Source organism: Musa acuminata, chromosome BXJ3-4 (assembly GCF_036884655.1).
Source record: "Musa acuminata AAA Group cultivar baxijiao chromosome BXJ3-4, Cavendish_Baxijiao_AAA, whole genome shotgun sequence".
NCBI lineage: Eukaryota > Viridiplantae > Streptophyta > Magnoliopsida > Zingiberales > Musaceae > Musa > Musa acuminata.
In genome coordinates, this window is record NC_088352.1 from 35,643,055 (window position 1) to 35,880,764 (window position 237,710).

The 237,710-nt window shown below is 37.3% G+C and overlaps 23 protein-coding genes, 2 long non-coding RNA genes and 2 other non-coding genes across 48 annotated transcripts; 14 read left to right on the plus strand and 13 right to left on the minus strand.

The window, feature by feature from the left end:
• Positions 1 to 8,481: 8,481 nt before the first annotated feature.
• LOC135581612 (aquaporin PIP1-2-like) lies at positions 8,482 to 9,917 on the minus strand. The gene is made up of 4 exons (XM_065149542.1): positions 9,492 to 9,917; positions 9,101 to 9,396; positions 8,872 to 9,012; positions 8,482 to 8,775 (listed from the first exon to the last, which is right to left on the minus strand). Exons 1-4 carry the CDS (start codon positions 9,814 to 9,816, stop codon positions 8,680 to 8,682), a joined length of 858 nt encoding a protein of 285 aa, XP_065005614.1. The 5' UTR covers positions 9,817 to 9,917; the 3' UTR covers positions 8,482 to 8,679.
• A 15,017-nt stretch (positions 9,918 to 24,934) lies between these two features.
• Positions 24,935 to 45,339, plus strand: LOC135634626 (mediator of RNA polymerase II transcription subunit 12-like). The gene is made up of 14 exons (XM_065145071.1): positions 24,935 to 25,055; positions 25,149 to 25,251; positions 26,304 to 26,454; positions 26,588 to 26,647; positions 26,975 to 27,080; positions 28,680 to 28,751; positions 32,182 to 32,235; positions 32,363 to 32,470; positions 32,994 to 33,143; positions 33,247 to 33,597; positions 33,713 to 36,042; positions 37,719 to 40,298; positions 42,914 to 43,220; positions 44,602 to 45,339. Exons 3-14 carry the CDS (start codon positions 26,327 to 26,329, stop codon positions 45,031 to 45,033), a joined length of 6,678 nt encoding a protein of 2,225 aa, XP_065001143.1. The 5' UTR covers positions 24,935 to 25,055; positions 25,149 to 25,251; positions 26,304 to 26,326; the 3' UTR covers positions 45,034 to 45,339.
• A 2,036-nt stretch (positions 45,340 to 47,375) lies between these two features.
• On the minus strand, positions 47,376 to 54,341 carry LOC103998975 (putative pentatricopeptide repeat-containing protein At1g13800). 6 transcript variants are annotated; one of them, XM_065145944.1, is made up of 7 exons: positions 51,104 to 54,341; positions 50,847 to 51,027; positions 49,640 to 49,731; positions 49,325 to 49,522; positions 49,037 to 49,152; positions 48,424 to 48,550; positions 47,376 to 48,024 (listed from the first exon to the last, which is right to left on the minus strand). In XM_065145944.1, the coding sequence occupies exon 1, from the start codon at positions 54,158 to 54,160 to the stop codon at positions 51,179 to 51,181; it is 2,982 nt and encodes a 993-aa protein (XP_065002016.1). In that variant the 5' UTR covers positions 54,161 to 54,341; the 3' UTR covers positions 47,376 to 48,024; positions 48,424 to 48,550; positions 49,037 to 49,152; positions 49,325 to 49,522; positions 49,640 to 49,731; positions 50,847 to 51,027; positions 51,104 to 51,178. The 6 variants fall into 6 exon arrangements, with proteins under 6 accessions (XP_065002016.1, XP_018677911.2, XP_018677913.2 ...); XM_018822366.2 differs by lacking the exon at positions 49,037 to 49,152 and having other exon boundaries at positions 51,104 to 53,657; positions 53,831 to 53,969; XM_018822368.2 differs by lacking the exon at positions 49,037 to 49,152 and having other exon boundaries at positions 51,104 to 53,657; positions 53,827 to 53,964.
• A 237-nt stretch (positions 54,342 to 54,578) lies between these two features.
• Positions 54,579 to 57,281, minus strand: LOC103998104 (multiple C2 domain and transmembrane region protein 7). The gene has a single exon (XM_009419851.3). The coding sequence runs from the start codon at positions 57,148 to 57,150 to the stop codon at positions 54,778 to 54,780; it is 2,373 nt and encodes a 790-aa protein (XP_009418126.2). The 5' UTR covers positions 57,151 to 57,281; the 3' UTR covers positions 54,579 to 54,777.
• A 3,923-nt stretch (positions 57,282 to 61,204) lies between these two features.
• On the minus strand, positions 61,205 to 62,814 carry LOC135637297 (shikimate O-hydroxycinnamoyltransferase-like). The gene is made up of 2 exons (XM_065149937.1): positions 62,370 to 62,814; positions 61,205 to 62,163 (listed from the first exon to the last, which is right to left on the minus strand). Exons 1-2 carry the CDS (start codon positions 62,790 to 62,792, stop codon positions 61,267 to 61,269), a joined length of 1,320 nt encoding a protein of 439 aa, XP_065006009.1. The 5' UTR covers positions 62,793 to 62,814; the 3' UTR covers positions 61,205 to 61,266.
• A 3,047-nt stretch (positions 62,815 to 65,861) lies between these two features.
• Positions 65,862 to 68,390, plus strand: LOC135637296 (pentatricopeptide repeat-containing protein At5g39350-like). The gene is made up of 2 exons (XM_065149936.1): positions 65,862 to 68,020; positions 68,252 to 68,390. The coding sequence occupies exon 1, from the start codon at positions 66,006 to 66,008 to the stop codon at positions 68,013 to 68,015; it is 2,010 nt and encodes a 669-aa protein (XP_065006008.1). The 5' UTR covers positions 65,862 to 66,005; the 3' UTR covers positions 68,016 to 68,020; positions 68,252 to 68,390.
• On the minus strand, positions 67,696 to 76,108 carry LOC135637295 (copper-transporting ATPase HMA5-like). The gene is made up of 8 exons (XM_065149935.1): positions 75,707 to 76,108; positions 71,708 to 73,084; positions 71,288 to 71,542; positions 69,448 to 69,570; positions 68,773 to 69,252; positions 68,139 to 68,599; positions 67,975 to 68,061; positions 67,696 to 67,833 (listed from the first exon to the last, which is right to left on the minus strand). The coding sequence occupies exons 1-6, from the start codon at positions 76,043 to 76,045 to the stop codon at positions 68,183 to 68,185; spliced, it is 2,991 nt and encodes a 996-aa protein (XP_065006007.1). The 5' UTR covers positions 76,046 to 76,108; the 3' UTR covers positions 67,696 to 67,833; positions 67,975 to 68,061; positions 68,139 to 68,182.
• TRNAK-CUU (transfer RNA lysine (anticodon CUU)) lies at positions 73,491 to 73,563 on the plus strand. The gene has a single exon. It is a non-coding gene; the product is annotated as a tRNA-Lys (tRNA).
• Positions 73,723 to 73,795, plus strand: TRNAK-CUU (transfer RNA lysine (anticodon CUU)). The gene has a single exon. It is a non-coding gene; the product is annotated as a tRNA-Lys (tRNA).
• Positions 76,109 to 77,306: 1,198 nt separating the features above from the next.
• LOC135635697 (actin-depolymerizing factor-like) lies at positions 77,307 to 78,345 on the plus strand. The gene is made up of 3 exons (XM_065146954.1): positions 77,307 to 77,435; positions 77,592 to 77,857; positions 77,961 to 78,345. The coding sequence occupies exons 1-3, from the start codon at positions 77,433 to 77,435 to the stop codon at positions 78,109 to 78,111; spliced, it is 420 nt and encodes a 139-aa protein (XP_065003026.1). The 5' UTR covers positions 77,307 to 77,432; the 3' UTR covers positions 78,112 to 78,345.
• A 3,373-nt stretch (positions 78,346 to 81,718) lies between these two features.
• LOC135635133 (uncharacterized) lies at positions 81,719 to 89,672 on the plus strand. 3 transcript variants are annotated; one of them, XR_010495558.1, is made up of 15 exons: positions 81,719 to 81,949; positions 82,036 to 82,170; positions 82,501 to 82,584; positions 83,185 to 83,256; positions 83,994 to 84,204; positions 84,581 to 84,699; positions 84,861 to 85,253; positions 85,355 to 85,489; positions 86,396 to 86,533; positions 87,202 to 87,357; positions 87,471 to 87,704; positions 87,837 to 88,000; positions 88,099 to 88,190; positions 88,491 to 88,571; positions 89,124 to 89,180. XR_010495558.1 is itself a non-coding variant. In XM_065146005.1 (15 exons), exons 1-15 carry the CDS (start codon positions 81,821 to 81,823, stop codon positions 89,337 to 89,339), a joined length of 2,382 nt encoding a protein of 793 aa, XP_065002077.1. In that variant the 5' UTR covers positions 81,719 to 81,820; the 3' UTR covers positions 89,340 to 89,672. The 3 variants fall into 3 exon arrangements, 1 of the variants encoding a protein (XP_065002077.1); XM_065146005.1 differs by having other exon boundaries at positions 88,076 to 88,190; positions 89,124 to 89,672; XR_010495559.1 differs by lacking the exon at positions 89,124 to 89,180 and having other exon boundaries at positions 88,083 to 88,190.
• Positions 89,673 to 90,526: 854 nt separating this feature from the next.
• Positions 90,527 to 103,227, plus strand: LOC135636212 (protein SHORTAGE IN CHIASMATA 1 homolog). 2 transcript variants are annotated; one of them, XM_065147837.1, is made up of 8 exons: positions 90,527 to 90,929; positions 91,008 to 91,097; positions 91,185 to 91,617; positions 92,577 to 94,579; positions 96,442 to 96,649; positions 100,054 to 100,560; positions 101,280 to 102,764; positions 102,843 to 103,227. In XM_065147837.1, exons 3-8 carry the CDS (start codon positions 91,552 to 91,554, stop codon positions 102,954 to 102,956), a joined length of 4,383 nt encoding a protein of 1,460 aa, XP_065003909.1. In that variant the 5' UTR covers positions 90,527 to 90,929; positions 91,008 to 91,097; positions 91,185 to 91,551; the 3' UTR covers positions 102,957 to 103,227. The 2 variants fall into 2 exon arrangements, with proteins under 2 accessions (XP_065003909.1, XP_065003908.1); XM_065147836.1 differs by having other exon boundaries at positions 91,008 to 91,617.
• Positions 103,228 to 104,013: 786 nt separating this feature from the next.
• On the plus strand, positions 104,014 to 113,068 carry LOC135635271 (probable ascorbate-specific transmembrane electron transporter 1). The gene is made up of 4 exons (XM_065146241.1): positions 104,014 to 104,419; positions 105,359 to 105,407; positions 105,497 to 105,696; positions 112,648 to 113,068. The coding sequence occupies exons 1-4, from the start codon at positions 104,042 to 104,044 to the stop codon at positions 112,954 to 112,956; spliced, it is 936 nt and encodes a 311-aa protein (XP_065002313.1). The 5' UTR covers positions 104,014 to 104,041; the 3' UTR covers positions 112,957 to 113,068.
• Positions 113,069 to 119,557: 6,489 nt separating this feature from the next.
• On the plus strand, positions 119,558 to 123,139 carry LOC135635273 (remorin-like). The gene is made up of 5 exons (XM_065146245.1): positions 119,558 to 119,813; positions 121,541 to 121,591; positions 121,686 to 121,773; positions 122,343 to 122,424; positions 122,729 to 123,139. Exons 1-5 carry the CDS (start codon positions 119,657 to 119,659, stop codon positions 122,927 to 122,929), a joined length of 579 nt encoding a protein of 192 aa, XP_065002317.1. The 5' UTR covers positions 119,558 to 119,656; the 3' UTR covers positions 122,930 to 123,139.
• A 625-nt stretch (positions 123,140 to 123,764) lies between these two features.
• On the minus strand, positions 123,765 to 133,117 carry LOC135635272 (DEAD-box ATP-dependent RNA helicase 8-like). Of its 3 annotated transcripts, none has more exons than XM_065146242.1 (11): positions 132,922 to 133,115; positions 132,456 to 132,795; positions 130,566 to 130,626; positions 129,733 to 129,967; positions 129,131 to 129,369; positions 128,182 to 128,433; positions 127,922 to 128,102; positions 126,090 to 126,178; positions 125,632 to 125,705; positions 125,400 to 125,541; positions 123,765 to 124,111 (listed from the first exon to the last, which is right to left on the minus strand). In XM_065146242.1, exons 2-10 carry the CDS (start codon positions 132,722 to 132,724, stop codon positions 125,463 to 125,465), a joined length of 1,479 nt encoding a protein of 492 aa, XP_065002314.1. In that variant the 5' UTR covers positions 132,725 to 132,795; positions 132,922 to 133,115; the 3' UTR covers positions 123,765 to 124,111; positions 125,400 to 125,462. The 3 variants fall into 3 exon arrangements, with proteins under 3 accessions (XP_065002314.1, XP_065002315.1, XP_065002316.1); XM_065146243.1 differs by having other exon boundaries at positions 123,765 to 124,239; XM_065146244.1 differs by lacking the exons at positions 123,765 to 124,111; positions 125,400 to 125,541; positions 125,632 to 125,705; positions 126,090 to 126,178 and adding an exon at positions 126,367 to 126,682 and having other exon boundaries at positions 132,922 to 133,117.
• A 3,310-nt stretch (positions 133,118 to 136,427) lies between these two features.
• LOC135635691 (NAD-dependent malic enzyme 59 kDa isoform, mitochondrial-like) lies at positions 136,428 to 160,743 on the minus strand. Its single transcript, XM_065146942.1, has 19 exons — positions 160,519 to 160,743; positions 158,995 to 159,091; positions 156,602 to 156,720; positions 156,323 to 156,490; positions 153,366 to 153,494; positions 153,060 to 153,120; positions 147,591 to 147,694; positions 147,427 to 147,510; positions 147,204 to 147,310; positions 146,657 to 146,759; positions 145,663 to 145,776; positions 145,387 to 145,452; positions 138,259 to 138,331; positions 138,070 to 138,156; positions 137,928 to 137,982; positions 137,782 to 137,853; positions 137,058 to 137,120; positions 136,706 to 136,820; positions 136,428 to 136,560 (listed from the first exon to the last, which is right to left on the minus strand). The coding sequence occupies exons 1-19, from the start codon at positions 160,642 to 160,644 to the stop codon at positions 136,489 to 136,491; spliced, it is 1,815 nt and encodes a 604-aa protein (XP_065003014.1). The 5' UTR covers positions 160,645 to 160,743; the 3' UTR covers positions 136,428 to 136,488.
• A 6,883-nt stretch (positions 160,744 to 167,626) lies between these two features.
• On the minus strand, positions 167,627 to 171,081 carry LOC135636099 (uncharacterized). Its single transcript, XR_010495806.1, has 2 exons — positions 170,793 to 171,081; positions 167,627 to 168,358 (listed from the first exon to the last, which is right to left on the minus strand). It is a non-coding gene; the product is annotated as an uncharacterized LOC135636099 (long non-coding RNA).
• Positions 171,082 to 171,686: 605 nt separating this feature from the next.
• Positions 171,687 to 173,432, minus strand: LOC103988733 (probable galacturonosyltransferase-like 3). Its single transcript, XM_009407738.3, has one exon. It carries the CDS (start codon positions 173,358 to 173,360, stop codon positions 172,335 to 172,337), a length of 1,026 nt encoding a protein of 341 aa, XP_009406013.2. The 5' UTR covers positions 173,361 to 173,432; the 3' UTR covers positions 171,687 to 172,334.
• Positions 173,433 to 179,827: 6,395 nt separating this feature from the next.
• Positions 179,828 to 186,852, plus strand: LOC103987846 (probable beta-D-xylosidase 6). Of its 7 annotated transcripts, none has more exons than XM_065147488.1 (10): positions 179,828 to 179,997; positions 182,598 to 182,965; positions 183,105 to 183,262; positions 183,334 to 183,383; positions 183,576 to 184,507; positions 184,602 to 184,768; positions 184,909 to 185,006; positions 185,078 to 185,428; positions 185,510 to 185,926; positions 185,997 to 186,852. In XM_065147488.1, exons 5-10 carry the CDS (start codon positions 183,788 to 183,790, stop codon positions 186,587 to 186,589), a joined length of 2,346 nt encoding a protein of 781 aa, XP_065003560.1. In that variant the 5' UTR covers positions 179,828 to 179,997; positions 182,598 to 182,965; positions 183,105 to 183,262; positions 183,334 to 183,383; positions 183,576 to 183,787; the 3' UTR covers positions 186,590 to 186,852. The 7 variants fall into 7 exon arrangements, with proteins under 7 accessions (XP_065003560.1, XP_065003565.1, XP_065003563.1 ...); XM_065147493.1 differs by having other exon boundaries at positions 183,341 to 183,383; XM_065147491.1 differs by having other exon boundaries at positions 183,117 to 183,262.
• A 1,958-nt stretch (positions 186,853 to 188,810) lies between these two features.
• Positions 188,811 to 191,561, minus strand: LOC103987194 (calcium uniporter protein 2, mitochondrial). The gene is made up of 2 exons (XM_009405457.3): positions 191,043 to 191,561; positions 188,811 to 189,464 (listed from the first exon to the last, which is right to left on the minus strand). Exons 1-2 carry the CDS (start codon positions 191,484 to 191,486, stop codon positions 188,985 to 188,987), a joined length of 924 nt encoding a protein of 307 aa, XP_009403732.2. The 5' UTR covers positions 191,487 to 191,561; the 3' UTR covers positions 188,811 to 188,984.
• A 2,011-nt stretch (positions 191,562 to 193,572) lies between these two features.
• LOC135637356 (uncharacterized) lies at positions 193,573 to 197,684 on the plus strand. 2 transcript variants are annotated; one of them, XM_065150058.1, is made up of 3 exons: positions 193,573 to 193,947; positions 196,499 to 196,814; positions 197,320 to 197,684. In XM_065150058.1, exons 1-2 carry the CDS (start codon positions 193,695 to 193,697, stop codon positions 196,810 to 196,812), a joined length of 567 nt encoding a protein of 188 aa, XP_065006130.1. In that variant the 5' UTR covers positions 193,573 to 193,694; the 3' UTR covers positions 196,813 to 196,814; positions 197,320 to 197,684. The 2 variants fall into 2 exon arrangements, with proteins under 2 accessions (XP_065006130.1, XP_065006129.1); XM_065150057.1 differs by having other exon boundaries at positions 193,574 to 193,947; positions 197,323 to 197,684.
• A 1,194-nt stretch (positions 197,685 to 198,878) lies between these two features.
• LOC103986086 (expansin-A12) lies at positions 198,879 to 200,235 on the plus strand. Its single transcript, XM_009404363.3, has 3 exons — positions 198,879 to 199,047; positions 199,158 to 199,467; positions 199,557 to 200,235. The coding sequence occupies exons 1-3, from the start codon at positions 198,939 to 198,941 to the stop codon at positions 199,867 to 199,869; spliced, it is 732 nt and encodes a 243-aa protein (XP_009402638.1). The 5' UTR covers positions 198,879 to 198,938; the 3' UTR covers positions 199,870 to 200,235.
• Positions 200,236 to 200,523: 288 nt separating this feature from the next.
• Positions 200,524 to 203,311, minus strand: LOC103985199 (uncharacterized). 2 transcript variants are annotated; one of them, XM_065146280.1, is made up of 5 exons: positions 203,150 to 203,311; positions 201,476 to 202,813; positions 201,165 to 201,386; positions 200,930 to 201,049; positions 200,524 to 200,844 (listed from the first exon to the last, which is right to left on the minus strand). In XM_065146280.1, the coding sequence occupies exons 2-5, from the start codon at positions 202,697 to 202,699 to the stop codon at positions 200,782 to 200,784; spliced, it is 1,629 nt and encodes a 542-aa protein (XP_065002352.1). In that variant the 5' UTR covers positions 202,700 to 202,813; positions 203,150 to 203,311; the 3' UTR covers positions 200,524 to 200,781. The 2 variants fall into 2 exon arrangements, with proteins under 2 accessions (XP_065002352.1, XP_065002351.1); XM_065146279.1 differs by having other exon boundaries at positions 202,977 to 203,311.
• A 2,192-nt stretch (positions 203,312 to 205,503) lies between these two features.
• Positions 205,504 to 207,578, minus strand: LOC135636291 (expansin-B16-like). The gene is made up of 4 exons (XM_065147941.1): positions 207,371 to 207,578; positions 206,996 to 207,302; positions 206,731 to 206,860; positions 205,504 to 205,971 (listed from the first exon to the last, which is right to left on the minus strand). Exons 1-4 carry the CDS (start codon positions 207,537 to 207,539, stop codon positions 205,777 to 205,779), a joined length of 801 nt encoding a protein of 266 aa, XP_065004013.1. The 5' UTR covers positions 207,540 to 207,578; the 3' UTR covers positions 205,504 to 205,776.
• Positions 207,579 to 210,463: 2,885 nt separating this feature from the next.
• On the plus strand, positions 210,464 to 214,772 carry LOC135636292 (uncharacterized). The gene is made up of 3 exons (XR_010495864.1): positions 210,464 to 211,107; positions 212,706 to 212,869; positions 214,541 to 214,772. It is a non-coding gene; the product is annotated as an uncharacterized LOC135636292 (long non-coding RNA).
• Positions 214,773 to 215,863: 1,091 nt separating this feature from the next.
• LOC135634877 (ultraviolet-B receptor UVR8-like) lies at positions 215,864 to 222,378 on the plus strand. Of its 3 annotated transcripts, none has more exons than XM_065145580.1 (7): positions 215,864 to 216,023; positions 216,542 to 216,906; positions 218,600 to 218,809; positions 218,875 to 218,985; positions 220,123 to 220,491; positions 220,601 to 220,708; positions 221,774 to 222,378. In XM_065145580.1, the coding sequence occupies exons 2-7, from the start codon at positions 216,568 to 216,570 to the stop codon at positions 222,113 to 222,115; spliced, it is 1,479 nt and encodes a 492-aa protein (XP_065001652.1). In that variant the 5' UTR covers positions 215,864 to 216,023; positions 216,542 to 216,567; the 3' UTR covers positions 222,116 to 222,378. The 3 variants fall into 3 exon arrangements, with proteins under 3 accessions (XP_065001652.1, XP_065001653.1, XP_065001651.1); XM_065145581.1 differs by having other exon boundaries at positions 215,870 to 216,442; positions 216,523 to 216,906; XM_065145579.1 differs by having other exon boundaries at positions 215,870 to 216,442.
• Positions 222,379 to 222,803: 425 nt separating this feature from the next.
• On the minus strand, positions 222,804 to 235,113 carry LOC135637035 (uncharacterized). Of its 2 annotated transcripts, XM_065149372.1 has the most exons (13): positions 234,735 to 235,113; positions 234,521 to 234,605; positions 233,378 to 233,508; positions 233,172 to 233,274; positions 232,911 to 232,925; positions 228,050 to 228,195; positions 227,691 to 227,883; positions 226,711 to 226,785; positions 225,382 to 225,498; positions 224,841 to 224,885; positions 224,639 to 224,737; positions 224,453 to 224,513; positions 222,804 to 223,172 (listed from the first exon to the last, which is right to left on the minus strand). In XM_065149372.1, exons 1-12 carry the CDS (start codon positions 235,040 to 235,042, stop codon positions 224,493 to 224,495), a joined length of 1,338 nt encoding a protein of 445 aa, XP_065005444.1. In that variant the 5' UTR covers positions 235,043 to 235,113; the 3' UTR covers positions 222,804 to 223,172; positions 224,453 to 224,492. The 2 variants fall into 2 exon arrangements, with proteins under 2 accessions (XP_065005444.1, XP_065005443.1); XM_065149371.1 differs by lacking the exon at positions 222,804 to 223,172 and having other exon boundaries at positions 224,296 to 224,513.
• Positions 235,114 to 237,710: the final 2,597 nt, after the last annotated feature.

The following is a 237,710-nucleotide window of genomic DNA, read 5'->3' on the forward strand; positions in this document are numbered from 1 at the left end:
CTATTTGTCTGTGAATGATATGATTTATACTATAAATTCATTAGATACGCTTGTTGAATTTAAGAAAAATGTGATGTCATAATTTAAAATGATTGATCTGGAGCTTTTATATTATTTTTTGGAATAAAAATTATTCAAGATGCAAATAGAATATTTTTTGTATCTAGAGAATATGCTAAAAAAAGATTTTATATGATAGCTTGTAAGCTAGTGAATACTCCAATAAATACAAATAATAAACTTATATTAGATGATAGTATTAAAAAAAATAAATGAGAAATATTATAGAAGTTTAATTAGATAGTTGATTTATCTCATACAAGTTAGATATTATGTTTGCAATTAGTTTGTTGTCCAGATTCATATACAGCCCTAACAAGTATTATTTTAGAGCAGCCAAAAAAGTTCTTAGATATATTATGAAAAGTCAATTATGACATCCATTATGATTAGATAAAAAATTTAAGTTATATTCTTATACTAATAGTGATTAGATTGGGTACGTAGGTGATAAAAAAAATACTTTAAGATTTGTGCTTAGCCTTCGCTCAACGGTGATTTCATAGATAACTAAAAAGCAAGAATATATTGCTCTTTCAAGCTTTGAAGCAAGTATATTAAGGCTACAAGCATGATATATCAAACAATTTAGTTTCAAAAAATTCTAGCAAACATCCAAGAAAAGTAAGATAGATCAACTAAAATTTACTCCGACAAAAAGTCTACTATTGCAATGACGAGAATATTATCTTCAAAGTTCGACATCACTTTATTTGTGAACTATTAAATAAAGAAAAAAATTTAAATTGACTACTGCAGCATTGAAGATCAACTCACTAACATCTTTATAAAAGCTTTAGCAAAAGACAAACTTTTATTTTATTTTTCGAAGACAACTTTAAGTTATAACTATTTTGAATTAAAAGTGTATAATAAAATATAATCCAAAATAACTTATCTGTTTTGGATCTGTTCATCCATTTTGGAACAGTTTAAAACAGATGAGAAATGAAGGAATTGGGTAGATGATGAACATAAGTTGTTTTATCCAAATACACGAGGATAAGAAAATTTGTTAGCTTACAATGAGTGGGTTGTTAGGCTATAGTGATTTTTTTTCTTATTTAAAAAACTTATACTTTATCCTTTTAGCTACTATAAATATGTGCTCTTTGATGAATCAAAGATATATTGATTGTTCCTTTTACTATTTTCTTTTCTTTCTCTTGAAGTTATACAAGAAGCCAATATATCGATTCTTATGTTCTGCTAGTTCATTTTGCTGGGCGATATAGTTTACAATCAATTCCCTATGAATAATTATATTTTTACAAAAAATAAAAATAGAAGTAAATTCACCCCTCCAACAGTATATATATACTTTTGATAAAGTAACCACTTAGCTTTTCCAGGTATGCTTTGAAGTTTTTGAAAATAAATAAGGCTTTAAAATTTTTTTTCAAAAAATATACCCACATCATCCTTATCCAATCATCTGTAAAGAAAATAAATATTTATTTCTATCATGTGAGATAGTCTACTTAGGCTTATAAATATCTACACAAGTTATGACCATTATTTGGTTCTCTAAGAATAACCTATCGAAAAAATTTTATGTGCTATTTTTCAAAAATACAAGATTCACAAATAGTATCTTTATTATTAATTTTAAGCAAACCAACTATCATTTTTTTATTTAATATTATAGTCTATCATAATTCATACCATCATATCTTTTATGTTATAATATCGATTTCTCAATAATAGTAACAATAAGTGCATGTAAGAAAATTTAGAAAATAATAATAATAATAATAAATTATTTTTTAGCTTTCTTATCATAAATAAAATATTTTTATCATAAAAATAACATAATATCATTTTCTCATCATTTTTCTTATACTAATAATATTTTATTTTAATATAAAAATAAATATTATATCATCAATAAATATTTTATTAGATTTGGTGTTCAAAGTAATTATTTCTTTTCCTTTTATCTGAACTTCACTGTCATTTTCTATCATTTTTCATTTACGTTATACCATCAAGCTTTTGAAATAAACTATTATCACCTATCATATGTTTACTGTATTAAAATATTTTTCATCATATGTCATAAATAAAATATTTTTATTTTTATTATTTTATGATAATTTATTTGATTTTATTCTAATAATCATTTTTAAGATAGTCATTTTTTTACAATGAGAGTAGAGAGAAATATTTAAATTTTTATTTTTTAACCAGTAATCTTTTTCAATATGTCTATCTTTTTTTAACAAAAATATTGACGAATTTTTTATTGCTTTATTGGAGTTCAACTCTCATTTGATTAACCTTGAGAATTAGATCGTAATATCTCTGTTATTCTAATCTCTTTATATTTTGAATTTTTCTTTTGGTTATTCCTCTCATCCATTTTCATTTGAAAAGTGTATTATGAAGTTTCACTTGAAGATTTGTTCACTTTTTATTTATGAATTAAACATATATCCATTAATTCATCAATAAATAATATACTTATATCTTTAACTTAATATAAATCATATAAAATTTTGTAGATAATTTTTTTTCTACTACTTATCGTTGAATATCAGATTTTGATGATGAAACCAATTGATAAGTGTTTATGATTTAATCTACATTTTGAGTGACACATGATGCTTCGATTATGATGAGACAATTAAAACAGGAAGAATCATGTTGGGCTAGAGGAAAATGTCAGAAGATTGGACGTCGAGCCGGAGGATTGGTCGACGTATCGACAGAAGGTTTCGGGCCATGGATTCGGGCGTCGAGCCAAGAAGAGCGAATATTGCACCAAGGATGGAGTTGTGGAGGTCAATTGACCGATTGAGCAATAGGCCGCAACAGAGGACGATGCACCGAAGAATCGGACGAAGCGTCGATGGACCAATGATATGTCGGACGACATGATTCATGCTTAGTAATAATTGTCTAGATCGAAGTGTATTTTTATGTGTGTAGGATTAACTACGATAGCAAGACATAAAGCAAAATGAACTCCCGGAGTCAAAAACACGATTTCGTTGGGAGTTCGAGAGTTCGTCGGAAGTTCTATCGAAACCAACCAAGAAATCCAAGAACTTACCAAAGAAGCTTATCGGAACTCACTAAGAAGATCATCATGAAGTTTAGGAGCTTGTCGGAAGTCCGTCGGAACATTACCGAGAGATCGTCAGAAGTTCGTCAAAAAGATTGTCGGAAGCTCGTCGGAAGAAATCTGACTTGTCTTACTTAGAATATGTCTTAGGAATCATAGTTAGCACATAATTAGAGTTAGGATTAGGAGTAATCCCATCAACTCTATTAGGGGCCAATTGGACCCGAAGTTGGACTGATTTGGGTCAGATTCAAGGCCCAACCAGAGTGTTGAAACCCTGGCCAATAGTGGCACCGCCATGGCTAGCGGTGGCACCGCCTAGGGAATAACACCCCAGGATTCTTGGGTGGTGGTACCGCCCAGTACCAGATCCTACGGTGATAGTACCGCCCAAGAACGACGGTGGTACCGCCAGTACCCAAGAAACCTGGGATGAGACCTTTTTAGGCTCCAAGTTTAAATCAACTTGAAGCCTATAAATACCCCTCTCATCCCTAGTTAACTTACACAAGCACAAAGAATTTAAAAAAGAAAAAACGTTGTAGAAATCTTTTGTGAGAATCCTTCTCTAGTCTAAGTGTTAGAATAGTTTGAGAGAGATGTGAGTGCTTGTAAGGGTTGTCTCCTAAACCCGGTAAAAGGAGAAGAGAGGTGTAAGAAGGAGGTTGATCGTCGCCGATTAAAGGAAGATCGATAGTAGATGTCGATGGCCTCGACGAAAGAGGAATCGACGAAGTGGATGTAGGTCACAACGACCGAACCACTATAAAAATCTGGTTTGCCTTTACTTCTTGCAATTTACTTTATAAGCAAACTGCTTCTCCTTCTTACTGTGCTTTTACTATGCCTACACTCCGTGCACTTTCATAGTTATTACCTTTATGAAACAATTTTCGTAGAAATTAGATTTTATCGTATGAAGGTTTTTCGAACCGACATAATTTTTACTGTTGTACTAATTCACCCCACCTCTTAGTGCCGACTCATTCCTAACACTTGTATCTTTTAGCTTATAGAAATATAAATCATATCGACCTTCCACCTCTGCAATCTTTTCATCTACCCCTCTACCAACTTACTCTAGAATGCTTGATGAAATCTCCCTTAGCACCACAAATGTTGCCATTGTCCCCTCCTCGATTAAGTGATACCGAAGTGTATCAACCTAATCAAGTACATATAACTAACTCTCTATCAACTCTCATACCTTCAACACATCCTAATAATACAACCAAGTTTGGACATCATATACTCCAAAAATAATATCTTCAAACTATGTCAAATCCTTGATGTTGATGCTAATAGAAACTCTCCATCTAAGTCTATCGAACCTATAACCATCACCCAAGCTCAAAAGTCCCCACACTTAGCACAAAGTCATATGTGAAGAATATGATGCCTTACTCCATTATGTCACATGAACCCTTGTACCATCTAAGTTTTCAAATTAAGTAGAACTTAGATTGATTAATTGTCAGATATAAAACATGTCTAGTAGCTAAAGACTTTCACCAATGACCCGATGTTGATTTCATAATGACCCTCAGTTCAATTGTTAAACCAATGATAATCAAACTCATCATAAGTTTGGCTATCACTCAAAGCTGGCGTATACACCAACTATATATTAATAATACTTTTATACAAGGGACTTTAACTGAAGATGTCTTTATGCAGCAACTCATTGACTTCATCTACCCTTAATATACAAACCATGTTTGTAAATTACAAAAAGTTATTTATGGATTTCGCCAAACTCCAAGAGCCTAATATACCGAACTTGCCTTATTTTTTATGCCAACTGACTTCGTCAACTCTAAGTTTGACGCATCTTTATTTCTACGATAACAAAAGGGATGTATTATATATATACTAATTTATATGTATGACATTATCATCATAGATAATAATAGCATGGAGATCAAGTAATTTCTTACACAATTGGCAAATCGATTCTCCATCAAATATCTATTAACCTTAAGCTTTTTTTTTTTTTTTTTTTTTTTGGAGTGGAAGCAACGTTCATATCTTTTAGATTTTTTTTTATCTTAAAAGAAGTACATTCAACATCTATTATTAAAAATAAATATATATAATGTTAAAGAAGTTACCACGTAACTCTCCACCACTAAATCAATCAAATTATATGATGACAATCCTATTATTGATCCTACAAAGTATCAAGAAGTACTTGGTTTATTATAGTATTTATCTCTCATATGTCCAAATATCTTATTTGTAATTAATAAATTATCGTAATTCATGCATCGACCTGCATTGGTCGACACTAAAATATATCTTGTGATATCTTAAAAAACTCTCAATCATGGACTTTTTCTTCATAAACACTTATCACTTTATTTCCATGCTTTCATCATTGTTGATTGGGTAGGAAAAATTGAAGATGAAACATTTACGTTAGCTTACATTTTCTTCCTTGGAGTAAATCTAATTAGTTGGAGTTCTAAGAAACAAAATACAATCGCAAGATCCACCACTAAAGTAAGTCATCGCCACCACCATTATGTTGAGAAATCTTGGGGGGCGACATCATATACGTAATGGAAAATCCACGAAAAACAAAATTTCTAAATTCTTAAATATGTGTTCGTCGTCGTGCGAAGATTGGTGTGCAAAATCCACGAAATAGAAAACTGCGTATATTAAATATTGTGTTACCTAAGGAGATCGTATATCCTTGAATCCCTGTAAATCTCTAGGAGAGGGTGAAGGAGGTCAATCGTCCTCCTCTCTAGCGGTGATCTACACAGTATGGCTGCAACGACACTTCTCAAAACTCCAAGCCTGCTCTGAGAAAGAGAAGGGGAGGAGAATAGGAGAGACAAACAAAAAAGACTCTAGCTTATGAACCATTGATTCCCTCCTATTTATAAAGGTCCCCTATCAACTTAACCATAATGGATCCTACCCTATTGGGTATTGGATCTTCATCCTTCTCGAGCCTCTTAGATTAGTAAATCTTTATCCAATAATCTCTCATGAGCTTTTATTGGAATTCATCCATAGGATCCAATAATTCATTGGCTTATTGAATATCTAATAAGATAGGGGCTCCGACAGACATCTCATATCCGAACCTCTACTCATTGCAATGTCTATCATATGTGTGGGACCCTCTAGGCCCAATATCGAGTTGGTCATGAGTCATACATATCAGAACTCCTTCTAGCTCAGTGAATTATTATCTTCATAATAATTCACTCGACTCATCGACTGTAGATGTACTAGGCCACTACATCGTAGTCCCCATATGCTACAGGAGAATTCAATCCATTGGACATGTCTATCCTTGTACATATAGTCCATCATCTATCTAATATCCCAGAGACAGTATACTAGGTATAGTGCTGTCAGACCCATACAGTTTCTACTTGAGACTCGCTTTAATCGGATTCTCCCGGCTAACTCTTTCTCTCTCAATCTGAATGACTCTAGCCAGGGATTTGTCTGAGCAAGAATATATAGGATATTCCTCTCATAACACCGAGAATGGATGATCCTATATCGACACTCAATAGTCTACGTAAGGTTGACTACCACTCCCGATGACCGGCTATACTAGATTTGGAGCCTCTAAACCTATAAGTATGGTATCAAAAAATGGAATACTCATATAGGACATCCTTGGTATCTCAAGTCTAAGGACCAGATACACCATTGGGACTATGAAATCACTGTTTGACAATAAGACGTCATCAACCATCCGGTATTTCGTAAGCGGATCAATCAGTGAACTCATTCTCCAATGAGCACATGTACTATATCCCTAGTATTCCCACACGAGCAGCTATGAGACCAGCTGTATCCATCATATGGACGGGTATACAGCAAACACATTGACTGTCTGGTTATCTCGATGTCCCTCTCGAGTAATCTATGATTGGGATTATTTAGGACATGTGTTTAAAGGCGAATTGGTCATATTATCGTGATCTCATCATGATCTGATTCTCATTGCACAGATCCATATACATCACAATATATTCAAGCAATAGGCAATATAAAGTGATAAAATATCAAAATATAATAATAAATAAAAAGAATGCGTGTCAAGTCACACGTGTCATCACTCACGCTTGCAAAGCACCTATGACTAGCACGTTATATAACTCAACTAAGTCATCACATCTTAATCCACTCTTATAATATATTATGATAATATCGGTGTCATCTACCTATGCGCTAATTTAGAGTTTCACTCACGTATAAAATATATTACTATCGGCTTTCATTTGTTAGAGATCAAGCTGTCAAACATTAACTACATGTTTTTTAAGTTTATACTGTTGACAAACCAGTGGACTCTCTCCCAAGGCATCTCACTCAAAATATTTCAATTGCATTGGTTCAAAATTTGTTACGAGGGCATGATAGAATATCATGATGGAGACAAATATAGAACGATAACTTTATATTTTTTACATCCTCAATCAATTTATGAATTAAGGATAATCATAAATTTAAATGCATGATTTGATTAAGTACATGATAGAGAAAAATCTTTCTTAAATCCTCTATAAATATAGATTATCTCAACGAATAAAACAACAAGCTTCTCAATTTTTTGAGTGAAAATAAAGAGAGAAGGTTGTACTATCTGAATGAATAAAACAACAAGCTTCTCAATTTTTGAGTGAAAATAAAGAGAGAAGGTTGAGAGGTACATAAAAAGAGTCATACTAGAGTGAAAATAGATCTTATAATTGATCGGAAAGAATTTAATTTTCTTCATAAATATATATACAAATTTACTAAACCACATTAATCTTAAGCTAACTTTCTAATACATTATTTGATTATTAATCTACGATACATTTCTCTTTTTGGCCTCAAATTTTCTCCATTTCCTTCCCAACAAATAGTCAACGCTAATGTCTACACAACGGCCTACTAAATGTAATATAAATTATATGATATATCTTTTAATTTCTTAAGCCTAATCCAATTGTATCTAACAATCTATTAGACAACTTGTGAGAGTTCCAAATTCAATCAATTTGTGTATAATATACTTTGTATCCTTCAAAACTCGCTTGTAAAATTCTTCTGAGAACTCGTGCAGATTACTGTAAACCTGCAGGTAGGATGTCCTTTTCCTTCAAGACATGCTATACTTTGTGAGAGCTAATCTGAATGAAATGGAACCACAGAATCGAGAAGAAAAATCCAGAATTGGTGCCGCCTCAGTGTTTATCCAAACCACACACTCTCAATCATTGTCCTTCATTGTCCTTCCACGGCACAAATGCCACACCACACACTACTGTTCTTGCAAGCATCTGTGCATCTGTTATTGCCAACTCGTGGGTGAATAAGAAAGAAACGAGCTCTCCTGAAGCAGCAGAAGACTGGAATTCACTACACCATTACTTAATTTACATACTCGATCACCAGCAGCAGCAGTACATGAATGCACGACAGTGGAATTTTAAGATGATTAAGAAAGAAAGGAAGGAAGAACACAACAAAATGATCTGCAAACGGAAGGTAGACATGTGGATCTGATGGAGAGTCCATGCAGAGAAGAACACTCAGGATCTGCTCTTGAATGGGATGGCTCTGATGACCACCTGGTGGTAGAGGGCAGCGAGGGCAGCTCCAATGAAGGGACCAACCCAGAAGATCCACTGTGAAAGCATCAACACAAACACGAAGCTACATCAGAATTGTTGTAAGAGTTGGGAGTGTGCAGCTTAATCGTGCATCCACTTTAACATGCTTACATGGTCATCCCAGGCATGGTCCTTGTTGTAGATGACGGCAGCTCCCAGGCTCCGAGCAGGGTTGATGCCGGTGCCGGTGATCGGGATGGTTGCCAGGTGAACCAGGAAGACAGCGAATCCGATGGGCAAGGGCGCAAGAATCTGTTCATCATCCATCATTCATTTCTCGTTAGCCTCTGCTTCTACAAGCGAAAGCTGTGAGAGCTACACGAAAGCAAGGGGGGCTTACAGGCACGTGGGAGTCCCTGGCGTTGCGCTTGGCGTCGGTCGCGGAGAAGACGGTGTAGACCAGGATGAAGGTGCCCACGATCTCGGCGCCCAATCCGTCGCCCTTGGAGTAGCCGGAGGCCACGACGTTGGCTCCGCCACCGTTGCTCTGGTAGACACCCTTTTGGAACCCCTTGACGACGCCGGCACCGCAGATGGCGCCCAGGCACTGCATCACCATGTAGAAGAGGGCCCGTGTGAGGGACAGCTTCCTCGCCAGGAACAGCCCAAAGGTCACAGCAGGGTTGATATGCCCACCTGCACAAGAAACGCCGGCGAAGTGTAAGAAGAACAAGAACTATGAGCTCCGGAACAAGAAGCGAGGAGGTGGAAAGGTGTAAGCAAAAGTTTACCGGAGATGCCGGCGGTGCAGTAGACCAAAGCAAAGATCATGCCTCCAAAGGCCCACGCAATTCCCTGGATGCCCACAGTGGAACACTTGCTACTGGACTTGACCACCCCCATGACAGTGAGGATGGTGATGTAGAGGAAGAGAAAGGTGGCCACGAACTCCGCGATCCCAGCCCTGTAGAAGGACCAAGACTTGAGTTCCCCTGGCTCAAAGAGGGGTGCTGGTGGTGGCTCCTTGTAATCCTTGTCCTGAGCTGCCGTCCCTATGGGCTGCCTCTCTGAGAACTTGTTGGCTCCAAGCTTCACATCCTCCTCCTTCCCCTCCATTCTCTCTCTCTCTCTCTCTCTCTCTCTCTCTCTCTCTCTCTCTTTCTCACACACACACACACAGGACTTCTCTTCCTCAGCAACCTTCTGGAGCAACAGAAGAGAGCATGTGAAGGGAATTAAGGACCGCTCAGGTGTCTTTATAGAGGTACTGATGGTGAACAAAACAATTATTTTGATTTATGGTATAAAATTGTCCAGACGCTTCCTTTCTTTTACCATTTTATAGTAAAAAAGGATAGGATTAGGTAGAAGAATCATCACCTAATGTTGCTGTATTTCTACTGGATTTATGTAGTGGTTTAATAGGTACACCACTCGGAAGTCCATATTCAAAAGGCTTCTCTATCCTTCTCATACCCTGAGGGTAATGATCTCACCGTGGATGCTTCGATGTGCATCAGTATCAATGCAAGGATAACACATGTACAGGCAAGTTTGCAGTGAACAAGACAGACAAAGGACGTCTGCAGGTCACTCTTGTCCCTTCCTCTTTTCCCCACTGGCTGCAGCCTTGCACCGTCGTCTTGCCTCTTTAATGGATTCTGTTCGCTTGGCTCATCCAAACCCATTATGTTTCACTGTTATCTCATCCCCGTAAAGCTTGCAGAACAGGACAGTGTGGGCACGATGAATGCAGAGGTTTAGGTCATACTGGCGCTGGGAGACGCCCGTTGCAGGAAGCGACAGCCTTGGACTCACCTCAACGGCTACTTGGATCAATGATCTATCCCTCCACTGTTCATCTTCTCCACCAAACACTGGGTGAAGTACAGGTGTGACCATCTTCATATTGCAGGCATCATGATGAATGCGATTAAAATTGGTTCAGAAGGGACATTACGAAAGGAAGAGTTGGCGATCATCTTCTCCCTGCTTTGTTTATACTGTCTACATCAATCATCGCGAGTGGGAAGTGGACGATGGTGAGGGCGACGTGAGGCCCCACCTCTGGTCGATCCACAGCAACGTGCGCCTTGGCGGCATGTGGAGCACAACTCACGCCGTGGGACCCGCGGCTCCTCTGGCCACGTGCTGCCAGCAATCATGACAAGGAGACTCACCCAATACCTCCGTGGCATGTACTTCATTTCTTCGCATGTTATCATGAAAATATTCGCTTAATTAGGGTTATTTTGTATTAGTAATATTTGCTTAATTAGGGTTCTTTTTCACCTAATTCTATCACTTACTTACAATATGTTAAGGTGTTGATATTAAATTTTTTATGATATTAAATTTTTTAGATTTAAAATTGATTTGATTGAGATTATGAATATATTTATATCAATTATAGTATTATTTTTATTTTGATGATCAAAATATTATAATATTATTTGAATCAAAATTAATGAGAAAATTATATTAGGACTGATGAGAGAAATGTTTGATATTATTCGATATAGAAAGAAAGAGACACTTTTTCAAGGAAAAAATAAAAATGAATGTTTTTTTCAAAACAAATGTGTCATACAAATATTTGATTAATTTTGTATTACTGATATCGACCCCACAGCACACCTCATTGAGGCCGACCGAACACGTTTACTTGGGTTAGGTTTCATTTATAATTACACCAATCATCTCTTCAATCATTAAAGGGAAGCTTGGAAATATATAATATCTTAAACTATTATTTATGATTGGTTCAATAAAAGTAAAAAAAAAATAGAAGAAGCAAGAGACGACTGCACGTTTAATATTGCTAATCAAAGAGTACTTAAAATATCATCATCATATTTTTGCTAGGTTTTACAAAGGGTATATATGCGCTAATCCGTTTGGATGAATTCTCAAAAAATAAAATCTCTATTTCTAGAAAAATCTCTTATTTTCAAATTCTCTAACAGTATTTTTGATCTAATATCTATATCTATGGTCGATAGATTTAATTTACTTATATTTAGAACAACATGGATATCCGTAACATAATACTGATAACGAAAGCCTTCTTCTTGATTCATCTGGAATTCTAAAATTTTATTGGATAAATTGGTTAATCGATTATTCTTCGGAGCCCAAATTAAAAAAAAGGGATCACTTTCACTTGATGAACACTGTAGTTCCCTTTAAAGAAAATTATCTAAATTCTGATGTATTTTAGTCATAATAATCAGCCAAAATTTCACTGCAAAAATTGAGTGGAAATGGAAGAAGCTTAAAAGGATATAGAAGAAGACCATGATCTTTAAGGCTTCACACAAAGGCAAATTTCTTTGTTATTACCTCTACAGGAATTCATTCATTTATGTCTGTTCCTGCTTGCCATAGTTCGGCAACATCCTGAAACGCTTCTCTGCACTATTATTCCCTATTTAAAAGAATAAATTCCTTTCTGCCACCTTCAATTTGATATGTTTAATGGCCTATACGAAAATGTGGAGGAACAAAGATGATCAAAGAAACATTCAAGCCAACAAGAGAAGAGAAGCAATATTTTGTCCGCGATTACATAAACACTCAACAAGCATAAATCAAGAGACTTAGCATGACGGCTATTTCTATCATAACCTGTGGCAGATGCAGTGAAGGAAGAAAGAAGCATCAGATATATTATGTTCGACTAACTGGACTATCAAATCACAGTCATCAAATTAACATGCATGTAGAATTGTGCTCTTAGTAGTTGCATGATCAAAGTCAGAATATCCAATATCATAAAGCTTTTCCTGAAGCAACAAAAACCAAATGCAAGTCTTTATTCTTCTGCTAACCGCTACGGCTGGTCACACCAAGTTGATTTGAAAATACTCTTCTCGAGTGGTCTTTGATCAATCATTGTCCTCCAAAGCTTCATAGAGTAACTCATTAGATTAATCTTTTACAATTTGAGCATCATGGGTGTATGTAGAAATATATATTGGTACTGAGCATGCAGTTGCTTGGTTGCCGATAAAATATGATTACCATACTCATGAGATTAGTAGAACTATGAAAGTGGAAAAAACACATATGAGTACATAAAAGCAAAAGACATAATGTTCATGTGAGACGAAAGGGGAAGGGAAGGATTCAATCCAGCCTACGGTACAGTAGTTCATCAACATAGTGTAGCACTTGTCTGTGCTCTTCGCTATCATAAAAAGGTTTCCTTTTGTCACCCTCAATTTGATGTGTTCCATGGCTTTTGCCTGCGACAACCTAAAGTGGATAACATTGCCCGGTCTATACAAAATGTGGATCGAAGATGATCAAAGAAACCTTGGCAAAAGTTGTGAAACTTAAACACGAAAACAGAACTTGCAAACATGGAGTTCAAAGATTAAATAGCAAGTAAAATTAGTGTGCAAGGTACAACAAGTCATTAGGAGAAGAAAAATTTTATTGATTTTGATAGAAAGAAGGGATAAAGTTACGAGGAAGAGTAGAACAAGCTTCGATCTTCTATATTTCTCTAAAGAAAACTCTTTATAATTTTAAAAACTCTATATATATATATTTTTATGACCATGTTAAGGTTTATATAATTTTTAAAGATGCATTACATCAATTGTATTCAAGATGAATCATTTTCTTTCAAGGAATCCTTTCATAAACCAATAACCAATTTGACTTATTCTTTCATAGACTTTTAATCTATTTTTTTTTCTTCTTGATATAATGAATCTCTCTCGATGAACCTTTCTTTTGATGAAATGAATCTCTTTATAACACTTGAACAAGTTTAATTCCAACAAATTCAAGCCAACAAAACAATATCCCATCATTTTAACCAAATCTCAGTATATCGACTCAAATCAACACCACCAAGATGTCATCTAAGATGTCTACTTGTTAAAAATGAAAACAAAATGTCATCCATAAATTATATTGCTCCAAAGTGGTCTATTGAGACAACTGCAACTACTATTTTTTTTAGAAAATGAGATCATGAGATAATATTTTTTTTATTAATGAAAAATAGTCCTAGCTAAATTTGCTCTCTCTTATTAGTGAAAAATAACCCTAACTACATTCACTTCCGTTATTATGACAGCTACACCCCTTGATTTTGTCAGATGTTTTGCTACTTAACTATATTAATAGTTTACAATATTCTTTTCTTCTATTTTTAAAGCGAGTCGAGTAAGATCAGATCCACAACTTAGAATAATTTATTTGATCGCCTAAGTTCATTAAATCTAATGCATGAACTAGCTGATGCGAGGGGTGCCCGTGTATGGAATCATCCGTCAGATCGTCGTTGGAAGGCATGTTAGAACAATAATACTAAAAGAACCTTTGATTAAATTAAAAACAGATTAAATATATAGAAATTAAAATAAAAAGTTTAGAAGAGAAACACAAAGTCATGCAAACACTATCCTAAGTGTATTTCTCAACCTCATGCAAGTGTTGTCGAGGAGTCGGCCAAGATAGAATTTTTTTATTATTCTTTTATGAGCATGAGTACGAAGAATTTATAAACACTTCACACAAGATGAAATAAAAGAAATTGAGAAAAAAATGAGTGAAAATTAGAAAACTTCTCCTACCTTTCTTCCTCTCTTTCTCTATTTTTCTCAAAATTTTAGTGTATTTTTTGACACTCAATGTTGGCTGAAATGTAGTTTATAATCCCAACCAACAAGCAAGCGTCAATAGCCCTGTACAAATGCAACAGTGAGCAGTGCAACGACACACTCTCACTAGCACACACTCTCACGGTACGTGAGTTTAGGTGAACATTACGCTCGTGCATGGCACACACCCGCACAGCGTGCGGTACCTCTACAATGACGATTACTATATCTAAGGGCAAATTGATAAATTTATAATTATCCAATGTGTTATAAAATAAATATAATATATATTAATCTCAAATCTATACCTAAATCTAACTCAATAAACCCAAATATATATAAATAAACTTAAATCAACTTTATTTTTAATAAATCTTGTCAAATTTTAAGAGAAGAGTAAAAGGGTCAAGAGAAAATTCCTAATGGTCAATGTGGGACTAAAGTCCCTCAACAGTTAAGGGGAATTTGAGTTTTTTTCCTTCAAGTTCTAACAATCCCCTAAAAAAAATTAATTTGTTCAAATAAATAAATAACTTAAATAAATAAGAAATAAAATTATTAAAAATTAAATGTTGTTGATACATGTATTATATGGTCGATGAGATGTCTTTTAAAAAAACTTATCTCATTTAGTGAAGTAAACTTCCCTATGAAGGAAATGAAGTGAATGAAGTCTTGAATTATATTCATTTGATCTAGACTTCAATTGACTCGTATATGGTATAGAATATATCTTCGTAGGTTATACATTAATGGCCATGGACGAGTATTTTATTTATTCATGAAAAATTCTAAGGAATACCTAAATCCCTAGTTATGGTTGTCTATGGATTCTTTTCCTATAGGAGAGCCCTTACCAAAGATGTGTGTAGAGTCAATCTCATAAAAAATATCACCTCTCATCTCTTTTAGAGCTATGCTCTTCATATACCTTTATATAGGACTATTAATCACAATAATGATAGGGTTAGGGATAAACTTCATATCTATATATACTAAAGTACTAATCATTATGTTTGTTATTATCATATTAAACTTTCTTCAAGGATCCTATCACAAAGGTTGGGTTTCTATCGATGGAAGACTCATTTTTAAGTAAATACTTATCTCCCTTAATGATGTTAGGACCTTAATCCTATTTAAGCCTTTAGTTAGACAATTAACTAGATTATTATTAGTTTTAATACAAAATATAGATATAACAAATAAAAATATAACCATTTAATATATTTTTATTTAATTTTTGTCTACTTTTCTCACTTATGCAATTTCATCTTTTTAATCTATCGTTACTTATTATGTCTTAATGGCTTAATGTCTAGATGTTCTTATTATAATCCTATGATGCTATAATTTGGAAATGAGAAATTTGATTAGGATTTGGATTGAAATTAGCCAACAGGCTCGGCCACAACCCGTAGGCTAAGCTCAGCCAACAGTTTGACCTAGCCTATAGGCTAGCTTAACCCAGCTCAACATGGATAATCATGTATAGCGCACATGACCAGTATAAGGCTAGCCCAACACAATCCAATACCATCCATTCTAGCTCATTGTCCTTATTTTGTTTAATTTGAGCCCAAATATGATTGAATCAAATCAAATTTCATCATTGATTCAAAGTGATTTTGAATCGGTTTAATTTATTCAAGTCTGTTTAACCTAAATTGAATCCAATCTAATCCAAATTATACTAATTTAATATGGTTCTAAACTATTTAAATAAGAATTAGAGACTAATTCAATTAAATTCTAATTAAATCAAGTTTAATTGGATCAATTGAGCTTAAGTAAATTGAGGACTATTTGATATTATTTGATAGTAATGATGTTTAAAAAATAAATTGAGATATTTTAATATATTATTTTATCCCAATATGGATATGATCAGTTTGAGATGATTTTATTTTTCTATCAAGGGTAGGTAGGGTAATTCCCTTCGAGGATTAGTAAACTATCAAACATTATTACTGGATAGTTCCTCTATCTACTGTTAAGAGAAACATATCCCTATTTTGGTAGGTATAGAATACCACTCTATTCGTTGTTGGGAGTGCGATATGGATTTGTCTTCATTTGTTGTTATGGGAACATAAACTCGTCCCGTATGATAAAGCTTCTCTATCTGTTATCGGGGGAATGCTTCTTTGGGCATTTAATGTATGTAGATGATTAATTTTTGGATATATATTTATTTTACAGATGAATTATATGAGTTCCTACTTGACGTTGCTAAAATTTTTTATTTTATTTTTTATTTTCAAAACAACCTCATAGTAGTACTAAATCGAATTTCAATGGAAAACATATCTTCCTCTATCGTTACATAGAACCAACTGAATTTTATTTTTGAGTTGATATCATTATGTTTCTCAATAAAATCCATGGCTACTTTTGACTTATATTTTGATAAATAAATAAATTATAATAAATATCTCTAGTGTTTGCATATTAATAAAGTAATATTTATTTATTTGGCTCTTGATATACTAGTGAAAATTTATTGTGATCTTATGAAAAAAAATTCAAAATGTGATAAATGTGCTTGGGTGGTTGGGTGAGAGACTTAATTTATTATGTATAATCAAACATATTGCCTCCAGACCCGTTTGGCATGGTTGGGATCGACTAACAAATCCTTCATTTTTAAATAACATAATATATCTCATAGCTAAGTGAACTCAAGAAAAGTCACATCAATACCCCCTTATCATTGAGTAAGCACTGAAAGCTAGTTTTGATAAGGAGTTAGCTATAACATTATGCTCCTAGGAAATTTGTTTGATGATGAAGGAAGGGATGCTTGTAATCATTTGCTTTGCTATAAGGAGGTAGAGAGGCATGATCGGATCACAAGCCTCGTAGGTCCTATTGATCTAGTTGATAACCAACTAGGAGTTATTGTAAACTTCTAACTTATTTATCAGCATATCCTGACTAATGCAAAGTCTCATTATGAGAGCTTCATACTTAGCTTCATTATTAGTACTTTTTACTTGAAGTGAAGAAAATACTCAAATATCTCCCTATCGGGACTTCGAAGGACAAGTCCACCAATTGTAGATCGATCGACATGGAGGACCCAAGATCGAGGATTAACAAGTGGTTGACTCGTCTATTGCCATTATCTCTATGACGAAGTTAGCTAAGACTTGAGCTTTTATGGTAGTGCACGATTGATAAGAGATGTCAAACTCAATAAGCTCTATTGCACACTTCAGGAGTTGCTCATCGATGTATAAGATCCAATGCATCAATTGGTTTGTTATCATGATGATGTGGTGGGAATGGAAGTACATGTGAATATTTCTTACCAACAAGATTAAAGTATATACAAATTTCTAAAAATTTGGGTATTGAGTCTTTATATCTTTTATATTAGCCTCTAAACATTATCATACTTCCTGATTAAGATAAAGCTCACTATTGCTAGTGTCATCAAGAGATATAAGTATAATTCTTCCTTGAGGTTAGGATAGACAATTGGGGCTATGCCACCAAGTACTCCTTGAGTTCTCGAATGCTATCTAGCATTGTTTGATCGATTGAAAATTTTAGTTGCTTTAGGATCTTGAAAAATTATAAGCAACAATCACTTATTCTGGAAAGGAAACAACTTAGAGCTGCAATCTGCTCAGTCAACTATTATACCTCCTTTATAGATGTCAGAGGCTTCATATTGAGGATAGCTTGTATTTTCTCTTGGTTGATGTCGATTTTGGCTCAATGGACTTTAAAGCCTAAGAACTTTATGGAACTAACTCCAAAGGCACACTTTGTGAAGCTGAGACATTCAAAATTTCTTAAGTGTGGCAAAACTCTCATCCAAATTAACTAGATGGGTTTTGGATGATAAACTTCTGATTAGTATATCATCGGCATATACCTACATATTGCTTCCTATCTAGGGTCAAACACTTTTTATCAACTATTATTTAATATGTTGTCTCGATGTTCTTGAGTCCAAAATGTATGGCTTTGTAGTGACACAACCATTGATCGGTGATATAGAAAGTATACTTCTCGTCTTTTTGCACCATCCTGATTTGGTTATAATCAGAAAATATATCTATAAAATTAAGTAACTGAGGTTACATCAACCAATTGATCAATTTGAGATAAAAGGTAACTATCTTTGGACAAGCTTCATTAAGATGAGTATAGTCAATGCACATAGCACATATGTGACTTTCTATTATTCTCTTTCACAAGAACTACATTCATGAGCTACTTTGGGTAGTGGACCTCATGGATATAATCATCATATAATATTTTATTAACTTCCTCTTCAATTATCATTTATCCATCAGGGGCAAATCTCTTAAGCTTTTAGCGAACGGATCATTACTCTTAGTCGATATTAAGATAATATTGAGTCATAGTTTAATCAATTTTCGGTATGCCATTATGGATCTAGGAAAAGACTTTGATGTTATGCCACATAAAATTGATGAGCACAGTCTTTCTTTCTTCTGTCAAGGCTGAGCCAATTTTGACAATCCAATCTAGCATGACGAGTCCAACGGGACCACCACCAAAGGCTCACTAGCCTTTGGATGAGCAACTTGAAGGGTTGGCTTTTTTGGATCCAACTATTGGATGGAGAGAGGTCTTCCTTGGAAGTATGATTGATGTAAGATAGTATTGGCAGGGCTCCCTCAGGTTGCTCCTAAGTTACCTCATCCCAAAGCTAGTTAGGAACCTTAGAGCCATGTAGTAGGTTGAGATGACTGTGCATAATTTGTTGAGGGTTGGACGACCAATAATGATATTATAAGTGCTAGTTATAAGTGTACAGCAAGCCAATCACATAAGTGATGACACGTGTGATACGTTACATAATCTTTTTGGTTATTATTATTATTATATTTTTTACTTTATATTTGATGATGAATATTTCATGATACCCTTAGATCTGTGCAATGAGAATTAGATCATGATGAGATCATGATAATGAGACCAATTTGTCAATAAATATAGACCCTAAATATTTCTAATCATAGGTTACTCGAGAGGAACATCGAGATAACCGAACATATCGGTGTATTATATACCCATCCATATTATGGAGGTAATTGGTCGCATAGCTACTTGTGTGGGGACATTAGAGGTATATTACACGTGCTCATTAGAGAATAAGTTCACTAGATGATTTGCTTATAGAATGCTGGTTGGATAATGATACATCTTCGTTAGACAACAATTCTATAGTCTCAATTGTGTATCTGATCCTTAGATTTGAGACATCAAGAATGCTTTATACAAGTACTCCGCTCTTTGATACTAGACTTATGTTGGAAAATCTTTGGGGGTGACATCATATGCGCAGCGGAAGAACAAGAAAACAAAATCTCCAATTTCCTAAAAAGATGTTCGTCGTCGTGTGAAGATTGGTGCGCAAAATCAACAAAACATAAAACTGCATATAGAGTAGATTGTGTTACTTAGGGAGATCGTATATCCTTGAATCCTTGTAGATCTCTAGGAGAGGGTGAAAGAGGTCAAGCGTCCTCCTCTCTAGCGGTGATCCACACAATAGTGTCGCGACGACGCTCCTCAAAACTCCAGACCTGCTCTGAGATGGAGAGGGGGAGAATAAGAGAGGCAAGCAAAGGCTCTTGCTTATAAACTACTGAATCCCTCCTATTTATAGAGGTCCCCTGTCAAACCCTAATGGATCCTCTCCTATTGGGTATTGGATCTGCATCCAACTACCAAAGTCTCTTAGATTAGTAGATCTCTATCCAATAATCTCTCATGAGCTCTTATTATATCTCATCCATAGAATCCAATAATGCAGGCGCTTATTAGATATCCAATAAGATAGGGGCTCCGGCGGATATCTCATATCTGTACCTATACTCATTGTAGTGTCTATCATATGTGTGTAACCCTTTAGGCCCAATATCGAGTTGGTCGTGAGTCATACATGTCAGAACTCCTTTTGGCTTAGTGAATTATTATCTTCATAATAATTTACTCGACTCATCGACTACGGATGTACTAGGCCACTACACCGCAATCCACAGACGATACAGGGGAATCGAATCCATTGGACCTATTTGTCCTCAGTTATCGTATACCTATAGTCCCTCATCCATATAATATTATAGAGATCATATACCGAGTATGGTGCTGTAAGACCCATACGGTTTCTACTCGAGTCTCGCTTTAATCGGATTCTCCCAGAGAACTCTTTCTCTCTCAATCCGAATGACCATGCCCGGGGATTTGTCTGAGCAAGACACACATGAGATATTCCTCTCATGACACCGAGAGTGGATGATCCTCTATCAACACTCAATAGCTCTCGTAAAGTCGATTGCCACTCTCAATGGTCATTTATACTAGATCTGGGACATCCAAACCTATAAGTCTAGTATTAAAGAATGAAGCACTTATATAGGAGATCCTTAGTGTCTCAAGTCTAAGGACCATATACACCACTGGGACTACGAAATTGCTGTTTGACAATAAGGTATCATCAACCATCCAGCATTTCGTAAGCGGATTAATCAGTGAACTTATTCTCCAATGAGCACATGTACTATATCCCTAGTGTCCCCATGCGAGCAGCTATGAGACCAGTTGCATCCATCATATGAGGGGTTAAAGGATCATGGACTAGACTCATTTGGCCGCCCACCTCCTATTCTCCTCCCTCCCTTTTCTCCTTTGCCATCAGCCCTATTTGGGGTGTGAGGATAGCAGGAAGGGTTGATCCCTTCTTGAATTACTACTGCCTTGTGGTACGCAAAAGTGAGGAAAAGCATGTGCTACAAAAGGAGGTGCGTCATCGCTTCATCTGCTGTATGGATCACCGCTATAAAGGAGAGTACGAGATTGACACTTCATCTTATGCATTTTTCGATTTTTATGAGTTTTTCGCTTTCAATCGTCGTACGAAGATTAGATATTATTATTTTGGGAAATCTATTTTATTTTATTTTTTCGATGCGTATGTAATGCTCCCAATAGTAAGTAGATGAGACATCTATTATAGGGAAATCTAGAGATTACATCACATGTACATCGGAAGAACATAAAACAAAATCATAAATTTTTCAAAAGGTGTTCATCGTTGTATAAAGATTGGTGTGTAAAAATTTACGAAATTGAAAACCACGTCTGAGATAGTTATGTTACCTAGGAAGATCATATATCCCTGAATTTCTACAGATCTGTGTGAGAGGATAAAAGAGGTCAAGGCTCTCATCTTTAGCGGTGACCTATACAGTAAGGGCTTCGAAGACGCTCCTTGAATCCTTACCCAAATCTCCACACCTATTGGTTAAGGAGGAGGAGAAGGGGAGAGGAAAATAAGGGGTGGCAGCCAAAAAGCCTAGCCTATGATCCTTTGGTTCTCTCATATTTATAGAGGCCCTCTATTAACTTAACCATAATAGATCCTACAATATTGGGTATTGAATCTTCTTCCAACTACCTAAGCCTCTTATATTAGTGGATCTTTATCCAATAATCTCTCATTGACTCTTATTAGATCTCATCTATATGATTCGATAATTCATGGGCTTAATGTATATCCAATAAGATATAGGTTTTGGCGAATATCTCATATCCGAACTTCTACTCGTCGTAACACCTACCATATGTGTAACCCTTTAGGCCCAATATCGAGTTGGCCGTGAGTCATACATATTATAAGTACTTTTGGCTTAGTAAATTATTATCTTCATAATAATTCACTCGACTCATCGACCACGGACGTACTATGCCACTATGTCATAGTCCCCAAATAATACAAGGGAATCCAATCTTTTATACATATCTGTCCTCAGTTGCCATGTACATATAATCCCTCATCCATCTAATATCTTAAAGATCGTAGACTGAGTATGGTACTATCAGGCCCATATGGTTTCTTCTCGAGCCTCGCTCTAATCAGATTCTCTTGGAGAACTCTTTTCTCTCAATCCGAATGACATTGGCCAAGGATTTGTCTAAGTAAAAATACAAAAGATATTCCTCTAATGATACCGAGAGTAGACGATCCTTTATCGACGACACTCAATAACCCTTGTAAGGTTGGTTGCCACTCCCATGATTGACTGTACTAGATCTGAAACTTCTAAACATATACTTCAGATATCAAAGAGTGGAATACTCATATAGGACATCCTTGGTGTCTCAAGTCTAAGGACTAAGTACACCACTAGGATGACAAAATCACTATCTGACAATGAGGTATCATCAATCATCTAGCATTCCGTGAGCGGATCAATCGGAAAACTCATCTCCAATAAGCACCTGCACTGTAGCTATAGTGTCCCCACACAAGTAGCTATGAGACCAGTTGCCTCTATCATATGAACGAGTATACAATACATCAGTCTGTCCGGTCATCTTGATGTCTCTTTTAAGTAATATATGAGCAGGATTATTTAGGATTTATGTTTAAAGGTAAATCAGTCTCATTATCGTGCTCTCATCATGATCTATGAACATCATAATATATATATATATATATATATATATATATATATATATATATATATATATATATATATATATATATATATATATATATGCAAATCTTAAAACCTTAAGATTAGACTTTTTCCATTTCCATATCTCATATGGAGTAAACATTATCAACTTAGTTGAAATTCTGTTCAGAAAGTAAACTACGGTCTCTAAGGCATATCCTCAGAATAAGATTAGTAGGTCAGTGAAACTCATCATAGACCGCACTATGTCTAACAGTGTGTGATTCTTCTATTTAGATACACCATTAAGTTGAGATATATAAGGAAGCATCAATTGTGATGAAATTTCATGGTTCTTAAGGAATTGGGTAAACTCTATACTCAAGTATCCACATCCCTAATCTGATCGAAGAGTCTTGATACTCTTTCCAATTTGGTTCTTCACTTCATTTTTATACTCCTTGAATTTCTTAAAGGTATCAAACTTATACTTCATCAAGTACACATGCCCATACATTAAAAAATTATTAGTAAAAGTAATAAAGTAAGAGTAACCATTTATGGTACGAGTTGATATCGAATCATATACATCACTATATATGAGTATTAACAACTCAATGGTACTCTCTCCAATTCCACTAAATGAAGAGTTTGTCAATTTTCCACAAAGGCAAGGCTAACAAGTTGTATATGATTCATAATCGAATGGATCTAGGTATCCGTCCTTTAGCAACTTTTGAATCTTTTCCTCATGGATATGACATAGCCCACAATGCCACAGGTATGCATTGTTCACATCATTTAGTTTCTTATTGGACATACTTACATTCACGATATGTGAAGCAGTGTCTAGCATAAATAAACAATGATGCAAGACCCACTCCGTATTGATACTATAATTGAAGAAATCATATCTCGTATTAATGATTGACCGCATGCCCCAGCTTCCCCAGCCATCTCTTGGCTGACATCTTAACATAAGCCATGCATATGTATTAATGATTGACAGCATGACCCGACTTCACCAATCTTCTCTTCCGAACAACGGATGGAGGGACCACTCCTTGCCTAACCTAAAGTGGCAAGGGAGTCAGCTCAAAGGCGCCCCAATGATCCGCTCAAGGTGTCAAAGGATACACGCCAGCAAGTTATCCTTATTAATGCCTTTACCATAGAGGGTAAAGGGGGGTTTGGTTAACACACGTCTAGACCACTTGATACATAAGTATAAAAGTTAAGCCCCAAACCAAGACAAAAGGGAGAGGCGGGCAAAAACCATTTATTCTCTCATTTACACAACTCATACTATTGTCTTTCTCCCTTTTCGTCTTTCGCTAACTTAAACATCGAAGGGGTCGAGCCAAGACACCCTTGATGCAGTCCAGTTGTGCAGGACCCTCGACATCGTCTGGAGACGTGGCCAGGAGGCGACTCAACAACTAGAAGAATCCAGCTCTCTTACTCAACTTCACTATATCAAAATCAGGTTACTTCCAACAAACCACCTCTCCCGTTAACCGACAATATCAACTCCCATCAGGTAAGAAGAAGTCATCACCGACTATATCAAAATCAGGTTACTTCCCATCAAGCTCTCTACATTGACCGACCATATCAACAAACCACCTCTCCCATAAGAAGTCATCACGACAAACCATATTAGCTCCCTCATCGATAAGGAGAAGTCATCATAAATAACTTGCATCGTGTCTGTGTATCAACACCGGTATAACACTCTTCATTTACAAGTGTAATGTTATGAAGTTTGTCCGAGTAACCCAACTTTCACGCCTGAAGGAATATAATATACATAATCATTATATTAGTTTTTCTATTATTTGATTACCTTAGAAAATTTTAAATCTAAGTTGATGAAAGTTGAATCGGTTCAATTTATATAGATCGAAGGTTCAATGGTTTTGGGTATTTAAGTAGATAATTCTAAAAGGTTATCATAATTATTTACCCTAAATAAATTAAATGTATTTTTAGTTAATTATTTGTCAATTAAATCCCAGATTCCTTCCATTCTCTTCGTCAACTCGCCAGGGGAACTCCAACGGTCCCAACAACATGTTACACGATGACACACCCACACACCCACACTAATTATTGGGCCCCATAATAATATAATAAGAATAGTGACAGATACCCACACGCATATTAATAGATCCTCTCTCTCTCTCTCTCTCTCTAATGCCACTTCGTGATCATCAGCAGCGAGAAAAAGAGTCAAAGGCTCAGGCTCCTCCTCTCTCTCCATCATCTCTTCCGCTGTTTCCTACTCCAGGTTCGTCCCCTCGCGCTCCCGACCTAGCTTTCGCCGTATGCTTCTTCTAATTCTTAGGGTTTCTTTGTAATTGTTGGTTTGCCGCTTTTCTAGGGTTTCGGAGATTCGCGGACGAAACCCTAGCTTTGGAATTTGGGGTGCTTTGAACTTTGAAGAGAGGGCGCCTTGGAACCGTAGCTCCGTGGTTCTGGATCGGGTGAGCTTTTCTTGCTTTCCTTTATTCTTGTGGTTTTTTTTTCAGGGAAGGCTGTGGAGGACTTAAACCCTTTTCGGGCTTTAATTTCGGCGGTTCTGGAGGGGAATTGCGGATCTGGTATCCGCATTTGGATGAATCAGTGTGGTTTTGATGAAATGGTCGATAATTTTTGCTTCTTTTTTGGGTGGATTGGGCAGTTGTTCTTTTGATTCTTGATTTTTCTAAGATTTTTTTGGCTTGTTTTTTTTGGGTCCTGTTTTTCTTTTTCCTCATAGTGAAGTTAGCTCCGTTTCCTTTGTTGAACTTGGACGGAGGTGATCAATATTCTTATATATTTTTTTCGCTCGAAGAGTAGGGTAGTTCTAAGTGTTATTCCGATGATCAGGAGCTTACATTTCAGCTGAAGATGGAACTCCACTAGAAAACTTTTGGATATGTGACTACTGCATATATCAAATGAACAGTTGATTGACTTATATTGGTCTGATCTGCAGAGAACTTCACCTTTTTCATAAGGAGAAGTTCTCTTCGTTGCCACATTTAACGACTGTGGTTGTATTTGGTAGCTTGGATACTTTTGATGGTAGTTATATAGAGATTGGTGGCTTCCTTCACTGTGGTGATTTTTTACTTCTGTAGTTTGCTCATCATTGGTCATACTTCTTTACTTGGAATGGAAGAAAGGTGAAGTGGTCAAGCTGTGATCTGTTATAAATCCAGCATAAGCAGAGTGTGCCCTGCTGTGATTTCATTGACAAAAACTGACAAGAAGCATCTTGAAAGTGAATTTCTTCTCAATTATTTTGGAGAGAGTCTACTAGTACCCTAGTTGACATTGACTGAGGACACTGTAAAATTGGGAGTATGGATTCACTAAATGTTATCCTAGTCAATGGAGTGCCAGTCTAAGATAATGTAACACAATTCAGAATCTGTTTTGGTACAATATAACAGCATCCAACTTGTTTTTTATGGATTTATATTGGCTAAGAAAGCAGTCTAAACTGGGTTGTGGTATGCATCTTTCATATCGGCAGTGATATTGAATGCAGGATGCTGGGAATTGTTAAGACAAATGCAGCGACATTCTGCTGTTAGCTGTGGTAATGGAGTCAGTAACAATGCTGTTAATGGGGCATCTTCAAGAGACAGCGCCAGGGTTGAGTCATCTTTTTCAGCACCCAACTTTTCTTTGAATCTGAGGTGATTGCTGTCTATTGTGTTCCCTGTTAGGTGCTTTGTTTTCCATGGAAAAAGAAAACCTACTCTGTTTTACTTGTTACCTATAGGTTTTATTTATGCTAGTTTTAGCATTTCTTCAATTTTGATTTTTCAGGAGGCAGTCCCAGCTAGCACCTTACAAGATAAAGTGTGATAAAGAACCTCTTAATTGCAGGTAAACATTGTACTTTTCAACTCAAGTCAAAATTATTTGCATGTTGTGGTAGTATAATGCTTGATTTAAGTTATATTTTATCATATGGTTTGAAATAGAATAAAAAAAGTAATTTATTTTTGCACATTTGCTTGATTTGTCCTCTATCCTTATCCTTCATGTTAGCTTTGTACAAAGTCTCACTATTATTTGGCTGCTTAGCTGCTACACACTGAAAGAAAGCTAATTTTTTCTAGGCAACTCTGCGTGTTACTATTATCCCTGATGTCTTGATATCTTATAAGGTATTGCTGCTGTCATATCCTTATACTATCTTACATTTTCTAGACTTGGGCCCCCTGACTTCTACCCTCAGACCCCAAACTGTCCTGAAGAGACACTAACTAGAGAATATCTACAGACTGGATATAAGGAGACTATTGAAGGAATCGAGGTGTGTTTTCTTTGTCACCTTACATTTTGCTCCAATATTATTTTTTTTAGAACTATCACAGAGAAAGTTGTTTGCTCAGTGTTGAACCATAAATGTACTGAACCAATTCAATTATTTTTGGGACCTTTATGCTGTTTGATGTGAACTATAAGGTGATTGAGAAATGGTGTGGGAAAGGTTGTCTGGTTTTTCCTTTTATATACTTGTTTTGCTCTAATTTGTTCATGAAATGAATCCGTAGAGGGGTGACCCTTTTCTTTGTTATTTCAAAAGCAAGGTAGACCTGTCTGTTGTTTGAATACAAAAGCTAGTATTAGACAAAAGAGATATCCTTGGATGCTTTTTATTCTGTCTGTTTCATATGGTTTAATCTGAATTTGAGATATACGCATTGGCCAATTAGGTTTTGAAATTTCTAAGTATGACCATAAAACCGTTTATAGATTTCTGATTATGTGAGGATGAAATTGTTTCAGAGGTATTTGGTACCTTTTCTGGCAGAATTTTAATTTGAACAGATCTTACATGCTTTATCTTCTAGGGTTGTGGTATATACACTGCTATGTAGTCTTACTTTGTTGGTAAAAATATGCCTTTCAATTAAAAGAAAGCAAATTAGACAGCATAGTTTTTATGTTTCCTACTTTTACACCCAGTGGATCTTTTGACCAAATCATTAAAAGTGCTTTATTTTGTTACATGGAAATTTTATATTTCTCTCAAAAGTGTGGATCTAGGACTAAGAAGCACATGTTGGATGTGCCACCAGCCATATATTGTGCTAGATGATCATTCACGTACCAGTGATGCATGAAGACACCTGTAAAGGCACAGAGCATGTAGTAGTTTTCATGGACCTGCTGTCATACTGTACCAGTGTGTTGTTACTATTTTGACTTGGAAAATAAATCCTTGTTCCGGACTAATTACTGACGGGGAGAAGGTAGCTACTAGCTAGAATGTGCCTTTCTAGACTCTAGCATAAATAGCCTTGCTACCATGAGATCAGTGTATGATTAGTTTTTGCATTTATGTGATTAAACAAAGTGGAACAAGCCAAAACAAACCAGCAATAAGGCTGGCTCAAACATGGTGTTCATTTGACTTTGCATTCCTTTATTATAGATACCTACATGGCTAGTTTTGACCAACAATCTGTTTGTTATCTTTTCTGATTTCTATTAGTATTCTTGTATATAAGAGATCCTTTCCAATCTTATTCTATAATATTCATGAAATGGCATAGAGAGTGGCATGTAAATGTACAATATACGTGATTTGTTTCGACAGAAATATTAGGTTTACCTTGGTGCACAAATAGAGAGATCTTTAGCCAGATTTTTTCATTTAAATAAGCAGTGCTAAGAAATAATTAAACTAGGAGATATTATTTCAAAAAATTTTCTCTGTTTTAATTAGTGTTTTTGCCCTTCAATTCATATTTAAGATATAAATTCATTTTCTATGTCATTATCGTTTTAGATTTTGGATTTACTTTGACAAAAAATTTCCTGCTTCTATTGATTTTTTAATCCTTATTCATAATACATCACTCTAACTATTTCTCAGGCTAACATTTTGTATCTTCTATTGTTTCAGGAAGCCCGTGAAATTGCTTTGTGTCAAGGTTCAAGTTTCTCAAAACCCGAGTACATTGTGAAGTACAAAGAGGTCAGATTTAATTATTTGATATAGTTTTGACTTATGATGCTTGTTATTGTTATGATGACTGATACCAGGCTTGTAGATCAGTAGCCTTAGCAAAAATCATTCTTGGCTCATTTCCATTGAAGTAACACATCTATTTTGGAAAGAAAAAGTAGCATATCTATAGATAACTCATCTTTGGATTCCTGCCTCTTGAAATTTCGTATGAGTTTATATTCCTTTAGGTGGACTTGTCTGAGGATGATATATACAACCACTTCATCAAAAACTTGATAGAACAATCAGAATTTAGTCAGATATTCTTCCTAACTCCAACCCTTTGATGAATTAACTTCCGATACCATCCTTAATAACTATAGCTCAAAGAATATATGATGTTATGTCCTAATTTTAAGGGTTGAAGGGCAGTTGAAGGGTTGTACAGGCCACTTTATTTCTGGGTCCAAAATACCAAGAAACTTTTTCTCATAACTTGACTATGTAGCCTTAGATCACTACTTTTGGACCAATTAAAATATTTGAAAGTTATGAAGAGATATTGTATATGCTGTTCTGGCTTGGATTAATTTCAGTGTTGGTTCACTTGTACATGGTTTTTTAGAAAAGAATTAAATTGCTGCCCTCTGAGATAGTGTGCACTGTCTGCACATGTTATGCTATGCGTGTCACTGGCTAGATGTACAAAATAGGAAGAGGTGTTAAAAAAAAAGATAGGGGAGGAAAGAAAATAAAGGCTTAGATTCTTAGACTACCAAGTCAGTGTCTTCCAGTAGGTCTTTGGTTGCTTTGAGGTTACAAAATAGAGGTTATGGAGGAGAGGAAAGAAAAAGGATGCATTGTTTCTCGGTTTCTAATATCTTCTGGTAGTTATTTGGTGCCTTGGAAGTTGAATGGAGTTTATAGAAGAGAGGTCAATGAAAAAAAGTCAATGGTTAGATTTTTTGGTCACCAATGTCTTCAAGGAGGTCTCTGGTGGCTCTGAGGTTATGTAGCAGATGTGCCTTGCTGACCCACATATTTTATCATTAAGGGTGAGGGCTGATAATTGGAAGGCTTTTGAAGCTTGTGTAATTTCTTCAGCTTGATTCTAACTGGCCATGACAGATTCAGAATTTTTTCTCTCACTTGTGTGTTTGTGGATATACGGAAGTAGCAAGGTGAAAAACTTTTGGATTTGGAAATGTCCAACTGTGGTGCTATTTGTGTATTTATATTAGAGTTGTACATGTAGCAGTTCTGTATGTCCAAGATTACTACTTCCATTCAAGAATACATACTTAATATTTTGGGAACATTGATAATGTATGCATATAAGTCACGAGTTGCTGATATTAGTGACTCACTAGAAAATGTGTTATATTAGTGGATGTGCAGCAACTTGTGTGCTAGATATAGCAACTATTCTTCTTTCTCTTATGCACATCTATACCTAAACGTATGCATGTTCATACAAGTTTCATCTATATATCACAAACCTAGACTTGTGTATATGTATGTTTGGCACAAATATATACTAGAGGGCATGTGCATGCAGAAATACTAATATCGAAATAAAAGAGATACTGGGGATATATATTTGGTGTTGCATGGACAATTTTTTTATGGAATTTAATGAGACCACTGGAAAATTTGAAATTGGGTTTCATGGTTAATGCTACTGTCATAATTGTGTTATCAGTAAGGTCTGCCGTATCGTACCGTACCGACGTTTCGACCCGGGCTCGGTACCGGTATGGTACGGTATACCGCTCGGTACACCCAAGTGTATCGAGCACTGTAGCAGTGCTATTGCTACAGTACGGACCGGTACGTACCGTCCATACCGGGTGGTATGATCCGGTACGGCAGACCTTGGTTATCAATGAGGTACATAATTTAAGGAATATTGTGCTTAAACTTATCTATAATTAAAATAACGAGGAGGACATACCAACTGTTGAAAACACTTTTTTTTTTTGTGTATTCATATTTTTATTACTTTTTCAGGGTATTCAGAAACAATGAACTTTACTGTAGTAAAAAGATGTTTTTCTTAATTTTTAATGGAATATATATTACCAAATATTGGGGAAGAACCTATGATCTGTTACTATGTAAGTAGTTAGCATTAAAGGACTTGTACACTGATAAAAAATATGTTGGCAATTTCATAGAAGTGTGTATAAACAAGATGAGGAACTTATTTGTAAATAAAGATATTAAGGGTCTAATATATAAAAATACCGAAAGAAGAATATGGTCGCTCTTAAGACCCACATTGTATATTTTTGAAGAACTAATATGCAAAAGTTGAGGGTCATAATATCACATAATATGCAAAGACAGTCATGTTGTCTGATGAACTAGTGAAGGCCGCACAGTGATTTTGGAAGGATTAGTATAAACATTTTCTTACAAGTAAAGGCAGTTTCTATGACTTGATCATGGTTCACACAAAAGAGCAACTTTGCTGTGATGCCAAGTTTGCTTTTTGTGTTTTTTTGTCTGAATACCTCAAAGGTATCTTGCGTGACATATATGCAAATAACAAAAAAATTTTAGGGGACCACTAGCAAAAGGAAATATAAATTAGGTGATAAATATTGAGTGACTTTTCAGAAAAGTAACATAAACTGATATCTTGTAAAATGTAATTAATGTGATAAGAGAACATACAAAATATACCCTCAGCACATTTTAAGGGACTTAGATGTTTTTAGAATGATCAGACTTCAGAGTGTTTTTAATGCTATAGACTTCTAAAAAATGTAAAAGAATCTTATTCGTAATCCACAAAGACATGACTAATACTCAAAGAAGGGCTTGGAACCATTTATGTAAAAAACAAATTGAGAAATAAGATCAATAAATGATTGAGAGACTTGTATAGCAAAAAAATTTTTGGTGCTCATATGGCAACCTTCTATTTTTTTTCCATCTTCTGGCTTTGAAATTGACAGGTCGTCTTTCCAATGATCACTTCCTAGTAATTGTGCAAGATTGCTAGCTGCAAAGTTTACAGAAGATAGAAAATAGAGTTATGTGGTTGTAGTGACTTAAAAAAAGGATGAAGTGGGAAACAGTCTTCTGTTAAATTTTTGTAAAGTTTACCTACTTTATAATATTTGTTAGAGTAACCTCTATATAGTGCAGTTTCAAGAAGGATTCTAAATCAGAAAAGAAAAGTAAATTTTATTTTTTGCAATGTTATGAACTTATGATAAATATGGCAAGTTTTGACTGTGGTTCCTCATTTCAATGGGACCTATGGTCTGACTTGGATCATGGTGTCAGAAACATAAAATCATGTTTTTAGTGGAGATTTCTGCCTTACGTTGACCCGACGGGTGCTTTAAATATGTCTGTTATCTCAGTAGTTATATATGCTAATAGTGACCTGTGCTTGGTCAAAGATACACCTTAAACTAGCATGTCTATTGCTCTTGCTTTGCAGGCATTACGGAAGCGACTGAGGGCTATCAATGAATCTCGTGCTCTAAAGCGTAAGGTAATTACTTATATTTTGTCACATGATACAGTATAAAGTCTATAGTTATATTTATGTAACTTGGAGTATAATCTGTATTCTGCATTACACTGTTAAAGTGATTCTTTATTTTCTAATCTTACAACAGGCTGGACAGGTTTATGGAGTGCCTCTTTCCGGGCCATTAGTAACAAAAGCTTGTGCCTTTCCTGAGCAAAGGGCATCTAATGAGGACAGCCGCAGGAAGTGGATTGAGGTTTATGATCATTTTTGCTGAGACCCTATTTTCATTATTACAATATAGATTTTGTTGAAACTTGGGCCTTTTCTTTTAAATTATTTCTTGTAACTTATTATTTCATCATGGTTTTAGATTTTGGTATCAGAAAGTCTAATTTAGGTCGTTTGTTCTGATGACATATTTGTAGACATCTCTACATAGATCTTCCTTGTAGTTTTAGCAACAACTGATAATTAATTCTTCTGTTTTCTTGCACTTTGGCAACGAAACAAGTTCTTTTGTTAAATTGAGTCTGTTTTCCCAGTTCATTCTTTTTTTAAATATACCTTATGCTAAGCATATGATATTTTTGTTTTTCTTTTCCATCTATTTTTCAAGCGTTGGCATCTTTTGGAGTTGCCATTTTGTGCTTACTCTTATTCTGGTTACTAATTACATCTCATTTTGCAATTTTCCAATACTGTTGATCATCTACTTGCTCTGCATTATAGACATTTATGAGTTGTGAACATGCTGACTTCCCATGTTTTCTGAGCAGGCTTTATCACTACAGCATAAACGATTGCACTCATTAGCTGAACATGTTCCACATGGTTATAGGCGGAAAGCTCTTTTCGAAGTTCTTATTCGTTATAATGTTCCATTATTGAGGGCGACATGGTTTATAAAAGTTACCTATCTTAACCAGGTTGAAAACTATGTTAAATCATATATATGGGTTGCTTTGCAGCAATTCTATTTTTCAACTGAAATATGCATGTATCCATTTATTTAGTTCTTGGTCTTTATAGGTTCGACTGGCCTCTTCCAGTGTTTCATCAGGGGCTCCAGATAAAGCACAGTTTGCTCGATCTGACCTGTGGTCTAAAGATGTTGTCGAGTACCTACAGCAACTCTTGGATGAAATTTTCCCAAAAGATGGTTCTAATGTGCCTACACCTGTTAGAAATCAGTCATCACAAAATACTATGGCCATGTCTTATCGTGCTCCACAGAAAAATGAATCATTCTCTTCTCCTGATGCCGAGGAGCCTTCACTGCACTTCAAGTGGTGGTATATGCTCCGCCTTGTACAGTGGCATCTTGCAGAAGGCTTGCTTCTTCCCTCTCCTATTATTGAGTTAGTCTACAATCAAATTCAGGTAATTCAACTCTTGTTTGGGCTGAAAACTGGAACTATAATAGATCTTGTAGAAGTTCAAATGCTTCTGATGGATCCTTGTAGTATTTAATGCTTGTCTAATCTATTCCATTCAGGAGAAGGAATCACCAGAGGTCTTAGAGTTGCTATTTCCTGTTCTGTTTGATGTGATTGAGAGCATTGCACTCTCACAGACATACATACGTATGTTTGTGGAACTCTTTGTTCGAAGAATACATGATCTATCTTCCAGTTGTTCAAGTTCAGTGGACACTTCACAAAAGTCATTCCTTGTGGATGCTATGGTTGAGATCGTGCGATACTTGGTAATTGTTGTACCTGATACATTTGTTGCCTTGGATTGCTTCCCTCTGCCATCCTGTGTTGTTCCTGATCTACGCTGCAGAAATGCATTCCTGAAGTTACATGACTCTGCCGATAATGTGCAGTTTGATACAGAAGATGCTTATCTTCGTTACTTGTCGTGTGGGTATGTCACTTCCTCTATTCAGGAATGTGCTTCTAATCTGTCAAAAAATGTGAACCCTATCCTTCAAGCTCATGGTGCTGCTGAGGTTCTACAGGCCTTGGATAAAGCCCTAATGACAGGAGATGTAATACTTGCTTATAATTCTCTTTTTGAATACTTGTCTGATGTGGCTGTCGAAGAAAGGTGGATAGAAGAAGTCAGTCCTTGTTTGAGATCTTCGTTGAAGTGGATTGGGACCATTGGTTCATCTGTTATTTGCTCTATATTTTTTCTCTGCGAGTGGGCCACATGTAATTATCGGGATTTCCGTACTTCCATGCCTCATAACCTGAAATTGACTGGAAGGAATGATTTTTCACAAATATATTTTGCAGTATTGCTTCTAAAGCTTAAGATGGAAGATTTATATAACTTTGCACAGTCTAGGGATGGAAATGTTATGGCGCTTGGTACAAACGGAAAAACTACCTCTGATAATGATAGTTTGTTGGATGGAACAGCGGTGGAAAATGCATTTGTTCTTAGAAATAATTTAAGTAGTATATATTATAGGAAGAGCAGAAGAGACATCTTTTGGAGTCCTGGTCTGCTGCATGATGTTATTGTGTGTTGGCTAGACCAGCATGAGATAGGGAAAGCGGGAAGTTTCAGGGGTGTTGAAATTTTCCTTTTGGAACTAATTAGTAACGGCATATTTTATCCACCGGCTTATGTAAGACAGCTTATTGTTAGTGGAATTATGGATAAGAATGAAAACTCGTTAGATCTACAGAGGCAAAGAAGGCACCGAAGAATTCTGCAGCAGCTGCCTGGATCCTGTTTGTTTGATCTTTTAGAAGAAGCAAGAATTGCAGAAGTCCCCTTGTTACATGAAATTGTTCATGCTTACTCAAGTGAGCGTCAACTATTGCTTCGTGGATTCTTGAGCAGTAAATCCAATCATTTAAATTCTAGAGGTGATATTTGTTCAATCTTTTCTTTGCAAAAAGATACAGATCACTCATCTTCTTTAGGAGATGACAATCATGGGAAGGTGAAGGGCCAAGTAACAGAAATGAAGGCTTTACTTTCATGTTTTCTGCATTTTCCTCACCCGTTTTCCATGCCAATAGAAACTTCTGCAGATGAATCCCAAGGCATTTTAAAAAGCACATTAGACTCTTTAGAGAGCAAAGTTGATTTGACAGAAGGGACATCTGGCTGCGAGGAATTTAGAAAAGGAAAGAGGAAAAAGCTAATTGATGATAGGAGCTCTGCCCTACAAGGGTTTTCTTTTAATCATTCAGATGATGAAGACAATTGGTGGGCAAAGAAGGGACCTAAGTTCCAGGAGTCCTTGAAGGTTGAACTACCATCTAAGTTAACTAAACAAACCTCAAGGGGTAGGCAAAAGATTGGGCGTAAAACACAATCTTTAGCACAGCTAGCAGCTACAAGGATTGACAGTAGCCTGGGGGCATCTACTAGCCATGTATGTGACAACAAAGTGAGCTGTCCCCACCACAGATCTGTCACTGAAGGTGAGGTTCCAAAAGATGTCAACCATATGATATCAGGACGCCGAAGTGATATTGGTAAGGCCTTGAAACAGCTAAGATTGCTTGAGAGGAGATCAATCTCAATTTGGTTGCTCAAATCCATTAGGCAACTTGTTGGAGGAAATGAAAGAACGCCTTCCAAAGCAAGCAATTTTACTGATGTTTATTCTGCTCCTGTGCCCGATGATAGAAACACTGTAAGATGGAGGATAGGTGAAGATGAACTCTTATCCATTCTTTATATTTTGGATATTTCTGGTGACTTACTGTCTGCAGTAAAGTTCCTGATATGGTTGTTACCGAAAGTACTTTGTGGCTCAAGGACTCTTGTGCAGGGTGTAAGGAATCCCATGTTGCCTAAAAACAGAGACCAAGTATGCCAGGTGGGCGAAGCATTTCTCTTGTCTTCCCTTCAAAGGTACTTGGGTTTGTTAGTTATTTTACTGTTGCCTGAATATTTTTTCAATACCAATATGCCCTTGGTGGAATATCCTGATCAGGAGAAATATATTGTTGACTTCTGTTCGTTATTCTTTTTCTGTTATTGCCTTTATTTTTTACAAATGTATTAGCCTGGCTTATCTGGTTCTTGTCAGTTGGATCTTATCAGATCTAGTTTATTGATGACTAAGATCTATTGATGACTTTTTCTCATTGCTGGTGCTTTTCCTTTCAATCTGACTTATAAGAGACCCTCTATTTTCAATTTGTATTATAATTTTGCATGTTTTGTGTTCACTCTGTCTCTTTCCAAGATAAATGCTCCGAATACAGCCTCTTTCATATGTTTTTTTTTCTGATTTAATTCTTAAGGAAACACTCACAAAGGTAAGACAATCAGGGTATATGAGAAAAATGTGTATGGCGAATGAGAGTATTTACTTTTAAGTAGACTAGATTTAAATATAAGATATTGATGCATATTTACAAGTTCGAGATATAAGTTTGTTTACTAGCTTTTGAATGTAGGTTGGATGGTGCTAAGTTGTATCCTGTTGACTGGAAAAGCTAAACTCCATTCTGGGCTTCTTTTAATCCTTTGGATGTGCTAAATTCATTATCAATGTGGTGCATTAAAAAAAGCAATTTGTTTTTTTATGTTAATTTTTTTATTTTTTTCAAAAGAATAAGGTGCCACAACTCTCTTTCCAATTAGGAGTATAGATTAACAAGCAATTTTGTACTTTAAGTTCGTTGTAGGTACAATATTTCATGAAAATGGAATGAAGTTTTTTAACCTTGTTTAGGGTACTGTATTATAATAAGACTGTTGGCTAATGACCTTGAAGTGCTTTAATATTTGCCCATCGTCAACTTGTGGGTTCTCATATCTTTATCCACCCTCCTATCATTCATATCATGCTAGATTTACTCCTTGTTTTACTTACTGTTTAAGATATACTTTGCTGCACAATATAAAAAATGTGTTGTAAGATTATTATCTGTTTATCAAAGTCAATTCCTTGAGAGGCATTCATTGGTGAGATGGGGAAAAAGGGTGCTTAGTTGCTGGTTAAGGTGGTGCTGGTGGTTGATGGGCAGAACTTGATGCTTCCTAGGGATTTCAAATTGGTAATCATGCTTGGCCTTGGTATTTGGCAGTATCAATTGTGGAGTGTGGTCCAACTGATTCAAATGTGGAACAATGTTGTGAAATTGTCTTGTCATGATATTAAGGAAATTTTGTTTTCTCCTTATGCAACCCATGTTGGGATCTCGATTGGTTTCACATGTTTATGAATTTATCAGTTTGATTCTATTGATGGATGGAATTTCTGCATCTGAGACTTGCTGCATGTTTTGAATTTTAGGATCTAATTTGTCAATGGGTTTGTATTGCTTGGTATGTATTAACTTATAAGAGTTGAAGTCATATTATAATCTTTAAGTTAAAGCTAAATTTCCTTGAAGTTCTCATAATTCGATTCATGGAGTATTTTTTTTTCATAATATCATCTTCTATAAGTTGTTCTACTTGGTTGGTTATGTTGTTTTTGTGGTATATCATTATCTTGTAAATCGAAACCAGTGTGATATGTTGGGACTTACATTGTGACTGATTTCAGTTTACTTTGAATATTTTACCTTGTTCAGGTATGAGACTGTGCTTCGAGCTGCAGATGTCTTACCTGAAGTCTTGACTGCTTTAGTTCATCGAAGTTTGATGATGATGACATCAAATGGAAGACCTTCTGGTGCTGTTACTTTTGCTTATGCACGGTATTTATTGAAGAAATATAAAAATGTGACAAATGTGTTGAGGTGGGAAAAAAAGTTTCGAGCTACATGTGATCAAAGGCTTCTCGCAGAACTGGAAACTGGACGGTCTGTGGATGATGAATTTATGTATTTTTCGGGTGTCCCAGCAGGTATCACAGAAACTGATGAACATATTCGTCAGAAAATTAATGCTAGGATGTCTAGAACTGGTACAAACATGAAAGAGTTAGTGCAGCGACATGTTGAGGGTGCTGTCCACTACTTTTATGGAAAGGAAAGAAAATTGTCTGCGGTTGCTACTCCCAGAAACCACTCCCTTGAAAAATGGGATGATAGTTACCAAATAGCTCATGATATCGTTTTGGGCCTTGTGGATTGTATCAGACAAAATGGTGGTGCAACTCCAGATGGAGATCCCTGTGTAGTGGCTTCTGCTGTGTCTGCCATTGTTGGTAGCATAGGACTAGCTATTGCCAAACTGCCAGATTCCACAGCAAGCAGTAATTACCAAAGCTTTTCATCCTCATTAAATTCACTAAATTGTTTTAGGCACATCTTACAGATTCATATATTTTCCCTCTGCCTGCTAAAAGAAGCCCTTGGCAACCGTCTGAGCCGTGTATTTGAGATAGCATTAGCTGCTGAAGCTTCTTCAGTTATTTCTGCAGCTTTTGCTCCTGGAAAGGCCCACCGAAATCAATTTCAATTGTCTTCTGAAATACATGATATATATCAAGATCATTCAAATGATCTTCTGAACAGTTCTACAAAACTCATTGTCGGAAGAACTGTGAAAGCTGCAGCAGCTGTATCTGCACTAGTTATTGGTGCTATTGTTCATGGAGTTAGTAGCCTAGATAGGATGATAACAGCCTTTAGATTAAAAGAAGGCTTGGATGTTCTGCAGTTTATACAAAGCGCAAGATCCAGTTCAAATGGCATCTCCCGTTCTATTGGCACGATGAAGTTGGACCACTGCATTGATGTATATGTACATTGGTTTCGGCTTCTGGTTGGAAACTGCAGAACTGTTTTTGATGGGCTTGTCGCAGAGATGCTTGGTGAATCATATATTGTAGCTCTTTCAAGATTGCAGCGAGTACTTTCACTCAGTGTAGTTTTCTCTCCTGCATATTCCATTTTTGCAATGGTAATATGGAGGCCATATATCTTCAATAGCAATATTGCGAACCATGAAGATTTCCAACTATACCGAAGTTTTTTAGTGGCCATTGGTGATGCAATCAGGCACAAGCCATTTCGAGATCTATTTTTTCGAAACACTCATGGATTTTATGATATACTGGCTACTGATTCTGGCGATTCTGAGTTTGCTGCAATGCTTGAATCGCATAGTCCAGATAAACATTTGAAAATGATGGCATTTGTTCCACTTCGTGCGCGGCTGTTTCTGAATACGCTAATCGATTGCAAAATGCCAGCATTTTCAGTTATGCGTGAAGATGGAACATGGGTTGCTGGGCCTGCTGAACCTAGATCATATTCTGAAGTTGAGGGAAAGCTTTTGGATCAGCTCGTGCATGTTTTAGATACTCTGCAACCTGCTAAGTTTCACTGGCAGTGGGTAGAGTTGAGGCTACTTCTGAATGAGCAAGCTCTTATAGAGAAATTTGAAACTCACAACATGTCCTTTGCTGAGGCAATTCGATCCTTATCTCCTAGTGCTGACAATTTTGTACTTTCTGAAAGTGAAAAGAAATTTACTGAAATTATTCTGTCACGGATAATTGTCAGGCCTGAAGCTGCTCCTCTTTATTCGGAGGTTGTCCACCTGCTTGGAAAATTACTTCAAGAGTCACTGGTAATGGATACAAAGTGGATTTTAGCTGGTCCAGATGTTCTTCTGGGACGCAAATCGATAAGGCAACAACTTATATTTGTTGCTCAGAGGAAAGGCTTCCCAATTAAAGCACGTTTTTGGAAACCATGGGGCTGGTCAAGTTCTTTATCTGATGCAACAACTAATAGAGGGGATAAGAGAAAGTTTGAAGCCATTTCTGTTGAAGAAGGGGAGGTTGTTGAGGAGAGCATTGATGTTAAGATGTTTTCCAAAGTGATCCATAATATGGATGCCGAAGGTTTCAGTCCAAGTCAGCAGCATATAACTGAGAAAGCTCTTGCAGAACTAATATTGCCATGCATAGACCGCAGTTCGAGTGAGTTACGCAATTTATTTGCCAATGAGCTAATCAAACAGATGGGAGCTATTGATCAACAAATTAATACAGTAACACCCAATGGTTTTAAATCTAGCCTGAATTCTGAGGCTTCTTCAAACAAAGGAAACAGTCGTAAAGGTATCCGAGGTGGAAGCCCTGTCCTTGGTAGGCGACCAATTGATTCTGTCCCACCATCTGCTGCTGCTCTGAAGATTTCATTGTCCCTACGTCTGCAATTCCTACTGAGATTGCTTCCTATTATTTACGAGGATAGGTAATTGTAAACATCTAAAGTATCTTTTTTCATTATTATTTAGTAACAAGTTTGTTGACTGATTTCATTAACATAATTTCTCCTTTTGTATTTATTATTTAGCTGTTAGTTTTAGCAGTTCCATTTTGTCTATGCTCACCATGTGATAGGTGGTGTTTAATACACTATGGCAACTTCAGCAATTGCAATAGTATAATATATCCTTAGTGTTAGAAGAAGAAGAGGTGGTGAAGCAAAAGGAGGAAGAAGGAGGAGGAAGAGGATGGAAGAACAGGAACCTCTGGAGGAAGGAAGAACAGGAGAAGAGGACAGAGAGTGGAGGAAGAGGAGGTGGTGGAGGAAGATGTTAGAAGGAAAAAGACAAGGAAGAGGAGGCAGAGGTGTATCAGCAGGTGGGCGGTGTGTTGCACGGGCCTTGTTGCGAGCATGAGAAATTGGACGTCCCTGGTCAGTAACCCTAGAGAAAAAATATATATTATATACTGGACTGAACCACTTGGTTCAGGTTGGTCCATGTATGGGATGGTGGTCACCGATGGAGATTTCAATCCTTGGTTCCTGCATGACTAAGGTGGTGAAGGGTTGGAAAAGAATGCATATGATTGAGAACTTTTTACTTGTAATTACTGACTCCTAGATATACGTTACCTGGTTATTAAATATCTACATATTTTAAAAAGGGCTACACAATACCTATCCTTGTACATGGCCAAATTCTGTTTTAATGTGGTCATGGTTTCCAACTGAAAGTAATATAGATCAAATATCAATTTCTTTCTTGAAATTGCTTGTCATACTTCTCTGAACTGAGATTTGTGCATTTAGAACATGAGGTAACTGTGATCACATAATATTTCTAGTCTTCATACATAAGGATCTTTGGGTTGGTCCTGAGTCCTCACACTTACGTCTAATCAGTGGAGAGTGTGATTGGGCTGGAGGTGAACTTACGAAGCCTTGAATGTGCTGTAGGTTGCATAAAAGGGTCCCAAGCCACTTGGCTCTGCAAGAAGGCTCTACCAGTGGCACCAGAGGCACTCACTCACCTATCACATGCTTGTACTCTGCACTAGGAAGCCTCATAAGGCTTCCTAGTTTTACACATCTGGACTGTTCACTGTGTGCCTCAGAGCTTCTAATTGCCTTTAGACTTCTATAAGCTCCTTGAATTTGTATTAAATTGCTCCAGCATGTGAAGCTACAAATTGTATTGCATAACCTTTTGATTTGGTGAGTTCATTGAGTCCCCAAATTAATTGAAATCTGCTTGTTACATGTTACAACTTTTAGTGATATGGTCGGAAAACTATGGCATATCATTGCTAATTTTCAGATGATTTAAGTTGTAGCCAAGGACTCCATAACATCTGGATTTTGTTTTATAGCATCTTAAAGGCTTTATATCTTTTTATGAAGGGATTGGATTGATGTGCTTCCCCTATGCTGAATGAAGACTAATGTATTTTATATGTGTATTTGTTGTCACAAGTAACTGCTTGGTTCCCTAAGGTAGCTCTTGAGCAGTAAACAAGGATGCTCAGGCTTAATACTTTGAAGGATATGTTTGATTATGTTCGATAAACAAGTATATTTCGTACTTTGGTGCATAAAGCAAACATAAAAACAAGCTAGAAGAGGGAAAATATTTGCATATAATGGGCAAAGCAAATTTTAAATCTAAACTTTTGTGATCGATATGAATTTTTTAGCATTTTTTAGTTGTTAGTTGAAAGGAATTATGATTCTTCTATGTCATGTCAAAAGCATGGATTATTTTCTACCACTAAGTGTTCTTTTCTATTTTTGATATTTTTCATCATTCATGTCTGCTTTCATTACTTTGTTGGAATTGGAATATTGTCTACTTCTTTTGTTAGTAGAGGTGAGACAATCGGTATAGGTTACATGGGGAGAGGTAGAGGGAGATATAAGATCTTCCTATAAACTATAAATAAAAATCGAAGATATTGCCTTTTACATAGTTCAATGACCACAAAATATCCATGTAACCGACCCCAAGTATTTGGGATTTCACAGTTTCAGTGGTAGTAGTAATTGTTCTATGTCTGGATCTATACTAGCTTAGCTCATCTAAATAGCTTGGTGAATTTACAGCTTCAGCCGTAGGTTCAGGTCCATATCCTTATTCATGTCTCTATATATGAGATTTTACTTTTGATCTAACAAGTTATCCTAATCCAGACCAACTTAATTTGGTTAAATTTTGGACATGAGGCTGGAGAGGATAGCCTTTTTGTATTGCATCTTTACTGAAGGAAATCTGTTTTTTCTTTTTCTTTTGTTATACTGAGATAAAATATTCTTAACAAAGATAAGGTCAATTGTTCCCAGTACATAATGTGAGTTCATATTGGATTTGCTCATTTCCAATCAGTGTAAACTCACCTTTTCTTTACATGTGTTGCTATTTGTCTAATGTTTGTGGACATGACATACTTTATTATAACAGATTGTCTATCAGTTGATATACCTCTGTTATTTTAGCAATTATTGTTTTTCAACTTCTTAGTTTCTTCATCTTCTTTCTGCAAATATTATTTTCCACAGCTTAATGGGTTTTCTTTGTCCTGAGATTCTTGTTTAATTTTTTGTAGGAACATGAGGCAGATGCTTGCTCCTATCATACTTCGTTTGCTTGGAAAACGTCTGGTATATGAGGATGCAGATGTATGCCCTTCAACCATACATATGGATCCTTTGAAAAGGGTGTTGGATTCTCCCATTGAAGCTTCCTTGTTGGATCATTCCAGTGATAGTCTGTTTGATAGGTTGTTAGCCGTTCTGCATGGTTTGCTGAGCAGCTACAAGGCAAGTTGGCTAAAATCCAAGTCTGTCACCAAATCAGCCATCAAAGCTCGTGATATTTCTGCATTTGATCGTGAGGCAGCAGAGAATTTGCAGGTTAGTTAGCTACTGCATTTGATTATTTTTAGTACTATTGTTTTTTCTGTAAAGCAGGTGAAAGTTGTTCGCAAAATTTTCAGATGAGTTGTAGGCACCCCTTAAGTGCCTAAATTAGTTTAAAAAATATGTGGTTGTCATCCTTGCATTTATTGTCTTTTTAAATATTGTGTGTATCCTTAAGTTGTTATCAGATTATGCATTAATGAACATCAATTATTGAGATATTATGTAAATATTTTTAGGAATTAAGTAAATATAGTCAATAATTACTACGTAAACAGAAGAAAGGAACTCTTTGCTAGTAGTTCCTATGATACACTTGGATCTTATAAGTAGAAGAAGGAATTATGTGTTATCATGGGTCTGGATTTATAAATTTTTAGTAACAACCTCTAGTGGTCTTCCTTCTCGTTACATCAGGAAATTTTAACTTTTCATTTTCCTGAAGATTCTATTTTATAATCAAATCAATTAAATTCTTCTCTCATTTTTTTTGTGTGGGTGCTTTCTTTTACTGAGAAACTTGCATAATTTTTGCCATGGATTGGCTTTATAAAAATCTGGATAAGGATTTCTTACCATGCGTGGAAGTATGAACGATTCAAGCAGCAAGTCAGTTACACAGATGACTTTGGTACTGATTTTGTTTAGCGCATAGTCGTGAGAAGGCATATCTTTTAGCCATTCAGAGGTTTATACATGGCAATTTATGACTTCTTCTCTGTAATATTTTTGTGTTTGATTTTGATTTTGTTATAAGCATCATGTGAGTGTTTCTAAGATGAGAATGTTGTGATGGATGTGTGAACTTAGTAAGAAAGATAGGGAAATAAAATATTTATGAATAATTAGATAGAAATGTTTTTATTCTTGAACAATTAGGAGTAACTTCGATAGATAATAAAAATGAAAAAGAACCATTTACGATGATACAAATATATGCTAACGAGACATATAGTATAAATGTCACTTACAAGAAGTGAAACAATTAATATTAATATTAGTCATATAAGGGAAGTTAGAGTGACTAGCCGGCCACAATTAATATTAGTATTAGTGATATAAGGGACGGTAGAGGGAGTAGCCAATCCCATATAGTTGGGTTGGAATAGTATGACTTCGTTGTTGTATGAGCATCATGTGAAACTAACATTCGGATTGCTTAGTTGCATGTCCCTGCTACTGTTTCTTATCAGGAATTTGGGTACTATGAGATATGTTAAGTTTTTCCCCTATATAATTCTTCAATGGTTACTGCAATCATCCTCATAATTATCTTTCTTCATATCAGAAGTTGATGGCTCATCCAATAGCGCTATTGATTATTACTTTTTCTTGTATAGTCGTTTATTATAGTTTCATGCTTTAAATCTTGCAGAATGACTTGGATCGCATGGAGTTGCCTGCATCAATCCGTTGGCGTATCCAAACCGCCATGCCATTTCTCTCTCCATCACTTTCGTTTATGGCTCCTTGCCACCTTCCAGTGTTACCCTCAGTGGCGCACACATTGCTTCAGCCCAGCAATCTCAATCCAGGCACTCATCAAAGAAGTATCCCTGCCTGGACTTATAATTTTCCTGGCAAGAGCAAGAGTTCAGCTTTGCAGGACATGGACATGGAAATTGACCCATGGACGCTGCTGGAAGATGGCACGAATTCTGCTTCTGCCTCAAACAATAGCAGCAATATGGGTAGTAGTACTAATGGGGACCATTCCAATCTCAAGGCCTGTTGCTGGCTCAAGGGTACTGTAAGGGTGAGGAGAACAGACCTTACTTACATCGGCCCCCTTGACGAGGATAGCTGAAGTTGTACAATTATTTGACAATCGAACATTGGCGGCATGTCAGTGGCTTTCACATCGATCAATCCATCGATCTCTTTTTGTCGCTTGCTTGTTCGCATGCATGGGCACAGAATAAACTTGAGGGTGTTTTGTATTAGGAAATTGCCAGTCGGTCATGCCATATGACTGGCCAGAATATAGACTAACACAACACCATCACCCTCAGTTTCACTGCCATGCTGTTCACGTGTTGTTGTATATACATATGACAATTATTTTTCCCTCAGAGGAGCGAGTAAAATATCCAATTAACAGACTGGCTCTCCATTTCTCATTCCTTTCTTGTAATGCTGCACTGTGAAAGATAAAAAGCTAAGCGGTACGTGTAGTAAGCTTGTGGCAAAAATAGTTGGAAGATTCACGGTTAGTACAGCTGTCCATTCTGAGTTTGTATTGTGCTAATGCCTATTGCTGATTTTGATGCTTTTATCTTCTCATCGTTAAAGTATGTCAAATTGATCAAATTTGATAGTTGAGGACATAAGTTAAAAATGTTTAATTTTCGAAGGATAGATAAACTATCAAGAAAAACCTCAATTGGAATTCAAAGATTTCAAAAGGGAAAAATAGTCTTTTAATGGGTGAAAAACCTTAATCCCCTTTCCTCTTCTAAATTAAATATTATTTTTTTTTATAAACGAAAGGTACTTATAAATAAATCTAAATATAAAATAAATCTAATATGTTATTATGATCTAAAGTATTTGATTTCAAAACAACGGGCTTTGATACCCATTGTAAGAATAAAAACTATAGTTATGCTATTATTATACGAAAAATTTTCAATGCTAAGAACTGAAATCAAATAACAATATATCAAGATAAGAATTATGTATCTTTTGATATAATTCAGAAAATCTTTATCTGATGCAAGAACTCGCTCGTAATCCAATAAAAAAGCAGCAATAGCATTGATTTATTGGATGAATTAAACTCTCCTCCTCTCTTTCTATCCTTCATAAGATTACTATAAGCAATAAGATAGAGACTAAGGAGAGATGAGAGTATATTTGTAATCTCTTTTCTATATATTGTCGTTGAGTTCCTAAGAGATCTTGTTTATTTATAGGTGAGAGCAGAGTCTAGAATAAATAATTAAGAGTATCTCTCGTATTAAACTAAGGAATCCTATCATAATTAAATTTTCTTTCTATTAGATGATAATCATAAGAGTATAATCAAATTTATAATATATCTTACCTAATTAAATAAGATCACATAATCTAACGTATACCCTCGATTCGATCTTGGTTCGATCGGGTTCGAATCACTCCTACCGGTGAAGGTTGTGATTGTAGTGGCTGGGACATGGCCTGCCCAATTGTTGTATTTGGCCATTCCCATGCTGATGACTCGATATATCATTCCGAATGGGAAGTTCAAAAGGCCATGCTGCCTTTTGTAGAGGTATGGCAGCTTAATACTTGTGTATAAAGTTCATTTTTGGCATGTTCTGTTCATGGTGTTCTTCAATTTGGTGGAGAACTGATGCTGGGTGATTTGAATAAAACTTTGTGTAGCAGGTCATATTATATTTTTGCACATAGAAGAAACCTGTGACTCACAAAATATCCTTGTATTTTCTTTCCCTTTGTATTTAAGAACAAGATTTATCTCACATGCTTTCTTTTATTTGATATCATACCTTTTACAGGTATTTCTTTTAATTTGGCACCTTAGATCTTTGTTGACTTGTTCTGAAGTGTCTTTGTTTTGTACTTCCAATCAGGGAAGCAAGAAAAAGATGCTCGCACTGTCAAATCATGGCCGATGCTAAAGGCCTTTATTCAGTTGATTTCCATGCACAATTCTCAGCTACAGTCGTTTTCAATCTGCATCGCGATGTTGCACAGTTGGGAGGTTTCTTCAGCTGTTACTAAGGAGAAGAACAGGCAGAGGTCGTATTCTGATTCACTGAAATTGCTCATTGGGAAAGAAGTTTGGCATTTGATTGAAGCAGTTCAATTGAAGAGCAAAGAAAAGTCCAAAAAGGGAAAGCCAAATTGTTCCCTTGGGGAGAAGTGTGGCATTTGATCGAAGCTGTTGCAATTGAAGAGCAAAGGAAGGCCAAAAATAAGGCGTTGGGTTTAGATTTGGAGCGCAAAATGTATCGATCTTTAATTGATCAATATGATGTGGTAAATCGTAAGTGTGGTGATGTATCTTAAGATAAACCTACAGTACTCACATGTCAACCGCTTCAAAAGCCAACACAGGAATTTGATTTCTTGATGCCATGGTCTTGCATGATATATGTTCTATCAAAATGTGCATGTAAATCAGTTTTAGTAGACATAAAGATAAATAATGTAACTCACATGCAAATTTAACTTCTTTCCAACAATGGAATTTGTACAATAAGCTATGGAAAAGCTTTTATTATTGTAAACACATTAATGGAAGTAGCATCATATTCTTGCATGAAAACATCATATTATATATATATATATATACTGGATGGTTTCGTGAAATAATATGATGCTACCTCCATTAGAGAGAGAGAGAGAGAGAGAGAATTGAGATTGACGTGTAAAAATGGATAACAGAACTCATATCAGACTAATCGCACACTGACAGAAGCAACTCATCTTCATATCCATGCTGCTCTTGGCCTCAGTGAACTCCCCCTCTAGTCCATGCCTTTCCCGGTGTAACAAAATGCAGGAGGCCTTGTGGTGGAACATGAGGAAGTGAGTTGCCCATGAAAGTGGCCGGTGGAGGCGCTGGACTTGATGTTGCTGGGGATCAGCTGTGACGAAGTAGTCAATGTTCTTGTTATGGATAGTGCATGGAACATAGCAAAGACACAGCAGAGGCAGCTGTTGCGGGGTTGGTAGCCCGCAGTCATGTTCTCAGCTGCCCACAACTGCTGGGTGAGCTCCAGGATGGTGAAGGTGTTGCGCTCCTGAGAACAGCCGGAGGTCAGCCCCGGGTGGAGAGGCAGCAGTCCAACTGTGGAACACGACGAGAAGTGTATCAGTAACAAGTGTATCAGAAGCGACAAGTGTATCAGTAGCAGCAGTTGATGTCCAGTAGACTTCTCATAACCCAAGTAAACCTGAATTGTAGGATGGCCTAAAACGCCCCAAACCAGAATCCACAAATAAAATGTTCAAGCATGGATCTTACATTTAAATCCATTAAAATTTAATTACCAGACATGATTCTGCTAATAATCACTAGAAATGTGCTTATTAATTACATAAGTACTTAACTCCTTTAGAGAGAAAATGAAATAAAAAAAAAGAGAATAAGATTAAGACCGCCATTTCTGTCCCCAGATCAGACCAAAAGAATCCAAATCCTAGCTCAGAGAAGCAGTAGAAAAAAGCTAAAATGGAAGGCTCTTACCCACCAATGTTGTAGCAGAATCTGCCCCGCCTCAAACAACCCAATCGCTTCCATCCATGTGAAGATGTTCGTGCTTGCATCAAAGATGACATGTTTGGCTCTCATGCTGCATATGTTGGTTTGATGACTGAAAATATTTGACAATTGGGTGATTAGTTAGAAGATTTGGCAATTGGCTTTGACCAAATAGAGGTTTTGAGGCAGCTGTGTTTAAGACTGTTGAAATGCTAGTGGGACTTGCTCACAATACCTTCATCTGTCATAGTTGGGAAGGTAACAAGATATGCACCTCAATCAAGATGTTCAAGTTAAGATTTAAATCACTGAGCTACTGCCCTAACCCTAATAATTAGATTTGAATCAGAATTTTTCTTAAATCCAAATGTTTTGTAGGATGCATTAAACACCATCGATCATCCATTTTTTGTTGGCTCAAGAAGCGTTTTGGTTTCTCCTATGTTAGAGGGCCCACTGCATCTTGTGTTTGTAAATTCATAGAAATAGCTAATGACGTATCTTATGAAGTCACAACAACTTGAATCAATGAGATAAGTAGTAGCTTCATGAGATGCAGGAAGAAATAAAATGATTGGGAAAGAGAGAGACAACATACATGAATTTGACTTATTTCCTATGAAAATTTGTTTATTGGAGCAGATCAAGCCTGATGCCTAAGCTTGAAACTACAAAGCAAGGAGTATTGGTTTGTGTTTTCCAGTTGCTCAAAATCTACTCATACCAGAGAAAGACACAAGAAATGATATCAGGAATAATTCCCAAAACCACCTCGCTGAATGCAAACTTTTGGGATACAATTGAAGTATATTTATAAATAAAAAGCAAAATTGAGATCCAAAATGGACGCAGACAAGCAAAACAAGAGGTGGCATAGCAACAATACCTGTACATATCTGTAAGAAAAGTGTATGACACAGGAAGAATTTGGCCAATTTCCTGCAAATCCTGCACACTGTACGACCACCAGTGCCAATACTAGAACTCATAGATAGCAGAAGCGTCTGGATTCTCATTGCTGGAGTTGCCATAAGCACAGAACCCACGAGGACTGATGGAGAAGACCTCCAAAGTTCTCTCGATCCTGCACAAAAACGATGCAGAAAGACCACTAATCAAGGATTTGTTTGCCAAGGTGAAAAACAAGGAAAGATGAATGGTGCAAAATTAATCATAGATAAATATATAACCATTCATTTACCAGGAAATGATATTTTCCTTTCCATTGGATCTATTAGAAGAGCTATGATTGTCATAACTTTCTGGTAAGCCACTAATCGATGAAATCTCCACCTGATAAATGAAAACGATTGTCATTCTACCGACAAAGTGATTGCAACAATGACATAAACAGATCAAACAAAATTAGAAATACACATAGGTGTAACCAGAAGCAGTTAAATTCTTAAGAATAAATTAGGAAGAAGTAAACCAAAGTGACGACACTTGAAACACTTCAGATATCAAAGGATTGTACACACAGAGGGGTTGCTATAGCAACCTAACAAACTGAGAATGATGACTGGAATGAGGACAATAACTTAATTGAATCTATTGCACTTTGCTACGATCAAATTAATCATCTGATTCAAACTTTGGCCTAGCCCAACCCAATAAATTGTCAATCCAATCAGTTCAAGTAAATCCTAATTTCATGATATTTTTTGGTGAGGGCTAGGAAAGAACCAACCAAGAGACAAACTGGGCTAGGCTGGGATTGGAATTTGGATTTTTGATGTGGCATTAAATTTGGCTTTAAATTAAAACACAGCATAACCAAGTAGCCCCAATAAACCTTTATCTTAAAGTTCATCTTTCTTTAATTGCTATATTTAATATTTCAAGATCAGATGGTATATGCAGGCATAAGTGAATAATCAACGGGTAACTCCAATGGTGTAACATGATATAAACCATAAATGTGAATAGAAGGATTTGATTACATGGAACAAAAAGATAGAAGAATTACAAGTTAAATCGTAAAAAAGATAAAGCAACAATTCAGCAGATGAACTTATTACCAGCTGCAAATTAGTTAAATCGTAACAAAGATAAAGCAACAATTCAGCAGCAGAACTTATTACCAGCTGCAAATTAGGTTTTGAGAGACCTAATTGTTTCAGAGCTGGTGACTCAATGTAGACCATTCCAATAAGACTAGCAAATGAAGGACCCTCTTTCCAACCTATTCAAAAATTTTAGCTTGTGATCTGAGCCTTAGGAGGTGAAAGAATTCATACTACTACTCTGCTCAATTTGAGTACTCATATGCATCTATATATGGAGAAAAATCAAGTTGAGGCTGACTGATATTGAAATATACTAAAAAGAGCCGATGTGATGCATGCAAAGTGATATGACAAAATAAATAAAAGAAAATTAATTGAAGACAAGTAGGTAAGTTCAACCTTTTATAAGTTTGTCAATTTAATGTTGACCGACTTAAAGATGCTCGGCAAATGGACCAATAATAAGCAATCAAAAGGGCAAGGAGCCAACCAACAATAAGCATGATTACTCCAAGCACACATTAAAGGTCCAAAAAAATTCAGTTCTTCGTCACGAGCCTAATTAACCATGCTTCATAACCTGCAATAGCCACACCACTTAGATATAGAAAATCACAGAATAGTTTATTGAGCTACTTTACATAAAATACATGTACCTGACGAATGGTAAATCTTTGTCTTCCTAGCAATTAAACATGGTAACTGATCCTTATCACCTATCTGATTCAGAACTACTGAAACTGCAACATTCTAGGCCGCAAACTCCACCGCTCAATGACTGAGATAGTGACTTTATCAGGCCGTATTCCTTTCAGTAGCATTTCATCGACCAAGTCTTCGGCTTTACAAACTTCACCAAGGTGACAGTAACCACAGACTAGTGCAGTGTACATACAAGCATCAGGTGACAACCCTCTTTCAATCATCTCAGAAAATAGTTTGTGTGCAAGCTGAACATATTCCAACCTGCAATACCCATCAATCAATACGTTATAGCAAATGACATCGAGTTTGATCTCCATTGTTCTCATGTTATGTAACAGCATTAAACACTTAGATCTCATTTTAACTTTGTCTTCTCTATTATTGTAATATTGACGACGAGTTTCTTTCAAGTGGCCATCCAATATAACTGTGAGTGCGAGCACATCAGCACTAATTCCACTTTCAATCATCTCAACAAACAATTGAAAAGCTTCATGTAAGCGATTGACCTTGCAGTATCCATCCATTAATGTAGTATATACTACAACATCTAGTGATAGTCCTCGTTTCAGCATGTCCTTGAACCAAACATGAGCACTCGTCATATCTCCAATCCGGGAATAAGCTCTAATAAGTTTGCTATAGCATATCTCATCTGGGGTAATTTGCCTACTTAACATCGACTTAAATACCACAGAGGCTCTCCTTATATCTCCCTCCTTACAAAGCTCAGTTATGAGCTTCGAGCAAGCAATTTCATTCACATGATATCCTTGCCTGAATAACCAAATAAAAAGTGCATAAGCCTCCACAGTACAATGAGTTTGCAGGTGACAAGAAACCATTGCACTGACTAGAAGGGAGCTTTGAGCAACTCCCCTCTCCACTAACGTGTTTAATAGTATGTTTGACTCCTCTAACTTTCCTTCTCTGCAAAGGCTGTCAATTACCAAATGATAGGTAATTTCATTTGGCTGTATGCCATGGTTGAACATGTAGGCTACAAGGTAAAATGCATCATCAACAGGACCATTTCTACAAAACCCTCTAGCAAGTATATTATATGTCACAGGATCAGGATCCACACTGATGTTCAGCATATGAATAAACACCTTCCGAGCATTAGCCATATCACCCTTATTGCAATACCCTTTTATCAAACTGGTGAAGTGGATTCTATCTGGAGATAATCCCTGACACTCCATCTCAAGGAGCAGTTTCACTGCTTCACTCATATTTCCCAACTTACAGTGGATATCTATTGCAATATTGTAAAGAATCTTGTCAAGCAAAATTCCTGACTCTCTAAATCTACAGAAGTACTCTAATGCTTTAGAAGTCATGCCCGCTTTACACAAATATTGGAGCAAGAGACTGACAATCACATGATCTGTTCTAATACCCTTGGATACCATCTCCTCATAAAGATCTAATGCCCTTAAGAGATTCCCACCTATGCAATGACCTTTGATGAGACATTGATAGCTGAATGCATCCGCAAGTATTCCTTGTCTGTTCATGTCCTCTAAAACGTTTTCTGCTTCTTGAACTCTCTTCTCTTTACACAACCTGCTAATCACTTTGTTATAAGCAACACGATCCAGAAGTATGCCGCTTTTTGTGATCACATTTAGAAGTACATAAGCCAAATCAGGTTTCCCATTGGTACACATTCCTTGTATAACAGTGTGATAAGTAATCCGATCGGGCTGAACACCCACCTCCCTCATCACATCCAAAACACCAAGAGTCTCATCCAGCTTCCCTTCCCGGCACAATGCCTTGATCAATATGGTGAATGCATAAGCATCCAGACCTATCCCAAACATCTTCATTTTATCGAACACCTGCAGTACCAAATCCGACTTGCCTCTTTCAGCTAGGTAGTTCATGAGATAACTGCAAGTCTTTATCACATGATCTGTTCTAATACCCTTGGAAACCATCTCCTCATAAAGATCTAATGCTCTTAAGAAATTTCCACCTATGCAGTGCCCTTTGACGAGACATCGATAGCTGAATGCATCTGCAACCACTCCTTGTCTTGTCATGTCCTCCAAAACGTTTTCTGCTTCTCGAACTCTCTTCTCTTTACACAACCTGCTAATCACTTTGTTATAAGCAATGCGACCCAAAAGTATGCCCCTTCCTGTGATCTCTTTAAGAAGTACATAAGCCGAATCAGGTTTCCCGTTGGTACACATTCCTTCTATAACGGTGTGATAAGTAATCCGATCGGGCTGAATGCCGACCTTCCTCATCACATCCAAAACACCAAGAGTCTCATCCAGCTTCCCTTCCCGACACAATGACTTGATCAATATGGTGAATGCATAAGCATCCAGATCTATGCCAAGCATCATCATTTTTTCGAACACCTGAAGTACCAAATCCAAGTTGCCACTTTCAGCAAGGTAGTTCATGAGATAGCTGCAAGTCTTTATCGACGGCACGAATCCAAGGCTCGGCAGCTGGGACAACGCATCTGCAGCTTGTTGAGGCATCCTGCAGAGAACATACGCCTTGATCAGTGCATCAAAGACCACGATCATCACGCTAGTGCCGTAAGACCTCCGATAAAGAACGTCAAAGACATCCGAGACCTCGAAACCCAGACTCCTGGAATTCATCAAGAACATATCAGAGAACAAAAAAATCAGCCGTTTCCGATGACCTGCCTCGCCTAACACGCCAACGAGTTCAGAGTAAGTATCAAGAGTGTGTCGGAAGCCGAGGTTCTCAAACTCCTTGACGGAAGCGAAGGCAGCATAAGGATTCCGGAGGCGCAGCACGCGAAGGACGCGAGCAGAAGTCAAGTCGCAGTGGGGGGGTGAGAGCGGCGCGGTCCTCGGCTTCTCGTTCCCCTCCGTGACTTCTTGGAAAATGGTATTGTCGTCATCGTCGGCGGCGGCGGTTGCCCAACGGAAGGAGCGGCGGCAACCGGAAGCGATGGCGGCGGTGATCGGTCTGCTAAGAAGGAACGTTGGGAGTATACGAAGCCGTCCCATGGCTCTTCGGAAGTCGGCTGGTTATGCAGAACGGAAACATTGAGATGTGAGGATTGAGGCTATGGGGTTTGTGCGGGTCACATGAAGAAGGGAGGAGGAGAGGAGAATTCTGCGTGCTTGTCGATCTAGCGAAGGGAACGTTTGTGCCCGCGTGGTGTTCGTCCTAAAACCCTATGTTTTCCTGACGACTAAAAATTATTTCTGGGCCAAGATCTCAAGACAAGCCCATCATTACGCGATCAATTTGGTCCCTTTTATGCTGTCGACCCATTCAAAGCTAATGGGTCATGTTCGACTTAGTCATGCCGATTCATTTGACTATATGCTAAAAACCCGACAAAGTTTGTCTAAATCCACGTGGATTCTTCGCTACCGTTGATCTCAGTAGGGAACAGTTTTTAAAGCAACACAAAACCAGGAAAACAAGTATTGCATCAGGATTCTACATGTTTACAGTGTAACTCAACATAGTCTTCTTACATAAGCTACAACACCAAAGCTTCAAGAAAGTGAACCGATCACTGCCTATTTCGACATTACAAGCGTAGAGCAGAAAGGAACACGTCGAGTATGAGACTGCTGCTGTCACAAATCATCCAATTCAAGCTGCTACTGCACTAGAGCAAGCTGTCGGTCCGCGCCGGCAATCGACGGAAGAAGTTGGCAAGCGGAGATGGCAATTTGTGCCTGAACCTTGGATGCCTCATCACGTAGAACCCAGCCACGATTGCCACCACCTGGAACGGCGTCACGTACAGCAACGCCGCCATGAAGAGGCAGAACACCATGAACATCGCCGTGGCCCGAGGATCCCTCCATGACAGCAGCAGATGTAGTCTCTCACCTTGCGTCGCTATGTCGCCCACCACCGTCTGCATCTTTCCGGCCCAACTCCTCAGCCTATCATACCTCATCCTCACAATCTCCGGGCTGCGAGAGGTAGGAAACAGGTCGAATTCTTCGTCGAGTTCATCGGGGTGCACTTGCTCGACGTTGGAGATCTTCGTGTTCATGTGGGGGGGTTTGCGAGGGCGGAACCGGTAGTTCCAAACCCCTATAACAAACATGTAGAGGAAGACCGTCGGAAGTATCAACTCAGGAAAGCAGACGAGCATGAGGAAGAGGATGTGCACTAGTATGGTCGTGATGGTGTTCTTCCACGCGCAAACCTGGCCGAACCATCTTCCCACTGCGACCAAGCCTGAGAAGACGGACATCAACCGGTAGATGTTGGCTCTGCTTCGGCGCATGCTCCACAAGTGAGATTGAGCGTCCGACATGTACTCCACGACCTCCTTCCGCAGAGGCGGCTCCATTCGGCCCAGCCGAGCGGCAACAAGTTGGACGGCTTGATGACGGAGCGTCTCTTGCTGAAGCAGCGGTAATGGACGTGTGTAGTGCATCTTGGGTAAGAGGGGCTTCGAGTATATGTACATCGTGTTGAGCATTGACGTCACCGAGAACCGTATGGCAAGGTGGAGCTCTCCCATCTTCTTCACGCCAGAGTTGTGGAGGACGAGCAGAGGATACGAGTTGGTGTAGATGCGTCCGGTTTCGAGGGTAGAAAGACGGATTCTTACCTTCCCGATCTTGGTGTCCTTGTTGCCATTGGAACTGAAGCTCTTCTCGCCGAGCTGGCAGTTGTCGAAGACTCCGACGGTGAGCACGGTGGCATGATCGTAGACGTCCCAGGTGTACTGCTCATTGAACCTTGGGCTGAGGTTGTCGACGACGGTACGAGTCCTCACCCACTTGTGCCCGTACTTGGCGACGCAGTAGGAGTCGCAGGCGCCCTTCCCCTCCCGTGTCTTCGTCGGGTGGAGCCCGTCGGCCGTCAGGATGCCAAGCTCGAGCACCCCGATCGGGGGCTTCCACAGCGGCTTCGCCGATGGTCGCAGGTCGCTGGTGTATTGAGTGGACTCATCGAGCACATGGTATCCTCCGTCGAGGCAGATGCGTACGTGAACCTTACTGGAGAACTTGTCTTCCTTAAGCTGGTCCAAGTCCACCACCACCGGCTTCTTGAGGTTGAACCATTTCGGGCGGATGTTCCGGTCATCGACGCGCTTATCCACGGACGTCAAAGGGATATGGACATGGGCGATCACCTCTTCCTTGCTGGGCCCAATGCGATCTTCTACGGATAGGACTAGTTGCTCCTCGAAAGGTTCTGCGGCCACAAACATGAACTCTTCATTCCACCGGAAGATCGGCATCCGAGACTGGATCGCCTTCGTCTTCATCATCTGGCTTCCGATTCGCGCTCTGCAAAGCACTTCCGGAATCCTACTCTTGTCGGACGCAAAGATATCGTGGGCTTCGATGATGTTGACTCGAACGTACCACAGCCTTGGCGCGTGGTAAACCTTTGCGCGGACGTAACTGTTCAGGATTTGGGCATCAACGGCCGGCGTAGCATCGGAGTGCGTCGCGTAGGCGAAGGCCTCGTCCGCTTGGGTTCCGTACCAAACGGCCAGCATCAGTTCGCCTTTGACCTTGTCCCCCTTCTTGTCCTCGAGCCGGTACCACTCCGGCGCCAGTGGGCTGTCGGGAGGAACTCGCGTAGGGACCTCGTTGAGATCGAAGCGCACGAGCCCCACGAGATCATCCGTGACGAGGACCTTGTCTTTGAGCATGACCTCGACGGAGGTTGCTTGCAACCGGTCTTTAGCGATCGCGAACACGTGATTCCACTCGGGGTTGTGGTTCTTCTCGAAGTGCTTCGTGGTTCCCTTGAAGTTGCCGTGCCTCACCTCGACGTAAGGGTCAAGGCCCCCGGTGATGTCTTTGGCGGGTAATTCACGCGCCTTCACCACCCGCACGAAGAGGTACTCCATCTTTTCCACGAGGTCAAAGGCACCTGCCTTCTCCCCCTTGATCCTCCGGCCTCCGACGATCTTTTCCCCGCCAAGAGAAGGGCTGGTCTCTTTGAGCTGGAACTCCGCCGGCTGCTCCGAAAACATCCTAGCCGGAGTCGTTTCGGGCGTCATCCGCTCCTTCGACGCTGCAGTTGCTGCTCTCTGGTTCAGAGGTTGATGAACATAAGGAGTTGGAATAGATTGCGGGCGTAGGTCGCGAGGGCGGTCAAGGAGGAAGGATGAGCGACGCTGATGAACATTCACACGCTTGTTGGGCACGGCATTGACGTCCTTATATTTGTCGGTTCTTCTCGATATTTGGCCATCGTAATCGGCATCAAGATTCTGTTGGGCACGGCATTGACCTCCTTCGATGATTCTGTAGTTGGTCGCGGTAGATGAGAGATCGAGACTGGTCAACGAAACCGAATAGAGAAACAAGAGACGGACGAGTGACGACCAATGGAGAAGAAACAGCATCCTTTGTACGCCACCCTAGCAGTGCATAAACAAGTACAACCTGAATAAACTATAGAAAACGCACAGTATCCACCTATATAGAGGCCAATTGAAAGAGAAGAGTATCATCTAAAAAGAGTCGAAGAATACACGAGAGAGAAATCAAGAGAAGACTTCAAAATTAAGAGAAAAATCTCCGAAATCAATAACTAAAGAATATATGAAATGCTACTAGAAAGATGATAAAATGCTTATCTCTCGATCAACATATGAAATTACACTAAACTTTTAGAAAAAAAAAGAGAGAGAGATAATTTAATGTCACTCTCCAATCTGAAAATGGGAACGGTACATGAACAACCTTAATTGATGATTTCCAGCTTAAGCATTATGCCTCTCGTCGATTTCTTGATCGAGGAGTCTTCTTTGACTTGCATAAAGAGAATAAGAAACTTTTCTAATGTCTAGTTGGGCTGCTATTGAAGGATTCTTTGCTGCCCACGACCTAATTAACGATGTAAGTATACAAACGTCAATAGTGGTGGGTCCCGCATGGGGGTTCGATTCTCCTATTGCCTCATGAATATTTGCCGATATAGGCCTTGACAGCACCAACCTTATTAAAATAAATTAAGTAATTAAAAAGACTCTTTTTTTAATTTTCTCAGTGAGCTACGTAGGTTTCTAGATTTTCCAAGGGACACCTTATCTTTTCATAATCTCTAAAATATCTTAAAAACGAAGCATCGATCACCGTCGATAAGGATTTAATAATATTATCTTCTACTAAATTTTTTTGAATAATCTTTAAGCTTTTATATAGCTTATCTAGATAAATAAAAAAATTGAGATATTTAATTTCGCTCAATTTCTTAAGGGTCGATAAGATAAAAGTTACTAGTCTTGGCTTGTTATTTGCTCGTACTTTTGAAACATTCAAAGTATTTGTACTCCTTGTGTTGAGTTGGTCACTGTGATTCATCTTTTCATTGTTATCGAACTTCTAGAATGTAAAAAATTTTGCTCGAAAAGAGTAAAATTTCACTATGACTTGAAGTAAGTCTCTAATAGTTTTAGTCGTCTTTGGGATTGTATCATCTTCTTCATTATTTATATCGTCTACTCCTTTAAGTAGAAACGGTACAATACCATGTACTACTATATATTTCATTCCTTGGTCGAGCACTCTTGCATCGACTCAGAATCCTCCATTTTCGATTATCTTGATAAAAAGCTTATTAACATCGATCTTATGAAGTTTTCTGACCTCTACCCTTTAACTTTATCTCGGTACTTAGAGTTTGTCTTTGCATTCTCCAACTCTTTGACCATTTTCATGACCAACACTCTCCCTCCATGAGAATAAGAGATTGATGACCTCACGGAAGTTTCGCCTCTGTTATACCATGGCACCGTAATGCCCATGAAACTATTATATGTTGTCTCGTATCTGCATGTTTATCTTCGTGATCAATAGATCCACCTCTACAATACTATAACACTCTTTCGAGTTGAACATCACTCAATCTTCTTTTTCTACTTAACACACTATTATATGTTGTCTCGTATATACATCTTTATCTTCGTGATCGATAGATCCACCTCTACGATATTGTAACACTCTTTCGAACACTCTTTGCCTCTTAAGTACAAAACATATACTATAAATATGTTCAAATATATTATAGCTAAATAAAATGGACTTAAAACCCAATATAAACTAATTTATATAAAATATATATTTTTATTATTCGTTTTGGAATAATAGTATCTGAATAGATAGGTTATGTCAGTATATTTGAATAGGGTTATAATATTTTTAACACTCCATCGAGATATTATAAGTTTATTCAAAAACATAATAACTAAGGCTAATGGATTCAAAACCTAATTGAAACCAACTTATATATAAAAATAATATTTTAAATAATTATTTTTATTGGTTTAAAAATAAGAATAAACAAATAGGAGACTTTTTAAATAGGTTTTATAGTGGTTTGAAAAATATAATAAACCTATTCAAGAACATTGTAATTAAAGAATTGGATCGATTCACCTTATATATCCAACCCAAAATTGATTGACCGATTCACTCTATATATCAATATATAAAGAATAAGAGAGCTATTATTATGTCGTGTTTGGGGTATTCTAATATTTTAAAAAGATAGAGACACTCCTTTAAAATATGAAAAAAAATGCCTCCTTTGATTCAGTCAAATAAATTTGAGAAATAGTATATATATATATATATATATATATATATATATATATATATATATATATATATATATATATATATAATAGCTATAAAAACTTTAAACTTCACCAATGTACCTTTGAATTTCAATTGATATTAGTCCCTTTCTAAAGCTTTATAAATTCTTTTAAAAAATTAAGCATATGATATCTTTAAATATTTTGAAGTCAACTTAGCAAATTCCAACTACGGTCTGACTTGGTTAGTCCTCTTTTTTATAGATGCTGATAAAAGGGATATATGTTAAAAAAATTGATATTCTTTAAACACAGCAAAGGTAGATATGTTAAACCCCCTAAAAATGTAGATATATGTCATAATTATTGGTAGCATTTGATACTCTTCAACACAGTAAAGGTAGATATACAAAACCTCATAATAATGAATTAAAGCATAATTTAGAACATCTCTTTCTTAAAATAATAATAATAATAATAATGAGTGTTAACTTAGATATTTATCGAAGCCACATTAATTTGCTTGTGTCACTGTTGGTGTATTTTAAACCTACATAGACATGGATAATTCTAGCAACCATTATTCTACATCTTATTTTTGGATTCTTCCATGCAATAGTGATTGATAATGGTCCATTAGGTGGACCTCATCGATACCTACTATGATTATGAAGGATAGATATGAAAAATCTTATTCTTTATTTATGCATACAATAGCATTTAGAGATAGTAAAATTTTCTTGATGAATTATTTCGATTGGCAATTAATTTCCTCCCTTTAAAGCGTTTCTTTATTCATTTATTTAAAAAAATATTTTTTTAATAATTTAATTTATTATAATCTTCCATGTGTTTTTTCTTCCTTTCTTTCTGCTATGTTAAAGAAAAAAATCTTCAAACTTTAGGAGTAGCAATTATTTGTCATCTCAAACTTTACTTAGATTTTCAAAGAAAATACAATATTTTAGTTAAAACTTTTGAAAGATGTAAATTTGCTTAAATCAAAGGACCTATAAATTTTGAAAAAAAAAAGTAAAACACAAAATGGATTCTAAAGAATTTATATTTTTCAAAAAGATATATCGCTCCCAAGAACTCGATGTATCGTATAATTAAATAAATTAGTATAATTATAATTAAATATATAATATATTAGTAGAATTATAATTAATTATAATAGATTCGGACCAACCTATAAATTTTTATTTTGAAGGGATAAACTTATAATTAAATATATTAGTATGATGAGGGAGTGTTAAAATAATATTAGTATAAGTTTTGTTAGTTTAGGAGATGTCAAAATAAGAGTTTATTTGATTTAGGATGCCTACTTGATTGTGATGATTCAAATATATGTAATTGTCATAATAAGTTTAGATGATGTGCTACAAAGTATTGATTGAGGAGTTGTAGTCAATTTTTCTTAATGAAATTTGATTATATTTTGGGTTATTCTGATTCTGTGTTTAGCTTTTTATCTTCTCATTGCTTCCCAACAAAGACACACCCATCATAGAACATTCCATTCATCACAACATAGATAAGCAAACCGGACTGCAGTTGTGCTCCTTCTCACTTCTCGGCGTTGGTGTCATAGAAGAGCTCCTTGAAGCGGTCCATGAACTCCGCCTCCAGTGAGACGGCCACCAAAACGCCCCCCGCCTTGGCCGGCGGCTTGGGCATAATGTAGCACAGACCGCCATAGAACATCGTCGCCGGCCCCATAAACTCCGGCAGCCCGCAGCCGAAGTCGGCTTCGTAGATCGGGAGGGACGTCCAGCAAGTGATGGAGAGATCCGCCGACGTAAAGTTGCCGGCCCATCGGCCCAGACTCTTCACGTCCTCCTCCATCTCCAAGAAGTCCAGCGCAGACCGCAAGTACTCGTCGTCCATGAGAGTGATGGCGCGGTGGATCCTACTGGCGGCGTCCGCGGTCGTCTCTGACGTCACGTCCCCGACCGTCGCGACCGCGACGGTCGGAAATATCACGTTCCCGACGTATCCCGGTGGCAGCGGGGGCCTCAGGCGGCGGCGGCCGTCGGTGGTGATGTAGACGCGGGTCTCGCGTCCGGCGTCGAGGCGGCGGGCCTCGCATGCGCGACGCCAGACGTGCCCGGCCACCGCTTCGTAGGTGGTGACGCGCCGACTCGACGCCACCTTGGCGCACGCGGTCTTCAGCGCGGCGAGCTGGTCGGCGGAGAGCGCGAGGATCGCGGTGGACACGGCGGGCTTGTCGGCGGACGCGTTGCGCCCGGCGGGGCACCGCTTGAACTCGTGGTGGGGGAAGAGGACCGACGGCGGGGACCGAGGGAGGAGAAGGGTGCGGTCGAGGAAGGGCGGCACCGCGAGGTCGACGCCCCTGGTGATGTCCGACCACGCATTGATGAAGTGAAGGGACGCGACGCCGTCGGAGACCAAGTGGTGCAGGCCGACGCCCAGGCACACTCCGCCGCACTTGAAGTACGTGACCTAAAGAAGGCAAACATCAAGTGAGTTCAGATCATGCGGTTGGTTGTCGTTGCTCTCTTTGGCAAGCTGCAGGCTCGATATCGCTACCAACCCACCGATGGCCTTCACCGGTAGACCACACACTGGTGTCTGCGTTCGCGCGCACACCGCGCAGCCAAACAATGTCCGTGTTCTCTTCACACGATGAGCGCAGCGAGAAGAGTTACCTGAAGCAGTAGAAGAGGGACGGCGTCGTCTCCGTCGTCAGGACTCACGCTGGGTACCAGCATCCGCCTGCACTCAGGCGACGGCGCGAAGTCTCCGAACTTATCGACGGTGAGCTCCTCCGACTTGGCTTCCACGAAGAGCGCGCCCTTGCCGTTGCACTTGATCTCGGTCCGGCCGTTCCGGTCGGTGCCGATCCGGCCGGCAAACAGGTAAAACGGCACCAGGGCTTTGCGCAGGCCAGCCTTGAGGGCCTCCGGCGAGAAGAAGCCGGCGGGGTCACCGGTGGCGGGCGGTCTGTAGAAGTAGACGGTGGCGACGTGAGCCCGGATCTGGAAGAGATCCAAGGTGGAGAGCCAAATGGCTTGGGTGGGGGTCTCCTTCTCGGGAGTCACAAGGCAGGAGCTCGTCACTTGGACCGCCATTGGATCTCTCTGCAAGTGGCTTATCCCTTTATGGAGGACGTTGCATGCATTTATAGTGAGTGTGTCATGTAAATCCTGCATCGACTTACCTCAGATATTTGGGTCTAATTCACATGTGGTTACCCGATCCGCGATATGATCCGATTGAACTCGAATCTGAGTTTGATATATCACTACCATAACCTACCGAGTTACCAAAATGGGATAAGTGGGTCGGTGGGAGATGGAGACGATCCACAATAATTGGAACCCAATCGCCGACGTGGCTACTTAGAGCCCACGTAATAGTAATGTATGGCTGAGCTGTTCAAAACTACTCATGTCGGAAATTTATGGCGTCAGAAGACTCAACGTAATACGAATCCACGTCGACGCTGACCAATCCCAGCTTGAAAGATGGCAGGCTGCAATCGAGACACGCGATCACATCTACGCATTTGATCGACACCACCAAAATTTAGGCTCATTGTCGATATGGTTCAGAGATGGATGGGTGTTATAATACTAATCAAACTGATATGTGATAGCATTCCAAGGGGTGATAAGATTTTAGAATGCCATTAAGATGGGTCTATTAAAAGATTTATAATTTATTGTGAGATTTGTAGTATTACGTGTTTAAACAAACTTAAAAAGGAAAGAGTGAGAGGAAAAAGACAATCTCGATAAATGAGATCAAAGAACAAACAACCGTCAACATCATAAAGTGGAATGTCGTTAATTGCTTTTGTACTCTCACCGGCGCTCATTTATTATTATGTTGGAAGTTTCTTATTGTATGCTATCACTCAATTTATATAATTGATATTTTTCATTTTTGCTTCTTTTATGGTCGATAACCTATTAGGTGAATTCCTGAAAATAATCTTTTTTTTTGTTTTTCTCATAAAGTGTCCTCCATTTTTAAGATTTTCTAACCATCCATATTTTTGTCTAATATCTAAAATATCTCTAACTATATATTATTTTTTTTTCTTTTTTTTTTCCCTATAGACCGATCGATAGTGTGAATCGATCAAGTTACAATATTGCTTATTGCACTATAGTATTTTTAATGATACCTGAAAAATACTATAACATAGTATAAAAATATTATGTTACCATGTTTTCCTAATATTGCTGAAAGCAAAAACATTGTGTCAAAGTATTTTTGTTGAAAACACTCTTAACTTAGTATGAAAATATTATAAAACATAATATTTTTATAAAATTTATACAAAAGACTATGTTATATTTTTTTTTATTACATTATAGTATTTTTCCAGTATTGCTGAAAATAGTAATAGTGAAAAGTATTATAATTAGATGGGGTTGACACATACAAAACAATATTTTAGATATTAAAAGAAATAAATGATGTTTGAAAATTCTGAAAATGAAAGAGGCAAAAGCTCAAAATGAGATAATTTTCTTTGCAAAAATTCACCATAACATATTCTATCTACACTTTTTAGTGTCTTTTTTTATCAGGGCATGTTTTGTCATCGCCCACGTGGACCCAGGCAAGCAGACACGATGATGCAAACGTGGAACCTCAAGTACAATATGGCACGTAACACACACGTGGCGGGTAGTCGCTTGTCGCCCCCTCTGTATGAACGATATTATCATGGTACAACCATCCCGAAAAGATCAAGGCGGCACCGATCCGTGTAGGTCGATCGGCGCTCGTACAAAAGCTTAAGTCAACTACCGCCCGAGGAGCCGGCCACAGTGAATTGACCCTGTACGACCAACTCATCCCCGTAGGTATAAAAGCTAATCCTCCTTAATCAGGAGAAGCAGGCACTTCGAATACTCAACTCTATCTCATTCCACCAAAAGCTGACTTAAGCTTCGGAGGAGTCGGGTCATGAAATCCCCCTCCTGATCTCAACCTGTGTGCAGGAGCTCGGCGACGGAGAAGTATGCCACTTGTTAAGAGAGAAGACTGCACTTGAGGAACGAGGCTTGAACTCGATCCGACGCTCACCCTCACCACCCGAGCATCCACGCGGGCGACCTTGCACATCTGGGATCGGATCGAACCATGTTGACACATCGACCATGATGTAACTATTCACTAACAATCAGTATATGAAATGAGAGAGTCACGTTATGTGAATTATTATTATGATCAAAGAATGTGAATTATTATTATTATTTCTGAGAGAGCCACAGCATGTCTTCGGAACTCTTTATGTACATTTGATGTACTCTTAAAAGAAGATGATCTACCTTCATACGTCAAGGTCGACAGATCACACGAGGCGGAGGCGACGACACGTCCGGACGTCGAAGGCTGTGGTTTGGTGGAGTTAGTCGGAGAAGACGACACGTCGAGCCATGCATCTTGTGGTGGCTAATATAGAACGATAAGACGACGAGCTGTGGCTTCGCGAGGTGTTCTGCTGCCTACTACTCGGAAGTGGAGGGTGGTGCAGTGAACAACGCGACGAGGCGCGCGGAGCGAGGCGTGGGCTTTGTTTTGGCCATTCGAGTTCCGCCGAGTGGCATGTTTGTCGCGATCGACAAGGTGTTCGATGCTTTGCCTGCTTGGTCTCTTTAGTCGGTAGAGAAAGAAGCTTAATAATGCATCTTAAGACGAACGGGATGCGGTCCCCTTGCGGTGCCTGCGGGTAGCAATCAAGAGATCTAACCGGACCGTGTCAGGAGTGGTCGTGTTCGATCACACTTTTCGTCGAACAGTTGATGGGTACGGGACGATATCACTCGTTCTCTCGGCGTTCCTATCCGTTGTCCTTCCCAAAAATAGGAAATAAATATTTTTAATAATCATTAAGAAGATTATTATTTATTATCATATTTTTTTAATTTTTTTAAATATTTATTTATTATTAAAAATATTAAAAATTTTAAATAATAAACCTACCCCTTTGAAAATTAAGATTATAGATTCAAATCCCATCTTCATCCTTCATTATTACATGTATTAGTTTATGATTAAAAGGAATCATACTAAAACACTTATTTGACACATAATTAAGAGCATATTGTTAAGAAAAGGAGGTGTGGTGTGGTGTGACCAAATAATACCTACAAAACTGTGATGCGGTTAGAAGAGAGGACTCGTTTCCACTGCCATCTTTGACACACCTGAGAAGTCTTGTGTGCACCTTTGGGTTGCACCTGTTTGGCTTTTCGGCCTTTGGTAATCGTAAAGATATACCGCAAACAAAGCGCCTTGTAATAGAAGAAGAGAGAGCGATTTGGATGTATGGGTCATTCTTCAAACACCCATCGACAAACCAATGCCTCCCCCTCCTCCAATCCCTCATCCGCTCCAGATCCTCCCGCCTGGGCGCCCAGCTCCACGCTTTCCTCATCTCCTCCGGCGTCCTCTCCTCCGCGCCTCGCCGTGGCCTCCTCCTCTCCAAGCTCGTCGTTCTGTACTCTCTCTCCGGCCAACCCTCCCGCGCGCGCCAACTGTTCGACCGAATCTCCCGCCGGACTCCTTTCCTCTGGAACGCCCTCATCCGCGGCCACGCCCAGTCCGGCCTCCCCCTCGACGCCCTCCGCCTCTTCGCCCGCATGGTCTTCTCCGGCCTTTCCCCCGATTACCTCACGTACCCCTTCGCGCTCAAGGCCTGCGCCGACCTCTCGCTGGGCCGGTTGGGTGCGCAGGTGCACGGTAAGTCTCTGGCTTCCGGGTTCGGCGCGGACGAGTACGTGCAGAACTGTCTTATCGCCATGTACATGAGTTGCGGGGACACGAACGCCGCGACGAAGGTGTTCGATCTGATGACCGCTCGGAGCATCGTCTCTTGGAATACGGTGATCGCAGGATGCTGCCGTAATGGGTTTGCCCGGGAGGCATTGGCGGTGTTCGACCGCATGATGGATGCTGGCGTGGGGATCGACGAGGCTACCGTAGTGTCTGTGCTGCCCGCTTGTGCTCATCTGAAGGATCTGCGGAGAGGGAGGTTCGTCCAAAAATTGGTGGACGAGGGACGGTTCGATGCGGACTCTAGGGTTCGGAATTCGTTAATCGACATGTATGCAAAGTGTGGGTGCTTGGAGGAGGCGAGAAAGGTGTTCGACGGCGGACAGTGCGAGAGGGATGTCGTCGCGTGGACCGCGATGATAGGGGCGTATGCCTTGCACGGACGCGAAAGCGAGGCTCTTGCTCTTTCTCGTCAGATGCAGTCGGTGGGGGTGAGACCCAACCCGGTGACGATGGTCTCTTTGCTCTCTGCTTGCTCCGCTTTGCCGTCGCTCGCCCATGGCAAGTGCGTCCACGGGTCATGCATTAGGCTCCACCTCGAATCGGATATCATCGTGGAGACCACTCTCATCGACATGTACGCAAAATGCAGCGGCACGGGCTTGTACTTGAGGGTCTTCTCGAGTGGTTCGAGAAGGACGGCTACGTGGAATGCGGTTATTTCAGGGTGTTCGAGGAATCGTCAAGCAGAGGATGCTATCAAGTACTACAGGCAAATGCTGGCAGAAGCAGTCCGCCCGGATTTTGCTACGGTTTTGAGCCTCCTTCCGGCTTACGCAGAGTCAGCAGACTTGAAACAAGCGGACAACCTGCATGGTTGCTTGATCGGAATGGGTTTCACAGCAAGTGCGGAGGTCATGACCGGCTTGATCGACGTATATGGAAAGGCTGGCAAACTGGACGTGGCTTGGCAACTCTTCGGTGGGCTACAGGTGAAGGACTTGGTGTCTTGGAGCGCGATCATCGCCGGCTACGGGATGCACGGCCACGCCAAGACCGCCATTTGGCTCTTCGACCGGATGGTGAAGTCGGGGGTGGCACCTAGCGAGGTTACATTTACTTCCATGTTTTACTCTTGCAGCCATGCCGGGTTGGTGGACGAGGGGTTGCAGCTGTTCGATAAAATGTCGAACGCCCATGGCGTGAAACCGAACGCGGATCACTACGCTTGTGTCGTCGATCTTCTAGGCCGAGCAGGGCGGCTGCGGGAAGCATACGAGTTGATCGCCGGGATGCCGTTTGAGCCCAACCATGCCGTGTGGGGCGCTCTCCTCGGAGCTTGTGGTATCCATGAGAACGTGGAGTTGGGGGAATTAGCTGCGAAGCGGTTGTTTGAGATTGAGCCGGAGAACACAGGGAACTATGTGCTGCTGGGCAACATTTACGCTGCAGTTGGGAGGTGGGAAGACGTGGAGAGTGTAAGAAGCATGATGGTTAGAAGAGGGCTAAGGAAAGCACCTGGACGCAGCTTAGTTGAGGCGAGGAAAGTACAAGCGTAGCGTAGGTAGTTCCGCTCCTCCTCCTGTGCTGCTCTGTTCACCGTACCTGAAGGCGAAGTTAATTTTTGATCACTAATGATGATTTGCACACAGACAAATACTTGAATGAAGAATTCTAATTACATTATGGTGAACTTATCTGGAAACTAAAATCACTTGAGCATGTTTCAATCGACCACTACTTTGCTCATTACAAGTGTGTCCAACTTTGTGGGCCTTCTATAATTCCTCAACAGGAGAGAGCAACAGACGACGCTGACCGAAGAAGCTGCCATCGCAGCACCAGCAACCCATGGCGGCAGCCGAAATCCAGTGAACGGGAAAAGAACTCCGGCAGCGATCGGTATGCCGACGATGTTATAACCGAGTGCCCACACGTAGTTCGTACTGATCCGAAAGAAGGTTTTCCGGGAGAGATCAATGGCAGTTATTACATCCTCCAGGTTGCTCTTCATAAGAACAATGTCAGCGGCTTCGATTGCGATGTCGGTGCCAGCACCTATGGCCATCCCCACGTCAGCAGACACAAGTGCTGGTGAGTCATTAATTCCATCCCCAATCATTGCCACTGTAAAACCAGACATCTGCACATGAAAAAAATCAAATATTTTATGAATGCAGATCTATGAAAGATGAACAACCTTCTTCCAAATAGGTGAGAAACCTGAATGACGGTGTAGGAATCTACATGCATACATACATACAACTCTGTGATCGTTATAGAAAGAATAGTGTGCACTTATATGGTGGTAAGTACCTGAAGTTCCTTTACTTTCTCGGCCTTTTGATCTGGCTTTGCTTCTGCCATAACAGTGTCTATTCCGACCTCTTTTGCGATCGCATTTGCGGTGCCCCAGTTGTCTCCTGTTACCATGATGCTTTTCACCTTCATGGAGCTCAGAAGGGAGATAACCTCTCGAGCACCAGGTTTCAGTGGATCGGATATTGCGATTATACCAGTGATTTCACGATCGATGGAGGCGATTATTCCTGTTTGTGCCATTCTCTCAGTTTCTGCAAGGATCTCAGAGGCTTCGGCAGGGATGTCGATGCCTGATTCCACCATCAAGTTCTTGTTCCCGACAATGACTTGTTTGTTCCCAACCGAGGCTTTGACACCATGGCCTGTGATTGCAGTGAAGTCTTGTGCTTCAGGCCAAACGTGGTTCCCTTCGTCTCTGCCGAACTTGTTGGCATATTGAACTATGGCCTTTGCCAAGGGGTGCTCACTGTTAACCTGTCGAGGGTTGGCAGACTCTTTTAAGATGTCGACCAAAGTTTTGTCACTAAATATGGATTGACATAAAGGAAATCTACTGAGAGACATCGCTTAAATGGCTTCCACTAAAAAACACTCTTACCAAAATGCTGCATATGATCCACTAAAGTTTATGCTAGCATTACCTTTAACATATAGAGGACGAGGTTTTACCTCAGCAGCTGCCACGTACTCGTAGAAGTCACGGAGCACCATGTTCTTCAGTAGCCGTGTGCTGACAACAACAGGTTTTCCGGTAGTAAGTGTGCCCGTCTTGTCAAACACAACACAGTTCACCTACAAATAGATTTTGTTATATATAATAATACTTCAAAAAAATTCACAAACTCGAAAAACTGTAGTGGCGATATCATCAAATGTATGACATGATTATTTCTAGAAACAGCAGATAAGCTTAGATTTTGCTGCAAAAAATCCTTAAAATGAAAATTCTTGCAGATGCCAGATGCCAGATGCTTCTAACAATTTACTCATGAGGATGAACTACTGAAAGTAGCTAAAATGTTCACAGAAAATAAGGTTCCAGAAAGCTCAGCTCCAAACGGAGTGAGTGAAAAGGTTATAATATATGTATATTTGTCCTTCTTTTTCGCATGACTTTCTTTCTCATCGTAATTGAAATTTCTACCTTAAGGATCTGATCACACTATTTTCTTAGTTATAGATCTCTGATCCATCCATCGTTGCAAATCAAATCTCTCTTTCACCGTGTCATCGTTGAAGGTTTTCTACTTGGGCCTATGATTTTTCTTATCTTGACTTGATGATCGATCTTCCTCTCTCCATCGATGATCTGCCTTGTACCGTATTCCTTATGCAATGTGCTTTTATTTACTGCCATGGTTTGTACACCCAAAAAGTGAAAGCACATCCCTCTCTATCTTCATCATTGAATATAGTGGACGTCCTACCTAATCGACTTAAATTTCTAATATTAAATTAGTTTGTATGAAATCATCTTAAATTTGCATGGACATATTAAAGTTAGTTACTATATAAAAGGGATCCCATATCCCTCGATATAATAATCATCATATATTTGCTTTTGATCTTTATCAAATAAGAGGGATTTGATATGCTTGATTTCTAAGTTTATGAGATTGATTAGATTTGGGTTATGATGTACCCAAAAATAGAATCAAGAAAGTATTTTTCTCCTCTCTTTTCTCTTCCAACAGAAACCAAGAAGCTTATTCTACTCATTTCAATCGTATACCTATTGCGAAGCTACATTATCAATCACCGCAATCCAAATACATAACCATCACAACAACCACCGTAGTTAGTCTTTTAGATGCCCCTAAAATTTGTACACCTTGTATTGGGTTCTTTACGACGCAGACCATAATTCGTGTTTCAGTGCGACGAAGAGACGCAATAATAAAGCTAAGAGAGACTTAAAAAGGAAACGTGGGTACAAAAAAAATGCAATAGCATACTCAGAGAGGTGATCGCAGGGTAATGATAGATTCCAAAGAGACAAAAGAACCAAAGGAAAGGAAAGGGCAAAAACCTCACAGAAGAGTAGTTGCAGTGCGATGGAAGATTACTCTCCAAGCTTCTATTCAGTTACTAGAGATGCTCATGTTGCAACATGTTGTGAACACAAAGATATGCTGTGAAGTTTTTGTGAGGGCAAAAACCTCACAAAAGCTTCTATCCAAGTTTCATGGAATTCCCAGATCCATGAAAGTTCATGTTGCAACATGTAATTGGGGTTGAAAGCTAGCTCCACTACACAAGCAAGTCAATGGAACAACAGAGATATGCTGTGAAGCTACGACGGTTCTCTAGTGGAAGCAGTATATCGATCACTTTGATAGGATGAGGCAAGGACACACATTCATTTGTTCTCGTTATGCCATAGATGTTCTACCACGAAATGTCAGAAACCAATCACCAGTTGCATTGAATATCTACAGATGCTATATAAACATTCGTGATTGGCAGGTATAGTCACAAACACGGGAAGAGAATGGATTATATGACGTACCTTGTGCGCACTTTCGAGCGCTTGTCCCCCTTTGATCAGCACACCCTGAGATGCACCTACCCCTGTTCCAACCATGACGGCAGTGGGAGTCGCAAGGCCAAGAGCGCATGGACATGCTATCACCATCACAGATATTCCAAATTGAAGAGCCAGTTGAAAGCTATCCATCGAAGATGGTATCCAGGATTTTGGGTAGGAGTTGAACTTTCCCGCTAAGAACCATATGAGCCAAGTGAATGTTGCAAGAACAATAACCTGCAGATGCAAAACAGGTTATGATAGATGGTATAATTAGTCATTTCATTAGAAACAACATGTACCTTCTGAACAAAAATCATAAGGATTATTAAAAGCAAGTTAATTACTAGAATATTCAACTAATGGTAAAAGAATAGAAGAAGAAAATGCATAATAACTTGCCAGAGGAACGAAATATTTAGAGATGCGATCAGCAAACTTCTGAACGGGCGCTTTAGCCATTTGAGCTGATTCGATAAGACGAACAATTTGTGAAAGTGCACTTTCTGATCCAACATGGGTGGCACGGACATGCAATACACCATTTTCATTGACGGTACCACCTATGACAGCATCCCCCTTCCTCTTTGCAACAGGCTTTGATTCCCCAGTTATCATGCTTTCATTGACATGGCTCTGACCCCATAAAACAAATCCATCTGAAGCTACCTTCCCACCAGGCATCACTTTAATAACATCATCTTTTTGAATTAATCGGCTATCTATCTCTCTTTCATTTACCACATTTCCTTCATTGTCATAGCTCAGTAATATTGCGTTTTCAGGTGTCAAGTCCATGAGCTTAGCAATGGCCATTGATGTCTTCCCTTTAGCCAAAATTTCGAGATACTTTCCCAGAAGGATAAATGAAATAAGCATGGAACTAGTCTCAAAAAAATCAGTTGCCATAAAGGTTGCTGAAGTTGCGGCTCTCAGCACTGAGTACAGTGAATAGAAGTACGCTGCATTGGTTCCGAGAGCAATCAACACATCCATATTAGCAGATCCATGTCGCAATGCTTTATATGAACCGACGTAAAATCTTCGACCAATTATAAATTGAACAGGAGTGGATAAAATCCATCTCAAAAGCTCTCCAATGCTCAACTTGTTCACTAATCTCTCATCCAGAACTTGTTTAAAAACAGGGATGTACGTGAACACCATTGACGTGAGAAACACCGGGATGGTGAAAACTAAACTCCAAAGAAAGGATCGATAATACTGCTTTATCTCGTCATACCTGTGAAGTTCCTTTCTCCTAACTTGTGGATATATTGATGCCTTCAAATGTCCAGACCCAATTGATTCGATCATTTCAATGAAATTCCGTGGACCTGTCTGATCTGGCTTGTAAGATATGGTAATTTTATGAAGCGCAGGATCAATGTCTATAGCATCTACTCCGGGAAGTGATTGAAGAGAACTCGTGACCAAAGAAATAGAGAATGTCCCATCAACTTTGAGTTCTATTCTGTTCATATCTTCCCCTGTGGTAACAAATATAGATCCGCAACCAGTATCTTCAACTTCCTTATTGAGTTGGTCGGCACTCACAAACCTAGGATCATGGAAAACTTCTGCTTCTTTGGTTGCCAAGGCCACTGAAGTTTTCTGTACACTAGGAATAGCTTGCAAAACATATTCAATGTTACTTGAGGAAGAAGTCGTTCCTTTTATGTGCAGTCCGTGCGTAAGAGCTGATTTTTCTTTCATCTCGACTTTAATCAGTGCAGCCGCAAAACCAACATCTTCTATCGTTTCCCTGATTGTGTACTCCTGCAGTATGAGCGCACCCATGCCAGTAAGGAAAATTGAGCTTGCAATCGGTATGGAAGAAGACAAGGCTTCACTAGCACTGCACATGTTATTTATTAAACTGTCTATATGAGGCATGTGACGGTTGAATTAAAATCATCTAATATGTGCTGCTATTTATCTGTCAATGGTGTTATCTTGTCAATAGAGTTATTTAAAGAAACAAAAAAAGTTCAACTGAAGTTGATTTTCCAACAACTATGCTATGTCAACTATAATGTTAACTTCTCCTTGGCCCTTACGTAGTTTTTAATATGAACAGAGAAGACTTTTAATTCAGTGATATCGATGGAATAAGTAGTGCCAGGAAACTCATACAGAGTAGTGTCAAGCCTAGAAATAAGTTATCAATGAAAAAAAGATATAAGCCCGTCTAGCTCAGTTGGTAGAGCGCAAGGCTCTTAACCTTGTGGTCGTGGGTTCGAGCCCCACGGTGGGCGAAGTTATTTTTTAGGCGATGAGGCCATTAAACCTAAAGAGCAACATGACAGACAATTAGGAATCCTATTGATTGTTGAGTTACAATTCGAGCAACCAAAAGAGTTGGTCATTAAACATATCATTATTTGATGACTTCACAAACCACCAGCTGAACTCAAGCCCGTCTAGCTCAGTCGGTAGAGCGCAAGGCTCTTAACCTTGTGGTCGTGGGTTCGAGCCCCACGGTGGGCGAAATTATTTTTTAGGCGATGAGGCCATTAAACCTAAAGAGCAATATGACAGACAATTAGGAATCCTATTGATTGTTGAGTTACAATTCGAGCTACCAAAAGAGTTGGTCATCAAACATATCATTATTTGATGACTCCACAAACCACCAGCTGAACTCAATTATGGGGTGTTGCTTTCATGCCTACAAGCTGTATAAATTTATACCAGAAAAATATTTAACCTTTATTTCAAAATAAATTCATATATGCATAGGAGTAGGTCCAATCATATATAAATTCACAATCATTCCCTTACATTATCAATCTAACATTAGCTTAGATTTCCATGATCTTCTAAACTTATTCAGACTGTGAGTTCAACCATTCTTATCCAATCCTCAATCCAAGAATTCAATATTTTCATCAGTTTTTGTTTTCTATGCAGAGCTAAAAGATTAGCATAAACAAGCCTCAGAGAATTGTATCTCACAATTCAGGACCTTTTATCACAGTCCTTAACACACGATACCTTTTTTTCCTATTGTAACCAAGAGATGTGCACTGTGGTAAGCTTAATATATGTAATCAGAAGTAACCATCTGTATAAATTTATACCAGAAAAATATTTAACCTTTATTTCAAAATAAATTCATATATGCATAGGAGTAGGTCCAATCATATATAAATTCACAATCATTCCCTTACATTATCAATCTAACATTAGCTTAGATTTCCATGATCTTCTAAACTTATTCAGACTGTGAGTTCAACCATTCTTATCCAATCCTCAATCCAAGAATTCAATATTTTCATCAGTTTTTGTTTTCTATGCAGAGCTAAAAGATTAGCATAAACAAGCCTCAGAGAATTGTATCTCACAATTCAGGACCTTTTATCACAGTCCTTAACACACGATACCTTTTTTTCCTATTGTAACCAAGAGATGTGCACTGTGGTAAGCTTAATATATGTAATCAGAAGTAACCATCTGGCCCTCACCGGAACCTTATCCTTCGAATGCAACCATCCAAAAAGTTCCATTGGCTTTCATGCTCCAACTACAAGTAACAACTATTTACACCTCAAAACTCAGTTTACTCTCAAGCTAAATAAATGAGCCACTATTCATCCCTTTCTATGATGGATTTTAGCTTCCAGTTCTCAGCCTTGACCTATAAACTCCCATTCCTTTTGAAGTTTACTGCTGACCTATTTTGCTTTTAACTAAACTTGCATTCCTGTAAGCCTCCAAACAGGATTTCAAATTATAAAGAGGATTGTAAAATACCTTCTTCAACTTCAAATGAACAACTTGGAGAGCCTACTGACTGGTTGGTTCTTTCCCTATCTCATGTTTTTCCAATCTGTAAATTCCAGATACTCTCATCTAAAATACCGAGCTATTTTTATATCATCTATAACATGCGCATCAAATGAACAAAACCGATCCTCTTCTATACATAACACAAACTTGCCAATTATTCAATTGGTGATGCATCAAGGCCTTAAAGCTCCTTCATATGACTCATTTACACAAAAGAGATATGAGGGCTAAACAACTGAAACAGAGAATCTGTCATTGTGGAGTCGGATTGACCCAGTTTGTAACTTTTAGGTCATGTATGTGGTTTGGCACCAAACGTTATTTGTGCTTGGGTACATCACGATCACAATATAAGTCTGGTTCAGAAACAACCCTATGATTCGAGCTAAGAATCCATCAATGGCAACACCTAACTTAAACATCCAGCAATTACCCGAGGAATTAATAACAAATGAAATGCAAATTCACAGGAAAAAGCAATGAAACAACGATCACAACCGGCTGATCTCATATAGCATGACGAATCAAATAACCCTTCCTCAAGCCCTTATCATCAAAGAAATATCAAGAGAAAAAAAGGGGAAATAGTAGGAGAAACAGATTGCTCACCGAAACGAAAGGGGGATAGAAGATGACTTGGGCTCGATCGTTCAGCACATCGACGGCGGCGTCGTGGATCCCAGGCAGCCGCTTGATCGCCTTCTCCACCGACCCAGCACACGCGGCGCACGTCATCCCAACGACTGAAAACAGCGCCACCCGCTTCTCTTCGGCCACCGATTTCGACGTCGCCTCCAGATCCTCCTCACCTCTCTCCTCCTCCCCGGCCGCCGTCGGCTTCCGCTTGGGATACCTGGGCATCGAAGGGTAGTGCGGCCTCGGCGAGAGGCTCCGTGAGGCAAAGCCCTCGCCGCCGCCAAGACACGACATCAGCACTCCTTTACTCATCACTATTCTCCTCCTCCTTTCCCGCCCCAACTTCGCGCTGTTGAAGCTCGTCTCCTTTTAAAGCCGTTACTCATTTATAGAAGAGAGTACTCGACTCGACGGATCGCGGCCGTACGTGGCCGACTATGTGAATCTCAAAGCTGTCAGATGGGCTTAGAGCAAACGTCGACCTCAACTTAAAGGGCTTCTCGGCTTTCCGTTACGTCTTTCCGTGGAAGTTGAGTGGACGCGCACATAAGCCCAACACGCCTAACGATGGCGTCATCATCATCATCCAACATCCATCATTCATCATGCTATAGAATTAAATGAGATGCGATGGCATGAAATGGGCCTTTGCGTGGTGAACCGAACACTGTGAAGGGGAACCGAGTCACCCCTGAAAGTTGTCAGGGTTCATTAATTTGGCCATTTGCATTATATATATATATATATATATATATATATATATATATATATATATAATTGTTGTTGCAATGAGGCTTGAACAATAATTGTCTGGGTTGGCCCCTGAAAGCACAATGAGGCTTGAACAATAATTGTTGCAATAATGCAGGTCGTCATAAAGGTTATATAATTGGAACATGATCCAGACATGTTTGATTTGGACCTGATTTAGACTATGACAAATCTTAGTTCTTGTATCAGGGCTGAGTCATCACAAAATTCTAGCCAAACTGTGGTGGATTAGATCTAAGTCTTAGAACTAATCAACTAAGTTTTATCACAAGATAATGAATATAATATAATATAAATATTAATCGATTAATATGGAAGATAATGAAATTCATATGAAACATTAAGTTTGCATTTGTTTTGCGTAAAAGAAATTACCTTTATCTAGCAATTTTTATCACCAAGGAATAGGAGCTATATATTACTATCAATTAAGTCAAGTCATTAATTAGTCAAGTATGCATCGCTTAATTTCATAAAAACAAAAACAAAAGTAATTGGTTCTTCTAATAAGAATTCAATTTATTGCACCATGAAATGTTTAAATTTAATATTGTATTTATCCAAAATTCTTATCATGATAATTTTTGTGCATCACACCATAAATTTAGCTTTATAACTTAATTGGGATATTAATTAATAAATCTTAGATGAAATAAATTTGAAAAGCTGAGTTGGTGAAGGAGAATAGCCCAAATAGCATATGGCTTCTCCTAATAATGGATGGTTGACCAGGTCAAAATGTAGGCCCTTTGTGGACGCTCCTTGAGCTGCTGCCTCACCTTCGTTCCCCTCCGTCCAATCTCTCCTTCCCACCTTTTCCTCCCGCACGCACAAACATCATTAAGTCCTCCTCTCCCTATGCATCCCTGCTTCCTCCCTTCCCCCGTCACCCCTTCTCCTTTCTTTTCCCATTCACCGCGAAGAAAGCATGGTAAGCAGTCTCTCTCTCTCTCTCTCTCTCTCTCTCTCTCTCGCGACTACTCCATGCATGGGTCGAACTTTCCATCATAAACAGCTAGTGCACGTTCAGAGATGTCTCTTCATTCTATGGGATGATGGTTAATGATATGCATTGTGCTTTGGCAAGGCGAACTCGGCGTCGGGAATGGCGGTGCATGATGAGTGCAAGCTCAAGTTCCTGGAGCTGAAGGCCAAGAGGAACTTCCGCTTCATCGTCTTCAAGATCAACGAGAAGCTGCAGCAGGTGACGGTGGAGAAGCTCGGCCAGCCCGACGATAGCTACGACGATCTCACCGCATCCCTGCCACCCAACGAGTGCCGCTATGCCGTCTTCGATTTCGACTTCGTCACCGACGAGAACTGCCAGAAGAGCAAGATCTTCTTCATTTCTTGGTAAGGAAGTGCACAGAACAAGGATCACCAACGACCGCGCTCCATGGATCTGCCTGCAGGTTGCTGACTCGGGAGCTGTATACTTTTCTTCGCTTGCATGCAGGGCTCCTGATGCATCAAAGGTGAGGAGCAAGATGCTGTATGCCAGTTCCAAGGACAGATTCAAGAGGGAGCTTGATGGCATACAAGTGGAGTTGCAGGCCACGGAACCTAGTGAGATGAGCATTGATATCGTGAAAGGGCGAGCTTTATAACCCATTCTCCACTCGGGACCTTCATCCGGTACTGAGTTGTGCAGTAGCCGATGCTGATGATGATGAAATTAGGTTTCTTCAACCCTGTCAATGATTGCTTTCAAAAAATGAGGATCACAAATCCATCGAGTGCGTCTAAAGCCTTTCTTTGTATGCAACTCTAATGTGTGTGCTTCAACATCTTTGAAGTCGCTTGTGGTGTTCTTGCATTTCTTATTACATCTATTCTTTCCTATCACCTGCCTACAAGAAAATGATTCATCAGGCATCATCATCATCATCCATGAAACACAAATTTTCTGTTATATATGAATTAGCAAGCTTTTTCATCAGCATGCAGACACTTGTAATTTTTTGTGCAACAACACACACACACACAAACAAAGATAATATTCTTCCATTAACCATATCAAATTATAAAAAAACCATAGCATCAGAATTCAAGTACATCCAATTTCATACAAATACAAACAAATAACATTTCTTTTCCAAGTTTTGGCTAGCAAAATTTCAAAAAAATTACAAAAGATACGCTTCCTAGAACTTCTATCAAAGTTGGACGCATACAAAGAGTGAATATTATTTATTAGATGCATAAATAAGAACTCATGACAATTGTTTTTAATTTTACCTATATCATCTATTCAAGAAGCTCTTTCATCTAAAAGTATTTGCAACTGACTTCACATTTCTTTCATATCTTGAGTATTTGTTTATTTTTTTAATTATTAAAATTTTAAAATTTTTCTATGGTTATAGATCTTAAAAAATGAAATTTGGATACTACAAAATCTAAAGGAGATGGTCCTATATTATAACGATATATAATTAATGTGCAAAGATACCTATTAATATAATTGAATATATTTGTATAAATCAAATTATATATTAAATTATTAATAGATAAATAATATATATTTATTTTCTTACCTCTCAATTGGGTATATCTAATAATCATGCACTGATCCAACAATTTTTATCTCTTCTGTCAAATGAATAACCAAATATACTATAATTATAAAAAAAAATAGTGAAAATATTCTTTCTATATCACATAGAGTAATCGTAATTCAAAATTATAGTTTCTCTGGCTCATTAATATTAAGAACCATAGAATACAATATTTGAAAATCCACATAATTTAATGAGGATTGATCTTACTTTTTTTTTAGGCAAAACACCTCGTAATATTATTGGTAAAATAGTTTGCATCAATGTACGATAATCAATATACGATAAACATAACTCTTGAGTCCTAAAATTTTTCATCAATGAAATATGTTGGAAGAATAGCAATCTAGAACTTTGATTCCCTCTAATACTTCACAAAAGATATCCTTTTCTCATGTTGACATTGAGAGGCAATCATGTGATAAATATATTTTATTTAAATCACATTATTGAAGATCAAGCCATGTCTTTAGATTGTCTTTTATTTTACTATCAAGATTCAACAATGTTCTAAGCACATTATAGCATATATTTTTGTTCAATATACATCACATCTGTTTTTCTTTTTTCCTTTTTTAAAAAATATATTTTTTAAATAAAAAATTTTCCCTCATGTTGGTCCAAAATTATTGTGCCAAATGGTTGAACATGAGCTTATCTCAATTCTTGTATTTAATGAGAGAGTGTCTATTGTATCAAAATATATGACTTTGTTTCAAAAATCTATGATACCCCATACATATAGCAATACTTTCCACCATGTTTCCATCATTTTGAGCAAGTGTTAAAGTTTCAATAAAAAACATGCTGATTTATCTTTAGTGTACCACCTAGATAAGTTACCCAAAATATGCAGAAACATCAAGATTTCTTTGCTCAATGCATCATATGGATCAATATCATTCTCCCATGGTTTTTTCACCTATTCAATTAAGGGCATCAAATATGCATCAATATCATTTCCAAGTCCCAGTGGTCTGGGAATAAAAGCATTGATAAAATCAAGAAAGTTTGCTTTATACACATCCTTGGAGGCAAATTATATATGACTGAAACAACCGGCCATATGCTATATGTTATGCTCATTATTCTAAATGGATTGAAAACATCAACTACTAATCCAAGCCAAACATTATTATTATGAATCAGAGACAAAGTGTGGATATTGATATTTAAAATTTCTCCAAGCCATAGAGTCTGCAGAGTATCTTAGAAGGTTATATTTCTCATCACCTTCTTCATTTTATCTCATATAAACAACTTTTGGAGTCTTGAAATTAATGAAAAATAACAGAGAACTTCATTGCTTCATCTATTACTTACATGTCTGTCATTGAATTTGTATGTAGATTTGTAGCATACTTATAATATGCAGTCATTATGGCATGCATGAATTTTGTATACCTAACATCTAATTCTCCAAGTAACCTTTTAGTTTTATAAGCTAACTTGGACACAACTCCAGATGGTAATGCAATAAGAAATGCATTGAATGACTTATTATTTCACCAACACTTTATATAAAAAAGATGTATAATGAAGAAAAACTTACTAAAATACAAGCAGCTTAGGTATAATTCTTTACTTGAATCCAATAAAATCTTCAATGTGAATTTCATGGAGTAATTCGTAAGTTGGATCAAATTCTCCATCACAAATTTAATTAGTGTACCCTATTAAAAATCCATAGTTTTACGATTCATATAGCAAGAAAATATAACATAATTTGCGTGAACATGAAATTTTACTCATTATTAACTCTATTATCATTATAAATTTAACTTTTATCCATAATATTTTATCAACTGAAAAATAAATACAAAAAAATCATATCATGGTTCTACCTTACAAAAAAACAATAATAATAAGTTAATCATGTTAAGCAAAATATCATGAGCCTCTCTAATACAACTCCTTTAATATGTATATATATATATATATATATATATATATATATGTATATGTATATATGTATGTATATATATATATATGTATATATATATATACATATATATATATATATACATACAAATATACATATACATATATACATATATATACATATATACATACATATATATGTATATATATATATTAAAGTGATTGTAGTGATATTTCTAATAACTGATCCACATCGGATTCATTTTTCATTAACTCGGTTTTAATCAATTGATTAAGTGACCAAATTAATTTCAAACATAATTACATATATATCGATTTAAACTTGAAACAAATACCTCAATACAATTAAAGTGAGTTAGGTTGAGGTAAATATTCAAAAGAAAAAGGAGATGATTAACTTAGCTAATACATACTTTATCGAATTATTATGTCCTGAGATCAAATCATCTCTTCATAATTTCCCGTTTGTCCAAAATTATGGTAGAATGATTTCTCGTCATTCATAAATGATGTCGATGCGCTTATATGAACGCCTTCCTTGTGACGTCGCGAGTCGTAAGTTAAGTCATGACACCGTCATCCGTCTCTTGGGAGTCTGTGGATGGGCGGTATTCTAAACCGCGAGAACTGCGATATCGTAAAGAATTCCGTCACCGAGGGCCACCCGAAACGATGACGTGTAATTGTTTTCGATCTTTTTCTTCCTTCCTTAACGAGTGAGTTGTATATGATTACATCTTACCGAGGGTTATCATACGCGTCATTCTTGTCTCGCAGAAACGGGGGGGTTTTAGGGTTTCTCCAAGCTTCGACTCCCTTCGTCGGATTCTCTTGCCGTTTGATCTCCGAGGGAGAAATGGAGAGGCTGAAATCTCTAATTCCGGACGAGCTAAAGCGGGTCATCGGGAGAAGTGCGCCGGAGAACTTGACGATGACCTCCTCTTTGCTTCTTGATTTCTTGCGCCCTTTACCACAGTTTCAACAAGTAATTACCATCTTTTGGTTGATGCTTCAAGAAAGCTGTCATCTTGAATGTTGTCATCTTTTCGTTGGCTGATTTATGTTAATTAGGTCATCCGGGAGTTGACGGACCCCGATTTGGCGTTGTGCCGGAAGAGCAAAGAAGCAGCATTGGATTCGAAGCAGAAGGGAAATGAGTGCTTTATGAAAGGGGATTACGTGGAAGCTTTGAGCTTTTACTCTCACGTCTGCTCTTTTTACTTGATTCTTTTCTGTTCATGAGAACTCCGTTTTTGTCACTCACTCTTTTCTTAATCAGAATAACGAAGATTGTTTTCCCTCTTACTGTTTTCTTTTTGTATTAGAATATCATTCAAAACGTTATTTACATTAACAAAAAATGTTAGCTGCTTTGTTCAGATGCTGGCTTTATAGTGAGTTGATCGAAATTATCTGAATGGTTGATTATTAGTTTATGAGAAAACTTTTTATTTTATTTGGCTACCTTCAACACAAAATGAGAGTCTTGTTTGTTCTCTGATGGATTTATTGATGCTTCATGATCTCTTAAAACAGGCATTACGTCATGCACCTGCGAAGTCTGAGATGGACGTGAATTTGGTTGCTACATTGTATGTAAACCGGGCTTCAACTATGCATGTAACTTATTGCTCTCATTTGTTTCAATTAACGCAAGCTGCCACAATGTTTCTAACTTTAGTTTGTTGATTGTGATTATTAGCATGCATTTAGTACCAGGGTACAATATGATTTACATGAATTATTTTTTGTTTTTTCTTAATATCACATCATTTCTTATTTATACTTAGCTGTAAAAGTTCATTATAACCATTAGTTTTCTTTAATTAGATGTTGAGAAATGTTATGTGAATTGTTTGTGTTCACTGTACTGGATGGTATCATATGTTACATCTTGTCATAATTCTATTTTGGGATAGAACAATTATTGCTTTGAACTGGTATGGGGTTGTCATGGGTATAAATCTTTGTGCATTTCTTTGAACTTTGCATAACATGGGTTTCTTGTATTCCCAAATTTTGTGGATTACTTGATACAAACAAACCTAGATTCACTATCATACATATATATATGTATATATACATATATATGTATATATACATATATGTATATATGTATATTCACTTATGACACACATATTTTATCACTAATTGTTAATTCAGAAATTTCCTGTATTTCATCATATGTTTTCTTATGTTGCACATTCATTTCTCTACCAGAAATTGGGCCTTCTGCAAGAGTGCATTCGGGATTGCAACCGTGCTATTTCAATTTTTCCTGCTTATGTGAAGGTAGGTGAACAAATCCTGGTTCTCGTCTGTTTTATTTGCTATGATTTATTGGAAGGATTGTACAAGAAGCACATGATCATGAAAGGAAGACTGTTGGTGAAGAAGAAGCATGATTATCTTTCTTAGGTTTCTTAAGAGAATGAATATATGTGGATTCCAGTAGGTGATCAGAAAGCATTCATGACCAAGGATGAGTAGCTTTATGTTGCAGCATGGAAATTCTTCTGTTTTGTATAGGTGTATGCAGGGCAATCTTGCATGGTTGTTACACAATGTGCTGGTGAGGTGTTATCCTCAAGCATATTAATATATTTATTTCATTATCCTGTTGATTGTGCATCTTGGTTGTCTTGGCACATGCATGATTGGACCCAATTTTCTCACTTTTTGCTTGGCAAGTAAAACTCGATGCAGAAAAGGTCTCGATATTAAAACAATAAGACAAGTTTTGACATGGTGTTTTCGAAGGCATCATTGCTTATCAGAAGGTCCATTCGAGATTGACTTTTATTTGTATAAGTAGGAGTGGTGCTAACATATAAGTGATCTTAATTTGTATTAGAGTTACAAGTTCTAATTGCATAAATAGTTACTATCATCACTACCCTATGACTATTGTAATGAGGAACCTGCCAATTGTTTCAACCTATTTAATTCATTCACTGTTTTCTTGGTAATTCCTAAAATATATCTTATCCATTTTTCCTTGTTTTCTTATTGCTTATCTTTGTATGCAGGCATGGTATAGAAGAGGAAAGGCTAATGCTTCTCTAAAAGACTACAAACATGCTACACATGATCTAGAAGTAGCTGTAAGTATGGAAGACAATCCGTCTAGGAAGAGCCAGATCAAAGGAGAGCTTAGTATTGTGTTAAGTGAATCCAGTAGTTCTAATGAGATTGGGATGGTTAGTAATAATGGAGAAGATGAGAAAGTGGATTCCTTAGGTTAGCATATCTTAGTCATTTGCAGTATTTACTTCTTTTTTGATCTTCTTTATATGAGTATGGTGCTTAACTGAGATGAGATTCTGGCAAGGTAATGATGTTTAGTAGATGTACTTAATGGCTAATCACCAATGACCATCTATTATCGATCCATTTTCCTGGAGTGCTTATTTGACTTGTCCTTGCCTTATTGTTTAACTTGAGAGGATTCTTGTTATCGGAATTCTTGTCATAAAAAATTTCTTGTTATATTTGTCCAATCATCAAATGTTGCTATTTCATGCTAGTCACTTTAGAGTTAATTCAAATTAGAGTTTTATCTAATTATATTATTTTTTAATTTTCAAGGAGTGATACAGTGTTGGCTTTATGGCAGCTCAGTCAAAAGCTCTGGTACTTCAGTGTGTCTCCTCACCACACAAAGGCAGAGGACTGACATCTGCACATGACATTCCTCCAGCTTCCTTAGTTCACCATGAAGAACCTCTTGCCGCGGTATGACTTTGGATGAATTTACTCAACCTCCTCGGATTATTAGATTCTATTGATTACTTAATTTTTCCATGACCATATCCAGTGAGTTTGTAGATGCTAGAGTTCTAATACTTTTATTCATTGTATTTTCTACTAAATATCCCATTTGTTGTGATTTACAGATTTTGCTGAAGTCTTGCCGGGAAACTCATTGCCACTTTTGCTTTGATGAACTCCCAGCAGATATTTTGTTCTGTCCTTCATGTACTATACCAGTTTACTGCTCAAAGAATTGCCAGGAACAGGCTTTTGGGAAACATGATACTTATCTGAGTAAGAAAAATTTGGCCATGGATCTTGAGAAACATGTTATGAATGCTATCTTGGCAAATCCTACAAGAAGTACTGGAGAAGATATATGCAGTAATCATATTCTGGAACATCGACATGAATGTGGAGGTGCACATTGGTCTGCTGTTTTACCACCTGACATAGTTTTGGCTGCTCGATTGATAGTAACTTCTATAGAAAAATGCAAGGCTTCTGGGACGATCTTTAATCCCTTGGATTATTTGGTGAATGTCTATATTAACATTTTGGATTTTTGCTTTGCTTTGTTTACTCATTTTTAAGGTTAGCTGTAGTCATGAATAATATTGTGTTTTTTCTTGTGTAGGACTTTGTTCACAACTATGCTCAAAATCCTTCAGTTAGCAAGTTGGAGTTGCATGTCTACGCGATTGTCCTGTTGTACTGTTTGCATCAATATTATAATTCAGATTTTCCACTCAGTGGGGCTTCTGTAGCTCAGGTACCATGAAATTTATACATTGTTATGGAACTTGATTAAATATTGTTTGTGAAATTTTTGTAATCATTGGTTTGCTCAAGTTAAATGAATTGTTGAATCTGTAAACAAACTGTTCACATGATTAGTGTCAAATTCATTATTTTATTTTATCAATACCTTTTTTGTCAGCATTAAATATAGGAGAAAAACTGAATGATCATCCTTTGTCTGCATTCTCAAATGCAAATCTTGCATTTTTTAGGTAATTGTAGCTTAACATGCCTCATCTCTCCATATGAGAAAGAATCTCTTCTGTTTGTTTAGGAACATAGTCCTGACGCCCTCAGAAACATAGTGCAGTTTTTTTTGCTTGTGAATGTGAACAATCAAGAAAAATATACTAATGCAAGAATAGAATTAGGATAAGATTCAAGATTATTTCTATAGGGCCTCTAGTGCTTGGACTTTAAGGAAAATTCAATTGGGTTCATATACTTCAGTTTCTCTTGATGGCATCCTAAATGTTAACTGAAGTTTCAATCAGGTTCTATCATTAATATCCCTAACCCCTGATGGAAAGCTGACCTCATTACATAATCAGACTTGACTTGCTAACCTAGCACAACGTCAGCAAGCGAAGTTGTTTGATGTGTTCAATATGTTCCAAAAACCAAAGTTGAAGGCATGCTGAGCTTGGCTTACCTCAATATGTTTCACCAGTATGAGCTGTTATCTCAATAGAGGAGAATTTGGACCTCTTGATTGCCTTTCAGTTAAGTGTCACCCATTGAGTTATCCCTCTGGATTATGGATTAACTACCAGTATGTGATGTTATCTCGGAGGTCATATAGGAGATTCTGGAACTTTTAAGTGTTTTTCAGTTATTTTACTGTTTATACTGTTCTAAAGAGTCGCCAATGCTGCAGTTGATTCTGGTGATCTCCCAAATTAAGGTTAATTCTATGGCAGTTATCCATATGAAATCACATAATCGAGATGAGGCTTTTGGAAAGTGTTCAAAGTTTTTTACTTTCGAAGAGCATATTACACAAGACACCAAACAGGTACTTTACCTACATAGTCGCTATATTGTTAACATTGTTGTGTTTTAATATGGGTTCACTTACCACAGCACCTGCTGATCCACTGTTACATTTATTCATAAATGGTCACATATTTATTTACCTGACAACAATAAAAGTTGTTTATGCTTGTAACCATGATTCTGCTATTTGAAGTACATTAGGGCATATATGAAATACATTCTTTTTAATTGTGTATTTACATACCATCATGTGAAGTACTTGTTTCTCTTTGTACTGTACTTTGTGTGGAAATGGTCTCATTTGTCTTAATGTTTGGCACCATCAGAAGTTTTAAAACATTATATTGATGGATATGAATTCATCTTGGGGAACACCTGAGACTTTTGATATATTAAGTTTGAACTGTTTAACAAGTCCATTTAAAATTAACTCTTAATCTGACACTAACTCTTAGCCTAATGACTGAATAGGACACTTAACAAATTTTAGTGTCATCAATAATTTTGAATCTAGGATAGCATGTTATAGATCTTCTAGACCAACCACTGTATAGTATTTTCAGTTGATGTTTTATTTATCCCAATATATATTTTGTTGGCCATTGAATTAGACATGCTATCCTCTTTGAGATATTAAATGGCTGTTTTGCTCTCCTTGTATTTAAACAAATTTTCTTCATTTAATAGGTCAAAGTAGCACAAGCTATATACTCAAGGGGTAGCTTGTTTAATCATTCATGCCAGCCAAATGTTCATGCTTATTTTCTTTCTCGTACACTTTTTGTACGCTCAGTAGAAGTTGTGCCCGCGTGGTGTCCGCTTGAGCTGTCTTATGGTCCGCAGGTAATTTCTCAAAAGGTGTCTTGATTAATATACAGATTCCTCATTGTGTGCTGGTGCATGTAACTTATCTATAATATATCAGTATTGGCTCTGATTATTTGCCTTTTCTACAGGTAGGAGAGTTGGATCTTCAAGGTAGACAGAAGTTGCTCGAAGAGCAGTACTCATTCCAATGCCGTTGCTCCAGTTGTTCAGAATTGAACTTGTCAGATCTTGTCATGAATTCTTTTCGGTGTGTTCGGCCTTATTGTCTTGGTGCAGTTCTAGAAGCCACACATTACAAAAGGCTTGAAAGCAATTTCTTGCAAGTTTCTAATGCATCTTGCACCTTTAAACTCTCTCTACCAGTATGCCAACCTGAACTTGTCTAATTTATGTCTGGTACAATAAATATGCATTTAGTGTTTGCTAATGTGTTTAGTATGAATTATTCTGGATGAATTTCATTTTATGATTTGAAGCATTTTTCTGCTTGTCAGTTGCTTAGCAGTAAAAAGGACATAAGTGATGTGGCACGGATGTTGCTTCATGAAAGAGGAGCCAATAGTCACATTGCTGCTGGGCATTGCTTGAGTTGTGGTTCTTGTTGTGATCTCGAATACTCAACTGCAGGTTCTAAAAGTTCTCTTGCAAACATCCAGAGGTATTGGCTATTAATCTATTTCTTTGTCTGCCCAAATTCATACAGCTGCAAGATCTAAAGTGCATATACTGACAGGTTGAAGGATTCTTTGGATTCAGATCAAATTCCAGATGCTTTTGTTTCAGAGATGCTGAGTTCTCTCAGTCATTTAAGATCAGTAAGGCATCCGTATAGCAAGATTGTTGCTGAGGTCAGTTTCTTCACAGGATAGTTTACTATTGTTTTTTCAGCACTAGGTAGTCTTCATAATTACTGTAATCAAGGAATTTGCAGAATCTCCCCAATGTTGAAATCGATTATTAGCAACTCCAATCTGGGTTCTCTTAGTTATGGAGTTTTTAAGAATGCGTAGGTATTACTCCGATGATAATAATCAAGGGACAGAAAACTTGAAATTGCTAACTGAAACAGCAGCATGGGTAAATCAATATAAGCAGTTCCTATTAAATGGACTTTGTGCTGACCCAAAAGAATACGCTTTTTGATGCAGGCTGATGATAATGTGGCTGAGGCGTTTGTTAGGATTGGGGAGCTTAAATTGGCAGTGCAGCACTGTGTTGCTTCGATCAAGGTACCTATCAGAAACAATTATGGTTTCATTATAAATCACAATATCTCTGATGCTATCCGTTGCACTCATCTGAAGATAAATTTGTGTTGGTTGTCATTTTACTTCACATACAGCTGAAGCATAGTTAACTAATGTTAATTACCTAATCAGGTCAACTTCGTGAGTTCAACCTTATCTTAGATTTTAGATTCAGTGGTATGGAGTCCAAGCCCTGGAGTCATTTGTGTTTTGTGGAAAGAATCTGGCTTATGCAAAATGGCATGATCTGCATGTCATGCAGACTTAATGCTGCATAATTTGTGATATCACGTTTTGCTACTGGATTTTGGCATCGCAAAAATATATTAGATTCATTAGCTAAATCAGACTGAGGATTATTTGTTTATATAGAAGAAAAAGGTTTGTTTGTTATTGGTTGATGTAGAACCTGTGACTCAGAAGATTAATTTGTTGTCAATTAGACTGAAACTTTACATACAATTCAAAGATTTTTGTACCACTGTTTTCTAAAATATGTTAATCATATTGTTTTTCATTGACTGCACTTTGCAGATCCTTGAGAAGCTTTACGGTAGCAATCACATCGTCATGGGACATGAGTTGATGAAGTTAGCCTCGATTCAGCTCTGCACGGGTGATCAGACTGCTACTCTGAGTAGTATTGAACGGGTAGAGTCAATATTTTTACTTTATTATGGATCTCATGTCGATCGGATATTCCCACATCTGAAGGTCCTCAGAACAGAAGCCAAGAGACTTGCTTCTTGAGAAAGCCAAGTGCTGTGCTCACCACAGAATTTGTTTCTCAACCTGGTCAAGTCATCCTTGTCCAAGCACCATATCTGAGGACTCCTCGACGCCATTACCAGTGCTTGCTTGATGTGTAAGAAAAAGGCTCAAGTCACAGGTTATGTTGGTTTCCATTGAACTTTTTTTATGAGGGAACTATGTATTTTGTTGAACTTGTTCTGGTACTTTCAATTAATACACTTCTGGTTGGTTTCTTTGTAACTTTACGTGCCTATTCATTTAAGCATCTCTTGTAGAGTAAGTGTACAAGAAGAGTTTGATGCTGAAATTGATGGATTATAAGTTAGAACATGAGAACTTCGGAAGCATCAACCTGCCAGGACTTAAACCTTGATAAATTATGCTGAAATTGATGAATTACGTGCCTAGTTCGGAACACTCGATGCTTCAAGATCATACGAGAACTCAAAACCTTGGATGCATCAACCTGCCAAAGCTTGAACAGCTGACTTGGGTTTAGCGTTGTCGCTCAAGCTTCACATCTCAAAAAGATTTGAAGGCATTGACAAGAACAATGGTGGTTTCCTTCTCTTCTATTTGGAGTGTCGGCAACAATCCTCGTCTGTCCGTGCCGACCATTAGCGTGTGTCCATACGGAGAATCGATTCAGCCATTAAGCCTGCGGACTACGTTCTTTGGTCATCTTTGGTAGATGTCTCAGACATGGGCGAAGAAGGGTTGTCGAGGATTGGATCTTCCTTCTCTGCGCTCTGTAATCTGACCCTGCAAAGTAACTTTTTATCTTGGGAGCTTGAATGGGCATGCTTTAGGTGAAGAATGGAAAGACTTACTTTCGGAGTGGTGCTCTTCTTGGTCACCTTCCTTCTCCTTCTCTTCCCTTTGATGGTAGGCGAGAGCTTCTCAGGTGGTGGAGGCGATGCGATGAACAGCGCCACCTGTGCGAATGACACGAATGCCACGTGGGGTAAGACGTCGAGGTGGTGAAGCGAATGGTTTACGTGGGGTCCCCCAATCGAGTGGCTAATGGTTTTGACTTTGGGCCCCGCTTAGCGTGTGGTGCCCACGTGGAGGCTTCGAGTGCTATCCTGCGCTAACCCTCCCAGCGTCTCGTAGCCGCAGATCCGAACGCCTATATAAAGCCCAACCGACTCAGCGAAGCGCCATTTCCAGTTCCAAACCAACAACGTCTATTACAGTCGCGACGAGGACGACGACGAGAGCGGCCATCGGAGGGGAAGTCGAAGAAGATCCCCAATGCGAACTCGATTCCTCGACACCGATTACTTCTCCTCCCGATCTCCGATAGAAACCCTAAGGCGCTTCCAGTTCTTCCCCCTTCCTCCACCTCCTCTTCCCCCTCTCCTTCCCGATCCTTCCCTCGGCGTCCAGATCCCCTTCTCGGATCTCGATCTAGACCTGCGGATCCCTTTGGACATCGATCTGTTCCCAATCGAGAATGCCCGATCTCAGTTTCTCTCGGATGTCATTCCCAAGATCCATCCCGACGCAGATCACCGGAGCTCCCTTCGTATCGCCCCTCGGAAGCGGAGACTGGTCTCTCCACTGCCAGAAATCGACGACCCTGAGGTAAATCAGCTCCTTCTTTTTTTTCTTGTTTGAGTTTATTCATTTTCATTTCACGTGTTGTTTTCATTCATGCCGCAGAAGAAGAGCGGAGCTGCGTGTCACTATGAAGATGACCAAAAAGGTTGGGGCAGTTCTAGATCTGGTGCGACTGATGCTGACGTTTCAGACGTGGGTCATTGTGTTTGCTTAGTTTCTTGCATTGGTTTCCTCTTGTTAAATTTGGTTTGGCCATTTCTAGTGTGCTATTGCTTGCAGGAAGTATCAATTCTCATCCAGGGAGAAAAGGATGTGGACGAGTGTTTAGATTTGAGGTCTAGTGTTTTTGTTGCTAAAGATCTAGAGGTAGAATTATTAAGTGTGCTTTTTTAGTTTTTATGTAGATAAGGGTTGTTTATTTATTTTGATTGTTCAAAATACAAGAATTTCTGTATCTCGATTTCATATCATTAGGGTAACGAGTTACTGAAGGAACACCTGTTTGAGATAGTTGAGTTGGATCTACCACTGGTAAGAACTTTGAGTATATTTGAAAGAGCAGTCACTGGTTCCTTTTTTACTGTTCTGCAATTTTTTTCTCACAATCTTCTAGCTTTTTTTGTAATTGGTTTATCAGGGAGAGTCCATGGGCTCCTCCAAAACAGAGGAATCTGGAATTTATTTCAAGATTCCAGACATCACAATACCTCTGGTATGATGAAACCATTTCATTTTAACAACATTATGCTGTATGTTTTCTGCTATTCTGTTTTCTCTATGCTCATTTTTGCTGTCGGATTTCCAAGTACTAATGCTGAAATTTGTGGTTTAATATTTGGCAAGGCAAAGTCAACATGTTACTGGAAAACAACATCACATCCCAAAATCTAAGGTTGTTGGCCAAAAGTCAATGTGTACTATCTGGGAAAATTTCTTTCAAAGATTTTCCATGCACATCAGAGAAAAGATCAATTTGTTGATGTTTCCTCTGATTAGCACGTTTTGCATAAACTTTTAGGAAATGATGACTGCTTCATCCATTCGACAATATCTCCATAAGAATCTAGATCTATAACATTAACCTTTTATTTGAGAATGAATTAATTATACGATAGCTTATGAATGAAAGCCTAATTTGATTGATATCTCAATCTCATGATTTAAGATAAAATTTTAGTTTGTGAAATTCAATAATCATCTTAGATTCTTAAGTAATTGGTAAATTGTATCACATTCATGTGGTTTCTGAGAATTTATTTGACTGTACCAACCACTTTAGTGTTAGATTTTCACTTGTCCTTGAAAAATAAATAGTGATGAAGCTGCAATATACTTGTATGCAAAGGGAATGATGGTTGCTAGAATGTTACATTGAAGCACTTTACTCATCATATTGGCAACTTATATCTATATAACATACTATAACCCACCAGAAAAGAGTGACAATCTACGTTGCAGTTTGTTATTTGTTTATAACCATTGATGTTGAACATGTCCATTCTGTCAAGTTCGTGGAAATTTTACACTAGTAAATCCAAATATGGCTGTCAGTCGTCTTTAAAAAAGGAAAACAATACATACACTGAAATTTTTATGATTTATAATCCGATGCATGTCTTCTTGGAGAATTGCTGTGTTTTTCTTGTTATACAAATATATGCTTCTTTGTAGGATAGTCTCGACATTGATGTTGAAGTTACAGTCATATATCCCCATAAGGTTGCTAAGTCAACTTATTTAGTGGACGACATCCATGCCAAATCTGACAAAGAAGAATTCTCTCCTCTCAAAGTTAATTGTTCTTCCGTAGACAGGACACTGGATCATAATATGATATTACCTCAACTAGAAGTCCATGAGCACTATTTGGACCCTGACGCTGGTATTGCCAATGCAGAAGTTCTCAGTTATATGCTTCCACTTTTTGAAGCTTGTGATGGGCATCAAGTTGACAAGTTGGCGATTAATGCAAATGAGTTTTTGGAATCTAATAGTGTAGACATAATGGAACATATTTCAGAAGACACTTCAATGGACTACTTCCCTGAAGAGAAACCTATGTCTCTCAGCTCCATACTAGATATGAATGTCATAAATCTCGGTGATATTATGCTCCTTGAAAGAGGTTCAGTAATCTATTGTGTTGCAGCTAATGGAGATTATTCTCACATGCCATGCTCTGTACATTATCAGGAAATTCAAAATTTTGATTTTCCTTCAGATGATGTCTTGCAAATTGTTGTCAATTCACAACAAGCAAAGACCCTGGATATGACTGAGCTAATGGTCATAGATGATATGGATTTTGCTGGGGGCCTGTATCAATCTTTTGTCTGTACTGAGCTGGCTCTGATTGATGATACATTCAAATCACTACCTACTCCTATCCTTTGTGATGATAAAGCAATAAAATCAGTGAGCATGGTCGTTGAGGAGTTACTTCATGCTCTGAAACCTCATTCTCTGTCTGCAAGTGATGGAATATATTTAGATTGGCATCCTTTGCTAGAAGGGGCATGCAACCGTGAAATTTGCTTTACATATATGAATATGCTACATAATGTAAGTAGTTGCAGTACAACTTCTGATCTTCAAACTGACATTGCAGAAAATGCAGCCATTGATATTGATTTTTTTGATGATTTTCTGGAGAATGTAGACACACTACAGTGTGAGGAATTACCTACAGAACTTCATAGGAATATTCCCCATATTACTTATTCATCTTCAAAACCTGAAAGCACTCAGATGCCAAACAATGGAAAATTCGAGGAAAATGCAGAAAGGAAAGTTAACATTATTACACAAAAGACTTCGTTTTTGTCTGAGTCAATGTCTCAATCTAATGATCTCAGCTTCTTCTTGGATGTGAGGAAAGGCACATCTATGGGAAACTATAAAGATGGAACTGTAAAATGTTCTGATAAGCATATTACAGCACCTATTGCTGTCTTGCAAGAGCCATCTATCCCATGTGGTATCCCTAAAGAGGTGTTTGCACAGTGGGTAATTGATGTGCATACTGTTTGCCTCTCTGACCATATTCTGGGCCTTATGGATCACATTAAGAAAAGTTATTTGGCCATCTTGGAGGAGAGCCCTTATTTGAAAGCAGACCTTGTGCACATTGCCAATGAATCTGAAACTTCTAGCCTTTCAAGGCAAAAACTATTAAATCTTATTATAAACAAAATTTCAAAACGGTGCACTTCAGACTCAAGTCATGAAGATCTTATGGCATATGTTGCACTATATGGTATTAAGCAGTTGTCATATTTCTTGTGCTTCTTTGGTGTCCATGCTGCTCATCTATATGTAAGCTATTTGGTTAGAAACATCAAAACAATGGCAGAAAGATTAAGATCACTTGAGGCCTTACTTGAAGATGAATGCTGGAAATCTGGTAAGCAATTAATTGATCCACATCCATCACTGTCTCTCATTGAAGGGCTACTTATGTCAAATATTCAGAATTCTGAGAAGATACTGATTGTAGCTGAGAGAGTATTTTGGTTGCCACTGACTTGGAAGCTGGCTTCAATGGGAATAAAATTACATGCTGTAAAGGCTAATTCTCTGCCCCCAAGTAATTTGGATGGAATAGACAGCACTGAATATGACAATTCTGTGTTGGAACATCTTCATCATTCAGATTGCTTACTGGTATCTTACGAGTAAGATTTCATTACTATAAGTGTAGGAATTTTTGTCTTCAATGCTATTATATTGAATGTAATACTGTTTTTTGTTTTTGTCTTTTGCTTTTGATTTACTTAAGTTGTCTCTAGTGTTTAAATGCCTTTTGCTATGATAACTAATTTTTTGTGCTACACCTAACAAATAAATATTCTTTTCTTGAATTTTTTTTTATATTCTTGAACTTGCTTTCATCTTATTAAACAGTCATCAATCAGAAAGCAAGTTTGCAAAATGCTCTTGTCAATGTGGAGTTTTGGAGGGTGTATGTAATCTTACTTCTGCAAGCATATAGGCTATTTCTTTGTACTGATTCAATATTTTGGTAATTAGAGAATAAAAGGTCAACTTCTTTTAGGTTTCTTTGGTGTGTGATTACGGAAGCTGAGACAAGGGACATTGTTAGAGATTATTTTTTCCTTAATGTTTATACTTTATAGTACGTGTTTTTTTTTCTCACTCCTTTTCTTCTTCCCTTTTTGTAGTCTTTCATTAATGGGAGACCTAGTGCACAAGACACCCATCATTATGGGGGGTTTGAGGGACAATACATACAACCTAGATTGCAATAGGCAATCTTACTATAGCACCATGGCTCTGAACTATATGGGCTTTGGGGAGGATCAATATATGCAGCCTTACTCCTATAATAGTATAATTAAAGATGATATTTTAATGACTCGAATCTTTGTCACCTAGTGCACAAGGTGCCTACCAATATAAGGCCCTAGAAGGAATAACATATACAACCTTAATCCTGTTATCCGAGAGTTTGTTTTCATAACTCGAAGCTTGGTCATCTAAATTGCAAAAGAGCAATCTCACCAAGGCTCACTCTCTGGTGCACAAGGCTTTCAAGTTTCAACAATATGAGGTTTGCGAGAGCCTATGTATGCAGCCTACCCCTATAATAATATAATTAAAGATGTTATTTCAATGACTTGAATCCTGGTCACCCATATCTCAAAGAAACAATTTTACCTTTGCAGCCTTCTTTTATCTTTTAACTAATTTTGATCAGGAAAACCTACAATGTGATAATTCTTTCCTGATCGATCCTATTATGATAGAAACACTATTTGCAGTATAGTTTCGTACAAAATAGTAAAATTGTTCTAATTCATTTTATACTTCTGTGATTTATGCTATTGAATGAATTTATTGGGTCATTCTTCTAGCATTTTGGATTTAGCATTTAATTGTCTAGGGGTATCAGTAATGTGAATTCTGATGTATAGGTCATAGTTTAACCTGAGTTAACAGTATATTTCTCTGTGGAAACCAAATTTTCTTCAACTGTATAGAATCAATTAATTATATGTTCTTTAGGCCTTTATTAACAATGTGATTGAATTTGTCTTCAGCAGCTAAAGTGCTTGTGAAGCATGTGACATCCATCCGATGGTCTCAAAAAAAGGCCATTCCAAACCTTTGTATGCACAATATGATTTAGAGAATACCATTATGCTATCTTCATTGATAGATCACTGATTGTTCTAAATAGATGGAGAGAGTCCACTAGTTGTCGATTTAAACTCCTCTCGTAGAGACACTAGATTTCCCATGTTTCCTATCACTGATATGCCAAAACATTGTTTTATATCTAAAAAATATGCGGAAAATGCTAGAAGTTGAACATGGGTCTGTGTGATATATATCCTATTGAATTAGTAGAATATCTTTTAAAGTTGTGCTTATGTCAAGTGCAAATTACAGTAGTTAATTATAACCATTTTGTTACCTTACTGCTTGCATGGGAAAGTTTTCATATTATGGCCATTTTGCTTCATCTTGTATATGCAAAAGATTTTCACAAAATGTCTTCTCTTCCATTTACAAGGAATGTTTCTACTTCTTTTCCTTTCAACAACTTCAGCGTCATCTTGGAATACGGAGGTCCATATGCATCATCTAGATTGTCTTCTCTACATCCTAAATCAGATGCTCTACCTCAAGTACACTTCATCCATGTAAAAATTGAGAATCATCTCACTCCTATTGTACTTTGTGAAGGCTTTCATGCATGCAGTCATCCTGGATCTACAAGGGTAATTTAATCTGTCTGATTTACCTGCTTTTGTTATCAGCTCTTGCAACCATTATGTTTCCATGGTATGCTCCCAATTTATTTCTTTCTGATACAAAGCTAGCCCTTGTATAATTATGTAATTTCGGAATTATTTCCTGGCTTATGGTCCCACCATTCTCTCTCTCTCTTCCTCTCTCTTCTTTTTCTTTGTTTGCATGTGTATGTGAATGTCTATGAAGTTGATGCTATTAGCATGGATGCAAGTGTGTAAACTTGCCCGCGTGATGATGACTGATGCGTGTGCTTATGCATGCATGTGTCTCCTAAGGATTGTTTTCTTGGGGCAGCTAGTTTTGTCGCATATGCATATGTCATATCCTGGGTTTTTTTTTTTTATATATATTTTCACACAGGCCAAATAAATAAACATCACTTTATTCATCACCTATAACCATTTATTATAATTCATTTATTCATCAAATTATAAATAGAAAAGTAAACATAGTGATGTTAACTTCAAGAGTCATCCAAGTGGCTCTACCTAACGGTAGAGGAAGGTCCGCTCTCCACTGGAATCCGATTTAGTACTAGAGGGAGGCTGCTCTGAAAATAAAAAACAAAGAAAATTCAGCAACGCTGAGTAGGAACCCCAAAAGTCAAATTAAGATAAATACATGACCAAAATTCAATCAATCATCCCATTGGCGTATATCAAGTACCCGAAGGAGCACTCCCCCAACAGCGGATGGAGAGGCTTTATCCTACGGGATGAGTTTGTGTTCTCCCAATAGTGGATGGAGGCAAACTTATATCACACTCCCAACAGCGGATGGAGTGGTGTCCTACACCCGCCAAAGTGGGGACACGTTCCTCCCAACAGCGGATGGAGGAACCGTCCAGCCGTCACGTCTGACGGCCCGCTAATCCCCGAAGGGAATCGCCCTACCTGCTCTCGGCAGGAATATAATCTCACACTGGTCATACTCATTTCGGGATGAAATAACATATTTAAAACATCTCTTTCAAAAATCATCAATATCAAATAATATAAATTAACCCTCAATTGACTTGAACTCTAGTTTAATCGATTCAATTGAACTCGATTTACTAGAGCCTAACTGAACTGATCTCTAATCCTTATTTAACTGGTCTGGAACCACCCTAGACTAGTATAATTTAGACTAGATTAAGTTCAATTTAGGTTAAACTAACTTGAATAAGTCAATCAATTCGGAATCACCCTGAATTGATCTAGACTAATCAAGTCTAGTTTAATTCAATCAATATTTGGGCTCAAGTTCAACAATAATATTGGGTTAGATTGAACCAGTCCATCTACTGGTCATGTGCATTATTATACATGATTGAGCATGCATTACATAAAACTAACCCAGCCTTGACCCATGGACTAGTCATAGCATATACCCATTAACAACATAAATGAAAACATAATAATGCATTAAAAGATAGATGAGGAGAAAAACTTTAATACAAAGAAATAACATTCTCAATTTGACTAGAAATCATAAGACATTAAAAGAGGGACTAGGAGATAAGTTTTAACACAAGGAAATAGCTTTCTAAATTCAAATAAAAATCATGTTTTCAACACATAAAATTTCAACATATTCTAGTCATATTTTAAATCATTCAAAATAATATATTTTAAATTTCAGATCAAAGAATATCAAAAAAATGGATTTTAGATAACATATTCTAGTCTAACAAGTTTTTAATCCAAATAAGATTGAAGATAAACTGTAATACAGAAAATATATCATATAAAACATATATTTTTTTTAACATATTTAATTCTACAATAAAAACCTTAATCATGGGTCAAAGAATATTATGAAAACTTTAATTGATTATTTTAATATAAAAATTTGACATTTAAAGAATTAATAAACATTTTTCAAACTATAAAACTTTCAATATTTAAAGAATCAAAATAAAAGCTAAAACTTTTAAGAAAGGTAGGGAAACCTACCTCTTGTCAATAGGGTGTAACTCCTCGTTCTCTTGTCAACAAGGTGTAACTCCTCGTTCCTCCCGCTGCCAGGCTCGACTAGGTGAGGAACGAAGGAGAGAAATCCCTCCCTTTAAATAGGAGGTGGTGAGCCTCTATTAAGGGAAATAAATTTTAATTTTTGTATTTATTTAATATAAATTATTTCCATTTAATATACTAACAAATATGATATCATCATAGTTGGAATACTTACTAGTTATTTTCTTAATTCATATCAACAAACAAGGAAGTAGATTAAGATTTCCTTAAATTATAATAACAAGTAAGGAAAGAAAATCAATTCCTAACTTAAATATTTGATGTGATTACAGTATATTTCTACATAACATGCATCTGTGCATGCCAAATATACTTGTGGATGTGTGTGAATCATGTGCTTGAATTTATTGCTCAATTATGCAATGACCTTAATAGTTCTATACCATGTCCTGATCTCCATGAGTTAAACTGAAAAGACCATTGGCTAGACTTATTATTAGCTGTAAACAAAGGATAATAATGATCAATGATAAGTGGTGTCTGTACAAGAGGTTGGTTTTTAAGACTGCGTTCTGTCTCCAACAAACATATGTATACTGTCCAAATGAACTTTCTCAGATATCATTCTTACTGCTTAAAATCTTGTCAATAAATCCAGAACACTGAAACTCGCAAAACTGATATATATATATATATATATATGTGTGTGTGTGTGTGTGTGTATATATATATATATGTATATATGTATATATGTATATATATGTATATATGTATATGTATATATGTATATATATATGTATATATATACATAAATATATACATACATATACATAAATACATATATACATATATGCATACATACATATATATGTATGTATATATACATATGTATATATGTATATAGATACATATACATGTATACATACATATATATATATGTATGTATATATATATGCATATATATATATATATGTATGTATACAGCACCATCACCCAGTGTGAAGTGATCAATTTTGTTTTTGCCTTAGAGATGGACCCCAAATGTGAGTGAGGTGCATGTTGACATAGTTTCTCTCTCTCTCTCTCTCTCTCTCTCTCTCTCTCTCTATGTATGGTTGTGCATGCCTAATAGTTTCTGGAAACCTTGCAGATAATGTAGGCACAAAGATCTACTTTAGGTAAAATTGCTTTTCAAATGCATACTTTGTGCTTGCAGTAATGAACTCTCTTAAATTATTCTGTGGCAGACCATCTAATGGACTCTATACCAACTGTAAATTCCATGAAGTTTCTTGGGTATAAAAGTTTCTTTTTTCTGAATTCTTTCTAATAAATTGGCACGTTATTATTCTTGTATTTGGCTCAACATAACACCGTCATTCTTACAATGTGACTCATTGATATTGGTCTAGGAAGCTTTCTCACAGTTCATGCCCAGTGTGCAGCAGAGCTTAAACAACATAATAGAGACACTAAATTTTGTTCCTACAGAGGAGAAGAGTAAGTGTGGATCTTCAGAATCTGCAAATCAAATGGAATCCTCTTATGAAAATGAATCCATAAACATTCCTTCTTTCGTAAGATTAAAGAATGTGGACTCAGGGGCACCTTGCTTCCCTGACATAGTTGTCATTGTGAACACCCAAAGTTTTAAGAAGGAAATGCTTATCTCTCGAAGAACTTCGTACCAGAAAATCTTAGCAATGGAGAAAGCAGGTCTGCAAGTTGTGGAGCGAGATATAGATCTACCTTTGGACTTGATATTTAATGCTGCAGTTTGCTTAATATGGTATGAAGCTCAAAATTTTGTGGACAAGAAAGCAACCGGAGTAGAAGATTCATTTATAACAATGTTTGTGGAGAACATTGCAACTAGCACTCTCATGTCCCTTAGTTATTCTTTCAGTGCCTGCATACTGGTGAGCATGATATGTTCATCTGTGAAGTTTGATGTTCAACCATACCTGTTAAAAATTTATTACTTCTGCCTATTCTTGAAGTATGAAATTGCAGACCTTGTCTTGTTCTCCTTTAGACCTGGAAAGCTAATTAATGCTGAGATTACTGCACACTGAGAGCAAAATTATCTGAAAATTACTGCCAAGTCTTGCTTGCATTCTTTAATAATAAAATTATCTGAAAATTACTGCGCGACTTACTGCACACGAACTTCGCAAACACTCAAGCTACCAAGTCTGACAAATAATGCAAGTAAAGAACTTCCAGAAGTTGTGTAATTAATAAAATTATCTGAAAATTACTTCACTTCAGCTTATTAAAGTTCCATCAGAGAAGCTACGGATGCTGAATGGTGATGAAGTTAGAAGCATGCAGTTGATTCTTTTCATCATGTTTTCATCAATTTTAGTATTGTTTTAAAGCTCATATACTAATGTATGACTATTTCTAATGTGTTTGTGACTTTTAGTTTCTCATTTTATATCCACATTATTGAGTTTTACCTCTAAGAATGCCCAAAATGGCCATACCATATCAATGAGTCATTTCACTTACCACATAACAACCACTGAAAATTTAAGCTTAGGTTATACTTGCAAAGCTTTTCCGGTATGCCCCTTTAGTTATGTCTGTTTTACGATCTTCATGTAAAGTTCTTTGGTTGTTTGTGCTTTTCTAGATCTTTGAGGGTGAGAGCAGCTTCCTTGCTGCTATAATGGAGTCATCTGATGCACTTTATGCGGCAGCTGCCAGTCTTGATATGAATTTGCAACTATTTTGCTCACATGATGCTGATTCAACAGATGATATCATTCTGAGCTGCATTAGGTCTGCAACCAGGTCAGCTGGAGATCTGTATCCAGCAATGCCTGAATCAGAGTCCATTGGTGAATCATTCCTTACAAGATTTCCATCTATAAATCCACTCTCTGCTCACGTGATACTTTCATCTGGGGGTAGCCTTGTGGAATTTCTAGAATGGTCCAATGAACGCAGAATTCAAGCTGTTGGGAAATATCATGTTCCTGAAGAAAGCATTTCTCTTTTCAGTGCTTTGTGCAGATATGGGGAAGTTGGGGAATCTAAATCTGTTATGACGGAATCTTCCTCCATTGACTCGGATTTTAATAGCAGATTGTTGTCCTCACCTAGGAAAAAACGGAGACATGCCTGTCACACTTATTTGATGCCTTCTGGTGATTCTTTCCTTGCTGAGCCATTGAATCAAAATATTAGTACAATGGAAGAGCCTCCAGCATTCCAGCAATATCAATTAAGAAACTTCTCTAATATCCAGGAGAAAATGGGAAAGATCAAGAGCAATTATTATAGTGACATGCTGGGTAAAAGACCCAGTGGATCTACAGTGATTGATCATGATTTGAACAGCTTAGTTCGACACAGTTATATTAATAAGGATTTCATTGATGACATCAATCAACATGATTACAACTTTCTTGAAGAAAAATTCCCCTTGGCATCAGACAAATTTAGTTTCTTGGAGAAACCAGAATTAGGAATTGAACCAGCAGATAGAAGCTCCCATGCTGCAAGTCCACGAGGCCTTAGAATGAAAGGTCATTCTATTTTCCCATCCTCTACTGAGATCCACCATGATACGAACAAAAGGAGTTCTATGAAGGATCACTATCTGAGTTTCGATGATATGATGTTCAAACATGAACCTGTATGTTCCAGAAAGGACAATGTACTCATCAAAACCCAAGAATATCAGAAAGAAAAGTTCATGCAGGACCATAGGACAAATATTGTTGGTTTATCAGCTCAGGAAAAGGTTCCACCAGCTTATGGTGAGAACGAATTCTCAAATGCAACTCAACCATCAAGGTCTCAAGGGCAATGTTGGATTACTGATTTTCTTCATAGACTAAAGGAGAAGGGCAACGGGCAGCAACAAACCCTTCCAAAAAACCCTTGTTTTAATTGTAGAAGAACTTCTAATGTTAAAGATAGACCATCTAGGAGTCAAAGCCCTTCTGTTATTGATACTTACAGGTATCAAGGGAGTAACCAGACGAGGAACACAACCAAGAATAAATGGAGAAAGGACGCTAAGAGACCATCAATTTCAAATAAAAGGGAATGCAAGGAATCATCCTTCATTACTAGAACATGGACCCCCATTGACAAGAGAGCCAGACAGGTATGTATCTAAAACCATCAATTAACTTGCTTTCTTTGTGCACATAAAAATAATCTCACGTGAAAGAAATTTCTGCAGAATCTTTCTTTCACAAAAAATGGAAACGAAAAACAGAGCAAGCTGGTCTGGAGAAACAGAAACAGCCCAAATGTAGGTTGTAGTATTAGGAAAAGATGCCGAGATGACCGGTGAATTAGCTTGCTACATTATTGTGATACAGCTGTGAAGACTCTGAGAATGACCTCTGTTTGCTTGTAATTTCTTTTTTTTTTCTTCTTAATTTGGATTAGAAATTTCTTCACAAGTTATGGCATAGACATGATACTGTCTAGCATCAGCCACCAAAAGTTGGTGGTCTGAGGACTGGAAATCTGACTTCTCTCCCTCGTTGCTAGAGGCATATCTCTTATATTTTTAAGGGATTATATATCTCCTTATCCAAGAATTGATTCCAAGTGAGCAAGTCATGTGTGATCGAATAGTAGTGCAGTATACACTTTCTTTAGATAAGCTTTAGCTTCAGTTTTATGTTACCTCAGAGGTGTCTCTACAGCGTTTATTCTTTCAACAAAGGGAAGTGCGCTAATTGATCCAGAATTGTAGCTTTATTTCAACTTATCGGTCGTATGATTGATTGTTGACATGGGCCGTTTTCTTTCTCTTGGAAATTTTCCTCAGAATATATCTTCTTTACTCCTGTAACTTAACTGCAGTTGGTTCTGCTTTCTTTAATTACCGACATTTCAGCCAACACTGCAATTACTACACTGTAGTTTGTTGGTACCAGAAACGAAGATTTGCATCGACTTCCATCCGCTTTTAGCTGTGTCGGACATTCTGAGCTTTCAGGTGAATACTTACTGTTTTTGATTAAATGGAATGTTCGAGCTGTCTTGAACTTATATTGTTGCAGTTTATAGTTTGTAGAGATAAACGTTCTCTTCTCCATATAAGAATTGGGCTGGGAGACACGACGAGTTTAGCTTTCTGATAGAGGTTGCCGTTATATTGGTTTCGATGGTTTCTCTCTCTTCCCGCACATGTTTGTTCTTTTTTCCGAGTTAATTTTTTAGAAGACAAACACCGTGGTGCAACCACCATTTCCTCTTATAGGAAAAACAAATAGTTTTTTAATATTTAGTGCAAGAATGTTTGACGACGGATGAAATTAGGTGGAAAAATAAGTTGTTTAAGACCGTCAGGTGACAAATTTCTCCGATCTTCCTCTCAGACACAGAATACACGGGTATGTGGCAGTTTAGAGCCACGTGACGCAGATGAGGTGGATCTCTACGTTCCCTCCAACAGCAACGGAGAACGGACGGTCCGATCTCTATCCGCTCCTGGAATCATCAGATGAACGCTGCAAGATCGACGGAGGCGTGACGACGTCATTAGGCGGACGGGGTTCTCTCGGCCTTATCATAGGATTTCCTCCTCGCGACGACTCATCCTGGCACGAGGACAGAGCAGAGGACGCGGTAGTTGGAGAAGAAGTGAAGAAGATGGCTGGTTTCCCGTCGGTGAAGGCCGCTCCGTTCACGTACGCATCGCACGCGCTGGCACTGGCCTCGGCGGCGATGGTGCTCGTCTGGTGCGTCCACTTCCGTGGCGGCCTCGCCTTCGAGTCCTCCAACAAATCCCTCATCTTCAACGTACGCTATCCTTCCTCTCATGTTCTCGTCACTTCCTCTCATGTTGGGAATTCCTTCTACAATCAATTCTTTCCTTTTTTTTTTTTTTTGTTCGTCTGTTGCTGTCAGCGCCCACCTGTTCATTCTAGAAATCAATAGAAGTCGTGGCGTATTCTGTTAGTTCCTATCTGGTGATGATTTTGATCGATTAATTCTAGAAATCAATTGTAGCCCGTTTTAATCTTAGGAAGGAAAGCAAAAACTATTTTCGCCCCTTTGTTAATTGGTTAGAAATTTCTTTTTCCTTCTATATTTGTTCTTTGTGATCTTATTTTGATAGTTTATCCAGTTCTTTTCGATTAACAAATCATAACGATGGTGTTTTATTTTCTTTTTCTTTACAGCTACTGTATATATTGATGTGGTTTCAGACACAGATTCTGCTTAACAACGAGAAATCGTACTATAGACCTATATTTCTAAGGCTCAAGGGTATGAGAGTAGTTGAACCCTAATAATGATCGCTCTGCAATAACCATGTCTGGCCAATTAGTTATAGAAAACTGTTTCTGCTAAAAAAACAATGTTGATTCCAGGCTATTAGCTTATAAAATAAACCTTATTGCTCTGTGTTGCTCCACAACATACATATTAAAATCTCCAGGGATGTGGGCATTGAGAAAATGAACTTATTTTTTATACACAAAGTAGAGGGTACAAAATCTCCATACGTTTCCTCCCTCAATCAAATGTTCTTTATTGACTACATAAATCAAGATGTTGATGTATTTAATCGTGGAAGAACAAATTGTTTTGAAGGTTTAATTGCCAAATTTTGTCCGAATCTCAGCCATAACAGCCAATTGCAGAGCAGTTAATGTCATGCTTTCATCCAACTGGTAAATTTGATCTGTTTTTGGGCCTTGATCAATGTTAAGAATGATATCTATTCATGTCCAGATTCATCCAGTTCTTATGCTGATTGGTTTTATCATCATCGGGAGTGAAGGTAAGTCAGGTCAAAACAATTGTGCAAGTGTTATTTATGTTGTTGGACATGATATATATTGGTTCACCTACCTCTTGACTGTTTTACAGCTATAATGAGCTATAAAACTCTGCCATGGAATCACGAAGTGAATAAAATTGTCCATTTCACTCTTCATGCAATTGCTCTTGTACTTGGTGCTGTGGGTATTTATGCTGCCTTCAAGTTCCACAATGAAAGCGGAATAGATAATCTGTACAGCTTGCATTCTTGGGTTGGGCTTGGGACAATCAGTCTATATGGTATTCAGGTAAACATCTTGAACTACATTTATTGAATCTTTGGTCCGCATTACTATTTTAGCTCCCTGTGTTTTTAGTTAAACAAGAGTATAAGTTCAGTGTTTGTTAACAATTGGTATAGATCATTGCTCTCTGTGCTCACTTAATCTTAAGAGAGAGAGGGAGGTCAAAGGTAGTGTTTAATGCATGAGATAAATGATATATGAAAGTGATCAAATACAGCTTTTGTTGTTTATAAATTTTTTGGAGGAATTTCTCACGGAAAAGATGGAAGATGAACCAATTATTTATTTGATGTTGTAGGCGATCATTAGGAGATAACAAGGATAGTCTGTGTATGTTAGTTAGTACAACCTAACAAAGATTATTGAAGTAGATGGAAATAGTGTGAAGTAATGACTAGCTTAATTTTATTGATAGTGTATATAAATTTATATACACAAAGAGAGATTACAAAATATGGTAATTACATGATTTTCTCAATCAATAATATATATATATAATATTCACTAAATCATTTCATGATTTAGAAGATCATGTTGAGATTATGATATTTATTATTGATAGAATCATGATAATATGTTATCATAAATTTTATAATTTAGAATCATGAAAACATGATATCAAAGTTATTGAGAGGATCATGATAATCTTATCATGTTTTATGAAAGGTAGTGTTTAATGCATGAGATAAATGATATATGAAAGTGGTCAAATACAACTTTTGTAGTTTACAAATTTTTTGGAGGAATTTCTCACAGAAATGATGGAAGATTATTTATTTGATGTTGTTGGCTTTAGGAGATAATAAGGATAGTCGTGATGTTGCTACAACCTAACAAAAATTACTGAAGTAGATGGAAATAGTGTGAAGTAATGACTAGCTTAATTTTATTGATAGTGTATATGAATTTATAAACATAAAGAGAGATTATAAAATATGGTAATTACATGATTTTCTCAATCAATAATATATATATAATATTTACTAAATCATTTTATGATTTAGAAGATCACATTGAGATTATGATCTTTATTATTGATAGAATCATGATAATATGTTATCATAAATTCTATGATTTAGAATCATGATAAAAATGGTATCAAAATTATTGAGAGGATCATGATAATCTTATCATGATTTATGAAAGATAGTATTTAATCATGAGATAAATGATATATGAAAGTGGTCAAATAGTAGTTTATAATTTTTTTTAGAGGAATTTCATACAGAAATGTTGGAAGATGAACTAATTATTTATTTGATGTTGTAGGCTTTAGGAGATAACAAGGATAGTTGTGTCCGTTCGTTAGTACAACGTAACAAAAATTACTGAAGTAGATGGAAATAATGTGAAGTAATTACTAGCTTAATTTTATTGATAATGTATATGAATTTATATACATAAAGAAAGATTATAAAATATGGTAGTTACATGATTTTCTCAATCAATAATATATATAATATTCACTAAATCATTTTGAAGATCGCGTTGAGATTATGTTCTTTATTATTGATAGAATCATAATAATATGTTATCATAAATTCTATGATTTAGAATCATGATAACTGGTATCAAAATTATTAAGAGGATCATGATAATCTTATCATGATTTATGAAAGATAATATTTAATGCATGAGATAAATGATATATGAAAGTGGTCAAATACAACTTTTTGTAGTTTACAAATTTTTTAGAGGAATTTCTCACATAAATGATGGAAGATGAATTGATTATTTATTAGGAGATAACAAGGATAGTCGTGTATGTTAGTTAGTATAACGTAACAAAAATTATTGAAGTAGATGAAAATAGTGTTAAGTAATGACTATCTTAATTTTGTTGATAGTGTATATGAATTTATATACACAAAGAGATATTACAAAATATGATAATTACACAATTTTCTCAATCAATAATATATATAATATTCACTAAATCATTTTAAAGATCATGTTGAGATTATGATATTTATTATTGATAGAATCATGATAATATATTATCATAAATTCTATAATTTATAATCATGATAGCATGGTATCAAAATTATTGAGAGGATCATGATAATCTTATCATGATTTATGAAAGGTAGTATTTAATGCATAAGATGGAAGTGGTCAAATATAACTTTTGTAGTTTACAATTTTTTTAGAGGAATTTCTCATGGAAATGATAGAAGATGAATTGATTATTTATTTGATGTTGTAGGCTTTAGGAGATTACAAGGATAGTCATGTATGTTAGTTAGTACAGCATAACAAAAATTACTGAAGTAGATAGAAATAGTGTGAAGTAATGATTGGTTTAATTTTATTGATAGTGTATATGAATTTATATACACAAAGAGAGATTACAAAATATGGTAACTACATGATTTTCTCAATTAATAATATATATAATATTCACTAAATCATTTTGAAGATCATGTTGAGATTATAATCTTTATTATTGATAGAATCATAATAATATGTTATCATAAATTCTATGATTTAGAATCATGATAACTTGGTATCAAAATTATTGAGAGGATCATGAGAATCTTATCATGATTTATTTTTCTTGATAATATCTTTCCTAATATGCCCTCACAAGATGGTGCTCCCATCAGAGACACCGATCTTGGACCAAAGTAGATGGAATTGCTGGCGAGACAAAAGCTTATTAAGAACATATGCAAGTTGATCAGAAGATGAGGATGAGACATGAGAGACACGTAGCTCACCATTTTAAATCTTGTCACGAACAAAGTGAAAGTCGAAAGCTATATACTTCATTCGAGAGTGAAATACAAGATTAGCACATATATATGTTGCCCTTATATTATCATAATATATAGATGAAGGATAAGAGATTGTCACAAATAGTTCATGTAGTAATGATTGAATCCAACAAAGTTCAATAGTTGTAGAAGCAATTATTCGATATTCAGCCTCCATAGAAAATCTTGCAATAGAGCATTATTTCTTGGAACTTTAAGAGATTAGATCGTGACCAAGAAATACGATATAAGCACTAATATATGTCTTGTTATCCTTATTACTTACCCCGTCGGCATTTGAAATTGCATGAAGTATAGAGGAGAGTCCTTTCAAAGAAATAAGCCATGATCAATAGTGCCATTTAAGTATCGAAGAAGACATTTAACAATTGTCCAATGATTGAAAGTAAGCTTGTGCATAAATTGAGATAATTTATTCACTGCATATGTAATATCCGGACGAGTAAATGTCAAATACTGTAGACTCCCAACAACTTGACGATACTTAATGGCGTTACTGAGATTAGCATTATCAAATATGGTAAGAGGAACACTTGTAAAGATTGGCATAGTAACAATATTGGCTTCAAGCACTTTGGTACGATCAAGAAAGTCATGAATATACTTTTGCTGAGAAAGAAATAGATAATTTACTATGTGGATTTCTTGAACACCAAGAAATAACTAAGGGACCCAAGATCTTTGATAGAAAACTTATTTCTAAGCTGTTGAATAAACTAATTAATAATTACTAGTTTATTACTGGTAATAATTAAGTCATTCACATAAACTAGTAAAAATATTATTATACCTTCATGAGAATTAATGAATAACAAATTATCAGATTAAGAATTATGAAATTCAACTGAGACTAGATGTGTTCGAAGTTCATGGTACCAAGCATGAGGGGCCTGCTTGAGATCATAAAGAGCCTTGTGTAACTTACAAACATATTGAGGGAGATTGTAATCAATAAAGTCTAGAGGTTGCCTCATAAATACATCCTAAAAAATATGATCATGAAGAAATGCATTATTCACGTCCACCTGTCAAAGTCCTCAATTGTTAGACAAAGCAAGATATAAAATAATACGAATTGTTGTTGGCTTCACAACTAGGCTAAATGTGTTATAGTAATTGAGGCATGGACGTTGATGGGGTTGATATTTCGATCTAAACAGAAATGATAATATGCGATGACTCATGAATTTGGGGAACCCAATTAATAAAGTTATTGAAAGTTTGTCTAGGTAAATAAGAGTCAAGTGATTTATAAGGAAAAACAGATTCCACAAAATCAACATGACAAGAAATGAAAATTCTTTTGGTTGATGGATCAAAACATTTAAAGACACTTTAATTAATATAATATCTATGAAAGATAGATGGTTTTGATCAGGTTTCTAGTTAGTTATGGATGTAAGGTTTTAACCATGAATAACATAGATACCTAAAAACACATAATTTACTATAGTTAGGAGTGGATTTAAATAGTTTTTTAAATAGTGAATATGTTTAGAATCAGAGAGGGCATGCGATTAATAAGATAAGTTGTTATGGCAAATGCATAAAATTAAAATTGAAGAGGTAAGGAAGCTCAAGTAGTGTAAGACCAGTTTAGACGATGTGCTAATGACGATGTTCTGTGGTGCCATTATGTTCAAGAGTATGTGGAGGGGTAAGAAAATAAGAGATTCCATTGGTTTCAAAAAAGTTAGGAAGTTATTGAAATTCACCACCATTATAATAGTAAAATAAAATAATGGATCATTAAAAGAACTTTTTAACAATAAGTTTGAACTTCAGAAAAATAATGAATAATTCAGATTTTTACTTCATGGGAAATAACCATGAGATTGTATTGGTGAAGAACTCCAAACATCATAATATATAAGTTCAACAAGTGAATTACTTATGAGAGAGGATATAGAAAATGGAAGCTTGTGCATTTTATTGCATTTGCATGAGTTACACGAAAAAGGATGACAAGATGATGATGATAAATGTAAATTGTAAGAACGAACAATATAATTTAAAACCTTAAAATAAGGATACCCTAAGCGATTGTGTCATTCTTGAGATGGAGCCTTGATGGTGGCCAAAGCAAAGATGGATTTGGATGGTGCAATAGTTGGCCACTCATAAACTCTTATCTTTATTCAGTCCCTCCATAAGATGTGCCCCGGTGTTGAGATCCTTCACAATAAATGAAAAGGATAAGAATTCAATAAAAACATTATTAGAACATAATTTAGAGATAGATATTAGGTTCTATTTTATATCAGGAATACAAAAAACTTTAAAAAGTAAAAAAGAATTTTGAGGAAGAAGAAAGGCTTGTAGAACTAGTATAAGTTATTTGAAGACCTTTGCCATTATGTATCATGATATCATCTGAATCATCATAATTTGAATGAAGAGATAGATTATTCAAGTCAGACGTGACATGATGAGAAGCCTTAGAATCAATAAGCTAGTTTGATGAATGTTGAAAAGATTGAGCAGCAAAGTGAGCACGTGGTGGTGGTAATGAAAATTGAGTAGGAGGTGCAATAGGATATGTTGAATAAGATGTGTATGAAAGCCGGAACATCCATGGAATAGCAGCTTATAAGCGATGACATTTCCTAGCAACATGGTCTTACAAGTCATATATTTGACAAGTGACTCTGTTGTTGAATTGTTGTCCAGATTTATTGACACTTTTATTGTGATGTTGTTGCATGTTGCCTCCAGAATGATTGTTTGGATGATTGTCTTGCTAATTGTGGATCTTGCCTTTTTTGCTAGAATTAGTTTTATTAGCAAAATTGACAGTAATAGAAGTAGCATCAGAAGCTGGTGACTCTTGCTTAAGATAAGCTTCATAGTCAGAAAGCTTATTATAAAGTTCTTCAAAAGATATAGGACTAATGCAAACACGAATCACAGTCGAGATTTCCTTATATTTTAAACCAAGACCATTTAATACATGAAAAATGATCTCTTCACCATCAAGAGGTGCATTAGTCATTGGCTTGAGTTTTGATAGCTGCATGTAGTTAGAAATAGATTTTGTACCCTTAGAAAGTTTGAAGAGAGTTTCTTGAAGTTACATGAGGCGATCACGAGATTAATTGGCATACATTGTTGCAAGCTTGGACTACACTTCATAAGAGGATTTTGTATAGGCTATATAGGGAATGATTTAAGGAGAGAAAGAGGCAATGATAGTACTTCTAAGAAGATGATCTTGACAGATCCAAAAAGTGTATTTAGGATTAACAACTTCAAGATTATTCTCTTTAATCGTTTGCGGAGGGCAAATGATGGTGCCATCTACATAACCCATAAGATCATAGCTGATTAAAAGAAAATAAAATTGAGTATACCGAGAGGTATAGTTTGTGGATGTGAGTTTGAAAGGAGCTTGGACTACAACGTTAATGAAGACAAGAGTATTTTCAAGAATAAAAAAATTGGGGATGATATGAGATGAGTGACTAGTTGAAGAGGCATTATCGGCCTTGTCGAAACGTGGAGAAGAAAAGGACCCGGAGCCACTTACAAGAAAGAGAAGCTTGCTAGAACATAAAGCTCAATAGAAATTGCAATGATACCTTCAACCATGATAAAGGAGGAGGTACAAAGCAACAATAGCAAAGCATTACATGCTACCTTCAACCACGATGAAAGAAGAGGTACAAAGCAACAATAATAAAGAGAGGATCAAAAGAAAAAAGAACTCCTTGAAGCAATTGTGGCTGTGATACCATGTAAAATAATGACTAGTTTAATTTTATAGATAGTGTATATGAATTTATATACACAAGGAGAGATTACAAAATATGGTAATTATATGATTTTCTCAATCAATAACAAATATAAAATACTATCAAAATTTAGGAGATCATGATTTAGGAGATCACGTTCAGTTCATGATCATGATAACATACTATCAAAATTATTGAGAGGATTATGATAATCTTATCATGATTTATTTTTCTCAATAATATCTTTCCTAATAAATAGTACATAAATTTAAATACTTTTTGACAATTTTAATGGTATTGTCATTAGATTGATTAGAAATTGGCAACTTCATTTTTCTGCTGAAGAGTCTGCACTGCTGCTGGATTTAATATTAAAATATCTGCATTATCTTTCAGATTTATTTGTAGCTTGAATGTTACTTTATCTTTTAATTTCTTCCTTGCAGTGGATTCTCGGGTTTGTAACCTTCTTCTTTCCTGGTGCTCCACCCGCACTGAGAGGCAAATCTCTTCCTTGGCATGTATTATTTGGGCTGTTCGTCTACATTTTAGCTGTGGCCACTGCAGAGCTAGGCTTCCTGGAGAAACTCACTTTTCTGGAGAGTTCAGGCCTCTACAAGTATAGTTCAGAGGCCTTCTTGGTAAATTTCACTGCTCTTATTTTGATTTTTCTTGGAGCCTCAGTTGTGATATCTGTTATTGCTCCTGCTCGTGCTGATGCACCACGTGGTTACTCTGAAATATCAGAGAATTAGCAACATATATATATATATATATATATATATATATATATATATATATAGTTGCATATCACTGTTCCAAACTTCTAATAATTATCATATTTGACTGCCTTATTTCCTTGCAATAGATCTAGATGAGCATCTCACAGTTAGACCTTTTGCATGATACTTGTTTGTTAAATACTGCTGTTGTGAGTAGGGGAAAAGCTATAGCTCGCTGTGTGTATATAGTTGGTTGCCATGAATAATAAGACACTTTCTTTTGTTTGAGTTGGTTGCATAATTTCTGATGGATTCATAAAATACTTTATAAGCAAGATCATTTGCCTTGGTGTTATAACACATATCATAGACTTTTGACACCCAAACATGCCATCCTGAGCCCAAGCATTGTCCAATTTGCTTGAGAAAGCTTGACATAATCACAATAATAAATCCTGCAGTCAATATACATATAATTCAGTTATTGTTGTCAAGATATGCTTATGCTAATTTCTGAATGCCAATTACACTAATAATTAATCTAAAATGTAATGAAGATTAAAAAATGCAGTTGTCAATTAAAATGTAAAGTATTATGCAAAGTCGAAGTTGTCAAACAATTTTAGAGAGAGAGAGAGCAACATGTAGAGGTTCGACCTCGTCTCCTCACTCTCGGCACGCTAAAGGTTTTCCAATATATTGAAATCCATTAAGAATATGGTATATCAGAAAGAGTGTAAGACACATTCTGTTGGAGGGATGGGATTGAGATTGAACAAGATATACTACGGATATATTTATGGAAAGCAAGTGCAGAGTCCAGTGTGGTTTGGATGGGAGAAATGAAATTGATCACATGAATAGCATTGGTTTCTACAGAATAAATGTTACTAACTCCCACAGATGGAGAGTGGAGATCACATGTTTCATTCAGCAAAGGATGTTTCGCTTGGATTTGCATCCACAAAGTGTGCAAGATCCATTATTTTAGGTGCCACACACCTAAAAAACTAAGAATGAGCTTAACTGAGCCAAAGATCCTAAAATTTTCAGGTTACATTGGGACATGTTACCATGTAATTTGCTACTCAAATAGACTTGGCTTGTAATACATTAAGCTTAACAGAGCATTATATTTCTTTGTTGATAGCAGTGATTGCAAAAGGCGCTCGGGCGCTCGCCTAGGCGCTCGGGCGAGGCGAGGCGAGGCCCGAGCGCCTCGCTAACGTCCCAGGCGGCGCGCTTCAAACAGGCGCCGCCTGGGCGCTCGCCCGAGCCCAGGCGCCGCCTGGGCGCTCGCCCGAGCCCAGGCGCTGGGCGCTTCGGGCGAGCGCCTAGGTAAACCAAGGCGACCGAACCAGAATTTTAGGTCTGGTTCGGTCCTGGTTCGGTTGTTAGTTGGTTCAATCGAACCAACTAAACCGATATAACCCCAACCCTAACCCTAACCCAACACTAACCTGCTGCCGCTGCCGCTCTCGATCCCGATCGCGAGCCCTCTCGCTGCTCGCGTCTCTTGCGAGCCCTCCCGCGAGCCTTCCCGCTGCTCGCGCCTCCCTCGAGCCCTCCCGCTGCTCACGCCTCCCGCTGCTCGCGCCTCCCGCGAGCCCTCTCGCCTCCTGCGAGCCCTCCCGCGAGCCTTCCCGCTGCTCGCGCCTCCCTCGAGGCCTCCCGCTGCTCGCGCCTTCCGCTTCCTTTCCCTTTCCTGCTGCCGCCGCTCGCCGCTGCTGCTGCCGCTGCCGCTGCCGTCGCTCGCCGCTGCTTCCTCGTTTCTCCATCAGGCTCAGTATACTCTTAATATTAAGTTTATTTGAATTTTGAAATGATTAATTTTCTGTTAATAGATTAATAATATATTTTTTTGATTTTAATATTATTAATTTTTATTTATTTAAAATTATTGTTATAATTATATTATATATTTTATAATTTAGATAATTTTAAATAATTATATTATATATTTTTATAATTATATTATATATTTTTTATAATTATATTATATATTTTTATAATTATATTATATATTTTTATAATTATATTATATATTTTTATAATTATATTATATATTTTTATAATTATATTATATATTTTTATAATTTAGCGCCTCGCTCCGCTCGGGCGAGCGCCTAGCGCCTCGGGCGTTTGTGGACCTTGGCGCCTTTTGGCGCCTAGCGTTTTTTAAATCACTGATTGATAGACAAAGTGACTGCAATCAGCTGTTCATACACATAAAAGAAAAGCTAAATCTTGGGTATAAAAAATGATTACCAATCTGATACACTACAGCATATCATTGTGAAAAACCTGAAAATATCAGTGTTTTATGTTGTGTACAGGTAAAACAGCATGGTGTAAACATCATGTTGAACTTCTGGTAACAGCTGGGTCAAGTAAAATAGTCTGAATCGGTTGGCCCGACAGTCAACTAAAAGTTCTTTTTTGCAAAGAGGCCATTAGCCGGATCCTTTTTTTCTCGCTTATGGTTCTAATTTATCCATCACTGATTGTATTCGTTTTAGTAATACAAGATTTATTTTCTGGAAAAAAAAGAATTTCAGGTAATAGCGATCCCTGGATCAATTATTGCAAGTTGTGTAGAATTATAACATCTGTTTTCCTATAGCTACGCTAGAAGGGAGGAAGTAAACCGTGACAAGTGAGATAGGTATAAGGTGGACTGCAATTGGCCTAGCTGATACTGTGTTGTGCTGTTCATGGCCTACTAGAGTGAACCTACATAGAGCAAGTTTGTGTTGTGGGATTTTGGAGAGCTGTAGCTGCTCCTTTGGTACAGCCTGTGAGCTCCTGTAATTGGAGCCCCAGGGGAAGAAAGCTAAAAGCACAAAAGAGAAAAAGGAAATCTTCTAGTAGTGAGCTTTTCACTTTGAAGAGGCGGAAAGAGTTTTGCATAGTAACCCTTGGGGACAGCAAAGGGCTGTGATGCCAACCTACTAAAGTTAAAGTCTAAACTTTAGTAGACAATGACACTGCAACATTGGAACTTAAGGATAAGTGTTACAGTGTCTTAGGAGAATCAGATCATGGTTTCTTATAGAAACTTGCTTTTTGTTTGTGAACAAACAGGTGGCTACGAGGCAGCTTTTATACAAAGATGACAAGTCTAGCAGTAAAGCTATGTCCTATGTTTCCTTTTCTTAGTTCTCTGGATAAAAGCAGAATTATTATTAGATGAGAAGTTGCTAGTTGAGTATGTTTTATGTTTTGAAGAGTACATTGATACATTTGATTCTTGTTAGCAAAGTAATATAAGTTGTTCTTGATATGTCTCTCATTGCCTCTTTTTGGTTTGTCCCGTTGAGCTTACTGTCCATATTTCTCAGTGGTTTCGGTAGATGCCTTGCTTCGTTACTGGGAGGGACAGTTTGTCTTGTGCTATTTTGGATTGTTTTCTCTGGTAATCTCTCTTCGAAATTTCCAAGTTCTTAGAGACAAACATGGGACCTAATAGAAGAATTCTGATTGCAGAATCCATAGTATCTCAGCCATCAATTTGTATGATGCCACAATTGATATCATCTTCTGCCATCGGTTGGTTCGTTGCCACTAAAGACCAAAGTGGATACAACTTGTACATCCGAGTGTAACTTTTGAAGGACATCACCGATCTCGACATATGATTGCCATCTTCTCGATCCCATTGTCAGCAGCATCGACTAATATGCCCTGTAGCGGTAGGCAAGCCATCACATCTGACCTTTTGTGTACTAGCAGGACAAGGGAAGAGACCACAGTACCATCGAGCTTGCATCTCATATATCATGAACCCCTTTCGATCTCCTCCTTACCTCCTACACTTCATGTACAACTCAAAGAAATCATAAACTAATTAAGTAGGTAACAAATGTAAGGCTAACAGAGATAGAAAACTTGACAATGATTCCATCGAAGTATCTTTGTCTGTATAGTCTTATAGATAGAAAACTTGACAATGGTACCAAGAGTTTATCATCCAACCCAAGACTGACTTCAATGATTGCAATTCCCAAAGTCTCTGGCAATTGTTTACCTTTTCCTTTTGGAAAGAATACTATGATTCACTTTATATTGTACACCGAGATGAGAAGGTATGTACTCAATTTGGCTTAATGACCTCAAAATTTACTTTCTTTTTAGTCACAATTGACTCCTACAGATTAATGGGTATTACTTAAGCATAGGATACGACCAAGAACCAACTGGCATCCACCTGGCTCGACCCCATCTCATCCCTGTTTGACGCAGTGTTTCTGAAGCCTGTGGGAATCCGATGAGTTGTAAAGGCCACCAAATCTTCAATGGGCTCACCTGTTTGTCTGTCTCCAGAGAGAGAGAGAGAGAGAGATGAGGAATGGAGGCTCACAAGTCTCCTATCCACATGTCTCATGAGATAACATGGTTGGATGGGGGCGAAGGGAGAGGGAAACGAACGGTGGACAGACACCGAACAAAGACACATGGCTGCAGGATTACAACTCGGATTACGACCCATCCCAAAGGTTGGCTGCCGACAGACCTTCGCTGTCAGGCTCGACATTTCGAATCCAATGCCCCACACACAATTGCATAGAAGGAACTCTACTCCGAGGGATCCAAAGCCATGGCAACGTTTTAAGTACTACTTGTTTGATCGCACTATTGATTCTTGGGGACCTCCGTGCCAACGATTTGATGGACGATTTTTTTGAAAAACCCTTCACTTGATTTTTTTTTCCTCAAAATATAACGCTTGTTTTTTTTTTTTGAAGGTAGTATCTCTATTTACTATAATTTCATAAATGTTCTTTTTTTCTCTTCTCACATGATCGTCTTCACCACCTTTGTCTCATCGGTATCGCTCGCTCGCTCATTGCCCATGCCTTATGCTTGTATTTATGCGATGTCTTTCTGTGTTTGTTAACTCTATCCCTTCTTATCGTTATAAGGCTTCATGCATGTCGTCTTTATCTATTTCTCGTACGAGGTCTATTGGCCTTATAATTTTTGTCCCTTTTTTACTCATCACTTATCTCGGAGTGTAGACGAGTGGGTAGGAAGGAAAGACATTTATAGAATTATAGCAAATAGGGATAGCATATGAGAAAAACAAAAATAATAAGTAATTTTTTGAGAAAAAAATTAAAAAAAATATTGTTTATATAGAAATCATCCATCTTTTTATGCCCTTGTGTAAAAAAAAAAAAAGAGATTACAATTATCTTAAAGTTTATTCTCCTCTATCACAATCTAATCTCTTTATAGAATAAAATAAAAAAGAATAAAGAAAAAAGAGAGGAGGGAAGATACTTCTTTTCTCTCGTTTTCATTATCTTGCTGCAGAAATCTAATGCCGCAACAAGAAAAAACATAAAAGCAAGATAGAGATGAGGTAGGAAGCTACGTAATCGAAGCACAACACGACACAAGCCGGATGGTATCATGAGGACATGACACCAAGCTTTCTCTGCCTCCACTTGTCCAACACAAGTGTGTTGGGGAAGAGGAACGACCCAAAACACCACCTCTAAATATCCACACCTCTTGATGTGGACTAATTACCAACACTAATTGAAATGTCCCCGTGATTGGTATTTATGTTGTCTTTTCCAACCCTCTCATCATCCACCGTGAAGTTGAAAAGCATATGCAAGTAGAACCAGATATGTCTTATCATAGTTGCCTACCTTAATATATATATATATATATATATATACATTATAATTGTTTTACTATTGTTAGATTCAATAGCTAGCATGTGAGCCTAAGGACAGTGTGTGGGTCAATGAATAGTGTGACCAACCACACCGCTCACATATTATTGTGGTGATGGCGACGTCAACATTATCATCTTTTTCGTTCTTAATTTCCTGAACCAGCCGACACCTCCACACCGTCACCATTAACTACGCCAACGGTCGCGTACGGCCCTCATCTCTGTTTCTGGGGACATACTTTTACCCTTTAGCTCGGAGGATTATAATATTTATTGATGGATTTTTATTTGTCGTCATATACGCTACTTATGGATTTATCGTCATCGTCGACAACACGTGTGCGAGATGTGGTGGTATAATGGGAGGTAAGTATTTTAAAAATGATTTAAATGAATTATTTTATTTTAAAAAATATTATTGAATTGAAAATCACCCCTAAAATTATTCCCATGTATGGGATATATATATATATATATATATATATATCATCCTAAAAAAATTTTATTTATTAAAATATAAACGAAAAGATTTTACCAGCTAAATTGATTTTTTAAATAAATTGATTAGTAATTCTGTTTTTCCTTTTTTTTATTTTTATGATAAAGGCGGATCGAGCGGTTCACGTTGCATCATGGAGTGACATCATGATGGGTCGGTGATGATGGCAGCTCACGGGCTCCACCGAACCGACCCAACTTCTCACGACCTACGGATCGACTCACATGGGAGTCGGGTCCCACCTGTTCTTTGCGGTCCACATCATCGGGCCCACCGTTTTGCAGAGGCCATGTGAAGGTCCCCGGGTGCGGGGCCCACTCGCAGCGTCGAATGACACCTCGCACGTGCGTTTTCCGTTACGATACGGCCTTCTGTTTCCGTTCTTAAATAACAGACCGCTATCCGTTACGAGTACATATACATATATATATAGGGAGAGAGAGAGAGAGAGAGAGAGAGACGCATTTGAGCTCTCCAACAGTCTCTTCTGTGTCGTTGCTGTGTGTGCGGAACTTGGTGGGATTTGGAGGCTCTTCTTTGGGGAGATGGGAGCCGAGGAGCCGAAGCAAGTGGAGGCGGAGGCAGCGCCGGAGCCGCCGCCGGCAGCGGAGGCGGTGAAGGACGTCGCGGAGGAGAAGGCCTCGGTTCCGCCGCCGGCCGAGGAGAAGCCCGACGACTCCAAAGCTCTCGCCATCGTCGAGAGTGAGAACCCCTCTCTGCTCTCTCTCTCTCTCTCTCTCTCTCTCTTATATTCTCTTTCCTACCTACATCTTTCTAGAATTATTTGCTGGTATATGGGTAAATTTTGGAAGAAAATCGATTTGGGCAAGCCAAAAATTGGTCTTTGCTGATGTTTGGAGTTGCCATGTTTGCATGTTGAAGTACTTCCTCTTTTTTCCCTTTTTTACAAGTAGATGGCGGGGTTTGCCATCTACTTGTCTTTTGCTTGTGTTTTAGTAGGAAAATTCATTTCGAATACGTGTCATGTGCTGATTCTGCAATTGCCTCAATTGTCGTTAGGAAATTGCAACTTTTAGGGCAGAGTCTTGGTTTATTTTGGATTCGGAAGCTGCGTTTTTATGATGGTTTTGGTTTGTAGTATTTACTGTGCTTAAAGTTCATCTCTTTCATATTTTTTAGCATGTAGTTGTTCTTTCGCCTGATTCAAGTAATTGTTGGGCTCAAGAGAAGTTTTTTCTTGATCTTTGTTTTTTTCCTTTTTCTTTTCGTGGTGATATGTCATTCTTGTCAGTGGAACTGAGTGTAGGTGAGATTCATGACTTCCAATGTGCTATTTGTTCGATCGTTACAAGTTGAGCGTCCATGTGGATCATTTGCTAAAATCCTGCCCGATTTATTGTGTTAGAACCTCACTCAAAAAAAGAAAAAGAACCAAAAATCTTGTGTTAAGCCAGTAAGTTAGAGAAACTTAAGGTCGTCGTCGTCGTCGTCGTCATCATCTCTCGCCGTCGGCGTCGTCATCATCTCTCTCTCTCTCTCTCTATTATAGATAAGCACACACTTGGTTCAGTATTATTCTTGCTGTACATTTTGGTTTTCTCTTGTGCACCGCCGGTTCTCTATTCTCTATATCAAGTACGGTAAAAAGGAATAGTTTTTTTTTTTTGTTGTGGCTTCCTATTAATTTTTTCCTTGTGATGGAAAATGAAAAAATCAACTAACCATGCTTTATTAATTCATAGCCTGAAGGAAGTCTGAGGATTATAGGTGCATCTTCCTTAATATTTCCTGTGTTTCAAAGTGTTTGCTTTTTCTGCACACTATTCTCTGAGAATTCCATATATTTTTTTAGTTATTCTGGTTACACCTACAATAATGCATGATTTTGTTCAGTGATTTATCTATAGTTTCTTTTCTAGTCCATCATTCCATGGTTTACGAATCACTTACCAACCCACCATATCATAGTTTGAATGGAGGCTAGATTTGTCCATCTACTGTTTTTTTATTGAAATAGTAAAATAAAACGAATTAAGTAACATTACTTCATTATTATTGTAGTTATTGCTTTTCTTCCTCAGTCTTTTGGGAGGCTATCTGAGAGGGAGTTCAGAACATGTTAGAAGTTGTTTCACATATTCTTTAAGAGTATCATCGTCTGATTCTATGAATTATGTGATGATAAGGTAGTTTGCTTTTAAGAATGTGGCAGAACTCACGTTGATGCATTTAGTAGTGTAAATAAGGAGGGAAATGGTTTACCTTCTCATGTCTTTAGCTCTGCCTAATGACCACCATTGTGCTGTCTTTACCATTAGATTATTTCTCAAGTAGGGTGGTCTAACATACTTCTTGCTGGACATCAAAAGATGATCCAAGCACGTCTCTTATATTATAATAGATCAAAAAACATAAATGAATGTTCGTACTGCTCTTTTATATCCTTTTAACATTTCCTTTGTCTCCAGAAGTTGAGGATCCACCCGCAGAAAAAAGCTCAGGGGGCTCAACCGAAAGAGGTAATTACTTAGAAATGTTTAATTTAATTCGATATTATCTTATAAACTAAGGCTTGAGGGAAGTGGATGTTCACATTTAATGTTACTATTGCAGATGCAGTTCTTACGAGGCTTGAAACAGAGAAAAGGTTGTCTTTAATCAAGGCTTGGGAGGAAAATGAAAAGACTAAGGCAGAAAATAAGTAAGTAAAAGAAGTATCAGATATCACTGGATATTAATTAATTTTGTGACCTGTATTGGAGTAAGTATATTTTGTAAGATTTTTTTTTAATGTCTAGTCATGTATATTAGTTGCTGCAAATTTCCTGTATGTTTGCTTCATGAATCTTTTTTATGCTAATCTATATCGTTGATTAATTAAGCAAACTTCTTTCTCTGGGTTAACTAAATTAATATAAACTTTGTCATCTATATTATTCAACATTGTGTCATGTGAATATGACATTTAGAGTTTTCTCCTTATTCTTTAAACTCATTTTTCTGATTCCTATGATGCTTGGAATTGAACAAAGAGGTTAGTGGCTTCTGAATGGTGAAACATTTCCTTAAAAACTTTAGTCATTCATGCAACATACTGGGGTTAAAGTATACATGTATCGGCCGTCATGACCCTGTTCAGTTGCATAAGAACTCATGCATCAAGGCTGTCAATGTCATTGAGGGTTGGTTAGCTTTCTTATACATTGTGGTTAGTTCATATGACACTCTAATGTGGTTGATTTGGCATGATTTCCTGGCATTGTTAAACAGAGCTGTCAAGAAGTTGTCATCTATTTTGGCATGGGAGAACACCAAAAAAGCAGCTGTGGAAGCTGAGCTGCGTAGGAAAGAGGTATTCTACTTCTTCCACATGCTGAGCTACCCAAGTTGTATATTTCCTTATATGTATATGGTATATTTTTCTAAGGTGCAATAACGGTCCACTTTAAGGAGAGATAAGTTCAAAAAGATTTGTATTTTATGATGCCTTAGAATAGCATTGAAAATAGTTAGGAAAGACAAATCACTGAAGACAGCTTACTCGAACTTTATTTTGCCAAATGAGAATAAAAATCACATATTTCATTCATGCAGTTCCATGATTTCATTAACTCTGATTAAGATGCTTTTGCCATCATTTGGTGATGGATGTGCAGGAAGAACTGGAAAAGAAAAAGGCAGAATATGCAGAGAAGATGAAGAACAAGGTTGCCTTGCTTCATAAAGAGGCAGAAGAGAAGAGAGCAATGGTTGAGGCAAGGCGTGGTGAAGAGCTCCTGAAGGCAGATGAGGTTGCCGCGAAATATCGTGCCACAGGGCTTGCGCCGAAGAAGCTTCTTGGCTGTTTCGGAGCATAAAAAAATTTGAATGCCTACAAAGATGAGAACTTAAGGCAACATTTACCCTATTCGGTGCTGTAATCCTGTTGTTCTATGTGTGTGGCTTGTAAAGTTTGATGTTCTTGTACATAATGTGACTTGCAAGAACAAAGACCGGTGAGTGCATAGTTGTATTCTTTATGTGTGTTGTGGATATTCTCATTCTAATTAAACCTGACATTTGAATCACCCATGACATTTATTTTTCCTTCACGCAGAACATTGATCTTATCATGCCTAAACTATGAAAAGGACCAAGATGTGCATACGCACGACAAGAGTATCGTGGTGCTGAGTGTTACTACCGCTAATGAATCGATGGCAGTGGAATCATGCTGTCTATGGTATATATATATATATATACACACACAATTATCTATTTTTTGTACAATTTTAACCACACAGGTCAAGGGCATTTAAAGGAAAAAAAAATCAACACTAAGAAGATGATTATGAATCGAAAAGTTAACCCTAGGAGGAACCTTCAACCATTTAATCTTGTACCCATACAATGGGCACACAAGTTTCCCTGTCATGGTCCTCAAAATATTAACACCAACTTCCATACAGTATTATTAATTCTAGAGCATGATAGAGAATGTCACAGCAGTCAGCACATCAATTCCTCAGAGAGATTTCATTGGCTGGCTCATTATATGCAACAGTTAAATGACTGAGGATTCAAGTTTAATTGCAAACATATACCCAAAGAAGGGAGAGTTGGTTACTCGAGTATTCCAAAGCATTCGAGCAGAAGCAACAGCTAAAAAAGGCATTTAATTTTGGCGGCTCATTTGCTACTTGGTGCAGGCCATAATACCAATCATCAGCTGCAACCGACTTATCACCAATATCAATATTTAGCAAACATAGTATACAGCCTAAGAATACAAATCATAAACATAAGCAGGGAGTAATGAGTGCGTATGGCATTGACCCAATAAAATGCTGAGCAGCTTATGGTTTAGGTTTTGGATTCAAGTGAAAACTTGGCACAAGAATCCTACTTTGCAAGCTCCACCAGCTGCATGCATTTGATAGGCAACATAAAGCAACAAGTATCTCCTTACCTGTACTTGGTTGACGAAAAAAGAATCAAAAGTACAAACAATTCAAAGCCTTCCTCCACCTGGGACCTTGGTGCGAGGAGAATCTAATACCCTACATGACAACATGCCAAGTCAATAACATGCTTTGAGGTTACCGATTGGGCATCAGCATATAAGTCTACAAAATAAGAGGTGATTATAGCATCCATTCAGACACCATCGACGTGGTGACAACAAGTCCTGTATATATGTGCACGGAAAAGCCGATGTCAGGTATATATACTATATACATGAAAACATACAAAGTTACAGAAACAGAAAATAAAATTCATTACAAATACACAAGCAGTTTAATAAAATATTTATATTACAAGTAATCATAGCTTGCTCATAAGATAAAGCAAGTTGCAAAATTCAGAACCAGCAAAGAATATCCAAGGCAAAGGGAATAGATTGGAAGACAACATATTGGTTCACATACATGATGTTCAGTAAGAGCAATAAGAGATTCAAAATTACATTTTAGTCACATTAAAAGCCAACTTTTGGAACATCACAGCCTTTGATGTGAATGACAATCAAGATAACTTCATTCTTACAGTCCTTTCAGACATGCCGAAACCATCTTAAATTTTTTCCCCCCATTTTATTCTCAAATCAGGGCTGCTTTTAGTCAAGATAGTTAAGATCAGTGGCATAATAGGTAGAAGAAGACCTAATAAAATTTTATTATAAAGTTAGTGAATGATCTAATTGTTCTTAGTTTAAGTAGTAATATTGTCCCCTATACAACAAAATAATGGGAAAAGATCTATATATAGCCAACCCCAAATGGACAGGACATTATGGCTTATTGTGGTATGTTTAAATGTCAATGTTAACAACATAATTAAAACTTACCCACTAACCAATGGAATATATAACAATAAAAACAAGCCACATGTCACAACGAAATTGTTCTTTTTTCCAGTATTGAGTTTTGTGTAATATTACAAAACTAACTGAATTGAGTGTGTTCAATCTCTCTTTAGTATTTGCAGTAAAGTCTTCTTGAACCTCCACTAGCTCTCCTCACACTACTAATTCTATTCAATTAACATCTTCTGATCATAATATCTGAAGAATTTATAGAAGGTAGACTCCAATAATAAGACTCTTAAAACATTACAATGAAAGTCCCATACAAATTGCCTCTTAAGTGACCTAAAAGCACTATCATCATGGACATCTTGTTCAGGATTCATGAAATGCACAGATGGGCAGAAAAAATGTACATTTTGCAATTGGCCAAGTAGAACCGTGATAATTTCAACTAGCTTTACAACTAATTTAAAGGACCAAAGGTGTACATCAAGTTAATTCAAAGTAAGAAAAAACAAAAGCGTCAAAGAATCCCATACTTGATTTACAGGATGTCTTCTTGTCATTCACCATGAAAAGGTAAGACCAGTAACTGTTACAGATCACCTGCAGTATATAGTCTGATCAATCTGCGGAGGAATCTGTTTTATTTCTGTGCCAAGTTCTTGCTCAATCCTATACCTGTCATCAGGCAATTTTTGTGTCAAGAAAATGATGAGGAGAAAATAAAAAATATGTACTAGCATCTTGAGGATTGGTAAGTGATCATACAAGTTAAAGCGATCCTCATAGGTGATAAGATTGACAGCTAAACCAAGGTGACCAAATCTGCCTGAACGACCAACCTGAAATTGTCCAACATCACCTGTTATTCTTGGGAAGTTTATTTCAAAATTAACCTTTTGTTTCTAGGATTGGTCACAGAAAAATTTAGACAGCACAAGCATGTAGCCAAGCAGAAAATAAAAAATCATGCTGATCAATTCAATTGAGATCTGCTAGGAGAAGCAAACTCAAGGCAATGATCCACCGAACTAGCAAAGTTGCTTAGTTTTCATTATTTTGGATTGGTAGCTCACTTAAATTTCTTATCTTTTTTCTTTCCTGAAGTGGTGATGGACTGACTATTCAGTGAGCAGTTCAAGTTGGCTGATATGTCCCAATGATCAACAAACACAATTAACAATATTAACATAAACACTAATGTGTCAAGTGTGTCAAGATCATACCCTGTGCAGATATGTCTCAGAATTCTTTGGAAAATCAAAATTGATGACAACATTAACAGCTTGAATATCGATTCCCCTTGTAAACAGATCTGCAAAGATAGGCAAATAAATGTCACAAGGAATGAAGGCATTTTAGTAGTGATGACACAAAATGACAACATAAACAATTTGGCGTACACACACACACACACACATAAACATCAACTTAATGAAACATGAATTAACACAGACATGCTTCGGTTTTTGTAACAAGTTGTGATATGTACAGGTTGCAACTTTTGGAGTCTTGCATTGAGGAATACTGAGATATGGTGAGTTGATAGCAAGTTCCAAGCAACAACACAGCAAAGTGGTCTTTACTTTGCCTAGAAAGCTTCAGTGACCTAGTTATGCAAAAAAAAATCCTCTTTGCATGTTAACAAGGGCAACAATGGTCCATCTAGATATCAACAGTGATACGATCACCTTAAGAGATGGGAGGTGCTCAGCAAGTCAGTTTAAACACTCACAGAGTCTGTTTAATCTGGTTGTTCAGTCGATGTCCACCAAGTTTTCCAACAACCATAGACTATGCCATGTTTCTCCTTTGCTTCCTGCATCAAACAAGTCGACGATTTCCTCAAACAGAGTTGTTTATCAATGGAAAACACCCGCTCTTTGAGATGGTGAGTCGATAGCAGGTTCCAAGGAACATCACAGCAAAGTGGTCCTTTCTGTGCCTAGACAGCTTCAGTGGCATAGTTATGCAAAGGCAATCCTCTTTGCATGTTAACAGGGTCCACAATGGTCCATCTAGATATCAACAATGTTATGAAACCTTAGTAGCTGGGCGGCGCTTGGCAAATCAGTTTAAGCACTCCAGAGTCTGTTTAATCTGGTTGTTCAGTCAACGTCTACCAAGTTTTTCAATAACCTATGGACTAATCTATTGTGTGTGCCATGTCTCTTTTGCTCCATGACTTAAAATAAGTTGACAATTTCCTCAAAACAGAGTTGGCTATCAATGGAAAACACACACACACACACTCTCTCTCTCTCTCCGGTTCACCTTCCTCTTTTTTCCCCTTTTCAGTCCTGGTAAACAAGATAGTATTGCTAAAAGTCTGAGATATTCTTTTCCTCCCTTGTATGTCAAGTTCAAATAAAGACAACCTTAATTTATATACTACATTGGTATATATCTATTTGACTTTCTTACTATTTATTTATCCTCAACTCCTTTGTCCTCCAACACATCACCTTTGACAAGCCACAAGAAAATTCAGGAAGTTTCTTGGACATGTTTTCTCAAATTTTGATCATCTACTATTGCCTACTATATTTAGGTCTGATGGAAAATAAAACAACTTAGCAATTGCCAATGGCAACAGCAAAGGTAGGAGTTTATAGAAGACAGTCTACTTGGCACCAATATGAAGAAGATATGTGATACTTACCATATGACTTATATGGTTGTGCTAGGTTAAGAAGTACAACAGGTGTATCAAAATACTGATACAAACTTCAATAGACAATAAAATGTTGTTCAACCACTAAAACATGCATGACCAGAAAAGTATGCATGGTTAGCATAGATGGGTTAAAGCACATGAAGCCCCATGTTAACCAGGCTCACAGCCACAAGGCCAGGGAGATCATGATCTTCGACAAGATATGACATCAACTGTAAACTACAGAACTACACAAGTCAAAGGCCACAAGTGTCACTGCTTGTGTAAGAACTGTATTCTTCAGTAAATAAACAAAGTTGCCAACATAGTTCTAACTGGTAAAACTAGAGGTCTACACGATTGATTAACAACTAAAAATACTCAAAACAACAGATATTGTACCTGTACAAACAAGATTCCTGCATGCACCATTGCGGAAGTCATGGAAGACACGATTCCTGTGATCTTGCAACATTTTAGCATGGATGTAAAAGCAAGAATAACCAAGCTCAGTGATTTTCTTTGCTAATAGCTCCACCCGGTTAACCGAGTTACAGAAAATAATGGATTGGTTAATTTGAAGCTGTCAAACAAAATAAAACCAATTCTCAGAACTATGGTGAACATTATCAATAGAGAAGTACTCTTAATTGAAGACAAACCTTTGAGAACAGTGTATTAAGGCAGTGAACCTTCTGCCTTTCCTCAACAAAAGCATAGTATTGTGTTATTCCCTTCAGTGTGAGTTCATCCATTAGATTGATGATATATGGTTTTGGAAGGTATCTGTCTTTAAAATCCTTCACCGTTACAGGGAATGTAGCCGAAAACATTAAAATCTGCCTATTGGCAGGAAGAAACTGAATAAGCTGTTCTATCGATGGTTGAAACTCAGGAGAGAGAAGCTTGTCAGCCTGTGAAGTGAGAAAATGTGCACTTTCCATCAGAAAAGAATATGTAGAAGGAAAAAGAATTAATAAAAATTGATTCTACAAATGTCACACAATATCCTCAGAAGCCAGAAGAAGTCATTAATGATTAAAACTGTATGTGACTCTGGCTTGTAAAATCAAATCAGATGAGTAGAGTTGACTGAAGCTGTAACCTTATATAACAACAAACAATCCTTCCTAAATAATTATATGGGACAACATGAGTAACAAAACATACAAAACACGATCTTTGCCATTATAACAAAAAATAAGTTGTTTTAACAATCAAAATGTAATCAATGTTCAACCTCCCATAAGAAACTAAATGCCAATGTTTCTATTTTCCCCTGCTCAACAAAAGGGGAAGAAGCAAAGCATATGTTTCCATAGGGTTAGGCAATCTTCACAAACAGACTCAACACAAGTGACAGCGCACTAGATTCTCGAACTAGAGGAAATCAAAGAAAAAAAGGAGAGGAAGAAATACAATTGTCATGATATTACAAGAATCAGAGACAAGAGAGATATGCCTGAGAACCCTAAAATATTTTAGGAAAAAATTTGTAATTTGCAACAAAATATGTTGCTTAAGTATAGGATTTCTAATACAATGTACTAACCACAAAGACCACATAAAAATCCCAATAAAAATAAAAGAGCTGGACTAAGAAAATATTACCTCATCCATAACAAGCATCGAACAATCCTTCAAAACACAAACACCTTTCTTTGCAAGATCAAGTATTCGACCAGGTGTTCCAGCAAGCAAGTGGACAGGTTGATATAAACGCATAATATCATCCTTCAAGCTGGTTCCTCCAGTGGTTACCATAACCTGAATCTTCAAATGTTTTCCTAGTTCCTTACAAACTTGTGATGTCTGAAGTGCTAACTCTCTTGTAGGAACCAATATGACAACTGAACATAAACAATTCATAGATCATCAGGTACAGAAAATAAGCCATGATACTCTTACTTTCAGAATATAAAATTCACAGGAATATGTTATGTGTGTTGTCTTCTTCATAAAAACTGCAATCTAGATCAAGAATGACATGTTAGATGCTATGTACATTAGATTTGCATGAGAAGTCTTAGTAGAAATGATGACCTTCATGAGGAAGAGATATCAAATTCAAAAGTATGATAGTCAAGAGAACCCCATGCATGGTCTTTGTGACAAAGAAGCAACAACCAACAAGTACAATAGATCAAATTTAAATAAAATCTTTAACACAGAGGAGAAACGTCTGCAATAAAAATATAAGAGTAATGAGAAACCTTGAATGGCATTGTGATCTTGGTCAATTTTTTCAAGTGCAGGAATACAAAATGCAGCTGTCTTCCCAGTCCCATTTTTGGCTCTGGCAAGAATGTCACTGCCAGTGAGTGCTATGGGAATGCTTTCTTCTTGAATAGGTGAAGGCTTTTCAAAACCCTTCTCATATATCCCCATAAGAAGTTCCCGCTTTAGAAAATAGTCTTCAAATTCATTTCCTTTTGTTGCAGTCACATCCTGGCAAATACCAGTCCAACATTTTTATGCATCACAAAAAAAGGTATTTGCTAGCCAATAGACACTACTCCAAGTAATTATAATATGATCATGTTCTACTTAATTGACAGATGAAGATTGTTACAACTTTACAGAAAGTGTTTCTTTAACAATTAAAGCAATGGAAAATGAGTGTGACCATAAAACTTTACAATATTCCTATAATCATTATAAAACAAGGAAAGCAATCATATATTTTATGTTGTGATGATAATATATTAAATCTTGAAAAAAAGAAACTACTATACATTATGACAAATATTTTATAATACATAAACTTAATAACATAATATTATAGATACAAGAGTACACAATATCCTTGTGAATATAAATGTTATAATAAGTAGTCATGTTTTATAATAGATAAAAAGATCAATCAATCAACATCCTTAACCTATTTATTCTCATGGAAAATCAAAATACAAAACAGCACTTTCACAAATAATAATGGCTTTTGGTTGAAATTCTTTAGTAGACAAGTAATTTCTTCAATCACAACTAACTTCTTAAAGGCAGAATTATTCCCTTATCCTATTCATAAAAAGGCGTAATAATTTACCTCTGTCTTGTAGCGTGTATCAGGAGGTGGCATCTTCAACTGTGCTTTCCAATCCTGTAAACTGAAACCATCAAGGTCAAAATTAATTTTTACAAAGCACCAATATATGTTAACCAAATTTGTAATGTAAGATATTTGTGTCTCAAGTACACTGAAAAAGCTAACATGAAAAATATGACAAATCAATCACATAAATATTAAGTTCCCAGTAATGTAGATATTTTTTTGATGCATCTTTTCAAGATATTAAACAAGCTGGAATCAGGAGATAATTTGTTTTAGACGCAACAAATACTCATCATCATGCCGAATTGCTGTACATATAACAAGAAAATTTTCTCATTGTTCTCAACAACACAATGAACGCAGGCCAAGTATTAATCCAACATCAAAGACTGCCAGAAGGTTGCCACAAATTAACCCATAAAATCACTGTCACTTAAATACTCAATATTGGTTTCTTCTGCCACGCCTCTACTATTTTACTTGAAATACAAAAAGGTGTCTTAAAGCAGTGATTTTCTCCCAAAGAATTCACTGGATCCATTAAATTTAAATTTATAATATATCATAAATATCTTTCCATTTAACTCCATCAAATAATTGAATGCATGCACTGGCATTCTCAGGAAATGCATGCAATTGACTCCCTCAAATTACTGAATCATGTGTTGGCATTCTCCGTCCTCTGTCAAATTTATAATCAAAGGAAACAGAAAGTAAGGCTGCTTGTTTCACTAGAAATGTAAAGCAATTCTAAACTTGACTTGTTGAACACGGTTACATGTAATGTAAGTCCAGATCAAGTGTGACTGTTGGTAAAAAGATCAGCATTCAGACTGAAGTTCCAGTGACTTAACTTTAATAAAGTTGCAGAAGGGAATGTGGGGTTGGTTTAGTTGAACTAAATCTAATTAGTTTAGTCTGATTTAATTTATTATATTTGAGTATGTGGTGTAGGCTTCACATTGGCAGGAAATATGAGATTATGTGCCACATATAGGAAAAAAAAAGCCAAAGCCAAAGCCTAAGGACTTTTCTGAAGGTGAATTTCACTTCCACCTTTGCTGTACCAGAAGAGCTGGGCACCACTTTAACAGAACAAAATGCCCCTCAGTGAACCAATTGGTCAAAATGCCAATGAATTTAGACAGGTCCTTTGAGCTGAAGGAGAGTACTTCAGACCCATACTAGCATAGCTTATGTCCTACACTGCTGAGAATGATATTGTTTCTCCTTTCAAGCACCAAAAGGTCAATATGTTAGCAAAAACCCAGAAGGATAATGCCATCAACTAATGTTAAAAAGATAAGTGTATGCCTCATATGGAAGAAAAAGAAAGAGTTAAAATAGAAGACAAAGACTGAAAGAAAAGGAAGTGAATTTCTAGGCATAAGAAAGAGTTCCTTATGGAAATAAGGGTTTCTCCCTTGTAGCTCTGGAGATCTCTCAAGTAATGGAAGATTAAAAAAAAAGGGGCTAGAACAAACAACTTCCGTCTACCAAGGATATTGACTTTAACAGTCGGGTTTTCGAACATCCCTAACTTGCAAAATTACCACCGAACAACAAACACAGTAGTACATCCTTCTGTCAAGTGTTAACTTAATGCAAAACATGACGTACATTTGCGGTCAAACAGTGGGCAAAACTTTACCGTTTTCCCAAGGATTGGTGACCATTAAACAAGAGATGGTTCTACGTTGACCAAAGAAATTGCACTCGTTAACTAAAACAATTATCCAAAAACTAATTCATCCCATTCTCCTAGTTCCAAATATGCAATAAGAAACGGACTCGAAGAGAACCAACACTGCGAGAAGGTAAAAGACAAAATTACGACAAACTAAAACCCACAATGTCACGCAAAGATCCTTCCTTACGTTTTACCTGGTGTCAGAGGTCTCAGGTTGAACTGATTTCACTACGTCGCCAGAGCCAGAATCGCCTCCTAACTGATTCCTTCTCGACCATTGCTGCTGCTGGAAGTGCTGGTTCGGCTGGACTTGCACCGGATTTCGCTGCACATACTGCTGTTGCTGTTGCTGGTGGTGGTGTTGGTGGTGAGAGTTCCTCGAATAGAAACCAGGGTTTGTGCTCGCGCTACCCCCTCGGCCGTTGCCCATTCCGGGGGGAGGATATCTACCCCGAGGGTTCATCTCAGGCACCAAAAACGATTCTCCTACGGGACGATCGGTGAACGAGAGCAAAAGAAATCGTAGCGTAGTCCCTGGGAAAAGCAGAGTCGCCGATGAAGAAGGGCATAGAAAGCAAGTAGGAAAGCTAAGATCAAAGCTAGGGTTACTAATCGGAAAGAAAACGGAAAGAATCTAAGCGAAACGGGTAGAGATTGGACCGATTCCGAGCCGATCGGGAGGACGTCTGCAGCTTTACAGCGGAAGAAGCTTTAACGTTCGAGGGATTACTCCGACAAGGACGAAGCGTCAAGAAAATTGGCAGAAGGGAGGGTCGCGATTGGAGAAGAGATAGAGAGAGAGAGGGCTTTTTTCCGTCCTTGCAAAAACTGATCTTTTGTTCTTAGGGCAACGACATGGAATGGAATTACCGTGAAGCCCTCGAGTCTATAACAACAATAAACGTGGAATATTAAGATATCCAAAAGTGTTATTTGGTTAGACTTAAATCACCTTTTTAATCTTTTCTCGAGTGACGGGATCTTTCAAAGACTTCACGTGGATCGGATTCGGATGTTGTCCGATAAGCAACTATGCGTCCGAGTCCGCTCCAGCCGTTACAGGTTGGCCCGGCCGGGTTGGGTCCACGAACGTGATTCGGTTGAATGCGATGTATAAGTCTGTGCGGGCTGATTCGGTTCAGATTCAGAACCCGGTTCAATTTGTGATTCGATATGGTCAATTAAAATAAGTGGCTTGTGCCCAATTAAGAAGCTTAGGTAAGGAACGATCCTAAGCTTATTTTCTTTTGGGATTAAGGAAATTACTTTTACATGAAATGAGTCTATTTTAGCCCTTCCTTAAATGCTCGATAAAGAATATTTACTGGACTAATGTTTTAGGAAAAAACTCTTAATTTTGCATATTTTTCATAAAATTTCTAAATTAGAAATTTAATAATTCAGAAAATATCAAAAAAAATTCTAAATATTAAGAAATATCCAATTCAAAGATTTCATAGAAGTTTCAAAAGATTTGGACCTATGCGTTACACTATTTTTTATTTGACCTCAAAAGATTAGTGTATCTATCTTATATTAAGAAATATTTTTTGTGAACCAAATTTTTATCACAAAATGTGGACCTATTTAGAAGCTCAGATATAAAAAAGCATTGCATGGATTAATCTTTTGAAGAAAATAAAAAAAAAATGATACATTGTTCAAATTTAAATAATTCAGAAAAATATCTAATTTTTTTTTTAATTAGAAAACAGTGACATCTGTCCATGTGGATATAATTCAAATATTTTTAAAAAAATTAAATGATTTATACTAGCCTTTATATGCGATATACTATTTTTGATTTGACCCCAAAAATAGTATATCGCATATTAAAAATATTTTCTTTAGATCAAATTTTTATCATAGAATGTGGACTTATTTACAAGCTTAAATGTCAAAAAAAGCATTGCACGACCCAATTATGATTTGGTGAAAATGAAAAAACTTGAAGAAAATAAAAAAATAACATGTTATTCGGTTGTTAAATAATTTTTAAAAATCAAAATAATTTCTTAAATTAGAACATTAGTGACATATGTCTATCTACATCTAATTCAAAGATTTTAAAAAATTTAAATGATTTGGACCAATTAATGTATGTGATATACTAATTTTTTTATTTGACTTTAAAAATAGTGTATCATATATTAAAAAATATTTTCTCTTGATCAAATTTTTATCATAAAATGTGGGTCTATTTAGAAACTCAAATGTCAATGAATATTACATGGATCCATGATATTTTGGTGGAAATAAAAAAACTTAAAGAGAATAAAAAAAGACACATTTATTCATATACTGAATAATTAAAAAAAAATCTCTAAATTAGAAAAATAGTGGCATATGTCCATCTAGGTCTAGTTAAAAGATTTTATAATAATTTTAAATGATTTAGACTAGTCCTGATATATGACATATTTTTTTCAAATTGACTTAAAAAATAATGTATGGCATATTAGGAAATATTTTCTATGAACTAAATTTTAACTATATAATGTGGATCTATTTAGAAGCTCAAATCTAAAAAAATATTGCATGGATCCATCATAACTTGATGAAAATAGAAAAAACATACAGAAAATAGGAAAATGACACACCGTTAAGTTGCTAAATAATTCTAAAACATTTACTAAATTAGAAAAATAGTGACATATGTCCATCTGGGTCCAATTTAGAAATTTCATAAAAAATTTAAATAATTTGAACAAATCATGGTATATGATACATTATTTTTTAATTAACCTCTAAAATAGTGTATCATATATTAAAATATATTTTTTCTCAACCAAATTTTTACCATAGAATTATGCTATAATTGTTGATAATAATATGTGAGATACAGCTATGTCAGGGATAATCAGAAAATGCTCAAATAATGTATATCTTATAATATCCAACTGACACTACCTAGGTGATATTGAGAAAATAGATCCATCAATGGAAATATAAATAATATTGAGAAAATAGGAAAACAACACACTAATAAGATGTTGAAATATTTAAAACATCTAAAAATTCTCTATATTAGAAAAATAGAGATAAAAGTGCATCTAGTTGTAATGTAATACTTTCATGAAAGTTTCAAAAATTCGATACATTATTTCTTGTTTAACTCGAAAATAGTGTATCGTATACTGAGACTTGTAATTTCTATATAAAACTTTTATCCTAGGTTGTAACCTATTTAAAATGTCAAATATTAGAAAATATTATATGAATCCATCTTAATTAAGTGGAAATAGAAAAAAATAAAGAGAAAATTAGGACAATGACACACTATTTAAATACTAAAAAAATTTAAAAAATGTCAAAAAATTCTCTAAATTAAAAAATTAGTAACATATGTCCATCTCGGTCCGATTCAATGCTTTCATAAAAACTTCTAATGATTTGGATCAGTACATATATGCGATAAACTGTTTTTGGTCAAACACCAAAGATAGTATATCATATACCATGACTTATATTTTCCGTACAACTTTTAAAAGATATGTTGTGGACTTATTTAAAGGTCAAATATCAAAAAAAATTCCATGGATCTATCTTAATTCAATGAAAATAGAAAAAATAAGGGAAAATAAAAAAAATGACAAACTGTTCATATATTGAAAAATATCAAAAAGAATATCAACTTTTTTGTAAATTAAAAAATAATGATTTATGATTTTATAAATTAAAAAAAAATTCGTCCATATTTATTTTTGTAATTGTATACCGCTCATATATATATATATATATATATATATATATATATATATATATATATATATTGGTGACAGAAACAAACACACATCGCATAAAAGGCCGATATTGAGATAGAGATTTTCTTTTAACTTACCTTTTATATCGCACCGAGATTTGTCAATTGGGTTACGTTTCGGCACATCTTTGGCATCTTCATGCACAGGTTCGTGGATAACATTTACGACAGAATCAACTCATTTACGTGATTTAAGCAAATTGTAATGAGTTGGTCGACGGAAGCAAGCTCATGATTGTAACAGATGTTCGTCACATGTTTGCATCTTATTAGATTAGTAAGGCTTTTAGCATCGACATGAAAAAAATACTGCGTGCTGAATATTTAAGTTTCAAAACTTCTTACATATGATATTTCTTTATTTGGAAAAAGCGGGGGGGGGGGGGGGGGGGGGGGGGGGGGGGGGGGGGGCCGAGAAAACGAACAGCCCCACAAAATGGCTGCATCCGCTGACAATGGCAACTTCATTTCTCTTGAACAAGAGGGCTGTAAACGGGGTACCACATATTGCGAGCTACATACTCCACTGTCTCTTCCTGGGATAATACACAGCAAAGGCACTTTTAAAACCATCTCAATTGCAAGTCCCAACTATCCATTTACCACTCTTGAAACCAAATACTTGACCAAAAAAAACAGAACATCTATTCAATAATTCTTAGAAAAGAAGCATCTTCGTACCTTTGACATGTGCGAGAGCTCCTTGAGATCCACTTTACCATGCCCTTCGGCAAGGCCTTCAGCAACAGCTGTGCATACCACAGCTGCCCCAACTTGTGTCGTAATATGCCTAATACTGGATCAGGATATTATAGGTAAATGTCATTGCAGGATATTTGTAGCGGAAAAAACTGGCTAGTAAAAGGGCAAAACTAAATATGTTAAATGTTGAGTTGGATTAAGTAGAGAAAGTATCAGAATGTTTTTGTTTTTGTACAAGCATTATCATGCGTGCTCCTTGACCATCAGTTGATACTTTGCACGCCATGAATGTAACTGTAATTTTTTTACTCTTTTGATATGCACACTTTACCTAGAGATGGAAGGGAAGATGACTCCTTGTTGGATATCTTCATCTGTGATATATGACGCAAGGCTGTTTTAAGCAACAATAAGTCAGATATTTTAGTTAGAAAAACTAAGATTGAATCAAATCTAAAAACTGAATGACATGTGATGATAGAAATTTTACATCAGGCCTGTATAACTCAGCCCTGTGTACAAACTAGAGTAATTAACATAATCAACAAAAGGAGAATCCAGTAAGCGAGCACCCATGACAAAAAGTTGTGAGGAAGTTCAAAAGTGTGCAGACTTTTCCAGAACATGGAGAATAAGTTTTCTGAAGGCGATGAATGTTGAACATCCATTCAAATAATAATGCACATACATCTCAATCACCAAATATCAATTATAAGCAAACTTTTCTTGGTAGTTAGAATTAAAAGAGCATCGCTGAACTACCACAGTACCATCCGTAAAAGTTTACAAACCATAGAATTTGTCTATTAACCAATATGCTTACTACTCAAGTCAAAGTATTTGACTATTTTCTAGTTATATCAAATCCAAAGAGTGAACCAACAAGGCTCCCATCTTCCAGAGTATTTCACTATTTTCTAGTTAAACAAAGTCCACCTCAAGAAATTGAATGAAATGCCTTATCACGTGACCTACCCAATTTAACGTGTTCTTCAGATGCAGCATGGAATAAGCAGTTTGTTTTTATTATGAGTTCCTGTCCAGTCATGACTTACCATTCAGATGCAGCTTGAAGCATCCCATCTGAAATAATATGAGCACCTGAAAGAAGAGCGCCTAAACCAATCCTGAAAATTTCTCTCTCATTAGTTATACTTCTCTAATCTTGATGTAAACTAAGACTTTCATCAGAGAATCATACCCAGGAAACAGATACATATTATTTGCTTGGTTGACATAGCCTACTTTACCATTTCCTGAAATTTAAAAAACAACGTAAGAAACAAAGAATCATATGCATCCTAAAAAAATATAGAATTACACAAAAAAAAGAGAGTGCTAACCTAAATCTACATTATCAAAAGGGCTTCCACTAGCAAAAATTATATTATCTCCGGAATACTTGAATGCATCCTTGGGAGTGCATTCAGCTGCTCATCATAAAGACAAAACAGAAGATATGCTCTTTAGCCAGAGAATAATTTTTTGCCAAAGTAATTTTTAAATACTGTGTCAGGCTTAAGAAACATAACCATTCATTGTGGGATTTGACATAGCAAATATTGCAGGGCGAGAGGCATCAGAATCTTGCATAGCCCTAAGCACCTAAAAGAAAAGTATGTAGGACATCAGGATTGATAACAATCAGGATTGGTGATAATCATGAAAATCATACAAACAGTCTATTGAGATCACCAGAGTAGGACATCAATTAAGAATGAGAACAACTTAAGGACTGTCAAGCTAATCATGTCATATAGTTGGCAAAACTTACCCCACAGTTTTTTGTACATGATTCACCATATTGTCACGGTCTTAGCTGGAATTGCCTAAGGCGTGATGCACCCTTGCAGCCAAGACGCGAACTTAGCTTGCATTGCCTAAGTCGCGAGGCACCCTTGCGGCAAAGACACGAACTTAGCTTGCGTTGCCTAAGTCGCGCTTCGCCCTTGCGATATTGCTTGTTCGAACTTACATTTTTACAAGCAAAATGACTCAAAACCAAGGCAAAACAGGCTGCCAAGTATCTGTACATGAAGATGAGAGAGACGAACGGCTCGTTGAACGGAGTTGTTGCGGGTGCGCGACGACCGTTCGTGACAATATGTTTAGCTTCCAGTGCTAAGTTGGCAAAACTTACCCCACAGTTTCTAGTGTCAGACCTTACTTTTCTGCTATATCATTTTGGACAAAACCATATGCAAAAACATCCCCCTTAACTTTTCCTCTGTTTTTTATTTTTTTCATATTATTTTACTTTGTTTTCTGAAAAGCTAATCGAATGATTTAATGTGGTCATCCCTATCCTGAATTCTAGTACTAGTTCCAATATCTCATACTTGGTTTGGCAACAGAGAATTCCATTATGAGATGTCAATCAATAATTCAGCATAATTTTATGAATACCCATGAAAAATGACATCAAACCACACCTGATGCAAATCAATAGTAAAAACAAATAAATGCAAAAGAGGAACTTGCCACACGACCTCAAAGGCACATTTGTTCAGGAAAATCCAAGGTCCGTAATTTCGTATCGTACGAGTGTTTCGAGCTTTGCTCGATATAGTACAAGCGTACCGAGCGGTATGCTAGGGTGTACGACTCAATATATATATATATATATATTAAAAAAAAGGAGGCATACGCTACTTCGATGACGTCGCCTCCTTTTCTTCTCCTCGTCGCGTTAGACGAGGAGAAGACCGATCTTCTCCTCATCTACGGCATTCGACAAAGGTGTTAAAGGTCACAGACGCCTCCAACCGTCGGCGAAGAACGCGGTAAATGCCATAGGCATCTCCGGCCTTCGGCGAAGAACGCAGCAAAGAAGAAGCCGAGCCACTGCCTCCCCGTTACCTTCTGGATCAGGATTATCGAGGGAGGGCGACGCCGGATCGAAAAGTGTTAAGGTTCTCCCGATTCTCCCTCTTCTTCGAGCGTCTTCTCCCTCTTTTTCCTCGACGCTTCTTCTTCCCTCGCCGCAGCCAGGTTGATACCGTCTGGTAGCGGGTGGTATCATTCGAAATTAAAATCCTTGGGAAAATCTACACCTTTCCAAGCACCACATGTAAGCTTATCCCATCAGCAAAAGATACTGCAGAACTCCAGCAACTTAAAAAGAGTCTAGACAAATACAGAAATGCGAGGTTTTGAAGGAGACACAAATTAGCCCCATAATTCAATAGAGTAAAACCTTGCATGCCTAATGTGGTAAAGGCTTCATCAGTTTATCGCACGACACTGAGCTCGAATCCCACCTTCGCTACTTATCCTATGCAATAAAAAAAATGAAAAGAAAAGAAAGATAATGATCATTCCATGAGCTACTATAACATTTTGGTTTGGTAGGTCCACTATGATGTCTGTACCTACTATGACTTTTAAAATACCTCTTCTTGAGAAAGTCTTACTATTTTAGGCCCCATTTCTACGCACTATTATCTCAGGATCAATTCGTACAAGATTGTAATCAATAGAAACTATATTTTGGAAGACAAGATACCTACGAGTCTTTAGGTTCTGATTCTGTTCACCTAAAATTGCTCCATGGATAAAAATATATTAGAAGCAGAACAAATTTTGACCACAAAAATACTCTTAAAATGCATCATGGTCAATATTCCTAGATGATAGATCTGAATCATTAATTTTTAATAATAAAATACAATGAAATTATGTTGTGAACTTGTAGAACATTTTTTTATGCATTGCATATAGTTTCTAATAAATACGAGAAAAGGTACTTAGTATTTATGCATTGTATAGAGTTTCTAGTAAATAAGAGAGATGGTACTTAATAGAGCACAAAAATGAATTTATTCTTTCCAGTGATTTGAAAAGGCGCCCGAGCGCTCACCTAAGGGCTCGAACAAGGCGAGGCTCAAGAGCCTCGCACAATTGCCAAGCGACGCGCTTCAGTGAAGCATTGCTTGGGCGCTCGTCTAAACCCAAGCGATGGGTGCCTCAAGTGAGTGCCCAATTGAAGGCGAGTAATCAAATCAAATGGTCAACTCTAATTCGACTGAACAGTAACTTAGTTGGTTCGATCGAACCAACTAAGCATAGTAAAAAGTAATAGTAGGGCTTTATTAACTGCTTCTTTGTGTTGCAGGGCGTCTTTAGGCTCCCGACTAGCTTCTGTTCGGGGAAGCTTTCACCACTTCACTAAGTACTCGATCTGCTTTGCTCCGTTGTGTAGCTTTGTCTTGCGATCCGCTAAAATGGTTTCAACTCGCTTATTATAGGAGGCTCTGGTGGAGGTAGCTGAGTTGGAACACCTCAAGAAGCATCTTACGTATCTGAGTAGTAGGTTTTCAAGTTGCTTGTGTGGAAGACATTGTGAATTTTGAACCACGCCAACAGTTGCAACTTGTAGAAAACATTACCTACGCTGTTAATAATTGGGAAGGGTCCTTCATACTTCCGCACCAATTCCTTGTGCACTTTATTTCTAAAGAACTGGAGTAATACTGGTTGGATCTTTACTAACACCAAGTCACCAACTTTAAACTCCTGTGGTCGCCTTCCCAAATCTGCCCACTTCTTCATCTTTTTAGTCGTCTTCTCCAACTAAGCCCAAGCACTATCTGCATTTCAATACCATTCCTTAACAAAGTGATATGTTGACAGACTACTCCCAATATAACCGATCACTAAGGTGTGATGAGTCAACGACTGCTATCCCGTAATGATCTCAAAGGGGCTCTTGTTGGATGCAGAGCTCTATTGTAAGTTGTAGAATAATTAGACTATGTCCAACAACTTCACCAATCCCATTGGTTGGCACTCACATAGTGGAGGATTGGAGTGGAGGATTGTGGAATAGTGATTTAAAAAGCGTTAGGCGCCAAAAGACGCCAAGGTCCACAAACGCCCGAGGCGCTAGGCGCTCGCTCGAGCGAAGCGAGGCGCAAAATATAAAAATATATAATATAATTAATAATTTCAAATAAATAAAAATTAACAACATTAAAATCAAAATAATATTTTATTAATCTATTAACAGAAAATTAATCATTTCAAAATTCAAATAAACTTAATATTAAGAGTATACTGTATACTGAGCCTGATGGAGAAACGAGGAAGCAGCGGCGAGCGGCAGCAACAGCAGCGGCGAGTGGCGGCAGCGGGAAAGGGAAAGGGAGCGGAAGGCACGAGCAGCGGGAGGGCTTGCGGGAGGCACAAGCAGCGGGAGGGCTCGAGGGAGGCGCGAGCAGCGGGAAGGCTCGCAGGAGGCGCGAGCAGCGAGAGGGCTCGCGGGAGGCGCGAGCAGCGGGAGGGCTCGAGGGAGGCGCGAGCAGCGGGAGGGCTCGAGGGAGGCGCGAGCAACGGGAAGGCTCGCGGGAGGCGCGAGCAGCGACAGCGGCGAGCAGCAGGAGCAGGAGCGACGAGCAGCGAGATTGCGATCGCGATCGGCAGCGGCAGTAGGTTAGGGTTGGGTAAGGGTTAGGGTTGGGGTTATATCGGTTTAGTTGGTTCGATTGAACCAACTAACAACTGAACCAGGACCGAACCAGACCTAAAATTCTGGTTCGGTCGCCTTGGTTTACCCAGGCGCTCGCTCAAAGCGCCCAGGCGGCGCTTGTTTGAAGCGCGCCACCTGGGACATTAGCGAGGCGCTCGGGCCTCGCCTCGCCTCGCCCAAGCGCCTTTTTCAATCACTGTTGTGGAGAAGTATAACTTAAATCCCAGCAATTTGAATAGCTTGGTCCAGAATCATCTTAAGAACCGTGTCTCGATTGCGGATGATATTATGCAGGACTTCCCAATACTTCACCACATTCTTCATCATCAACTTAGCCATCTCCGTTGAGCAGTATAGGGGTGCAACAATGAATGTTGCATATTTTTAAAACCAATCAACCACTATGAGTATCAATCCGAATCTCCCTACTATCGGCAAGCTTGATATGAAGTTCAAAGAAATGCTCTCGCACAACTTTTCTGGTATGGGCAACTCCATAAGTCCCACCAACTTCTGTTGCTCTACCTTATCTTGCTGGCAAGTAAGGCACGTCCGAACATATTCCTCCACATCAGTCCCCATCTTCGGCCAATCGAAGGCCCTCTCTACGAGTGCCAACATTTCGTGAATACCCGGATGTCTTGCCCAAAGGGAATCGTGATACTTTCAAAAGTTCACACCTTAAATTGTCCGCTCGACGAATAAAAACCCTATTCCCTTTGGTGTAGAAGAGTCCCTCTTAGACCCAAAATCATTATGCCTTGCCCTATTTGATCAATTGTATCAGGATTACTGTCTGGGGATCACCATACAATCCATCCTTGATCCTAGAAAGAAAGTTGGAGTGTAGCTGACTTGCTTGGCCTCCGCCTTCCAATTGCATGGCATTCGCTAGCTCCACTTTCCTGCTCAATGCATCAACCATAACATTTGCTCTTTCGAGCTTTTATTTCATCGACATATCAAATTCAGCTAGGAAGTCCTACCATTATATTTACTTTGGAGAGAGTTTCTTTTAAGTTTGGAAGTTGCTCAACGCGATGTTGTCCGTCCTTAGCACAAAACACATTCCAAGAAGGTAGTGCCGCTAAACTCATAGACAGTGGACCACCGCTGTCATCTCTTTCTCGTGCACCGGATACTACCGCTCAGTCTCGTTAAGCTTGCGACTCTCGTAGGCCACCGAGTGACCTTCCTACATAAGCACTCCCCCAATAACGTTTGAAGCATTTGCATAGACATCAAAAGGCTTCTCATAGTTCAGCAATTGAAGTACCGGTTCTTCCAACTCAGCAACCTTTAGGTCTTGGAATGTCGTTTTACATTTGTTTGACCATCGCCAAGGCTGCTCCTTCAGCAACTTCGTCAATGGAGCTACACGCTTCGAGTACCTAGCTATGAAGCGTCGATAACCAAGGAAGAATCTCAACTTCGGTACCTTCTTTGGTGTTCGCCACTCCGCCACACCCTGTACCTTCGATTTGTCCATCCGAATGGAACCTTCACCGATTCGATGCCCTAAAAATAAAATGTGTTTGAGCAAAGTAGCACTTCTCCTTTTTCACGAACAAAGTGTTCTCACTGAGAACTTTAAAAATTGTTTGAAAGTGCTCGACATGCTCTTCGAGCGTTTGGTTGTAAACGACGATATCCTCCAAGTAGATGACCATAAACTTGTCCAAATACTCCTTGAATAGTTGGTTCATGAGAGTGCAGAATGTGACCGGACCTATTTAGAACTAAAACTATTGTCAAGTGTCAACTACTGTTACCATATAATAAACTAAAACTAATATTAATCCTTAACACCATTGACCTATTTAGCAAGGTTCGATGTACCGTACCATACCGACGTTTCGACCCGGGCTCGGTACGGTACCGATGTGCTGGGCGTACCGAATAATTTTTTATTTTCATACTGTAGCATTGCTAAAGTATAGTACTGTAGCACTGTAGCGGTACCGGGCGGTACACTTCGATACGACAAACCTTGCTATTTAGAACTAATTCTAATTTAAAATTACTAATCTTTATTTAGCATTATTAATCACTATTTAGAATTGTTATTAGTCCCTATTTAGCACTATTAATCTCTAGTTATTTAGAACTATTATTGGGATTTCAGGATTAATGGCAAGTGTACAAAGCAATTCAGAAGATTCATCAAAAAATTCAAGAAAGGATCCTGCTTGGAAATACGATTATCTAAAGGATCATAAAGATCCTAATACAATTGCATCTTGTGTGAGAAGACCATAGAGGTGGCATTTTGTGCAACGTAATATCAAGTAAGGAACTTCAAGAATGCATTAGTATGCAAGAAGTGTCCACCTATTGTAAAAGAAGAATTGCTGGCTTGTATGATTGAAAAAAAGACAAAAGAACAAATCTTATGGGATTTTACCAAAGGATGATGTTCAACATATTAAAGATGATGAAAAAGAAGTTTATTCGGAATGTGTCAATGCTAGTAGGAAGAGTATAAATAAAAAAGGAAATGAAGTCCAAATTATTAAGAAGAATAAAAAGGGAGATGAACTTTTATATATATATATATATATATATATATATATATATCAAGGATCATAGAAGCAATAAGATCAAACAGGAGCAAAATTAAGGCAAACAAATATAAGTGATACTTGTGACAAATATGGTGATCAGATTATTACCTAGCAGGCAGTACACATCACTATGATCGGTATTTAAATCCTTGGTTCCACCTATATGTTTTAGATAAGTAAAGGTGTAAACCATCATGATAGGAGTACAAAAACATGCCATGGGTAATTCACTATCAACTTTATTTATGTCAATCAAACCATGCTCAAGTCTGCTCTATTCAGAAACCAAGTGAAACTCCAACAAGTAAATGGTGCCAACAAATAACTCCTACATGTTTAAGCTTCTATCTCCTGCTCTTTTGTATATTTTTATCAAAAAGTTTCATGTTATGTTAGACATGGATAGATGTAATCCCCGGACAATAGACAAAATGTCTCAACATGATCATGACTCAGTGCTGATACAATGATGATGACCAGATCCCTGAGAATAGTTATGATCGGGTGATATAGCAAGTCATTGCAAGACCAAACAGACCAGATTTTCATCAGCATCATGCATATTAAAGAAAAAATGCTATAGTACAATTTCATCATCAGCATTTTTTATTAAAATACATTCAACATACCTCCTCATTGAAGATACCACCTACTCCTGACAAACCTAAAAGCACATGGGGCTTCACTTTTTTGACCTACAATAATGATCTGTTAACATTAGAAAGTATCTAATAATAATCAAAATTAGTATATTACAAACTGTTTATATTAATTAAGTTAGCAAAATTAAAATGCTTGCATATTAGAAACAAGTCTAGCTGAATATTATCATCTTCCACAATATTATGTAAGCCATGCAGCCAAGCGTAGGACAGAGTACAAGATGAGACTCATCAATAACTTACTACTTCCAGTAGACTAGCACCTTCTGTGAGTCCCTCAGCTTCTTCTGGACCATAGCCTCGAGCAAAAGGAGCAGCAGCAGGATCAATGTCCTTCCTGTACTTTGTAATGAGACCCTATAGAGAGGGTTTAAATTGAAATTCAATATATACCTTCTGAAGATAATTCCTTATCAAATCATAAATGGATAATGGCCGTAATATAAAGAGCCAAGCTTTAGGCCACTAAATCTTAGAACTTTAATTTGATAAAAATGCAACCTACAAATTGATTTCACATAAAATATAAATAAATTAAGATAAATTCATTTCTAGCAGTATATTCACATGATATTCACAGTAGGATTTATAAAATAATCTTTGGAAGATAATAAATCACTGTCATAAGTCAGAATTTTTCAGGATATAAATGTTATCCTATACATCATAGTTGAATACATCGACTGGATAGAATTTTTCTCTAAATTTAAGTTTATCCTAAAAGGTTTGACTCTGCAAGTTGCCAAGCCAGAAGGATCTTCAGAAGGCGATTGAAAGTGAGAAATGGTGAGACAAATAAGAATGAAAAAGTTCAAAGGCTTGCTTTGTGGATATATTCAAGCCCTGGATAATGGCTTTCAAAAACTAACATGTAAAGAAATATAAGTGATCTCACCATTCAACAATTTGATTCAACTTAATAAGAGTAGTTTTAACTTTTAAGTAGGCCAAAAATTTTGTACATGCAAGCAGTGATTCATTGCATCAGAAGCTCTGCTACAAGGTGTCTGTTTCTACTTTGAGTTTAAACTTCATGTAGCTGGCTAATAATCTAATCCTTTTTTTCATGTGAAATGTTTACCCTGTCAAGATAAACTAAAACAAAAGCTAATCAATTTTCTAAGACAATGTCAACTGGATTAGAGGGTAAACTCATCAACAACAAAAAATTGGAAATGCATTTACAGAATTAACAATACAATCAGCATGCAGTTAAGAAACTATAACAGAACCAGACATTTTTGTCAAGCAGCCAGAACTGGTTTGCTTCCACATTTCCACTGCTTCCACACATTCTAGAAATAGCCTTTTTAGCCATGTTGAGCACACCTATTCCTGCACTGCAGATGAAAGACGGTTAACGTCAGATGATGAAAGAATATGCTATAGAAACATAATATCTTGATGCCATGCCCAAGCAAGCATCAGGCATAGCATGAAAAGTACAGGTAAGATGGCATCAAACTGGATATGGTATGGATTGGATCAGAGTAAGCAAAGTGCTAACTGAATTCAAACATGAAAAATCAGGATTTTTTTTCTCTTTTACTAAACAACATATTGATCTCATTGCACAATGGTCAACTCAATGCTCTGATACACCAGGAAGTTCTTCAACAGGAAGGTCTTCAACAGTCATTATTTCTATCCATCTGGTTATACTTGTTCATCCTAACATGCATAAGACATTCGTCTGAAATAAAATCTTTATCAGGAACACATCACTTGTGGTAACTATTAACATCTATTTAAGAGCAAATGCAATCATCAGATTTCTTACATACCTTCCAGCTCCTACCACAACAATCTTTTGCTTCACAAAGTCCTTCAGAGGTCGTCCCTGTGATCTAACAGCACCAAGTAGTCCAGCTAGAGCAACACCAGCAGTTCCCTGATTAATGTACGCATTTGGCATAAAGAAAATTGTCAGTACACCTCTTCTAACATGATCAACCTTTGCTGCAACTTTAGAAATGTCAGACAAAAAAACAGCAAGTTAAATATAACCTGTATATCATCATTAAACATGCAAAATCTTTGACGATACCGCTGGAGAGTTTCAAATGCCCACTTCATTTGGAAGTCCTCAAACTGAAATGTTGAGAACTCATCATGCAACAAAACCATCCCTATAGGTTTGCTTAGGAGTATATCTTCTATATCATTCACACCTGTATGACTGCCTTTGGCCAACGTGCAAATGCAGCTTCCATAAATTCATCAACAATAGACAAGTACTCATCTCCCTCCAGCCTAGGCTGTCGCAGTCCCAAATCTAAAGAGATAGTACAGTCAAAATTTGTCAGACTGCAGGAAAGTCGATACCAAGTAACTTTCATCTAACCCATGGTGCAAAACTAAACAAGAGAATTTTTTCCAACAAAATGAATTTAAACCACTCTATGCCAGGCAGTTCGAGGCATTATAACCACGAAAGTCACTTTCTTGCTTGACAAATGAGACATGAAAATGCTAAGGTAACAATTTATGATCAAGATAGTTCTGCTGATCATAGAACATTTGTGATCCAAAACATGAAAACAAATGATCCAACAAGCCTAACAGAAAAAGGAAATGAGAAAAAAAAAGATATACATTTCATTACCTTCTCTAGCAAACTTTCGCCTACCAACATTAGTGTGTACACTACAAACTTTAGTTGATTATATTTCATTAAACTATGGTACCCTACAAAAGATTTAGACTGAATATGCATAAATATCAATATATATATATATATAATAAATAAAATGAGATCCACATTCCAGATAAGCATTTTTTATTCTGATCAAACAATCCAAAAAATCCTAACCTTACTGTATCACATTCCAAAATTTGTAACATTCCGTGTTCTTGTTCTACTTCCATGTACCAGATCAAATAGTGCTCTAGGAAACATAATCTAGAAGATCAAACCAATAAAAATAATTACCAAAGCACCAATCAGGTTCTATTATAGTTGTGACCAATTATTTATTCCCATGGCACATCGCCATGTCGGTTTATGGTCTGAAATGGTAAGTGCTATTATCATGTGTCCAGCTGACACAAACATGTCAAGGATATGAAATGGAAATGGAACAATAAGAAAAAAAACAAGGAAAGAAAATCAATAACAAATACACTTCCAAGTGGTGGAGTGAGACTTGTATTGTACTAGTGAACCAAAGAGACAAAAAGAATGTCACTGCAATGTCGACAAATAAGGACTGATAAATGTGTATTAACTGGTACTTTCATGGTGCAAGTTTGCCAACACAAGATTCCATGATTCCCACATTGCATGGTTGTATATTTTATTTGAAAAATATTCTAGGAAGATGAGAGAATATACTTGAGATACAAAAATCATTTACAAATAAAGCATTCCTAAAATCCAGATGAGGGTGAGCATTAATGCCTAGCTTGCAAGTAAATGGGTAAATTAGCTGACAAATTAAGGTTCCATGTCATGCATTCTTGCCATGTAACAAAAGCATTTTACCAAGAAAATGACAAGTATTCTTTGGCCTGCTTCTGGCACATAAAAACAGATCAAACAATCAAGTGAGGCAACAATCAAGCGTCTGCAGAAACTGGATCTGAATCAAAGCATGTAATGTGGCATAGATGGAGATCATAAGAAGAATTCATGAAAGCTGGTAAATATTTTCCTTATAAAAATTAATAGCATAAAAGAACCAGAGCAGAAATTTTGGCTCAAAGAATTCCAAGTTCCATGTTGGTATTTAAAATGAAAAAGGGAAATAATGCTCTTTAGTAAGGCTCTACAAAACAATATTTGCTACCTTTCCACTAGAATAGGCATGTAACTTTCATTTCATATCATGAATTTGCATTTGAAAATATATAAAACTTTTTAACATGCTACACTACAAAGATAGAGCAATTTCTAATGTCAGAAATTGGATGAGAAAACAAAGAAGCATCTGCAGACGTAAAGAAAAGAAAATGCCTAGTTGGAGACATACAATTGTTTGCTATCCTTTCATAACTTGGAGATAATTTCTTACTCCAAGAATGCTCTTTTGGCTACTCATGTCATGATTCTCTTTTCCAATATCTATTCAATCTAGCATTCATTTTGGCATTTTAGCATCTTTTCTATCTGTGAAATTTTCACTGAATTGAAATCATAAATTGGTGTAAGTTGCAGATTATACATGCATAATAAGTGCTACTTAGCGAATTTAATTATCAAGCTAATTCAACTTAACCTGGAAAAACTAATGATGGTTTAACCTAAGGAGGATATAAGTTTGAATATTTGTTGAGGTAGTGCCTACATATTCATCCATAGCAATTCTCTAGAAGGAATCTTCCCCTCCATAAATATAACAAACAAATGATCTGGATAAAGTCAAGGAATTTCATATTTGTACCATAAGATGTATGTGGAAATGTATGGAAACAATGATAGTCAAGTCTTTTGCAGCACCCATTTTAAGGATAACAAAAGTTGCATCCTCACGAAAGAAGAAAAAGAATACATGTGAAAAAGAATAGAGGTGAACAATATCATTTCAATTTTATACAGCAACCAACCATAGTACCATATATAATTTATATTATTTGGAATCTTAACTTTTTTTTCTCAATGGTTTTCAGCATATTTTGCCAAGAAATCTCAACAAGCTACCATGGACATTCCAAAAATGTGGGTCCCAGTACATGGTCAGCTGAGCCTTTTAATAAGGTCAAATTGGCCATTTGACTTGCCATTAGGAGCAATCCAATACAGTTTTTGGATTCATTCAAACCCATAGACACAACATCTTGATCCTCGCCAACGTTTAAGTCATGGTCTAAGATCCGTACTAGTTGTTAACTAGACCCACATGGATCTGGTATGTACCGGTGTAATGGCACATGGTACACCAGCATACTGATCATCACAAACTAAACAGAAAGGAGAGAAGAGGGGAAGAGAAAGAAGTGGAGGGGATATCAGCAGAAAGAAAGGGAAAGAGAGAGAGGAGAGAGAGATAAGCATGGGAGGAAAGGAAACAAGGGATGACTGTAAAATGACGTCTGAAAGTTCAAAACAAAAAACAATGATACTAGGTGGTGGCTTACCACCTGGTATCTCTAGTTTTAATCATTAATGCCCAGTTCCTTAAGGTTACCACCCAGTAACCTCTGTTTTGAACAGATATTGTGAAATCACGTGGTCTGCATCATGTTTGCTGGTCGAACCGATAAATGTTGGTTGATATATACTGGTTTAACTGGTTTTTGATTCATTGTCCTCGTCAACATGCTTGGAGAGCATAGAGAGGCCGATGCAGAGGTCAATGCAGCAAGTAATTGTCTGTTTTTCACCAGTTTTCTTTGCAGTGGTTTTTTCTTTACTCTTTTATCACCCTCAGAGGTGCCATATTAGCAGCATGTACCGTATGAGTTGCCAACCAAACCACAGGTGTCATGCACTAAAATCCTTAGTGCATCTTGGAACATAGCTGAATCAACCTATCATCCATTATTATGTGCTTCACTCTAGTCAAATCATCTTCAAAATCAGTTTCAAATTAAGTTTTCACTTCATCATAAGTTAGACACCCAATGAATAGTATATCTGTAGAAAATCCCATGATTAAAGGATTCTAAATCTCTTAATCAAGGAATTTTATAATCCCATAATTAAGGAAATGAATTAGTATCAAATCAGCATCAAATCAATTTACTCAAACATATGGTGTTGACTGTTGACTATCAACAAACATTTGCTCCATTTGCAAAACTAAATACTATTCGAGTATTGTTATATCTTACAGTTAATTTTGAATGGCTTTTACATCAATTATATATGAAAAAGACCTTTCTCAAAGGAGAACTGGGGGAAGAAGTATACATGGATCTATCACCCGACTTTTAGAATTTGTATGGCTCGAATAAGGTATGCAAGCTTAGAAGATCTCTTTATGGTCTCAAGCAATCACCACTTGCACGGTTTGAGAGGTTCACAAGGTCAATTTGTTGTCATAGTTATACTCAAAGTCATTCAGACCATACAATATTCTGTAAACACTCATATAAGAGAGATATTGCTATTCTTATAATTTATGTGGACGATATTATCCTAACAGGCAATGATGTCTCAGAATTGGAGAAATTGAAACACATCCTAACAAAGAGTTTGAGATTAAAGATCTTAGACAGCTAAGATATTTCTTAGGCATGGAAATAGTAAGATCAAAGAATGAGATATTTGTTTCACAAAGGAAATACACCATAGACCTTCTAAAAGAAACAGAGATGCTTGGTTGTAAACCATAGGACACTCCAATAGATCTCAATCATAAATTAGGATGTCCTTCTCAAAGAGCCATGGTTGATGCAACCAAATATCAGAGATTGGTAGGTAAGATGATTTACCTATCTCATAGTTGCCCAGACTTGATATTTGCAGTGAGTGTTGTAAGTCGATTTATGCATTCACCACATGAAAAACATTTAAAGGCAGTATATATGATCCTTATATATCTGAAAAGAACTCCAGGCAAGGGATTATCATTCAAAAAGGACAATCATATAAGAACTGAGGCCTTCACTGATGCTGATTGGGCAAGATCAACAAGTGATAGGTGATCAACTTCAGGATATTGTACATTTGTTGGAGGTTATTTGGTGACTTGGAGGAGCAAGAAGCAGACAATTGTTGCTAGAAGCAGTGCTGAAGCAGAGTTCAGAGCAGTAGCACAAGGTATTAGTGAACTCTTATGGCTAAAAATGCTTCAAAAAAAATTACGAATACCCACTAAAACTCCTATGAGAATATACTATGACAAAAAGGCTACTATCAACATTGCTCATAATCCAGTGCACCAAGATAGAACAAAGTATGTTGAAGTAGATCAACATTTCATAAAGGAGAAAATCGAAGAAGGAATTGTCTGCATGTCTTACATTCCTACAAAGAAGGAACTAGCAGATATTCTTACCAAAGGGCTTCAAAGATCTTCTTATGAGGATCTAACTAACAAGCTGGGAATGATTGACATCTTCGAGGCAGCTTGAGTGGGAGCGTAGAAAATCAAAATCCCATGATTAAAGGATTATGAATCCCATAATTGAGGGATTTTATAATCCCATAATTAAGGAAATGAATTAGTATCAAATCAGCATCAAATCAATTAGTATCAAATCAGCATCATAATTAATTATTATCAAAATTAAGGGATTCTCAATCAGTATCAAATCAGCCTATATTATAAGAAATGAATTAGAATGAAATATTTTATAGAATCAATTTTCTTAGTTGTACAGGTTGTAATCAGACTATATATCTTCCTTTGTATACAGAAAATATCAATGAATGAGAAAAATTATATTCTCTTGTGTTCAATATCCATTGTGGTGAATTGTTGGTTTATATCTACTTTGAGCCTAAGAAATGGTTAAAATTTTGAAGCTCCTAAATGCATTATTAACGTATAGTATTCTACACAAAATTACATGAATAATTAGACTAATGTCCATGCAAAACTATCAAGTATTACTATGCACTATGACCAAAAACATGCATACGATATTTAGATATGAAGTTGACTCGAACCATAAAGAAGAAAACTGCATTTGTACATTTCAAAGTTTCACACGTAATTTAGAAAAAAGGAACAGATCCTTGCATATGTACGCACAAAGATTATCTTCAAGAAGCTTCTGATTATTGGTCCCCATATCCAACATAACTGGAAGTATCTGCCACGATGATAAATATGATTAATCATGAGTTTGACTATAGAATTAGCACTATTGCCAAACACCAATGATGACAAAACCAAGGAGATATAAGGGATGAAATTGATCAACTGTAGCTGGCCCCTGTATAGGGAGATATCAAGCATATAATGCTCATAATGTGCATACAGAATTTCAGGGGTACCTACTTCTCCAGGCAGCAGAAACTCAATACACATATGGTGAGGAGCTGAATAAAAACTTACCTTTTGTGGATTGATTCCAGCAGCTGCAACATAGATGTCAAGTTTTCCAATGGGGATTCCAATACCTTGAACTCCAAGATCACCAAGACCAAGAATACGGCTCCCATCTGTCACCACTATCATGTCTACCTAAGACCAATAGGATAATCACATGATAAAAAAAATAAGACGACTGGTTTTTATTGCAAGCTTGGCTAAAAAAGTTCAAAATTATAAACATTAAAAAACGAAAAGAATATAGAAACATATATACTTTTTGCATAAGAAGATATTAAAGTATTTTTTCATCATCAACTACAAAAATCAGGTGCCAGTCAAAAGCTTCCTAAACAAATATGGACGTCGATTTTGATACTAATTAAGATTTGATAAAAAGACAGAGTACAAAAGAAATTTTGAAATTAGAAAAACAAGAAATTCAAAGTTTAAGATTCTAAATGTGCAATCCAACATGGCTGTCTATGCCAACTGGGTTTCAATCATTGAACTATCAAGATACTTCAAAGGTATTGAACAAGTAGGCACTCAAGAAAACTAAAACAGTAATTAGCTGTATTGCCCAGTAAACCCTTTTGACCATTAGAAACATTAATTTGTCATAGTAATCTTTCTTTATTTTTTTATGTTCCTAAAACAAAAAATTGTAAAAGATAATTAAACTTCATTACAGATCCGTTCCTGCACTATCATCATGCTTTTATAAGCAGGATTGCACTCAGATGGGCCAAGCCAAACCCAACCTGCCTTCGAGAAGGCTTGGGCTGCAAACCAACATGCTGCACCAACAGCTGCAACGTAAATTGGATAAGCATCCCTGATGAGAAAGTTATCTGTCTCACTCTTGACCAAGTGTTGTTGAAAAGGTTTTGAAATTTAACTAGTTCTGCCATAATTAATCCATATTAGAATAATTAAAATTATATGAAAGAAAACACTGCATGTGATTGTACATGCTCCACAGCCGCCCTAATACTAAAATGAGATCGTTGCACAAGAGAAGCAGGTACTATCAGTAAATACAGATTAGATTTGTTAGCACCATGTTGAAATTGGATGTGGTAGTACCACATTAATCTCCAATGAACTTAAGTTATAATTTAAGACTACACTGTATATTTGGTGCCTACAGACTGTAGGCAGTATGTGATAGAGAACAAACTTAACAGCTGTACAGCCAGACAGAGAGCAGGACCATAAACTTCTCTTTTCCTTGTTCCTACCTCTTTGCCTTCTTTGTTTCTCATTATTTTATTTTATCTTCTCTTTTACTTTTTGCTCTTCCTCAGAATATTTTCCTGCCAAATATTGGCCAATTCTCCACTTATATGTACTTAAATGATAAAATTCTTATTGTGGCTAGCAGGAATTACAGCACAATACAACAGCATATATAGCCAACCGTAGAAGAAAAAGCTGCAGAAACATTACAATTCACACAGAGAGCAGGCCCATAAACTTTTCTTTTCATTTTTGCTACATTTTTTGCCCTCTTTGTTTCTTATTACTTTCTTTTGTCTTCTCTTTTACTTTTAGCTCTTCCTCAGATTATTTTCATGCCTTATATAGGCCAATTGTCCTCTTATCTGTACTTAAATGACAAAATTCTTATCGTGGCTAGTGGGAATTACAGCATATTACAACCATATATATAGCCAAACATAGCAGAAAAAGCTGCAGAAACATTACAATTCAATATAAAAAGGGTTGCATAATCATGCTACAGAAACATGGTTACACCACCAACGACAACAGCAACAAAAGGAACTCACTCCAAAGATACAAAAGGCAGCTTCAAAATAAATGGAGAAAGAAACACCAAATAGACCTTTAATTGTTATAATTAATTGAACACAATTAAAAGCTATGTCAAACAAACTGCTCAGAAAGACGTATAACATGAAGGTCTCATTTTGTATGGGGTTGTAATCCTAGGATTTCTTGAAACTTTTCAAAGTAACCATCCAAATTCCAAAATTGGATTGTTCCAAGTATCATGTAATAATTAAATTGCATTTTACTGGGGGATTTCAAGCATGGGATATGTTGTTCAAGATTTATAAATTGTGGGATTTTAGAATTCCTTGGAACTTGTTTCCTAAAATTTGAGATGCAGTGTCTGGAGGATGCAATATAGGAGACAATTTTGAGGGGCAGGCTCAAATCACTACAAAATTTCCATACCAAATGACCTTCGGAACTAAAATGCAGTTGGTATTATGGATGGTGGGATTTAGATAATGCTAAGTATAAAAATTGAGGGTAGAAATTCTTGTGTTTTACTTAAGCGGTGTTTGTCTAAATTCCACAATTTTCACAGGACCATGGTAGATGAAGCCAAAATATTGTGTGACATCACCCCTTTTATAGTCTCATATTAAGATTTTAGCACAAGCAGCTACTTTGATATAGTTTATCACATGGTAAACAGTTTTGTCCCTTCTTCCAATAAAATGTCTAGTCAATTTACTCTATTCTCGCAGTTAATAACATGTTAAGCTATTATTACAATGACTAATATGCTAAATATCATTACAAATAATTTGAGCAATTTCAGACTTAGTTTCAACAAGCTCATGAAGGATTATAAACTAACAAATTTATGGCTTGGTTTTGCAAGTTTCTTAAAAATATACATCCTACAAAAAAATAGCATAACAAGTTCTTCTGAAAATATTAATCTTTGTGCTGTATATCAATATCACCTGATCACTAGAACTAGTAGACTAATTATTTAATGCCTCTCTTCTCATAATTGTTGAGTATAAATTAAAATTTTCCCGTTTAAATTTTCTTTAACTTTGTTGTTCAAATAATTGTTAAGCAACAAAAAGTATTTATGGAGGCACATGCCAGTCTGTCAACCATCTCATGCTACAAAGCCTACGTCAACAAGTTTTTCTTGACCAAGAAATGTGGGAAAATATAAGTATTTTTAGGAAATGAATAAACACAGGCACCTGGTGAGATGGCCAATTATATATCATGGACATCATCTCTCCTTTGTCCTTTGCGCTGAAATACATGCCACGTGGACGTCTATATAAGCCACCATAATTTTGACACACCAAACCTACAGTTGGAGTGTAAACAATTGGAGCAAATTCCTTGATGTTATCAATGAGAACCTGAAGAGACCAAATTATAAAAAACTTCGTCAGTTTACTGGATCAACATCCCTTTAAGCATCAAATCATGCAGATTTTATGTTGAACTATGACTAACATGAACAAGCTCACCCTGTAGTACAGTGTCTCATTTCTGTCATGCAGCCTGTTCAAAATCCTCCACTTGGCTAAAGACACAACAACATCAGATGCACCTCTGGTATTATGCTCTAGAGATCGATATGAATTCACTGATAAAAAGAAGAGGAGAGATAAAAATCCAGAAAATATAGTAAAAGCATAACAAATATATAAAAGCAGATTGGAAACCATGGATACTTCAGTAAGGATCTAACCCACCAAAATAATGATGTTATCTGTAAAATAAGATATATTCAGCTACTTGATTGGATCTACACCACCAAGCTTCATGGTTTGACATAGAATAAAATTATAGATTTTGTTGTTTGGTTAAGTTCGATGAGTTTTGTATAAAATGGCCTAATAGGAATTATAAGAACTAGTATACTTCTCGATATCAAATTACTGAGCAATTAATCCTTTCAATATCAACGTTAACTACAAAGATTATTATATGTAAGCATGTCATTTGTGACCCAAACCAGAAAAAACAATCCAGGTGCAACAAGTTGAGCAATCATTATTAAGGCTAAAATTTGTATCTAACATATTCAGCGGTCAGCACTGTATCATAATTAATGAACATCAACAAATTGTAGATTATCCTTGATACAATTAAAACAAACATAGACTCATCATTGACTATATAGGTGAGAGGTGTTGTAATATCAATCAGCTTCCCCAATATGGGTAGATCTTCTGTATCCATTTGGTTAACAAGATGCAACACGAACCACTGATCTTGGTACCAAACAAACAGCCTTATCCAACAGGTCCTCTAAACATTCAAAAAAACATTTTTTATCATAAACCATGCCAATCCAATCTGAGAATGATCTAAACATTTAAGCTAATAGCTTAGACCCTTTGAATTTTAGGGTTTCAATAAGGAAACCACCTCATGCATGAAGCCAGTTGGTTTGGATGGAGGAGAGGAAAGTGGAACCAGAAAACGAGGCCACAAGACTACAAGAGGACCAATAGTTGTGTATTTTTCAGTGTTATTGGTGGTTTCCTTCTGTCATAGTTGGTTTTCTTTCTTCTTCTTTTTTTTTCTCATATGGCGTTTAGTTTCTTAGCACCACAGAGACAGAATGCCTTCATTTTCTTACCTCAGGATTGAAGTATCTGTAGGTACATGTCTAAATAAGACATCAAAACAAGAATGCTTAACAAAGAAATCACTTCTCATCTCAAAAACATTTGGTAACAAGTAATTGAGAATGTCTAGAATTTCCATCAAAGATCTTCATGATGATATGTGTTTTCAGTGACAAGCATCAAGTTGATAGTGATGATTAAATCTAGATAAAACCAAACAAATGACAGTAATACCCATCTTGGCAATCGTAGAAAAATTGTTCTAAAAAATAAACCACAAACAAGATTTAACAATGAATCCAGCATCCAATTTCACTCACGATAAAGGGAAGATCCGAAATCTTGGTATGAGTAACTAATGCTCCGTTGCTTTCTTTAGGGTTCAAAAGCCCATAAAATCCAGAGGGCAAGTGAGTTTTTAAGATATAAGTAAGATGTTTTACCAAGTGTATGTGCACTAATATAAGCATGCAATATAATTAGTTGGAGAAATTCCCCTAATTATGTTTACTGGTGCTGAATTAGAAAGAATGATGCAACTAAGAGAGCCCAGGTGCAGCATTGTATGTAGCAGATATAATCATCTTCAATGTAAAACAAACAGAAAGCATTCCTACACCTTATGTTACAGCTGTCACATCTAATGAAAAATTCAAGTAGGTCAAACTAACTCAGTTGAATTTTCATCTGAATTCGATTTTTATCAAGAGGGTCAGTTGCATTATGCTTAAGAACACTGAAATTGCAGTTAAATTAATAGTAAGAAAAACATGACTGATAGCAGTATCAACTTACTGTAAGTCAAATAAATAAAGAAAATGAATCTACCTAAGCAAAAAAAATTTACAACTACACTGAAAGTTTACACATGGAAAGAAGAACATAATACTGATCTTGAGAAGTGTGACAACTGATCTAAATGCTGCTGGCATATTCCAAAAAAATTCAGTCACAATAGATCGTGAGTTACTCTCTGACCATAAAAAGTCTGCCAGAACACAAAACTACACACATATATGAAGAGTACCTATTCACAAATCTACAAGAATAGATGGAATTAAATTATCATCAAATTCCATACTGTAGTGGCAAAACTACGCTCTGAGCATTCATCTTTTCTTCAAAGTAATTTAGTTGGTTTGGATTGTTCTTCATGCCACCAAATTCATTCATATGCAAATTTCAACAAAAAAATTGCATGAAGAAACATGTTCGACAATCAAAGAATGAAAATTTTACATAATTGAATATAGCAAATATAACTAAGAAATTGTCCGACTCACTAAAACGCTCATATTGTTGCTTAAACGATATAACACGAGGAGGAAGGAGACCACGAAGCCCAAGCCGATCTCTTTCTGTCAAAGGAAAACCAGTATCCTGATCCAAAATAAGTTCTAAACGAGTCAACCGTATGCATAAACTGAAAGATCAGTTCAAGTTTGATAATTGTCTTAAGTCAGGGAACTTAACCAAAAGTGCCAATATGTTGAATGAAAAAAAAGGATAAATACAAAACTTTTTAAATGACAACTATGGACAACAGAAGTAAAAGTTTTTCCAAATTGTCTCACACTGAACTCCATTGCTCATGAAGCCCGATTTATGATTCTTTAAACAAATCAAGAAAGTAACGTATGTAAATCCCTACCAACCAATTCAATTCCAATAAAGTTCACCCATAAAAAAACAAGAAATTACCAAAATAAGGGGAAACAAAGCTGGACTGGAAATAAGTCATAAATGATTTGTCACAACTTGATTGCATAAATTGAAGTTTGATACTTGCCTAAAGTTAATTGCATAAATTGAAGTCAGGGAAAATGCCAACGTTTGAATGTACAAAGATTCATCTAAACCTTTCTAAAAGACAATTATAGAAACCAACAGAAAAAAAAAATCCTAAATTGTCTTGACGTGGTACACTCCGAACTCCCTGATTCTATAAACAAATCAAGAAAGTAACAAATCCATGATTCTTTAAACAAATCCCGAAGGCAACCAAACAAAGTTTCCACTGTCCCGTTCAATTCCAAGAAAGATCACCGGGGAAGCACCAAGAAAACAGAGATGGATCGCACCTCATCGACTCGGGGTAAGATCAAGAAAGTGGCAAATCAAAGTGCCACGAACCACTAAAATCCAACAAGCTCTCGCCAAGAAAGCACCAAGAAACCAAGAAAGATCAGCACTAAACCATCAAAAAGAAGGGGAAACAGACCCGGAACGGACCTTACTGAACGAGGGGTAAAGTCAAGAAAGTAACAGATCAAAGTCCGACGAACCCACTGGATTCCAACGTAGATCACCAATGAGTTGAATGTAAAAGGAATTTACTTAAACCTTTCTAAAAGGATAAAACAGAAACCAAAAGAAAAGAAAATTCCCAAAACGTCTCAGCACTCCCTCGTTGTCATGAGACCCAAATCTATGATTCTTCTTGACCCCAAATCAATGATTCTTTAAAAAAAACCCCCGAAAGTAACAAATCAAAGCCCCCCACTGTCCCGTTCAATTCCGAGAAAGATCACCAAGAAAGCAATAAACAAAAATCGCACCTCATCGACCCCGCGTACGATCAAGAAAGTAACAAACGAAAGTGCCCCACTGAATTCCAACAAGCTCTCGCAAGAAACCAAGAAAGATCATCACTAAACCACCAAAAGAAGGGAGAAACAGACCCGCAGAGGACCTTACTGGACCAGGGGTAAGATCAAGAAAGAAACAGATCGAAGTCCGAGGAACCCACTGGAATCCCGCGAGAGGTCACCTCGAAAGCATCAAGAAATCACCAACAAGCACCGGACCTTATTGAACCAAGGGTCGTGGAGGATGTCGGTGCCGCGCTTGTGGACGATGCAAGGCCCTGGGATCGACATCGACAACCGCCGCGCCTGCCGCAGATTCCATGCCGCTCGAGCGAGGTTCCACATTCCGCTGCTTCGATCGTAGAGATCGGCGACGTTGCCTTGCCCTCTTCCTCTCTACTCGGGGCTCCCTCGCCCAGAGCTCTTAAAAATGAGTGGTGGGACTTTTCTTCCCCGTCGTGGGATTTATGAGTAGTGGCGGCCATGGGGAGACATGCCGACGTCTCCCGTTGCACGTACCCGCGGATCATATTAATCTAACGTTTCCTGGCTTCCTATGGGGCCGCAAAACAATTTCAGATGCCTGCCACCGGGCAAAGATATAGTCATCCGCGAGGCATCGCACGGACAGAATAATGGAACAGATGCGGATTCGTGGAAACGAAGAGACATGATAAAAGGCTTTATTGTCTCATGTCTCATATACTATGCATATATATATATATATAATTCATTTATCATCTTCCGATAAATTGGAATGAAATAATATTTATTATGATTATGTAGCCTTTTATGAAATTTTAGGTATATATGATATTCTTATATTATTCCCGCTCATTACGTTCCTAATTCATTGAAAGCATTCGCGGATCAGATTAATCGAACGTTTCCTGGCTTTCTATTGGATTCTACGGAACAATATCACCGAAAAGTAGAGTTATCCGCGAGGCATCGCACGCACAGGGGAATAGAACAGATGCGAATTCGTCTGACGAAAGGTGGTGGACACGTGGATCGAAGACGTAGGTCGAGGAAAGAACGTTGCCTGTTTCGTTCATATTATTTTTATTAACATTTACTATTTAGACTCAATACAGTTATAGTTTGAGGTCATATCAATGTCACTCAACATCGTCGTCCGGCCTCGCTCTCTGCTCCCTCCACATTGTTCGAAAAATAAGAATACGAGGAGAAAGAAATAGATGATCTTTGCATTCAATTATTTTATTTGATGAATGGACTGGTATTTATATTTTTTATTTTCTTCCTCTGCTGGAAGTTGTTATAACCCATTTTATATATCGGTTCATGGATTGTTAAATTATATGTTTGTTTTCTAATGATCTCATTGTAGGGATATGATCCACTTCTTGATGAACTATTTTTAGTTCTTGATTATATTAATACTTAGACATTAGATGAGATAATATGTTTGGGTCAAAATTAACACCATAAACTTAAATGATATATTTTATTGTAATGAAGATTATGATAGTAATAATGTTTTCAAAAATAAATTGACTAAAGAAATAATAATACCATAGGCTAAATGTGACATTAATCATAATATTTATGATGCATTAGATGTTGCTGATAAGTTATTTTAAGTGAAAACATATATAATAATATTGAACAAATGTTTACGCTAAACATGATAATCATTTCTATATTGATCTTTTTATTAGTCAAGTATGGTATTTGAATCACAGTGAAGTTATTTTGTTAGATATTTTTTATGTTTAGAGATAGGGATGAATTTTTAAAAACCTTAAAATAATACTATGTAATTGGAAGAAATTTTGAGATCAAATGCGACTATAAATTATGAGATAAAAGTAAAATATATAGTTTCCAATTGCTAATGAATGATAATAGGTCGTGGTGGAATCGAAGGTTTCAAATTATCAAATTTCATAAAAGCAAGAATATAATTTGCCAAGATTAAATAGGGATCATAAGGAATGCAATAGTTTTTTCATTACAAATCAAATTAAAAATCAAGTTATGATAAATATTGATTATACTCTCAAAATAATTATAGATATTCAAAAAAAATTTAAAGTTATTGTATCATATAAGAAGGCTTATCTTAGGAGATTACACTTAATAGGTTTGTGATGATTTTGACTAGTATAATTTCATTTTGAAGGGAGTTAAGTGTGCATGGCTACGGACACATGTTCATATGATAATGACATCAAAAAAAAATAAATTCTAAAAATATTTTAAGCTTTCGGTGTAAACATAAAAATCTCACTATTATGTAACAAATATTAATGTCAAAATCTGAAATCAAAATAACAATAGATCTTTAAATATTAAGACACATACCTTTCAATGTTTACTTAGAAAGACTTTTTTTGATCTATAAGTATACTATCGTCGAATCTAAGGTATATAGTCGTATTGATCTATAATGAGAATTAGATTCATATTCTTCTGTCTTCTAATCCTTCGTAGGACCACTATACTCGATGGAGAGATGAAAAAAGATTTATAATATCTCATTGATTAGTTCATATTAAAGGTATACGAGAGAAGATCTATAATATTATCCTCTTGTCGTAACTATATATTCACACATTCAATTATTATGTATATGATCCCTGAAATATCTTTGTATATTTATAAGCAAGAGCAAAGCGTTTAGAATAAGTAATTAATAGAATCTCTTTTATCAAAATCATCTCATAAGGAATCCTATCGTAATTGAAACTTCTTTCTATTAATCAATAATTATAATCAAAATATAATCATAATCATAACATATTTTATCTAATTAGTCACATAATCTAACATTCGGTGTTTTACCTAAGAAGTTTTAGATTATATATGCAAACTATTTTTGGTATTAATGCTGCACATCTATTGAACAAATATTTCAGTGCTTTGATGATGGCTACAACAATTGATGGTTGTGATAAATTATTTTCAATTGTATTTTTTATGATGAAGACCAAGTGTAGAGTTCATTAGAGTGGTTTTTATAATATTTAAAAATATATGATTTGTCACGATTATCAATGATTAAAATCTAAGAATTCTTTTAGTTGTAAAGGAGATCTTGCTAAGAGCACATCATAACTATTACATGATTCATAAAAATCTTATGATCGATATATGAAACAAAAATGCTATAAAACTATTTTAGGATACTGCTAAAGGCTCTACAATATACAAGTTTAATGAATACATGAAAAAATTGAGAAAAAATTATAGAGAAAAATTTTATATGAATATCATAAATTAAGAACGAGAAATAGGCTATTGCATTTATTTTTACCGTCGATTTACAATGCTCACAATAAATGAATCGAAATGTATAAATTCAATGCTAATGATGTTCGTAGCTTACCTATTAAAATTATGATTGAAATGATAAGATGAAGACCATTGAATGATTCTACATCTATCGTGAAATAATTAATAGTTTAAAATCAACTTTGACAGGTATTATTGAGGATCAACAATGGTCGATAGTATTTTTCCTTAGACTCATACAAGTTGTAAATAAGTGTAGACATCTTATAAGATAATAATAATATATTTGAAGCAAAGAAGTTGTACATTTTAGTGTTTTGATATTTTGAGATTTTCATACTCATCATGCGATAACTGGTATTAGGTATAAGCATGTTAATTAATATTTATATTGTAAAGAATATTATACAATCGACTCTTATAAGAAGATCTAATAAAATATTTTATACCAGAAGTAAATATTATTAGACATGATAAGAAGATGGCCGTATCTTATTATCTCATAGAAGCATAGTACTGATTGGTAGAAGAAAAAAAAAGAATTAAATCAATACATAGTGACAAGAAAAATGAAATATTCAAGGTGTCAATAATTTAGACATAAATATTGATCATGTAAATTTCCACTAGCAACACAATAGTTATGGCCAATGATAATTAGATTATATTTTTGGTTGTCCAAAGTAATTATGAATCAATGACTTTTATAGAATTGTAACGTATGAATACAAAATTGATTTTAGGATAAAAGTTTCTGTAAATTCTGATAGTGTAATATGTCATAATATGTTATCAATTAACATTACAAAAATGCATCATATTTTGGTATAGATTAAAAAATAAGAAAAATAAAAAATAGATTGATTAGATGCTGAAAAACTAAAAAAAATAATAAAAAAATCGCTAAAATAGAAAAGATGACATAAATGTCTATCTTGGTTTCATTAAAACTTGACATGATTTTGGCTCATCATTGTATCAATTACACTAAGTCACAAAAATTTGTTTTCTAAACCAAAATTTTACTGTAGACTTTTCACCTATTTAGAAGTTCAAATATAAAAAATTATTACATGAGTGTATTATATTTAGATAAAAAAATTTAAAAAAAATAAGAAATTAGAAGAAAAAAAAAAAGACAAAAATGTTCGGATGTTGAAATAATCACATAAATATCAAGAAAATTTCTATAAAAAAATCTCATAAATGTCCATCCTAGTGCTCGTCATTGTATCATAGTGTTGTATGAATTACAATGCTTTTTATTTGACCCAACAACAATATAAACTAAAACAAGTGTTTAGGTTTTTGGATCAAATTTTTACTATTGATTTTTTACCTATTTAGAAGCTTCAATGTTAAAACATTGCATGAATGCATTAAATTTTGGTGTCAATTAAAAAATCTTATAAATTAGAAAAAGAAGTATCATATGATTTATTGAAAACTCATAAATATCCAAATATTGAAAACTCATAAATAGGAAAAATAGAAAAAAAAATCCCTAAAATATTTTCATATATTGAAAACTAAAAAAAAATCAAGAAAATCCCTAAAATAGAAAAATCTCATAAATATCCATCTGGATCTTATTCAAAGGTTTATGAAAAGTTTCATATGATTTTGACCAATCATATAATTGGTCACATTTGGTTAATATGTAATGGGTAAATGGAATCAGTTCTTTTTCTAGTTTAACCCTAAGTGAACCCAATCGATTCTTAAAAGGTAAGATAATCTTTTTGAAAACTAAGGGTGCTTTATGAAATTTCTTAAAACTACAGATTTTTTTCATAAATCTATCCATAATAAAATACATTATGCAAAACCTGTGAAGTTTTTCTTGAATTGAATCTTTCAATATAGATTTTTACTCAAATTATTACAAGATTAGTGCATGTTGTCACAAACTACCATTGTGCATTCACAACATCTTTATTAAAGAATTGTACGTCACTTGTATTTGCTTGTATAATTATTTGGTATTATGTTTTGCTCTGCTTTTATATAGTATTATTGTGTTTCTATAATCAAAGTTTGCCGGGCTAAGTAGTGATTGCTCCTTGGACCGGAAAAAACTATTTCAAAATGATTCAATTTTTATGCGCCATGACTTACTTTTTACAAATAATTGTATGATGTAAAATATCAACTATCTCTACCCCCTAAAATCACCAAGTCGCATACGATCATATAGGCTTTAGGATAATGTTTGACCTTGTTTGGATAAACAACTTTGTACAAGTGTGCATAGAGTTGCTTTAAACTTAACACTAGCAACTGTTTATAGATTTACGGTTATTCTTTTACCTTCTAAATTTTTATTTTTTATTCTTCTATTTTCTCTCTTTGCACAAAATGTTGATTGAGTTGCTTATAAGCTATACTTTTCTACGAGATGTCAAAATTTATTCATCATTTATATCTAAATTAATCAATTTTATCTTTGTTTATTGAGTTGCTTATAAGTTAGATTTTTCAATGAGATATCAAAATTTATTCATCACTTTTGTCTAAATTAATCAACATTATCTTTTACAAATCCTTGGGACTTATGTGAGATTATTTTTAGTTCGACTCGAAGAGATATGCGTTTAACATCTTAGCTAACGCTATATAAATATGTGACAATACGACAATACTCAGATAAAAGTTATCCGATACTTAAGTAAGTAAATTGTTAATATAAAATAATATATATTGAATGCGAAAAAATAAAAAAACCGTGTTTCATACTTAAAAAAAATAGACTAGTGTACATTGAGATTTGACTCCCACGATACTCTCGTCAATGTGGAAACTATTTAGCATATCTTTCATTTATAAGTTGGTTGGATTGGTGGAATTAGTCACATTGACGGGGTTTTCATATTTGGATCGACGATAGCAATCCAAATACTGTATCGGAAAACAAAGCCAAACCTTTCCTTTCACAGTAACTGTAAAATAGTTAACTTGAAAGCATATATTACCACCACATTACTTAAATACCTCAGTAAAACTATTTAATGGAATATTCGATATATGTTAAGAGTCAAAATATAAATAACTAGTATTTGTCTAAGAATAATTAACGGAATACGAATCGAGACGAAATGATTTCAGATGTCATTAAGTCGGATACCAATTCAATCCACAAACTTAAACTTTTAAGTTATGGGCCAAACCTAATATATATAGTCTTATCCTTTCGATCATCGATAATATAAAATTATTTTTCTAAAAAATATCTTCCTTTTATCTTGTATAAATGAATATTTCTGATAGAACATAAAAAAGGAAGGAGAAATATCACTATAATCCTGGGATAAAAAAAAGGTCCTTATATAGAACATCCAAGCATCCAGCGAGATGTGACAATAACAGATGAGAAGCTTCGCTGTGGTCTTAATGGAAAGAGAATCGGAAGACGCTACTCGGCTGTTCATAATTATAATGAACAAATTCCCAGCTTCTTCGTCTCCATCCAATGCAAGCTGGATGCATTGGTGTGCCGATGCAACCTCGCGAAGTGTCTTTAAATGACAAAGAACATGGATAAATATATGACTTAGCAAACTGATACAGATTAATTGCAAGGAGGGATGAGATAATCCTGAAAGAGCGTGGTGTTTTATGCATTGATATCTCAGATTAAGTGTCACACATTCGTGATTAGACGTGCTTCCACCAGTGAAACAGCGAGTACTGCCAACTAAGTAGCCAGCTCTTCCATAACTCTCTCATCGTAATATCCATCTCATACTGTTGCAGCCATCAAGCTCGCATTAATGCCAATGAATTGTGAGCAGCTGTGCCATGGCACGGCCATTAAGACCTTTGCGAGGTTGTGATCGGAGGACGTACGATAGGCTTCTTAGGCCCCACATGGTGTGGATCCAATCACAATGGCGAAAAAGGTCAATAAACAAGTCAATAACGTGGTGGAAGTGGAATCACATTTTCTAATGAGCTGCCACCTAATAATGGTCGAGAGCTTACGTAGGCCATCCACAGCCTTTTTTGCCTCTTACTCTATAAATCAACTCACATTGGTCTTCCGAGATGACTATGATACGTGACCCGGTGACACACCGATGCATACTCCACGCACTGGTTTCAAAGATGTCAAGATCATACAAGGTAATAGTTTTGTACTGCTAAATTCTATCGTAATCACTCGACAGAGGACATCCACCCCTTACAAGGTCAACCAACACCCTTTATCTATGACACGGCACTCGGCATTCGCCACCAAATAGCTTCTTAAGCCCATCTGAGAATGCCACAAGTGACCTCACTACCATGCATGGATGAAGGGGAAACGCTGAACATATCACAAGGATACTTTGGTCACAGCAGCATACTCCTCACCATGGCAGCTGGCTCCATATTGATAGACTTGGCCACCTGCCTGGCTTTAATTCAACGTTGCTTGCTTGCTTGCTCCCCTGCTTCCCTCCCTCTCTCTCTCCCACCTGTTCAGCTTCCTCACTCTGAGACCATGAGGTTGCAGCACTTCCCTCTGCCGCACATGGTCTTCTTCCTCCTCCTACTGTTGGTTGCAGGGCAGCTCGCCGGTCTCAACCATGCAAGGACCGTCAGCAGAGAGGTGGAGAAACAGAAGAGCGAGCGCTCTGCACCATCATCCATGGGTCAGTTCCCCAAGATATCTCCTTCTCAAGAGCACGACGATGCTGGTGACGATGATGAATTCAGCCAAACTTACGGAGTTTCCAAGAGACTGGTGCCTCAGGGTCCAAATCCACTGCACAATTGATCAGGTTCTACCCATTTGACTTCATCTTCCTCTGGAGATCTAAAACATACAACCGAGTTGCAATCCAGTTATTTTGGTTTTAGTCGATTATACTGCTGCTGTATGTAAGAGATGGATACTACAAGCTCAAGGAATTGTACTTATTAACAAAAGGGTAATAAAGACTACACTTAACAGGGAGTAAGTAATAATGTAACTGGTAGCATGAACAAGAGTCTCAGAGAGCAAAAAGTAAAATAAAGAAGTAGATAAGTTTCTTTATTTCTACTTCCGTACCCATATAGAACAATTAAGTTCTTCTTTGTTAATTTTTATATTAGGCATGAGTGATGATGAGTACGACAACTGATGACGATGGTGCCAAATCCTAATTACTGGTGTTTTTGTGTTGCTCCAATACTTCTAAAATGGTGGGGAAGCATTGTGTGGCTTTAGGCAAATCTAAAATATGAGGAAAAGAACAAAGATTTTTTTAAAAAATGAGGTCTCTCTTAAATGATTGCATAACATTTTGTCCTGTGGTCTTATGCAAGACAAAGCCAATTCAACCACCAGTACATGCCATGTAGGTTTCATGATTAAGCTATACACTTGACATATTAAGTAGATTAGTAGATAGATAGATAGGCAGGGAGAGTATGCAAGAAAAGGCTGAATGGAATCCAGTCAACTACTACCACAAGTGAATCCGGACATGCAGAAATTTACTGAAGATGTTGACAAAGCGTGATAAAACCCATTGAATTGAAGAACCCAAATGAGAGAATAAGATGCTTTCTTTTCACTATTTGATCGATAGATAAATGAACTTCAAAAATCTCATGGTGAGTATAAAAATACTATGGATGATAGAGGGATAAACAGTTGAATCATCCATTTTCAACTCAAGTATCTTTGTTGGGGTATACACCCGTCGGTCCTGCTCAATGGAATTGTAGCCAGACTCTAAATTATACTAGATAGCATGTTAAGCATGAAAAATCAAACAAATAATAAAGAGATCTTAGTTCATATGATTCCGGAGTCTGACTAAAGAATAAACAGGTGTCAAAAGGTATTTTCAGATATCAGAACATTAAAAGTCAATAATGAAATAAAGTTCATGGGCGCATGCAGTAATTGACCAACACATGTTGTGTCAGATATGCAGCAGCTCACAAGCCAAAGCATTAAGAAGCCTACAGGTAATTCATATCAATACTACAACAATAGGTCAGTTGTAACTTTACCGAAAGGGAAGAAACAACTTGATCCGACAGTGGGAGAGCAGTCACCACTATATGGGTGATGAAACATTGAAAGCATGTAGCTAAGAAATACACAAACGAGAGCTAGATGCAAGATCACATGATGCAGCAGAATAGCTGGTTGGGTTCAATTTCTTCAAAAAATGAAATATAAGGGAAATTGCATGAACTCTTTGAACTTGTGAATGTCTGACTACAAGTTCACATATATGGCCCACAGGTTATGAATCCATGGTCAGATGCTATCTGCCAGACCATCTACCTACTACCTATGTGAACAGTATACTGTAGCAAAGGACACCTTAATGCAGTACAAGAAGATCTTCCATGGATAGCAATCAGCAAATCATATTAGGTAGTGAGTTCAAATATCTTGAAAGCAACCAATCCTTTCTCTCTTTTCTTTCCTCCTTACAGATTATCCTTTCTAATATTCATGGTGCAATTAAGGCAGCAAAATACAGCAATATGCTCAAGATATTACATGCTGTTTTATCAGATTCTATATATCAGCCAGCAAAATTCCACAAGAGAAATTGCCAGAATACAGACATGAAAAATCCTCTTTGATCCGTTCGTTACCAGTTATCTGTTCATGTAAATATACATCACATGCATGCTTAATAGCAGGTTAGTTGGATGTCATGCTCTTCTTAAAGCAGTGCACTTGGCCATGCTGTTCTACTGCCTTAGATACAGTAAATGAGTTAGACTTGGTTGTATAATTATTGATTAGAACATCACAACAAGATAAGATGCTATCTATGACACTTTGTCCTTTGCCATCTGATGCCAGACTTTGACAAAAAAATCAAGCACAGAGGAACAAATGAATGGGAAATTTTGACAACTTGTGCTATGCCACCAAACTGGTCGTCAGCCAAATTCTAGAATCCCTTGTCTCTTACAATTTCATTTTTAAGATAGAGGTTGAACTACAAGGATCCAAGACCCCGATTCCGTATCAACCCCCCAATGCTCAAACTCTTCCATTTCATTTGAAGTACAGAACTTTGGGCATCAACAAAAATCATTTCAAATGTGATCTTCTACACATGAAGCACTACTATAACTCATAAGCCATTCCTGCAGCTAAAATTTGATGTAAGTAAAAGAAAAAGAAAAAAAAAAAGGACCATCTTTTAAGCCCTACATTCGCTAATTAGACTAAGCTCGACATCCACTTTTGAGCATCAAACACCATGCATTGGGAACAGGTATCTCACTTGCGCATCTAGGAAGGTGCCGGTGGGCTCGCGCACGACCTAAGTGCGTCGAACTGGAAGGGCAAATCCTCTGGCGGAGCCGATAGAGTGCGCCGCGAGGTCCCACACCCGCATGATCGAGAAGTTAAGGACCTCGATTACCTGCCCCTGCCTCTCAGAAGTACATGACGTGGAAGAGGGATCATCGGCCGGCGTCGCGGCCGCTGCGATGAGGGATGTCAGCGGAGGCGGACGCGGCGGTAGATGAGGGCTTAGAGAGAACAATCTGTTCCGAGATTGTGGACCTTCGAGATTGGCTTGTGGGCTCAGCTCGTGTTCGGGTCCATTTGAGATGCCCGCGGTGGAATAATTTTAATATAATATAATATAATATTTGATACAAATTCGAAATCAAATTTCTTTGTTGAGATTGATATTATTAATACAATTATGGGTGTTCAAACCGATAATTAATTAATATGATTTTAATTAAATAAGTAATTGACTTATAATTTATAACATACAAATCAATTTGATTTATTTGAGCCGAATTAGAATCTTAAGATTTATGACATTGAACTAAGCTCAATTTGAGGAATCAATTTGAATTCAATCAGGTTAATATTTTTTAAATTAAAATCGATTCAATTCGAACTCAATTGATTAACCCAATCTTATGTTATTTATAACCTTCAAAATCAAATTACTGATGAACCGATTTGAACCAAACCGAATATGGGATTCGGTTCAATTTATGATTTGAAGATCTTTATCTTATGTTATTTAAAACAAATAACTCTACTACTCTGATCATTAATCGGCTGCTGATAATAATCAAAATAAATAAATATGAAATTTCCCATGAATTCTAACTTTAATAGTATCATTTAAATCGATGCCACAAACCAAAACCTGTGCCGTAAAATGCTCCGCCAAATTTGGGTGCCGTGATTCATGTAAGAAAAGAGGGTAAACAATGTCTCTCACTCCATCCTTGTCATGGAAGCAAGGAAGAATCCCACCAACCGTGGGAAGCTAATTTGGATTCACGTCTACAAGCAGTCAGCAGAAGAATGTTTACTCGATCACTAAAATGGGAGAGATTTGACTCCAATAACCATCTCTCCCTCCCTCTCTCTCACTCGCGCACACAAGAACAACAATCTCACGAGCGCCCGCGCATCCTCTCAGAACGCCATTCAATCCTCACGGCTGTTGCCGATCACCACCAAAGTGCGATGTGTCGAAGAGCGGTCAAAACTGTCACCACCGCCGAACCTTTTCCTTTCTAATAATAATAAAAAATGTTTTTGTTCGAAGCAGAACCCAAGGGATGTGACACTGTCCTTTTCACGCGTCGCGGGGCCCACTGCCAGCTGTTCGGTCCCCACGTCATCAGCTCTACCACCGGCGCCCATAGGCTGACCGATTCCAGCCGGTGGGTCCCGCGTGGGTGCAGCACCACACGAGGAGTTTACGGGACTCGATCAATGACCGCGACAGCCGCGGGTCGATGCGATCGAAATGGTTAGCCATCGCCGCCGCCGGAGGGTGAGGGCGGACTTAGATGTCGGTGAAGAGGTCGTCGTGGCCGTCACGGCGGAGAAGGTCGTAGGGCGCCCAGAGTGCGTCGAGAGGGCACGGGCGGCCGGCGTCGAGGCGGAGCCACGGCTTCCCCTTGCCGCTCCAGTGGAGCAGGCTCACGGGGCCCGGGTGAAGGTCCCGGCACAGGCCCTCCACGTTGTCCCCGCCTAGGCCGTGCTGGTTCCACCGATGCTCCACCCCCTTGACCTCGCCGGCGAAGACCAGCAGAAACGGCGGCAGCGAGCCCAGCTCGTAGATCCTTGCCTCCCGCTTCTGCACCTCCATCCAGCCCTCGAGCTTTCGGGTGTAACCCCCGGCTCGCCACCGGTCGAGGTCCATGACCATGACGCCGGTGTTGAAGTAGCAGGGGGGGCGGCGACGGCCGGAGAGGGAGCGGGGGAAGACCGGGTCGGACCAGAACCGGTCAGTGAAGTAGGAGGTGAAGTTGGCGTGGCAGTACTCAGGGGCGGCGAGGACGTGGTCCGGGGCGAGGTCGGTGGCCCAGAGGCGGGCGACATCGTCGACGACGACCAGGTCAGAGTCGAAGTAGATGACCCGGCGGACGGAGCGGGGGAGGATGTCGGCGAGGTAGATGCGGGCGTAGTTGAGGGGCTGGTCGAGGGCACGGCGGACAGAGGAGGAGATAAGGCCGCGGACGAGGGCGGGGTCGAAGCGGTAGACGTCGAAGGTGAGGGAGGGGAAGGAGGCGGCCACGGCGGGGCGGAAGCGGCGGGGTCGGGTGGCGAGGAAGTGGAATGTTATAGATTCCGGACAGGAGGAGTGGCGGAGGATGGAGAGCACGCCAGCAAGGGAGCCGCGGAGGTAGGCGGCATCGAGGGTCACGGCGATGTGAATGGTGGGGGCGGAGACGCAGCTGGGCCCGTTACGGAACGCCGGGGCCTCGCGGAAGCGGGGCAGCTCCGAAGTGGCCGGCAATGCCCACCCGAAGGAGAAGGTCGCGACGAACAGGATCCCCACCGCCGCGACAAAGGGAGAAAGAGCCATTGGCGGCGACGCTGGGGAGAAGCGGAGAGGAGGAAGAAGGGTGGGGGGGATGAGATCGGGCGAATGGAGGGAGTATTTTGTGTTTATATTAATAATACCGAGAAGAGGACAGTCTGTACCGACGCGGTTTTCTTTTTTTTTTTTCCAAAAAATAATTAATAAATACAGCTTTATGGCATATTCATAATTTTTTATCATATCAATTACTTCCATTATTTTTCATAAAATAAGGTAGCATAATATAAGAATCATTATATATATATATATATATATATATATATATATATATTCTACAAAATATTATCAATAAACGTCTTGAAATCCATTGCAATTTATATATGATTATTCACATTCTTACAAAAGAAAAAGAAGAATTATGCGAAGTTAGCTTGACGCTCTCTTTCACGACTGTCGGTGTGAATAATAAATGTTGATTTGTGCATCGAAGAAAACTGAGCTTAGTGGTAAGAGAATATCCAATTCTTACGTCCTAAACCGCAACTTTTTCTGCTATATGGATGACTTTTACATCAATTGCTTCGGAGAGCATTAAAGTTCATGTCCATCGATGGGAACGCAGTCCAACAAAAATATTTCTAATAGGCAAATTGACCTCTATCACAGAGAAATTAACAATGAACTTTTCTAGATTTCACTATAATTTCTTACACAGTTCTTGTCTTAATGTCTAATAGGGTGAGCACATTAAATGACTCAGAAACTTGGAATATATCTAGACCACCACCACCCATCCTTTGTCTTCGACCTACAGAGAAGACTCCTCTCTCTCTCTCTCTCTCTCTATATGTTTTCATGAACTATAGTCTTCTCTAATGCTGGAACGTGAAGCATTAAGCACCGTGCAGTCCACTTGGGTGTTATAATTAAATATCAATATTCTATAATTAATTATTTTGATTTGAGAGAATAACATATGGACAATTATATTTAATTATGATATTATTCCAGGTACATTAAGATATGATCTGGTGATGAGATTAGGTGTCAAAGTTTTCCTATTTTTATGATCTACTGATGGATGGTTCTTTCCTTATAAAATGAGATGCATGACTGTTGCAAGAAACATAGAGAGGTTATATGTAAAGAATCTATAATAATAATAATAATAATAATAATAATAATCACGAAGTTATTCCTTGCAAATCATGGTTTAATCCACAGAGCCACATCAATATGCATCTCTTGCTGGCTACGTAAAGATGACGAGAGGTAGACGAAAGCAAAACCGAGATGCACTTCCCATTGCATTCGTCTGTACTCGCATGTGAATTAGTGCTGCAGCTCAGAACTCATATGATGCTCGTGCAGTGATAGCTTGAAAGCGTCCTGCCGATTCGTTTGGTGGTGTGTTGTTGTTAGGTAAAGATACGAACTCGTTTCAGTAGTATTCTTGTTCTCCGCTCAAGCTGTGGCTGATGCAATGGAAAGTGGTCTTCACGTAAGCCATTAGCCATCGTCGACTGTAGCTGTTCCGTTGTCGTTGTTTTGCTGTCCTCGACCATATTCCAAACCCTGTAGATGTTTGGTGTTGATTGGGCGAGCGGCATTCCTTCCATTGTTTTCAGCTAATTAAGCATTTTGATGTGATCGTTGTTTGACGAAGTCAAGTGGGAAAACATATCGGCTTCATGCAATGTTTGATCCTTTGAACAGGTAAAACTACTGTAGATGATCGGTGGAGCAGTAAGACAACTTCAACATTTAGCTTCTTAGAAGAAACATCAGTGCAAACATCTCTGAAAGTGTGAGAAAGAAATATTTCTTGTCCATGACAAACACTTGTGGTGTGCCATCTCTTTCGTTTGTTGTCTGTCCTCTCTTCTACCACACCTCGTAACAAAACATGATGTAACATTTTCTTTACATTTATTAGGATTGTGTCCATGAGGCAATCAGTCTATGATATCATGAATAGTTGGAGGTTTCGGTAGTGCAAGTCTTTAGATTATACAAACTAAAGACACTTTACTTTCACTGTCGTGGAAAATCTTTCGTAAGATTGAGGTTTAAACGAAGAGAAACAGCGGGTGGGGACAACTTTTGAGTTCCACTTTTATTCCTAATCTTTGTCAAAAGCAAAAGCCTCGTACTTTTGTTCTGAATACTGAGCTAAATTTTCTGGTCGGATGAGAAAAGAGGAGTTTGGATTTGTGAAGTGCAGGAGGAGGAGATCCCATCTGTGAAGTATTATTAGACCCCGGCAAGCGACAGAGAAAGCATGCCATCCCAATCATTCCCCCGCTAGCTTTCTATTATTCCTCAGGATATTGCAAGCCCATACAGTGTAAAGACATGAAGGTTTCGACCTCATGAAGAAGACAAACACATTACATTCCTGTGCAACTCGATCAACAATGGGTGCTTAATGTCCACTGAAGCCTTTTCCTTTTGGCTCCACAGCAACATTAAGTCAATTGCCCTTTTCTTATTGGGTAACAGCAAGCACCAATCGTGGAGGTCTAATGTCCACCACATCCATGAAATGAACAAAAGGAAGGGTGTCTTGAAATTTCAATCTGTTGTTTGCTTCAAGAAGAAGGAATCTTTAATTAGCTCCTTTGAACTGTGCTTCGAATGTTGATGGAAAGCTTGTTAGATTTTTTATTAGGGTGGAGAGACAAAGCAATTAGATAAAAGATTATAAACTAAATGCTTGAGCACCATCAATTTGTTCTTTTGTGTCATATTTGGTTGCTGTTGTGCTTGCGGCTGAGTCTTCTTTTGGCCTTCGATCTGGAAAATCTATCTCAGCTTTAGCTGTGTAGGAGAAATTATTGTTTCAAGGACTACGACAACTGGGGTTAAAGAGATAACACCATAGATCAAAGAAGAGCACGTAACAGTGGCACTTTCAAGAGAGTCTCTCTCCAACAATATGACTATCCAAATATGGGCTAGTCTATTTTGCAAGTTTCAACACTCGGGGAGGACTTCCTCCGGCATCAGATGAGGCATGACTTAAGAAGATTTAAGATAACTCTTCGGCATAGGTTAACCTGGATCCTAAATTAATCAACTCAGTATGTGAGGTGGGGAAATGCAACCTCTATAATAAGTGATGCCGCTTATGACGATAGTAGTACTATCTATGGTCTCGCCTAGGTGATAATAGTATCATTTAAAATTTATGACGATAATATTACTAGAGTTTAAAGTTACAATGCATGTCAAAAGTTACGGTACTAGTACCACCATAATAGTTTATCCTAAAATGTTAGGGATTAAAATTTTTGACTTTATTCTTAATATCTTTTAGGGCTTATAAATACCTCACTCAGGTTCATGGAGCATCAATTTTTTAGTTATCCTAAAATTTTAAGATTTAAATTTGACTCTATTTTTTAAGCTGTGTGAGGCCTATAAATGCCCCACTTGGGCTTGATTGATAGTGTATAAGTTTCTGAGCTATTGAAGTATTATAAAATATCATTTTGGGTATAGTTTGAGTCTCCTTCTCCTCTTCGAGTTTAGTTAAAATTCTAAATTATTCGAGTTTAGTTGAAATTCTAAGTCATAGGAGGTGAGAGATTCATCGTAAAAAGAGAGTGTGAAGGTTATCTTAAGTCTAAAAAACGAGAGAGTTGTAATAAGGGTAGTTGATTTCGCCCATTGAAAAGAAGATTGATAGTGAAAATTAGTAGCCTCGAAGAAAGAGGGATCAGGAGTGGACGTATGTTGGGATAACCGAACCACTAAAAATCAGTTTGTCTCTTTTTACGTACCTTTTACTTGTGATTTAATTTTATTTTCTTTACTTGTAATTTTAACTTGATCAATCGAGACTTCAAAATATATTGATTTATCGATCAAGTTTTAAAATTAATTAAAAATATTATTATATTAATTCATCCCCTTTCATGATGTCATTATGATCCTAATAAATGTGACCCATGAAACGATATGATCTCATTCTTACCTTTGCAAGAATTTATGTCTGTGACTTCTATCCAATAAATGCCTTATACCTTCGCTCCATATTCTATCTTCTATGTCGACTCGCTTCATGCAGCTTAGACACTTCACCAAGTTTCATCAAAGTTGCTCCGCTTCTCGGTTTACATTGAGTTGATAGTGGCTCTCGCATCTACCATTCCATAGGTTAGCCCTTTATTGAGTTCAATCTTTACATCGACTTTAAGTATGCTTTCGTTTGATGTTGTCTAAGGTCACTCCCTCATTTGATTTCACAATACGTTCACCAACACATTAGATCATGAGTGACTCATCATCGCTCTTTCGGTCCATCGAGCTTTATAGAGCTATCATTTTGAGGTATCCCTTCAACATGTGGAGTCAATTACATAAGATTCTCCATTTGGAGAATCAAGACTTATCTCTTCTGAATATCTATCACATTATAGCAATAGTTTTTCTTCGCATTCTTCCTTCTAAAAGTTTCAGAGACTACTATCCTCTTGAAAGGCTCCACCTTGTTAAACAACCTATGCATTATTCCGCTACCACGAATGCACTTGCTAGATTATAATTCTTTGCTAATATAGCCCTCGCCGCACCCCTCAAGGACTAGCAATATAATGAACTTACTGCACACTTTAGCCTCTTACGGATATATCCTTCTTATGCCGAAGAAAAAGTTTCTATGCTCCACAATGCTAAGTTTCGGTCGCCTTATATAAGAATTCATCGTTCTCATATAAACCCTTGCATAAGAATCAATTTTTTTAAGTTAGCAATTTCCCTCGTATCTATGAGCTTTGCACAACTCTTTCAATTGCCGAGCAACCCATCCCTCCTTGCATGGTCTCATCTTTTATCAAGTGTCCCGCTTACCTTAAGTGCCTTCAAGTTTGGTTGCCAATGTAAGTCATGGCTTGATAATCCCAACTTTTGTGTGCAACATGTTCTTCCAAACTCGCTTGTCCTTGTGGTGTCTATAGCATAAAGAGTTAGCGATTCTTTTAGATGTCAATCGTGTATATTTACCCCTCTAAGTGACTCTTTTCTCTATGTCTCTATACCTATTTTCCTCAAACGGTTGCCCGTGCTGATTGCTTTTAACGCAGCTCCACTAGGTCCCCTATATTTACATGCTAAATATCTTTTAAGTGTGTTTGTCTCATATTGACATCGTATGTTACGAACCTAATTAATTCTACATAAATTACGTGGCACCTTTGCATGTATATCTTCAAAGGGTTAGCCCCCTTGAAATCTCTTATGGTCCATTAAGGACTTACAAAAGAGAAGACGAGTTAGATAAAGCATTTAACTTGGGATCTCATAAACAGATATTTCAGCAAACACTTGATAGACTACACAAGATTTGAATGATCACATGATAAAGGGTCGAAGGTGCCCACATGATACTATTGCAGAATAAGATAGTAAACTAGCCATAGATACTGCCTCAAAGGTCGATCTAGTCATGTGTCACCTAGATAGTTCCTAGGTGCTGTGCTGACTGATATTTCACACTATTTCGTGGAGCTAGAAAACTCATAAAATGGATGCTTAGATGACTTATTTTTAGGCAATTTTATCTCTACGTGACAACTACACATAACATGTATTTATAAAACCAAAACGATCATAAAAGATAATCAAAATGAGACTACCAAGCTTACTATAAACTTTTTACATATTGTGTAAATCATGAATAAAACTGAAAGATAAGAACTTATACAAACATTATATCGAACACCCTTTGTACATATTTGCTCAAGTGCAACTGCTCCACGCAGTCAACATGTCGACTCCACTTGACTGACGCATCAAAAAGCATGTAGTCAAGCCAATACAACACAACCTACACAATAGATAAGTATGACGACCCCAAACATCATTATAAAAGAGAGCGTATAAGTATGTCCCAAGACATAATATCTCTCTCAATTTGATTTATCCAACTAGATCACTTACAAGATGGGTATTTGTTAAGATCGCCCTGACATAGTTTTCATATGTACGACTCAAGCATGCAACACAAAAATCGCTAATTCGTATAAAGCCATCAAACCGACCCATTTTTTTTTAATCTAAAAAAAATACCGATGATTTACGTTATGGAAGAAACAAATATCAAATAAATACAGAAATTTCCATTTCTTCCACTAGTGTCGAGTGATAAGGGAGAGACATAACATATATAGATTCATGGTTAAAATTAACTTAATATAAATATAATTATATAATTAATCCTAAAATTTCTACAATAAATTAGATAGACAGCTAGTATAGCTCCCTATAGGAGTTTCCAGAGTGATTAGATATGTTTTACCTTCCCAGTTGGATAATTAATATATACATACATACATATATATATATATATATATATATATATATATATATATATATATGTGTGTGTGTGTGTGTGTGATCTGACGGCTTTAACGTGGACACGTCAGAGACAAACGCTGCGGGCATCTCATCCGTTTCTAGGTCGGCCATCTCATCCGTTTCTAGGTCGATCAGACGGCTCTACCACGAACACAGCCGTCCGAGAGCTCTCCACGAACAGACATCGACTTCCCTCGCATTCCAGTCTTCCGATAAACTTAGGATTTGATTCCGAGAGAGAAAGGAGAAGCTGCAGGATCCATGGACCGATCGGTCGGAATCCGCGGCTCTTTGATCTTGTTACGGCCAATGCCCGCAGGTATGCTCTGCAGCGTTTCCATTCCATGAATTCGCCTTGGAGCCGATCCGTTTGGGTTATTCACCAATCTCATCTGTTTTCACATTTATTTCCCTTGGGTTTTTTCTTTCTTTTTGCTTGTTTTGGATAGCACTTCTAGGGATTAGATTGGGTAATTAGCTCTGAGGGGTGGATTCTTTCCTTTCTTTAGTTGGATCAAGGATTCCAATGGATTGCATTGTACTGATAGAGGAGAAACTTGACCTATGATGATCTGTAAAGATGCATTGTGGATCTTCGTATGTGATAAGATGATATTTCTGTCCTAAAGAGTGTGATTAAGACCATCTGAGGGTTTTCTGAAGTCAACTCAGGGCTAGTTCTTAGCCTTCGTCGTTAAAGAACAAAAAACTCTGTGTATCAGATGTACCTTTCATTGTGTTTTCGTTCCAAACCAAGTAATAAATAGATACCTTCTTGGGTGAATTGTCTCGTGAAAGAAAAAAAGTGTTTATGAATTAATTGCACGTCAGTTCATTATAGTGATCGCGTGTTGCATCATAGTTTTAAGTGAGCTTCCCTCTGGTCGAGGCAATTACATTACAAGATAGAAAAGCATATTGTCATCATATGTACATTTGGAATGAACCGAATCAATCTTATTCTTCCATTAGGAGGAGCTTGGTTGTCCCTTATGTGAATTCTCCATCGGTAGGAAAAGAAAAAGGAGAAGTTCTTGAAGTTAGTTGACTCCCTGTTCCCGAGTCAAAAAAAAGAAATTATCGGTTTGAGTTCATCTAAAGTTTTTGGAAATGGATACTAAGGAAATGCTAAATGCTTTGAAAGGGTCGTAACTTGTTTCATTTGAAAATTAAAATTGTATATATGTTTTTTTATTCTAGTTTGTTAAAAGGCAATAATATTAAGAAGATACAACTAGTTATCTAGTGAGAGGGACTACTTGCATACATTGCTTGTTCTTTTACAAGTGTATGTACATGATGGTTATTCTTATGATTAAGTCCATTTCTATGCCTAGTGTTCTATATTTTACATTAAACTGTGGCATTATTGCCGAAGAATAATGATTCTTACCTCAAAGCAAGGATTTTAATACTGGTCAGATTGGTAGATATTGATTGACATTTACCACTCCGAGTAAGAACCAGTAGTACTGGAACATATGACTCGATAATGGTACAATGGAAAATTCAAATGAATTTTCTATTGTTTCATTAAAATGTTACCAGGCGATATACCATAACTAATACCAAATCATGTTTAAATTGTTGTTCTAAAGACTATTAACTTGGGGAGGATAAAGGTTAGCGTTTTCATTGCTGTTGGTGTCTCTAAAAATGGTCATGGTATCATAGCAACTGACCGAGGTAAACATATCATGCCATCCTGGGTGGCATTTATTGATGATTGGATTCTAATTGAAACAACTGCAAGTAATCAAGCGGATCTAAATGCAGAGAGAACTATCTTCTATGTCAAAAGATCAATTGGAAGAAAGTAAAATTACTATATTCATCATCGTTATATGTTTTCTGCCTTTGGTATTGGTAATCTGACAGATATATAATATATTTGCTCCGTAGGTTTGATGACAAATAAGTAAAAGAGAACATCAAACTTGTTCCATACAAGCTTGTTAACGAAGATGATAACCCTTTCATTCAAGTTAAAGACAAGGATGGGAAGATCAAGGTTTTCAGTCCTGAAGAGATAGTGCCACCGTTCTAACAAAAATGAAAGATACAACTGAAGCAAATGATGCTATTGTCACTGTTTTAGTGTGTCTGATGTGTCAATGACTGGTTTATCACTGGACATTAACAGATTCCTTTTTTTTCTTTGGGTGTACCTACAAACCACAATGATACTCAGAGGCAGGCTACCAAGTTTACCAGGGCAGTAGCTGGTCTGAATGTTGCAAGGACTATCATTGAAGCAACTGCTGCTGTCATTATTCTGGACAAGAAGGGAAGTGAAAAGAGCATCCTTATTTTTGACCTTGGTAGTGGGACAATTAGTGTCAGTATCTTGACAATCGTTAATGAAAATTTCATGGTTCTAGCAGCAAATGGTGACACTTATTTAGTAGGTAAAGTTCTTGTTACAGTAACATTTTTGTTTGGTCATTATTTGTTTGATCACACTCCTTTTACAAGTTAAGAAACTTTAAAGTGGATAAAGCTTGTAAGAAGAAGGGTTTCAGTGAATAAAAATTGTCCCGTCTCTTCTAGTTTCCTGTTTGCTCATGGAACTAGTCAATAATAAGACAGTGTTGCCTCCATAATCTGGCATGTGTTGCATCCCGCTTGGGGTTCAGCTTGTTCATGAATTTAGTTCCGAATCAGCTGCAGAAATGAGGGAGCTCAGCTTGCTTTGTAGCTGACACAAAATGAAGCACACACTTGTAGCACAGAGTTGATCGTCTGAATTCCTAGTTAAAACTAAAAATAATATCTTATTTTTGAATAGGAATATACTAACGATCTAATTCATCACAGATCAGCGAGTTCATATATACAAGTACAATAAGAAGCATTGTTAAATATCATTCAGGAAAGCTTTATTATGTATGTTTCTGATTAAGAATCTTTGAATGACAGGGGAGGACTTTGGTCAGCAGATGATGGAAATTTTCATCAAGTCGATCTAGAAGAAGCATGGAAACAACACCAGCAAGGAGTGAGTGTGAAGGTGCCTAGAAAGCTTTGAGCAATCTGCACCAGGCACATTAATTCAAGAAATCGAGCAACGATTATTCCAGGTAGATTATGGGGCCAGTAAAGAAGGAGGCTATGGAAGATGCTGGGCTGGAGAAGCACCGGATTGATGAAATTGTTCTTATTCATCGGATCGCCAGCATTCATAAAGTTCAGCAGCTCCAAAAAGGTGTGACCTACATGAGGCAGTTGCATATGGTGCTACCGTCGGTGGAAGAATCCTCAGTGGAGAGGATGGAGAAGTAACCAAGGTAATTGCATCACTACACTAGTTCCTTGCAGGCCATCACACGCTGCATCACTACACTGCTTTCTCTACCATGCCAACCTACCTTACCTTAACCAATATGCTGTTTTTTCCCTTTTCCTATGCTCTAATTTGTGATGTAGCCCCCAACGCAGAGATACTCGAATTGGATGTTCCATCCTTACTCTTAAAATTTAGACTGTTGGTGGAATGATGACTAAGCTTATCCAAAGAAATACTGTCATCCCAACCAAGTAATCTCACCACTAAGCATGATCAGTAGACTACTGTCACCATTCGGGTATGAGCATTGTGGTTAATCTAATTTAAACTTCAGTACTCATCTTGAGATCTTATTCCATTTAAATGAAGGCTGTAGGTTGCTTGCAAATTTCACCCACAGGAATTCCACCAGCTCCCAGGTTTGTAATTCAGATCTTATTCAAGAATTGATGTTCTTTTCCTTGCTATGAACAATTATTCTTGATGGTGAGAACTTTTCATGTTGATGCCAATGGGACACTAAATGTTATAGTTTCATAAATTTCAGGAACATGGATCATGTCGACACACTAACCTCATGTATATATTGGATCCTTTGTCTGTTGTTTCAGGTACACAGTAACCTGCATTGTGAAGAGCAATCAGTACGTTTTTACTGTGACATCAGGACAAAAATGTCGCAAGCACAAACAGAAACATACTGAGCTTACTGACACTCGAAATAGAAAACCATTCACCACCTACTCCACACTGATAACCCCAAACCTCAAGAGATTCCCTTCCCCACCCTGTCAAGCAAGCTTGCTCATGGTCGAACGCCAGTATGAGGTTGCATCAGCCGCTGCAATGGATCCTCCTCTTCTTCTTCCTTTTGGCCGCCTCCTTCGATCCCCTGGCCACCAGCCTCTCCAGTGATGATGCCCAACTCCCCAAGGTGCCATGCGAGTCCCCGTACTACTCCTCCTTCCCCTTCTGCAACACATCCCTCCCCGTCGCCGTTCGCGCCCGCAACCTCGTCTCCCTCCTCACCCTTCCGGAGAAGATCCAGCAGCTCTCCAACACCGCCGGTGCCGTACCCCGCCTCGGCCTCCCGACCTTCGAGTGGTGGTCCGAGTCCCTCCATGGCATCGCGGTCAACGGCCCCGGCGTCGCCTTCAACGGCTCCGTCCGCGCCGCCACCGAGTTCCCCCAGGTCATCCTCACTGCCGCCGCCTTCAACCGTACGCTGTGGCGCGCCGTGGCCCGCGCCATCGCCGTCGAGGCCCGGGCCATGTACAACGTCGGCCAGGCCGGCCTCACCTACTGGGCACCCAACATCAACATCTTCCGGGACCCGCGGTGGGGCCGGGGCCAGGAGACGCCCGGCGAGGACCCGCTTGTGGCGTCCGAGTACGCCGTCGAGTACGTGAAGGGATTCCAGGGGGAGTACGACAACGGCGAAGCCGGCAGCAGTTCTATGATGCTTTCCGCCTGCTGCAAGCACTACACCGCTTATGATTTGGACAGATGGAGCAATTACACCAGATATATCTTCGATGCGCAGGTACGAAATTGCTGGAGCAGCAGCTTCCATTCGTCACCAGTTTCTGTTTGGTTTAGAATTTGATTCGACGAAGAACCATACTGTTTATTGTCAGGTGACGGAGCAGGACATGGAGGACACATACCAGCCTCCATTTGAGAGCTGCATCAAAGAAGGTCATGCGAGTTGTCTCATGTGTGCCTACAATCAGGTCAATGGTGTGCCTGCTTGTGCTCGGGGTGACCTCTTAGAGAAAGCACGAAAAGAATGGGGATTCGACGGGTACATTCTTCATAAATCTTGGTTCTGTTACTATGCCTCTTTTGGATTCTCAAGCTAGAACAGATCCCTTTTCATCACTTAATTCCAAAGCAGAATTCTGTCTGAACTTAGCTGATCAGCTATTGAATGCAAAAATGCAGATATGTTACCTCCGACTGTGATGCTGTTGCGATAATTTATGAAGATCAGCAGTACTCCTCTTCACCTGAAGATTCGATTGCTTCTGTTCTAAAAGCAGGTTAGAATTGATCACATAATTTCCTATCATGTCCTTCAAGAACATGAACTGATTTGTGCATTCTGGAAAAGGAATGGATATCAATTGTGGAACGTATCTGCTTCGGTTCACTGAGTCAGCAGTTAAGTCGGGAAAGGTTCAAGAAGAAGACATCGACCGAGCACTACTTAATCTGTTCTCTGTTCAGCTGAGACTTGGGGTCTTCGATGGTGACCATGCAAAGAATCGATTTGGGCACCTAGGACCCAAGAATCTCTGTACTCAGGAGCACAGGGAGCTCGCTCTCGAAGCAGTGAGACAGGGCATTGTCCTTTTGAAGAATGAAGAAGGTCTTCTTCCCCTAAGGAAGCATGAGGTGAGTTCTGTGGCAATAATCGGTCCGGCTGCCAGTTACACAAGCGTATATGGTGGTGATTACACAGGTACAAAATGTCATTTAATTAGCTGAAGTCGAATAAATCGTTTGCACGAGGCTGCAATATGATCATATCATTGTGACGTAGGCTTTCCTTGCAATCCAACAAGCTTTTTGGAAGGCCTCCGATCATATGTTCCAAGAACAACATTTGCTGCTGGTTGCATGGATATGCCCTGTGAAACAACGGTTGGATTTGAGGAAGCTGTTGACATTGCCAAAGATGCTGACATAGTCGTCATGGTTGCTGGACTCAATCTAACAGAAGAAACGGAAGATCTTGATCGGCACAGCCTCCTGCTGCCGGGCAAGCAGATGGATCTCGTAAGGTCCATCGCCAGTGTGAGTAAGAAACCACTGATACTAGTCCTAATCGGTGGTGGACCTATCGATGTCTCGTTCGCAAAAGAAGATCCATTAGTTGCTAGTATTCTTTGGATTGGATACCCAGGTGAAGTTGGTGGGCAAGCACTTGCAGAGGCTCTCTTTGGAGATCTCAACCCAGGTCACTTGATCGATCACTGCTCCTAATTTAATGTAATCCTGATGGCTAATGTAATCTTTGTCTGAAACAGGGGGTAGGCTGCCTGTGACTTGGTACCCGGAGTCCTTTACCAGTGTCCCTATGACCGATATGAACATGAGAGCTGATCCTTCACGAGGTTACCCTGGGCGAACGTATCGATTCTACACAGGGAAGGCAGTCTATGAGTTCGGATATGGGTTGAGTTATTCCAACTACTCTTATAAGTTCTTATCGATGCCTGAAAAGATTAGACTGGCACGATCATCTGCTATGAGAGGTAGGCTGGATGTCGTGCATATTGAGGAGGTCGCGTCCTGCGATGCTATGAGATTTCATGTACAGGTATCAGTCATCAACAATGGTGGTGTGGATGGGAGTCACACTGTTCTACTGTTTTATAGATCAGGAACAAACGTCAGAGGCGTTCCACAGAAGCAATTGATTGGCTTCGAGCGTGTGAGAACAACATGCTATGAAGCTACGGAAGTTACGATCTTGGTTGATCCTTGCAAGCATCTTAGCACGGTGAATGAGCATGGCCAACGGGTTCTACCACTGGGAGCTCATGTGATAATGTTGGAAGATTTGGAGCACAAGTTAGTCATCGAGGAAGAGGAGACGAAGATGCACGATGAGCTCTAAGATTGTGTTGTTGGCTGACAAATAAATTTAGATGGGAGACTCGTCATGCTGTAATGCTGTAACATTTGGGGACTTTGAAACTGTTTTCAACTCTGCTCCTTTGGGCTGTTAGTCTGTAGAGCTTCTAGCCCACCCCACACCTTTTGGTGTTAGGCTTTTAACGTGGAGGATGTCGGTAATTAATAGATCAGCTTGGTTCAAATATTTGTGCCGAAGAAATCTGATGATGTAATCGAAGGTGGCTAGGATATTCGTTTGGTGTTTGAGAGGGATTCAAATGCTTGGTCAAAGGTCGATCTTTACAAACAAAAAAAAAAAAATCGAGGTCTAACTTGTTTGTTGATGTGGCCCTTTCAACATAATATTATGGATTTAACTGGTTTTGTCTCGGTATCCTTATGTGTCCATTGGATCAACATCTCCGTAATATCTTAGGGATCCCCTAATGATTTATAAAATATAAGATGTGTTAAAAGAAGCGTTGTATTTAGAATACCATAAATAGATATCTTAACAAATACTTGATAAATATTGTAAATTACAAACATAAATTTCATAAATTTTGAACAATGATACGGATCTAATATGGTTCATAGTTGCTAAATGTTCAAATAAGTGCTCACGGGACATTACAGAATAAGCTAGTGAACCAGCTCTAGACATTACCCCAAATGCTCATATAATCTTATGCCACTCACCTAGCTCCAAGGTGTTATATTGGCTAACATTTCAAGATACTTTGTAAAGCTACACCCAAAATGACTATATTGATAATTTATTTTTGGTAATTTTGTCTTTACGAGACAAGGCACATATGAAACGGTCATAAAAGCCAATCAAAATAGAACTATAAGCTTATTATTAGCTCTCTAAAATCAAACGATATAAACACACAAAGGTTATCTATGACTACAAGTCAAGTATAAAATGAATATTAAGAATTTTTACTATAACCTGATGAGCTTTTATAATGAGTTTAATCGAGAATAATACAAACTCATCTCGTAGAATAATCTCTCTATTCGTTGCCAAGGGAGTACTCCTTTGGGTATTTGATATATGTCAATAGGATGATTGATTTTTTAACCTATATTTGTTTTATAATTAACTTATAAAAATTACTACTTAGTGTTACTGAATTTTTTTCTTTTATTTTTAATTTTCAATAGTACCGGATCGGATTCTAATAAAAATCATATCTTTCCCAACCAGCAAGAACATCAAATTGGATTTTATTATTGAGTGGATAATACTATATTTCTCAATAAATTTATTATTATTTATTTATATTTGATGGATAAATAAATTATATTAAATATTTATAATTTATATATATTAACAAATTATGTTTATTTCCTTAGCTCACAATGGAAATAAATATTATAATAGGAACGAACCTGTCGTGGCGATTCCTATCGAAGGCAACTCGATGCGTAAAGGCGGCAACGCTTGTGGGAAGAACGATTGCTTCTGGGGGAAGGAGCATTAGTAAATAAGAGAGTGGATGCCAGTCGGAGTGACTTGGACGGAAGCAAGGATGGGTGGAGAAGGGAGGCGAATCATCGAGAGAGGTTTCAACGGATTGCTGCCATTAAACAGGAGATTGAGACGACTTAGAATCGAAATAGACTACGAATAGGAGAAGAAGCATTTAGATGGTAAGGGGGATGAGACGAGGCTGTTAAAAGATCTTAGAATTAGATTAGGAGTTTTAGGTGAACTTTGATTTGATTAGAATTATATTTTGGTTTAGGTCGGTTGACGTGACGCTTCTCAAAAACATAAGAAGGTCGAGAAGGTGACGTGATAGGCTTTGCTAATAAAGACGATATATATTTTTTTATCTCTCGTCTTACTTTTCCTCTTTTCCCGTCAGGATTAAGATATTATCAGAGATAATTAGATTTGTTAAAGAAAGAAATGGATTTAAGAATATAAAGATAGAAATGTTTAGAAAGAAATTGTGATTATTTAGAGAGAAATAGTCCTATAGAGAACTGTTTAAGAAAGAAACAGTGTTGTTAGAGAGAAAACCATATATGTAGAGAAGAAATTATAGGGAGAAAATAGAAAAAATATAAAAAGAAATTATATCGATAAAAATATTACCAATATGACTTCCTTCAATGATATAATTTAGCCTTCTTTGGTTACTATAATCACTATATCCAGATAAAGATATTTAATATTTTACATACCAAAAAATTTGACATAATAATATTAGTAAAGATTTTACAGAACTCAGTAAAGAAGAAAAGATTCATACACTCAAAATCACAAGACCTCAATGATTGTTATCACAGTATAATCGTTGTACATTTTTCTTATAGGCTTTTAGGCTGGAAAAAAAATGTGAGAGATCACGACAAGCTTAAATAATCCTCCATATCATCATCTACGAGTCACTGCGACGACCCACCGAATGATGTGCTCTCGAAGGAGGTGTGAACTCCGACAGTGGCGGCGAGCGCAGACAAGCTTGGCTGAGCTCGTTGAAGCGAGTGAGATCAAAATTCCGTGCCTTCATCAGGCGCTTCTGCTTGGTGGCAAAGCGGCTGGTGAAGAAGCCCTCGAAGGAGGGCTCCTTCGACGTCCTGATGAAGAAGGCGTAGCCAGCCATGAAGTAGATGGAGGTGAGATAGAAGCAGATCGGCTCCATCACGTCCCACGACAGCTCCCAAAAGGTCGCCCTCATCAGTGCGGCTGTTTGTGCCACTATGAATACCATCCCACACCACAACTCCTTCCTGACCTGAGACGCGGCTCTCCGATCGATCTCGGCCTTCTCCTCCTCCATCTTCCTTAGTTCTTCTCTCTGCGAGTTATGATGGTTGCTCGACGAGAATGGGATCATGTTCTCGATTGACTTCACCACCTGCAGGAGCAGAAGGGGCAGGAGGGGTAGCAAGAGGAGATACAAGGCTCGCTCTACGTCTCCATGCGTATACATCAGAACTCAGATCCTTTACTACATATCATATACACCAATATCTTGTATTTAATCTGGAAGCATATAATAATCAGAAGAAGTTCTTGAAATCACAAGAATAAGAGGAAGAGATCTGCACCACCTTCCTCTCTTGATCATCTTTTTTCCTCCATAGAATCCATGTAAATCCTGAGACTGTCTCTAATAAATCCTTGTTCTTCCTCCTTCGATGCTCGTTGATGTTAGAGATAATGCTTGGTTTCCTCGCTGTCTCATGGCTAAATTGATGGATGCATGTGCATCAATCAATCAGAGCGGGGTTTGCCGGAGACTGTGGCCATATGCCACTGTGGGGTAAACTAATGGCTTTTTGTGGGGGCAGCAGCGAGGTGTTATCAGTGATGATAATGCCAGACGAGCAGCTCATGCTTCGTCTTATCCTCTAAATAAGACTTGCAGAAAATAGCAACGGGGGCTGTAGGTGACCGAGCAGCTTAGCACGGTTCCCTCCCGTCCCGGATGTCCAAGATCGCTCACGTGGATACTCGGGCAGCGGAAGTCATCGTCCGGTTGGGTCGAACTCGAACCTCGCTTTCGGAATATGGGGTTCCTCTTTGATTGGTCGTCTCCTTCCTTGTCGCTCAGCTCATGCACATAGGTCGGGCTCCGGAGAGGGATTTCCCGACTCGATCTCTCCGAAGATTTAGTTAAAAGCTAAGTGAAAACGAGGAATCTCCTCCCTAGCACTGGCAGAGGATTGATTTTTATACTTTGTGCATGAGGACCGGTCATACCTGACTCATTCACGACCGTCGATCATTTAAGCGACGAACTCACTTTTCGTGCAGTCCTCGGTCGTTCTTCGTGCCTCGCCATCGAACAGCGACGTCACACTTGATCGGCACTGTCTCGATCTGACGGGGTTGCGTCGTACTCGATCGACGTAGTCCTGATCTTTGTGGGACGGCGTCGTACTCGATCAGTGATGTTCCGATCTGACGAGGCAACGTCGTACTCGATCGGTACCATCCAGATCTTTGGTGGCGACATCGTACTCAATCGATGTCATCCGTCATTGTACCCGAGAGGCATGGTGCCGACGTGATCCGTTATGTTGACTCTGAGGCTCCTGGACACTGATTTGACTATGGACAGTTGTCATAGGCCATGTTACCAAATTGTGTTCTATCACAGGCTATCGGCAGAGATGAACGTGGGCTTCAAAGCATATGCGCTCGAAAGCAAGTTTCTTGAGCAGTGGGCAGTGGCCATCGACAGAGATGAACGGGTAGACGATTATTCAGTAGGTGATGTTTTTTGTCTGATCATATTAGAAAAAATAGGTTCAATTATTTTATTTTGAGGACGCTGACTTAATCTTCTAAAGTAAAAAACTGTACTGCTAAGAGATTCCATAGTAGATGAGATTATCTATAATTAGCCCCAAAACACAGACAAAATCTCTTAAAAGAAGAACAAAACTAATTGAACTGAGCACACAAACAAGCAGAAGAATTTATGTACCTCTTCGGGCCTTAGAAAGACGATGTTCCCAATAACTATCACGACTCCCGACTCGTCCAGCAATCGCGCAAGCTCCAAGCCCTGCTCGCTACTCGACACCTCACAGCAGATCCGGACGAACTCCCGGTACGCCACGCTGCTCTCGCCGGTCGCCCCCAGCCTCTCCCGCGCCGCCGCCACCTGAGACGCCCTCACCACCTTCCTTATCTCCTCCAACGACACCCGCTTCTCGTCGAGGCTGATCCTGTCCGGGCACAGCCCGCGGATCCGCTCGGCGAGTCGACGGTCGCCCCAGACGGGCATCTCGGTGCGGTCCGGCGGCAGCGCCGGCTGGAAGAAGGAGGGTCGGCAAACAACGGCCTGGACAGAAGCGGGTGTGGCCGCGGGGAATGGGCGGCGAAGGGAGGTGAATAGCCGAGCGAGGTTTCTGCGGAGGGCCGACATCGAAGCAAGAGATCGGGAGACGACTCGACGACCCGAGGACGGCGAGGAGGGACGAGGCAACTCGAAAGCGTGAGAGAGTCGAGATGTGTTATTAATGGAAGGGGACATGAAATCATTGTTATATATTTATTATTATATGTACACACAATATTTAGGTGGAAGCTTAATCCGAGTTCGCATTAGAGACGCGAGACTTACGTGGCGACTCTACCTTGTGGGATGACGATAAACACGGCGGTCACGTGTTCTAATTTAAATAAATAAAAAATAATTTAATAAACTTAAAATAGGAAGAGAAAGAAAGAACATAAATCAGTTTGATTTCCTTCCTCGATTAAATTTTCTTGCAATTAATGTCATGAAATAAATTTTTTTTCTTGCAAAAGATAAGTGAGAAGATGAAGATGGTTTCTAAAAATATGTCAAATGAAATTAAGTTTGATATATCAATATTTAAGTTGTCATAAAACCAACCTTGGCTATTGTATGATTGATGGGATGACATTAATAAAATACTCTTAACCATTTAGACAATGATGTTTGACCATATTAAAATTCCATGTGTTTGATCAGATGTTTAGCAAGATAAACGTGGCAGCAATCATCATCATAAAGTAGTATGATCATAACAAAAATAAGAAAGCAGTTGAAGTTTTATACATGACTTCTCTCAAAGATCACTATAGTTATCTATGTTTATTCTCAAAACCATAAAGAACACTTTATCAAATTGAAATTGAGGACTCCAATTGAAACTTGGATCAATTGTATTTTTTTGTTATATATATTTTATTTTATTTTTTTATATTCTATTGGGTAATTTATCGAAAAAAATTTCTTTTTTTTACCGAATATTATCACTCATAATCATTTTTCTCATTTGGATGAAAATATCATTTTTTTTTACTTAAATGACATCAGAGCCAATACAAAATTCATGATCCATTTTATTTCTATTAAATTAGTTCGATCTAATTCTATAAAACTACATATTACCATCTCTTCTTTCTTGGCATCCAAATTAAAAGACACTTAGCTATATAATATTTAATTTGATAGATGTTGTTAATGAGTGTATTTTAGTTTATTTTCAATTATAACGGTTAACTTTCATCGAACGATCTTGAACTTTTATAATTCTATTAGAACATGATTCTTACTAAAAATTTTAGTATACATATATATATTTTTTTATAATTTTAGAATACATAATTATCGAATTTGATATATTTTTTTGATAGCGAGTGTAATTCAATTCATAATGGGTCAATTTCAACCAAACTATATCAAACTGTCAAAATTCTATAAGAACATGATTTTAATGAGGATTATATTAATTATTTTTATTTGATAATAAATTTAGAATAATTAATAATTGAATTTAGCTCTTTTTTGATATGTTATATGGACAAGTATAATTCAGTTCATCTTCAAACCATCTTAAATTTTCATAATGCTATTAGAATATGATTCTTAGGAAAATTATTTTTATTTTATGATAAATTTAAGATAATTAATTACATGTGACCTAATGTAATTCTATTTATTTTTAAGTATAACAGGATTAATTTGGATCAAACTATTTTAAACTTTCATAATCTCAAAAGAATCTGATTCTAATGAGGATTATATATTTTTTATATTTTTATGATAAATTTATGATAAATAATTATCAAGCTTGTCTCACATCAAATTTTCATAATTTTACTAGAGCATAATTTTAGAATAATTTATTATAGAATTTTGTATGATTTTATATAGATTATATGAACGCTTAAAATTCAATTTATTAGGAGAAAAAGGATATAGATAGATAAAGTGGAGTGTTTAGGGAATTGATCTCAATTGGTTCATTGACTCAAACCGATTGAAATCCCTTATGAGGATAAATTTAATATTTTAATAAAAATATTCCTAAGTAAATATGATTATAAGGTAAAATAAATAAATAAATAAATTATAATGAGAATTTTATTTGATAAATTGAATTTTCTTTTAATTGCTGTTTTATTTTTCTTTTTAATGGCTGTTGTGCGATCGAATCACCGCAGCGACTGCTTCCTTTATCCATCCGTTTGCCCGCTCCGAATCCCCTTCACATGTTCTCGAGACTTCCTTTCCTCTTCGTCATAAGCGGAGAGCAGCCACCGTTGGTTACTCCTCTTCGATCCTTCCATCGCACCACCCACTTCCTCTCTCTCCTTCCCGATGGCCGCCACCGTCCTCGAGTCGTTCGCGGTTACCCGTCCTCCTCATGGCGTGGCTCCCGCGTCTGCGCCTAGGGCGGCGGCCGTGGCCTACGTTCCCTCGCCACTCGGCCGCTGCGGGTTGGGGCTGCTTCCCCGGTTCACGGGCCTCAGGTGCGCTTCCCTTTCCCCGAGCCCGAGGGTCAAGCCGGCTGCAGCGGCGCCGAGATCGAGGGGAGCCGTGGTCTGTGAGGCACAGAAGACGGCAGTCCAGCGTAACGTTGCTCCTTCTTCCCATTTCATTCCTCAGTCTTCGAGTGCTTATTGGTTTCTTATCTACGGTTTAGGTTGTATTTATTGAATATGATCAAACAAGAACCATATAGGTTGTCTCATAGTTGACTGGCTAAATTGATGAATTTGGAACTTGCAAGTCCGATAAGGCCTCACTGCATTTGTGGGCTGGAACATTTGGAATGTAGTGTAATTATGTCTATACGTCTTCCTGTTACTTCGATGCTTAATGGTACATCAAATTGAGTTTCAGATTTCGTTAGTTATTAGCTTCCATTTGTTTTGGTTGGTCAATAAAACTTGGTTGATATCAGAGGAGGTAATGCATCAAACATGAGAGTTCACTTCTTTAGGGTTTCACTTTATGCTGCATCTTAGAGGATCAGTTGTGTCGCTTGTGGAGAAACACCAGTTCTCGATTAATCCCTGAGCATTGCGTTGGAGGGCACCCTGGTTTGTGAAGATGAGGATTCAACAAGACGGGTGTTTGCTGGTTCCTCTCAGAGAGAGAGAGAGAGAGAGAGAGAGACCTTTTTATGGTTTCACGGACTTGTCTGAGTCTGAGACTTGGAACACTGTGAATTATAATACAAACTGGAATTAATAAAAGAAACATTGAAACTCAAGAGACAGAGGAGAAGATAACCGATGGAAGAGGAAAGGCTGCTTGTCCTGCCAACTCCAGTGTTTGTTCATATATTCAATGCAGAAGACCATCCCTCTTATCTGTTATAGTTTTCCCACTTAACATGGAAGATAGATTACTTCAACATTACAGATTGTGCCCTTGATATCATCCTACGATGAATCTGGACTGGCTAATTATAAGTAACAATACTTTACGCATATGTCATCTAAAATTTGACATTTGGTTCTTACAAAATGAACAAAGGTGAAGCCAAGTAGAATATGTAAGTACCATCTGGAGATAACTCGTGTACTATTTTATGAGAAGCTTGAGGAAGTCTTATAGCGACCCATTTTCAGACCATCAAGTAATGTTGAGAGGATTATGTCTTCTGATGATTTCAAAAGTACGTCGAGGGCTGGTTCCAATAATGATGTCAAGATCTGAAAATGTATTTTTATTGATATCAAAATCTGACATTAAATGGTGCTAATTTTGTCAGTATGCTTCTAGTTCTGATTGTTACTGTGGTCATGCATGCTATCTTAGTTTTGTATTAGAACAAAATTCAAAGACCTTGTGTTTTTTATGAAGATGGCTTCATAGGGAAAGCATTTGTAAAGGAATACGACCTAGTGGGCTTTAATGCTGCTGAAGTCCAACTCAGGGCCACGATTATTTGATACCAGATCTCCAAAATTAGAGGGAAGTACTTTGTAGAATATAAACCAGTAGGTAAGGCTTTTAACTTTATTTATGAAATTCCATAGGTAACTCATACTCATTATTATTTACTTGGAAGAGTTTGAGGAATGTGGCACTCATGTAAGATCTAAGTAATGAGAGTGGCACTCAAAGGTTAGCAGGAACATGTACTTGTCTTGCATATCTATATGCTTGTCTTACTAGTTTAGTTGTATGAAAATTTGTATGTGAATCTTAATAGGTTTAGTTATCTAGTGAAGGAAAATATCAAAATTTTGGTATTTGAGTAATTTTGGAACAATCTGTTATGTGATCATGAGGAGCAAGAGTGACACGTAATAACATGACACAACAGAGTTTCTTTTACTAGGGGCGTTCAGGGCCTTTGACTCTCGCAACGGGTTTAATTGGGGTTCTGTTACTGCCATGGTTGAAATAGTGAACTACGTAGAAGACCAAAGCTCAGATGGATAGAGCAAAACAAAGAGGCTATGGAACTATGAGGAAAGATGAGAATGACATGGGTAACTATTTCATGTTTTCAAAATTTCTTGCCGGTCTTTGAAAGGCTTGTAATTGTGACATTGTGATCCTAGGAATAGGTGGTGGAGAGTTGTGCTACTACGAAATAGTGAACTACGTAGAAACCAAAGCTCAGATGAGTAGAGCTAAACAAAGAGGCTATGAACTATGAGGAAAGAAGATAATGGCATGGGTAAATATCTACTACAAGAAAGCCAGTATTTTGTACAATTATAGTTTTGAGATTTTGGTGGATTGCCCTCTTGTTACATTAACCTAAACCACAACCTGATAAGAACAATTTTTTACCCACCATAGTAGATTCCTAAAGAACCATCATATGTCCAAATTTGCCAAGCATTGTGTTTTTTATCTGTGATTTAATTGTTCGACATACCACTACAATTTAAAAGGTGTAGACCTTCGTTTGAGTTTAAGAAGAACCACTTACACTTGATTTCTACTTGTATGTCCAAGTGGATTTTTTTTATAAGAGATCTCTATTGTCATGGCAATATTTTAGTACAGGGTGACTAAACTTTACCATGACTAAACTTTACTATGAATATGAGAATGAGCTTCTTATTTCAGATTCCTGTTGGTTTTACATGATAATAAATTTGATGAATTGCTAATTCTATCATTTAACCAAGCACTTTCTCGCCATTGCATTACAGTTCCAGAAGTGACAAAATCGACATGGCAATCACTTGTACTAGACTCCAGTGTACCAGTTCTAATTGACTTTTGGGCTCCATGGTGTGGGCCATGTAGAATGATCGAGCCAACCGTTGTCAAATTGGCAAAAGCTTACGAAGGAAAGCTTAAGTGCTATAAGCTCAACACTGATGAAAGCCCTGACATTGCAACTCAATATGGGATTCGAAGCATCCCAACTATGATGATCTTCAAAAATGGTGAGAAGAAAGATGCTGTTATTGGAGCTGTGCCAGAGAGTACCCTGGTCGCATCTATTGAAAAGTTTGTCTAGAGGTAAGTGTGCTCTCTTTAAGGATCCTGACTTGTTTTAAGAAATCTTTTTGGAGGTTAGAAATTCTTGTGAAATGTGAATGAATATGTTTTGTGCATGTAGCCTAGCTCTCTATTGTACTGTGTATATTATTGTATGTGCTCTTTTACATTATATAATCTGGTGCTGTAAGAATAAGAAGCACCGGTTGAAATTTAAATGTCTATTACTGATACTTCTTGTTCTCGTTGTGTATTGAGGTTATAATTATTACCACTTGGAGTTCAATGGAGATTGCTTGCTCCTGTCTTGTTTTAACTTTGTGGTAACTTTAGGAGGATGTTCTGAAATTGACTAGAATTTGTTGTAGGACTAAGAGGTTAGTTCTATATCATTATGGATTGGTTTGGTTCACAACTTAGGAGCTTAGGTTTTGGTTGAATTTGTGTAATTTGATCAGTTTCACTCAAACTCATCGTTACTTCATTGCTAATATGCATTCTATTTGTTTGCATATGTTGTTCCAAGTAGCTGTGCCATCGGAGGTTGGGTTAGTTCATCATCTATGTACAAGTAGCTGTGCCATCGGAGGATGCACAGAAGAAATGGATGCCCAGTTTTGCTATCTATGATTGGGATCTTGACAAAGTCATATATTTCTGTAATTTTGAAGGAAGATAAGCAACATTCAGGTGAACACTCACTGGCAACTCAGGTGAAATTGATGATGAGAAGCATCAAATTCCCATGCGTCAAAGAGTTTAGTTGGTGAATCTTTCGTCCTCTTTGGTAGAAGGATGATGCTCGAGCTGCTACATCTTTTGAGTGTAGGTTGACTATAAATAGAGGATCCTTCAATAGCAAATTGGGTTTGACTCTCTCTCTCCTCCTCATTCTTTATTCTTCAATCTCATGCACGAGACTAAGTTAAATTGTTTCTGCGGTTCCAAGTGACTGACTTAAAAGACCAAGTTAAATTCTCTTACTTTTCGAATCGTATACCAAAAATGATAAAAATAAAATAAAATAAAAGAACTCTCTAATGTCACTCATCCGTAAAATTTTATTCTTGATTCCTTTATTCATCAATCAGAGACTAAATATCCTTATCAATACCGAACATATTAAACCTACGTCTGCCCTACAAACGGCACATCACAGCGTAATAATAAAAACTTCATATTACAGACAATAATAATCGGAAATACAATCTACCGAATCGTTCCTTTTTCAATCAAACAAGTGACCGTTCCTCACATGCCTCTGTTTCCAGCTAAAAATTAGGCATAGCTCTGTGGCGATTCAAAGCCCATGTCCTTTCGGCCACTGCAACGAGTGTTTGCGTGCACCGTCACGACTTTTCCCCTATCTAACAATGTCCGGTACAGAAAAAGTCATATCGGGTGACTGCAAACACGGCCACGTTCTACAGTGCAGTCGAACTAATAAGGCGGAGTAGACCGCGCTCTCAGGACATTGCCATTTTGACCCCACGAAGAACGCATGCAGGAAACAGCGGTCGTCTGCCTTACAGCTATTTGTGCTTCCATTTCAATGGACATGAATGAGGGGGCTCCACACGGTGTGATCCACTTAATCTCCACTTCCCGTTCCGACCATTAATTTCCTCGAGCATCTATTTCTTAACATGCAACTGTCGTCAAAAATTGTGCTACAGTGGTCGATAGGTGTTAGATGTCTTGGATGCAATTACTTTCATACAAAATCCTAATCTTATCTTCTATTTCCATGCTAATTTTGAGAGAAATGCGCGAGCGTCAAGTGGTAGGCCGAGAGAGGGGAGGGGACGTCATCAGAATCCATGCGAAGCTCTACGTGCATGTGTCGCAACAGTTGGCACTCGGGCGGTTGGCAGACAAGCCGTACCGCCCATGTTGGTACTTGACAGGACGAGTTCGGTGAAGGCAACGCAACCGCGTCGATCTCCCGCACCGCCGCAACAACAATATATATTTGTATCCCTCCGTTTATTATGTCACCACCGACGACGGACGCGTCTCCCTTGCATTACTCTATAAAAGCGGACTCCAGCGTTGCTTTGCCTCCTCACCGCAAAGCCATAGTAGCCGCAGTCATATATCTCTTCCTGTGATAGTTAAACTTGTCTTTCTCGCGATCGGAGAACGATGGTCTCACTCATCTTCTTCGCAATGCTAAGCCTGGCGGTGGCCAAGGCTCAGTGGTTGCCGGGGCATGCCACGTTCTACGGAGCCAACCAAGACCCTACTTCGCTTGGTAAGAGGCATAGCTTTGTATGGCTGTTTCAGTTCTAACGACACTGATTAGCTGAAGCACTCGAGCCTCGTTGTACCTCATCCGTGTGCATGTTTGATCGTGCTTCACAGGAGGAGCTTGTGGTTACGACAACACCATCCACGCCGGCTTCGGCATCAACACGGCAGCCTTAAGCGGCGCGCTGTTCCGACAGGGCGAGGCCTGCGGCGCGTGCTTCGAGATCGCCTGTGACGCAGGCGCCGACCCGCAGTGGTGCCTTGGCCACGCCACCGTCACCGTCACCGCCACCAACTTCTGTCCTCCCAACAACAACGGTGGCTGGTGCGACCCGCCCCGTCGTCACTTCGACATGTCTCTCCCCGCCTTCTCCCGCATCGCTCGTGTAGGCAGCGAAGGCATCGTCCCAGTCCTCTACAGAAGGTACGCCGACTCACCTTCTCCGTGCAGCGATCAGACAAGACTCACCGTCGCATCTAAAGCTCTTCCTTCTGTTGCCGCTTCTGTACCAGGGTGGCCTGCAAGAGGTCAGGCGGAGTGCGGTTCACGCTGAAAGGACAGGGAAACTTCAACCTGGTGATGTTCTCCAACGTGGGGGGGAGCGGCGACGTGAAGGCTGCATGGATCAGGGGCTCGAGGGCGTCGACGTGGAGCGCCATGCAGCGGAACTGGGGCGCCAACTGGCAGACCAACGCCGACTACCGGAACCAGCGGCTGTCGTTCCGGCTCGCGCTCGGCGACGGGAAGACCCTGGAGTTCTCAGGCGTCGTACCCTCGAGCTGGAGCCCCGGGGAGACCTTCGTGTCCCAGACTCAGTTCTCGTAGCAGAAGACTGAGAGGACATCGACCCATAGCTACAGGAACTACGAGCAACATTGAATTCCTCGATGGCATAATTTGGCCCATCTCTATATTTCTCATTGCTGCTATTACGAAATTTATTCTTCTATTCGCTAATTTGCTTCATGTTGTTACTCGATTGATGCCCAAGGCAATAATCGTAACTATATAGTGCACCCATTTAATCGCAATAAAATACATATTCTTTACCTGTTTCTTCAGTTAATTCACTGGCTGAGAGGATGACAGCGAGACCATCAGATGGGATAGGGGAAGTTTGTGTGATCGGTCTATTGTATCCCAGTAAAAGTTCGTCTGTAATAAAATATCCATGCTTCTAATTGTACTAAATAGGCTTGCAACAGTGAAGACAACGAAGGAACAATAACAGTCGCTCTCTCTCTCTCTCGCGGCCCCCAATACAGTTTTTTGAGTCCAACACAGCATTTGAGGATGATGCACGCTCATCCTCAAAATTAAATGCTCTATGTTGGCTAATCTCAGTACATATTTCCCCTATTACAGATGGAGTAATCTCAGAACAAATTTACATGCATCTGATGGGAGGCACATGCCATGGAAGCAGTTCATTTAATCGAATGCACTCAAAAGATCGCATCAAGAAATTGCGACACTGAATGGGAAAACAGAGCATGTCTTGAAGACGATGGTATTGTCTACAGCAAACAATTAGTAACGAAGACCAGCATCCGGTAATAGAATTCACAGCAAATTGCAGGTAAGATGTGATAAAAGACTCGCTAATCTCTTTCTACATGCCCAAGCGTCTCTAGAAGCCAAATGTGAAAATTTGTACAACACAGAAGTGAATATTTACATCCTGACAACTGAGTCATCCATCAGTGGCTGGAATCCAGCATTTCAGTGTTGTGTTCTTTAAGCCTGCATCTGCTCATGGGCTCGAAAGAAGTGCAGCAACTTTAGAGGTACGACATTCTCCTGGGATGAATGAAATCAGAGCATTCATTAATCTGAAAAGATTTCATTTCCTGACTAGCCCAATCCAAATAGATCAAGTACTAACCTCTGAGTTTTCAGTACAATCAGAAGGGAAATGAAGTCCGGTGGAGCATTTCTTGAGCATTTCTGGTTTTTTCATCCATGCCTTGGTTGCCTCGATGGCTTTCAGCTTATAGCAGAACATCTGGACGGATGACATTCAACATGGATGGGATACAAACGATGCTAGTTAAATAACAAACAGAAAAACTCTGATAAGCGTGAAAGTTCAAAGAAAGGGGTGATAGATGTCAGTGAACCTTAGAAAGTGGAATGGTGGGTTTTTCAAATTCCTCTCCTTGGATGGATATTCCAGTGCCCTGGCACTCCGGGCAAAAGACCGAAGAAATTCGGTTCTCTAGTCGTTGATCTTCCCTTGCGTCCTCTGTCGTTTTAGTGCTCTGTTTCTGGTCAGCCAACATTTCTAACTCACATATGAGGATCCAGTGTATGAGGCATGAAGCATGAAATGGATGAAAAGCCTGCATGGTATATTGTAGTCACTGATCAAAACCCAGACAGAAAAAAAAACAAAAGGAACAATGCCACATATAGCAGATCCATAACTTACCCCAGTAGTGTTCCTACTGCTGCAAGCTAAATTACCAGTACGACGATTCAGTAGCGTAGCCACATCCTTTCCAGGGAGCATTGGCTGCCTACAGATGTCACAGGTTCTCTCTGCAGGACGACGTTTCTGTATTCTCGGCTCTTGCCCGACGACCTTGCTTGATACCAGTCTCGTCTCAAGCTGTTGGGGATCTTGTGCCACAATGCTGTCCAAACTTGGACAAACTCCAGAAGGGGACTCGCAAGAACCATTCAAACCTTCTGAGTAGTCTTCCTGATCTGAGGACAATTTCCTTTTCCTCTCCCTACAATGCCCAGTGTCATCAACTTCAAAGAAAGAACCAGGTGACATTGGAAGATCTTCATCGCCTGGAGCTGGCTTCCTACCTAAGCCATATGCATAAGGGAAATTAACTATAGCATATTGTGAAGTTACCGGCACATTCAACTCATCACTAAGGTTGGATCCTTCTTGTCCCAGCCAGGCACACCATATCCTGGTAATGATCTTACCACGAGATTCCTTGTTTTCTTGTACTCTGTATGCAATCTGCCCAACTCCCAAGGGTTGCACAGCCAAACCTGAAACTCCCTGCTTAAGTAGGACCCCAGGAATAATCAAACTATTATCAGCCCAATTGCAAGTTGTAACCTCGTCTGCGACAGAACAGCTAGATCTTGAAGAAGCACCGCAACCTTTTACAATTAATCCACGTTGAGCATCTGGGGAACCATCGAGATTAGAACCATTACCACTACCCTTTTGCGCACTGCAATTCCTACCAAGACCGGGAGCATCATGCATACTGGTCGGATTCACTATAAACCTCGAAGTTACTTCATCGTCGTTCCCAGAACTGTCACTAACAACCATAGACATATCATTTTGATAATCTGAACCCGGTAACAGCATGTCAGTCTCAGGAGAACTATCAAAGAAAAGAACACCATCATCGAAAGGCCACGGTGTGGCTCCAAAAAGAGTCGCTTTGGCACCAGCAAGCCTTCGTTCATGGAGATTCCCCCCAAGATGATCAAACAGCACCGTTTCGCTGTAACATGGGGTGAGGCAAAGGGTGCAGAAGAAGATGATGCGCCTCCCGACACGTCTGAGCTCCACATACACGTACCCCTTTTGCCGTATCTTCCGTAGTTGAGTCCTTGCCGCCACTTCACTCAGGTTCACTGCGGCTTCCTTCCTCAGATTCGATTCTCTTCCTATCATCTCCAAATCCTTCAAGTCAAAGAACAATTCGCTTCCTCGGCACCAAATATACCGATATTTAGCTCGGAAGCGTCAGAAAACGCTAGGTCTAATCTTGTGCTTCAGCTGCATTCCCTGCCATTTGACACACGGAAACCCTATAATTACTCTCGATAGCAGAAGATTTTAGGGAAAGTAATTGCACAAAATTGTTCAGAAAGAACCCTCCCGAATCACGATCAGAAACCCTACCAACACCTTAATTTTGGAGGATAACACGCGGGTAGCTAGTACAAACCTTGGGATCCCATCGAACTCGCTCTTTCGTCGCCGGAACCACATCTAAGCCGAGAAAGGAAGCAAGAAACTCACCCGGCTCCGCCATTTCCACCACCATCTCCATCCGAATGCGCAAAAAAAAATCTCCTTTTTTTTTCCTCGAAGAAAAGAAAAGGGGAGGGAACACCAAACCTTAGAAGGGCTTCAATGTGATCCGCGCTTTTGGTCGGTGGATGAAAGAACAAGAAAGCGTAGCTGAGGAGATGTGGGATGCTGCGGGGCTCCAAAGAAGATGCTCCAATGATTCCTCTTCCCTGTCGATATGGGACAGAGTAAACCAACCGGGCGGATAACTCACGCCTCCCTCGGGGCTTTTGTCTTTACCGGTTCATTAAATCATCGTTTCTCCGAAAGATTAAAAAGCCAATACATCGTCTACCCTGCACACCACTACCCGTCGCTCATCTTCTCGTCTTTAACTCGTGACGAATCCTAGTGGGTCCCGCATAACAGCTCAAACGAGCCGGTACGCACGCGGAACGGGCACGGGGAGCGTCGTTCCCCAAGTGAAGGTGTCATGTGTTCCGGATGATGCCATTTAAGAAGTAGCTCCAAGGTAACGTTTGGGGTTACGTGGGTAGTTCTGATTAGTGGCCATGTTATGTATAACTGTTCCGGTGGAGTATTTAACTCGAGGTCAGCGCCGCGTTGTGTTGGTGTATTCCAGCCGCAAACATTTGCACATGCGTGCATGTAAGGCTTCACCATTAATAATAATAATAATAATAATAATAATAATTATTATTATTATTATTATTATTATTATTATTACTATTATTATTGTTATTATTACTATTATTATTGTTATTATTGTTGTTATTATTGTTATGATTGTTATTACTGTTATTATTATTATTATTTATTATTATTATTATTATTATTATTATTATTATTGTTATTGTTATTTATTTATTTATTTATTTATTTATTTATTATTATTATTATTATTATTATTATTGATGCAATATTTTGGTTGAAATGTCCTACTTGAGAACCGAAAAAAATATTTTAGGCAGATTGATCATTTTATGCATTCCTAAATTTGGTGTTCTTTCTTATTTATATGGAAACAAGAAAACTCATGATAAGATGAAGAACACCTTTTTTTCTTTTGCAAAAATGAAGAATAATGAAAAGAAAATATTTGTGAATTTAAATTTTATTATTTTATAAAAAATTATATTATCTTAGGATTTTGATGGGAAAGAGATATGAAGTAAGAAAAAAACTTTGGAGGCTTGTATGATTTACCTTAATAAATATAGAAAGATTATATTCAAGGTTTTCAAGAGCATGTACAAGAAATGTCTATGATACTTAATTCAAGTTAATAGTACATGCATCAAGTCCCATCATGAGTACTCTTTTATCCTAGAGTCATTTATCATGTCTCAAATCAATTCAATAATATATTCATCAAGACTCCTATAAATTAATATAAGTCTTAGTCCACTTTTCATATAAGATTAATTAACATCAAATGACATAAATCTTATTCACTCTTTTGATTTATATTTGATTGTAATTTGTTTCTTTTGCTATCAAGACAATTTCATCCCATAAAGAAAAATGAAGAAACTTAAATTCCATATATATTTTTGACATTATTATGGCTCCAACAAGACCATAAGCAACATGTATTCCTTCTATATTTTCTAACTTTCATGAAAATAAATGGCTTTGGTACAAAGCAACCTATGTTAGATTTTGTAGCCTTTTATAATTGATAAGATATATATAATATAACTAATAAAATTATGATGAAATATATTGGCCAATAAAAAAAAAAATCTATTTAAAATAGTATTCTTTAGGAGATAACATTGATAGAGGGACTCTCCTAATTATGAAGCTCTCGCCTATAAAAAGTTATATCAGTTGAGGGATTATAGTCTTCGCAGATCAAACAGAAATCTTTTTTCAAATAACATAAAAAAGTATGCTTCGTTAAACTAGAGTTGATATCATAGCGATCTCCTTCTCGAGTTGGTATCTGATTCCAAAGTGCCTTGATCCACATGGTTTAAGCTGAAGCAAAGACATTCTCACCGCCAACACGTACGTTGCAAAATGAGAATAAAATAATGACATAATTGCACTATCAAGGTCATGTCAACTGCTTGTTTGGGTTACTTACAAACGCTCACAGATTCTGATTCTTCTTTCAGATCAACTCATTTTTTTTGCAATAACATAATTAATCACCACCCAGTGTTGTTGTCAGCCTTCTGAGCTGGTAAACCATTTCTTTCCCCAGCATCAGTACTAGTGGCATTAATAAGAGCCTGCATCTTTCGAGGCTGTTGAAAAGCTCAATTCTAAGCAACTGCAACTTGAAGCAAACATCTTTTTTCTTATTGATTTATCGTTGATCACTGGATACTTCGACATGGGAAGTGTTTGGAAATGATTGGTGTGTCTGATTAATAAGTAACAACATACTGTTCCTTTTTTTCTATCTCATGCCAATGGATTTAGATCTGAATCAGTAGGTGCAGTGTAAAATCAACACCTTAGTCATTGATTTCCATAAACCTTTTTTGTCTCACCGAAAAGATGATGAGTTTTGTGTATTACATTCAGTACGCTAACAAGCGAAGTCGAATGTCTCCTCAGAGTCGGACTGAGAGAGTTCAATTCGACAGACCATTACAGAAGAGGACTCGTCATGGAATCCTCATCAAACTAGGCGCCTGCTCTCCCCTTCGGAGAGAGGACTCCAAACACGAGTCGCTTTTGCATTACAAGAACTACTTCTCCTAACGTAAGTTGAGCCGAGAGGTGTAGGTGGCTTTGGGAGACCAGTTCCTGGGAATCACATCCCGAGCTGAGAAGGTCTTCCGGGTGGTTAACGTAGTAAGCTTTACTGAGAAGGGACCTTGCAGAGGCCCCCCAATGATACACCAATTTGCTCCCCATATGTGCTTCATCTCTAGCCACTCTACAGAATTTGCCTGCAAGAGAGAACGAACTATTTAGACCTTCTTCGATCTGGATCTCTTCATTGACAAAAATGTGCAGATTAAGATGGTTGCATGAGTTCTAAATGGATGGAGAATAAAACAGCTTTATTTCATCTCAAATCCTGGCTTTGAGTGCTCCCGCTGAGTGCCTTCATTAGGTTTTCAACCACAAAGCCAACGCATTCCACATCGGTTGCAGTTCTTTTGAGATTCTTGCCATTATCATATTTCAACTATGACTGGTGGGACTTGTTTGTGCTTTGATGACTTGTAATTGAGGTATCACATGAAGTCACAGACCAAACTTGTCATGTGAGTCCACATGATCTTTTATCACTACAAGATCTAGATCTTTGATACAAGGCAATACCTTAATCTGTAGTTGGACAAAGTCACTAGTTATAAGTTGTAGAATAAACGTAATCATCTCAAGGAGGAGCAGTCTTAATTTTGCTGAGCTAAAGGAGAAGCCACAACTGCAATTTTCTTTGTAGATAGTAGATAGGCAGACTTGACTTGTGGCAGTCGACAGCAAGCAGACACTGGACATATGTCCAGCCATTATTGTTAGCGTAAATGATGTTTACAGCAATCCAAATAGGTTGCAAAATGTGCAGAATATATAGCATAATATAAGCTTTCATCTAACAGTTCTGTCTATAAACACCTTGTAGATGGTACTACATGATTCTGATCATATGCCATGGAGAGATAACAGCAATAGAAAGCGGTAAGGTAAGAAAAACGTACTTGTTTTATATGCATGGATCCGATGTCTCCATCATCGTCCTCAAACTCCACAAGAAGTGACAGCCAAAAGTTTGTGGAACCTTCATTTACGTGAAAAGCGATACTCTTACCTGGGTATTTGCATGGAGTCCTGAAAACATACTTCTGAAGGTAAATGTTTGATCTGACTATGTTCAGTGCTCACAACGACTATGGTCATTGATTGCAGGAAGAAGTACACGAAGCTTTTACCGTTCTCGCAGTCAGCCTTTCGATCTTTAGTTACCTGCGGAACACGACGGGCATCTCGCCACGATCACGTAGCCGGCTGGCCTTGCCGGGGACGGCCATGCGGCCGAACGCGGCGCCGCTGAGGTCGAAGTGGGTGCGGCCGAAGGCGCAGTACCCGCCGGGGCACTCATCGGTGACGATGACGGTGACGGGACGGCGGGCGCAGACGACCGGGTCCAGGCAGCGCACCTTGTAGCAGGCGCCGCACCCCTCCCCGCCCTTGAACAACACGGGGCTCACCGCCCCCACCCGCGCCCGCAGCGGCCGCACGTCCACCAGCGACCCGTACCCGCACGCCCCACCTGCCAACCACGGAACGCTCAACCAATTCACATTGTACGTAACACTTTACTGGCCACACCTTACTCACCGTCGCTGCCGTCGCCGTTGGGGCTGCCGTACCAGGTCGCGGTCGCCGGGTGCCAATGCGGGTCGACGACGGGGTGTGGTTCGCTGGTATCGAAACAGAACAAGGCAAACACGGACAAGAGAAGAAAGGAGTAAAAAAAGGAGAAGGGAGAGAAGAAGCAAGAAGCCATTGCATATACCCTTACAGGGCTTCTCCTTTGTTTCTTCTTCACCCCACTCCTCTTTATATAGATTCGGAGAGCTTCCTCTTATTGCCACAGTACACATGTCATGTAAACTTATCTTCCATCGTTGCTTCTTGGGTGGGACTGGGATCCGATACCCGTAATCGTCTTTTTGCTCCACGTGTCAACCACGTGCGAGTTCCCTTCTTTCCCCGAATGACAGCTTCGCTGCCCCGCTTCGGTCCACGTGATTTGGCTGTTTTAGTCTTAATCATCGTCTTAATCTCTTAGTAAAAGACCTTCGAATATAAATATAAATATTTATTTTTATTTTGCTTTCTGACTCCAACATGTGAGCTGAGTCATATTATACATTTGGTGCGCCCCTTTGTTGTGCCGACAGTTGCACCTCCTCGCCCGGTTTCTATGACGAGCAGCCGTTAGCAACTGTGTGTACGCGATCTAATTATGTCGGTCAAAGGGCTAATCGAATCAAATGTCACGTGGCACAGCTATGTTCGCTCTTCAACCGCTGCTTTGAGCTGGATAGTGTTTGTTACATGTGCCATTAAATAACGTTTCCTATCGATGTAACGGATCCCGTCACGCCCTGTTCAACACCCTGTCGGTCCGTCGCGGTAATTCTGACGTTCGACGAGGGCATTTGGAAGTCGGAACGGAACTACGAGTTAATTTCTAAAATGCCACGGATAGTTGACATACAACAATTGAATGATTATTGACTTCACTTATATATATATATATGTTTATATATTTTAGAGTTATTTATAAGGATTTCTACTCAGTGTGTTGTTAAAATTATTTTATTTTATTTTTATTTTCAAAATAGTATCTCAGTAGTATTAAATCATATTCTTTTAAAGAATAAACCTTTCTCTACCATTAGATGAATAACTAAACTTTAACAATAGAAGGGATATAGTAGACTTTTTAGTAAAGTAATATTGACTTTTGCTTTTAACGTGGTTGTAGAAAGTTGTTGTAATCTTGTTTTAAAAACAATTATAGGATATGATAATCTTGATTATGATATTTGATCTAATATAATTTAATTTTTTGATGATTTAAAAATTATTTTCTTTTGATCAACTATAAAGTTTCACATCAATGTTGAAGAAAGGTTTCAAAGAGATTGGTATCTTGATGATCAACCTTAAGTGATCAATGAGAGGTTGACATGTTGCTTTGCCTTGATCATGATTCCGATAATCGACCTCCAATTTTATTGAGATCAAGGTTTCTCTTGCTTTAGGATATAAGGCTTGAGGAATCTTAAAAATCAGAGTTGTTGAACCAATAATGCTACGATAATATTTTCGATGTCAAATAACATTATCTAAACTCTCAAAAGTCGATTGATAGTTGGCCTTATAGGTTGGAGGGATATTTACCACTATAAATATTTTCAGTAAATATTCATAATTGAGTTACTTATAAGGCCTTGAGAGTGATGATATGAGCAATAGGTCTTTAGGGGTTAGAGGTAAATATTCTTCTTTAGCTAGCTTATTTCCTTCTAATTTCTTCTTTCTTGTAACGAGAGAGCATACGAAGCCATTTGAATCGCAAAAGTAGTGATATGCTTTGTCAAGTCCATACTTCCATCAAAAGTTTAGTGAAACCCTTTAGGAATTAGCTCATCATTAATGTTTTGTGTGTAAATGAGGACCACACATAAGGTTGCTCCCTTATGTCTGGTCCTCATTGCACTAGTGAATTTCAAAGAGTTGCTCCCTTAGAGAGGCAATTCCTTGGCATAATACACTTTATACTCTCAATGGAATGCTCATATGGTTCTTCTAACATCAATTTATTATTTCATATTTAAATTATCTGATATATTAGGAGTTTAGACCGAATTTAGGTCCTTGAGCTCACCATAAGGTGTCGAGAAACTATGAGATTTTAAAGGTGTTTATGCAAAATTGAATCAATGGCTTGATAAAGACCCATTGTATGGTTAAATTAGTGGACTCAAGATTTAAGAGGTAAGAAAGTATAATAAACTTAAATATATTTAATATTTTTAGAAATATACTTGATACCTTTTTACATGGAGCTTGGGTAATTATAAAAATTATTGATCGTTATTGGGTCATAAGAGTATCTATGGAATTATTGACTATCATGCATTGACTCATATTGATAAGATGATGATGTTAAATCTCGTATTTTGATGATGAAACTAATTGATAAGTGTTTATGATTTAATCTACGTTTTGAATGACGCTGGATGCTTCGATTAGAGATAATTAAAACATAAAAAATCATGTTGGATTGAGGAAAAATATATCAGAAAATTAGACATTTGATGTAATACTAAATCGATGTTTATATAAATGAGTTATCAAATTGAAGTATTAGATTGACAAGAAACTTGACAATATATGATATATTGTCGTATTGTCGATATATCATACTACCTTATCAAGTGTATATACAACATAACATTAGAGGATTAAAAAATTAATTAATCAATCTAAGTTTAAGATAATAATTGGTTCAATTGACCTAACAATCTCACATGCAATATACAATTAATTTCTTTAATATAAAATTAAATCGATGAAACATAATAAATTAGTTGATTTATTCCTTTCTCGAAGCTTATGTTATCGAGAAGATATATTGTTGTTATTATAAACTGATAATGATAAAAACATTATAATTATATTATGATTCTAGATCGAATAAAATCGTTCAAAGAAAAAACAAAAAAAGTCGGCATAAATTAGCTAGCGATCTTCTTGGTGAGCTTCTTCTCCAATTTCCTAAGCCTAAAAGTCATATTTGAAATTAAATATTCTCCTTCATTCTTTTGAAATCCATAACTAACAAAATTAAAATCAATTTAGAGGGATTTGTCGGATATTTTTTTATCCTCAAGAGAAAATTTTCTTTGTCCATTCATCGCTTTGGCGTCTTAAAAAAATACTTGTTTTCTCTTTCAAAAATAACTTCACCCGAAAAACAGATTAGATTTATTCTATCTTACCATATTGGTTTGATGATATAATTAATTATATAGGTTGTAATATTATTCCATAATTTATGAATTGATGTCCATAGAAGATATATGTACATACATAATTATTAATGTAAACATATGAACATTTAGTATATAAATTATAAAAATAAAAAATAAATCAAAACCTCAATTAATAATAATAATAATAATAATAATAATAATAATAATAATAATAATAATAATAATAATAATAATAATAATTGGACAGTTATAATTGAACATTTAATAATAATAATAATAAATAAATAAATAAAATAATAAATAAAATAAAATAAAAGAAGAAACGGTTAACCGGCATAGTCGTGGAGTAATTCCTTCTCCCGTGTCGAAACATCCCCTTTCCCCGCATCAAAGTCGTCTCCACTTGCCCCGTCTGCGGTCTCCCGCTCAAAGCCAACTTAGCTTTCCCTTTTGCCGGCCGTGATCAGCGACCGACTCCTGGTCGCGCATTCCCGGCCTTTTCTTCGTTTGGAGCGCGACGAGTCCGCCGTCGCTCTTCGCGTTCCGATCTCTCCCTTGTTATCGGTGAGTCTTCTTCATGATCCTGAAGTTCTTCTGGTTTCTCGTCAGTCGCAAACGGCCAACTTTGATCCCACGATCTTGATGCTATCTGAATGATGATTGCATGACTTGGTCCCTGTTGTTAAATTTGGCATTATAGAATAAATCGGAGTAGTGTTTTCCACGAGTCTCGATCTTGAGATGGTAGTTTGAGACCCTGTGAATAAATTAGGTTTTCTGCTTTTTTTATTTATTTTGTTCCTTGAGGAAGTGTACCTGAGATTCTGGGACTTGCGTTTGCATTGACAAATTGGAGTTTATTGTGATTGGGGTGATATGTTTTGTTAGAATTATACTCACTGTTACATTGAGTTTCATTTCTCAGAGTGTCCTGATCAATTGCCTCAGCATTAGACCTAGTTGTTTTCTCCTACTCTTAATTGTATCTGTGATTTGGTCACACTTTGTTACGTTTTTTGAATGACTCATATCCGTCAGCATCTGTTTTACTGGCTTATGATACGATTGTGATGTCGTATATTATCTTCTAATTTTTCATGAGCCATGTCTTTAAGCATGATGTCAGGAAGAGCTTGCTGTAACTTGTAACCTTGAAGCACTTATATTACTAATAGAGTATGTGGTTGATTATAAGTGTAAAAGTTGAATAGTAACCTTTTATCCACATTAGGAGTTTTGCTCTCAGCTCTTTAGCTCTTTCGGCTTGCTTCAAGGATATGAGCAGTGAAGGACTATAAGACCTGCAATTTGGCCATCATCCCAAATGCTTCTACCTAAGGAAGCATGTAGGGTTCTGTCCAGGTTTCAAGAGGTGTTAGTACCTGGGAGTTTTCTTCATAAGGCAGAAATATATCCAGTTAGTGATCTCACTAGGATTTATGATGATGAATTAAAAATAAATTTTCTTGGAAATTGAACTTTGCTTAGGAAGAAGGAAGGATATTATATCATATCAAGCCATTACATATATGACATCTAACAGATCTGCTTTATAAGCAATATCAAACAGGGAGTTCATTAGTAACACCAGGTTACTTTTCATTAAACTACCTTAATCGAGTCACGAGACAGCTTCCATAATGCCCTGCATGTGATACTTCTAGAAATTTAAGGTTTATTTATGGTTCAACAATTGAAAATTTTCATTCAGTTATGCCTGGCATCATTATTCTTATGAAGAAGTATTTATATCTGTTATTGGGACAAAGAAATTTAACTCCTTTTGTCAGGTTCATAAAGTGAGTATTTGTAATTTTCTGGAAGATGAGATAATTGTTGACAAGTATTTCTAACATGTTTTGGAGGATCAAGGATGACATGATGAGGATCGCTTATGTTGGCATTAGAAGTTTGATGTGTTGTTTGTACTTTGTATGCACTTTGATGATCAAAATAGAGTATGTCAAATTTTGTTGTGGTATCTTATTGTTGAGGGGTTAATTGGTATTAATAAATGATGTCCTGATTGGAATTTAGTGTTAGATTGCCTAATTATATGTTGCAAGAATCTATGTATATTTCATAATATGAAAAAAAAGTAAAATATTCTGAGTAACATATGAGATGCTGAGTATTGCAATAACTGGAGTTGTTTTCTGCAGTTGCCTTGGACATATTCTGATGCCTTTGAATCAGCAGCTGAGATGACGGACTCTGCTTTTCTAAGGTTATTATTTTCCGTAGCCATCTGGTGCATTGCCTATGCTGTGGTTGCAGTTCAAATGTCTATCCGACTCTTCAATTTCAATCGTTCCTCCTTGAACTAGTAAGTTTCAGGCATCTATCATGGTTTTTCATAATTGTTATGGATATGCTGCCTGCAGAATAGTGATTGCTCGTAATTTTATTATTCTGGCTTGTTGCAAATACTCACTTATCAAGTACTTTCTTTTTCCAGAATATGTCACAATTAAATGGCGATAATAATTATAAGAGCTAAGGAATAGTAGTTTTTTTATTTTACATTGAGACTATTTGGTAAAGCTTGTCTTGGTAGTAGATGAGCATTCTGGGAACATTGTTCATAACCATAGACTTGGCTTCAAAAAGGTATCACTGTTTGACGGCAGTTGTATCTCAAACAAATTTAGGAACTTTCACTGATTAGTACTTTTTGACTTACTACCATGCATTATTCACATAATATACGAGAGACTCTTAACACTCGAAATAGTCCCACTTAAAAAATGGAAGAATGGTTATGACTATATATAAGGTTAGATGGACCCAAGTAGGAATGAGCTAAGCATGGTATTAATAATAAGCATGGAGAGGACTTGGAGCTTAGGTAGGAAATAACTATGGATGTGGTTGAAGATGCAATACGTGTGCCGCCGTCACTTGGTTGGACTTCAGATGTCATCTGGTAGGACATTGGATAGGCTGTGTTGGTTCTAGTCCTTGATGAGAACACCAACTTTTTAGATGTGGGAGACTGGAATACGCTAAATAGTCCCACTTCTGGTAGAACTATTATGGTGATATATAAGGCTCAATGATCTTATTACTATTAGTTAAGTTTATGCATTTTGGACCATATGGTCTTAGACTCTTCAAATTAATGAGTTAGTTCTCCCATCAGCTCAGATTGTGATGGATTTCATCCATTGAAGAGATAGCTTGGCATGACTAAAAATGGTTCTATTATGTGGCACAGGCTCAAATTGGAACAAATTAAATCCTATTTGATAGCAAGAACTCATTTTACCTGAGCAAAGGGATCACAAATCATAATACTGTCAGATACTGATTTCTTTTAATGATTGACATACTAGGATAATCATATATAGTTCATTAAAAATTTTGGTTTTGTAACCTTTCACTCTTTGCCAACAAGGATTTACTGGTGTATGTCACTACTACATTTATTGTCCATACTAGTCCAAATGTTATGCTAAAGATATAGGCTGCTAAATTTGGTACATTATGCTCAAGTAAGAATATCATTCATCTTATTTGTGTATGTTCAAAGACCATTTTTGAACAAATTGGTTCCAGAGACTCCGAGAAAGCTTTTAAATTTAGTTGCTTTCACGCGTTGTGTAACTAGTTGATGAAGTATGTCATGAGGTAAACAATATTCTCATCTATGAAAAATGTATCAGGGTATAATGAAAGTTTGCTTATAGATTATGACAACTCAAAACAATGAGATCTAGTACCGGTAGTAACGTTGATGCTTTGGCTTTAGTATGACAAGTACATTTGTTGTAGCACGCAGATGAATTAGAGCCCAAGAGAGGATGAGTTTTGTGAATATCTGACTGTTCCTGAGTAGGCATGTTAGCTCAGTATTATGCTCGTCTGTAATAGTTTTTATATTTCCCTTACCTGTGATCACAATATAATTTTGAGAATTATAAGAGATCAAGAGAGGCTCATGTTATCTTTTTAAGTTGTTTATCCTGAGATTAGTAACTTGTGATCCGGTCTGCAGGTATTGATTTCAGCAAATATACAGTGCGACTCAAGCTTTTTGACTGAAGATTGGTTGCAGTTGGTTTTCAGCTTCTGAAAGCGTTCTGCTATCCTCAAATTGCTTAGTGGTTGTAAAAATGAACATATGGAATTGAACTTTTTTTTTTTTAATTTCACTGCATATGCAATATATGCTTCTACTGTAATCGGTGGCTTTTCAGAGATGTAATGATCGATTGTGATTCTTTCAAGAGTAAATTTAAATTATGTTGTTCTTCAGTCTTAAAGTGTAATGAAAATTATAAGACTAAGAATGTCGATTGAGCGGGGATGAAAAACTCCCATTTGGAGCAAGAACTTGTAAGTTCTTTATATTTTCTCAATCAATTCATTAAAAAATTATTATTAAAACTAATCAATAATTAAGATTCAACCAAATCTGATTTGAATCAGACAAATGCTTGGCCAGCCTAATGTATGGACCCAGTGTCTCAACTTATGTATTATCAATATAGAAATGGGTATAGAGATGAGTGGTGTCTTCATGTCCCGTACCATTATCGAGGTAATAGAAAATATCTCTTATGTCCTCTTCTATCCCTATTTATTCTATTAATCCACTCCATTAAGGGTGGATCCTCGTGAGTACCATATTAAAGTGATCGAGTATTCAAATTACGTTGTATCGATCTACCACGGTTTTCGATACCTATATATGAAAGAAACAAAAAAAAAAAAAAAATTGTGATGCAAATAAACCATCTAAAACTGGTTTTAGTTTTAGATCGCAACCTATTAAAAATCATTGATGCTGGGTATATATATATATATATATATATATATTGTAAACCTTGAACTATCTATCTATTTATCATGACAGCTGGTTTGATTTCATATCATTATTTTTTAAGATTCACTCCATAATTGTCCAATAAAAACTATCATTTCCGTTATCTTCGGATCGTTACCGTAAAATGAAGATATATTATTATTAACTATTATGACCCCCACATTTCGTCATTTCCATGTCAACTCCCTTTCGTGAATCCCACGTGTCGCGCTTGAAGTTTCCATTGCGCGCCATAACATCCGTGATAAGCCCCCGTTAAGCGGCGCACACGGAGGTGATTAAGCTGCTAACGACCTCCAACGATCCGACACGTGCACCGTGGCCTCTGACTTGGCCAGGAACCACCAAAATATCATTCCAGAAATGTAACCGCCGGCCTCACGTCGCAAGCATCCTACCCCAACGGACCGACGGCTCTGATCGCCCCTCGCGCGTCGACTGCGATATTTCTGATAAACCACGAACCAGTGGAAATCTTCGTCATCATTCTTTCTCTCTCTCTCTCCACCCTCTTTTTTTTCCCTTCCTCCTTTTATTCTTAATTTCGTTCGGTGGAAAGAACGGAAGAGCGAAAGCAAAAGGCGGAGATCGGCAATAGGGGCGATTCTTTCTCCGTCTCCTCCTCTTTCTCCTCTCCTCATTTCGAATTCGCGTAAGCTCGCGTCTTCTGGTGTTTTCCCTCGACTGCCCTCTGCTAAGCCATTTTTTTTCTTCTCTGTCTTTGATTCGGTTCCGTTGCGTGTTCATTAGCTTCGATCTGATCCGGTTCTACTCCAGTTCTTGATGGTTTTCGCGTTTGGGTTGGGGATCGAGTGTTGGTTTGTTGCGGTTGGTGTCTGCGGAATCTCCTGATGCTTCTTTTCCTTCCTTCATCGCCACGTTCTGCGAACGTCGATTTCGCTTGCTTGATTTATTTTATGATCCTTCTGTCGGACGTTTTCTTAATGTTTCACGCTTTGGTCCATTACTCGCGATTCGTGGTTTCGAAACCACTTGTCTCTGCTTGAAATCTTCTCTACATGCGTATATCTTCTCGTAGCATCCAATAACCTCGTGGGGGAGGCTTCTTTGGTAAGAATTGGCGATTCGAAATCGGTTTTTGAGAGCTTGTGGTAGCAAAATTCTTATCTTTCTTGCTGAAGAGACAATAGGGTTATGTTCTGGCTTCAGGGGATAAAGAAACAGCGAGCCTTTCAATGGCGGACCGCAGTCGTGCCTTCTGCATTGAAGAGCTGCCCGCACATTTAATTCTGGAGATATTGAGCTGTGGGCGTCTAGGGGCTGCCGACCTTGCATGCCTCGAGGCAACTTGCCGGATGTTTCGTGGTGCCGATGGGCTATTTCCCGACAAATTCCGGTCCTTGGTTGAGTTTGCTGCATTCCACATTTGTAACGTACACCCAATATTCGGTTCCCTCCCACATAATGCACGTGCAAACCTGCTTGATCGCTGTAATGGGAATTGGAAGAGACTCCTGAGGTTCTTGCAGTCTGTGGAGCAATCTTCCAGCAGCGTCGAGACATCAGCAGGCAATGTATATCTTTGCTGATACGTACACTGTTTGTATATTGCGACAAGATTATATACATGGCTGGGACATTAAATGTTTGCCTATGCTTATCTGAATATTTATATGCTTTATTCTAATCCTTAAGCCATGACATCTGAATTTGTTTCTCTGAATTTCCTAAAAGATGATGAATAACCTGTAAGGCATACAATACTGTTGGTAAGTTGCTTTAGTAATTTAAAGAGAATTCTTTGATATTTTTTTGATAATTTTGTATTATTTTTTGCATCATAATGTTTGTAGAGACAAAGCTGCTCCTTTTTATTCTATATAAACATCTATAGCCTTTCTTTGAATTGGTTAATTGTGTTAGGTAGATTGTGATTTATATGCCCATCGTTTGATTGAGATCAACCATGAATCAACCGGATCACTGTTGGTCTCGAACAACCCCTGTGGTAGTCTTGAGGGCTACCGGATCAGGCAATTTCCATCTGGGAGGTCCTGTTGATCCAGCTGATCCACCAATATGAGTGATCTCAGCCAATCTTTGTTCATCTCAAAGTTCTTAAATGCACAATCTAATTCGACCTATCTGTATGATCTGAATCGATCCTGATTCTATGTCCTGTAATCTCAAATCTGATCAATGACTTTTGAGCCGGAAAGAGCATTTGAACTAGAAACTTTCATATTGTAAAGGCTTGCAATTGTTAACTACTTCTTGTGCCATAGTTATTTGGTATGTCGGTACCATACTGATTTACATGCACAGTGATCTTAAACTAGTTGGTTCTTACTCCTTCCTAGATTATTAATAAACTATAGCAGAAGCAAATGCCTCTGTTTGTCTAAGATGCAGTAATTCATTTATTTAATTATGATAATAGTTGGCATGTTTGTTAAGCCATTCAAATACTATGTTCATGTTAGTCCTGTCCATGATGTGATTACCAATTATAGGCATATGTTGTCCTTTTGTGAGTAGAACCATCAACAACTTCTATTAATTATGTTCCCTGGAAAATCTGTTCAGTAATAAAAAATGATCATTCATTCCCAAACATAAGTAAAGTTTTTCAATTACGGCATTTTTGACCAGTTCTATGCGTTTTTGCAAGGATGTGATAAAAATTATGATCAGCACAAAGAGTAACTGGGGTCAGTGTTCAAGATCAAACAACGTTAATGTATATTTGGGTTGTCATGGGCACTAGGAGTAATTTCGAGTTCTCGGAGTGGTTCTATAGTAAGTAATATAGAAACTACTTTGTTGTATGGATTCTTATAGAAAACACTAAACTACTTACCTGCTTGTAAGGTCCCTCTTAGTCTGACCTATTGAAAGTTGAAAATTTCATATTTTTATACCATCTATTGAGATAACAATTACATTCTAGGGCATTAGTGATGTCAGTTACTCTTAGCTGTGAGGTTTATGTGTTGACTTAATTGCTAATATGGGTTCCTAACCTTTAGCTTGATGTTGGGTTCCAAGTTATGTGCTTTCTGATCATTTCTTTGTCACAAGACACTCTTAACATTTTTCACGTATAAAGACTTGCTGCATTTAAACTATAATGTTGTCAATGTACGAGAGTCTTTTCTCTGATTAAAAGATTACTACGTATAGCATAGTTTATTATTTTTATTTTTTTCTGTATAAGCACATTAGATCTGCATTTACCTTTTGGCTAATGTGATCTTCATTATGCAGATGCAGGTAACCACCGGAAGATATCATACACTCTTAGTTCACAACTCATCCGTGTATTCATGCGGATCCAATTTATGTGGGGTGCTTGGTCATGGTCAAGATACAACTCAATGTGCTGCATTTAGTCGCATTAATTTTCCTTCCCTCTCACATGTCATCCATATTTCAGCCTCTCACAACCATGCAGCATTCATTACACAGTCCGGAGAGGTAATTGTATGAAATTGATGAACTTTTTGTTTTGATTTTTGGCTGAACTTTTTGTTGCTTTTTAGGTGTTCACTTGTGGTGATAATTCATCATTCTGCTGTGGTCATGGAGAAGTCGGTCGGACCATATTCAAGCCTACTCGCATTGAGGCACTGAAGGGGATTCCGTGCAAGCAGGTATATCTCCACCTTCATAGTAAGTGTACAAATGTGTTGCCAAATGACTACGTGGTAGTCCACACTCCCCACTTTCAGCACCGAGGGATATCTTGTATCATAGTGTCATGACAAATTGTTCAAGTGTTTTTGGTAAGCTACAAAGATAATCATACTTAAGAGGAAAACCTAGTATTTATGTTAGGATGGAAGTTGGTACCTCACAGGCCAGTGAGGTTAGATAACACTGGAAACTTATTTTTCTCTTTTTTTGTTTGCTGACTATACTTACATTTTTAGTTCTGTATGTACAATTGTGACTTGCTGGGAAATGGATCAGGCAGTTGACCAATGGGAAACTGAAATATCATACTATGCATGATGAGAATGTGATCAGTGAAGTATGAATGAAATTGCCAAAGAAGTTCACTTTGGGTTTGTGATTTCTCAAGTATTCTTAGCAAGGTAATGTATTCTAGGATTGGTGGTTCCTAGCAAAGTCTTAGGAGGGGTGGGTTTATTGCAGTTACCTTCAACATTCTGTAGACTGTAGGGACTGATTTAATTGTGAAGGAAAATGAATATAGAGAACGAGTGAAGATAGAAGCCATACTTGGACAAAATTTCTTTGGTAAAAAACCAGATATGAAGCTTGAGAGCCAGTTATTGACAACAATATTAATAGGAGAAAGAAAGAAACAAGTAAGAGGTAGACTCTGCTTATACAGTAATAGACATAGATGTAAACTAATGTTATTATTATAGTAGTGAACCACAAAGGTAAGTCGAGCATTCTATAATTAAGATCTGTTGAGTAAGTTCCTTGATACCAAAGACTTCAAATAGTTTATTAAAAGACATTGTTGGGAATTTTTTGTCAATTTGTTGGGATTGCAAGCTTTCAGTTGGTGTGTTATTATCAGGAAATTTCTATTGCTAAAGGTATTAATTCTAAGGATGTGTTGTCACTACACGTGTATTCTGAATTTTGTGTGTTTGTGCATCAATTCACTTTCCATTAAACTTGAGTGGTGCTTTGTTGTGTAACTATATGCCTTCGTTGGTTTCCTATCCACCGTATGTGAGAAGGCATAATCGTGTTATCAAAGTTTCTAAAGTGCTATTCATTTGTCAAACTATTTTCTATTTATTTTTCAGGTTGCCACTGGGTTAAGTTTTACTGTGATTCTTACAATGCGAGGCCAAGTTTACACATGTGGGAGTAATGCACATGGCCAACTTGGTCTTGGTGATACCATAGACAGGCCTACTCCTAGAATTATTGAGCTCTTTGAGGGGCTGGGACAAGTGGTTCAGATTGCTGCTGGTGCAAGTTATACCTTTGTTGTCACAGATGATGGAACAGTTCATTCTTTTGGTTCCTGTACCAACTTTTGCCTTGGTCATGGAGATCAACATGATGAACTTGTTCCACGTGCCATCCAGTCCTTTAAAAGGAGGAATATTTATATCCAACGTGTCTCTGCTGGAGATGAGCATGCATTGGCCCTTGATTCAAGTGGATATGTATGTATACTATTAACATTTTGATAATTACAAATTGGCATTCCCAGATGCAGGTTCCTTCTAACTTCCATTTTATCTCTGGAAGTTAATTAAATAACTATTTCTGCAGGTATATACATGGGGTAGAGGCTATTGTGGAGCCCTAGGCCACGGTGATGAGAATGATAAGACTAGTCCAGAATTATTGACCAGTTTGAAGGGTCACCTTGCTGTACAGGTTTGATGTATTTGCTTTCCTTATTGACCAGAATTATTGACCAGTCCAGAATATGTAGCGGTCTTGATAATTCCAAATCGATAATTTTCTTGTACAACGTGGAAGCGGTTAAAAGAGACAAATGAAATAGTTTTAAAAAATTTAATGGTATTTATGCACGATAGAATTGAATATTAGTCATCATTCAAGATCCTATATCCTATAAAATAATTGAGTCATCAAAGCAAACATTATTGTATGTCAAGGTTAGCCATCCTTTTTAGTAATTAATAATGCTTTTAAGTATGAATCTATTGATCAGGGATGTGAATTATTTATCATGAGTTTTTAGCATGTAAGCTCATTAAAATTCAACTGACTAATTAGAAAAAGGTTGAAGAGTTGGCAATATCGTAGCTATTTATTATGAGGGTAGGAAAATTTTGTTGGTTAACAATTGGTTATAAAACCACCAAATTTTGTTGGTTAGCTATTGGTTCTCAAACCACCAATTGCAAGATCACAAAAAATGGATATATGTTTACGACTGAGTATGGCTGTCTCATCTCTTGATTATAACATCCATCATGGACATCTATTATGATCATCACACTTGCATTCTTTCTCCACCATGAATACTGTCATTGCTTTAGTGATTTATTTGCTCTTTTGTTGTTTGCTTTCTGTTGTGTTTTTGTTATTTTACTTGTGCTTTTCCATGATGTATGTGCCCTTATTGAACTATTAGCTGTAATGAGAGAAAAAGTGAACTAGTACTTATAAAAAAAGGATAGTTCAATGCATGAGTGTCCCTCCATGTGGGGTTTGGTATCATCAATCTACACAACTGTATCTCTCTATAAGCAAAGATATTGTTTATGTGATTCAAACTCTTATCATCCAAAGTGCAAAGGATGGATCAGCCTTGCTATTATACAAAGCTTACACTCTTTGATACCACAGCAAATATTAATTCTAAGAAACCAAACTTTCTTGAATTGGTTTCTTGTATCTCAAGTATCACCATGCTTGTTTTGACAATAAAGTTAAGTTATTGATTGTTTTGTTGGCCACTAAAATGTGCAGGTGTGCGCAAGGAAAAGAAAAACTTTTGTACTAACGGATGAAGGTTCAGTTTTCGCCTTTGGATGGATGGGTTTTGGTAGTTTAGGATTTTCTGATAGAGGAAGCTCTGACAAAGTCATGAAGCCACGTATTCTTGACAGCTTGAAATCTCACTATGTATCCCAAATCAGTACTGGACTCTACCACACCGTCGGGATCACCAATAGAGGTCTCGTATTTGGCTTCGGTGATAATGAGAGGGCACAACTGGGGCATGAAAAGATACGAGGTTGCTTAAAGCCAACAGAAATAGCAGTTGGGAAGATGGTGGATGATATGCCAATTGCAGCACCTAGTAGTTGAGAACTCCTTTTTTTTCTTCTTTGAGGTGCCTATCTTGCTGCTTATGTTTTGTATTTCAATGTATTTAGTCCAGCTGACAATGGAACGATTGATTGTTTTGATCCTATATTGTTCTCCATATAGTTCGACGGAGAAATCTTTAGATTTCATGAACTAGGATAATGTAGTTTGACAGAGCCCATGTTAGTCATAAAATGTAGTCCACGATTTGCTCTTGCGAAGGTAAACAAATTGTTTTAGTTATTTTCAATTTGTTTGCACAATTTTTTGTATATATGATTGGTTGGAAGGTAGTTTGGACTCTTTAACGGTGAAACTCTTCATTTGGAAGTTATGTGGCATCGATTCCCAACTTTCTCTTTGTTGTGTGTGTGTATATATATATATATATATATATATATATATAGGAATGAGATGGTTTAGATTGATTTTAACCTGGTGATTATGAATTTTTCCTTTTGAATACCAAATCATATAAAATTTGCATTATGATTTGAAATGGATTTGCATGAAATCTCTAGTATTTTCATTTTCGATTTGCTATAAGAACAACAATACCATGAGCTTGGACTTCTGTTGATATAAAAACATCACTTTCCATGTCTTTTGGATTCAATTTATAGAGGCTTGCTCGTTCTTTGTACATAAACCTTTGTAATTTGTTCATACACAACTGCAGGCTGGAATGTTTGGTCTAAGTGTTTACATAATCTTTTATTCAAAAAAAGAAATTCTTTCATTGGAACAAAATAGTTTTGATGAATATTGATAGTTTTATGTATGTTGATTGGTTGGAAGGTGTGTATATATACACACACACACACACACGATCCACTCAATGAAAATTCTCCAAGGACATACATCATTTGGGAGGATTAACTTATCTCGTTATTATGAAATTACTTTTACACCCCTCATGCTATGTCCTCTTTTTTGCTTCCCTTGCTCAAAGATCACGAGCACTGTCGCTATCTTATATGTAGCACTCGAAATTTTTTGTTCTCTCGAGACCCTGATGAGCGCCGAGCTCACATACTGTGGTTGCAATGCTTTTGTCCTGACATGAAGACATTAGACAAAGATAGTGAAGTTTCTATCTTCAGATTTTTGGTATATTGGATCATGACCAATAACTGCCTATAGTATAAAGGAAGAAACACAAACAAGATAAGTCTGGTCAACTTTCTCGGCATCTGAACTGACCAACAGTCTTATTATATTCATTCATGTGGTGTCTTCCATTTGGTGTTCTCTTGTTCCCAATTTGCTATTTGTTTATGTGATTCAAGATCTCTATTTCATATCATGCCTCTAAAGTCTTCAGATATTTGGTCAATTGCCTATGCAGTGTAGTGGATGAAGAGATACTGTGATTCTGCATGGTGTCTTGCGCAAGTAAATTCTGTTGCCTTGACACTATAAACTTCAAAATCCCATTACACATAGGCAGAAGAAAGATAATACAATTTCTTTTCACTGGAAAATATGTGAGCATATGGTCCATTAATTATTGAGACATCCATACCTCCACTTCAGGATCAATTATAGTCATGCAATATCCGTGATTGGTGCAATCAAATCTAACAAGGTTTATAAATTTTATTTGTTGCAAGTAGGTGCATTTGACTGATATATCTCTCGTCTAATATAATGCTGTGGAGAGAAGGGATGATGCTTGCGAAGGTGGGAATGAAGCAAACAAGAGGACAACACCTTTCCAGTTATCAGCCAGATCCTGGTCTGCTGCTGCCCTTAAAACTCAAACCTTGCGATTCACAAAAAAGAATGATGGGCATGCTGGAAATTGGTCACATGAAGGCACGAAACTTGCTGCAAGTTCTGTAGCTCAAGATCATGATAAAGCAAGTTGAGTTGACAATACAGATGGGGAGGTAAAGCGAAAAGAGGACATGAAGAGGAATAGGAGGAAAGGGCAAAGGACGAAAAGAAAAGAACATAGGAGACAGGAAAGATAGGAAGAGTGTAACGAGACAAAGGATGAAAGGGTGATAGAAGAAATGAAGGGGGCAGCTAGGAGGATGATGTGGAGGAGGCGGAGAGAAGGAAGGAAGGGGATGATAATAAGGAAGACAAGGACAAAAGGAAGAGACAAAGGAGTGGGAATAGAAAATGGAGGAAGAAGATAAAAGGAAAAGATAAAACAATGATCTCTTATCATCGACAGTTAATCCAAGAAGCAATAAGCTAACTTAAACATAAGTGATGATTTATGCAATGATACATTTCCTCAATGGAGATGGTAAGCCATGATTTTGTATTGACATCAGATGGAATAATCCCAGTTACCACTCAAAGAGTAAATGACAAACGACTGACCTCTACATCCAGCAATGAATCATGCATGCCTCTCAACTGATCAAGCCCTATCGACAAAGATCTGCGATGAGATTGATGTAACAAGCTTCAATTAGAAGAAAACCCAATGCAAAAAAAGATGTTTAACAAAATAAATACATGTAATAATCACAGTTTCCTCTCAAGAGGAAATGACAAAGGGATGACCTCTATATCCGGCAATGGATCATACACTTTCTTCTCACGAACATCAAACACTGTTACCCCAGATATTTTCTGAACTCCTAACCTTGGAGCGATCATGTTCTGCCCAAACATTCGATTCAAAGGTCAGCCATAGGTTGCAATTCTTTTGAAAAATAAAACCATTCATCATCTCAAGGCTGACCATCTGGTACACATTTCTTACCAGTTCAATAATGTTGGAATCAAAAGCTTCTACTGGTGGAAGCACCTGTTGTGATATTCAAAAGACAAGGATTAGCATGTGAAAAATTATAAAGAGACCATCTCTATGATCAACCTCATTACCCGGGACATATGAGAAAACCTAGGTTCACATTTTAAATAAATAAAATTCTGGATCAGTTATGCGACACTTTATTTATTTATATTTTTTATTTATAAAAAAAGTGCACATCTGCATCCATGTAACCAACCATCATTAATGGTATATATTGAACAAAACCATTCGCTCCCTGTGCCAGAAAGAGATTATATTTAAAATTTCTCTATCTTAGATTATGTAACAAACACATTTAAGTTTGCAAAAAGGATTAACTGTATACAACCAATATTCTCATCAGATCACCAATCATTTTGAAAAGGAATACTATGATTTTCCCATAGCCCTAATTAAAAAGAAAACAACTAAGAATCTAAGTATCCAAAACCAATGCTCTTCGATATGTGCATATTGTATATCAACTATTATCAATCAGGTTTCTTACCAACTTCTGGATTCCATTAACCATGGCAACCTTCTCTTCACTAGAAATGCCTGGAGATGTAAAGATTTCGAAGGGACCTAGAGTTCTCTCTGTCTGATTTTTGAGAGACAGATGTACCTGAAAAGTTTCAATACAAAAGTAACAACACAATTTATCAGGATGTCTGCATAAGTGATCAAACCGAAAACCAGATAATGAACATATAGTTAGCATCAATTACTGACCCATGTAATAATATAAGAAAAGTAAAGTGTATCGGATCTCAAACATCTGCTAACAAGGGAAAAAGCTATTCAATTAATGAGTTTCTGGTGGCTAAATTATTTTTTTATATACATTTTCTATGATGAAATGAAACAAATACTCAATTTATCGGTTGGTCTTTTCTATAGCATCTCAGCCTATATTGCCAAAGAGCAATTCTCATCCTCGAAGATGGCCCATAGTAAACATCATTGACAGGTCTACTAGATACCATGAATCAATGAGCAAGGAATAATACAGTAACATGAAAGGGTTCTATGGAACGACCTTTTCAAAATCACTCATTCTTAAGGCTAGTAAACATTACAAAATAGCTCAAGAAAAAGCATATATTGTATAAATCAATAAAATGATGTTCTTCGATCATCATTCTATTATAGGGTGCGTGCAAAATAGTAAAATAGATAATATAGTCTGTTGGAAACATATATCTGCAATTTGAATACTCAAATTATGCAAAAGTTAAGTCATATTCTACCTCTGTTCAAGTGAATGTACTTAAGCTCTATAGACCTAGAAAGTTATTAAGAAAGATGGGTAAACCAGCTCACACTAGGACAAACCATCCTTCATGGTCATCTCATGAAAAACTTGTCAAAGATTGGAAACATTAATCTGCAATTTGAATACTCAAATTATGCAAAAGTTAAGTCATATCCTACCTTGTTCAAGCGAATGTACTAAGCTCTATCAATAGAGCCGAAGATGATCAAGAAAGATTTGACACGCTAGGACAAACCACCCTTCATGGTCATCTCATGAAACGCTTGTCAGGAATTAGATAAATAAAACAAGCAGCAGGATGTTACAACTTTATGATAACATTGCAACACCTAATAGGAACAACATTTTCTCTCCAAGATCAAAATTATTTATGCCTCCATAAAGCAAAAGTGGCCCACTCATTTTAGTTAATTTCCTTGTTTAGGCAATTAACCAGTCCATCTGCAATAGAAGATCCTTGGTCCATGAATATAGTAGTTGCAGAATTTGAAAACCATACAACTATTCAAGTTATTAAGCACTGGCTACATCTAAATGCACAATAAACTACCAGATGCTTACCAGAAATGGTCTCTCCAGCACGATGATGGGTGGAACATCGAGAATATGCAAGTCAATGTCCTTGTGAACAATTGGCTGCTTAAAAAAAAAACCTCAATATCTAAATAGTTGAGTATATTTGAATGGTATAATATGTAAACAAATTCCAAACTGAGTATATTTAGATCGATAACCAGAGCCAGAATCAGCAGGTTAAAAACACATGAGAAATTAAAGATAACTAATTCATGTGCATCTACATAATTGCACTGAATCCACATGTATCTTCTAAAGATTAAACCATAGCAAAAAGGCATTAGCTCATATTGGAATCTCTTTTCACAGAAAAAGCATAAGACTATGCTTGCTACTTTTTCTAGATGAGAGAAAGATAAGCTAAACAAACATATAAAAAAACAAATTGTCAGGATATTATGACTTCTTATTGTATACGAAAAACAAAATCAAACTTGTAAGAGAATAAAGGGACTTTTTATAAGGTACCATATATTCAATTTCAGAAAATAAAAAGGAAAATCTGCGCAAAAAAGAGGTGTCATTTGATTTTTTTTACTTACATTGGTGTTGTTTTTGACCTAAATTAGGACATTTGAACACTTTATAATGGGAGAAGACACTATGTAATTTGCCACAATAACGGCATTTGGAAGTATTACTAAACTGAGAAGAATCAAAATATGCCTACATGTCCATTAGTAAGGCCAGAAGATCACCATTACATTACATTTTCTGTATCTGTCGCTATAGTAGCAACACTGCAAACAATTACCAATCTAGCTCAGGGAGCAGTTTGTGGAAGATTCTACACATGAATTAATTAAGCAAGGAACTACAGCTGAAGAAATTAAATGAATTTGCTCAATGATCATTTTTCTTATGCATTTACTAGATGAAGATGATTTAGGATTTTTAATGCAACTATATTTTTAAGCTTGAAAATAAAATACATCAAAATAGCACCTAGGGTCTCATGTACTAACAGTGCCATAAATTTGCTGAGTCTGAAGTCGTCCAGGTTCACCCAAGTTTGTACGCCATGTTATCTGAAATTTACCAAGAATACTGCTGCTATCAACCCTTACTCGTCCAGATTCAACTGTTGACTTTAACAAATACAGATAATTGTATATTCCACCTCCAGCTGTAACAAGAATGGGTGGTTTAAATAATCCTCTGTCAAGATAATGAAGGTAATAAGTAAGAAATCATCTAGTGCAATGAATTAACAACAATGGCTTAAATAAGAATAGAATGAAAGACAAACCAAGCCACAGTACAGCTACTTTATGTAGAAAAATTACAGGGACATAATAATTCTAGTTGTTTTCTGTTTAATCACCTTGTCTTAGAGTTGGTTTCTGAAGTGTGTTCATCAACTTCCAATCTCGTTGCAATCCATTGTTGTGCAGGTTCAAATTCGACTTGATCCATGTAAAGGTTTGACTTTGTGTGGTTCTCTATGCATGCCTCCAAAAGAGTATTGTCCTGAAATGGAGAATGTAAGCATGAACTTACTACTGCCTCAAGCAATCTGATTAGACCAAAGCTACACATCACATGCATCCATGTCACAGCATAACAATAACAAAGCCATAATGTCCCAACTATTTGGGGAACTTTAAGTTAAAATAAAAGATCAAATAATAAATTAATCTCACTAGCCATCTCACTGATCCATCCCGGTATACCGACCGATTGTTGATACAATATGTACCGATGTACCAACACATAGTACGATGAGACATACAGATAAATCGGTATGTACCACCCGTAGTGGGCGGACACCATAGTACAACAAACCTTACTTCTAGCCTAACATAGAAATCAGAAAGATAAATTACATATCTATGCTCCATATAAAGTTTCAAAATTTCACATTTATAACAAGAAATTTCAAGATTGCATATACATCACTCTAAAGATACCTGCCTAGGTAAACTCTATCCATAAAATTTAGGTTTGACCATTGTTAAATATATTAAATTAATTTATGATATATGATAAAAAAAATATAATTATATTTAACTGCCCTCATCTTCCTTTTAAAAAAATAAACTAACAAAAAGAGGCATGGTTGTCTGTCAACAGCATCATAGACTAATGCCGCTAGCACCAGCAAGTGTGGCCTCACAACTGCTGCGACCAGCAGTTGGTCAAATTGATGGTCAACTAATTAAAATTAAGCTAAGAGGCACACATGTAAGATTTTGAAGTTTGGAGGGATATAAATGCAATTCCAAAATTTAGAGTGATGAATAAACAAATCACTATGTTTGGAAGGATATATGTGTAATTATTTAAAAAGTAAAGAAATATGCCAATTAGCTTGTCACCAAAGTTTGTTGTCCTTTTGAATTTGTTAAACAAAATCTCAGTTATCATTCAGAAAGCAAAAATGTTTCAGAAATTCTTTTGATGAGCCATATATTTAGTGAATTTGGTTTATTACAATACCAAAGAAATTATTGCATCAACAATAATGTTACAAAAAATACATATTCCAAGCAGTGTTCAGTCTTGCTAATATCACAGGCCTTAAACAACATTCTATACAAAATGAAGTTTATGGGCCATTTCAGTCCTTTCGGGTGAAAAACCAAATGAAAGTAATCCATAGGTCTAATGAGCTTTTTTTTTTCTTTGACCTATTCATTCTATGTATGTAAAAAAAAATTGAAGTGAACCAGTGTTCGATGTCTAAAAAACACTGGACATTAAGATCAAGAAAATTTGCAATCATGAAATTATTAAGTTGATTTCTATGTCTTGGGATGTTTTTAACCCGACAGTAAGATACCGCTTATCAGATCTCAATAGTCCCTGGGATCGCATTTTTTAAGCAGATGTGAACATATCAATTTTATTCAAACTACACAATCTCGGTAGTAGCAATAACAAACCAATCTTGTTCAAGTTTGTGCCAGGGAAGGGTTATGCAAACTGGTAGAAAAGATTATGCAAACCTCCCATTATTCCACTGCTGCTTACTGTTTCTCTTGAATTCTCAAAAGCTTGTGCGCTGCAAAGGCTTGTGTAGCAGTAAATGCTTATTATTGCATAAACCATTTGTCATAGTAGATATCTAGATCATTTCAAAGATTAATATAAATGAAGAACTTCCACAAATATGCTGCTTATGAACCCCAAAACAATTCGGTTATATAGGTTTGGTATGTGTTTGTGACATGGACCTGATAGACCAGAAGTTATTCCAGTATATATCTTAGTATAAAGTTTGGATGTTATATAAATTATTGGACCACATATAATCCTACTATACAAACAAGCTACCCTAATATAAAGAAACAAATTGCTAAAAATTGATTGGTAAGAAAAAGTCCCTTTTACTTTTTTAATGGAGATAAACAAACTATATTTCGTTAACCTCCATCTAGGAGATGAGTAAAAGCATCCAAGTATAAATTTTTTAGTGATGGATATTAACAGAGGATGACTATTCTACCCATACTAAGTCACACATGCCATTACAATATTGAAACGATGCATAGGATGACCAACAGTATTGGTCAGTAAAGATTCCTCTTTTAGGTTTATATTGAGTCAACCAGTAAAAATACTAAAGAGATTATATTATGACCAGTTGAGCATTTCAATACAAATGACAGTAAGGTGGAATATGCTCAAGAGTGAGTGATCAAGGAGGGATACTGGAGAGGACTTCAGTTGTTCGGATAGGTCATCAAAGAAAAAGAGGCTCTTCCATTGATTATAGGAAGATAGGACTCCATAAAAGAGTTAGATTATACTTTCCTTTGTGGTCTCACTTTCCTGTGAAATCTCTTTATTTCCTCTTTCCGTTACTTATGTCAGGGAACGATTTGGTGAAAAGTGAAATGTTAGATGTGAGATACTCAAATATATTACTCAGTGTGGCCAAAATTTATTCGACATATTTAAAATTGGTTTGCTAATATGGAATCTAGGTTTGCTAACCTCAACCCACCAGGGACCTAGCCTAACTCACCTATTGCCACCCATATTCTCAGCCCATTTCAAGGTATATTTGTTAGACAATACGTCATTTAAGAAAAATACCCTACATGATTTACTTAATTATATCCCTGAATATTTTTGTGAAACCAATGCACCTAAGAGAGGGGGGGGAGAGAGAGAGAGAGGACTTCTATAACATGAATAAGCTAAAGGCAGAAACAGATTATTTTACCCATAAGAAAACATGATGCATAAGAAAGCAACTAAGTGTGCATTATGGAGAACCTAAAGAAACAAATGCGGCCAAAGTCAATCACTATGGGACCTTATTTTTCAGTTAAAGTGCAACAGATTCATTTTAGACTAAGCTGATCACAGAAAATATGAAACCGAGTCTTCGCAATTTTTTGTAAATTTCAATCAGTTCTGCTCACTACAGGCAGTTTCATAATGTTTCCATCAAATTTGGTTAGTTTAATTGACATTATCACAGATGCAAAAAGAGGTCTACAAGTAACTTATGCCTGAAACTCTTAAAAATCAGTGCAAGGTACAGCAAGAGTCAACGCATCCAATTATATTCCACAAAGCAACAGTGTTTTAAATTCAGATGATAAAAATTAGTTCCATGACCCAAACGTTCTGTTGGTACATAGACATTATGAGTAAAAACAAATAAGATGAAGAAGTGCCCTATAAATAAAAAAATGGCATGATGCCGTGAACAAAATAGAAAAGTTGCAAGTAAATAATGCTAAACCTCTTCCAAGGACAAATGAAACTATTAGATTCACCAAACAGGTACGACTTCAACTTGGGTCATTGGGATGTTTGAACATTCACATGCAAATTAGTGCATATTATCACATAATGGCCTAGGGAAGTCATGACAGTTGGAAAATAGTCAGTGCTCTACGGGCAACAACGTAAGCGATATTTGAGCCCACTGCAGTAAACTCAATTAATTTACTTTAGTACAATCAACAAATGCTCATCAACAGAGTTCTCAACGAATGTTATACATGGAAGATAATAATAACATATAAAAGCATCATAATTGAAACAGAAACAAAAAACATGAAAATAATGTCCGTATATTGTCTATGATGATTTATCATCCCTTATATTCATTAATTGTTGACAAAAAGACAAAGAAGACCTACAAAAGACAGATCAACAAAAAAAGGATGTGGACTTCTCTCCTAATTGTTTTTTTCAGACAATTTTCAGACGACATCTCCTAATTATTTCTAACAATGCAACCCTAGTTAATTCAAATGATTATTGCAAATGGCTATGATTATGGGGGTTACAGCAGCTACTTCAGATAAAACATGCAACCCTAAACTGCCATACCAACTGCTGTGGCGGCTACTATGGCTATTTTCCAGAACTGTCTTCCTAGAGTGTTTATGATGGCAGTTTACAAAATCAAGTTGGTGAGTATCAAAGGCGTCAACTGTACCTGTTTAATAACAAAATCGCATGGCATTATATGTAGCAACAGGCCTAGACAATTGACCAAATATCTGAAGGCTTCTTAGAGGCATGAAATAGAGATCATGAATCATATAAACAAATAGCAAAATGGGAACAAGTGAACACCAGATGGAAGACACCACATGAATGTATATAATAAGACTGCTGGTCAGTTCAGATACCGAGAAAGTTGTCAGACTTATCTTGTTGGTGTTTCTTCCTTTATCATATAGGCACTTATTGGTCATAGTCCAATATACCAAAAATCTGAAGATAGAAAAAACTTCACTATCTTTGTCAAATGTCTTCATATCAGGACAAAAGTATGGTTCCCACTTTGGAAAATAAGTCCCATTTTTAACATATGCAAAGCACTGCCAAAAGGAGACCCTTCTAATCTTCTATTATATATGCCACATTTAGCTTAAAAATAAACTCCTTACGATTTTGAAGCTAGGCAAAATTTGTGAATGGGACATGGGTAAGATGCTTCCTTCTATATAGATGAATGCATTGTCATTTTCTCATAGTCATAGGTGCAAGCATCACAAGTACGTGACTTGAGATGTTCACATGTAGAGAAAATTGGAGTTAGTATCACAAATGCCTACAGAAACTAAGAATGACAATTCATCATTTGTCAAGAATAGAGAAACAAAGATTGTTATAGAGCAAGAGGTTCAAACCAAAAGACACACAAACAAGATCAAAAAGAAAAATGATTGACTTACAATGAGTAATGCCAGTCAGAACCAGAAAAGACATACCTTGACTGTTCGAACCTAAACAAGAAAAACATTAACAAAATCAGAGGCACAAGAAATATTAGTGTCGTAGTCAAATAATATAGCTAATTTCTTAGAGTCATGAAGATATCCGCATCCGTTTAACTAATGAATTATGTAAGATAATACTTTCAGGATTTAAATTCCATTTTTAGCTAAAAGCTACCAAGATGCACTATCTATATTCTATATCGATGTTAACAATGTTTTCACATCGGAGTAATATGTAGTAAATGAAAATACCTTTGTTTTAACAGAAAGTGGGTTGCTAACAACGAACTTAAAAAACTGTGGAAGATATTTCCGCTCGCTGTCACCGTCATTGTACAAAGCAGTGCAAACAAGCCTAAAAGTTCAATTGCAAGAAGAACCGATCATATTATGCCATAAGGCTGTTACCATTTGAATCTTGAGAAAACTATAAGATATAAAAATAAAAAGTAACCAACGTGTGAGGCCCGAGTTCTTTAACATCATGTTCGACAATGAAATCATATCTGCCCCCAGAACGTATTGATTCAACAGGTGATTTTGATGTATCTAAAAGCAGGATCCTTTGCCTTTCTGTTTGAATTTCTGCCTGAAAGTAGCAAACTATTAAAACATGGCTTGTGTTACAAAATTTCAGAAACCAAATCGATGAGTAAAATTGAATTGATGGGCAAACTTCTGATTAAATCCCAAAGATACATTAGAAATTTCTTTTAAGAGATTAAGAGCACTAAAATTTCAAAGTTGTGTTAACTTTGAAGAAGATATCCTAAACAACAAGAAAAAGCTACTGCAGTGAAATTCTATCATCCTACATCAATGGCAGTTTTACTTCTTAATAATAAATAGAAATTAAAGAAAACAATTTACAAAATTAAAGTAACAAGATCGAATGCTGAAAAGTATTGGGAATACTATGCAACCTCAAAGTTCTTCTTTAATTAAAAGAATTGTTTTATAAAATAAACATATAGCCATTTATGATTCATTGATCAAAAGCATGTACAAGCAAGTCTAATACTACTCACTATTTCCTACATGGAGAACATCATTATTGACTCAACAGTCCACTGATTGAACTGCTATGCTTATGCCTGATAACTGATATAATATCACAAAATTTAAGAGTAACCAGTCGAATTTTTTCATATAACCATTAATCTACAACAACAGTAATAACAATAAGCCATAAGGTCCTAGTTACAGGAATTGACTACATGGTTAATTTCTCGCCGGCAAGCTCTATTGATGGCATAAGGTCCTAGTTACACACTTCCTAGGCGCTTCCACCCATTTAAGTTTTAGAAATCGGCCACTTACATGTTCCCAAAAAGCAACTGCATGAGCACCCATAAAGATTTAAACGATAAATTCCCCTTCTCCAATGTCATTCAACATTTAGTTTTTGAAAGAACCACCCCTTTCATTTGATTCTACCACATTTCTTGAGAACCCTCAATTTGAGACTAAACATTTAGTTAATCTAAACCAAGATTTCAGAAGAAACGATAGGACGCAAAAAAAAGGAGCTCGAGAACCATCAAACCTAGATTCAATATCGCCAGAAACCACATAAAGAGCAAAAGACAAAACTAAGACACCTTGATGATCACGTCCCTTGCTTCAAATTTCGAGCTATTGTTGACGCTGATGTAGCTGGAGAACGTCTCCCCCAAATAGATATTTCTACAGACACAACAAGTATGTCACACGGAAAGATCAAGATCCGCATCCAAGAAAAGAATGCAAAGATCAAGATTCGCATCCAAAAAAAGAGGCGGTAAGGAGAAAAGACGAGGGCGAAAGCGAACGAACCCAAAAGATTGAGGAAGGACGAGGAGGCCGGAGAGGGACATGGCATCGACGGGGCTACGGATCTGGAACCGGTCGCGGAAGGTGAAGTCACTGTTGGCGACGCGGGCATCGGGGCCTGCAGCATCGTCGAACAGGAGATCAAGGGGAAGGGTGGGGTCGTCGAGGAGGTCCTCGGGGGCGAGGAGGTCGAGCGGGTCGAGGAGGCGGAAGACGGCATCCTCGGCCTGGAAGGAGGGGCGGCACAGCCGCATCACGCGGAAGGCGAGGGAGTGTTGGGGCGGTGAGCCGCCCTGGGGCTGACCCGACATCGCCGCCTCGCTCGGTCTCTTTCTCTCTCTCTCTCTCTCTCTCTCTCTCTTTCTTCTCGCTCTCTCGCTTGTGTGTGATTACTTTACGGAGAGGGGAATATTTATAGCACGATTTTTCTAAAAAATCCCTCCTATATTTGAAATGACAAAAATAAACTCCTTATTTCATCTTTCACCCTTGTTTTTATATGATAATCCACTTCTTTTTATTATTCAAAGAATTTTTAAAAATGCTTAAAAATAAAAAAATAAGGGCTCCTTTGAACATAATAATAATAATAATATGGTTTTCTTATTTAATATTATTTAGTAAATTAATATTTGATAAAAAAATTGAAATCATATTTGACTTGGATGTTGTATTGAAAATATTCAAGTACTGAGACTAATGTAGTAGTATTAGTATTTTAGTATTTATGAGATGTTAATATAATTTATTTTTCAAGAGTACTCTATAATTTTGTCTAATATTATAAAGTTTTAAAAATAATTTATCGAGATATTTTCTAAAAGGTGATATTTTATTTATATATTTTTAAAATTTATTTTTCTATTTATTTATATGATTATATTTTTTATTTATTATATATTTGGGCCATATGAAATTTTTTTATAAGATTACATGCATACATACATACATTTATTTATTTTTATTGTTTTACTTATTTATTTAAATAAAAAATATGTATCACTTTCGAATAAATATTAAAAATATTAATATTTAATACATTTTTAAAATATAATTTTACCAAACAACACTTATGTCAATATATATTTAAAATATTTTTTATTATTTTTTAACACTAAAAATATTATACAATTGCACATTCACTTAAACTCTTTTCTCCGATCGTATATTAAAAATATAAATATATTTTTAAACACATTCATAAATTATATTGGTTTCTCACTAAGTCAAATTGATAATCTTGTGATTTTAAATAATAATATTATAAGATTTTTTAAATTTTTAAATAATGTTGAAATACAAATATTACCATTGAGAAAACATCAACATTTGTAATATAGCATTTAAGCCACATGTTATTTTAAAAAAAAAATTATTAAACACTTAAAATTTGTATTGGGTCCTCAATTGACATTTCAATTATGGGTGCACTAATAATTCTATATGTTAAGATTGTAGGTGGAGACATTACGAAGAGGAGGATTTAAGCTCGATAGAGGGAGAGGATTTGGATGAGGCAGTGGAAATGGAATGCTTGGATTGAGTGGATTTAGAAGTTACAGCAAGAAGTATGGGTGAGGTTCAAGATCGAGAGGCCTAACCCATTATTGAGGAAAAGGTCAGAGTGTTTGATGGTAGAATAGGGATGGAAATCCTAGTAGAATGTAATAGAAATAGATAATTTTGAAGGGGGATTGAGAGATACATTAGTCAATTTTATGGCCTATGAGACCATAGTGAAAACAAAAGTTGAAAGTAAATTCTCAAAGGCAATGATTTAAAAGAATTTGTTGATGTTAACTTTGGATGTTGAAGTTCTTCTGAATATACACAAGCAAAATTTTTATTATATTATGTGATTTGAATCATAATTTTTCGGATATAAAAACTAAAGAGAAACTCGAATGATTGTTATTATATCATGTGATACTATTTAATTTGATAAAATATATTATGGATATAATTAAATTTTTAATTTAAATAAAAAAAATTAATTACGATAAATATTATTTAGTAGATGAACTTGATAAAAGAGACTCTTTCATAATTATTTATCATAGACTCTTTATTATTATATATAAAAAGATATATCTTTTATGGATTAAAATCACACACAAAGTGGATACATGATAGTATTGAAATATTACTGATCTTCGCTCATCTATGTTTAGTCACGCGAACTAGTCTCTGATATCTCATTTGTTCTTAATTCATCGCTCATAGTAATTTTGTGATGAATAAAAAGAATGGGAAAGGTAAGTATAATTCTCATTACATATTGATATCGTTATCGTATTCATCTCCAACGATAGTGCCCCCACATATCAGATAAAAGTCTTTTTAATAGCATCGAAAGATATACTTCGTAAATTTAACTTATCATTATTTGATTTCAGATTTTAAGATTAAATATTTTCTATAATAGGAACATAAGGATGGTTTTTATGCTTATAATTGGTATTAAAGTCATTTTATGTTATTTGATTTTGATTTATTAATGATCTATAATATCTTTTCTATCTAGTCAATCCTATTGTCTACTTACTTACGAGCTATGTGAGATTTCTGATCGATGGATCATTATTAATAATTTATTATCGATAAATAGTATTATTAAGGATAATGATCTTTGGTGTTTATTAGCCCAATCACGAACAACGACTGTGTATACAGCGAAAGAGCTATAGATTCACCTTGTGGTAGTTGCGGCACGTGACAGCTGCGGTGACTTGGACAGCACCCTTGCTTGCGCCGGCTTCGATCACTGCAGCTGCATGCGGCGACTGCAGCAGCACCGCTACCGACGCGGTTGTGGCCATTGCCACTGCGTGCGACAATACAGTAGCAGCGGCATCTGCTAGCCACGACCGACGTCACGAAACGCCGAAGGCTAGTGAGGTCGTCCGGTGGCGTGTGTGTGGCCTACGACGGTCGTATGCCACGCGTAGTCCGCATCTGTGCACTGCAACGGTCGTGTAA

What these genes read in the sequence shown, in the direction of transcription:
- LOC135581612 (XM_065149542.1), bottom strand. Translation starts at nt 9,816, where the DNA reads ATGGAGGGGAAGGAGGAGGATGTGAAGCTTGGAGCCAACAAGTTCTCA. An exon ending in CTGCACCGCCGGCATCTCCG is followed by an intron (nt 9,397 to 9,491) that starts GTAAACTTTTGC and finishes TTTCTTGTGCAG; the next exon opens with GTGGGCATATCAACCCTGCT. An exon ending in CCAGGGACTCCCACGTGCCT is followed by an intron (nt 9,013 to 9,100) that starts GTAAGCCCCCCT and finishes GATGATGAACAG; the next exon opens with ATTCTTGCGCCCTTGCCCAT.
- LOC135634626 (XM_065145071.1), top strand. Translation starts at nt 26,327, where the DNA reads ATGCAGCGACATTCTGCTGTTAGCTGTGGTAATGGAGTCAGTAACAAT. An exon ending in AAAGAACCTCTTAATTGCAG is followed by an intron (nt 26,648 to 26,974) that starts GTAAACATTGTA and finishes TACATTTTCTAG; the next exon opens with ACTTGGGCCCCCTGACTTCT. An exon ending in ACATTGTGAAGTACAAAGAG is followed by an intron (nt 28,752 to 32,181) that starts GTCAGATTTAAT and finishes CTTGCTTTGCAG; the next exon opens with GCATTACGGAAGCGACTGAG.
- LOC103998975 (XM_009420986.3), bottom strand. Translation starts at nt 54,160, where the DNA reads ATGGGACGGCTTCGTATACTCCCAACGTTCCTTCTTAGCAGACCGATC.
- LOC103998104 (XM_009419851.3), bottom strand. Translation starts at nt 57,150, where the DNA reads ATGACGCCCGAAACGACTCCGGCTAGGATGTTTTCGGAGCAGCCGGCG.
- LOC135637297 (XM_065149937.1), bottom strand. Translation starts at nt 62,792, where the DNA reads ATGGCGGTCCAAGTGACGAGCTCCTGCCTTGTGACTCCCGAGAAGGAG. An exon ending in TCCCTCTTCTACTGCTTCAG is followed by an intron (nt 62,164 to 62,369) that starts GTAACTCTTCTC and finishes TGCCTTCTTTAG; the next exon opens with GTCACGTACTTCAAGTGCGG.
- LOC135637296 (XM_065149936.1), top strand. Translation starts at nt 66,006, where the DNA reads ATGTATGGGTCATTCTTCAAACACCCATCGACAAACCAATGCCTCCCC.
- LOC135637295 (XM_065149935.1), bottom strand. Translation starts at nt 76,045, where the DNA reads ATGAGTAAAGGAGTGCTGATGTCGTGTCTTGGCGGCGGCGAGGGCTTT. An exon ending in CGCTCGAAAGTGCGCACAAG is followed by an intron (nt 69,571 to 71,287) that starts GTACGTCATATA and finishes ATCTATTTGTAG; the next exon opens with GTGAACTGTGTTGTGTTTGA. An exon ending in AGAAAGTAAAGGAACTTCAG is followed by an intron (nt 68,600 to 68,772) that starts GTACTTACCACC and finishes TTTCATGTGCAG; the next exon opens with ATGTCTGGTTTTACAGTGGC.
- LOC135635697 (XM_065146954.1), top strand. An exon ending in AAGATCTTCTTCATTTCTTG is followed by an intron (nt 77,858 to 77,960) that starts GTAAGGAAGTGC and finishes GCTTGCATGCAG; the next exon opens with GGCTCCTGATGCATCAAAGG.
- LOC135635133 (XM_065146005.1), top strand. Translation starts at nt 81,821, where the DNA reads ATGGAGAGGCTGAAATCTCTAATTCCGGACGAGCTAAAGCGGGTCATC. An exon ending in TTTTTCCTGCTTATGTGAAG is followed by an intron (nt 83,257 to 83,993) that starts GTAGGTGAACAA and finishes CTTTGTATGCAG; the next exon opens with GCATGGTATAGAAGAGGAAA. An exon ending in TTACACAAGACACCAAACAG is followed by an intron (nt 86,534 to 87,201) that starts GTACTTTACCTA and finishes TTCATTTAATAG; the next exon opens with GTCAAAGTAGCACAAGCTAT.
- LOC135636212 (XM_065147836.1), top strand. Translation starts at nt 91,552, where the DNA reads ATGGGCTCCTCCAAAACAGAGGAATCTGGAATTTATTTCAAGATTCCA. An exon ending in CAGACATCACAATACCTCTG is followed by an intron (nt 91,618 to 92,576) that starts GTATGATGAAAC and finishes GCTTCTTTGTAG; the next exon opens with GATAGTCTCGACATTGATGT. An exon ending in GTCATCCTGGATCTACAAGG is followed by an intron (nt 96,650 to 100,053) that starts GTAATTTAATCT and finishes ATATTGGTCTAG; the next exon opens with GAAGCTTTCTCACAGTTCAT.
- LOC135635271 (XM_065146241.1), top strand. Translation starts at nt 104,042, where the DNA reads ATGAGGTGGATCTCTACGTTCCCTCCAACAGCAACGGAGAACGGACGG. An exon ending in TATCATCATCGGGAGTGAAG is followed by an intron (nt 105,408 to 105,496) that starts GTAAGTCAGGTC and finishes ACTGTTTTACAG; the next exon opens with CTATAATGAGCTATAAAACT. An exon ending in TCAGTCTATATGGTATTCAG is followed by an intron (nt 105,697 to 112,647) that starts GTAAACATCTTG and finishes TCTTCCTTGCAG; the next exon opens with TGGATTCTCGGGTTTGTAAC.
- LOC135635273 (XM_065146245.1), top strand. Translation starts at nt 119,657, where the DNA reads ATGGGAGCCGAGGAGCCGAAGCAAGTGGAGGCGGAGGCAGCGCCGGAG. An exon ending in AGCTCTCGCCATCGTCGAGA is followed by an intron (nt 119,814 to 121,540) that starts GTGAGAACCCCT and finishes CTTTGTCTCCAG; the next exon opens with AAGTTGAGGATCCACCCGCA. An exon ending in AGGGGGCTCAACCGAAAGAG is followed by an intron (nt 121,592 to 121,685) that starts GTAATTACTTAG and finishes TTACTATTGCAG; the next exon opens with ATGCAGTTCTTACGAGGCTT.
- LOC135635272 (XM_065146242.1), bottom strand. Translation starts at nt 132,724, where the DNA reads ATGAACCCTCGGGGTAGATATCCTCCCCCCGGAATGGGCAACGGCCGA. An exon ending in CAGGAATCTTGTTTGTACAG is followed by an intron (nt 126,179 to 127,921) that starts GTACAATATCTG and finishes CTATCTTTGCAG; the next exon opens with ATCTGTTTACAAGGGGAATC. An exon ending in CTGAGACATATCTGCACAGG is followed by an intron (nt 125,706 to 126,089) that starts GTATGATCTTGA and finishes GGACAATTTCAG; the next exon opens with GTTGGTCGTTCAGGCAGATT.
- LOC135635691 (XM_065146942.1), bottom strand. Translation starts at nt 160,644, where the DNA reads ATGTGGAACCTCGCTCGAGCGGCATGGAATCTGCGGCAGGCGCGGCGG. An exon ending in ACGACCCTTGGTTCAATAAG is followed by an intron (nt 159,092 to 160,518) that starts GTCCGGTGCTTG and finishes ATTTTGGATCAG; the next exon opens with GATACTGGTTTTCCTTTGAC. An exon ending in TCTGGCTGCTTGACAAAAAT is followed by an intron (nt 145,777 to 146,656) that starts GTCTGGTTCTGT and finishes CCCTCTCTATAG; the next exon opens with GGTCTCATTACAAAGTACAG.
- LOC103988733 (XM_009407738.3), bottom strand. Translation starts at nt 173,360, where the DNA reads ATGGCTCTTTCTCCCTTTGTCGCGGCGGTGGGGATCCTGTTCGTCGCG.
- LOC103987846 (XM_065147489.1), top strand. Translation starts at nt 183,788, where the DNA reads ATGAGGTTGCATCAGCCGCTGCAATGGATCCTCCTCTTCTTCTTCCTT. An exon ending in AAAGAATGGGGATTCGACGG is followed by an intron (nt 184,769 to 184,908) that starts GTACATTCTTCA and finishes GCAAAAATGCAG; the next exon opens with ATATGTTACCTCCGACTGTG. An exon ending in TGCTTCTGTTCTAAAAGCAG is followed by an intron (nt 185,007 to 185,077) that starts GTTAGAATTGAT and finishes ATTCTGGAAAAG; the next exon opens with GAATGGATATCAATTGTGGA.
- LOC103987194 (XM_009405457.3), bottom strand. Translation starts at nt 191,486, where the DNA reads ATGTCGGCCCTCCGCAGAAACCTCGCTCGGCTATTCACCTCCCTTCGC. An exon ending in TCTTTCTAAGGCCCGAAGAG is followed by an intron (nt 189,465 to 191,042) that starts GTACATAAATTC and finishes CTGCTCCTGCAG; the next exon opens with GTGGTGAAGTCAATCGAGAA.
- LOC135637356 (XM_065150058.1), top strand. Translation starts at nt 193,695, where the DNA reads ATGGCCGCCACCGTCCTCGAGTCGTTCGCGGTTACCCGTCCTCCTCAT. An exon ending in ACAGAAGACGGCAGTCCAGC is followed by an intron (nt 193,948 to 196,498) that starts GTAACGTTGCTC and finishes ATTGCATTACAG; the next exon opens with TTCCAGAAGTGACAAAATCG.
- LOC103986086 (XM_009404363.3), top strand. Translation starts at nt 198,939, where the DNA reads ATGGTCTCACTCATCTTCTTCGCAATGCTAAGCCTGGCGGTGGCCAAG. An exon ending in CCAAGACCCTACTTCGCTTG is followed by an intron (nt 199,048 to 199,157) that starts GTAAGAGGCATA and finishes CGTGCTTCACAG; the next exon opens with GAGGAGCTTGTGGTTACGAC. An exon ending in GTCCCAGTCCTCTACAGAAG is followed by an intron (nt 199,468 to 199,556) that starts GTACGCCGACTC and finishes CTTCTGTACCAG; the next exon opens with GGTGGCCTGCAAGAGGTCAG.
- LOC103985199 (XM_065146280.1), bottom strand. Translation starts at nt 202,699, where the DNA reads ATGATAGGAAGAGAATCGAATCTGAGGAAGGAAGCCGCAGTGAACCTG. An exon ending in CCACCATTCCACTTTCTAAG is followed by an intron (nt 201,050 to 201,164) that starts GTTCACTGACAT and finishes TCATCCGTCCAG; the next exon opens with ATGTTCTGCTATAAGCTGAA. An exon ending in ATTGTACTGAAAACTCAGAG is followed by an intron (nt 200,845 to 200,929) that starts GTTAGTACTTGA and finishes CATTCATCCCAG; the next exon opens with GAGAATGTCGTACCTCTAAA.
- LOC135636291 (XM_065147941.1), bottom strand. Translation starts at nt 207,539, where the DNA reads ATGGCTTCTTGCTTCTTCTCTCCCTTCTCCTTTTTTTACTCCTTTCTT. An exon ending in CAACGGCGACGGCAGCGACG is followed by an intron (nt 207,303 to 207,370) that starts GTGAGTAAGGTG and finishes CGTGGTTGGCAG; the next exon opens with GTGGGGCGTGCGGGTACGGG. An exon ending in ATGCCCGTCGTGTTCCGCAG is followed by an intron (nt 206,861 to 206,995) that starts GTAACTAAAGAT and finishes GTATGTTTTCAG; the next exon opens with GACTCCATGCAAATACCCAG.
- LOC135634877 (XM_065145580.1), top strand. Translation starts at nt 216,568, where the DNA reads ATGGCGGACCGCAGTCGTGCCTTCTGCATTGAAGAGCTGCCCGCACAT. An exon ending in AGGGGATTCCGTGCAAGCAG is followed by an intron (nt 218,986 to 220,122) that starts GTATATCTCCAC and finishes TTTATTTTTCAG; the next exon opens with GTTGCCACTGGGTTAAGTTT. An exon ending in AGGGTCACCTTGCTGTACAG is followed by an intron (nt 220,709 to 221,773) that starts GTTTGATGTATT and finishes TAAAATGTGCAG; the next exon opens with GTGTGCGCAAGGAAAAGAAA.
- LOC135637035 (XM_065149372.1), bottom strand. Translation starts at nt 235,042, where the DNA reads ATGTCGGGTCAGCCCCAGGGCGGCTCACCGCCCCAACACTCCCTCGCC. An exon ending in CAAGGGACGTGATCATCAAG is followed by an intron (nt 233,509 to 234,520) that starts GTGTCTTAGTTT and finishes TGCTACTTTCAG; the next exon opens with GCAGAAATTCAAACAGAAAG. An exon ending in AAAGAACTCGGGCCTCACAC is followed by an intron (nt 233,275 to 233,377) that starts GTTGGTTACTTT and finishes TTGAACTTTTAG; the next exon opens with GCTTGTTTGCACTGCTTTGT.